At 43.7% G+C, this 288,358-nt stretch overlaps 1 protein-coding gene and 1 non-coding gene across 2 annotated transcripts; one reads left to right on the plus strand and one right to left on the minus strand.

The window, feature by feature from the left end:
• Nucleotides 1-24,026: 24,026 nt before the first annotated feature.
• Nucleotides 24,027-162,719, minus strand: LOC126252065 (transient receptor potential cation channel subfamily V member 5). Its single transcript, XM_049952910.1, has 18 exons — nt 162,606-162,719; nt 147,786-147,904; nt 138,262-138,440; nt 133,172-133,250; nt 123,446-123,622; nt 114,577-114,766; nt 100,201-100,354; nt 95,663-95,813; nt 85,491-85,594; nt 85,321-85,403; nt 70,533-71,097; nt 59,668-59,898; nt 44,547-44,698; nt 42,457-42,566; nt 41,942-42,123; nt 35,334-35,450; nt 35,125-35,250; nt 24,027-24,200 (listed from the first exon to the last, which is right to left on the minus strand). The coding sequence occupies exons 2-18, from the start codon at nt 147,874-147,876 to the stop codon at nt 24,069-24,071; spliced, it is 2,823 nt and encodes a 940-aa protein (XP_049808867.1). The 5' UTR covers nt 147,877-147,904; nt 162,606-162,719; the 3' UTR covers nt 24,027-24,068.
• Nucleotides 127,524-127,598, plus strand: Trnat-ugu (transfer RNA threonine (anticodon UGU)). The gene has a single exon. It is a non-coding gene; the product is annotated as a tRNA-Thr (tRNA).
• Nucleotides 162,720-288,358: the final 125,639 nt, after the last annotated feature.

Consider the following 288,358-nt stretch of genomic DNA (forward strand, 5'->3'; position numbering starts at 1 on the left):
AAGCCTCGCAAGATTTTTCTGCCAGAAAACTGATGGCAACGGTGTTTTGGGATGCCAAAGGGGTGTTGTTGGTTGAATTCATGGAACGTGGTACGACCATTAATCAAGACGTGTACTGTGAAACAATAAAAAAGTTACGACGGGCTATACAGAACAAACGCCGTGGTATGCTGACTTCCGGTATCGTTTTTTTGCACGATAACGCCCGTCCTCACTCTGCTCGCAGAACAACGGCCCTTCTTGAGTCCTTCAAGTGGGACGTTATCAACCATCCACCTTACAGCCCAGACCTGGCGCCAAGTGATTATCACCTCTTCATGCATTTGAAGAAATGGCTCGGGTCACAGCGGTTTGATGACGACGAAGAGCTCAAAGATGCGGTCACAGGCTGGCTCCAGGCACAAGCGGGTGATTTTTATGCAGAAGGAATTTCAAAGCTTGTGAAGAGATACGCTAAGTGCCTCAATCGCTATGGAGACTATGTAGAAAAATAGTGCAAAGATGTAGTTGTAAGATGTATATATTAAAATATTTTTATTTAACTTGGTGTATTTTTTTAAATCAACCGGAGGTTACTTTCTGAACGGCCCTCGTATAAAGGCCTGAAATTTGGTCCCGAGTCAGTCAGTCCACGGCCGAGTTTCAGACAAGGAACCAATATTGGTTAGATCAACAACAGTGCATCAACTAAACTGTGAAATAGGTGTAACACAAACAGGACATGTCTGTTCAGTACATACCATATTATTCTGCAAGAACTGTGAACTGTGTGGTTAGGTTTTTACTGCTCATAGATTTTCAACAGTAAATTATTGTAGCAGTATGTTGATGTTTGCTTGCAATCTATTAATCTGGCTTATCAAAGTTAACCAATAGTGGACTGGCCATATAACTGTGTATTATTGGGGGGGGGGGGGGGGGGGGATGGTGTGAACAGTGCAAGTAAAGAACTGAGACGCAAATGTGCACCTGTCGGCTACATTATTTAAAGTAGTCAGTGTTGAACTTCCACCCCCCCATTTTTCAGCCAGTATAGCAACACAGTACGTTGATACTGAGGACAATCAGTGAGGAAATAAAGCAGGTGAACGTCACATATGGTGCCTGTGCGGGTGAGGATTATTGTAGCTGGGCACAATAAATTAGGACTCATGAACTTTGAACAGTGAAGTCAAGAGCGGTTTACAGTGCAGTGATTTTAACGAAGGAGATGCAACAGCCAATCAGTGCTTGGGTTTCATTGCTACAGTAGGACAGCAGCCAATCAGCAAGTGCGTTCTATGGAAGCAGCCATTGAGCACAGGAGCAGCCAATCAGCACAGCTGACTGGGATAAACAAGATGCCTCGCCGTGAAACTTACAACTTGCCGCAGCTGTGTAGATGACGAATCGAGATCACAACTGCATCAGCAGCAGGAGGCGAGTGAATAGGAATAAGGTAATTTCATAGTAAAAGCCATTTCATATTCAGTGATACATAATGACTGGCCTTAACGATCAAGACAGTGTGATATGAGAGAAGGGAAAATGGGATTGGTTCTGTAGATGATAGTAGTTAGAAATCAGACATGAATGTACCTTCGAATGAGGGGGATGAAAGTCCTATTGTAGATGAAATGATAAAAGCGTAATCTACAGTGTATGGTGAGGTGAGTAAAATGGCAGACGAAATCATTAAGGTTAAGGGGGAGGAATCTAGTAGCCAAAGTCAGCAAGGGCAACAGTTTATGGCAATGTTAAGACAAGTTATAAGTGTATGTGTATGAAAGAAGTCATTAGTAGTATGAAAAAAGACATTGGCAGTGTGGAAAAGAAAACTGATAGCATTAGAACTGACATGGTTAGCTTAAAGGATTAACTGGAGAAAGAAATTAAAAAGGAGATTAAGGTAGTCAGCTCTAATGTTTCAGAATTAAATAAAAAGGTTGAGGTGGTAGTTAAAGACTATGATGAAAAGATAAAGAAAGAAGAGAAGAATACTGATGACAAATGAACATTAATCAGTAGTAAATGTGTAGAAGAGAGGAAGAAACTTTGTGATGACTATAGTAGGAAGGTGGAAGCTTCTGAAAAACAGTGTAAAGATGAAGTCAAAGCAGCCAGGAAATTATGTGCTGAAAATAGGGTTAAACTTGAGAACGAAAAAGATCAGATTAAAAATGATTATGAAGTGGAGGTAGAAACCAAGTGTGCAGTAATGGAAGAGGAAAAACTGGTAAAAGTAAATAAAAACGTACATTCAAAATTGGCTGAAATGGAGGAAAAGGTGGAAGAGGTACAAAATCTAAAGCATAGAGTCTGTAGTGTCACCAGCAGTCCTTCATTTGTTAGTTGCAAGAAATTTAATAATAATGAACCATATATGGAAGTGAATCCACTGGATTTCATTAGGGAATTTAATGATTTCCCTGAAACATGGAATGTCATTTGTGAGAGGTTTTTTGAAAGAGGATGCTTATGGACAGGCCGCTCAGGTAGCTGATAGCTGTACTTTGTGGCATAGTTTTGAGAAAGCATTTTTAGACAAATATTGGTCCAAAGAAAAGCAGCCGAGAATTTTGAGTGAATTTTGGGGAGGAGAGAGATTTGACTCTAAGAAGGGTACTATGCAAGGTTTGTGTCAGCTTTGGATAAACAAACTGAAATATTTGGACAAAGAAATGAGTGAATCAATAATGATGGGTTTAGAAACTACAGAAAGTTAGAGAATTGCTTGTACCTGCCCCTAGGGGTAATAGTAGTGCTTTCTTGAATTATGTTGATAAAGTGGAGAGGGTGAAGCCCTTAGTGGAAGGTTGTAGGAGGAATTTTGATAACAATAATCAGTCAGGCAGAGAATTTCATTTAAATGAGGTGAACAGGACTAATTATAGTAGAAATTCAAGGAATGGTTGGGTGGAGGATAGCCAGAGTGGGCACTGAAATGGTAGAAGAAATTCAAGTAAAAGAAATGGCAGACATGAATTTCAATTCTGGACCAAATGATTTAAACTAGATAATGCTTCAGTTTTGGCTCGCACTAGAGCATGTAGAGCCATATGTGTATAAATGTGCTGCAATCACAGATAAGGGTAATGTAAATGATATAGTAAGCCAAGTGTTATTTGTAATTCTAGTGAGATGTTGAATGATGGTGTTTATCCCATAAAATGAGAGGAGGAACTTACTCTAATGTGCATTGAACCAGAAATAAGACCTACAAACAAGTAGGGAGTTCAACATTCTTTGTTGGATTCATTATGTGGTGATAATGCTTACCCCAGCTGTCTGTCTCATTTTTCATGTTTCATGAGGCAGTCACTCTCTTCTCCTATCCTATCTGTAGTTTACATGTGAGTCAGAAACATTTTATCTTCGACTTTCATTTGATTTTGTACAGCAGGACACTTCAGTATAGAAATATTTAAGAAAAGGTTTATATATATAAAATATATATTGTTGTGTTAGTTATAAGTGTGGCGTAGAGTGCCATAAATATCGATATTTGTTCTGTGCGTAAGTGTGCTATCTTTGAGGAGAGGGCTTTGGGCAGGATGTTAGACGCTAACGGGAGTTAGCCTCCGGACTTGTATCTGTGTAGAAGCTAAGTGTGAATAAATCTGTATCTGAGAGAATTCTAGTTGTTTATCTACAACTATTCCATATTCCCTCACTGGTGACCCCGTTTTTGTGTAATACGCATCCGAGTTACCACCCGAAGGTTATTTACGCGCCTACCGCATCGGATTTCTCCGCGATGGCGAGGGCCTTTGTTCAGCTCCAGAAAATGGCCTTTCAGCATTCACTGCCGCCTGGATTCCAGCAACATCTCTCCAGCACTCCTGCCGTCATAGTGGACATGCCGCAAGAATCTTCGGAATCCTTCAGCCAGAAAATGCAGTGGAATTCATTGAGTGCCGCCAGTTTCTTCCAACCGCCAACGGTCGTGGACTCTGGCTTTGTTAGCCTGGACCTTCCCACGTGTTCTCCACAGAGTGTTGGTTGGAAAATCCCTACTCCTGTGTCGAACACACAATTCAATACAGTTCATGGCGTCGAGCGAGGTTTTGCTACTTTGGAAAATCCAGTAGTAAATTCAAACTCGAATCAGTTCCCGCCACGTGTGTATCCTTCCGCACCGGCTAGTCAACAGGTGTGGGATCCTTGTGTTGCTTCTAATCAAGTCAACAATTCTGTGCTGGACAGTAATTACTCTGACAAATACAACCAGCCCCACCACTCACGGTCGAGTGCATACTGTGTGCATAACAGACATTCACCGGCATACTTAAGCACTTGTGGCTTCTCTCCGAGCTACCACGTCAATGAGAATGCACATTATGACTACGATCCTCACACTGTTCGAGCGTCCGTCGCTTCTCAGCCGCCCCCCCCCCCCCCCCCCCGGCGTCAAGTGAATTTCGCGATTCCCGCATTACGGGACGCCAATAATTCGGACTCACAATCTTCTGGATGCTCTACTTCCGTCTGAAGTAATAAGCGCACCTCCGCAGTGACTGCAGTGCCAAATCTGCCGAAATTACCAGACTTCAAACCCGCTCACCCGGAGTTCTGGTTTAACCTGGTTGAGCAAACATTCAATGTCTGTGCTTTGGACGACGACGCACGCTTCGCCTGCCTCATAAACCATCTTCACGACCGCGTCGATTTAATTTACGATCTGGTCAAAGCACCCCCCCTAGTAGGGAAGTATGCTGTGGCGAAACAGATGATACTGGAGCGCGTCTCTAAAACCAGGAGAGAAAATGTGCGACAGCTCATCTACGAAGAGCGTCTCGGCGACAGGACTCCGTCCCAGCTGTGGCGGTGCATCCGTCTTCTCGTCGATGAGCAAGTTATGCCTGATGACACGCTCGCAGAAATCTGGACTGAAAAGCTGCCTTTGCCTGTCCAGACTGCAATCTCTGCGTATGAAGATAGGCCAGTAAATGAACATTTACGTGCCGCTGACAGAGCATACTTTGCCAGGCAACGTGAGCTCCGTGCACTGCATTCTGGACGTGACTGCACTAAGACACTTTCTGACGCCACGCCCTTGTCTGGTGCTGCTAATAACAAGTTTGTTAAACTAGCCGCCCTGCCTGTACCTTCAACTCCCTGCAACGACAGTGCATCAGCCTCTGTGGAAGACTCTGGGGCACATACTCCGTCACCTAGCAACTACCCACAGGAGCACAGGCCCGCCCAACCTTACTGTTTCTTCCACGCGAGATTCGGGGAGTGAGCTCGCAAATGCCAGTCACTGTGTTCTTACCCAAACTCCAACCACAGGTAGGCTATGGTGCCACCTCCTGCGATGTAAACAACGGGCACCATCCCACGTTGCACTCCGTTTCGGACAATAACAGTAAGTGTGGTCGAGTCTATGTTCGCGATTTACGATCAGGTGTATGTTTTCTGGTAGACACTGGCGCAGACGTCTCTTTGCTGCCGGTTCGCCTAGCAACCAATAAAGTGCAACCACACAAAACAGTACTTCGTGCAGTGAACTTGTCTACCCTACAGTGTTCGGGTTCCACTTTGTATACAGTGAAACTCTCGCCCGAGTGCAAGCTGGAGTGGACGTTTCTAGTGTCAACAATTGAAGAACCTATTCTTGGAATTGATTTCCTCAAGCACTGTCAGTTGTCACTAGATTTTGTGCAAAATACTGTGTTTTACCCCCCCCCCCCCCTCTCTTAACAAACATATTCCTTTCGCTTCGCCGAGTGACAGTTCGGCTAACACCAAATGTGTGCTGTGCTAAGAAGTGTGTAAACCTATCCTTGGAGCTGCAATCTTGGACAAACAAGTGGCTAGTGGAGTGCGCCAAGTCTTCGAAGTTGCGGATGGAACGTACGGAAATGCTGCTGCATCTCCGCGACATACACCACGAGTTGGCCTCCACACAACAACGCCTCGCAGCACTACAAGCAGACGACTCGTCGGCTACAGACAAGGTCAGTCCATGCCAATCTGGTGTTCCCGTGCCCGTGCACATTAACGACAATGTCGTGAACTCTGTAAACTGTGTCAGCACCCCCTTTTGTAATGATAGGGTATGCCCGAGTGCTCATGCTCCTTGCGTTCCGAATGGACAATTAACTTGCCAAGCTCGTGGCAATGAACTACGGCCATCTGCTGTTCGGCCACGCCCACTCGTGCCTACAGCGTTCGTAGCGGCACGGCCCGCTACCAAGAACCGGTGTACCAACCTCACCCATGTTAACACGTGTGCAGCCTTTACGGAGCCTACGAGCGAGTGGCACACCTGTACTTCCGTGCCCTCAGCGCCACAGCTTGGCCCGTCCACCACTGCCTGCTCCGCTTCACGGACATCTGACTGTCGTGCCGCGCCACGTATTGCAGTAGTCACTAATGACACAGTTCATCGGTTACGTCTAACCGATGGGCCGCCCATATCGCAACGCCCACGCCGCCTCAAGCCAGAATTTATGAAAATCGCAAAAGAACAATTGGACGATCTGTTACCAAGTCGTGACAGATATTTTAGCAGCCGCTGGTATTGAACTGAACAATAAAAAGACTCAATTGCACCAGTCATCCGTCACATTCCTAAGTTATGTTGTGTCATCGGACAGTCTGACACCACCACAGGACAAGATCAAGCCTGTTCTCGAGATGCTACGCCCTCAGACCTATAGGGAATTATGCAGGTTCATCGGAACAGTTAATTATTACCAGAAACATTTGCCAGCCGCTTCTGCGGTGCAGGCTCCTCTCACAGATGCTCTCACTGGCCCACAAACTTTTGGCACCCACCAGGTACCATGGACACCAGACATGGACAGGCATTTAATGAACTCAAACAGCTGTTGGCCTCCGCTGTCACTATTGCTCACCCACGGGTGGACGCCACAATGTTTACCATTACTGACGCTAGTGACAATGCTATCGGCGCAGTACTGAGTCAGACATACAACGATGTTACGACCCCCCTGCAGTTTTTCTCAAAAAACCTAAACAACGCGCAGAAGAAATACTCAGCATTCGACAGAGAATTACTTGCAGTTTATGAGGCCATAAGACACTTCAGAACTGATGTTGAGGGACGAGATTTCTACGTGCTCACTGATCACAAGCCGTTGGTTCCTGCCACAAAAAATCCTGCGGCTGATCCGCTCCCATGATGCTTTCGTCACATCGATTACATCTTGCAATTTACAAATGACATTCGCTACATCCGAGGAGCGTACAATGTGGTCACTGATTTTCTCTCACGTGTTGGTGCTGTCACAACTTTAATTGACTTAACGGACCTACCTCGGTTGCAATCGGCAGACCCCGATACCATGCAGTTAATTTCAGACCACAGCTCCTCTCTCCAACCGGTACGCTCTACTTTCCCTGGCATATCTGACTTAGTGTGGTGTGATGAATCAACTGGTACGTTGCGGCCATTCATTCCTAAGCCCCTTCAATGCCAGGTCTTTGACAAACTACACACATTAGCACACCCCAGTGTCAAAGCTTCCACCCGTCTGGTAGCTGAATGGTTTGTCTGGAGAGACATGCGCCGTGACTGTCAGTCTTGGGCAAGGGCATGCATGGTGTGTCAACAGAACAAAGTTTCCAGGCACACTTCTCCACCCCTTGGCTGTTTTGCCCAACCGCCAGGCCGGTTTCACCATGTTCATGTCGACCTCGTAGGCCCTTTGCCCCCCTCCGAGGGTTTCCGTTACTTGTTTACAGCTATTGACAGGATGACTCAGTGGGCTGAGGCTGTGCCTATTCTGAACATTACCTCTGAGACAGTAAGTCGAGCATTCTTAGATTCATGGATCTCTAGATTTGGCTCACCTGTTTACCTCACCACTGACCAGGGGCGACAATTCGAGTCTTCAGTTTTCTCTGACTTATGTAAAATGTGTGGTATTGTCAAAATTCAAACTTATGCATACCACCCCCAAAGCAATGGGCTTGTCGAGCGATGGCATCGCACATTAAAGTCTGCCCTGCATTGCCATGACTCACTATGGACAGAGGCACTGCCCTTCGTGCTTCTTGGCCTTTGTGCAACTTTCAAGGAAGACCTCAAGGGTTCCGTAGCTGAGTTTGTGTATGGCCAACCTCTGGTTTTGCCTGGAGAATTAGTCACTCCGACCCCACTTCCACGGCCCTCTGAACTCCCTTCACTTCTCGAGCTGGTGCACTTGCACTGCAGCAAAATTCAGCCGCCACCTCTGGCTGCTAATACACCTCCGCGCGTGTACGTACCGCGCACGCTAGACTCTTGTGAGTACGTGTTTCTCAGAGATGACTCAGTCAGAGCCCCGCTTCAGTCGCCCTACACAGGTCCTTACAAGGTCATCAAACGCTCTGAGAATAACATGGATCTCCTCATGAAAGACTCTGTAACCACGGTCTCACTCAACCGAGTGAAGCCAGCTTTCATTGAGCCTCAGGTGAACCTCCCTGATTCTGCCCATATTTCTCCCACTCCTGCTTCGAGCGGCCATCCATCTTCCCACACCATGCATTCGGGTATTGATTCTTCACAGCATGCTTCTCTGCCGAGCACTGCTCCTTCTCCGCGTTCATCTAATTTGAGTGGCCAATCTTTTCGGGGCTTCACTCCTCACAGCCCTCGCAGTCGAACTACCAACCACTCGGATTCTACCATTGTGTTACCATCTTCATGTGACAGCTCTTTGTCACGCCATTTAATCTACGCTGGCTCCTCGTTGCCTTCGGTCACGCTCCCTCGTCTGTCAGCTGATCGCCCGAGGTTGTCTCCTGCGCAGTCCAGTGCACCTGCCACCCTCCTCTTAGCAGATGCTTCCCCCTGCCATGGCTTTCCCACACCTCCCTGCCTCCCTACCATTGCTTGTACAGGTGCCATCCAAGAATTCACAACACATGTGCACCCTGATGACATACATAAATTATCTGTTGTCGTAGATGGCGATACAGTGTGTGTGGTACTCGCGTGTGACAATATTGAGGGAGGAAGTGCAGAATCTCGTGTGGTGCGCCACTTTAAAGTGAGCAGAAGTGCTGCGTGTGGCAATTTGCGTGCCTTTGTTAGGCCTTCTGGCAAGGTGATTCTCCGCCTGCCGGCTGACGAAGTGCTACACCTCCACTCCAGGACGGGACGTCGTCTTCAGCCGCCAGCGTCACTTGCTGATTTCACCGTCGACGTGCCGGGTTTCACCCCCCGGTCTCCTACCAGTCGACCGCTTCCGCCTGATGCAGAAGAACTGTGCGTTACCTTCCTAACTTCTCACCCCCCCCTCCTCCCCCATCCACAGGGACGTACTCCATACTGTGCGGGGGGGGGGGGGGGGGGGGGGGGGCTATGTGGCGTAGAGCGCCATAAAGATCGATATTTGTTCTGTGCATAAGTGTGCTATCTTTGAGGAGAGGGCTTTGGGCAGGATGTTGGACGCTAACGGGAGTTAGCCTCCGGACTTGTATCTGTGTAGAAGCTAAGTGTGAATAAATCTGTATCTGAGAGAATTCTAGTTGTTTACCTACAACTATTCCAGATTCCCTCATAAGTAATGAAATCAGAAGAGGATGGAAGAAAGTAAATTGGTACTATGGGTAAAGAATTTCTGTCAAACAAAGAGGTAGGGTAAATAGACAACATATAAAGTAATCAGCTCATGTGAAATTTGTATAATTTGGTGCAGCATCAGAGGCAATATGCAGTAAAAAACCATCTTGAATACTAGTTCTTGATATTAATTGTGGTATTGTAGAAGTGTTTGGATTTAGTGAAATTGGTATATGGAGATAACTATCTACCCATAGAAATGTGTCATGGTACAGCCTTTTCTAACATTTAGGAATTACAACTTGAAACATAGTTGCCCAGAGTAATGTGTGGAAAGAGTAAGCAAGATTTGTATGTATATCAGCCTTCAGGCTGGAATCTTAAGCAATTTGATGGAATACAGTGAAATAATGGCTTTCTGAGCGATAATTTTGTCTGATCAGTAACAAGACTTAAGTTTGCCTTAACATAAGGATCTATTACTGTGGAGTGTTTTTCAGTAGAATCAATTTTTCATTAGATAAGCAGAGCAGGTGTTTATTTATTTGATAATGAAGCAATAATGAAATAATAAAATAATGAATAATGTTAGGGTCTTATTGGTTAGGGAGTCTCTTCAGTAGGGATATTTTTTGAGAAAGCACTTCAGTAGATAACGAGGAAATAAAAGTAAGTAAAATAATGGAGCTGAGAGACATGGTTGATTAATGAAAAAGATGACTGTATACAAACAAATGCAATGTAACTCTATTGATGATCTGATTTTGAACTAGGCAACATTGGGTACTGTTTACATTGTGTAATTCATGTCACTGCAGCTGGGAATGAGAGCATAACAAAAAGAGCAATATTTTAGTGAGGTACAAGTCATATAATGGGTCTATAGGTTATCTGGAAACTTCTATTTGTGTTCTGAGGAATTATGAGCTTAAAGTGGTAATACTGGAATGAAGAAAAGTAATTTCGCTAATTAACTGATAACTGTGGTGTTAGACTGATGCAAATATTCTGAGAGGTCAACTATTTGGTAACATTTTGTGAGGATTTGATTTTCTGCTTGAATGAGAGTAGTACTCAGAGTGGATAAATAGGGCAATGATTTGGTACAACTTCTATCACCTTAATCTTGATTTGAATAGTATTATGTTATGTGATGTTGACTAATTTTTTCATTAACATAATGATTAGTAAATCTAAGCTCCTGCACATCTTGAATTTTTGCTATTTTGCAAATGGGAAAGAGACCTAAATCTTTCAAGTTTAATGAAATAATGACAATTATTTGCCATTAGTTTTAAATATTTTTTTCTTTTATTTAGAAGTAAAAATAAGTGTACTAAAGTAGGGTATTTTATCTAACTTTTTCCTGTACTGTGGCAGAGGAGAACCACCTCCAAGGGAACTGACAGCAATGCACCTCCTTACTAACTGCCACTTGGACCTGCTGAAGGCATAGACAACTTGGTGAGAAAGTGTGTTAAAGCTCATTGAAAAAGTGAAAGTGCTTGTGAAAAATAAGAAACACTGAGCAAGGGAAATTTCCCGTCTCAAAAGTGAACTGCAATGTGCAACATAATTTAACTTTTTGCAACCCATGAGGATTTAATGTTTTAAGCAAGACAGGACTATATATATATATATATATATATATATATATATATATATATATATATATATATATATATATATACCAAACAAAAGCGCTGGCAGGTCGATAGACACACAAACAAACACAAATATACACACAAAATTCAAGCTTTCGCAACAAACTGTTGCCTCATCAGGAAAGAGGGAAGGAGAGGGAAAGACGAAAGGATGTGGGTTTTAAGGGAGAGGGTAAGGAGTCATTCCAATCCCGGGAGCGGAAAGACTTACCTTAGGGGGAAAAAAGGACGGGTATACACTCGCACACACACACATATCCATCCACACATATACAGACACAAGCAGACATATTTAAAGACAAAGAGTTTGGGCAGAGATGTCAGTCGAGGCAGAAGTGCAGAGGCAAAGATGTTGTTGAATGACAGGTGAGGTATGAGTGGCGGCAACTTGAAATTAGCGGAGATTGAGGCCTGGTGGATAACGGGAAGAGAGGATATATTGAAGAGCAAGTTCCCATCTCCGGAGTTCGGATAGGTTGGTGTTAGTGGGAAGTATCCAGATAACCCAGACGGTGTAACACTGTGCCAAGATGTGCTGGCCGTGCACCAAGGCATGTTTAGCCACAGGGTGATCCTCATTACCAACAAACACTGTCTGCCTGTGTCCATTCATGTGAATGGACAGTTTGTTGCTGGTCATTCCCACATAGAATGCGTCACAGTGTAGGCAGGTCAGTTGGTAGATCACGTGGGTGCTTTCACACGTGGCTCTGCCTTTGATCGTGTACTCCTTCCGGGTTACAGGACTGGAGTAGGTGGTGGTGGGAGGGTGCATGGGACAGGTTTTACACTGGGGGCGGTTACAAGGGTAGGAGCCAGAGGGTAGGGAAGGTGGTTTGGGGATTTCATAGGGATGAACTAAGAGGTTACGAAGGTTAGGTGGACGGCGGAAAGACACTCTTGGTGGAGTGGGGAGGATTTCATGAAGGATGGATCTCATTTCAGGGCAGGATTTGAGGAAGTCGTATCCCTGCTGGAGAGCCACATTCAGAATCTGATCCAGTCCCGGAAAGTATCCTGTCACAAGTGGGGCACTTTTGTGGTTCTTCTGTGGGAGGTTCTGGGTTTGAGAGGATGAGGAAGTGGCTCTGGTTATTTGCTTCTGTACCAGGTCGGGAGGGTAGTTGCGGGATGCGAAAGCTGTTGTCAGGTTGTTGGTGTAATGGTTCAGGGATTCCGGACTGGAGCAGATTCATTTGCCACGAAGACCTAGGCTGTAGGGAAGGGACCGTTTGATGTGGAATGGGTGGCAGCTGTCGTAATGGAGGTACTGTTGCTTGTTGGTGGGTTTGATGTGGACAGACGTGTGAAGCTGGCCATTGGACAGGTGGAGATCAACATCAAGGAAAGTGGCATGGGATTTGGAGTAGGACCAGGTGAATCTGATGGAACCAAAGGAGTTGAGGTTTGAGAGGAAATTCTGGAGTTCTTCTTCACTGTGAGTCCAGATCATGAAGATGTCATCAATAAATCTGTACCAAACTTTGGGTTGGCAGGCCTGGGTAACCAAGAAGGCTTCCTCTAAGCGACCCATGAATAGGTTGGCGTACGAAGGGGCCATCCTGGTACCCATGGCTGTTCCCTTCAATTGTTGGTATGTCTGGTCTTCAAAAGTGAAGAAGTTGTGGGTCAGGATGAAGCTGGCTAAGGTAATGAGGAAAGAGGTTTTAGGTAGGGCGGCAGGTGATCGGCGTGAAAGGAAGTGCTCCATCGCAGTGAGGCCCTGGACGTGCGGGATATTTGTGTATAAGGAAGTGGCATCAATGGTTACAAGGATGGTTTCTGGGGGTAACGGATTGGGTAAGGATTCCAGGCGTTCGAGAAAGTGGTTGGTGTCTTTGATGAAGGATGGGAGACTGCATGTAATGGGTTGAAGGTGTTGATCTACGTAGGCAGAGATACGTTCTGTGGGGGCTTGGTAACCAGCTACAATGGGGCGGCCGGGATGATTGGGTTTGTGAATTTTAGGAAGAAGGTAGAAGGTAGGGGTGCGGGGTGTCGGTGGGGTCAGGAGGTTGATGGAGTCAGGTGAAAGGTTTTGTAGGGGGCCTAAGGTTCTGAGGATTCCTTGAAGCTCCGCCTGGACATCAGGAATGGGATTACCTTGGCAAACTTTGTATGTGGTGTTGTCTGAAAGCTGACGCAGTCCCTCAGCCACATACTCCCGACGATCAAGTACCACGGAAGTGGAACCCTTGTCCGCCAGAAGAATGACGATGGACCGGTCAGCCTTCAGATCACGGATAGCCTGGGCTTCAGCAGTGGTGATATTGGGAGTAGGATTAAGGTTTTTTAAGAAGGATTGAGAGGCAAGGCTGGAAGTCAGAAATTCCTGGAAGGTTTGGAGAGGGTGATTTTGAGGAAGAGGAGGTGGGTCCCTCTGTGACGGAGGACGGAACTGTTCCAGGCAGGGTTCAATTTGGATAGTGTCTTGGGGAGTTGGATCATTAGGAGTAGGACTAGGATCATTTTTCTCCGTGGCAAAGTGATACTTCCAGCAGAGAGTACGAGTGTAGGACAGTAAATCTTTGACGAGAGCTGTTTGGTTGAATCTGGGAGTGGGGCTGAAGGTGAGGCCTTTGGATAGGACAGAGGTTTCGGATTGGGAGAGAGGTTTGGAGGAAAGGTTAACTACTGAATTAGGGTGTTGTGGTTCCAGATTGAGTTGATTGGAATTTTGAGGTTTTGGAGGGAGTGGAGCTGGAATGGGTAGATTGAGTAGATGGGAGAGACTGGGTTTGTGTGCAATGAGAGGAGGTTGAGGTTTGCTGGAAAGGTTGTGAAGGGTGAGTGAGTTGCCTTTCCGGAGGTGGGAAACCAGGAGATTGGATAGTTTTTTCAGGTGGAGGGTGGCATGCTGTTCTAATTTGCGGTTGGCCTGTAGGAGGATGCTCTGAACAGCCGGTGTGGATGTGGGAGAGGAAAGATTGAGGACTTTTATTAAGGATAGGAGTTGACGGGTGTGTTCGTTGGCTGAGTTGATGTGTAGGTGAAGGATTAGGTGGGTGAGGGCAATGGATTGTTCAGTTTGGAACTGGTATAGGGACTGATGGAAAGAAGGGTTGCAGCCAGAGATGGGAACTTTAAGTGTGAGGCCTTTGGGGGTTATGCCAAATGTCAGACAAGCCTGAGAAAATAAAATATGCGAGTGTAATCTGGCTAGGGTGAAGGCATGTTTGCGGAGGGAATGTAAATAAAACTTAATGGAGTCGTTGTGGGGGGGTTGAAATGAAAATGAAAGATAAAAATATATGGGGAGAGATAAAGGTGAACTAGAAAGCAACTGGAGACCTGGTATGGAAAAAGGCGAAAAAGTGTTGGTTAAGTTGATCCTGTGGTGAACTTGTGTTGGTAGACAGCGATATGCATAAAGGTTAGGTGGTTGTGTTGCCGCTAAAACACGTTAAAGGACGGAGAAATTCGGGAAAATTTCGAAAAAACTTGTAAATGTATTAAAAGGAGTGGTGTTGTGGTGAAAGATTACGAAAATGGGGCTAACAATTGTAAATAATGACGTTAAAACCTGTAGGGAGCGGCTAAAAATGATCAGTGATGTGCGAAAAACGGAATTGGAAATATAGTGAAAGTTATTAGAACTAGCTGAAATGGTTGTTTTATATGTGAAAGCAGCTGTTATTGAACTAGAACTGAAAACAAAGATGATGTGACTTACCAAACGAAAGCGCTGGCACGTCGATAGACACACAAACAAACACACAAACAAACACACAAACATACACACAAAATTCAAGCTTTCGCAACAAACTGTTGCCTCATCAGGAAAGAGGGAAGGAGAGGGAAAGACGAAAGGATGTGGGTTTTAAGGGAGAGAGTAAGGAGTCATTCCAATCCCGGGAGCGGAAAGACTTACCTTAGGGGGAAAAAAGGATATATAATAGAGGGAAACATTCCACGTGGGAAAAATATATCTAAAAACAAAGATGATGTGACTTACCGAACGAAAGTGCTGGCAGGTCGATAGACACACAAACAAACACAAACACACACACAAAATTCTAGCTTTCGCAACAAACAGTTGCTTCATCAGGAAAGAGGGAAGGAGAGGGAAAGACGAAAGGAAGTGGGTTTTAAGGGAGAGGGTAAGGAGTCATTCCAATCCCGGGAGCAGAAAGACTTATCTTAGGGGGAAAAAAAGGACGGGTATACACTCGCGCACACACACACACACATATCCATCCACACATATACAGACACAAGCAGACATATTTAAAGACCAAAAGCAGTGGTGTCCACATAGGTAGAAGGCACACAAAAAATTTGACCTGTACCTGTGCATATGGCAGGGTAGGAGAGATGACAGTGGTAGTGCTGGCTGATTGTCTCGCTAGTGGCTACCACCTAGGTGGGGCGATACAGTTCAATAGGTGAAGCCTTACCACAAACAGTACTTGAAAGCTACAGCTAGCAAGTCTGCAAATGATCATCTTAACAGGGTATGCTAGTACGGCCAGTGTTCTGATAAGCCAGTAGCACAGCCAACAGTAGCCCCTGAACAGAGCACTGAATAAGAAATCAGTACATGATAACTGAGATGGTAGATCCTGATGATTGAAGTGCACAAATCTGCAGACAACAGTCAACTGAAGTGGCTGCTCCTTATAAAAAAAAGGCCTGGAATCGCCCAGTGGTGAGAACGAGAATGCATATTTATTCAGGGGCTGCATTATTTTGTGTGAGCTCTACAGAGAGCTGTCTAAAACCTGAAATTGACAACAGTTAGATTTTTGGGCTAAATCTAAGTGTATAGTAAAAGGGTAGGCTAATGTGAAATGGAAGTGGCGAATTCATATCAGTAGAAAAGAAATTAAAATCCATCGATATAGAAATTGAAGCTGCAAGAGTCAAATTTAAGAATGAGCATAATCATGTTATTGGGGTCCAACTATCACTCACCAGGTAAAATTGTAAACTTGATACAAAATTCAGCTAGTTTATAGGTATTTTCCCCATTCGAACTGTCATTAGATTACAAAATACTCTGAGAAGTAATACTAAGTAGTTTTGCCAAAAACTACTTAGAAGAAATAGTCAGAAGCCTACTCATGACAAAAATGTATTAGAGCTAACAGCAATTAATAGACTTAACATTTTTGAGAATGCAGCATCAGTGACCATGAGGCAGTTACTAATGTACGATGTGCAGCTAAAACAAGTAGAAATTTTTACATGTCAGTAAACTAGATAAGCACTGAATACATACATCTCTAAAAGAACAAATTATCATGTGACAGTCGGTCCCTCCTTGGTATACAGTTTCTGTAAACAAATTTGTAAAGAAACATAGACTATGGTGCAATAGGTGTAATCCAAACTATGGTGCTGCAGATAAAGAGATGCTGAATAAAATATATTTGGCTTTCAAAGTGGTAATTTGTGATGCTTTCAATGACTAGTGGCACAGAATCATGTCAAAACACCTCACAAATCACCCCAGTTTAATTTTCACACCACTGCAAAGATCATTATATAATGGCATTAGAAACAAATGAAATTGCTAAAATTTAACAAACTGATAATTGAACAGTGAACCATGTGAAACTCTCTAAATATCTCATCTGAAAATTACCTTAAGCAGTTAATCATAAATCTGAATTGGTAAGGTAACATCTTAGAAGTCTTGGTTACAAACAGGCCTGAACTTTTCATGTGAGTTGATATAAAGCAAAATCAGACCTAGCCTGCAAACAGATCTCCCATGCCATTTCCCCTCACATCCCCAATTCTCCTACCGTCCCCAAGAATCAGCCACAAGCGAGCGTCCCCTTCATCACTCAGTACCACTTCAGACTCAAACAACTGAACCACATCATTTGCCAGGGCTTTAATTATCTATCATCATGCCCTGAAATGAGGGACATCCTTTCTGAGATAATTCTAACCCCACCTAAAGTGGTCTTCCATCACCCATCCAACCTCCACAAATCCTAGTCCATCCCTATGCTACTCCTAATCCCAACCCCTTGCCACAACGTTCATTTCCCTGTGGAAGACCCAGGTGCAAAACATGCCCAATCCACCCACCCAGCACTTCCTATTCCAGCCCTGTCACAGGTTTATCCTACCTCATGAGTGGCTTGGCTACCTGTGAAAGGTTCCATGTCATTTACCAGCTCTGCTGCAATCATTGTACAGCTTTTTATATTGGTATTACTACCAACCAGCTGTCCACCAGGATGAATGGCACTGCCAAACTGTGACCAAGAGCAAAATAGACCACCATATGGCACAACACGCAGCTGAACATAACATACTTGATTTCAATGATTGCTTCACTACCTTGAGGCATCCGGATCCTTCCCTCCATCACCAGCCTTTCTGTACTGTGCAGATGGGAGTTATCATTACAACACATTCTCCACTCCCTAATTACCCCAGCCTCAACCTACAGTAACATGCTGTCCCCACACCCTCCACCAAACAGTTTACACCCCCTCTGTCATATCATCTCCTTCCCATTTTTGTCTCCCATCCTGTTTATTTGCTGCCCTCTGCCAATGTATCCACCCATCTTCCTCCTCTCCTTTTTCGCTCCTTTTTTCCACACCTCCCTGTCCCACAACCTGCTGATGCTGCACTTGTTGGCATTCTAGTCCCTGCATACTCCATCAGACAATGTTCGTCTCTCTCCCCACCTGTACACTACTATCCCTTCTCCGTCCCTGCCCACTCGAGATTGCTGATTGCGTCCCACATGATGGTTGCATTCTGGCTTGAAATGCTGGTGTTGGCAGTCATTTGTGCTTGAGGTGTGTGAAACATTTGTGAAACTTGCAGCACCAAGAAGGACTGAACTGAATTTTATACCACAGTCATGTATGGTAATCCACAAATGATTAAGATTACAGAACTGTTCATGATCTCTGACTGAGTAGTTGGTATGTTTTGAAACTTGCACATGCAAAATCACAACCTCTACAGATCATGGTTTTGAATCATACAGGGACTAGCTATGTTCCAGAACAATATCTCTCCACATGGTTTAATGGGAGTCCTAAATCCATCAACTACATCTGCACCATGATAAACAAGTTATCAGTCTAGCAACCAAATCTCAGATGTGTTCAATCAATGACACATTGAGTAAATCTGCAGGCCAAGGATCCAGTAGTCTTATATTTGCACAATCCATGGCATGACAAGATGTCCAAACTGAGATTGTACTTTGAAATGCTGAAAAAGGAATTTGGTAAATTTGGCGTATTTCATTCAGAACTCTCAATTGATGAAATGATGGTACATTATTATGGCAAACATTCAGCTAAAATGTTTCTGAGGGGAAAAGCCTATCAAATTTGGATATAAAATTTGGTGTCTTACAAGTTCCAATGGCTTTCTTTATAATTTTTCGCCATACTGTGGCAAGACTGACAATAAACAGGAGCCTTTAGGCGCAAGGGTAATAAATGAACTAACCAGCATGATTCCAGAATCAGAGTATCCGAATTATAAGCTTTTTTTGACAACTTTTTCACCAGTGTTGACACACTGATCACACTCGGAAAGAGTAAAATGAAAGCTACAGGACCAATAAGAGAGACCCGAACTAGTGCATGTCCTTTGATTGCCTTGAAAAGAATGGCAAAAGAAAAGGAACGAGGATTCTATGACTACATGTTTGACAAAGAGAACAAAGTTCTGGTTGTGAAATGGAGTGACAACAAACCAGTATGTGTAGCGACATATTACAGTACTATTACTCCTCTGAGTTCTACTAAAAGATACTCACAGGCAAAGAATAAGGAAATATCTGTTACAATGCCACGTCTCATCCAAGAATACAATGCCCATATGGATGGCGTAGATCTACTGGACAAGCAGATATCACTTTATAGGATGAGGATAAGGTCAAAGAAATGGTGGTGGCCATTATTCACACAGATGATAGATATCTGCATAGAAAACACATGGAGTGCATACCAAATTGCTAACTCTAATGAGAAGCTCTCACTTTAGGATGTCCGACAGAGAATAGTGACTTTTTACCTATCAAAGAAAACAGGATCAGTACCAAACCGCAGAGGACCACAAGGAAGCAAATTGATGGGAGGACGGGTGAGCACAGATGTATGACTAGATCCAGGAAATCATTTCATTGTGCCAAGAAAATGCAGAAGAGGTGTGCTTACTGCAAGAAAAAAAACAACAAAAATTTGTGATAGGTGCAATGTTGGTGTACATGACAAGTGTTTTGCTTCATTTCATACTGAATAGACATTCAATAATATTAAATCATTCTTTATTTATTGTTTGTGTTGTTTCTTACAATATTATGCATGGAGAATAATGTTGTGAATTTGGATAGTGCATTTGGCCAATCTCCCAAAAATGGAATGGTCTGTAGTTTTTGATCTAATAAACTGAAAATTTTCAAAACAACTTTTTATTCAATTAATCACTCAATGTAACATATTTATGTATAAAAGTTTGCAAAGAATGATCCGATAGAGTTTTGGTCAGTAATGGGTTAAATGTAGAAGTTGTAGTTCCAGTAACATAATTAACTTTGTACTTAGCTTGAAGAAAGTAGACTGGCAAAATGTATTTACTTCTTCAACTACAAATAAAAAATATGATAATTTTCTGCAGATATTTGAATATTACTTTAAATGCCATTTCCCAGAGAAAACAAAGACCATCACTAGCAAAAAACAGAATGCATGGTTCACAAAAGGTACTAAAACTTTATTAGATGAGACTGCTGCACAGACTTAGCAAACTGGACAGTGGAAAATCAAAAGAGTTCAAGGTGTACTATAAAAATTACAAAACAACATACAGGAGAGTTATCAAATGGGCTAAAAAGGCCATAATGATAAAACATTTATGTGCTCTTCCAACAAATGTAAGATAATCTGGGTATACTAAATGAACAGACTGGTATAAAGTTAAGGATAGAGGATAAAATCACACTAAATAAAGAAGGAGAAAAGACTGAAAATGCACATAAAATTGACAATGAATTCATCAGTTATTTTTCAGAAATTTCCACAAATCTCCTAACCAACTCTTCAAATACTGTAGACTCTCTTCCCACTAATCTCCTGACTAACTCTGCAAACACTGTACAATCTCTTCTCAAAAACAGTACTCCTATGAACTCCTTTTTCCTATCTCCTACAGCACCATATGAAATTTAAGATATTATTAAAAAAAAAAAAAAGGTTTAAAAAGATTTATTCTGCAGGGCATGATATGATACTCTGCTACTTTCTTCATAAGTGTTCAAATTACATCAGTGGACCCCTGTAAAATATCATAAATACCTCATTTCTAGAGGGAACATTTCCAAACCAGCTAAAACTTGCTAAAATTATACCTCTCTACAAGAAGGGAGAGAAAACGGATGTAGCAAACTATAGGCCAATTGCTATACTATCTGCCTTCTCAAAAAATTTGAGTACTGCAGGTCAATTATATTAGAAATATTTTGAAATTCTAACAACATAATCACATCTTCCCAGTATGGATTTCAGAAAACTAAGTCCACCACACACGCTTTGTATGCATTTCTAGAAAAGTGCTCAAGTTTCGTTGACCATAAACAATGTGCTGTTGGTATATTTCTTGATCACTCCAAGGCATTTGACATGGTTGAACACAAGCTGCTTCTTATGAAACTCCAGAAGTATGGGATTAGAGGTGCAGCTACCTTAGTGAAAGAAAGGAATATGCAGAAATAAGAAAATTGAAGACATCCAGGCACTGCAGGTCAGATACACTACATACAACAAATGGCATTCCTCAGGGATCTGTTCTTGACCCTGTTCTTTTCATATTGTTCAAAAAATGATCTCCCAGAACACATACCAAATACAGGCTCCTTTCTGTATGCTGATGACACAAATATCCTGATAACCAATAGAGGTGACACATTGCAAGATGCAGTCAATGAAACTACATGTCAATTACAATCATGGTTTGATGCAAATAGACTACTCATAAAGTCTCAAAAAACCATGAGTATGAACTTTCACACTAGACAAAATCTTACTCCCTTCAATGCAATTATAGTTATTGGCAAAGATGACATTACAAACATGCAGGACACCAAATTTCTTGGACTTACCATCAGTAACACTCTAAATTGGAAACCACATATTGAGGCACTGTCACAAAAGCTTAATGAAACCTATCTACAAAGATCATCAAAAGACACAGCCAGAATAGATATCTTGAAGATGGTGTATCATGCTATGTTTGAGTCTGTCTTGAGCTATGGCCTAATTTTCTACATCTACATCTACATCCATACTCTGCAAGGCACCTGACAGTGTGTGATGGTGATGCAGTTATCTATAATGAAGTACTATCTGAAAGAAGCTGCATAAACATTCAGTCAGATGTTAATGAGATTTCAAAGTGGTGCAGATATTCAAAAATTGCTTTAAATGTTCAGAAATGTAATTTTGCACTTCACAAAACGAAAAAATGTGGTATCCTAAGACTATAATATCAATGATTTATTGTTGGAATTGGTTAACTCATACAAAACCTGGGTGTAAAACTTTGTAGGAATATGAAATGGAATAATTACATAGGTTCAGTAATGGGTAAAGCAGGTGGTAGACTTCAGTGTATTGGTGGAATACTGGCGAAACACAATCAATCTACAAAGGAGATTGCATACAAACCACACATGCAACTGGATCTAGAATATCACTCATGTGTGTCGAACCTGTACCAGATAGGCCTAACAGGGGATATTGAATGTATACAGAGAAGGGTAGCATGAATGGTCACAGGTTTGTTTAATCTGTGGGAGAGTGTCACAGAGATATTTAAAGAGCTGAACTGGAAGACACTTGAAGATAGATGCAAATTATCCTGAGAAAATCTATTAACAAAGTTTCAAGAACTGGCTTTAAATGATTACTGTATGAGTATTCTACAACCCTTACGTATCACTCACATAAGGAGTGTGAAGATAAGATTAGAATAATTACTACACGCAAAGAGGCATTCAAGTGATCATTGTTCGCATGAATGGAACAGGAAGAAACACTAATAACGTGAGACAATGGTAACCTACCCTCTGCCATGTACCTCGCACTGGTTTGCAGAGTACAATGTAGATACAGATGTAGGTGGGTACTGTGCAAAACATCTGGAATCACACTATTAATCAACTGTGTCGAGAAAATGTGAGAGATCACAATACTTCAATTGATCAGAGTGAGAAGAAAGTACAAAAGTGGTCAGGAAAAGAGTGGCTTCAGGGAAAAGACAAAGAAATCAAAACGAGATGGTCATTGGAAGGACTGGTTTGGTATATAGAAAAGTGTAAACAGCCTTCAGTGAATTTAAAAGCAATGGGAAGGGTTGATTCAGCCCAAAGAAAAGTGAAAGTAATCTTTGGTCAAATTTAAAAGCAGAGATGTCACTATTAAGAATACAAGAGGAATTCCACTGTTGGAGAGAATGGTATGTGGAAAAAGTACATTGAAGGCTTCTGCGCAGGGCAGGATCTGTCTGATAACTTGATAGAGGCAGAAATGGGAGTCAACATGGAAGACATACAGCATTTGGTATTACAGTTTAACAGAGCTTTGGAAGTGTTGCCATGAAACAAGGCAAAAGGCATAGATAATATTCCTTTGGAATTTCTAAAGTTGTTGGGAGGAGTGACAGTCACATGACTATACAAACTGATTTACAGGATTCATTAATCTGGAGACATACCATCAGATTTATGGCAAAATATGATCTACATACTCTCAAAGATAGCAAGGGCAAATAAATGCAAGAACTGTTGCACAGTCATTCAGGTTGCTGACAAGAATAACAAGCAGAAAAAAGTAAAAGAAATGTTTGGACCTATTAGCTGATGATCAGTTTAGCCTTCAGAAAGGTAAAGGCACCAGACAGGAAGTTCCAACATTTTGCTCTAGAATGGAAGCAAGATAATAGGACAATTGTTAATAATATGGAACTTGATAGAGATGTGGACAATAAAAACTGTAGGGGAAGACACAGATTAGAATATATTCAACAAAGTGCAAGTGCTACTCTGAGAGAAAGAAGTTGCCACAGGAAAGGAATTCATGGTGGGCTGCTTCAAACCTGTCCTAAGACAACGTCCACTCCCTTCCCCCTCCCCCTCCCCTTCCCCCTTCCCCTGCCCACCGCCAATTTCAACAAAGAGCTTTGGCATACTGCACCAGACTGAATGTGCAGCTTTCTTTAATTGTATTCTACATACATACAAATTGGTCTCCAAAACTATGTGATCAGAGTGTGGAGCATGTAGGTTCAGTTCCTGGTACTGACAGGGATTTTTCTTTGGTTGATGAACTATAATGGGTGCACTCATCTCATGATGCTGACTGAGGAGCTACTTGAGTGAGAAGTTTGACTCCAAGGTCTGGGAAACTGACAACAGCCAGGAAAGTGGTCAGTAGCCAATCAACTACAGCACATAGATTTGGTTATGTACATTCAGTTTTTATTGCACAGGACTTAATAAATTTATTACAGTGAAACAACAGATGATTTGTAGGCATAAAATCATAAAGTCAGACATCATGTAATCACCTGATTTCAACATTTATAAATGCACTATTTTGGATATTACACCTATTATCTCTTAGTTTAAAGTAAATAGATCAGTGTTAGTGCATAACACTCTCTGTTCCTGGTTGGTTGTCGACTACGATCTGTGCTAGAAATATTTATAGACAAGTTTAACACTTTAAACATGCTGTTAGTCAACAGAAACATTTTGTTAGTTAGTTAACAGAAATATGACTGGACATAAAATTCCAGGTTTCTTATTATCTTTGATTATACAATATACAGTTTTATTACTTGTGTGAGGAATATTCACAAACTTTTTTTCTCTCACTGTATGTCACATGTGGTGCTGGTGCAGTTTTCTACCCATCACACTAAAGGACGAGCCTCTTTGGGCTGGGAGTGGCTGACAATCCTTTATGAATACCACGCTGACGTTTTTTAACCATGCGATCATGTGTACGCTTCATCTCCAGGATCTCCTTCATTTCTTCTTTGTCTTCCTCCTGTAAATTTGCAAAATAAATGAGAAAAAGGCAAAAGTAAAACAGAAACATTCAGAAGGATTCTACTAAATAGCTTCAGTTCTAATTCACTTCTTACTGATTAAAGTTCAGAACCTTTTATGCTAGGTATTATTGTTGATTTATGTGATGAAATTGTAGGAAAGTCTCTGATTTTGCACTTTCTTATTTGAAGCCAACACTTTGACAAGAATTACACCTGCCTATTCATTAAACAAAGATCAGCAACAAGCCTAACACGTAGAACAAATTTTTGGAGACAACTTTCTAAGCAACTAGGCTTATTCACAAGAGACTCATAGTACATGTCTTTCTTTATGAAACAACTGTACCCAATTTGAAAAGTATAGCTGCCATCTTAAATTCTTGTAGAGACAGCTAGTGGGGAGGGAGGGGTGGGGGGTGTATTTGGTTCAAACGACTCTAAGCACTATGGGACTTAACATCTGAGGTCATCAGTCCCCATGGTTGCATTTTAGGGTGCAGCCCACTCCCCATATAATTATTATATTAATTATAAAATTGAAACCTCCAAAACTTAAGCAACTATATTTTCTATTTGGTCCCTTTCAGTGTTCAATATGTTAGTTTCCACCATTTTTATATTTGTGTTCAACAGCTGAAGTTACATGCCACTTTGGTGTAGCAGAGACTCTCACTTTCATTCCAAGGAGTACAAGCTCAATATAATGATGTTTCTCACTACTCTTGCACACCCATTCCTGTAGCTGCTAACCTAGCTGGTATGCTGAGCACAGAGCTGCAGTGACTGCAGTCCCATGAGATTTTGTAATTCACTTGTGAAGTATCTAGTTCAAGTGTGTGTGCACTTTTATTATTATTTACTTTCATATCTTTCAAAGTATTAATTTAAAATAAACAGTATAGGGCAGTGTTTAAAATCAATTAAACTTGGATCCTCACATAATGAAAGAGATCTGGGAATTATTGTACATGAGACAGATTCAATCCTGGCTTTTAGGCAAATTGTACTAAGCAAAGAGTGACAGTACATGCTGCTACATATACCTTTTTCTCTTCAAATAACTTCCAAGTAAAATAGCACCATCAAGACAAGTAATACATTATGATCACATCACTTTTGATGGCGAGTAGAGTAAACTTCTAGATGGCACATTAATTAACTATCCACAAAAACAGCACAGAAATCTATATACTCATTGTATTTTTACTTCAGAATTTCTTGCCAGACTTATAAAAGGGTTATGTTACAGGATTTGTCTCATGCAGAACTGCTGTTCTGGGAAAAGAAAGAAAAACATAATTCTATCTGAAATAAGAAAATTTGTGCTTGTTGCTATGGCACAGCTACTGTGGAGCGCTCATGAGTGAATGTTTGCTGGCTGCACAATTCAAACACCGATGGCACCACTCAAACTGTGGCAGGGCCAAGAAGTCAGCAAATACATTGTCAGAGGGCAATGCCAGTGGCTACACCAAAATTTCAATCATTGCGTGCAGTTAGCATCAGCATGGGCTGCTCAAGACTGTGTTGTGCTTCCATGACTCGCCCGAGCAGCCAATCAAAAAGACATAGTATTCCACACATCAAGGATTTAAGCTCGTTCTGGGACAGCACAAGGTGGTGACATTGCCAGCCCAGTGATGATGAAATTCACCAGAGCCACCACCACAGTCACTGTCCCTTCCGTGTCCACTGTGCTCTTCAACCAAGATGTTGCATCCTCTGGGCCAGACTCTACCAGTTCAGCTCGTCTGGGCTGTCATCATTTTAGTGATTGTAGCTAGGAACATTACTCATGCTTGGCACAGACTTAGTGTTCATGAGGAGTGTGCTCCATAGTGGCTTGTTGGAACTTTTACTTTTCTTCTATGTTTTGTTGTTATATCCTCCAGCAGGAGACGTGATAATTTTTTTTCCAATTATTGACATTTTGCAAGACTGTTTCATTTACTACCTTGCCAAAGTAATTTGTCTCAAAAATATTTAATTTCTGTGGTGTTAATTGATTAGTCTTAGGAGATAGTTCAAGAAGCATATTTTTGTGTTGTTTATTTAAATAAAAGCTCAGAAGTGTACACATTCAACATAATTGTGTCAATAAATATTTTCCCGGTATAGGTTCCATGTAACATTCATTTCAGATATGATACCTGTATTTTTGTAATCAATGGAATTGTGAAAAATGTTAGTTTTTTTAACAATATAATGAAAAGACAGTTGCTACTCACTGCATGGCTGAGATGGCAGCTGCCAGAGACTGTGGTCATGTGTGTGTGAGTTGAGTTTGTGTGAGAGTGTGCATGTGTATATGTTGTCTATTTTTGGCAAAGACCTTGTTGACCGAAAGCAACTTTCCGAGAGTCTTTTGTTGTACCTTTCTGCGACTGAGAATCTCTGCTAATGGTAAGTAGCAACTATCCTTTTCATTATGTTGTTACATTCCATCCTGGATTTTCCATTGTTTAGTTTTTGTTTTGTGAGCCTCTGGCCATTTTATATCTAGTTGAAAAGAGATTCATTCAGTCATTAATTCATTCATCACATTCTCTAGACCCCCATCAAGAAGAAGAACTTTCAGGGATGTGGAACAAGTTAAGGCATACAGTAACAAAAGACAAGGAAATCATTCAAACTTAATTGACATACTGTGTTAACAATAAACTATCACTATACAACTTAATCCTATCAATGTTCATGCAATCTAAATTTAGTTGAATAAATTAGAAAGAGAGGTGCTACTTTTTTTATTTTTTTCTCTTGTTTTTTAAATGCTCCTGCCTTCTCAGTTTTATTAAATAACTGCTGTTTATAGCTTCATATGTAAATACTAGTTCTATTTACAGAACATCACTTCTTTTCATGCAGCTTTACAACATACACTGATATTGGCCATGTAGATAACAGAACATTACAATCCTTGAATCTAGATATTCAAATAATCTGTTGAAAGAACAGCTAATGAGGCAGCTTTTCAATTTTCTTTTGACCTGGTAGGGTTTCCCAGTTTCTTGCTGTATGTAAGATGGGAGACTGTTGAATATCTTCTGACCAGAGTACATAACCTCAGAGAAGTGGGCAAGTAGAATACACCAACAGGATAATTTGTGTTGCTCAAATTGGCTATCACACCATTTGTGTTCCTCAGTTGACAATTCTTAATGAAAATGTAACTGAGAGATAGTCATCAAATGGTGCTGACTAAACTGAGCCAGCATTCTATCATAGGTTCCATTCTCAATGCTTTTGAAAGGTTGGAAGCAATGATGTAGATAGGTAACTAGAGTTGTTTTGCTTATATCCAGTTTTGCGGATGGACATCACTACAACATATTTAAGTCTATCAGGAAATATACCTCAAGTCATTGATAGGTTACAAAGATAGCTTAAGGGTAATGCTACTAAGTTAGCAGAAATATTCTACATCTACATCTACATTTATACTCCACATGCCACCCAACAGTGTGTGGTGGAGAGCACTTTACATGCCACTGTCATTACCTCCCTTTCCTGTTCCAGTGGCGTATGGTTCGCAGGAAGAACGACTGCCGGAAAGCCTCCGTGCGCGTTCGAATCTTTCTAATTTTACATTCGTGATCTCCTTGGGAGGTATAAGTAGGGGAGAGCAATATATTCAATACTGCATCCAGAAATGCAGCCTCTCGAAACCTGGACAGCAAGCTACACCACGATGCAGAGCGCCTCTCTGGCAGAGTCTGCCACTTGAGTTTGCTAAACATCTCCGTAATGCTATCATGCTTACCAAATAACCCTGTGATGAAATGCGCCGCTCTTCTTTGGATCTTCTCTATCTCCTTTGTCAACCCGACCTGGTACAGATCCCACACTGATGAGCAATACTCAAGCATAGGTTGAACGAGTGTTTTGTAAGCCACCTCCTTTGTTGATGGACTACATTTTCTAAGGACTCTCCCAATGATTCTCAACCTGGCACCCACCTTCCAACAATTAATTTTATATATATAATCGTTCCGTATGCATACTCACAGATATTTTACGGAAGTAACTGCTACCAGTGTTTGTTCCACTATCATATAATCATACAATAAAGGATCCTTCTTTCTATATATTCGCAATACATTACATTTGTTTATGTTAAGGGTCAGTTGCCACTCCCTGCTTCAAGTTCCTATCCGCTGCAGATCTTCCTGCATTTCGCTACAATTTTCTAATGCTGCAACTTCTCTGTATACTACAGCATCATCCGCGAAAAGTTGCATGGAACTTCTGACAGTATCTACTACGTCATTTATATACAGGGTGATTCAAAAAGAATACCACAACTTTAGGAATTTAAAACTCTGCAACGACAAAAGGCAGAGCTAAGCACTATCTGTCGGCGAATTAAGGGAGCTATAAAGTTTCATTTAGTTGTACATTTGTTCGCTTGAGGCGCTGTTGACTAGGCGTCAGCGTCAGTTGATGCTAAGATGGCAACCGCTCAACAGAAAGCTTTTTGTGTTATTGAGTACGGCAGAAGTGAATCACGACAGGTGTTCAGCGTGCATTTCGAACGAAGTATGGTGTTAAACCTCCTGATAGGTGGTGTATTAAACGTTGGTATGAACAGTTTGCAGAGAATGGGTGTTTGTGCAAAGGGAAAAGTTCTGGACGGCCGAGAATGAGTGATGAAAATGTAGCACGCATCCAGCAAGCATTTGTTCGCAGCCCAGGAAAATCGACTCGCAGAGCTAGCAGAGAGCTGCAAAGTCCACAATCAACTGCATGGAGAGTCCATCCAGCAGGAGCGCCACCACATTGGCACTTATCTGTCCGTAACTACCTGAACGTCAACTACCCGAGGCGATGGATCGGCCGCCAGGCAGCCCGTGACAGAGCACTTCATCACTGGCCTCCAAGAAGCCCTGATCTTACCCCCTGCGATTTTTTCTTATGGGGGTATGTTAAGGATATGGTGTTTCGGCCACCTCTCCCAGCCACCATTGATGATTTGAAACGAGAAATAACAGCAGCTATCCAAACTGTTACGCCTGATATGCTACAGAGAGTGTGGAACGAGTTGGAGTATCGGGTTGATATTGCTCGAGTGTCTGGAGGAGGCCATATTGAACATCTCTGAACTTGTTTTTGAGTGAAAAAAAAACCTTTTTAAATACTCTTTGTAATGATGTATAACAGAAGGTTATATTATGTTTCTTTCATTAAATACACATTTTTAAAGTTGTGGTATTCTTTTTGAATCACCCTGTATATTGTGAAAAGCAATTGTCTCATAACAATCCCCTGTGGCACGCCAGAGGTTACTTTAACGTCTGTAGACGTCTCTCCATTGAGAACAACGTGCTGTGTTCTGTTTGCTAAAAAATCTTCAATCCAGTCACACAGCTGGTCTGATATTCCGTAGGCTCTTAGTTTGTTTGTCAGGCGACAGTGCGGAACTGTATCGAATGCCTTCCGGAAGTCAAGGAAAATGGCATCTACCTGGGAGCCTGTATCTAATATTTTCTGGGTCTCATGAACAAATAAAGCGAGTTGGGTCTCACACGATCGCTGTTTCCAGAATCCATGTTGATTCCTACAGAGTAGTTTCTGGGTTTCCAGAAATGACATGATACGTGAGCAAAAAACATGTTCTAAAATTCTACAACAGATCGATGTCAGAGATATAGGCCTATAGTTTTGCGCATCTGCTCAATGACCCTTCTTGAAAACTGGGACTACCTGTGCTCTTTTCCAATCATTTGGAACCTTCCGTTCCTCTAGAGGCTTGCGGTACACGGCTGTTAGAAGGGGGGCAAGTTCTTTCGCGTACTCTGTGTAGAATTGAATTGGTATCCTATCAGGTCCAGTGGACTTTCCTCTGTTGAGTGATTTCAGTTGCATTTCTATTCCTTGGACACTTATTTCGATGTCAGATATTTTTTCATTCGTGTGAGGATTTAGAGAAGGAACTGCTGTGCGGTCTTCCTCTGTGAAACAGCTTTGGAAAAAGGTGTTTAGTATTTCAGCTTTACGTGTGTCATCTTCTGTTTCAATGCCATCAGCATCCCAGAGTGTCTGGATATGCTGTTTCGATCCACTTAACGTAAGACCAGAACTTCCTAGGATTTTCTGTCAAGTCGGTACATAGAATTTTACTTTCGAATTCACTGAACGCTTCACGCTAACTTTGACAACGTTTAGCTTCTGTTTGTTTGAGAGGTTTTGGATGCGTTTAATCTTGCAGTGAAGCTCTCTTTGCTTTCACAGTAGTTTCCTAACTTTGTTGTTGAACCACGGTGGGTTTTTCCTGTCCCTCACAGTTTTACTCGGCATGTACTGTTTCTAGTGGAAACACCATCATAGCTGGCAGAATTATGATGATTTAGTGGTTTGATGAATTCTATAATCTCCTTAGGAACTGTATTTTTGAAACTTATGTCCGCTGATGGTGTTCGCAGCGTCAGTCTGCACAAGCAAATCTAATGCATCTGTATTTGGTTGTTTATTACTACGTATTGTGTTCACTGCCACTCTATGGAAGTAGTCACTGAATTTGGTGGCCAGTGATTTAAAACTGTTGTCGTTTCTGCCAGAGCTATTGTTTCTTTCTTTTTTCCTTTTTTAGTAATTTTCTATCTCATTTAGTTAAATATAAGTACAAGGATGACAGCCTCCATTGTGAACTTCTTATAGTGTCTTCAAAGGCGAGAAGAATGATGTGAATGCAGTCTCAGATTACAAACAAGCTGATACTTCATCTTTTTCAGATTTTCAGTGATGTAGTGTCAGCCTTGAACGTGAGGCTTATTAGATATCAACAAACGTTTGACTACATAGGAAAGAGTGAGTCGGAGGTTAAATTGGGATTCATAGCATTATATGTGTGCAGTCCAGTTGTCAAATCTTGCAATTTCAGTAAATTGGATTGCTGAAGTGCAGCAATAAGTAGTAGTGGAATTGCGACTTTCTAATGAATTAAGTCATACATTAACTTTGTTTTTGACTATCTGGAGGTTCGAGTCACACTCTAGCATACACTCTTCATTTTCAAACCAGGCGACATTCTGCTAAAGGGTGAAAATTCATTCTGGTTTCTGATGTAGTTAATCTTTAGAACAATGCTACAGGGTGCCCATAAAGTCCCATTTTCACATCAGAAAATCATAGCTTGATAACTGTTAGAGGTAGACATCTACATCTACATACATACTCCGCAATCCACCATACGGTGCGTGGCGGAGGGTACCTCGTACCACAAGTAGCATCTTCTCTCCCTGTTCCACTCCCAAACAGAGCGAGGGAAAAATGACTGCCTATGTGCCTCTGTATGAGCCCTAATCTCTCTTATCTTATCTTTGTGGTCTTTCCGCGAAATGTAAGTTGGCGGCAGTAAAATTGTACTGCAGTCAGCCTCAAATGCTGGTTCTCTAAATTTCCTCAGTAGCGATTCACGAAAAGAACGCCTCTTTTCCTCTAGAGACTCACACCCGAGTTCCTGAAGCATTTCCGTAACACTCGCGTGATGATCAAACCTACCAGTAACAAATCTAGCAGCCCGCGTCTGAATTGCTTCTATCTCCTCCCTCAATCCGACCTGATAGGGATCCCAAACGCTCGAGCAGTACTCAAGAATAGGTCGTATTAGTGTTTTATAAGCGGTCTCCTTTACAGATGAACCACATCTTCCCAAAATTCTACCAATGAACCGAAGACGACTATCCGCCTTCCCCACAACTGCCATTACATGCTTGTCCCAGTTCATATCGCTCTGCAATGTTACGCCCAAATATTTAATTGATGTGACTGTGTCAAGCGCTACACTACTAATGGAGTATTCAAACATTACGGGATTCTTTTTCCTATTCATCTGCATTAATTTACATTTATCTATATTTAGAGTTAGCTGCCATTCTTTACACCAATCACAAATCCTGTCCAAGTCATCTTGTATCCTCCAATAGTCACTCAACGACGACACCTTCCCGAACACCACAGCATCATCAGCAAACAGCCGCACATTGCTATCCGCCCTATCCAAAAGATCCTTTATGTAGATAGAAAACAACAGCGGACCTACCACACATCCATGGGGCACTCCAGATGATACCCTCAGCTCCGATGAACACTCACCATCGAGGACAACGTACTGGGTTCTATTACTTAAGAAGTCTTCGAGCCACTCACATACTTGGGAACCAATCCCATATGCTCGTATCTTAGTTAGGAGTCATGACTGATACGTGCACAAAGGGTTGCAGCGACGTTGACTACAGTTATGTATTCATGAATTTTTATGTAACTCGCACAAAAAGAATAACGTTGTGACATCAGGAGAGCTTGGAGCCATGGGATAAGGCCATTATGACCTAACCATCTCTCAGCAAATGTGTCATACAGCACATCCCGCATGTTCAAAGTTCAATAGTAAGGTGCTCCATCATGCTGGAAGAGGATAGCAGATAAACAATGGTTGCAGACCTTCGATCTGTGGTAGCAGGAACTGTTCAAGTATGTCAAGCTAGACCTTTCCTATTATGGTTTTCTATGTGAAGAGTCTTACAGTGCATTAGGCCACACCGAACATGAAGCTTCGGACTATCGTGAGGGTATTCATGTGTGTTGTGTGGGATTTTGGAGTCTCAAACCCTAATTTTGCTTCACTTAGTCATAGTCAGTGTCTAAGAAACCAGCATGGAACTAGTGAATGCATAGCACAGATGACGATTGTTTACCTGCAATGCTTGTACCACCTGCACTTCATAAGGACGAAGGTGTAACTGCTTGTGTAACACTTTATGGACAGTTGATCTTGCTTCCTGTACTGTCGATGATGCATGAGGAATTAATTTCTGGGGACTGTGCTGAAAACAAGAATGCACTCAGTCAAGATGTTCTTGAGACATAAGGGAACATCCACTTTGGCAAAGGTCTTTGACAATGCCTGTCTGCTTCAAGTGATTTTTGAATCTCCTCATTACGCTTGTTTTTGCCTGTGCTGCACTCCCATAATGGCGTTGATAGCTCCACAATATTGTTTTCACAGATTTGGTCTCTGCACGCCAGATGCCACATTGCACCTTCCCCTGGCCTATCGCCATTTTGATGCACTCCAAGTCAAATCCACATCAAAGGATAAATGAAAAAAAATGGAGAGCTGCTAAACGTTTTACAACAAACCACAATTATCTGTCTCCATGTTATGACTTTTAAAAACAATAGCGGGACTTTATAGACACCCTGTACTGTCACGGCAAGAGATGTCTGCTGTGGGAGGGGCACAGGGTGTGTGTGCAACACGAGTAGCAAACATCAGCCTTCTCCAACTTTTTTAGTCCTGTCTTCCTCAGTTGCGTGTAATATTACGCTATATTGATAATTTTTACTTATGGACCGTCTGACAGCAACTGAATAAAACACAATTTTAGTGCCATACGCGTTTCGCCTTTATTTTCTGGAAGGCATCGTCAGTGGCAGGTTGCGTGGACAATTTCTTACGTATTACGCTCCTGTTGCATTTTTGGTGTTGTTCTTTTTCTTATGAATACCGACTGTCGGCAACAGAAACCAAAACATTGCATTGAAACAAGCGTTCTGTTCATAGTGCTGTGGAATGTGGGGAAAAAACCGCAAATTGGCATTCATAAGAAGAAGAACAACACCAAAAATGCATCAGGAGCGTAATATGTAAGGAATTGTCCACGCAACCTGCCACTGATTTACATCTACATCTACATCTACATGATTACTCTGCAATTCGCATTTAAGTGCTTGGCAGAGGGTTCATCGAACCACACTCATACTATCTCTCTACCATATTTTCGCATTCGGAAGAGAAAGTTGGTGACTGAAATTTCGTAAATAGATCCCGCCCCGACGAAAAACGTCTTTGCTTTAATGACTTCCATCCCAACTCGCATATCATATCTGCCACACTCTCCCCACTATTACGTGATAATACAAAACGAGCTGCCCGTTTTTTGCACCCTTTCGACGTCCTCCGTCAATCCCACCTGGTAATGATCCCACACCGCGCAGCAATATTCTAACAGAGGACGAACGAGTGTAGTGTAAGCTGTCTCTTTAGTGGACTTGTTGCATGGTCTAAGTGTCCTGCCAATGAAACGCAAGCTTTGGCTCGCCTTCCCTACAATATTATCTATGTGGTCTTTCCAACTGAAGTTGTTTCGTAATTTTAACGCCCATGTACTTAGTTGAATTGACAGCCTTGAGAATTGTACTATTCATCGAGTAATCGAATTCCAACGGATTTATTTTGGAACTCATGTGGATCACCTCACACTTTTCGTTATTTAGCGTCAACTGACACCTGCCACACCATACAGCAGTCTTATCTAAATCGCTTTGCAACTGATACTGGCCTTCGGATGACCTTACTAGACGGTAAATTACAGCATCATGTGCGAACAATCTAAGAGAACTGCTCAGATTGTCACCCAGGTCATTTATATAGATCAGAACCAGCAGAGGTCCCAGGACGCTTCCATGGGGAACACCTGATGTCAGTTCAGAAAATAAAGGCGAAACGCGTATGGTACTAAAATTGTGTTTTATTCAGTTGCTGTCAGACGGTCCATAAGTGAAAATTATCAATACACCATAAAATTAGCCATCTTATTGGCAGTTTGGTAAGTGGGTAAAGTCTCTATTCACCCTGGAACATAGGTGCCAGATGTCTGCAACTCGTGGTCTTGCGGTAGCGTTCTCGCTTCCCGCGCACGAGGTCCCGGGTTCGATTCCCCGCCGGGTCAGGGGTTTTCTCTGCCTCGTGATGGCTGCGTGTTGTGTGTTCTTCATCATCATTGGCGCACGCAAGTCGCCGAAGTGGCGTCAACCAAAAAGAACTTGCAATACGGCGGCCGAACATCCCCGGCCAACAATGCCATACGATTATTTCATTTTTCATAGGTGCCAGATGACATGTAACTTCTGCTGGCGTACCGTCTGGTGCAGCCTGAGTACGAGTGCGCGCCGGCCGTCGGACATGGGCTGCGAGTACCACATGAGCTTCTTGAGTCGCTCCGCGGGACTGACGCCTCGCTCCACGACCAGCACGATGCGCGCCCACTGCAACACAGTGACGTCACAGCGGGGGCAACATTTGCTTCCTCTGGCGACAGCAGGAGAGCGGATAGCGCTCTGGCCCTTACCTGTCGCTGCCACTCGTTGCGCGTCTCTGCGATCTTCTGGTACGTGTTCCCCATCATGGCGATCAGCATGTTCACCAGCAGGATGGCCACGATCGCCATGTAGATCACGAACAGCAGCTGTGTGTGCAGGCGGATTCTAATCAAACACCGTTCATGAGTTCTGTAAAGGCGCGTTTACATGACTAGTAATGGACTACCGATGTTCGCAACATGTTGGCAACATGTTCGCAACACAAAATCAGTATTCCACAGCTGTGTCGGCAGAGATCAAAGAAACATTGTTCGTGGCCTGCTACCACTAAATTCCGCTACGCAGCGCTACTGTTCGTTTGCTCTGAGTGAGTGTTTTGGTGTTTGTTTTGCTGGAGTGTAGTGGTGCGTTTATTTAACGTCCCTTCATTTGTATTTGACATGGAGTGGTCACGAGACAAAACTTTTCAGCTGATGTCGCTCTATGAGGCAGATGAGTGCCTGTGGAATGTACGTTGCGCAGGTTACAAAAATACTAAAATCAAACATGATTTATTACAAAAAGTTGCTGCGGCGCTTGGCACCAGCAGCAGTGACGTGGACAAAAAAAAATTAAATCTCTCCTGTCTCAGTACTGACGAGAGAAAAGCAAAATAGAGGAAGGTAAAAAATCTGGATGCGGTACTGACACACTTTACGAAACGAAGTGGTTTTGCTTAAATATCTACGTTTCCTGGATGATATGGAACTATTTGAGATATGGCTGGCTTTGATAGGAGTTTCCTGATGCCAGAAAACGAAGAGTAACAGCAAGTCTTTGGTTCACAGGGATTGCTTTTCTGAAATTTGTGACTTTCTTTGAAACAACTGGTCCTATAATATTCAACAAGATTTCAAAATCTGACGGTGACATCCTACTGAAGTTGCGAAAGTCAGACCCGTCTTCCAAATTCAGCTCACAAAGCATGTCATTCCCGCCACGTCTTCTATAGTATGTTTTACTCCACCGACGACGACTACATCGTTTTCTTCGTCTGTTTATTTCGTTAAGTATTATTAATGCAGCACCAAATGTCATTAATTCTTCCTCTTCACTTGACATAGCGTATCTCTTGATGTGAATACACAAAGTAACCTATCAGTTCACTCCAGCAGGCTATGCGAATACGTAGAAATGTTGGTCGCTAATGTAAACGGGAATGCGAACAACGAACAATGTTGCCATGTTGAGGGTACAAGTTGCACACAATGTTCCGAACAAAAACATGTTCTGAGCTCAATGTAAACGCGCCTTAAGACCATAAACTGAGGGCCTTTTTCGCGCAAGAGGCCGTGCATTCAAACACAGTAAGCTGAAGTGACGCACTTCACATTGAACTTTACGCACCCTTTTGAAACAATTCTTATAGGAAAGATAAAACAACATTTTATTGTTAATTTAGATAGGGAGTCACCCAAAATGACATACTAAAAAGTTACTTGTCTTTCACAGCTCATGTATGCCAATTACAATTATATAAATGCAATTTCACATTAGACTGACGTTTCTAGAGTAGCATATGCATAAAGAATTCAACATAAAATAATTAGTTTCGTTATAAATACACAATTTCAGCAATTTGTGTGTCATTTTGGGCTACTCGGCAGGGCAAAAGACACACTTTTCCCGTAGCACAGTTATTCCTTTATTTTTGCTATTAAATTGTTAGTATAAGCATAAATTATAGCAAAAATACATGTTGTACCTTAAGTAAGTGTTAGAACTGTAATCGCAACAAATTAACAACACATTTTAGTAACATATACCAAAATTTATGGTCAGTTATTTCCAGAAACATAGAATCTTAAAACCTGAGTTGTAAAAACGAATATTTGGTGTGTTAGTTGCTATTTTTAATTTCTAATAGGCTTTTTATAAACAGTTACGCTGAGTTTCAGTAATCGATGAGATATGTGACGCAACAGTGCAAAAGCAACGTAGTCCTGTGTCGTTTTGCCCTCTTTGGTCGTAATCTTAAAAGATAACATACACACAATTTTAAACATTGCTACAGAGTTAAAAACTTATCTTTATAAGATCTCCCGCTAACAGTAAACCTTCCACACAAATAACGAACACTGCCCAGTTTTAGAAGAATCCTAACAGAAATATTGGTTCTGTTGACTTCGAAAATGGTTTCCTGCATTGCAGCTCACCAAATAGAAGCAGGTAAAGACTAATTGGTTGTGGGAAAAGTGTAGCCACCACTAGCAATCACGGAAACCAAAGACTGGGATCCTGTCAGCTGCCAAATTTTAAAAAAAGCAAGCCTCTATGCCATTGTACCCTTCTCTGCCGTTTTGGGCCACTTTTTCCTCTACAGTCATTAATGTCGACTGAACTGGGAATATCCCAGATGTGTACCAATGGCGATACATCATTTCCTGTTGTGTTACCAGTAGGATTTTTACAGCTTGCTGCCTCTCTGTATCCCGTACATCCTGTGTTGCGTTTTCGTCTTATTTACTCGTTTCAATATGCTGCGGATGTAAAATTAGTTTTATGTCGGAATCAGTCCTTTGTTTTAAGCCTATGTAAATTCGGACGAGAGCACGACTTAAAACTAACATATACTCTGTACTGTCAAAATAAACTGCAGTATAGCATTTGTAGTGTTGAGACGGCTGTGTATGCGCGTTACGAAAGCCGAGCGTTCTAAGGCGCTGCAGCCATGGACTGTACGGCTGGTCCCGGCGGAGGTCCGAGTCCTCCCTCGGGCATGGGTGTGTGTGTTTGTCCTTAGGATAATTTAGGTTAAGTAGTGTGTAAGCTTAGGGACTGATGACCTTAGCAGTTAAGTCCCATAAGATTTCACACAAATTTGAACATTTGAAAGACAAATGAAGTAATTCACGAGCAGTTTCGGTGCACATTTCCGAGTCAGCTACCTTGTAGTATTTGTCCAGAATATTGGAAAGGTCTTCTGTTCATGTCTCCCGATGGACGAAACGGTGGCTGTCTTACAGCAGAAATTTTGAGGACAATATTATGGAAATGGAAGAGGATGTAGATGAAGATGAAATGGGAGATACGATACTGCGTGAAGAGTTTGACAGAGCACTGAAAGACCTGAGTCGAAACAAGGCCCGGGGAGTAGACAACATTCCACTAGAACTACTGACGGCCTTGGGAGAGCCAGTCCTGACAAAACTCTACCATCTGGTGAGCAAGATGTATGAGACAGGTGAAATACCCTCAGACTTCAAGAAGAATATAATAATTCCAATCCCAAAGAAAGCAGGTGTTGACAGATGTGAAAATTACCGAACTATCAGTTTAATATGTCACAGCTGCAAAATACTAACGCGAATTCTTTACAGACGAATGGAAAAACTGGTAGAAGCGGACCTCGGGGAAGATCAGTTTGGATTCCGTAGAAATGTTGGAACACGTGAGGCAATACTAACCTTACGACTTATCTTAGAAGAAAGATTAAGAAAAGGCAAACCTACGTTTCTAGCATTTGTAGACTTAGAGAAAGCTTTTGACAATGTTAACTGGAATACTCTCTTTCACATTCTAAAGGTGGCAGGGGTAAAATACAGGGAGCGAAAGGCTATTTACAATTTGTACAGAAACCAGATGGCAGTTATAAGAGTCGAGGGGCATGAAAGGGAAGCAGTGGTTGGGAAAGGAGTGAGACAGGGTTGTAGCCTCTCCCCGATGTTATTCAATCTGTATATTGAGCAAGCAGTAAAGGAAACAAAAGAAAAATTCGGAGTAGGTATTAAAATTCATGGAGAAGAAGTAAAAACTTTGAGGTTCGCCGATGACATTGTAATTCTGTCAGAGACAGCAAAGGACTTGGAAGAGCAGTTGAACGGAATGGACAGTGTCTTGAAAGGAGGATATAAGATGAACATCAACAAAAGCAAAACGAGGATAATGGAAAGTAGTCAAATTAAATCGGGTGATGCTGAGGGAATTAGATTAGGAAATGAGACATTTAAAGTAGTAAAGGAGTTTTGCTATTTAGGGAGTAAAATAACTGATGATGGTCGAAGTAGAGAGGATATAAAATGTAGACTGGCAATGGCAAGGAAAGCGTTTCTGAAGAAGAGAAATTTGTTAACATCGAGTATAGATTTAAGTGTCAGGAAGTCGTTTCTGAAAGTATTTGTGTGGAGTGTAGCCATGTATGGAAGTGAAACATGGACGATAACTAGTATGACAAGAAGAGAATAGAAGCTTTCGAAATGTGGTGCTACAGAAGAATGCTGAAGATAAGGTGGGTAGATCACGTAACTAATGAGGAGGTATTGAATAGGATTGGGGAGAAGAGAAGAGAAGTTTGTGGCACAACTTGACTAGAAGAAGGGATCGGTTGGTAGGACATGTTTTGGGGCATCAAGGGATCACAAATTTAGCATTGGAGGGCAGCGTGGAGGGTAAAAATCGTAGAGGGAGACCAAGAGATGAATACACTAAGCAGATTCAGAAGGATGTAGGTTGCAGTAGGTACTGGGAGATGAAGAAGCTTGCACAGGATAGAGTAGCATGGAGAGCTGCGTCAAACCAGTCTCAGGACTGAAGACCACAACAACAACAACAACATTCACGTCTGAGTCACTACCACCGTCGTGTTCTGTCGTGTTCGTGTCCACATCTTGAAGAATGGTTTGAGTGCTATGTACTAGAGATGACGTCTTTGACAGAAATTGTCTCAGGAAGGCAACGGGAAATTGCTGAAATTAATCGAGAAATACTCATTGATTAGCATCAATTCTTTCTTTTCCATATTTCGTGCTTCTTTATAATGACAACATTTGTGGCAACCATATATGTCGCCCGAAAATGCGAACTGAACACCTGGCCAGAGTGGCAACACTGTCGTGTTAACACCCGATCTGAAGGGAGGCGAATAATATAAGTAACATCCCAATATTCTGACTGGAGCGCTGTCACGCGTTACTCCTCTCTACGTCAACGCAGTACAAGGCTTGTGATGTTTTTGTGCTCTTCAGTCCGAAGACTGGTTTGATGCAGCTCTGCATGCTACTCTATTGTGTGCAAACCTCATCTCCGAATAACTATCTGCAACCTAGAACCTTCGAATATACTAACAGTATTCATCTCTTGGTCTCCTTCTGCGATTTGTAAACTCCCCCTCTCCCAGTATCTCCCTCCAATACTAAATTTGGCGATTCATTGATATCTCAGAAAATGTTCTACCAACCGATCTCTTCTTCTAGTCAGCTTGTGCCACATATTTCTTTTCTCCCCACTTCTATTCCGTACGTTCTCATTAGTTATGTCATCTACCCATATAATTTTCAGCAATCTTCTGAAGCACCGCATTCTTGTCTAAACTGCTTATCACCCATGTTTCACTTCCAATACAAATAATTTCAGAAACTGTTTATGTACACCGCAAACAGAACAACACAACTGGCATATGGATACGGGAGAAAATTTGCGTTTTAGTAGAGGTGACACAGGAATTTTACACCTGTCCACTCAATAAACAGTCTGATTTGCAATCCGGATACAGCCAACTGCCGCTGGAGCACGCTGCGATCGCTTTAAGGCCTAAGGCTATAGGTTGCGGAAGAATCAAATTTTTTCGCTGTATAGTTTTCTCAAAATCGGATGTTAAGTAATTCATAGCTGCCGTAGCGTCTTCTCCCCTGCTTTGCCGAGAAGACACGTGGCTGTCGCTCTATGTTGCGCGTCCTGCAGCGACAAGATTCTACATCCACATCTACATCTACATGATTACTCTGCAATTCACATTTAAGTGCTTGGCAGAGGGTTCATCGAACCACAATCATACTATCTCCCTACCATTCCACTCCCGAACAGCGCGCGGGAAAAACGAACACCTAAACCTTTCTGTTCGAGCTCTGATTTCTCTTATTTTATTTTGATGATCATTCCTACCTATGTAGGTTGGGCTCAACAAAATATTTTCGCACTCGGAAGAGAAAGTTGGTGACTGAAATTTCGTAAATAGACCTCGCCGCGACGAAACACGTCTTTGCTTTAATGACTTCCATCCCAACTCGCGTATCATATCTGCCACACTTTCTCCTCTATTACGTGATAATACAAAACGAGCTTCCCTTTTTTGTACCCTTTCGATGTCCTCCGTCAATCCCACCCGGTAAGGATCCCACACCGCGCAGCAATATTCTAACAGAGGACGAACGAGTGTAGTGTAAGCTGTCTCTTTAGTGGACTTGTTGCATGGTCTAAGTGTCCTGCCAATGAAACGCAGCCTTTGACTCGCCTTCCCTACAATATTATCTTTGTGGTCTTTCCAACTGAAGTTGTTCGTAATTTTTACACCCAGGTGTAAACGTTGAATTCAAACGTCGCCAGTTGCAGCGGGAGACAGGCAGCGACACAGATGTCGCTCACGTAGGACACTTCCATAACTACACCTGCGGTTGTGTTTCGTCGCCTGTAGCTGTCGCGCGCTGTCGCTCGCTTCTGTCGCTCACGTAGGACGCGGCCTTATACCACGTTGAGTCACGCGCCCCGTATACACAAGCCACTTGGTCGCTGAGCGTTCAGCATCATGTGCATGTTCAACATGCATGTTTGGAGTAGACTTATATTACAAACTGATCAACATTTTAAGCCCTACAATACTCACCTTAGCTTCCAGCTCATGATCAGTGCGCTCGAATGCGCCGAAGTAATCGCCGAAATTCGTTAGCGACATGAGAAACATCGCCATGATGGATTCCGTCGGGCTGGGCATTGGGTTGGTGACAGAGTCGTCCACGCCTTCCGGGGTGTTCGGGTTGTCGAATGACAGGAATATTATGTAGTACGCTGCAAAACATTGAGATTCAATTTCAAGATGAAAATAACGTGAATGTTATTGTGTCAGATTGTAAAACTGCGGCCGGACAGTATGTTTTCATAAAAACCCAGACTTGTAATATTGTCTAGAATTAGCGTCCAGCTCAACGAATTAAGTTCCATACGAAAACAATGTATATGTATCTTATATTACATGGCTAAATCATTTGTACAAGTGAACTATACATAAAATGTTAATTTTAATGTGTTTCTAGAAAGCTGAGAGAGTAGTGTGTTAGTAATAATCAATCGATCAAATTACTGAATGCCAACTAATTTTATTAAGTAGGTATTTGAAATTACCTTGAGAGAATCCCATGACAAAAACGAGGTAAATCGACACAAAGCGAAGAAGGTCGCCCATTACCATCCTGTAGATCATTACCACGAAGGGTCCAACTGTTTTAAAGCCCCTGAAAACGAAATTCCTTACAGTTTTCTTAAGTAAAGTATAATTAGAATCTAGTGTAGTCACAAGCTCATACGTTTTTGAAAAAAAATCTAGGACCTCAGTTGAATTGTTTCTTGGTATCATGGGTATCACTTGAGAAAGTAAAATTATGTTTCAGAAAGAATGTTAGTCTATCAGTATTTACATTTGTATTTCAAATAAAACATCAAAAATTGTAGAAGTAATAACTACGATAAAAGGAGGAAAGCCTTAGAATCGGTGCTATAGTGGGTAAGCATGTTGCAAAAACCTCAAACACGTACTAAACCTCCAGTTTAGCTGGTGAGTCTGTAGATGGTGGTATTATAGACAGAAGGTATAACTGGCCACACTTTCCCATCCAAGTTTTGCGACAATTCAGCCAGTCCGTCCTTGAATGACTTAGTGAGCCACCGCATAGGAATTCTTTATACTTGTTATGTGAAGATGCTCTCGTAGTTTTATGTCCCTTTATGTAGGATTCTGAAAGTATGCTACTACTGTCTGTTTTATGTATGGGTAAATAATTTTTACACAGGATGCCATTAAGGTGCGTTTATTTGAGTAACATCGTGAAATCAACTTGTTCACACTGATTATAAGCTGTTACCAGTACGAGAACATGGTTTACCATATGACTAGATCGAAAGGCATCCTATCGACGACTGGCCGTCTGTGGCGCACAGTCTACAACTTCAGCGTACAGTCGGTATAGTTCGTATAAGATCGTACATCTTCGGTTATGCCATTTATTTATTTACTAACATCAACGTTCCCTGGCATTGTACAATTGCTGAAAGAACGGTCTTGCCGCAGTGGTAACACCGGTCTCCTTCAGATCACCGAAGTTAAGCGCTGTCGGGCTGGGCTAGCACTTGGATGGGTGACCATCCGGTCTGCCTAGCGCCGTTGGCAAGCGGGGTGCTCTCAGCCCTTGTGAGGCAAACTGAGGAGCTACTTGATTGAGAAGTAGCGGCTCCGGTCTCGGAAACTGACATACGGCCGGGAGAGCGGTGTGCTGACCACATGCCCCTCCATATTCGCATCCAGTGACGCCTGTCGGCTGAGGATGACACGGCGGCCGGTCGGTACCGTTGGGCCTTAATGACCTGTTCGGGAGGAGTTTAGTTTTACTTTTAGTATTGTATTTATGGCCAGCCGGTGTGGCCAAGCGGTTCTAGGCGCTTCAGTCTGGAACCGCGCGACCGCTACGGTCGAATCCTGCCTCGGGCATGGATGTGTGTGATGTCCTTAGGGTAGTTAGGTTTAAGTAGTTTTAAGCTCTAGGGGACTGATGACCTCAGATGTTAAGTCCCATAGTGCTCAGAGCCATTTGAACCATTTGAGCCATTGTATTTATGACCACCAGACTCCTCCTAGTGTATGGGTGGTAAAAGGTAACTTTTGCTAACAAATATTTAGTAATAAGAATTACTTGATTCGCGCAAGAGTAAATGTACTTTCCCTACGTATCTCTTTGCTGGCGTTACGAGCGATTTCTGCAGCAGCACCTCATCGCACCGGCTCTGAAAGCGTCAGACGGCCAAAAGCCTCTGCTAGCCAGCTTGAGAACTACGGCATGCTCCTGATTCCGAACGCACTGCGGCGCTGATACATTCAAGTATGCGAAATAGCAAAGCTGGAAATAAAGTAAAATGCACTCTTATCTGATAGTAAGGGGAACCTTACAACATTGTAGGATTATGTAAGGTACACATGATGTGCTATGGGGCGATCGGTACGGTTGGGAATGGCGAACACACTCCGTATGCCGTATAGACACGTTTATTCTGTAAGATGACCTGTTTCAACACTCTTATGCTGCCGTCATCTGATCTTATGGAACTTATTATGAAACTGCCATGTTACATCCGATGAAGTCAAGGTTTGTAGGATTAGCTTGCAGTGGCAGAAGAGTGGTCGTCGAAGATAGACCGGCGTTTCAGCTCGCATGCTTGCTCACCTGCAGAAGAATAGGAAGTAGGGAGCGGTGGTGAGCATGATGAAGACGGCGACCACGTCTTCGGCCTCCGTGTGGCACGACAGGCGGAGGAAGGGCATCCCCAGCATGAACAGGCACGAGCACAGGAACATGACGCGCGACGGCGCCGTCATCTAGAGGCAAAGCAAGAGCAGTCTATATTACACTACTGGCCATTAAATTTGCTACACCAAGAAGAGATACAGATGATAAACGGGTATTCACTGGACAAATATACACTCCTGGAAATGGAAAAAAGAACACATTGACACCGGTGTGTCAGACCCACCATACTTGCTCCGGACACTGCGAGAGGGCTGTACAAGCAATGATCACACGCACGGCACAGCGGACACACCAGGAACCGCGGTGTTGGCCGTCGAATGGCGCTAGCTGCGCAGCATTTGTGCACCGCCGCCGTCAGTGTCAGCCAGTTTGCCGTGGCATACGGAGCTCCATCGCAGTCTTTAACACTGGTAGCATGCCGCGACAGCGTGGACGTGAACCGTATGTGCAGTTGACGGACTTTGAGCGAGGGCGTATAGTGGGCATGCGGGAGGCCGGGTGGACGTACCGCCGAATTGCTCAACACGTGGGGCGTGAGGTCTCCACAGTACATCGATGTTGTCGCCAGTGGTCGGCGGAAGGTGCACGTGCCCGTCGACCTGGGACCGGACCGCAGCGACGCACGGATGCACGCCAAGACCGTAGGATCCTACGCAGTGCCGTAGGGGACCGCACCGCCACTTCCCAGCAAATTAGGGACACTGTTGCTCCTGGGGTATCGGCGAGGACCATTCGCAACCGTCTCCATGAAGCTGGGCTACGGTCCCGCACACCGTTAGGCCGTCTTCCGCTCACGCCCCAACATCGTGCAGCCCGCCTCCAGTGGTGTCGCGACAGGCGTGAATGGAGGGACGAATGGAGACGTGTCGTCTTCAGCGATGAGAGTCGCTTCTGCCTTGGTGCCAATGATAGTCGTATGCGTGTTTGGCGCCGTGCAGGTGAGCGCCACAATCAGGACTGCATACGACCGAGGCACACAGGGCCAACACCCGGCATCATGGTGTGGGGAGCGATCTCCTACACTGGCCGTACACCACTGGTGATCGTCGAGGGGACACTGAATAGTGCACTGTACATCCAAACCGTCATCGAACCCATCGTTCTACCATTCCTAGACCGGCAAGGGAACTTGCTGTTCCAACAGGACAATGCACGTCCGCATGTATCCCGTGCCACCCAACGTGCTCTAGAAGGTGTAAGTCAACTACCCTGGCCAGCAAGATCTCCGGATCTGTCCCCCATTGAGCATGTTTGGGACTGGATGAAGCGTCGTCTCACGCGGTCTGCACGTCCAGCACGAACGCTGGTCCAACTGAGGCGCCAGGTGGAAATGGCATGGCAAGCCGTTCCACAGGACTACATCCAGCATCTCTACGATCGTCTCCATGGGAGAATAGCAGCCTGCATTGCTGCGAAAGGTGGATATACACTGTACTAGTGCCGACATTGTGCATGCTCTGTTGCCTGTGTCTATGTGCCTGTGGTTCTGTCAGTGTGATCATGTGATGTATCTGACCCCAGGAATGTGTCAATAAAGTTTCCCCTTCCTGGGACAATGAATTCACGGTGTTCTTATTTCAATTTCCAGTAGTGTATTATACTAGAACTGACATGTGATTACATTTTCACGCAGTTCGGATGCATAGATCCTGAGAAATCAGTACCCAGAACAACCACCTCTGGCCGTAATAACGGCCTTGATACGCCTGGGCATTGAGTCAAACAGAGCTTGGATGGCGTGTACAGGTACAGCTGCCCATGCAGCTTCAACACGATACCACAGTCCATCAAGAGTAGTGACTGGCGTATTGCGACGAGCCAGTTGCTCGGCCACCATTGACCAGACGTTTTCAATTGGTGAGAGATCTGGAGAATGTGCTAGCCAGGGCAGCAGTCGAGCATTTTCTGTATCCAGAAAGGCCCGTACAGGACCTGCAACATGCGGTCCTGCATTATCCTGCTGAAATGTAGGGTTTCGCAGGGATCGAATGAAGGGTAGAGCCACGGGTCGTAACACATTTGAAATGTTACGTCCACTGTTCAAAGCGCCGTCAATGCGAACAAGAGGTGACCGAAACGTGTAACCAATGGCACCCCATACCATCACGCCGGATGATACGCCAGTATGGCGATGACGAATACACGCTTCCAATGTGCGTTCACCGCGATGTCGCCAAACACGGATGCGACCATCATGATGCTGTAAACAGAACCTGGATTCATCCGAAAAAATGACGTTTTGCCATTCCTGCACCGAGGTTCGTCGTTGCGTACACCACCGCAGGCGCTCGTGTCTGTGATGCAGCGTCAAGGGAGCGTCAAGGGTAACCGCAACCATGGTCTCCGAGCTGATAGTCCATGCTGCTGCAAATGTCGTCGAACTGTTCGTGCAGATGGTTGTTGTCTTGCAAACGTCCGTCCCCGTCTGTTGACTCAGGGATCGAGACGTAGCTGCACGATACGTTACAGCCATGCGGATAAGATGCCTGTCATCTCGACTGCTAGTGATACGAGGCCGTTGGCGTTCTGTATTACCCTCCTGAACCCACCAATTCCATATTCTGCTAACAGTCATTGGATCTCGACCAACGCGAGCAGCATTGTCGCGATACGATAAACCGCAATCGCGATAGACTACAAACCGACCTTTATCAAAGTCGGAAACGTGATGGTACGCATTACTCCTCCGTACACGAGGCATCACAAAACGTTTCACCAGGCAACGCCGGTCAACTGCTGGTTGTCTATGAGAAATCGGTTGGAAACTTACCTCATGTCAGCACGTTGTAGGTGTCGCCACCGGCACCAACCTTGTGTGAATTCTCTGAAACGCTAATCATTTCCATAACACAGCATCTTCTTCCTGTTGGTTAAATTTCGCGTCTGTAGCACGTCATCTTCGTGGTGTAGCAATTTTAATGGCCAATAGTGTAGTAAGCATTAAGTGGCTTTTCACTACACAGCCATACAAACACCCCACCTGCATTACTAAACCGCTATCCCGGAAATAGGTACCAGTTTGTAGGCTGCCTATGTAACGGCTTCCAGTGGCAACAATAATATGATTTCCAGTATTTAGCGTAATTACTGATAGAAATTAAAAATTTAAAATGCTGTCATAGTCTATTCATTAAGAGGTATACTCTTATGCTAATATTTTTACACAGTAAGGCAAGTACTACAATTAGGAACTCTGTGTTTGTATTCAGATAGCGCAACTGGCGGCGCACAAATACCCGGACACTATTCATCCATTATTAGTATAGTATTAGTATTAGAGACTTCCAGCAAACTTCATACGTAATTTCAAACATTTAAGAAACTTTTTTTCATTGATATCCCCATAAAATGCTGAAAGGAAAAAAGTATCGCTTTGTACGTTTTCGTTGTTCATGCAGTAAAAGATTAACACCAGGCATGACTTTTTAATTTATAGCTGCTTTACTACTAATTCTATACGTAACACACTTTGCAGACAATATTTACATATGTCACTGAACGCACCTACAAAATTACACAACCTCTACGACACGTAGTTTAGGAGATATGAAGACTGTTCAAAAAATTCCAGAACATTCGTAATTTCGCGCCAATGATGTGTTGGAACGGAGCGAAATGCGGTTGACATCCCTGCACACGCCTGTGTTTAACGTGTAACTGCCGGAAGTTTCACTGTTTTATGTCTGTTAGTTATTGTTCAGTGCTGTACTGAGTAGAATGTTGTGTCGCACAGTTTGCGAATTTCGACATGGCAGAGTTAGAGGAACAACGCGCCTGCATTAAATTTTGCGTGAAACTCAAGAAACCCTTTACAGAGACCCGCCAAATGATGCAGGAAGCCTACAGTGATGATTGCTTAAGCCGTACTCTGAGTTTCGAACGGCTCACACAATTTAAGAATTGCCGGACGGACATTAAAAATGACACATGTTGAGGATGCCCTTCGACGCCTACCGACGTCGCTCATGTCAGGAACTTCAAAGAAACTGTGCGTGCCAATCGAAGACTGACCATCCGAGAGATTACAGAAGAACATAACATTTCAGTTGGATCATGTCATGTAATCGTGACACAGCATCTTAGAATGCATAGTGTTGCCACCAAGTTCGTCCCACGGCTCATGAGTCAAGACCAGAAAGACCTTCGCCTCGCAATGTGTGAAGAGCTTTTGGATCGCGAGAGTGATAACGGGTTGTTCCTGAAGAGAATAATAGCTTGTGCTGAGACGCGGGTGTACGGTTATGTTGTTGAGACCAAGGTTCAATCTTCACAATGGGTCGGGAAAGGTTCTCCATGACGAAAAAAAGCTCACCAGATCAGGTCAAATGTCAGAACCGTGCGGATAGTTTTCTTTGACTTTGAAGGGTTAGTTCGTCATGAATTCGTACAACAGGGACAAGCTGTTAATCGATGGTACTATCGGGAAGTGTTGCGACACCTGCGAGAAAATTTAAGAAGGAAACGGCCTGAAATATGAAGAGACAGTTCATGGCACATGCATCACGATAACACATCCGCAGATTCATCCTTGTTGGTGCCTGACTGTTGCAAAAAATGGTTCAAATGGCCCTGAGCACTATGGGACTTAACATCTGAGGTCATCAGTCCCCTAGAACTGAGAACTTCTTAAACCTAACTAACCTAAGGACACCGCACACATCCATGCCCGAGGCAGGATTCGAACTTGCGACCGTAGCGGTCGCGCGGTTCCAGACTGAAACGCCTAGAACCGCTTGGCCACAACGGCCGGCTGATTGTTGCACAAAAAACGAAATAACTGTGCTGCGTCATCCTCTGTACTCTCGAGACTTGGTCCCTGCGGAGTACACCGTTGAAAGGACGAAAATTTTCAACGAGAGACGACATAAAACAAAATTTGTAGACGCTGCTTTACGCGATCCAGTATGAGGCGTACCAGGACTGCTCCCGGAAGTGGAAATGGCGTCGGGAGCGTTGTATCTATTGTCGAGGAGACTATTTCGAAGAAGACCATGCACAATAATGGAAAGGTAAGCGTAGAAAAATTTTGTAGACAAAGTTCCGGAATTTTTTGAAAGACCTCGTATCTCGTCATATACACTGAGATGCATAAAAAAACTTTTATGTCTACAACTTTCCTTCCATCGTTTTGCAATAGATGGCAGTAGCGGCAAGTGGGGTTTGGGTGGTTGGTCATAGGTGTAATGCAATATGCTTAGGCATCTGTAAACATAATGCCATAAAAATATTAGTCGATTTGTGATTGCATCATAAGGTTATTCTCGATTAAGTACGTCGACTTACGTACCCATTTCTCGCCATTTGCGGGAAGTTTTAATTTCCTGCCTTAACATGAAGAAATATGCGACTGTGGCTCTTAAATACTGGGTAAGACCAATGATGGTGGAACTATTAGTGGAAGAACGTGCAGAGAATGTATTCAACGCCTTAAGAACGGTGATTCTGATGTCGAAGACCGGCATGGCGGTGGAAGACAGAATGTTTTCGTAGCTACTGAAGCAGACGAAGACAGTCACAGGACATCGTTATCGAAACTAATTGATGCGTTAGAGCCCAGAACTGAAACACAAACGGCCATAATACAGCGATAGACACTAAAGGTAATTTTGAAGCTGGTCAGTGCTCGACCGCATGTCGCAAAACTCGTCAAAACATACATGGAAACGTTGAAATGAGAAATCCTATCCCTCCCGCCGTATTCTCCATACGTTGCTGTCTCTGACTACCACCGTTTTAGATCAGTGGCATACAGTCTGGCTGACCAGCACTTCCGATCATATGAACAAGTGCAAAATTGAATCGATTCGTGGATCCCCACAAAAGACGCCCAGTTTTTCCGCCACGGGATTCGCATGCTATCCGAAAGATGGGAGAATGTAGTGGCCAGCGATGGGCAATACTATGAATCATAATTTTTTGGTAAGTTTTTCACAATAAATCTCTGAACTTGAGAAAAAACGGCCGAAGCAAAGTTGTAGACCTAGTACTTTTTGCTTAAAATACACCAAATTATCCAGACTGTTTCATCTAGTGTTTCAGAGTCAGAGCACCTACCCTAAAAGTCTTTTCACTTAAATGGTTAAGGTCAAATATTTAACACTTCAACTCATTTGTAAAGTAATCAGACGTCTGAAGCTGTTTTTTACGTGGGGGTTCAATTCCTTGAAAATTCGCGGTTTATTCGTACCGGGCTAAGCAGTAATCGGTTTTTCGCTATGCAGCTATGTAACCAGTCTAGTTTTCCTGAGCCGTTTAAGATACTGTAATTCTATTTTCACAAAAAATGAATCTTGAACAGGTCGACATCAAATGACGTACAGTGCCTTTTAATAGCTGTATTAGCTACAAAGATATCGGCATCGACTTCGTTTCCTCAAATGGAACTACAGTAATTTCCGCTGCTAGTGTCGTAGATTTCAGATAGACCAGTTCAACAGCGTTTCGCTTTTGAAAAACCGATTAGTAGTGATCTTGACGCAGCTAAGAGTGTGATTTCAAATGTGGAATAGTGGAGAAAAGTTTAATTTAAAACTAATACAGTCACACTTGGCTACTTGTGGTTATAGCGACACATCAACGAAGGCAAGGGACGTAGCATCTAAGCAACAGCTACCGGTATCTATGGTAATAGTTCTGCTCCTGTTTCTGCCAGAGTCTTGAAAGAAAGGAGTATACCAAAAATTGAAAGAGTTATAAGACAGAGAACTGAAGTACAAAGAGTCCTTAAATAATAAGTTCGCATCATGAGTTTACTGTCAAGATACACAATTACGCTGCAAAATTACATTAGCAACAGCAACAAGCAATATAACATCAGAAACAGCAAGAAAAAGGAAATGCAAACGAATAAACACTTCCCTGAAATTCCATTATGCCACCACGTGCTCGAAATATCCACAGTCTACTGCAGTACATGCTTCCAGTCGCTGGTGTAAGGATTTCTGGACAGAGTGAAGAGGCTGCTTCGGTATCATTGCACTTGTGGCAACAACGTGATGTCTTAAGTACTCGTTGAATCGTCGGGACGTGTGCATTGTCTTCATCTTGGAGTTTACCCGGACGAAAAAAAGTCCAGTCTGGCGAACGTGCAGGCCAACTGGTAAAGCGTTCAGGTTCTATCCAGCAACCAGAAAAAGTGCGTGAGCGATTAGTGAGCCTGGTGCATATCATGCTGGTATCACATAACATACAAATACGTATTTCAAGCGGTCGTTCCTCTTGGAGCCCCGGTAGCGCTTCGGTAACATATTGTGCGTATATTTTACCCGTTAAGGTTTTTTTCAACGAAATGATGGCCAATCATGTAGTTTCCAATAATTTCGCACCAAACGTTCACACTCCGTTGCCTCTGATGTTCAAACTGTCTCAGCCAGTGAGGATTCTCGGCAGCCAAATAGTGCAGTTTCTTACATTCAGCTTTCCACGTTTTGTTACGGTAGCTTCATTGGTGAAGAGAATTCTACGAAGAAAGAATCTGTAATACTGATGTTTCTTGAGAAGCGAGCGACAAAATTCAAGGCGTCTTCTGTAACCTCGCTGCTTAATCTGCTGGGTTGCTGAAGTGACCACATGGAACGGGTAGAAGCTGTTTGCACGCAAAATGCGCACATGGGTGGGCTGACCTATTCCAGAGGTACCCGCAATTTCCCTGGAGCTGACGTGTGGATTATGAGCAACAACTGCCAGAACATCTCTTTCGTTACCTCTGCTCTTTGCAGGCTTGATTATTACCCTCTCTGTTGTACGAGGTCTGTTCAAAAAATTCCGGAACTTTGACCACAAAAGTTTTCTACACTTACCTTTAATTTATTGTGAATGGTCTCCTTCGTGATACTCTCCTCCATAATTGATACACCGCTCTGAACGGCATTTCCACTTCCGGAAGCAGTCTTGGTACGCCTCTTGCTAGATCGCGCGAAGCGCCGTCTGTGAATTTCCTTTTATCTCATCTACCGTTGCAAATCTTCGTCCTTTCCAACTCTGCTAGAAATAAAAAAAGTCCCAGCGGCCATGTCTGGAGAGTACGGCAGCACAGTGATTTCACAGGCGAAGGTCTTTCTGGTCGTGACTCATGAGCTGTGAGACGAACTTGGCGGCAATACAAAGCATCCCAAGACGCTGTGAAGAGATTTCTTGACATGATACAACTTGTAACGTCCCCCTCACTTATCGACCTTAATGACAGTGAAACATTAAACCGCGTGTACCTAATGGAAATTTGGGAAAAGCAATCGTCACCGAAGTTAATCTGTCGGTAAAGAGGGAGGAAAGGGTTACATCTAAATGAAAGGAAAAATGCAAATGAAACTGGTGGAAATTAATTTTGAAAAGGGGTAAAGTTAATAAAGAAAGTAAATGTGCGGCCGTTACGTCAACAATTAACTAGCGGTAATTAGATATTTGAGATTTGGGGGAAATCACGGTCGCCAGTCCTAAGGACAATTACTATAGTAACTGAAAAAGAAAGGTTATTACACATATAATTAGCACTAGAAGCGTGGTAGCTGAAGGTTGACACGTGTAGTGTGAAAACTGAAAGTTTGTCAGAAGTAATAAATTTCGCTACACTCTGACTTAATTTAGCAAAATAATTAATAAAACCGGAAAATTGAAAGTTAATTTAGTGACTGAGATTAATAGTGAACTTTGTTTCTGAAGCATATCGAAATTCAGTAAAATACAGTTAGTCTTGGGCTACCTCAACAATCATTTCAAAAGCTACTTGAATCTACGCAATTTAGAAATAAGAGACTTAACTTCGAACTTGAATTAAATGATTCTGAACAATTAACAATAGTAAAATTTAGTACGTACCAAGCTGAGCTGCAGTCACAGGTAAGCTAAAATATGCTAACAAAACTCGCACTCTTAATTTGTGCTCGTGTAATCTAAATATTGTAGCCAGCTATGAATACTTTAACTGAACTTTGAAATTAAAGCAGTGAAATCTAATTATATTATTTTAATGTTGGCGTTTGAATTTCAACGACACTCGGGTTCATTTCGGAAAAGGAAGGGACCCTGCTTGGCAATGCAATTGGGACAATGAGCAACAAAGGTTCATGCTAAGTTGCTGTAATTTTGTGATGCAACAATTTTAAAAGCTGAGGTCTGCCATACAGTTCTGAAACTTTACGTGCTTTTAGTCTTCCCTGTTGCTTGATTGAGGGTTTGAAGTCGTCGATCGAGGAGGTGGCGACAGTCATTCATTGTCGGCCGTCGCTGTTGCAGAAGCTGGATGTTGGCGCGCCTTCTTCTCGACACGGTCACCAGGCGAAACGGGCTCTTGATGTGCGCCAGCTAATGCTTCCCGTCCGTGACACCGTGTCAGAAATTAACATAGCAAGTCGAGCGCAATTACATGCTGCCAAACCCCGAACGCGCGGCAACTCGCGGGAGCGTCACACAGCACACCTGCTCCACTCACTACTCCAGCCAGACTCTTTCTGCCCCGCGCTCCACGCGGCAGAGTTAACACTACCAAAGATCCTAAACACTTTCGTTCTTCACACGACCTATAAATGTATTCGTTCGATAGCATAGTTTTCCCTAGGCAAGACCCAGCGTAAAATACAAACAATATTTACAAAGCAAACCAATTATACATCGACATAAATGCATAAATATATATATGTACAAATAGTAAAACAATTACAATATATAAAGACACAGAAATGTCATATCTTCGGGTAACAAAATAAGGAAAAATCTATAGTACAATAGATGGAAATAGAAGGATATGCATTTCCGGCGTTACAAACTGAAATTTTGGATTCCCCTGCAATCTATCGGAGAGTCAGTCTTCGACTGGACGCACAATTTCGTTGACGTTTCTGACACGAGCGTCGTCGGTAGACGTCGAAGGGCGTCCTGAACGAGGGTCATCTTTAACTTCCGTCCGGCCACTTTTAAACAGTGTGAACCATTCGTAACACGAGTACGGCTTAAGCACTCATGACCGTAGGCCTCCGGCATTATTTGGTGCATCTCTGAAAAGGTTGCCTTGAGTTTCACGCAAAATATAACGCAGATGCGTTACTCCTCTAACTCTGCCATCTCGAAATTCGGAAACAGTGCGACACAATGTTCTACTCTACACAGCACTGAAATGAAATGAAATGTCGTATGGCTAGGGCCTCCCGTCGTGTAGACCGTTCGCCTGGTGCAGGTCTTTTGAGTTGACGCCATTTCGGCGACCTGCGCGTCGATGGGGATGAAATGATGATGATTAGGACAACACAACACCCACTCCCTGAGCGGAGAAAATCTCCGACCCAGCCGGGAATCGAACCCGGGCCCTTAGCATTGACAGTCTGTCACGCTGACCACTCAGCTACCGGGGGCGGACTATACAGCACTGAACGATAACTAATAGATATACAACAATGAAACTTTCTAAACACAGTCGTGTGTGGGGATGCCAACCGCATTTCGCTCTAACACACCATTGGCGCAAAATTACGAATATTCCTGAATTTTTTGAACAGACCTCGTATTCTAGTGCTTTCGCTGAAATGTAATTCTTGTTGGACACTGTCTGTCAGGATACCGTTATGCGCACAACTGAATTGTTCTCTTCGCGTTTCTTCTGCATTGTTCCTAACGAAGTAGCATATCTAGTTTCTCTTGGTTTGGGAAAGCCATTTATTTTTTCTAACTAACCAACACTCCACAAACGTGAGAAGAGCTAAAGTTTCTCTGCGTACCTTTTAAACCAGTATCACGGTGGTGTAATGTTGTTTTTCCTTGTTACCCGACGTGGGCCTAAACTGATTATTTACAGACAGGGGACAATAGTTAACAATAAATATTTCAGACGGTAGGAGATACTCAGAGAGCTTGAGTGTGAGACACGTGTTTGTAAAGAAGTTGTCTTTCAGAATAAACAGCTGCCTGCAGTTCTAATGTTGGAAAGAAAGCTTACATTTTACAATCACTGTATATTACTGGTTCTGACAGAAGCACATAGACTTTTGGTATGCAAGCTACTCAAAAATTGCGAGTTATTTTTCGAGAAATGCGTATACAGGTGTTGAAAACCACAAGACGAGACAAGAGATGAACTGGAGAAAAATATATACACACATCAAAAAAGTTTTCCGTCACCCCGGTTCCCAGAACTCATGACTATGAATACTGTATACAGAACAGTCCTTTTGACTGTTCAGAGATGTCGCTAAACTTGCCCAAAGACGTAAAAAACCATGCATGAGCAGTGCCTATGACGGAGGGTGTCCGACAGCCGATCAGTTCGTCATTCCCCCAGGAAGGAGGTACATGGCTCGTGTTGTCTGTAATTCAACCATGCCTAGACTGTCAATACCGCGGTTCGGTCGCGTCCGCATTGTTTGTTTGTGCCAGGAAGGGCTCCCAACAAGGGAAGTGTCCAGGCGTCTCGGAGTGAACCAAAGCGATGTTGTTCGGACACGGAGGAGATACAGAGAGACAGAAACTGTCGATAACAAGCCTGCTCAGGCCGCCCAAGGGCTACTACTGCAGTGGATGACCGCTACCTATGGATTATGACTCGGAGGAAACCTGACAGCAACGCCATCATGTTGAATAATGGTTTTCGTGCAGCCACAGAACGTCGTGTTACGACTCAAACTGTGCGCAATAGGCTGCATTATGCGCAACTTCACTCCCGACATCCATGGCGAGGTCCATCTTTACAACCGCGACACCATGCAGCGCGGTACAGATGGGCCCAACAACATGCCGAATGGACTACTCAGGATTGGCATCACGTTCTCTTCACCGATGAGTATCGCATATGCCTTCAATCAGACAATCGTAGGAGACGTGTTTGGAGGCAAACCGGTCAGGCTGAACGCCTTAGACACACTGTTCAGCGAGTGCAACAAGGTGGAGGCTCACTGCTGTTTTGGGGTGGCATTATGTGGGGCCGACGTACGCCGCTGATGGTCATGCCATCCTCCGACCGATAGTGCAATCATATCTGCAGTCTCTTGGCGAGGCATTCGTTTTCATAGACGATAATTTGCGCCCCCATCGTGCACATCTTGTGAATGACTTCCTTCAAGATAACGACATCGCTCGACTAGAGTGGCCAGCATGTTCTCCAGACATGAACCCTATCGAACAGGCCTGGGATTGATTTAAAATGGCTGTTTATGGACGCCATGACCCACCAACCACTCTGAGGGATCTACGCCGAATTGCCGTCGAGGAGTGGGATAATCTGGACCAACAGTGCCTTGATGAACTTGTGGATAGTATGCTACGACGAATACCGGCATGTATCAATGCAAGAGGACGTGCTACTGGGTATTAGAGGTAGCAGTGTGTACGGCAATCTGGACCACCACCTCTGAAGGTCTCGCTGTACGTTGGTACAACATGCAATGTGTGTAGAATGAGATTTTCACTCTACAACGGAGTGTGCGCTGATATGAAACTTCCTGGCAGTTTAAAACTGTGTGTTGGAGCGAGACTCGAACTCGGGACCTTTGTATTTCGCTGGCAAGTGCTCTACCAACTGAGCTACCCAAGCACGACTCACGCCCCGTCCTCACAACTTTAATTCCGCATTTACCTCGTCTCCTACCTTCCAAACCTCACAGAATCTCCTGCGAACGTTGCAGAACTAGCACTCCTGGAAGAAAGGATATTGCGGAGACACGGCTTAGCCACAGCCTGATTTGGCTTCAACAGACTTCAACGTCTTCCGGAGACTCTTAACATTTTCCTCAGTGGAGGGAGATTCTCTTCAAACGAAGAACTGACACTAAGGTTGACTGGTAATTTGGAAGCCTGGGGAAATCCAACCGTGAGATGGCATCAGGGCATTGAAACGTCGCTCTACCAAGAATATTAATGTACAGAGAGACTACGTAGAAAAATTTAAAAAAATAGCATTGAGGTGAGCACGTTTCCTTTTGTGGTGTCGTATGCACAGCACGCAACACTGGCAGCACCACTAGCGTCAATAGGTCTATAGCTCAGCGATTGCCATACCAAAAAGTCGCAGCGGTGGCGCCGCCAGAGAAGTGATACGCGCTCGGACGACAGCACAGCGGGCTGTTCCAAGTCAGCTGAGATAGCCTTCTACTTGTGTACTTCGCGCCGCACCATCTACTTCTAGCGTGTCCAAACCAGTCCGTCTTCAGCGAACATTCTAGTGGGACAAAAACTATTTATTATGAAACCAGAGCTTCTGGAGTACTAGTTGAACTTCAGGATCTGCTGCCTGAGCCGACATGTACAATGTTGAGTATTTGTCAATAAACGTTGGTGTTTTTGTCGCAATCATTATCAGTGTTTCAATGCTCTCCTCATTCTCCTCTTGTAGTTTTTCCCTCAGCGCACTATACATACACTACTGGCCATTAAAATTGCTACACCACGAAGATGACGTGCTACAGACGCGAAATTTAACCAACAGGGAGAAGATGCTGTGATATGCAAATCATTAGCTTTTCAGAGCATTCACACAAGGTTGGCGCAGGTGGCGACACCTACAACGTACTGACATGAGGAAAGTTTCCAACCGATTTCTTATACACAAACAGCAGTTGACCGGCGTTGCCTGGTGAAACGTTGTTGTGATGCCTCGTGTAAGGAGGAGAAATGAGCACCATCACGTTTCCGACTTTGATAAAGGTCGGATTGTAGACTATCGCGATTGCGGTTTATCGTATCGAGACATTGCTGCTCGCGTTGGTCGAGATCCAATGACTGTTAGCAGAATATGGAATCGGTGGGTTCAGGAGGGTAATACGGAACGCCATGCTGAATCCCAACGGCCTCGTATCACTAGCAGTCGAGATGACAGGCATCTTATCCGCATGGCTGTAACGGATCGTGCAGCTACGTCTCGATCCCTGAGTCAGCAGACGGGGACGTTTGCAAGACAACAACCATCTGCACGAACAGTTCGACGACGTTTGCAGCAGCATGGACTATCTGCTCGGAGACCATGGCTGCGGTTACCCTTGACGCTGCATCACAGACACGAGCACCTGCGGTGGTGTACTCTACGACGAACCTGGGTGCACGAATGGCAAAACGTCATTTTTTCGGATGAATCCAGGTTCTGTTTACAGCATCATGATGGTCGCATCCATGTTTGGCGACATCGCGGTGAACGCACATTGGAAGCGTGTATTCGTCATCGCCATACTGGCGTATCATCCGGCGTGATGGTATGGGGTGCCATTGGTTACACGTTTCGGTCACCTCTTGTTCGCATTGACGGCGCTTTGAACAGTGGACGTAACATTTCAGATGTGTTACGACCCGTGGCTCTAAGCTTCATTCGATCCCTGCCAAACCCTACATTTCAGCAGGATAATGCACGACCGCATGTTACAGGTCCTGTACGGGCCTTTCTGGATGCAGAAAATGTTCGACTGCTGCCCTGGCCAGCACATTCTCCAGATCTCTCACCAATTGGAAACATCTGGTCATTGGTGGCCTAGCATCTGGCTCGTCACAATACGCCAGTCACTACTCTTGATGAACTGTGGTATCGTGTTGAAGCTGCATGGGCAGCTGTACCTGTACACGCCATCCAAGCTCTGTTTGACTCAATGCCCAGGCGTATGAAGGCCGTTATTACGGCCAGAGGTGGTTGTTCTGGGTACTGATTTCTCAGGATCTATGCACCCAAACTGCGTGATAATGTAATCACATGTCAGTTCTAGTATTATATATTTGTCCAATGAATACCCGTTTATTATCTGCATTTCTCCTTGGTGTAGCAATTGTAATGGCCAGTGTAGTTGACGGTGGCAACGAGTAAAATTTCCTTCTGTGGTTGTATTAAAACTACGATACAACACTTTTTATTCCATTTCGAAAACTTTTCAAATCACTCTCGTATACCCTGCATAATTCTATTTTCTGACGCCTCTGTAAAAGCCCAATAGAACCGCGTTACTGACAGGAAAAGCAAGCTAAAACATACTGTGAAACGTCTGAAATTCCAAATTTTTCAGCTCCTTTGAAGGCTCGAGCAAGACTGAGCCCACAACAAGTCTACGGTGCTTGCGGCTGCAGGAGTGGGGGTACTCACGAGGTTCTCGATGAACATGTTTAGGCCCAGGAAGTGTGCCTCGCGCAGCGCGGACAGGATGTAGAGGAAGGAGCCGGCCAGCATGGCGAGCTCGGCGCCCAGCCGCACCTTCGCCTCGAGGCTGTGGAACTGCATCAGCCGGCACTCGCCCTGCAGCTCCTCCCACCACGTTTCCTCCTCCCTGTCAGCGCCGCCGCCCCCGCCCCCGCTGCTGTTTCTGCTGTTCTTCGTCTGAAAATGACCAGAAACTTGCAGTGATCCAGTTACATACGTTTTATTTACTCCCTTCTAAAATATCAATTTCAAAGTTAGGATAATGAGAATGAAACTGTTGATGAGTCATGGGAGCGGGATGACAAGTGGGAAAAAATTCTCTTATAAACAGTTTTGGAAAGAAGTTGTTTGATGTTCACTGCCGAGAACCTTCGAGCCACCACCCAGCTTCACTTTCAGCTGAAGAAAGTAAGCAGGAAAATGATGTGAGTGAGTGCTGTGGAAGTGCAGAGCAATGGTTTAAGAGGTATGGTATTCACAGCTGGCAATTATTTACGTAAACCAAAACAAATTTGGACAACGTAGTAATCAGTCGTAGTATCAAATACACACATCAAAAAAAAGTTTTGCATCACCTTAGTTCCGAGAGTTCCGGAACCTGTAGAGAAAATTGGAATAGACATCAACATAAACATCATTTCCCTCCTTCTAATTGATCATGAAAACCACTCATTGTATGTTGCACCACCATACAGCGAGACCTTCAGAAGTGGTGGTCCAGATTGCTGTACACACCGGTACCTCTAATACCCAACAGCACGTCCTCTTGCATTGATGCATGCCTCTATTCGTCGTGGCATACTATCCACAAGTTCATCAAGGCACTTTTGGTCCAGATTGTCCCATTCCTCAACGGCAATTCGGCGTAGATCCCTCAGAGTGGTTGGTGGGTCACATCGTCCATAAACAGACCTTTTCAATCAATCCCAGTCATTTTCGATAGTGTTCATGACTGGAGAACATGCTGGCCACTCTAGTAGAGCGATGTCATTATACTGAAGGAAATAATGAACAAGATGTGTACGATGGGGGCGCAAATTGTCGTCCATGAAGTCGAGTGCCTCGCCAATATTCTGCCGATATAGTTGCACTGTCGGTGGGAGGATGGCATTCACGTATCGTACAGCCGTTACGGCGCCTTTCATGACCATCAGCGGCTTACGTCGGTCCCACATAAAGCCACCCCAAAACAGCAGGGAACCTCCACCTTGCTGCACTCGCTGGACAGTGTGTCTAACGCGTTCAGCCTGACCGGTTTGCCTCCAATCACGTCTCCGACGATTGTCTGATTGAAGGCATATACGACACTCATGGTGAAGAGAACTTGAAGCCAATCCCGAGGCGTCCATTCGGCATGTTTTCGAGCCCATCTGTGCCGCGCTGCATGGTGTCGTGGGTGCAAAGATGGACCCCGCCATGGACGTCGGGAGTGAAGTTGCGCATCGTGCAGCCTATTGCTCACAGTTTGAGTCGTAACACGACGTCCTGTGGCTGCACGAAAAGCATTATTCAACATGGTGGCGTTGCAGTCAGGGTTCCTCCGAGCCATAATCGGTAGTTAGCGGTGATCCACTGCATGAGTAGCCCTTGGGCGGCCTGAGCGAGGCACGTCATCGACAGTTCCTGTCTCTCTGTATCTCCTCCATGTCCGAACAACATCTCTTTGGTTCACTCCGAGACGCCTGGACGCTTCCCTTGTTGGGAGCCCTTCCTGGCACAAAGTGACAATGCGGACGCGATCGAATCGCGGTATTGACCGTCTAGGCATGGTGGAACTACAGACAACACGAGCCGTATACCGCCTTCCTGGTGGAACGACTGGAACTGATCGGCTGCTCGTGCATGGTTTTTACATCTTTGGGCGGGCTTAGTGACATCTCTGAATAGTCAAAGGGACTGTGTCTGTGATACAATATCCACAGTCAACGTCTATCTTCAAGAGTTCTCGGAACCGGGGTGATAAAAAACTTTTTTTGATGCGTGTAGATTCTGGAATGATGGATATACACTGTTGTAACCCAAGATGTTCTGCAGAGTGTCGACATGTTGCCTTGGCCTGCTCTGTCACCAGCTGTGTCTCCAATTGAGCACGTGTGGGACATCGTCGCACAAGAACTCCAGCGTCACCAACAAAAAATCGCAACACCAAAAATGGCTAATGTAGACTAATGATATGTTGGGAATACATTTGTCTAGGTAACATATTTAAGCGATAAACTTTACAAGAACACAGTTTAATAAGGGTGAGATAATCCATTGCAAATGTGAAATACTGGTGTATTAATAACCAGTGTAACCTCGAGAATGTTGAATGCAAACATGCAAACGTGGATGCATTGTGTTTTACAGGTGCCAGATGTAAGTTTGTGGGATGGAGTTCTGTACCTGTTGCACTTGGCCGGTCAGTACAGGGACGGTTAATGCTGGTTGTTGGTGACGCTGGAGTTGTGCGACAATGTCCCACATGTGCTAAACTGGAGACACAGCTGGTGACAGAGCAGGCCAAGGCAACATGTCGACACTCTGCAGAACATGTTGGGTTACAACGGTTATATGTGGACGAGCGTTATCCTGTTGGAAGACACCTCTAGGAGTGCTGTTCAGCCGGCCGATGTGGCGAGCGGTTCTAGGCGCTACAGTCCGGAACCACGCGGCTGCTACGGTCGCAGGTTCGAATCCTGCCTCGGGCAGTGTGATGTCCTTAGGTTAGTTAGGTTCAAGTAGTTTTAAGTCTAGGGGACTGATGACAGATGTTAAGTCCTATAGTGCTTAGAGCCATTTTGAGTGCTGTTCGTGATTGGCAGCACAACAGGCCGAATCATCAGACGTTAACATTTGCAGTCAGTGTGTGTGGGATAACCACGTGAGTGCTCCTTCTATCACATGAAACCGCTCCCCAGACCATAGCTCCAGATATAGGTCCAGTGTGTCTAGCACGCAGACAGGCTGGTTGCAGGCCCTCAGCTGGCACCCTCCTAACTAACACACGGCCATCACTGGCACAGAGGCAGAATCAGCTTTCATTAGAAAATGTAAGCTGCAAGGCTTCTGACTTGGAGGTGTCTTTGAAGTAACCGATTTGCAACAGCGCCACTCTCATGTGATTGGAGTCCGCCCCTGGTAGCTGAGTGGTCAGAGCGACGGAATGTCACACCTAACGGCACGGGTTCGATTCCCGTCTGGGTCGTATATTTTCTCCGCTCAGGGACTAGGTATTGTGTTGTTCTTATCATCATCATTTCATCACCATCGACAGGCAAGTCGCCGAAGTGGCGTCAACTCGAAAGACTTGCACCACGCGAACGGTCTACCCGACGGGAGGCCCTAGCCGCACGGCATTTCCATTCCCATGTGACTGAAGCGAAATTTGAATAATCTTTCAGATGTAGAAACACGCCTACCAGCTTTCGTTCATGTTTCACAACTCCTTCTTTGTGTTGTAATTTTTTCCCTTTAGTGTGTGATTGTACGAGGGCTGTTGCAGTTAACATTCATATTCTTCAAAGACTTTTAGGCAGTTATTTTTACGAGGCGCAATGCCTGTAACGTCATTTGAAGAATATATGGAGATTTTTAGCTCAGTGATCAACAATTTATTTTACGTAGTGAAATGATATGGAGGTATTCTCATTTTATTCCAAGCAATTTTGCACTGTGAGCAGTTAATTTATTCATTTATTTTGTAATCGCTGCATGAAGGTGAGAGAGACTTTTACTCTTTCATTTATAATTTTATATTCAGCTGTCCTGTGAGAGTCGCCTGTAGCGGCACGACATTTGTTATTGCAGACAGATGCTAACAAGGGAACCTTCCCATCGCACCCCCCTCAGATTTAGTTATAAGTTGGCACAGTGGATAGGGCTTGAAAAACTGAACACAGATCAATCGAGAAAACAGGAAGAAGTTGTGTGGAACCGTGAAAAAAATTAGTAAAATATACAAACTGAGTAGTCCATGTGCAAAATAGGCAGCATCAAGGAGAATGTGAGAGCAGAAGTGCCGTGGTCCCGTGGTTAGCGTGAGTAGCTGCGGAGCGGGGGGTACTTGTTTCAAGTCTTCCCTCAACTAAAAATTTTACTTTCTTTATTTTCGCAAAGTTATGATCTGTCCGTTCGTTCATTGACGTCTCTGTTCACTGCAATAAGTTTAGTGTCTGTGTTTTGCAACCGCACCGCAAAACCGTGCGATTAGTAGACGAAAGGACGTGCCTCTCCAATGGGAACCGAAAACATTTGGTCGCAAGGTCATAGGTCAACCGATTCCTCCACGGGAAAACACGTCTGATATATTCTATACGACACTGGTGACGGCATGTGCGTCACATGACAGGAATATGTTGTCGACCCATCTAACTTGTACACTTGGCGAATGGGTAAAAAGATTCTTCTACCTTTCCCGATTTAGGTTTCCTTGTGGATGTGACAATCACTTCCAAAAAAGTGATGAAAACATAAGAGTTTGTCACATCAACTGAAAATAAAAAATTAACTTTTCACTCGAGGGAAGACTTGAACCTAGGACCTCTCATTCCGTAGCTGCTCTCGCTAACCACGGGACCACGGCGCTCCTTTACTGCCAGTGTCCTTGATGTTGCCTATCTTGCGCATGCACTACTCAGTTTGTATATTTTGCTTATTTTTTTCATAGTTCCACACAACTTCTTCCTGTTTTCTCGATTGATCTGTGTTCAGTTTTTCAAGGCCTATCCACTGTGCCAACTTATAACTAAATCTGAGGGGGGTGCGATGGGGAGGTTCCCTTGTAAGTCTGGAGCCGCCATTATGATTCTTATAGTGGTATCTTGAATTTTCCAGGGTATATGATTTTAGGACCCCTACTGTGGAGACAAAAGTATACTTACTAACTAGGTTGGGCACACAGACGGCAATCGATCTTTGGCCTCACTAGTCATTGTCTTCCATCTCCCCTGGTCCATGTATTCTTCCCCAACTAGTCCCGTCGTACTCATGTCCTCTCTGATCCCGTCACTGCACCTCAGCCATGTTCATCCCCTCGGCCTGTTACCTCCGATGTCTTCTTCCACCACCTGCCTTGTGATCTAGCCTTCTCGCCGCTTTACGTGCCCGTATCACCTCAGTCTCTGCTTTCTAATCACAGCCACAAAGTCCAGCGATCTGTACAATTCCAGCAGTTCGCGGGTTTTCCTCTTTTCCAGAGGTCTCCATCCTTCACTGGTCCAAAAATCTGTTTCAGAACAGTATTTTCAAATGTCAGGAGTTTTCTGTCTTTTCTGTTATAGTCCAGGTCTCTGCCCCGTAAGGGACTACAGGTCGTATTACTGTCATGTAGATCCTAATCTTCGTGGATCTCGATAGGGACCGGGACTTCAACAGCATTCTGAGCGCTCATCAAATTATAATAATTTATTTTTTACTGAACTTAACGGTCGGGATTGAATGACATTTAATTAAGTTGAAGCATCATTTTTAATAAAGGGAGCCGCCACAATCTGATAGACATTTCTACACTGGTTGAGAATTGCCCCGGAACAATGATATCTGCACATCTGCCGCTGCGCTGTACCTGCTAAAACCACTGCCGGATGGCACTGACAAGGGAACCTCCCCATCGCACCCCCCTCAGATTTAGTTATAAGTTGGCATAGGGATAGGCCTTGAAAAACTGAACACAGATCAATCGAGAAAGCAGGAAGAAGTTGTGTGGAACTATGAAAAAAATAAGCAAAATATACAAACTGAGTAGTCCATGCGTAGAGTGTCAGCTTACGAGCGCCGTGGTCCCGTGGTTAGCGTGAGCAGCTACGGAACGAGAGGTCCTTGGTTCAAATCTTCTCTCGAGTGTAAAGTTTAATTTTTTATTTTCATATAATTATCAAAGTTCAGGCACTCAACATAATCAACTTCGCTCTCCAAAATTCCAGGACATGTTCAGATTTGCTTGGACATATACAGGATTTGACGGTCTACGCACGGTAACATTTGAAAACGTAAAAAACATATGTTTTGACAGAGTACAGGGAAAACTGTGCGACTGTGAAACTGTTGCATTCATTTGTTGCAGTTTATGTGACAAACTCTTATGTTTTCATCACTGTTTTGGGAGTGCTTATCACATCCACAAGAAAACCTAAATCGGGCAAGGTAGAAGAATCTTTTTACCCATTCGCCAAGTGTGCAAGTTAGGTGGGTCGACAACATATTCCTGTCATGTGACGCACATGCCGTCACCAGTGTCGTAAAGAATATATCAGACGTGTTTTCCTGTGGAGGAATCGGTTGACCTATGAACTTGCGATCAGATGTTTTCGGTTCCTATTGGAGAGGCACGTCCTTTCGTCTACTAATCGCACGGTTTTGCGGTGCGGTCGCTAAACACAGACACGAAACTTATTATAGTGAACAGAGACGCCAATGAATGAACGGACAGATCGTAACTTTGCAAAAATAAAGAAAGTAAAATTTTCACTCGAGGGAGGACTCGAACCAAGGACATCCCGTTCCGACGTTGCTCACTCTAACCACGGGACCACGGCGCCCATCAGTTCATATTGTCCTTGATGTCGCCTATCTTGCACATGGACTACTCAGTTTGTATATTTTGCTTATTTTTTCATAGTTCCACACAACTTCTTCCTGTTTTCTCGATTGATCTGTGTTCAGTTTTTCAAGGCCTATCCACTGTGTCAATTTATAACTAAATCTGAGGGGGGGTGCGATGGGGAGGTTCCCTTGTGAGGAGCACTTCCTCCCACTAGTACGCGTCCCACGTTGTATATTTTGCTTATTTTTTCATAGTTCCACACAACTTCTTCCTGTTTTCTCGATTGATCTGTGTTCAGTTTTTCAAGGCCTATCCACTGTGTCAATTTATAACCAAATCTGAGGGGGGTGCGATGGGGAGGTTCCCTTGTGAGGAGCACTTCCTCCCACTAGTACGCGTCCCACTCATCACGCCAAATCTACATTTACGTTGAAGATTATTGGATGCACATAATTCAGGAACAGGTTGCACACAGGCTGAGGAAGATGTTGTTGTTGTGGTCTTCAGTCCTAAGACTGGTTTGATGCAACTCTCCACGCTATTCTATCCTGTGCAAGCTGGTTCATCTCCCAGTACATACTGCAACCTACATCCCTCTGAATCTGCTTAGTGTATTCATCTCTTGGTCTCCCTCTACGATTTTTACCCTCCACGCTGCCCTCCAATACTAAAATGGTGATCCCTTGATGTCTCAGAACATGTCCTGCCAACCGATTCCTTCTTCTAATCAAGTTGTGCCACAAATTTCTCTTCTCCCCAATCCTGTTCAGTACCTCCTCATTAGTTATGTGGTCTACCCATCTAATCTTCAACATTCTTCTGTAGCACCACATTTCGAAAGCTTCTATTCTATTCTTGTCTAAACTATTTATCGTCCATATATCACTTTCATACATGGCTACACTCCACACAAATACTTTCAGAAAAGACTTCCTAACACTTAAATCTATAACCGACATTAACAAATTTCTCTTCTTCAGAAACGATTTCCTTACCATTGCCAGTCTACATTTTATATCCTCTCTACTTCGACCATCATCAGTTATTTTGCACCCCAAATAGCAAAACTCATTTACTACTTTAAGTGTTTCATTTCCTAATCTAATTCCCTCAGCATCACCCGTTTTAATTCGACTACATTCCATTATATGCGTTTTGTTTTTGTTGATGTTCATCTTATATCTTCCTTTCAATACACTGTCCATTCCGTTCAACTGCTCTTCCAACTGCTCTGAGGAAGATACCTTTTCGTAAACGGAAGATTACATTTACTACACGGCTGTGCTGTCTGTGTATGCCTTTTATTATCATAAGAGAGAGAGAGAGAGAGAGAGAGAGAGAGAGAGAGAGAGAGAGAGAGAGTAGTCCATAAACAGCTCTAAGACTGAATGCTACGGGGTTAGTCCAGGGACTATGTCGTGTCTCCAGAAGGCTCTTAGACTCAATAGACTCCTACAGCGTTTGTGGCCCGACATCTCAAACGACTACCCCCAACAAACATCATATTGGTTGGGAGTGGCTACATGCAACAGAATCTTGGCGACCTTGTCTGTGATGACAGCTGTACTGAAAAAAAAAAAAAAAAAAAGAAATGCTAGTACTGAATAGGACAAAACTGAGCTGACACCATAATTGATACAAGTAAATGATATCTATGAAAACACTCACTGAAGTCAGTATAGAATAATTATTACTGAAGACCAGACTATAGCCCGTGAACGTAATGTGTATAGTCCCCAACATGTGACAAATTTAAAAATAGCGTCCTCCATGCGCGAAAAAGGGGGAAAGCAAACTCCTATAACAAAATTTCGGAAGTTGTTCAGGGACGTAGTCTGAGTATTGAGGTGCACGGGATTAATGGTCTTGGTCTGTGGTGGCCTTTTACACAGTAATTGCATTTCGTTCAAGTTGTTAACACCATTTGTCTTTGTTCATGTATTGCACTGAAAATATCTGCACAACAGTGCAAATTTTGGTGGTATCCGCTGTGTATCTTGCTTGAAACAAACATCTTCCATTCAGTCACGGTACAAGCTGTTGTCAACAGTAATGCCAACTTTACTCTTACGTCTCAAGCTTGGGATCAGTACTGCTCGGGTCTATTTTGCCGGCAGTGTTAGCTGTACGCCAGAAGTGGCGCATAGCAGTATTGGTGTATTTACTGTTGAAGAGTTGGCAGATGTGCACCTCGTGTAGGGCTTTATTGTGCTGTGCAGTGACAATGGACTGAACTCACTGAGAAAGAAGTGTAAGTCTTTCGTCTGACGATTGTTTCATTTAGGAGTGTTTTGTCATGTACGTCGTTTTCACTGCAGTGAAAGTATTTTCACAGAAAAAGGGTAACTGTGATAACAGACCAAATGAATCATAGTCATGCGGCTCCCGGAAAGCACGGGTCAATTATATCAAAATACTCGGAAAATATCAGTGGAGTTCGGTTTCAACCATCATAGTGATTCACAGAGTAAACTCTACAGGGTGTCCCATTTATCTTGCTCACACAAAATAACTTTTTTCTGATACGTTAAATGAAAAAAATTTTCAACCAGTGTTTTTTAACATAATTGGATAGATCTTGCTGACGTTATGTAGGAGATACGGGACAGAGGTTAAATTTTTTAAATGCAACCGTGTACAATTTATTCAAGAATACACTCATTCTCTCCTAGAGTTATTAAAAAATGTATCACGCTGTACCAGTTTACCACGAAACTAGTAGCTAAGGAAATGATAAATAATACATAACTTTTCTAATTTAAATATCACTTCAAAGCATTTAATTACCTAAATCATTTTACCTCGCCAGGGTGCGTTTGAATACATTATAAATCGCCGATAAATATTGAATGTAATATTACGGCGCTGTACAATAATTTGATCTTGGCAGATTAAGTTTCATATCAGCGCACACTCCGCTGGAGAGTGAAAATCTCATTCTGGAAACATCCCCCAGGCTGTGGCTAAGCCATGTCTCCGCAATATCCTTTCTTTCAGGAGTGTTAGTTCTGCAAGGTTCACAGGAGAGCTTCTGTAAAGTTTGGAAGGTAGGAGACGAGATACTGGCAGAAGTAAAGCTGTGAGGACGGAGCTTGAGTCGTGCTTCGGTAGCTCAGATGGTAGAGCACTTGCCCGCGAAAGGCAAAGGTCCCGAGTTCGAGTCTCGGTCGAGCACGCAGTTTTAATCTGCCAGGAAGTTTCAATTGAGAAACTATGGGCACGTCTCTAGGCCTCCGAAAACAAGACATACGCACAAAATTCCTAAATACATAGGACTTAAAACTAAACACTGGATAGAAGAGGTCAAGAATGACCTACAAAAAGCTCAGATACATTATTCAGATATTTAGGAAAGAAAGGTATTTAAGCAGAAAGTTGACAGATGGGAAGTTAAGTCAGAGAGCGAAGCTCCGAAGATATCAGGAATAAAATGTGTAAGTTGGCTGTTTAGGTTTTTATGTTGGTAACACCACATAGTGCTCTGTATGAAAATCGCCGACTGCGCTGTGTGCAGTCTGTGGCTGGTTGGACTCATTGTTGGAATTTTCGCTTGCATAGTCTTGGGCAGTTGAATGTGAACAGCGCGTAGATTTGGGCAGTTGGAGGTGAGCCGCCAGCGGTGGTGGATGTGCGGAGAGATGCCAGAGTTTTGAGAGGTTACTATGAGCGGACGATCTGTATCCGTAAGAAAAAGTAAATTTGTAAGACTGGATGTCATGAACTGATATATATGACTTTTGAACACTATTAAGGTAAATACATTGTTTGTTCTCTATCAAAATCTTTCATTTGCTAACTATGCCTATCTGTAGTTAGTGCCTTCAGTAGTTAGAATATTTTATTTAGCTGGCAGTATTGGCGCCCGCTGTATTGCAGTAGTTCGAGTAACGAAGATTTTTGTGAGGTAAGTGATTCATGAAGGGTATAGGTTATTGTTAGTCAGGGCTATTTTTTTTTTTTTTTTGTAGGGATTATTGAAAGATTGCGTCGCGCTAAAAATATTGTGTGTCAGTTTAGTGATGATCAGAATAAGTAAAGAGAGAACTGTCTGAGTACGTTCAGTTTTGCTCAGCTGTTTGAAAATCAAATAACGTAAGAGTTTTTCCGGCACTGTCATTCTTTACCTACAAAGTCGAAGTTTCACATGGACAGAAGAAAGGAAGAGAGCCCATGCAGAAAAAAATGAGAGCAGTGTGAAAAAAAGGAAAAAGAATCAAGAAGCTGAGTGATCCAACAGGGTCTAATCGCACATCATAATAATAATAACAAAAAATAACATAACACTGACCGTTGTTTGTGGTGTTGTGGTGGGTGTGACTGGCGTCACTGTAGCGAATGTGGCACCCTCCTCCATCCTTGTGTGATTCAGATCGCCTTCAATAATTTCTCTTTTCGAGACATTGTGCGAAACTATTGTTACTGCACTTGCGCCGTAGTTATTCCCGCGATGTTGGCGACTGCGAGAAGCATTCAGTCTGTGCAGCGGACTTGGGTCTGTTGTGTTTGGAACCACACTTGCCATAGGAGAAACTCTATTGATTCGATTTGCACGAACAATTCCAGCTGCCTTTGGTGGTAGACGCTGGAATCTCTTCTCGCTCTTGACGAGAGACTGGTTAAGCGTGTGCAGTGATCCGTTGGAGGCGAGAAAGGCGAGGGTGGCAGTCGTCCCGTTGGCTGGCGACAGCGTGGTGGTGGCGTTGGTGGCGATAGTGGCGTTGGTGGCGATGGTGGCGTTGATGGCAGGACTCGCCGTCGCCTTGAGGCTGGTGGGGGGCGGGCCCGGCCGCAGTGTGAAGCACACCAGCGAGAACATGAAGTAGAAGCAGAACAGGAAGAACTGCCGGTAGAACCTGCAATCAGTGCACAACGCACTGCTGTAGCCTCATTAAAACAAGTGCAATCACGTAGCAAACGCCAATTTGCGAAATGAGGGTGTCATATCATTAAGTATGTCTGTCCAAAGTAGTGACTTTTTTTATTATTATTATTTCCTGCAAGAACTTTGCAGCATTAAACTGCAGTTCATAGATACATGTGGTTTAATAGTGCTATAATACACTCCTGGAAATTGAAATAAGAACACCGTGAATTCATTGTCCCAGGAAGGGGAAACTTTATTGACACATTCCTGGGGTCAGATACATCACATGATCACACCGACAGAACCACAGGCACATAGACACAGGCAACAGAGCATGCACAATGTCGGCACTAGTACAGTGTATATCCACCTTTCGCAGCAATGCAGGCTGCTATTCTCCCATGGAGACGATCGTAGAGATGCTGGATGTAGTCCTGTGGAACGGCTTGCCATGCCATTTCCACCTGGCGCCTCCGTTGGACCAGCGTTCGTGCTGGACGTGCAGACCGCGTGAGACGACGCTTCATCCAGTCCCAAACATACTCAATGGGGGACAGATCCGGAGATCTTGCTGGCCAGGGTAGTTGACTTACACCTTCTAGAGCACGTTGGGTGGCACGGGATACATGCAGACGTGCATTGTCCTGTTGGAACAACAAGTTCCCTTGCCGGTCTAGGAATGGTAGAACGATGGGTTCGATGACGGTTTGGATGTACCGTGCACTATTCAGTGTCCCCTCGACGATCACCAGTGGTGTGCGGCCAGTGTAGGAGATCGCTCCCCACACCATGATGCCAGGTGTCGGCCCTGTGTGCCTCGGTCGTATGCAGTCCTGATTGTGGCGCTCACCTGCACGGCGCCAAACACGCATACGACCATCATTGGCACCAAGGCAGAAGCGACTCTCATCGCTGAAGACGACACGTCTCCATTCGTCCCTCCATTCACGCCTGTCGCGACACCACTGGAGGCGGGCTGCACGATGTTGGGGCGTGAGCGGAAGACGGCCTAACGGTGTGCGGGACCGTAGCCCAGCTTCATGGAGACGGTTGCGAATGGTCCTCGCCGATACCCCAGGAGCAACAGTGTACCTAATTTGCTGGGAAGTGGCGGTGCGGTCCCCTACGGCACTGCGTAGGATCCTACGGTCTTGGCGTGCATCCGTGCGTCGCTGCGGTCCGGTCCCAGGTCGACGGGCACGTGCACCTTCCGCCGACCACTGGCGACAACATCGATGTACTGTGGAGACCTCACGCCCCACGTGTTGAGCAATTCGGCGGTACGTCCACCCGGCCTCCCGCATGCCCACTATACGCCCTCGCTCAAAGTCCGCCAACTGCACATACGGTTCACGTCCACGCTGTCGCGGCATGCTACCAGTGTTAAAGACTGCGATGGAGCCCCGTATGCCACGGCAAACTGGCTGACACTGACGGCGGCGGTGCACAAATGCTGCGCAGCTAGCGCCATTCGACGGCCAACACCGCGGTTCCTGGTGTGTCCGCTGTGCCGTGCGTGTGATCATTGCTTGTACAGCCCTCTCGCAGTGTCCGGAGCAAGTATGGTGGGCCTGACACACCGGTGTCAATATGTTCTTTTTTCCATTTCCAGGAGTGTACATTATTTTCATCATGGCAGCGACAACAGCAACCGTTACAAACTGTCGCGAATGAAATCAGCCCACAGTTGCAATAAATTATGTTTATTTTAAACCTTGACCATGGTTTCTGCTATAATAATATAGCCTTCTTCAGAAGTCACACTAATAAATGAAAAATGTCTTAGCCCAGCGGCTGCGTCAAGACTAATAAAAATGGCTCTGAGCACTATGGGACTCAACTGCTGAGGTCATTAGTCCCCTAGAACTTAGAACTAGTTAAACCTAACTAACCTAAGGACATCACAAACATCCATGCCCGAGGCAGGATTCGAACCTGCGACCGTAGCGGTCTTGCGGTTCCAGACTGCAGCGCCTTTAACCGCACGGCCACTTCGGCCGGCCCTCAAGACTGATAAAATAACTTCAACAGACATAAGCCTGTTTAGAACATAAGTAAAATTACATATGGCACCCAAATTTTACTTATGTTCGGAACAGGCTTATGTCTGTTGTAGTTATTTTATTGGTCTTGACGCAGCATCTGGGCTAAGACATTTTTCATTTATTAGTGTAACTTCTGAAGATGGCTATATTATTATAGCAGAAACCATGAACAAGTTTTAAAATAAACATAATTTAGTGCAACTGTGGGCTGTTTTTCATTCTAGACAATACCATAATACAATTTATATATACAGTGTTCAAAAACTCAGTGCCCAAACTAGCAGGGATGATGATGGAGATATTTTGTAAAGCAAACATGTGTCGGAAATGCACATAGTTTGAGTATTGAGTATACAGGAGGTTATTGTGTGTGATTGAGAATAAAACGGTGTTAAATGTTTTTGATTGATTTGTTGTTTTGATCACTATTACATTACAAGAAATGTTCAAAATGAGCACCATTAACCTCTGCGCAGAGAAGGTGTCGTCGTAGCAGGGAGTCCCGTGCTGGAAAATGCGTGGTGAGTTCGGTACTTGTGTGGTTGATGCAAGAATTTGCAATCAATTTCGCCTCCGAGTCAACAGGGGTGGAATACACCTTGGATTTCATGTAGCTCCAGTGAAAGAAGTACAATGGCTGAGGTCTGGGGATCCTGCAGGCCAATGTACAGATCTTCCCTGGCTGCTACAGCAATGTCGCAGAAGAAGCTGAATAGCGCCGTCACTGTGGTGTAACGGTTATGATACTAGGCCTTTGCATGGAGGGACGGAAATCCAAAACTCACCTAAATTGTAAAATTTTAATTATTATATTCGATTCGAGGACATTCTAGAAGTGTCCACAAATATCAAGAATAATTGTACTGGAATGTTCTGTAACTGTATATACATTACTGGCCATTAAAATTGCTACACCAAGAAGAAATACAGATGATAAGCGGGTATTCATTGGGCAAATATATTATACTAGAACTGTGATTACATTTTCTCGCAATTTGGGTGTATAGATCCCAAGAAAACAGTACCCAGAACAACCACCTCTGGCCGTAATAACGGCCTTGATACGCCTGGGAATTGAGTCAAACAGAGCTTGGATGGCGTGTACAGGTAAAGCTGCCCATGCAGCTTCAACACGATACCACAGTTCATCAAGAGTAGTGACTGGCGTATTGTGACGACCCAGTTGCTCGGCCACCATTGACCAGACGTTTTCAATTGGTGAGAGATCTGGAGAATGTGCTGGTCAAGGCAGCAGACGAACATTTTCTGTATCCAGAAAGGCCTGTACAGGACCTGCAACACGCGGTCGTGCATTATCCTGCTCAAATGTAGGGTTTCGCAGGGATCGAATGAAGGGTAGAGCCACGGGTCGTAACACATCTGAAATGTAATGTCCGCTGTTCAAAGTGCCGTCAATGCGAACATGAGGTGACCGAGACGTGTAACCAATGGCACCCCATACCACCACGCCGGATGATACGCCAGTATGGCGATGACGAATACACGCTTCCGATGTGTGTTCACCGCGATGTCGCCAAACAAGGATGCGACCATCACGATGCTGTAAACAGAACGTGGATTCATCCAAAAAAAATGACGTTTCGCCATTCTTGCACCCAGGTTCGTCGTTGAGTACACTATCGCAGGCGCTCCTGTCTGTGATGCAGCGTCAAGGGTAACCGCAGCCACGGTCTCCGAGCTGATAGTCCATGCTGCTGCAAGTTTTTAAATTTGTCTTTAAATGCTAGTTGGTTATCTGTCAGACTTTTAAAGCTATTTGGTAGATGACTAAAGATTTTTGTGGCAGCATAATTCATCCATTTTTGTGCCAAAGTCAGATTTAACTCAGAATAGCGAATACCATCCTTTCTTTTAGTGTTGTAGTTATGCACTTTGCTGTCATTTTTGAATTGGGGTGGGTTATTAATAACAAATTTCATAAGAGACTGTATGTATTCAGAAGGTATTGTGACTATCCCAAGTTCGTTAAACAACTCCAACTATTATTCTGATTACACGCTTTTGTGCAATGAATATTTTTTCTCTTAATGATTAACTACCCCAAAATTGATGTCATATGAAAGCAGTGAATGAAAATAGGCATAGCAGGCTAATTTACTGATATGTTTATCACCGAAATTTGAAATAAACCATGGACTGTGTGGCTGGTCCCGGCGGAGGTTCGAGTCCTCCCTCGGGCATGGGTGTGTGTGTTTGTCCTTAGCATAATTTAGGTTAAGTAGTGTGTAAGCTTAGGGACTGATGACCTTAGCAGTTAAGTCCCATAAGATTCCACACACATTTCAACATTTTTTTTTGCAATAACCCTAATAGCATAAGTAGCTGAATCTAAACGTTTCAGCAGATCATTGGTGTGTTTCTTCGAATTGAATTTCTCATCAGTGCATCTGGGTGGAGATTTTAATTTGCTGGATATATACTGGGAGACTCAAAAGTTCATAACAGGTGGCAGGGACAAAGAAACCAGTGAAATTCTTTTAAGTGCTTTATCTGAAAATTACCTAGAGCAGTTAAACAGAGAACTGACTCGTGGCGATAACATATTAGACCTTCTGGTGACAAACAGAACCGAACTATTTGAAACAGTTAACGCAGAACAGAGAATCAGCTATCATAAAGCGGTTACTGCATCGATGATTTCAGCCGTAAATAGAAATATTAAAAAAGGTAGGAAGATTTTTCTGTTTAGCAAAAGTGACAAAAAGCAGATTACAGAGTACCTGACGGCTCAACACAAAAGTTTTGTCTCAAGTACAGATAGTGTTGAGGATCAGTGGACAAAGTTCAAAACCATCGTACAATATGCGTTAGATGAGTATGTGCCAAGCAAGATCGTAAGAGATGGAAAAGAGCCACCGTGGTACAACAACCGAGTTAGAAAATTGCTGCGGAAGCAAAGGGAACTTCACAGCAAACATAAACATAGCCAAAGCCTTGCAGACAAACAAAAATTACGCTAAGCGAAATGTAGTGTGAGGAGGGCTATGCGAGAGGCGTTCAATGAATTCGAAGGTAAAGTTCTATGTACTGACTTGGCAGAAAATCCTAAGAAATTTTGGTCTTATGTCAAAGCGGTGGGTGGATCAAAACAAAATGTCCAGACACTCTGTGACCAAAATGGTACTGAAACAGAGGATGACAGACTAAAGGCCGAAATACTAAATGTCTTTTTCCAAAGCTGTTTCACAGAGGAATACTGCACTGTAGTTCCTTCTCTAGATTGTCGCACAGATGACAAAATGGTAGATATCGAAATAGACGACAGAGGGATAGAGAAACAATTAAAATCGCTCAAAAGAGCAAAGGCCGCTGGACCTGATGGGATACCAGTTCGATTTTACACAGAGTACGCGAAGGAACTTGCCCCCCTTCTTGCAGCGGTGTACCGTAGGTCTCTAGATGAGCGTAGCGTTCCAAAGGATTGGAAAAGGGCACAGGTCATCCAAGTTTTCAAGAAGTGACGTTGAACAGATGTGCAGAACTATAGACCTATATCTCTAAAGTCGATCAGTTGTAGAATTTTGGAACACGTATTATGTTCGAGTATAATGACTTTTCTGGAGACTAGAAATCTACTCTGTAGGAATCAGCACGGGTTTCGAAAAAGATGGTCGTGTGAAACCCAGCCCGCGCTATTCGTCCACGAGACTCAGAGGGCCATAGACACGGGTTCCCAGGTAGATGCCGTGTTTCTTGACTTCCGCAAGGCGTTCGATACAGTTCCCCACAGTCGTTTAATGAACAAAGTAAGAGCATATGGACTATCAGACCAATTGTATGATTGGATTGAAGAGTTCCTAGATAACAGAACGCAACATGTCATTCTCAATGGAGAGAAGTCTTCCGAAGTAAGAGTGATTTCAGGTGCGCCGCAGGGGAGTGTCATAGGACCGTTGCTATTCACAATATACATAAATGACCTTGTGGATGACATCGGAAGTTCACTGAGGCTTTTTGCAGATGATGCTGTGGTGTATCGAGAGGTTGTACCAATGGAAAATTGTACTGAAATGCAGGAGGATCTGCAGCGAATTGACGCATGGTGCAGGGAATGGCAATTGAATATCAATGTAGACAAGTGTAATGTGCTGCGAACTCATAGAAAGATAGATCCCTTATCATTTAGCTACAAAATAGCAGGTCAGCAGCTGGAAGAAGTTAATTCCATAAATTATATGGGAGTAGGCATTAGGAGTGATTTAAAATGGAATGATCATATAAAGTTGATCGTCGGTAAAGCAGATGCCAGACTGAGATTGAGTGGAAGAATCCTAAGGAAATGCAATCCGAAAACAAAGGAAGTAGGTTACAGTACGCTTGTTCGCCCACTGCTTGAATTCTGCTCAGTAGTGTGGGATCCGTACTAGATATGATTGACAGAAGAGATAGAGAAGATCCAACGGAGAGCAGCGCGCTTCGTTACAGGGTCATTTAGTAATCGCGAAAGCGTTACGGAGATGATAGATAAACTACAGTGGAAGACTCTGCAGGAGAGACGCTCAATAGCTCGGTACGGGCTTTTGTTAAAGTTTCGAGAACATACCTTCACCTAAGAGTCAAGCAGTATATTGCTCCCTCCTACGTATATCTCGCGAAGAGACCATGAGGATAAAATCAGAGAGATTAGAGCCCACACAGAAGCATACCGACAATCGTTCTTTCCACGAAAAATACGTGACTGGAATAGAAGGGAGAACCGATAGAGGTACTCAAGGTACCCTCCGCCACACCGTCAGGTGGCTTGCGGAGTATGGATGTAGATGTAGATGTAGATGCATACGCCCATAAATTTGGAATATTGTGGCTTATCAACAGACTTGTGTTCACAGTGTATATTTATCAATGGTGTTATGTCATTTACTGTACAGAACTGTATATAACGTGTTTTCTCAAAATTTAGTCAGAGTTCATTTCCAGAGAACCACTTAGTTTTTTTGGGTGTGATTACTATACTTGTACCATCAGCAAAAAGAACTAGCTTTGCATCTTCATGAGTACAGAGTGACAAATCATTAATATATATTAAGAAGAATAAGGGACCCAAGGCTGAACCACGTGGGACATTATTCTTGACACCTCACCACTTAAAGGACTCTGCTGATTTTTGCAGGCTATCTGTACTGTTAATTTCAACCTTTTGCGTTCTTCCACCTAAATATGAACTAAACCATTTGTGAAGTGTCCCACTCATACCACAATACTTAAGCTTATCTGGACTGCAAAGTGTGATGGGGCCTCATCATGCTGAAATCATATCCTCCTTCGGATATTAAGGGGTAGCTCCTCAAGTAAGTGCATATCTCCCAGTTCTTCCCACGTATACTACTGATCTCAAACTAACATTTGGTGTAGCAACGTTAGACACTGTGGTATCGATAGTTCCGATGCCACAGCGTAGGTGCACGATCGTAGGTTGGCACTACGAGAGCAGACGAACTACGCCGACCACAGCGCCCTCCAGCGTACGCTGGAGCTGTAATCCCAAGAATTTAACACTGTCCACTTCTTCTATCTTCTTGTCATCATATGTTAGACATATACTAGTGGGACACCCCTTACAAGTTCTGAACTGCATGTAGTGTGTTTTTTCAAAGTTTAGTGACAAGGAATTGGCTAGGAACCAGTGATTAATATCCACAAATATTTTATTAGCTGATTGTCCTAAGACTACACTTCATTTGCTATTTATTGCAATGTTTGTATCATCGGCAAACAAAACGAACTTGGCATCTGGTAATGTTATTGATGAAAGGTCATTGATATACACAAGAAAAAGTAAGGGCCCCAAAATGGAACCTTGTGGGACCCCACATGTAATTAGTTCCCAGTTGGATGATGCCTGATAGCTTTATAGATGTCTCTTTCCTAATAACACCCTTTGTTTCCTGCCAGAGATATAAGATTTGAACCATTTTGCAGCATTTCCTGTTACACTATAATATTCTATTTTACTTAAAAGGATATTTTGATTTACACAGTCAAGTGCCTATGACAGATCACAAAATATACCAGTTGCCTGCAATTTTTTGTCTAATGAATTAAGCACAATTTCACTGTAAGTGTAGATAGCCTTCTCAATATCAGAACCTTTTAGAAATCCAAATTGTGACTTTGACAGTATGTTATTTGAGATAAGATGGTTATAAAGCCGACTGTACATTACTTTTTCTAAAATTTTTGAGAATGCTGGCAACAGTGAAATTGGACGGAAATCTGATGCTATTTCTTTATCTCCCTTCTTAAATAGTGGCTTAACTTCAGCATATTTCTACCATTCAGGAAATATTCCACTGATAAACGACTGGTTACACAGATAGCTTAATATGTTACTTAGCTCAGAATCACATTCTTTAATTAACTTTGTTGATATTTCATCATACGCACTAGATGTTTTTGATTTTATAGATTTTATGATGGACATTATTTCTGTTGGGGTAGTGAGGGTCAAATTCATATTAAGGAAGCTACTTGAAATGTCTGGTCTGAGGTATTCCATAGCAGCATCTACCGAACCTGACAACGCCATCTTTTCAGTAACAGTTATAAAATGTTTGTTAAAAAGTTCTGCAACACTATACGCAGCTGTCACCAATGTATCATTTACTCTTAATGCTATTTGTTCCTCTTCATGTCTGGTTCTACCGGTCTCCTCCTTCACTATATCCCATATTGTCTTTATTTTGTTATCTGAGATGACTATCTTTTCCTTGTAATATATTTGCTTTGACGTCTGTATTGCAGTCTTTAATATTTTGCAGTATTTCTTATAATGTGCTATAGCATCAACAGCGGAACTGTTTCGGAATGACAGATACAGTTTTCTTTTTGTTTTACAATATACCCCTATTCCTTGAGTAACCAATGGCTTCTTTGTAGACTTTGCTCTAGCCTTGGTAAATTTTGGGGAAAACAGTGTTCGAATAAGGTAAGCACTTTATTAGCAAAAGTGTTATATTTTTCATTCATGCCATGAGCACTGTAAACATCAGTCCAGTGAATGTCTCTGAGAAGTGTCCTAAAATAATCAGTTTTTGGCTTATTGATTACCCTCTTGAGCTCAGATTTAACAGATTTTATATCCTGTTCAGTATTAACATTTAACAGAAGGAATTGCATGTCATGGTCTGAGAGGCTATTGACTATTGGTTTTGTAATATAATTTTGTTCATTCGACCTTTCTATAAAGATATTATGAATGGCTGTTTGTGAGCAATTGGCTACCCTAGTGGGGAACTTTACAGTGGGAATTAAGTTGAGTGATAGTCTTACTAACTCAAATAAGTTCTTATTGGGAGAGTCTTTAAGGAAATCTACATTGAAATCACTAGCAACCACTATTTCTTTGTTTTTGGTTGTTAAATGGGCCAGTACAGCTTCAAGGTGGTTTACAAACAGATTAAAGTTTCCTGCAGGTGCTCGATATACACTTAATATTATGACGGATTTTTTGTGAAATTCTACTTCTGTTACACATGCTTTCATATGCTGTTCTAGGCAAAATTTATGAATGTCTATGTTCTTAAATTTATTATAGTTCCTGATGAATGTGACAAGTCCTCCTTTCTCCATTTCAGATCTACGAAAGTGAGATGCTAACGTAAACCCTGTAACACTTAAAAGTTCTATACCAGTGGCCACATGATGTTCAGAGAGGCAGATTATGTAAGCTGGGTTTGAAGACTCTAATTCATCTATGCAGATAGTTAATTCATTAATTTTATTTCTCAGTCCTGGAATATTTTGATGCAATAAAGATAGCTGACATTTCACATTAACTGAGTTAAAATTGGGTAGAGTTAAAATATCTGCTGACTGTTGAAAATTCTTAACCAATAGCTGTTTATGCTGATGTAATAAGCTGGAATTATGTTTTTTGATTTCTTACTGAAACTGAAGGTTTGTCTCAGTTCTAACCTCTCTTAAAATTGCTTTCTTTCTGTTCTCCCTACCCTAAAAAAGGGTCTTTTCTGAACCCTATAACCACTGGTATTTTACGACTCATGACAGTGCCTCCCCCCTTTAACTTTCCTGCTATTTCCCCAGCCAATTTACCATTCCCCTTCCTGTTGAGGTGAAGGCCATGCCTAGTACAATCCCACCTACTGAGAGAATCAACAGGAACGACACCAATGTGTGACCCTGCACCCGACATAAGCAGCCGTTCCAGCTCCAAATTAACTGACAGAAGAGTTCAAATGAGGCCTGTTAAGGGATCTGGCACCACATCTCCACACACAAGTCACCTAATTCCTGCAAATTTCGGGGATGGGAGCGATGCCACGTTGAATCTTATCCCAGATGTGTTCGATCGATTTCAGTTATGGCGAGTTGAGGGGCCAGAATTTCAATTGGAGCTCGCCACTGTGTTCCTCTATCCACTCCATCACACTCCTGGCCTTGTTGAAAAATGCCACTGCCGTCGTGAAACATGTTTGTTATGATTGGGTGTAAGTGGTCTGCAACCATTGTTCGGGACCCTTTGGCCGTAATGGTGCCTTGTACGAGCTCCACTGGACTCATGGATGCAATGTTCCCCACAGGATAATGGAGCCGCTCCGCAGGACAGACGTCAAGACCTGTTCCCCTGGAAGACGACGGATTCGCGCCCTATCATCGGCTTGATGAAGAAGGTATCGGATAATGCAGCGCCCTGGCGCTGCGCCAGCGTCCAGTACCGATGGTCACGTGCCAATTTCAGTCGTAGTTGCCGATGTAGTGGTGTTAACATTGGCACATGCGTGCAGGGGCCTATAGACGGGAGCGTTCGTTCCACCGAGTGCTCAGACACACTTGTACTCTGCCCAGCATTAGAGTCAGGTGTTAGTCCCGCCACAATTCGCTGCCAGTCTTGCTTAACCAGTCTGCCCAGCCTACGACGTCCGACATCTGTAACAAGGGGTCGCCGTCTGACCCTACGACGTACGGACGTGGTTTCACCTTGGTTCCGCCACGTGTTGCAGATACTCGCCATAGAACTCTTCTACCATCCGACAAGTCGCTCGTGCCGAGCATCCGGGCCATCACAATCCGCCATCGGTCAGACTCAGATTGGTCTCGCGGCTTCCCCATTCTACACACGGACAACATGCTCACTGATACTACACGCAACGTGCGTGCGCCTGACCGGCAGTCATTCCTCGCCAGATGACGCTGCTATCGCCTGGACGGGTTTATATCGATAGTAGGTCGGTGGTCATAAGGTTCTGGATGATCAGTGTATGTTATAGTTCTGCTGTTGTAGCCGACCGCTGTGGCCCAGCGGTTTTATGTGCTTCAGTCTGGAACCGCGTGACCGCTACGGTCGCAGGTTCGAATCCTGCTTCGGGCATGGATGTGTGTGATGTCCTTAGGTTAGTTACGTTTAAGTAGTTCTAAGTTCTAGGGGACTGATGACCTCAGAAATCAAGTCCCATAGTGCTCACAAGGGAACCTCCCCATCGCACCCCCGTCAGATTTAGTTGTAAGTTGGCACAGTGGATAGGCCTTGAAAAACTGAACACAGATCAATCGAGAAAACAGGAAGAAGTTGTGTGGAACTATGGAAAAATAAGCAAAATATACAAACTGAGTAATCCATGTGAAACATATGCAACATCAAGGCAAATGTATGAGCGATATCGCCGTGGTTCCGTGGTTAGCGTGAGCAGCTACGGTGCGAGAGGTCCTTGGTTCAGTTCTTCCCTCAAGTGAAAAATTTTCATTCTTTATTTTCGCAAAGTTGTGATCTGTTCGTTCGTTCATTGGCGTCACTGTTCACTGTAATAAGTTTAGTGCCTGTGTTTTGCGACCGCACCGCAAAACCGTGCGATTAGTAGACGTAAGGACGTGCCTCTGCAATGGGAACCGAAAACATTTGATCGCAAGGTCAAGGTCAGCCGATTCCTCCACAGAAAAACACGTCTGATATATTCTATACGACACTGGTGACGGCATGTGCGTCACATGACAGGAATTTGTTGTCGACCCACCTAACTTGTACACTTGGCGAATGGGTAAAAAGATTCTTCTACCTTGCCCGATTTAGGTTTTCTTGTGGATGTGAGAATTACTCCAAAAAAGGGATGAAAACGTAAGAGTTTGTCACATAAACTGCAACAAATGAATCCAACAGTTTCACAGTCGCACACTTTTCTCTGTGCTCTGTCAAAACTTTTGTTTTTAACGTTTTCAAATTTTTCCGTGTGTAGGCCGTCAAATCCTGCATATGTCCAAGCAAATCTGAACATGTCCTGGAATTTTGGACAGCGAAGTTGATTATGTGTGAGTGCCTGAACTTTGATAATTGTCTAAAAATAAAAATAAAATTTTACGCTCGAAGGTAGACTTGAAGCAAGGACCTCTTGTTTTGCAGCTGCTCACGCTAACCATGTGACCACGGCGCTCCTGAGCTCAGAACGGCCTTGATGTTGCTTATGTTCGCATGGACTACTCAGTGTGTATATTTTGCTTATTTTTTTCATAGTTCCACACAACTTCTTCCTGTTTTCTCGATTGATCTGTGTTCAGTTTTTCAAGGCCTATCCACTGTGCCAACTTATAACTAAATCTGAGAGGGGTGCGATGGGAAGGTTCCCTTGTCAGAGCCATTTGAACCATTTGCTGTTGTGCCGGCGAGTGTATTTTCGTACGGCGCAACACAATATGTACTCAGTAACTTGGTTAACAGAAATTATAAATGGCTTCAAATGGATCTGAGCACTATGGGACTCAACTGCTGTGGTTATCAGTCCCCTAGAACTTAGAACTACTTAAACCTAACTAACCTAAGGACATCACACACATCCATGCCCGAGGCAGGATTCGAACCTGCGACCGTAGCAGTCCCACGGTTCCGGACTGCGCGCCTAGAACCGCGAGACCACCGCGGCCGGCTAACAGAAATTATATTTTACATGAAATTATGTATTGTAATTTTGATGCTAAAGCTATATCGTAACTGATCGCACAACAAGTCGAACAAGCACTGCGTTCAAGGTTGGAATGGTGTGCAGCATCTAAATGTTTGTTAGGAGACCTGAAGATAAGGTAAAATATTAACTGCTCACTGTCGACAAGTTCGTGCTTCAGTTGAAAGGCAAGTGCGTTTTTATGTTACCTGTAGAATTGTAATAGCAGAGACAGTTATCAGCTGCTGAGAATTTTTCCAGGTTGTACGGGCGTGGTCCATGGAACTCTTCAGTCCCTGACGTTTCGTCCAAGGCTACGTTGGACATCTTCGGACGTGCTCCTGATTGTGCTGAGTGTTCCCGACTGTCGGCAAGATTCAGCACAACCAGGAACACCTCCGAAGATGTCCAACGTAGCCTTGGAGGAAACGTCAGGGATTGAAGAGTTCCATGGACCACGGCCATACAACCCGGAAAAATTCTCAGCAGCTGAAACATCCGGTCGTGAAAGCCTTCATTGTATGAGAGACAATTATGTTAGAAAATGTTTTTTTATGAGTTGTTTTTTACCAATAGAGTTTCATGATTTATAATAATGTATAATGTGTGGTAGCATCACTTGAATGCTTATTATTTCCCTTCCCCCCCCCCCCCCCCCGTGTCACTTTCCAAAGCGACATTGTTAATCACAGATTAGTTACAGTCAGTATAATTGTTTGTGCAGTAATGTTAATGTGCAGTTAAAAGAAAAAGTGGTGGAAATGCCGTGTGGCTAGGGTCTACCGTCGGCAAGACCGTTCGCCTGGTGCAAGTCATTCGAATTGACGCCACTTCGGCGACTTGCGTGTCGATGGGGATGAAATGATGATGATAAGGACAACACTACACCCATTCCCTGAGCGGAGAAAATCTCCGACACAGCCGGGAATCGAACGCGGGCCGTTAGGTATGACATTCCGTCACGCTGACCACTCAGGTACCGGGGGCGGACAGAAGAAGTGATCATTTAATTTCTTAAATGAAAAATTATCGGTAAGGTCACGGAAGTTAACAGAGGTGAATTGACATTCAGGAAGTAACGGGTAAAAGCATATAAAAGAAAGGTTAAATAAAAAGAAGTACGTTACATTTGACTTTCCAGTAAACGTGGTCGCTACAAGCGGTATAACAAATATAGTAAAATTTACAGTTGCAGGTGGGGACGAAATATTTAAACAATTTGTCTCAGTTATGGACTCAAGTCCACCAACAGGTACCTACTTGAATTTTACAAAGGCGTTCCACTTAGCGTGCAGGAGGTCGACCAGAACGCCGTCCATCAGCTCTAGATGGTCGTCTTTCTCCTGAAAATAGAAAGGCAAAAGGAAAAAGGAACAGTTATGGAAAGAAACCTACGCCGAATAAATTCACGAAGTTGTGAAGAGACTTACCCCAAATACTACCAGATTCAAGGCTGAGTTCTTGCTGATGTTTCCTGTTTCAATATCGATGGTATCGATCTGCGAGAGCGGGTAGGCTGCGCACGTGATGCTTCCTGATCAAGTGGGGAAATCAAATACTACTCATATAATTTCACTGTGAGCTTGCTGTTGTTTAGTATGTCAAGTCCGTCAATTTAGGTAACAGATATCTAGTTATTACAAGTATTTAGTTCCATTTTCGTACTGTTCATAAAAAAGAAGAAACGGTCTTTTGCACAGATCTTTGATGGGTAATAGTAACCTCATTCAGTCGCATGACTTAAAGGGACCCTTTGAGCACGAGGTCGCAAGATCAGTCTTTAGCAAGGCTCATTTGAAAAATATTAACCCCTAATGACTCACCATGTGTGTCAGGAGAGCGCTATGAGTGTCCAGGAGGTGCAGAGATCAAACGTCTGTGGGATGTATACATTGCAGTTCACAAAATGGACATCGTCGACAGTCAAGAAATGTTCAAAACAAACCATTAAGTTGCACCATGAACACCGAATGAAAAAAGTCGCGCTACAGTGATCACAAAGGTTCGCACCAGCACGATCGAAGGGGAACTTCTTGAGAGTTGCAAATCATGCAGAACGTTCAGCTAGGTATCCACTACATTTTGACCAGCTATTGGCCAAAAGCAGTGCCCATACTATAGCTGTAGATCTCTTACGTCCATTTTCCCACTCTTGCTTGCTGTGACGTAAATTGTCCGTGCTGCCCTTGCAATATCACCCACACGAGAAAGAATCGTAGGGGATAGAGCACCTCCTACTTCTCGCAGCCCAATTTCCCATCCAGATTAGCAGTCGACGTAACTGTGTACCCGTGCGTTAAGGCATTACTGTTACTTAATCTTCATACAACTCTCTTGGTACCTCTAATTTGCAGGGTTCCTTTCACCTGAATTTATTCCTCAAATCGCGATTGGTTGGAGTTGAAGACAAATTCCTTACTGGACGATGTGATAAGTTTGTTTAGCTCATCTACAAATTTTTGGACCGATTCCGCCGTTTGCGCTTTGTTTTAAATTTCGTTGTTTTACGTCTTCCAGTTCTGTAGCACTGAAGTTACGCAACCATCCACTGTTTGCCTTGAAATCACTGTAATCCATGTCACGAGCAGTTTGAATTGCGTAACGTATATTATCACGTACACCCTGTAAATTGTAGCGATCGTCCTTGAAACGCGCGAACACAAGTGCGCCTTGTCCTCCCTTAAGATCTTCCATGTACGTAATTAGGTTTAGTATCTGGTTCTCGGTCAACGGTTGTCCTTTACTACGTTTCACTGGAGACGGGATTTGTGGCTCCCTGAACTAAATGGCTCGACACCCATTTCAATCTCACTTTCACTTGTTAAACACGTATCGTCATCACTGCACTGCTCACGTACATTGTCCGCATATTACACTGTGGCATCTTGCAGAAACCTTAATATTTCAGGTGCGACTTCTTTTTCACTCTGCGAAATTCCTTGGCTTCCTTTCTGACGAAATGTCAACTGCGGCAATTATCGTTGTAGATATAATGCAACGTTTGCTTTGTTTATCGTTGTCGTTGCTCTGGTTTTTGTCAACACCACCAGCACTGTAGCATTGTTCTGAGTTACTCGTCGACCAGGCAGTTCAGCTACACTCCGTAGCCTCAAGCTGTGGTCAGCATTGGATACCTCCAGTCTCCCCACCCCCTGTTGCCATTAGAAGCCAGTATTGTGGTTGCATGGTACAAAATATGTGGGGCGTCGAATGCCATAAACATCATTGACATTTTGCGACCTCGCACTCAAGGCGTTCCTTGTGAGACCTCGTAAACGTTTGCAACATCTAAGTTGTAAGTAATTTTCGGAATGTGACTCACTACCATTGCTACTTAAATATTGCCTCTGCCAAAGAGATCAAGACTATTCTACAAGAGCCACTTGTGTTGAAAATGGCGGCAGATTGGAAAGTAACTGTCAGTTTTCTTATAGAGGTTTATTTTGAATTCGACATATCTATGTCCACCTATACAAAAGTGAACCAAGAATACCTCTTCGAAGATATCTCCAACGACGGAAAATGGTTGACAATAATCCTTCTTTCGGGCAGAAAAGTTTTGTGTCTGAGATTGAAATATAAGGTTCGACTGTCGTACTCTGCAAGGAAAAGGTCCGACCACTTTCACCGAATGTCAGGACGGTTGCTTCGACAACGCCATGCGTTTGCTTTCAGAGCAAATGCTTCGTTATCCTATGATTTTTGTGTCGAATATAGAAACAACCTTCCTTCATTTGTAGTTGATGCTAAGTTTTGCAATGAAGTAAATCGGTTGTACATTCACAGATTTGAAGTTTTTGATGGTACAGCTACAAAATTTAAGAAAAGTTGGTGATATGAATTTCTTTGGGAGTTAAATTTGTCATACTTCTACAATTTTTGTTTTTCCCATTGTAAAATTCTTGTAACTTCGAGACTGAAAAAACAATAATTTTTCTGAGGAAATATTTTCTGCTGCCAGGCATGAATTATGTCTATTTATCTTATGTAAGACACAATTGTGTTTCCGAAATAAGTTTTATTACATTATATATGAATTCTGATTCTTATATGGGATGCTGCACTGTTCTGAAAACTTCGCTCTAATGCAAACACTAATAAATTTGCTGTTAATGATGTTTACTTTCCTACAGGTACTGGGAATACTAAATTACGAATATTTTGAGAAAATTTCGACTCACTTTCAGCCCCACCCGTGGTAAGGAATGGTACATCAGAGTGGCAGTTACCATTAGGCTGCATCAGGATAATAAAATACTAAAACAAAGACAAGACAGGCAAGGAATTACTGTATCACCACAATTATTCTCAGCAGTCCTAAGTGAAGTTTTCAGATGGTTAAAATGGAAAATGTTAAAGGGAATGCACGTTAGTGGAACATTTATGAATCATCTTCATTCTGTTAACGAGACAGTATTGTACACCTTTGGAAAAGATAAATTTCAGTGGAATGAAAGAACTTTGTAGAGCATGTGGGAAAGTAGGATTAAAGATAAGTTACAGTAAGACTACAATAATGTTTATGGAACTCATCGAAAACAAACTTGCACAATTTAACCATATAGTTACTGTGACTTTTCACTCTTTCCCGACTGACTGTTGGGAATATACTGCTCGGGTTTGCCGCAATATTTCATTGGTGCAACTGCTCGACATCTTCAGGTGGTGGGAGTTGCTGCTGCCACTGCTGCAAGACATGACTGATGGTAATTTCGTTTTTTTCTCTTTGGTGTGATTTCATTCCGCTGCTCCATATGGGCAGGGGGGGGGGGGGGGGGCAGTCAGCGGCACAATCCTCCGCTCTTCAGCCGAGTGACATAACAGCTAATACAAAAAGAAAATTATACATATAAAAGCGATAAAAAGGGGGACATAAAAACAGTGTAACAGGAGGTAATGAAGGTAAAAATGTACTGACATGGAGACGTTCATTGGGGGACAGTTAAAAAAGTTGACATAAAGTTTAAAAAAAAGACACAATTGGCGATTTGTAGAGCACAAAAAAGACACTGAAGTCACACGCACAGGTTAAAAGTTGGCCACTGTATTAAATACACTCCAGAACAAGACACTTTAAATCCACTTGGAGAGATGTAGCCTACATGACGAAGAATGAAACTGCCAGGAGGAACCTGCCGAGGTCGCAGGTTCGAATCCTGCCTCGGGCATGGGTGTGTGTGATGTCCTTAGGTTAGTTAGGTTTAAGTAGTTCTAAGTTCTAGGGGACTGATGACCTAAGATGTTAAGTCCCATAGTGCTCAGAGCCATTTGAACCATTTGAACCTGCCGAGGGAGATGCCTGAGAGGATAGAAAAGGAGGGGAGAGCAAGGTGCAGCAGGGGAGGGGGCAGGATGAAAAGAGTAGGGGCGTCAGAGGGTGCACCAAGAGGCAGGAGACAGGTGGGGCAGGAGATGAAGAGGAAGACAAGTTAGGAGGGAGTGCAGAGACACTGAAGGGGAACACTGTTGTGGATTGGCAAGAGGGCCAACCCACTAATGTAAGAGCAAGCCGAAAGGCACGCGTTTTAGTTCACGCAGGCTGGCGTGAGGTCTGGAACAGGTCAAGGAAATTAGACTAGCAAAAAACGTACGTAGCTGCTGGAATACTTAACTTTAATCCATAAATGGTGAACATCGCTCTTGACGGTACATGTTTTACAGCATCAATAGTAACTGGTAATGGCGCCTTGCTACGTAGTAGCAAATGACGCAGCTGAAGGCTATGCTAACTATCGTCTCGGCAAATGAGAGCGTATTTTGTCAGTGAACCATCACTAGCAAAGTCGGCTGTACAACTGGGGCGAGTGCTAGGAAGTCTCTCTAGACCTGCCGTGTGGCGGCGCTCGGTCTGCAATCACTGATAGTGGCGACACGCGGGTCCGACGTATACTAACGGACCGCGGCCGATTTAAAGGCTACCACCTAGCAAGTGTGGTGTCTGGCGGTGACACCACAAACACAAGAGAGGGAGGGGTAGTAGGAGTGGAAGCTGCTCAGGAGAAGGGAGGGGGAGGAGAGGGAGCCCTGAGGAGGAGGCAGGAGGAAGATGGGGTCAGAGTTGGTAGGAAGGGTAGACGTCAGGGCGAAGCTCGTCATCAGGGAGAGGTACATGGTGGAAGTTGCGTTGGGAAAGGAGGCAGAGGGTGTGGAGATGGAGAGAGGGTGGGACACAATGGTAAAGGTGCGGCAACAGGCTGGGGGTGGAGAGGAAGGGAGAGACCAGGGGGTGAGGGGGATTGAGGCGGCAGGCAATATAAAGGGTGCGAATGTGTTCAAGGAAAAGGAGAAGATGGGGGCTAATTGCGCCGTGGCATCGAAATTTATCAGGTCAGGAGCAGGTAATACACGTGCACAGGAAGACCTTTCGCAGTTGGAGGAAAGGCCATCCATACATGCTCTATGGGCAATGACTGTGCTGCCGGACACTCCTGTGGTTAAAGGCTGAATTAAATTTCAGTAGTACGTTGCGTCACGTGATGAATCGGAAGTTCCTGTTTCCCCTGTTCTGATTTAATGGCCGCCAGTGCTGGATTCCATGCTCCACTTAACTGAAAACTTTCATCCCTTTTGATAAGATTGTCCACAGCACGGATATGTATGGCCTACTAGACAACACAGTCCCAGAAAGATGACGGTGGGGATAAAACTGCAGTCTTTTCTTAAAACGTGCGATGCCCTGTGTCCAGGCAGTGTTGCGCCACCGCTGATTTACCAGGTTGCCGCTGGCGTGTATGACGATGGTGTTCGACACAACGTTCTTGCATGGTTAGACCTTCTCAAAAAGAGTTCTATTCCTTATAAAGTCATTAAGAGCCTGCACCAACACGCTGCAGTTATTCCAAGGCTGTATGGCCTACGGAAGACACATAAGGATAGGTCTCCTCTCTAACCAATAGTGAGCAACATTGGAACTGCTACCTATTTTCTGCCCAAACATCTTACTTCGCTGTTGGAACCTCCCATTAGAAATTTACAGTTTACAGTGGAAGTGGAAAAAAGATGGCATTTTACCATTCCTGGATGTCATGGTGAGAAGAAAAGCCGATAGCCCACTGAGACACAGAGCTATATTTTCAGGCCACAAGTTGTCATCACACTGCACAAGGCGGTAGTCTTGCGCTCTTTGGTGCATAGAGCACATGTGGTCTCAGATGCCAGCAGTCTATCTGGTGAGCTAGAACACGTGAGTGCAGTATTCCAACAGAATAACTGTTCCGATAGACAGCTATGTCTTGCATTCCGTTCTGAGAAAATTCAAAGCAGGGATGTAAATGAAGATGCGGAGCACCCACTGCAACGACGTTCTTGCCCTATTTTTGCGGCATGTCTTCAAGAATAGAAAGAATCCTCAAAAGCCACGACATCAAGTGTGTTTTCCTGCCACCGGATAAATTCATGAATTTATTGTGCTCGGTCAAAGACGGCCTTGGTCTAAGGAAATGTGGCGTGCATAATATCATATGCCAATAATAGAAAAAGTTATATTGGGCAGACATGCCGAACCGTGCAAGAACACTGCGTCGAACACCATCGTCACACGCGCCTGGTGTAACCTGATAAATCAGCGGTGGCGGAGCATTGTCTGGACACGGGACATCGCATTTTTTCGAAAAGACTGAAATTTTATCCCCAGAGTCATCTTTCTAGGACTGTATTATTAAGGAGGCCATATGTATCCGTATGGTGGACAATCCTATCAACAGGAATGCAGGTTTTCAATTAAGCGCTGTCTAGAATCCAGCACCAGCTGCCAGTAAATCAAAACAGGGTGAGCTGTGGCCGGCTCGCGTTGATGCCGTTTTTTCTTTTCGTCATTTTCTCATCATAGAGTGGCGCCTTATTGCTCCCTCAGTTACTACCTGAACGAGTTGCTCTCTTGCCTCTGTCAGTGACAGCAGCAGCGCTTATCGATACTAGTACTGCTGTACCATCTTTGGTGTGTGTACCATCTTTGGTGGTGTGTGTGGGTAGTCAGTCGGTTGCGACAGAGCAGCGAGGAAGTCTCTGCGGCATGTGGTCAGACCGCGGCCGCTGGCAGCATGCACACACAGTCAGAGCTGTGAGGCACTAGCTGCGAGAGCTGCAAAGTTCGTCGCCCACCGAACCTGGATACTGGAGTTGAGTAACCAGTTAACCTGTTACAAAACCTCAACTGCTGTGACATCTCTTCGTTCATTTCTGGTTGTTGCTTCCTGGGCCATTCCCGCAAGCAGCAACGTATGGTGTGCTGGAGTTGGTAAATTTTGCAGCCATCTTCCTGTATGGTGTTTAACTATTGAAATGATTGTAACGTATTAGTGAAGTGCACCAACGGTATCTTCTGCCTTGTGGCCGCTAACGTTCCGGTTACCTGCCCTGGTCGTTAGAGTAGTTTTCTGGCAGTGTGTTTTCCTCGCCGTGTTGATGCTGTCCAGCATGGCGTGTAGTTCGACAGCTTGATGTTGTTCTCCTTTTTTTTCTCTTTGAGTGGTTATTGTTACTTGACTCTGTTTAGCTTCCAATTATGAAGACATAGTGCTGCTGCGATCTTCGTCCTTGCTGATATTTTCGCTTGTCGTGCCGTTGGTTGGGTGGAAGGGAAGTGATTAGGCTGTTGGTTGGTTCTTCAGCCGTCCCTAGGTTGTGCTACCTCCAGATTATTTGGTGTTACGCTTGGCTGCCTGTCTCACCTAAACTGTTGTTAGAGTTTCCTCCCCAGGCCGGCCCTCGGAACACTTCTGAGCACCACTGTTCTGTTGTTTGGGCTTGGATTTTCTTTTGTTTCAAGTACGGTGCGAGGCCTTCAGCCATGTACTAAATAAGTTTGTTTTAATGTTCAGTATTTGGCCCTCAGCCGAACCTTAAGTGAAATATTTTAAGATATGGCCGTCAGCCGTCTGAAGCAAAAGAAAAAGGAAAAATCATCATTTGATAATTTTCTTTCTACACTCCTGGAAATTGAAATAAGAACACCGTGAATTCATTGTCCCAGGAAGGGGAAACTTTATTGACACATTCCTGGGGTCAGATACATCACATGATCACACTGACAGAACCACAGGCACATAGACACAGGCAACAGAGCATGCACAATGTCGGCACTAGTACAGTGTATATCCACCTTTCGCAGCAATGCAGGCTGCTATTCTCCCATGGAGACGATCGTAGAGATGCTGGATGTAGTGCTGTGGAACGGCTTGCCATGCCATTTCCACCTGGCGCCTCAGTTGGACCAGCGTTCGTGCTGGACGTGCAGACCGCGTGAGACGACGCTTCATCCAGTCCCAAACATGCTCAATGGGGGACAGATCCGGAGATCTTGCTGGCCAGGGTAGTTGACTTACACCTTCTAGAGCACGTTGGGTGGCACGGGATACATGCGGACGTGCATTGTCCTGTTGGAACAGCAAGTTCCCTTGCCGGTCTAGGAATGGTAGAACGATGGGTTCGATGACGGTTTGGATGTACAGTGCACTATTCAGTGTCCCCTCGACGATCACCAGTGGTGTACGGCCAGTGTAGGAGATCGCTCCCCACACCATGATGCCGGGTGTTGGCCCTGTGTGCCTCGGTCGTATGCAGTCCTGATTGTGGCGCTCACCTGCACGACGCCAAACACGCATACGACTATCATTGGCACCAAGGCAGAAGCGACTCTCATCGCTGAAGACGACACGTCTCCATTCGTCCCTCCATTCACGCCTGTCGCGACACCACTGGAGGCGGGCTGCACGATGTTGGGGCGTGAGCGGAAGACGGCCTAACGGTGTGCGGGACCGTAGCCCAGCTTCATGGAGACGGTTGCGAATGGTCCTCGCCGATACCCCAGGAGCAACAGTGTCCCTAATTTGCTGGGAAGTGGCGGTGCGGTCCCCTACGGCACTGCGTAGGATCCTACGGTCTTGGCGTGCATCCGTGCGTCGCTGCGGTCCGGTCCCAGGTCGACGGGCACGTGCACCTTCCGCCGACCACTGGCGACAACATCGATGTACTGTGGAGACCTCACGCCCCACGTGTTGAGCAATTCGGCGGTACGTCCACCCGGCCTCCCGCATGCCCACTATACGCCCTCGCTCAAAGTCCGTCAACTGCACATACGGTTCACGTCCACGCTGTCGCGGCATGCTACCAGTGTTAAAGACTGCGATGGAGCTCCGTATGCCACGGCAAACTGGCTGACACTGACGGCGGCGGTGCACAAATGCTGCGCAGCTAGCGCCATTCGACGGCCAACACCGCGGTTCCTGGTGTGTCCGCTGTGCCGTGCGTGTGATCATTGCTTGTACAGCCCTCTCGCAGTGTCCGGAGCAAGTATGGTGGGTCTGACACACCGGTGTCAATGTGTTCTTTTTTCCATTTCCAGGAGTGTATATCAATTTTTTATCCAGGCCTTAAGCCTTGAGTTGTTCCATGTTCAGTATACGGCCTTCAGCCGAACTTAATGTGAAGTATTTTGGGATACGGCCTTCAGCTGTCAAAGAAAAAATCATTTGAAATTTCAAAATTTTCCTCTCTATCTTAATTTGTTATCCATGCCTTACGACTTGAGTTGTTCTATGTTCAGTGTATGGCCTTCTGCCGAACCTTATGTCAAATATTTTAAGATTAGGCCTTCAGTCTACTTAAATTAAAATTTGGAAGATCTTTGTCTAAAACCTTTTAAAATTTCCTTACTGGAGTTCTTGTTATCCAGGCCTTAAGCCCTCAGTTCTTCTATTTTGTAACTGAGGCCTTCAGCCATGTGTATTCCTTAACGTAATTTTAATAACTTGTTTTCTGGCCTTCAGCCATATTGTTTCTGAGTTCTTTTAAGGGCGTGTGTGATTAAGTGTTTTGGGCAAATAAAGTTTGTATGTTTGTGCAACTAGCAGCAACTGATTTGGGCCCCTTTTCCACAATCTGATCCGCTGTGTCCTGCGAAACCATATTTCACAGTTAAACAAGAACTTCCGATCCATGACTCGATGCAACGCACAGCTGAGATTTAATTTAGCTTTTAACCACAGGAGTGTCCAGAAGCACAGTCATTGCCCATAGGGCACGCGCTGAAGGCCTTTCTGTAGCACCCAGCAGGGGTCACTAGGAGCGCCGCTCTCCTCCAACTGCTGGCGTCTTCCCTACCACACATATTGCCTGCTAGTGGTGTGATAAATGTCGACGCTGCACCGCGATTATCATCAGTCGCGTCTTGCAGCAGTGACAGCAGCAAGCAGCTGGACTCTGCAAATTTTGCAGTCGCCTTCCTGTATGGTGTTTAACTATTGAAATGATTGTAATGTATTAGTGAAGTGCACCAACGGTATCTTCTGCCTTGTGGCCGCTAACGTTCCAGTTACCTGCCCTGGGCGTTAGAGTAGTCGAGCAGTTGCACCGATGAAATACTGCGGAATTTACACAATACAATCCGGTGGCAAACCCGAACAGTGTATTTGCAGTGCAGTTACTATTTTGTGAGATCTTGCATTTAGAACAGTTGAAGACGACTACTAGGTGGTCAGGGAAAGAAATACCAGACGAGTAAGAGTCCCCACTCCGCTCTTCGCACTGTGCTAATTCTAGCGTCACATGACGCCTGAATAGTTGTCGAAGGCTGACTAAATGACCAGTCTACAAATATACTTACCTATTTGCCAGTAGATCTCTCTTTCTATGTTTAAGATATGGAAAAACATCTCTATTCGTGCCAGCTTAGCGGCTAACGTGAGAGGTGTGAGGTTGAGGTTATTTTTAATGTCGAGTGAAGAGCCAACTTCATAAGCCATGTCGAACTGGGTCTGCAAAACGTGAAATCAAAAAGCATATCATCAAGAGACACATTAATGCCGAACTAAACAGTAAGGACAACTGTTTGACAACGCTCGCCTTCGATTCATAAGATTTCCCATTTTTATTTATGATTAGGCATCGGTTTACATAGCAGTAAAGAGGAAAGATCGGTTTTTCTTGCTGAAAATCTAGTTTGTGTTATTTCGCTACGCCTAGCTGTTCTTGAAATGCTTCGAGAATTGAACTGTTACGCTGTTTATGTTGAATGTCTGCTGAAGTTATACCCGGTGTCAAGGCCGCTAATGCATGCTTCTGAAGTGACGTTCGACTGTGTGGTAACCATTTTGCAAACAGTTTTCACCGCCAACATTTAACCGACATGGAGAGGGATTGTGAAGTACAGTTTCAGATTACTACACTTTGTGACAGTGTTCTGGTTTAAAATCCCAAACTCTGCACAGTGTGTCCGTCCATCGAATGAGTACGCTAAGCTCCGCGAACCTCGTGGTACTCTTAAAGAGAAGTATGCTGTATGCCGACTAGGGCTTCTCTCTTTTCCTTGTCTCTAATTTATTGTCATGAACACAGCACTCAAACATCGCATACACTCATCACTGTCAAACGAAACTGATATATACAGGGTGAACACCTAAAACTCGCACAGCAAGTCATATTGATGTGCAGTTTTCGCAGAGGGCTCGTATTGCTAGCAAATCAACAGATTTTAATAATATATGTGTATTTTTTGTGCAGACATACACTTTTTAGATGGAACCATGCTTGTTGATATTAACAAACCGAAAGTAAGATAAATTAGAATCTCAGTGATGTTTGTTATAAGATTCTAGTGCGAGTCGCTTACGGGACATCCATTTTGAAAAGTTCCCACACCGATACTTGTACAATACTTGTGGCAGCACACACTTAAGTAAAACTCAAGTGCTTACACTTGTTATGTAGATTCTGATCAGTAACGAGACAGTTGAACATCAGGGATTGTATTCAAAATGACCACCTGCAGCGCAGTACATGCTTCCAGACTGATATGGAACAACTGCTGCATACGTGGTAGCGTTTCATCGGAGATGCGCGAGCGGTAATACGTCGTTGCATATCATCGGGTGTAGTTGGCATGTCCTTGTAGACAGCGTCTTTCAGCTTTCCCCACAAAGTCTATAGCCGTCAAAACCAGGGAACGGTCCGGCCAAAGTACAGGTCCTTTGCTTCCAATCCAACAATTTGTAGACAATTCTTGAAGACACGCTCTAGTACTTCGAGCACTACGGGCTGGACAGCCACCATGCCGGTACCACAGGTTCCTCTTAATCTCCAGTGGAATGTTTTGCAGTATCCGTTGAAGATGGTCTGTTATGAAGCTGCGATACTTGTGCGCGTTTAATATTCCGTCTAAGGAAAACAGACCCACATCACTCGTTTACATTCCTTGGACGCTGACGTTCCACCAGCTGAAGACAATGGAGATTGTCAACAGACCAATATGGCATGGTTCGGCGGTTTGTCTGGCCATGATTGATAAATGTGGCGGCATCACTGAACAAGATACATGATACATTGAAGAGCCAAAGAAACTGGTACACCTGGCCTAATATCATGCCCCCGCGAGCACGCAGAACTGCCGCAACACGACGTGGCATGGACTCGATTGATGTCTGAAGTAGTGCTGGAGGGTACTGAGACTATTAATTCTGTAGGACTGAACAGCACGTTGAAAGGCATCCCAGATATGCTCAATAATGCTCATGTATGGGGAGTTTGATGGCCAGCGAAAGTGTTTAAATTCGGAAGAATGTTCCTGGAGCCAATCTGTAGCAATTCTGGACGCAGGGGTGTCGCATTGTCCTGCTGGAATTGCTCAATTCTGTTGGAAAGCACAATGGACATGAATGGATGCAGGTGATCAGACACGATGCTTACGTACGTGTCACCTGTCAGAGTCTTATCTACACGTATCAGGGGTTCCGTATCACTCGAAATGCACACGCTCCACACCGTTACAGAGCCTTCACCAGCTTGAACAGTAACCTTCTGACATGAAGGATCTTAGGATTCATGAGGTTGTCTCCATACCCGTACACATCCATCGGCTCGATACAATTTTAAACAAGACTCATATGACCAAGAAACATATTTCCGGTCATCAACAGTCGAATGTCGGTGTTGACGGCCCCAGGCGAGGCGTAAAGCTTTGTGTCGTGCAGCCATCAAGGGTACACGAGTGGGCCTTCGGCTCTGAAAGCCCAAGTCAACGATATTTTGTTGAATGGTTGGCACGCTGACACTTGTTGATGGCCCAGCATTGAAATCTGGAGCAATTTGTGGAATGGTTGCACTTCTGTCATGTTGAACGATTCTCTTCCGTCGTCGTTGGTCCCGTTCTTGCAGGATCTTTTCCCGGCCGCAGCGATGTCGGAGATTTGATGTTTTACCAGATTCCTGATATTCACGGTATACTCGTGAAATGATCGTACGGGAAAATCCCCACTTCATTGCCACCTCCCATCGCTCGTGCACCGACTATAACACCACGTTCAAACTCACTTAAATCTTGATGACCTGCCAACGTAGCAGCAGTAATCGATCTAACAATTGCATCAGACACTTGTTGTTCTATTTAGGCGTTGCCGATCGCAGCGCCGTATTCTCCTCCTTGGATATCTTTGTATTTGAATTCGCATGCCTATACCAGTTTCTTTGGCGCTTCAGTATACATCTGGAGTATCCTGTCGTAATGTCCATCTATAGAAATTAACACACTTCTCATAACCGTTTCCAAACAGCTCCTCTTGAAGGAGGGAGATGTGATAGGGATGGAACCTGTGTCGAGAGCGAATGCATAGGACGTTTGATTGACTCATGCCATTCTCTCGAGCGATTGCTCGGGGGCTAAATGGCTCTGAGCACTATGGGACTTAACTTCTGAGGTCATCAGTCCCCTAGAACTTAGAACTACTTAAACCTAACTAACCTAAGGACATCACACACATCCATGCCCGAGGCAGGATTCGAACCTGCGACCGTAGCGGTCACGCGGTTCCAAACTGAAGCGCTTAGAACCGCTCGGCCACACCGGCCGGCTCGGGGGCTAACTTGTGGATCAACTGCAGCAGCAGCACAAACATTAATTTCCATCTATTCTGTCGTCACTTATGTCCTTCTGTTACCTTGTCTAGGTGTTTTACTACCACTTTCACGCAACTGGGTGAAGAGGTTGATAAATTAGTGCCGAGATAGTTAACTTCTATTGAGACATCTTGCCGCATACACTGTACAAGAACGAACTACATTCTTCCTACACTCTCCATACACCATGAGCATGTCAGCTTTTTGTGCATTGGTAAATCCCACCGTCAACTCACGACCTACTTCTTGGACTGTCACAAAATAAGTGACTAGCAAGTCGTAGTTCACTTAAGGAACACACAAGCGCACTAAGGGAAATCATAGCAACTTCGTACCTAGCAACTTCGTACCTAGCAACTAAGCAGGTTCAATTGCAGAAACATCTGTCGATGTGGAAGTTTTTCAAAATATGATATCTCGTAAACGATTCACTCTAGAATCCTGGAAGAAACACCGCTGACATTTACCCTATTTTTAGTCTGTTGCTACCAATAGACATGTTTGAACATAGAATACACTATATAACTATTATTACAATCTGTTCACTGGCTAAAAATACGAGCCACCATCTACCAGTCCATTCTGTGAAAATCGCACATCGGCAGCACTTTCCATCTCTGCAATATTAGCAGTTCAAGTTTTAGGTGATTCATCCTGTATTCTTGTGACACAACTCTCACACTTCGCGAAGAAAAATGTCGTTCTGCCTGTAGAGAAAAAACCGTTCCAGTAAGCGGGTAACACCCACCGTCTACGAATTCGCCATCAAACATAAATATATAAATATGTAAGGCGAAGATGGGCCTGTGACGAAAATGACTACGATAAGCTATGACTTCTCGTTGTCTTGATTCTAAAAGCTGCACGGTAATCACGAGATGTGAGATTGTGAATAAATGAATTAATAATCTATGAGGAGAGATAGATAAGTGCGTGACATGTGGAAGTTTGACATATGGAAGTTTGGGTCGGTCTGGAGAGTGTGCTCGGATGGCTTAAGTTCGCAGTAAATGGGAAATCCGGGCACGGTTTCCGGCCCGGCACAAATTTTCATATGTCGCTTTAAGTAGTAAATGTATACCTCTTTCAGCTGAAGTTCAGCAATAAATTTCAATATTTGGATCTGTAGTTCGTAATAAAATATAAACATAATTATGATACAGCAACTAAAACCACACATTTCTACAGTGTAGCGTCACAGCACACATCGGCAGCTGTCTCGTTAATGGAGGACGTATGGTGTGTGATACTTGCCATCTTCTTGTGGATGACGAGCATGTGCAGCGTGGTGTTTCCGTTGGTGTCTTGGCTATCTGGGTTGGCACCCTTGGCGAGCACCAGCCGGTAGCACTCCTCCTGTCCCAGGCAGGCAGCGAAGCTCAGCGGGTATTCCCCCCAGTACACGTAGCTGCCAACATGCCACGCCAAATATTTTAGTTTACTTTTAATGTGTCGGCAGGTGAGATCCTGACTACTGAACATTGTCAACTGAGTAATAGTCAATAATATCTGTGAGAACTGTAATTTTATTCAGAAAAATCCACATACAGCCACCTACAATATGGTCATAACAATGGTCATAACAAAAATCTGCAAACCTGCAATTAAAATCGTCTACTTGTTAAGTTGCATGCATGTGAAGCTTACTTTGTGAAATTAAAGGTTTGTGTAACATTAGCGACTTTTGAGGTATAGTGGAAATAGCACAATGGAACATTTGCAAGTCAGCAATGACAATGAGGTGTGGGGCAGTGAGTTATTAGTTGTCAGGGGTTCATGGACTTTGACGAAACTTTTATTTCAACAAAATCTGTGAACCATGCACGGCTCGCGTTTATCCCATATATTCTTTGTCATCTTCTGTTACGAAACTGCCGCCTCGTTTTCTTATTCCACTCAATGGCGTCACTAACTTCCTGCCTCACTTGTCCGTGAGCGACGCCCGGGTTCCCGGGTTCGATTCCCGGCGGGGTCAGGGATTTTCTCTGCCTCGTGATGACTGGGTGTTGTGTGATGTCCTTAGGTTAGTTAGGTTGAAGTAGTTCTAAGTTCTAGGGGACTGATGACCATAGCTGTTATGTCCCATAGTGCTCAGAGCCATTTGAACCATTTTTGTCCGTGAGCGGCAGAAGCAGTGCGTATAGATAAGTGCACTGTCGTACCATCTTTGGAGCGACCTATAGTATTTCCGGGTCGTCATGTGTCTGGCGAGAAGTTCGGGACGGACCAGCAGTGCATTCGGGACGCAGCAGCAGTGAAGTTGGAGGGACGGAGCGCCGGTGAGGCGCCGACAACCAGTGCTCGCCGACCGCTGGCGACACACATGAACTGTCCGACGTAGGGAGATTGGAGCGGGACGACCGTTGGTTGTTCGTTCGGTTGGTCGTCTCATCGGCCGACGTATACCAGTACTTGGTCGTTTCACCGTTTCCGAGCCTGGGAGTCGGTCGGTTGGCGTGGAGCAGCGAGGAATTCTCCGCGGGACGTAGTTTGGCCGGGGCCTCTGACGGTCTCTATGCGGTGCCGGAGTGTGCGGGGCTGTTCCCATTGCTACGAGGTCCGTGGCTCCCCGGCCCTCGACACGAAAGTTGAGTTTTGATTTAATCTACCAGCATGTCAAAACTGTTCACACTGTGTCGTTTGGAATTCGTTGTCGGCTGTTGAGATATTCCCGCGAGCAACAACGTGGTTTTCAAGTTGGAAAATTCTGGCCACCCTCCGGTGGAGCTTCATTGTATTTGGTTAATTGAATTGAAGTGCACCAGCGGAATCTTGTTCCTTGTGGCCGTTAACGTTCAGGTTACCTGCCCTGGCCGTTGATATGAATTTCAGGCAGTGTAGTTTCCTCATCGTGTTGTTGCTGTCCAGCACGGTGTGTAGTTTGACAGCTCCGTGTATGATTGGGTGTGGGCGCCAATATCTTCTACGTTGTTCCGTTAAACTCCCTGTTGTGTCCTGGTCGGGTGAAGTGGAAGTTATCTTGTCGGTGGGTCCGTTGACTGTCGGTCGGTTTGGTTGTCGTCAAGATCGTGAACGGTTGGCCCGGTCGCCTGTCTCACCTAAGAGAGCGTTAGTGTTTGAATTCCAGGCCGACCCTCGAACATCTGAGCGCCCTTGGGTGTACTGCCTTTTTTTATATTTGTTGTTGTTGCTTGTGTTTGTATGGCTTCTAGCCGATTTTTTAAAATTAAGGTTGTTTTGCCCTTAAGGCGTAAGATTCTTTAGGCCTTCAGCCAAATTTAAAGAACTGTTTCAAGTAAGACCCTTGGCATTTTAAAGGTTTTGATGTTGTTGAATTTTAAACGTTGGGCCTTCAGCCGATTTTGAGTTGTTTTGCTCTTAAGGCCTTCAGCCTAGTTCAAAGAATCGTTTCACGTAAGGCCTTTGGTATTAAAAAAAATTATGTTATGGAGTTTTAAGTGTTAGGCCTTCAGCCGATTTGAATTTAACTTGCTTGCTCTTGAAGTGTCTGATTCGTTGGGCCTTCAGCCTAACTAAAGAACTGTTTTAAGACAAGGCTTTGCCTTTTAAATTTCTGTTTTGGTTGAGTTTTGCCTAATTAAGAACAGTTTTATGTAAGGCCTTTGTTTTCTTTCTTTTAAAAAAATTAATGTTGTTTAGCCTTAAGTGTTGGGCTTTCAGCTGATTTTGAATTCAAATTGTTTGCTCTGAAAATCTTAGATTCTTTGGGTCTTCAGCCTAAATAAAGAAATGTTGTAAGATAAGGCTTGCCTTTTAAATTTATGATTATGCTTGCGTTTTAAGTTATTGGCCTCCAGCCATTTTTAAATTAAAGTGGCTTTCAGCCGGTAATTAAGTCCCAAAGATTAAAGCTGTGTGTTTCAAAAAAATTTTTTGGGCTCTTGTAATGTTTCATCAAATAATAAAGTTGTATGTTCGAGTGTAAATGACAGCCCTTATTTTGGCCCCTTTCCACAATTTAAACTATCTGTCCTGTCCTGCGGGTTAAGCTGGGCGTCTCAATCTGTATTAACAATCCTTGAGAAACAATACTTTCATTCAACCAACACTGATGAGCCAAACCATTATGGCCTATGCCCATCGCGAGACTGAATGTCGTCTGGTGGTGAGTCGGCACGTGACACTGTAGGGAAAGTAAATTAGACGATCAGAGACGAAAGAGGAACAATTCTAGCTGATGTAAGCAACTCTGGCAAAGAGCAGACTGTTATGGCCCGGCGCCTGCGAACGAGTATCTTGGAAACACAGAAACCGATCGCAGCTGTTATCGTAATCATCTGTGATAGGTGATTGAAGGAAAATGAAACCAGGAGTAGGCGACAAGTTGTTGGACGTTCATGCCTCATCACAGAACTTTGACGTCAGAGGCTTGACCGTGCTGTGAAGGAGGATAGGCGGCGACCTGTGTCAGATTTGACGAGAGAGTATAATGGTGGTGGAGGAACAGGTGTTCAGGAGCACACTATTCAGTCCACATTGATAAATATGTGTCTCCACGGCAGAGGACCCATATGTGTTCCAATGTTGACCTGACGACAGCGACATCGACATCGACAGTGGCATGGGATAAACGAGATTGAGCAGTGGATAAATGGAAATGTCATACGGCTGGATGAAACATTTATTGCTACACTATGACAATGGTCGTGTCATGAAATGCTTACTCCATACATGGACTTCGCTACAGATGCAAGTCGGTGGGTGCAATATGATGCTATGGGGGACGTACAGCTTTACTTCTCTGGGACCTGTGGTAGTAATTGAAGGCATCGTGACAGCTGTGGACTGCGTGAACGTAATTGTAGGTGAAGTGCGTACTTACATGATTGATGTCTTCCCTGATAGCGGTTGCATCTTTCATCAGGACAACTGTCCTGTGTTATAAGGCCAGAATTTTGCTAAGGTCGTATCTGTAGCATAAAAGTGGAGTTTTGTTGGAGTCTTGGCCACGAAATTCACCTGATCTGAAGCCACTGGAACTCTTTTGGGACGCTATTAGGCGGCAGCTCTTTCTTCACAGATTCCGTAAGTTATGGAGTGACCCGTACATAAACATCTGGTACCTCCGGAAATCACCCAAGGAAATTTCTAATCGATACCACGCAGAATTTTGTTCGAAATGTGGACCAACGTGCTATTATGGTGGTGGTGGTGGTGGTTGTTGGGATGTTTAAGGGGGACTAAACAGCGAAGGTCATCAGTCCCCCATGCTATTATGCACGCGCATATAATGTTTTGGGTGATCAGTATATGATAGTATACTTTTCGGGTCTTCAGCCTAAATAAAGCAATGTTGTAAGATAAGGCTTGCCTTTTAAATTTATGATTATGCTTGCGTTTAAATTATTGGCCTTCAGCCGTTTTTAAATTAAAGTGGCTTTCAGCCGGTAATTAAGTCCCAAAGATTAAAGCTGTGTGTTTAAGTTTTTTGGGCTCTTGTAATGTTTGATCAAATAATAAAGTTCCATGTTCGAGTGTAACTGAGAGCCCCTTATTTTGGACCTTTTTCCACAATTTATTCTATCTGTCCTGTCCTGCGGGTTAAGCAGGGCATTTCATCAATAGGGAAGAAAGGTACTCGAAGCGTAGCCCTCAGCATGATCGACGTTGAAGGCGTGTGCCCGCCCCTTGTAGTGATCAATGACAACATTGTGTACCAGGACGGAAGTGCAGCGACAGGCAAGCCAGGCAACTACCAGACCGGACTGGATGACACGTCTTACCAGGGAAGTGGACGCCCGGGGGAAGTAGTCACGAAGTCACTCAGCGGTGTGAAGCAGCCAGGTGGCGTGTGTACAGCCTTCTGCTCGGGCGCATGCCTGTAGCTTCTGGAGCCTAAGTACAGACAAAGGTGAGTGAAAATGCTCGTCATCCCAAAGTTAGAAAATGTTACTGGCGGCGAAGCTCGGCATCACGCAAATTTGTAGATACTGTCTGAGAGAGAGAGTGTCTGATCCAAGCACTATTTTTGAGAACCAGGGTGGCTAGTACTTCCCTCTCGCCAGCACTTTCCGCCGGAAACCAAAACAAGTTATCGCGCTTGCTCGCCACTGTGAAGCAAAAGATTTTCTCGTCCGGTCAGCGGTTGTGGATGTCCTGTAGCTGAAAGGTGAGACGCTTTTCAGAAGCGGTGGTGGTCGTAATCTGCAGCGTCAGCGTACTGAATAAGTAAGTACTCTTGCGCTCTGAAGATGTCTTCTTAGTATGGTGCGTGGTTACCATAATGAAAGCATATCGCCAGTAGTTTTTTTGCACTGGCGCTAGGCAGTTCATTGCTCCAGAACAGGTCGTGGCGCGGCAATGCTAATGGGTATATACACTCCTGGAAATTGAAATAAGAACACCGTGAATTCATTGTCCCAGGAAGGGGAAACTTTATTGACACATTCCTGGGGTCAGATACATCACATGATCACACTGACAGAACCACAGGCACATAGACACAGGCAACAGAGCATGCACAATGTCGGCACTAGTACAGTGTATATCCACCTTTCGCAGCAATGCAGGCTGCTATTCTCCCATGGAGACGATCGTAGAGATGCTGGATGTAGTCCTGTGGAACGGCTTGCCATGCCATTTCCACCTGGCGCCTCCGTTGGACCAGCGTTCGTGCTGGACGTGCAGACCGCGTGAGACGACGCTTCATGCAGTCCCAAACATGCTCAATGGCGGACAGATCCGGAGATCTTGCTGGCCAGGGTAGTTGACTTACACCTTCTAGAGCACGTTGGGTGGCACGGGATACATGCGGACGTGCATTGTCCTGTTGGAACAGCAAGTTCCCTTGCCGGTCTAGGAATGGTAGAACGATGGGTTCGATGACGGTTTGGATGTACCGTGCACTTTTCAGTGTCCCCTCGACGATCACCAGTGGTGTACGGCCAGTGTAGGAGATCGCTCCCCACACCATGATGCCGGGTGTTGGCCCTGTGTGCCTCGGTCGTATGCAGTCCTGATTGTGGCGCTCACCTGCACGGCGCCAAACACGCATACGACCATCATTGGCACCAAGGCAGAAGCGACTCTCATCGCTGAAGACGACACGTCTCCATTCGTCCCTCCATTCACGCCTGTCGCGACACCACTGGAGGCGGGCTGCACGATGTTGGGGCGTGAGCGGAAGACGGCCTAATGGTGTGCGGGACCGTAGCCCAGCTTCATGGAGACGGTTGCGAATGGTCCTCGCCGATACCCCAGGAGCAACAGTGTCCCTAATTTGCTGGGAAGTGGCGGTGCGGTCCCCTACGGCACTGCGTAGGATCCTACGGTCTTGGCGTGCATCCGTGCGTCGCTGCGGTCCGGTCCCAGGTCGACGGGCACGTGCACCTTCCGCCGACCACTGGCGACAACATCGATGTACTGTGGAGACCTCACGCCCCACGTGTTGAGCAATTCGGCGGTACGTCCACCCGGCCTCCCGCATGCCCACTATACGCCCTCGCTCAAAGTCCGTCAACTGCACATACGGTTCACGTCCACGCTGTCGCGGCATGCTACCAGTGTTAAAGACTGCGATGGAGCTCCGTATGGCACGGCAAACTGGCTGACACTGACGGCGGCGGTGCACAAATGCTGCGCAGCTAGCGCCATTCGACGGCCAACACCGCGGTTCCTGGTGTGTCCGCTGTGCCGTGCGTGTGATCATTGCTTGTACAGCCCTCTCGCAGTGTCCGGAGCAAGTATGGTGGGTCTGACACACCGGTGTCAATGTGTTCTTTTTTCCATTTCCAGGAGTGTACATCAGTGTTACAGATTATGTTAAGCTTAACTGAGAATAGCGTGCTATTCAGGACTCAAAGGGAATGTAACATATCGTTCCTCGCCGCGCATGGGGGCTCATCTGTCTGCCTATCGTGGACGCCAAGCCAGTTTCCAGCATTCGGGGAACGGGGTTTTGTCCAACCTGGAGGTGAAGGGTGTCTCTCTGAGTGTTCTTTCTTAAAAGATTGTGGCTGGGGCCTACTTACTGGCTAAATTAGTTAAGAATGAGCGGTTCAGGCTGCGACCCGTGTAGGACACGGTGCGAAAAGACGGAAGCTCCGAGGAGTAGGCGGATAGAGCTATTCAAAGAGTCGAATAGGGGATACTGTATCACCAGAACAGCTCTCAGCAGCCCTAGAGTGTATTTATGGATCTCGAAAGTAGAAGGAAGTACGTAAATATATTCACAGAACACACATGAATCACAATTCATTTGCTGATGACATAGTATTGTTTACAAAAGGACTAAAATAACGCCGGCTGGCGTGGCCGTGCGGTTCTAGGCGCTACAGTCTGGAACCGAGCGACCGCTACGGTCGCAGGTTCGAATCTTGCCTCGGGCATGGATGTGTGTGATGTCCTTAGGTTAGTTAGGTTTAATTAGTTCTAAGTTCTAGGCGACTGATACCTCAGCAGTTAAGTCGCATAGTGCTCAGAGCCATTTGAACCATTTTGAACTAAAATAACGTATAATTAACATTTCAAAAGAAAACACTACAAATTAACCGTGGATTCATAGAGTCAGTTGGTGAATGTTTGTATGTAAAGTGTTTGAAGACTGTGACTGGATAGACAGCAATGCAGAAGAACATGAAACGTTCCTTAAGGTAGCCGGACACATAGCTGAAAACTAGACAAGCATGCTTCATCATGTACTTGCAATTGTGCTTGACTGTCTGTGGTATATTTTTGCGCAAATATTCTGACTGTTCAAGCAGCTTGACGGTTGACTGAATTTCAGTAGTGCAGCCAAGTCCACATTCTTGAGCGTGTGTAACGGCAATGTGCAGGCTTAAACAAACAAACATCGGCTGCGAGATCAAGTTCGTAGCAGTGCTATGTCGAGCGATGTGAAGTAATTCAATTGCAGACTTTTGGAAAAGCTTATTCGAATGTATGAACGTCAGCCTTGTTTCAGAAGCCTTAAATCGAAAGCCTATCACCTTAAGGTAAATAGAGATGTTGCGTACGTTTCAGTTTTAACAAAGTACAAAACAATTACTAACTCACAGTCAGTTATGTCGTTATTAAAAAGATGAGTTCTCTCATAACACAGTACAAGAAGAGGAAAAATGAAGGGACATTTTAATCTAGGACAAGGAGATGTGAAGTACGTTAGTCAACACTCGCATATTTCAGGAGTGTATTTGAAGTTTCATAACCCTTTCACCTCGCTGGAAATTACAGTGTTGCTGTCAGCCTATCGTGTGGTGTTATAACATGTCTCACGATTGGATCCTACCTCTTAATATAAGATGTCACGAGTGAGAGGTGATTCAAATACACTTAAGAGCCAAAGAAACTGCTACACCTGCCTAATATCGTGCAGGGCCCCGCGGACACGCTGAAGTGCCGCAACACGACGTGGCATGAACTTGACTGATGTCTGAAGTAGTGATTGACTCCATGAATCCTGTGGGGCAGTCCATAAATCGGTAAGAGTACGAGGGGTGGACATCTCTTCTGAACAGCACGTTGCAAACATCCGAGGTATGCTCAATAATTTTCATGTATGGGGAGGTTGGTGGTTAGTGGAAGTGTTTAATCACAGAAGAGTGTTCCTGAAGCCACTCTGTTGCAATTCTGGACGTGTGGAGTGTCGCATTGTCCTGCTGGAAGTGCCCAAATACATCGGAATGCACAACGGACATGACTGGATTCAGGTGATCAGACAGGGTGCTTAGGTACGTGTCACCTGTCAGAGTCGTGTCTAGATGTATCAGTGGGCCCATATCACTCCAGCTGCACACGCCCCACACCTGCTGCCATGAAGGGTCCATGGATTCATGACTCTGTCCCCATACCCGTAAACGTCCATCCGCTAGATACAATTTGAAACGAGACTCGTCCGACCAGGCAACAAGTTTCCAGTCATCAACAGTCCAATGTCGGTGTTGACGGGCCCAGACGAGGCGTAAAGCTTTGTGTCGTGCAAAGTTATAAGAGCGGGCCTTCAGCTCCGAAAGCCCATAGCGATGATGTTTCGTTGAATGGTTCGCACACTGACGCTCGTTAATGCCCTAGCGTTGAAATCTGCAGCAATTTGCTGAAGGGTTGTACTTTTGTCACGTAGAACGATTCTCTTCAGTCGTCGTGGATCCCGTTCTTGCAGGATCTTTTTCCGGCCGCAGCAATGTCGGAGACTTGATGTTTTACCGGATTCCTGATATTCGCGGTACAGTCGTGAAATGGTCGTACGGAGAAATCCCCGCTTCATCGTTACCTCGGAGATGCTGTGTCCCATGGCTCGTGCGCCTGCCATTGTAGCAGCAGTAACCGATTTAGTAACTGCGCCAGACACTTGCTGTCTTATATAGGCGCTGCCTACTGCAGCGCCGTATTCTGCCTGTTTACATATCTCTGTATTTGAATACGGATGCCTATACCAGTTTCTTTGGCGCTTCAGTGTGTATCGCATCACTGAGCACGAAATAATTGGAGCAATCGTGTGAGTATATTTTCAACTTATCGAATAAACTAATGTGAGACAAAGGTTTTCATCTCAATAATCTGTCTTTGTACCATACATCACTTTTATTATTTCTTTTTTTTTTTTTATTTTTTCGCATCGCAACAGCAGTGCTGACCAAAATGGGCAAATCGTCTTCATCCAAGCTCCACGTATTCTAAGTAGAAACTAACACTTGTACAAACATACCTTGATTGCGTGGATGTGCTCACTGGATTCGCATTCGGGAGGACAGCGGCTCAAACCCGCTTCCTGCCATCCTGATTTATGTTTTCCGTGATTTCCCTAAATCGCTTAAGGTGGTTCCTTTGGTGGTGGTTCCTTTGAGAGACACGGTCGTCTTCCTTCTCCATCCTTCCCCAATCCGATGGAACCGATGACCTCGCTGTTTGGTCCCCTGCCATAATCCAACCAATCAAGTTTTTGGATGTGAAGTGACTTTGTGCCTGCTTGCACAAAATGATTATAAATGCTTGCTTGTCAAACATGTAGTGTTTCCGCTTTTACACTCGTCCTCGGAGATACTGTACTGTAGTGTGGGAATATACTCACGCCTACAGCGAGAATCTTTGCACTCTTAGCGACGTTCGACGTGCGAGACTATTTACCGAAGTGTTGCACTGCTGAATCGTAGCAAAACGTCTATCGGCAGACCAGCTAAATTTGTAAAATAGTCTTAATTAGGATAGCCATACTAATTTAGATTCCCGAGATGGGGTTAAAATCGTTACCACTCTACACCTAAGAGAATGCCCGGTAGCAGTTTACCAGCTTTCAGAGTGATCCGAGATGCGACCGATGGACTGCTGAAATTAAATCACCTCCAAAGCAATGTCTTGCAACATCCGCAGAAACCTCCATGTTGACAAAACCGAGTTACTGTTCAAAAATACGTCGCCGAAAGTCACAACGAATTCTCAACACTTTATGTATAAACAGGCACAAATGCCATTTATTGGCTTTGATTAAACCTCACCAAGACCATCTCTGCCGGTAGACATCATCTCCAGCAAGCTAATAGATTTACTGTTTGATACGAAACCTGTTTCTGCTGATCACGCTCCCACGCACTAAAACGACGAAATACATCTAGAAAATCGGGAACAATTAATTAGAATAGCATAGGCTCATGAGAACGTGATTTCTTTTAAGGTATTTTGGTACTAGCTGAATAACTTCATTGATCACGAGTATAACTAGCTGTAGACTTGAAATATACCATCTGGTCCTCAAGAGGATAAATACACCTGTTACTGAAAATTAACGACGGGTGTGTCCATCCTTCGACTTTACGACACCTTCACCTCTACTGGGGACGCTTTCAACGAGGTGACTGAATGCCGTTGAAGGAATGGAAGCCTGTTCTTGGTTCAAAATGGTTCAAATGGCTCTGAGCACTATGGGACTTAACATCTGGGGTCATCAGTCCCCTAGACTTAGAACTACTTAAACCTAACTAACCTAAGGACATCACACACATCCATGCCCGAGGCAGGATTCGAACCTGCAACCGTAGCGGTCGCGCGGTTCCAGACTGTAGCGCCCAGAACCGCTCGGCCACTTCGGCCGGCGCCTGTTCTTGCTTAACAGATCAAACCACAGAAGGTACTGATTTTGACACTGAGATCTGGGGCGAAGTCAGCGTTCTAAGCCATTGCAAAGGTGATCCACTGAATTAAGGCTGGGACTAGAGGTAGGACAGTCCATTTCAGGACTGTTATTGGCCACAAAGCATTGTCTCTCAGATGCTGCTTTATGAGGTAATGCATTGTCATGTTGATAAAAACAATCGTCTCCGAACTGCGCGCTACCCTTCGCAGAACAATGTTGTGTAAAATGTGTTCATATCCTTCCGCGTTCAACGTTTTCTTAAGCTCAATAGGGGGATTACGCCGTAACAACGAGGAACATTCCCGTACCGTAACACTACCTCTTCCGGTATGTCACTGATAGCACTACAAATGATGGCTGGTAACGTTCTTCAGGCATTCGCCAAACTCAAACCCTTCCATTCCACTGCCGCAGGACAAAGGGTGAATTGTCACTCTGAATCACGCATTTCTAGTCGTCCACTGTCCAGTTGCGTCACTTTTCACGCTACATAAAACGTCACTTGCGCATGACTACAGAAATGCGTTGCTTTTGAGGAGCTGGTCGACTACTATCTCATTTCTTTTTACCTCCTTAGTCACAGTCATTATGCTAACTGGACCGTTGATAGCACTTTGGAACTGATGAGTGGTTCCCTCCGCTGATCTCATGCGTTTTTCTACGCTTCGCAGTGCTCGAGGGTCCCTGTCTGTCAGTACATTATGTCTGCTTGACATTGTTTAGCTATGATTTCCACTTACAGTCACTGACAGTTGACTTGGGCAGCTTTAGAAGGTGACATCGGATGACTAGCTCACGTTCAAAGTCACATAGGCCAATACAGTACTTTTGTGTAAAAGTAGGTCCGACTCTCATGACTCCTAATGTTCGGCTCTGCATTGCATAGGGGTGTCCGGATACTTCTGATCACACAGTGTATATAACGCGTTTTAACATAACTTCGTCCCATAGGGCCCTGAACCAGCCTCCTGCACCCCGGAGTCCTGATGGCTGACCCCAGATTCTATGATCTAAAATCAGCTCCAGAAAGTATTTAAATATTCAGACCTTTCAGAATAGCAAAGCGATGCACATTTACAGCACTTCTATTATCTTGTGTAATTCTTAAGCGACCCTACCAGAGTCGGACCAGAACATTCAGCGTGCATTGAGAATTTGCTCCACAGCTCACTTTGGGTGGATTAGTGAAATTGTAATTCTGTCAGAGACAGCAAAGGACTTGGTAGAGCAGTCGAACGGAATGGACAGTGTCTTGAAAGGATGATATAAGATGAACATCAACAAAAGCAAAACGAGGATAATGGAATGTAGTCGAATTAAGTCGGGTGATACTGAGGGAATTAGATTAGGAAATGAGACGCTTAAAGTAGTAAAGGAGTTTTGCTATTTGGGGAGCAAAATAACTGATGATGGTCGAAGTAGAGAGGATATAAAATGTAGACTGGCAATGGCAAGGAAAGCGTTTCTGAAGAAGAGAAATTTGTTAACATCGAGTATAGATTTAAGTGTCAGGAAGTCGTTTCTGAAAGTATTTGTATGGAGTGTAGCCATGTATGGAAGTGAAACATGGACGATAAATAGTTTGGTCAAGAAGAGAATGGAAGCTTTCGAAATGTGGTGCTACAGGAGAATTCTGAAGATTAGATGGGTAGATCACATAACTAATGAGGAGGTATTGAATAGGATTGGGGAGAAGAGTAGTTTGTGGCACAACTTGACTAGACGAAGGGATCGGTTGGTAGGGCACGTTCTGAGGCATCAAGGGATCACCAATTTAGTATTGGAGGGCAGCATGGAGGGTAAAAATCGTAAGAGGGAGACCAAGAGATGAATACACTAAGCAAATTCAGAAGGATGTAGGTTGCAGTAGGTACTGGGAGATGAAGCAGCTTGCACAGGATTGAGTAGCATGGAGAGCTGCATCAAACCAGTCTCAGGACTGAAGATCACAACAACAACAACAGCAACAATGAAATTTTACCAGAAGAAGATACAGATTAGTGGGACATACGTCACGGCGTCCATCAGTTGTAAACCCTGAGCTTGATGGTGCAATAAAGCGGAAAAGTAGTAGGGGCTAGAATATGCTAAATAGATTATATAAGATGTTGAGTGTAATAGCTGCGTAGAGATAAAAAGATCAGCGCAAGATAGGAGATAGTCATCATCGAACCAGACGAAAGGCTAATGACTTGAAATCCACCCTATGAGCCCCATCCAGCAGACTGAGCGAAACAACTAGCTTACGAAGACTTCCGGAAACTCCACCCGATGCTATGCGGGCGCGCCGTAAACAGACAAAAAGGAAGGAGATAATTAACGTCCCGTTGACAAAAAATGATTCAAATGGCTCTGTGCACTATAGGACAACAGCTGAGGTCATCAGTCCGCTAGATTTAGAACTACTTAAACCTAACTAACCTAAGGACATCACACACATCCATGCCCCAGGCAGGATTCGAACCTGCGACCGTAGCGGTCGCTCGGTTCCAGACTGAAGCGCCTAGAACCGCTCGGCCACTCCGGCCGGCTCCCGTTGACAACGAGGTCATTAGAGACTGAGCACAATCTCGAATTAAGGAAGAATGGGGAAGGAAATCGGCCTTGCCCTTTCAGGGGAACCACCTCCGCATTTGTCTGGAGCGATTTAGGATGGCTGGAGGGGATCTGAACCGTCGTCTTCCAGAATACGAGTCCACTATGCTAATCACACCGCTACCTTGCTCTATTGGATAACACAAGACCCTCCGCCAGATATAATCAAGGGGTATCGTGTCTATCGATTATATTTCAAAGATTGTTCAGGGATGTTTGCCGAAAGGTTTGATATAAGAACCAGGCTCGTCTCTCCATAATTTGTTCTTGATATTTTAGACACGCAATAACTCGCGGGCCTTTGTTGATGTATTTTGATACTAAAGGTGAAATGAAATGGTTCGAATGGCTCTGAGCACTATGGGACTTCTGAGGTCATCAGTCCCTTAGAACTTAGAACAACTTAAACCTAACTAACCTAAGGACATCACACAGATCTATGCCCGAGGCAGGATTCAAACCTGCGACCGTAGCGTTCGCGCGGTTCCAGACTGTAGCGCCTAGAACCGCTCGGCCACATCGGCCGGCTGAAATGAAATGAAACGAGCGTTTGGCGTCATTGGCCGGGAGGCCCTTTGCGGGGTAGGTCCCGCCGCCTTGGTGCAGGACTTATTACATTCGACGCCACATTGGGAGACTTGCGCGCCGGATGGGGATGAAATGAGGATGAAGATAGCACAACACCCAGTCCCTGAGCCGAGAATCGAACCCGTGACCGTAGGACGGCAATCCGTCACGCTGACCACTGAGCTATCGGGGCGGACATACTAAAGGTAATTCGAAGGGACTGCAATGGGCAATATTAGGTATCAAGCAAGTGAGGCAACATCAGCACTTATTCCGTCTGAAATTGAAGAAATTGATGAAGAACGCATGTTCAACTTTCTTCATTTGGAATGAGAATTTCTATCATTTCATGGTTTTAATTATATCTACTGTTGCTACTATCGGGGAGACACAATGTCATTTTTAGAGCAATAGCGACATACCCTTCATAGTTTGTGTCCGAGTTGACGTTGACCCACTCGTGGTCCAGGGAGTCTGAGCGCTGGGCCTTCTGATCCTCCGGGCTCATGAACGTGCCGAAGCAGCGCTCGTGCACGTTGGCACCACTGTCCAGCAGGAACTTCACCATGGCCGGGTCCTCGTTCACGATCGCTATGTGCAGCACACTTTCACCTGGCAAGAAAATACTCAGTTACTCAGATGATGATGACGCTCTCACTAAGAATGGTTGAGAAGTAATCTCCTTTCAGTACACTGAATAGAGTATTATGACACTGTTGTGAACAGAAGTTGGCTACTTTTAATTTAAACCAACAATTGGTACACAAAACGGGTTAGAACACTGTTGCAGACGAAACAAACATGCCAAATTTAAACAGACGCAAAATCCCTAAGATTGGCGATCTTTTACAGAAGCTCGAAATTTAGCGCGGACTTCAGTGCGAGGTGCCTATAACAGTTTCCACAATGTAACTTTGTCTCGAAACCTGGCAGAAAATCCAGAGAGATTCTGGTCGTATGTGAAGTATGTTAGCGGCAAGAAGCAATCAAGGCCTTCTCTGCGCGATAGTAATGGAGATACTATCGAAGACAGTGCTGCCAAAACAGAGTTACTAAACACAGCCTTCCGAAATCACTTCACAAAAGAAGACGAAGTAAATATTCCAGAATTCGAATCGAGAACAGCTGCCAACATGAATAACGTAGAACTAAGAATCCTCGGAGTAGTGAAGCAACTTAAATCACTTAATAAAAGCAAGTCTTCTGGTCCAGACTGTATACCAATTAGGTTCCTTTCGGAGTATGCTGATGCATTAGCCCCATACTTAACAATCATATACAACCGTTCGCTCGACGAAAGATCCGTACCCAAAGACTGGAAAGCTGCACAGGTCACACCAATATTCAAGAAAGGTAGTAGGTGTAATCCACTAAATTACAGGCCCATATCGTTAATGTCGATATGCAGCAGGATTTTAGATCTACCTCGAAGAAAATGGTCTATTGACACACAGTCAACACGGGTTTAGAAAACATCGTTCCTGTGAAACACAACCAGATCTTTATTCACATGAAGTGTTGAGTGCAGTTGACAAGGGAATTCAGATAGATTCCGTATATCTGGATTTCCGGAAGGCTTTTGACACTGTACCACACAAGCGGCTCGTGGTGAAATTGCGTACTTATGGAATAACGTCTCAGTTATGTGACTAGATTTGTGATTTCCTGTCAGGGAGGTCACAGTTCGTAGTAACTGTCGGAAAGTCGTCGAGTAAAACAGAAATGAGTTCTGGCGTTCCCCAAGGTAGTGTTATAGGCTCTTTGCTGTTCCTTATCTACATAAACGATTTGGGAGACAATCTGAGCAGCCGTCTTCGGTTGTTTGCAGATGACGCTGTCGTTTATCGACTAATAAAGTCATCAGAAGATTAAAAAAACTACAAAACGATTTAGAAAAGATATCTGAATGGTGCGAAAAGTGGCAGTTGACCCTAAATAACGAAAAGTGTGAGGCCATCCACATGAGTGCTAAAAGGAACTTGTTAAACTTCGGTTACACGATAAATCAGTATAATGTAAATTCGTAAATTCAACTAAATATCTAGGTATTACAATTACAAACAACTTAACTTGGAAGGAACACACAGAAAATGTTGTGGGGAAGGCTAACTAAAGACTGTGTTTTATTGGCAGGACACTTAGAAAATGTAACAGACCTACTAAGTAGACTGCCTACACTACGCTTGTCCGTTCTCTTTTAGAATACTGCTGCGCGGTGTGGGATCCTTACCAGATAGGACTGACTGAGTACATCGAAAAAGTTCAAAGAAAGGCAGCACGTTTAGTATTATCGCGAAATATGGGAGAGAGTGTCACAGAAAGGATACAGGATTTGGGCTGCAAATCACTAAAAGAAAGGCATTTTTCGTTGCGACGGAATCTTCTCACGAAATTCAGATCACCAACTTTCTCCTCTGAATGCGAAAATATTTTGATGACACCGACCTACATAGGGAGGAACGATCACCACGATAAAATAAGGGAAATAAGAGCTCGTACGGAAAGATACAGGTGTTGATTCTTTCCGCGCGCTATACGAGACTGGAATAATAGAGAATTGTGAAGGTGGTTCGATGAATCCTCTGCCAGGCACTTATATGTGATTAGCAGAGTATCCATGTAGGTGTAGATGTAGATGTAGAATTACGCAAAAATTTTTACTCAGTTTGTATTTGGAAATAGAAGCACTAGTGGAATATAATTTCAAACGTTCCTCCTCAGTTGATAGTACAAATTTTACACAACTTCTTCTGCATTTGGAATATGTCAGTTAGGCACAGGTTCATGTTGTCGTTATAAGCTATCCGCACAAAATAAGAATTAGCTCCTAAAAAAAGTACAGTGATCGCTTTGGAGCCGGCCGGAGTGGCCGAGCGGTTCTAGGCGCTACAGTCTGGAACCGCGCTACCGCTACGGTCGCAGGTTCGAATCCTGCATCGGGCATGGATGTGTGTGATGTCCTTAGGGTAGTTAGGTTTAAGTAGTTCTAAGTTCTACGGGACTGATGACCTCAGAAGTTAAGTCCCATAGTGCACAGAGCCATTTGAACCATTTTGATCGCTTTGGAGCATAGTACATGGTGTAGAACTGATACTATGTTGTCGCGTGAGCCCCGCAGTAAGGTGGACCGACTTGGAGACGTGACAGAATAGCAGAAAGGAGGTGTCATGTTCGGACGTGTCGACGACGACACCGTGAGTGAAATCGCCAAATTTTTTAAATGGCACCACCTGTCAAAAGCCCGAAGAACCATCTTTCGCAGCTCTGGGATGTGGAGCCGGGGGAGTTCAGTGACGTGGCCAGCTTGGCTAGATTTCTTGCTTGGGGATCCGTGGTGCGAACAAAAAATGTGTCAAATGGTTCTGAGCACTATGGGACTTAACTTCTAAGATCATCAGTCCCCTAGAACTTAGAACTACTTAAACCTAACTTACCTAAGTACATCACACACATCCATGCCCGAGGCAGGATTCGAACCTGCGACCGTAGCGGTCGCGCGGTTCCAGACTGTAGCGCCTAGAACCGCTTGGCCACTCCGGCCGGCCGTGGTGCGAACAGCCCGATCGAGGAGGTTCCACAGACTCTCGTTTGGGTTTAAATCTGGGGTGTTTGGTGGCAAGGGCATTTTCTTCGAACCACGGAAATACACTACGAGCTGTGTGTTATACTGGTAGGTGCCATCGTGCCGAGAAGAAAACAAACTGCGCTTAAGAGTGTACTGGTCCCCAAGGATAGATGCATACTTGTATTGATCCACTGTCCCTTTCAGATTGATGAGATCACCCAGTGAATGCCAGTAAAACATTCCCCAGACTATAACGCTCCATCCAAGTTGCAGTTTGTTTGCTTTCAGACCCCAACGGCCATCTAGCCGATGGAGCATAAAGCGTGGTTCATTTGAAAAGGCCTTCAGCTGCCACTCAAGGACGTGTAGTTGCGGTACTGGCTGTACAGATTCCAGATTTTGTGGCCAATGAACAGCATTCAGCAAGGGTGCATGAACCAGACGCGTGCTGCGGAGGGCCATCAGCAGCAATGTTCGCTAATAGTCGTTGATGAGACTCTGATGGTGGCTCGTTGGTTCATGTGGGCGGTCAGCTGCTCAGCAGTTGCACGTCTACTCGCCCGTACACATCTCCGCAAGAGCTGTTCACTCCTGTCACCTATTGGCCATGATGTATCAGTTACCTCGGCACCAGTTTGCAATACATGATATACTTTAACCATGGCGGCACGCGAATAAACAAACTTAGCCTTTTCGAAAATGCCCCCACCATTGGCCTTCGCCCAAACGCCAATGACCATTCCCTTTTCGACGACAGTTAAATCGCTCCGTTTCCGCATTAAGACCGCATTGTTTCCCGTGTCCTCCCGACACTTAACCGAAGATGGTGCCACTAAAGTGGAGTTGCTAAATACAGTTTTCCGCAATTCCTTCACGCAAGAAGACAGAACAGCTGTTAGCATGAGTGACATAAAAGTAGATATCTTAGGTGTCGCGAAACGACTCAAATCACTTAAGAAAAGTAAGTCTTCCGTTCCAGATGGTATACCAATCAGGTTCCTTTCAGAGTATACAGACACAATAGCGCCTTTCTTAGCAATCATATACAACCACTCACTTGACGAAATATCTGTTCCTAAAGACTGGAAAGTAGCACGCGTCACACCAATATTCAAGAAAGGAAATAGGAGTAACCCACTGAATTATAGACTCATATCACTGACCTCAACTTGCAGTAGGATTCTGGAACATATACTGTACTCGAACATTATGAATCACCTTGAAGAAAATGACTTATTGATACATAACCAACACGGATTCAGAAAATATCGTTCTTGTGCAACACAGCTAATTCTTTATTCCCATGAAGTAATGAGTGCTGTCGACAAGGGATGTCAGATCGATTTCCAGAAGGCTTTTGATACCGTTCCTCACAAGCGACTATTAATCAAATTGCGTGCATATGGAGTACCGTCTCAGTTGCGTGACAGGATTCGTGATTTCCTCTCAGAGAGGTCACAGTTCGTAGTGATAGACGGTAAATTATCGAGTAGAACAGAAGTGATATCTGGCGTTCCGCAAGGTAGTATCATAGGCCCTCTGCTGTTCCTGATTTATATAAATGATCTAGATGATAACCTGAGCAGGCCCTCAGATTGTTTGCAGATGACGCTGTAATTTACCGTCTAGTAAAATCATCAGACGATCAATTCCAATTACAAAATGATCTAGAGAGTATTTCTGTGTGGTGCGAAAAGTGGCAATTAGCACTAAACAAAGAAAAGTGCGAGGTCATCCACATGGGTACTAAAAGAAATCCGATAAATTTTGGGTATACGATAAATAGCACAAATCCAAGGGCTGTCAATTCGACTAAATACGTAGGACTTACTGTTACGAGCAATTTAAATTGGAAAGACCACATAGATAATATTGTGGGGAAGGCGAAACAAAGACTGCGCTTTATTGGCAGAACACTTAGAAGATGCGACAAGCCCACTAAAGAGACAACCTACTTTACGCTTGTCCGTCCTCTGCTGGAATATTGCTGCGCGGTGTGGGATCCTTACCAGGTAGGATTGACGGAGGACATCGAAAAAGTGCAAAGAAGGGCAGCTCGTTTCGTGTTATCGCGCAGTAGGAGTGAGAGTGTCACTGATATGATACGCGAGTTGGGGTGGCAGTCACTGAAACAAAGGCGGTTTTATTTGCGGCGAGATCTATTTACGAAATTTCAATCAGCAACTTTCTCTTCCGAATGCGAAAATATTTTGTTGACTTCAACCTACGTAGGGGGAAATGATCATCATAATAAAATAAGAGAAATCAAAGCTCGAACGGAAAGATTTAGGTGTTCCTTTTTTCCACGCGCCATTCCAGAGTGGAATGGTAGAGAGGAAGTATGAAAATGGTTCGATGAACCCTCTGTCAGGCAAGTAAGTGTGAATTGCAGAGTAACCGTGTAGATGTAGATGTTCATATACCCTTCACTGCTAGGGCTGCTACCTACCGTCTGTGAATGGTTATTCCACGTTGACATCGAACGTAGGCGATGGCTACAATGATGAGACTGCACCTTGTTACATCCTAAATGGCGAGGACGGAAGACCAGTTAGCATTTTGTCAGTTGCAATCGGTTTGCAATCCAACACGAAACCCTACTGTCAGTGAATGCAGGCCAATTTCAATTAGTTACCGAACGAACCTACCAAAGTGCACTGCCTGTCATATTGGCATCGAAAAGGATGTTTCTTAGGGATTTATATAAGTACTGCTTAGCAGGCTAACTACGCAACTGTCCATTGCAAGGCCATCTTCCCGTTCATAAAATTTGTTACCAAATCTGAAGTAGTAATGTGATAGCATTAAGGTTCAACAAGCTCATAAATTTCAGGTAGGCTGATCGTTTTCTACTTAAGCAAGTTACTTTTAATTACTGAAATTATTTCTTTTACTAGTATATTTGTACACAAGAAACAATCTTACTAATTAAAAATAGCTTGCTTGAATATAAAAAGATCAGTCGCTCGGAAATTTATGAGTTTGTGCAGTTGTCTTGCTAGCTTGCTTGCCAATATTTCAAAAAATCATTTAGAAACATGTTGTTTCAATGCCAATTCGACAATAAAGAAAAAAGTCATATATCACAATCGCTATGTGGATGACACACTTATCTGAACATGAAACTGATAACTGTATAAATTTCTTGGGTCAAAAAGTTGGTAAATACAGTAATAAATATAAATTTAAAATATACAGAAGACCCAGTAAAGCGTATGTTCCAAACAAGAGCTTTCCCCGAGCAACACAAAATGATATATTGTAGGCCAATGGTCAACAGAATGGAAAAAATCCCTTTGAACACTGTAGATAAACTACAAGAACTAAAAGCAATCAAATTGTTACAGATCTGAAACCATCACTTAACTTGACAGTATGATTAAAAGCAAATACAGTAACAAAGATAGCTTTAGGTCCAAATCAAACAGCACTTTAGCATTAATACCTCCTAAAAACACTATGAAAAATTTCTGCATACCATTCATTGGTGAAGTGTCATATCAGATTGCAAACTTATTCCATGCCAAAAATATCATAATCAATTTTTCCACAAACAATAAAATGAAAGGCAAAATTGTTCACAGCTCAAGTTTAAAAAAATGAGGTACACCACACGTCTGGCATTTATATATCAAATTGTTCTGTGTACCCCAAATTGTACATTGGTCGAAGTGGCAGGAGTTTCAGTGAACAGTACCGTGAACACATGGATGATTTAAGACTCGATAACCTACATAAATAAACTTTCGCTATTCACTTGGACTAACGTGATAACAAAGAGATAAACATCGAAGAAATTTAGGTATATTACATTTTGTCGAAAAGGAAACAGAGATGAACTTCTTAGGGGAACTGGAAGTATACAACACATTCACAGTAAACCTAACTGCACCTTGAATGATCCGATAGAATTAAAATGTCAAAGATACCTACAAAATATCATACAATTCCTATAACCTGAAATAGTAGAAATAGTAATGAACTGGCAGGGAGAAAATTCTTCATTGTCCATTACCAGCATATTTCAAACGTAAATAATTAAATGTGTAAGAGTATAAAATTATCTGTACACATATCACGTTGTTTCGCAAAACCAGCAGCGGATGTAAACAAATGTATCCACCATATTGTATTTGATTTAGATCATTAATCAGCAATAATTGTTAAAGAAAATCAAACCTTTGTCTTACAATACGTAAAGGAGAGCTTTTCGTGAAGTACTCGTAATTACAATGTAAAGCGCATATGTAAGTGTAAAACTATGTAATTACAAAAGCTTTGTTATATTTTAGAAATCAAATATCAACTTCACAAAGAAGTTGACGCTACCATCCGACAATGGGTTCAGGCCCGAAACTAGTAACAGTTCAATAAAATCATTAAATTAAACTTGTGGCTAGTTGCAGTATTTTCTACACTGATTCAGATTACTATTGATTTCAAAGGGATGTTATATAACGTGCTTTGAGGAAACTATTTAATCAGAGAAAGGAACAGTATCTTTGAACGTAGCTGTTAAATGAATACTACACCAACAAAATTTTAATCATGGAAATTCCAATGGTAATGTGAAGGCTTGAGTGCTGCTGAGTCACACATCACAAGTTGACAAAACTTTTTTGTAAATGCAAACACAGACGTAAAGAATTGCAGGTTCAGAAACTCCATGATTGCTGGGTACTATTGCAACAGACTAGAGTGCCCTGTTCTTGATTCCTTTCATTTCTTAAATATCTTCAACATTTGACGGCCCTGTCAGCAACTGTATAAATATTATTTTTAATTTTAATAATGAACAGCCTCAGTTGCGCCGTTTATCTAGAATTTACCTAGGTTTCAGTCGGGATAACCCAACCTTCTTCAGAATAACAGTATGTACTGTTTGTCCATAGTGGACATCGTCAAGCTAAAACTACAAATTCATAAATTATCGTCAAACTGTAAAACTTATCTGGCACTGCCTCGACCCCACTTCGCGATGTCCGCTATGGACAAACAGTAGATACTGTTATTCTGAAGAAGGTTGGGTTATCCCGACTGAAACCTAGGTAAATTCTAGGCAAACGGTGCTACTGAGGCTGTTCATTATTAAAATTAAAAATAGCCTTTCATTTCTGTATTTTTCTGTTAATATCGCTGTAGAGGTTTAATATTTTATAGTCAGTGTCTTACTGAAAGAAAAACAAAATGTATAGAATGCTAGTGATCTGTGCCAGCATCTAATGGGTAGCACTTAGTATCTATGGTCGGACGAGTTGTTTGCCGTAGCGGCGATAAATTATATACACAAACCTTCCTCATGGGCCTGTAAATTTGATTCCCCATTTGTCAGTTTACCACTCTTCTTTTGGCTACGATAATTTGGACAAAAATCCACTGAATAATTTCTAGGAAGTCATGTTTTCGCTCCGCTCAAACATTTGATCAAAAAGTAGGTGGTATTAGCACGATGTCTGTTGGGGTTGACTGACTTTTTGTCCAGTATGCTTGTTATTGGCTCTGAGAAACACCTGGTGAAATTAGTACGATTGGAAAATGATAGACATATGGAGTCTTAACAACTGTTGTTCATCCCATACACTATTCGCGAGAGAATCAGAAAAAGGGGATATAATAGCGATACAGGATTAAATGCCAGCACACTACTTAAGGTGGCTTTAGTTACGTACGAGAGCCATCGCGTTTCGAGTGAGCTAAACGCCAAGAGCAGAGCGCGCGCGACGTACCGTAGTACTGGTCGCCCATGTAGATATCGTTGACGAGCTTGGGGTAGAAGCGCAGGAGGCGCTTGGCCAGCTCGGCGTGGGTGGAGGTGGCGTTGAGCAGACAGAGGTGCAGTACCGTCTCCCCCACCGCGCCGCGCTCCTTCAGGTCCCAGCACACCTCGCGGCACTTGCTGGGGTCTACACCACGGCAAACAACATCGTGTACAGTAGTTACGTCTGCTTCATCAGACACTGTGTCAGTCAAAATAAGTAAAAGAAAGACTACAAATACACCGCGTATCAAAAAGAACCATCCGATTAAAAAAAATCATAACTATTATGTTATTTGAGATATATGCGTGAACAACAAACGTGCTGAATGAGAATTTTCACTCTGCAGCGGAGTGTGCGCTAGTATGAAACTTCCTGGCAGATTAAAACTGTGTGCCGGACCGAGACTCGAACTCGGGACTTTCGCCTTTCGCGTGTAAGTGCTCTACCAACTGAGCTACCCAAGCACGACTCACGCGCCGTCCTCACAACATTACTTCCGCCAGTAGAGCACTTGCCCGCGAAAGGCGAAAGTCCCGAGTTCGAGTCTAGGCGCTACAGTCTGGAACCACGCGACCGCTACTGTCGCAGGTTCGAAACCTGCCTCGGGCATGGATGTGCGTGATATCCTTATGTTAGTTAGGTTTAAGTAGTTCTAAGTTATAGGGGACTGATAACTTCAGAAGTTAAGTCCCATAGTGCTCAGAGCCATTTGAACCATTTTTTTGAAAGGCAAAGGTCCCGGGTTCGAGTCTCGGTCCGGCACACAGTTTTAATCTGACAGGAAGTTTCAACAAACGTGCTGTTGGAAAGATCGAACTGTCGAGTTTTACCTGGTTCCCTCTAGGTAGCAGCAGTGTGTGCCCACTTCAGTTCTAGTAAAAATGGTGTCAGCACAACGGAAAGGGTTTTGTGTTCTACGTTTTGCGCAGTGCGGGTCAGTAATAACTCTTCAGCGTGCACAGAGCATTAGATGATGGCATGAACATTTCCGAGAAACAGGTTGTTTGTTTAGAGGCAAATCGCCGGTCCGTCCCTGAGTTGTGCAGCAGGAATTCGATGGGAGTGGGAAATGGTAACTGGCTGTGTGTGCATACATACTTACCAAGTATAAAAATATTATTAATAACATAGTTCAACAAATCAGTGCACATGAGCATAATAAACACACCAGGAAATATTACTTGTACTCGAGCAAATACAAATGGTTCAAATGGCTCTGAGCACTATGGGACTCAACTTCTGAGGTCATTAGTCCCCTAGAACTTAGAACTAGTTAAACCTAACTAACCTAAGGACATCACAAACATCCATGCCCGAGGCAGGATTCGAACCTGCGACCGTAGCGGTCTTGCGGTTCCAGACTGCAGCGCCTTTAACCGCACGGCCACTTCGGCCGGCGAGCAAATACACATCAGCTTAATATGTAACATAAAACGGCAACTCGCAATATTCCTGGCTCTTAAGATAAATAAACTGTAAGATATGAGGAGAGCATAAAGTAAATCAACAAGCCTACAAGGCTGGAAATAACAATAATTGAATGGCGAAGCTGACCACAAGTCTAGGATACAATTCACGAACAAAACTTAAATAAGAACTGAGACAAGAAATACCTAAAGCTAATATTCAAATCAGCTAAAGGCAGAACAAAACAAACAACTTAAAAAACACAGAAAAAGGCCTACACTATGCTGGAATATAGACAAGTTATGCAGCTCCATTAAAATCAAACATTAGGCCAAATGATTACATATAAGAAGACCACCCATTTAAACACATCGTATAAGCGCACACCTCTAGGGTGTAATTGACACAAATCTTCAAAAGCTAAAATATACAGGGTGACTCAAAAGAATGGGAAATTTTGGAACCTGTTGTAACACTGCGGGGTAGGTGGTGGCGAATGACAGAATTCTGCTCTCACTGTCTTGTTATTTAGTAAACAGTAAACATGGAGCAATGGAACGTTGTGCGGCGGTGCAGCCTCTGCGGTAAAAGCCTATTACAAGAATGGGAAGGTGGAGGTCGCGCGTCGACAATTTCGGTGTCAAATTTTTTTTTTTTTTGGAAATTTGTGGTAAGGTCTTATGGGACCAAACTGCTAAGGTAATCGGTCCCTAAGCTTACACACTATTTAGTCTAGCTTAAACTAACTTACGCTGAGGACGACGCACACACCCGTGCCGGAGGGACGATTCGAACCTCCGACGGGAAGAGCCGCGCGGACCGTGACCAGACGCCTGAGACCGCGCGGCTACCCCGCGTGGCTTCAGTGTCATTTCAATATCGGACAGGACGGTCGTGTTCCCTCAGCGCATGCGATTTACACTTGTGTCGGCAGTTTTGAAACAACTGGTCCTGCACTGAAAAAGCAATCTGCAGGGAGACCCCGAACCACTCGTACGGCAGACAATATCGAGGCTGTGTGAACTGCTTTCATAAGAAGACCACAGCGCTCTCTTCGACGTCACGCAGAGTCTTCAACCTAACGATCAGCTACTGCATAGAGAATATACTGAACGCATGTTAGCAAAAGTGCACGACGACAACAATTTCATTAACAATCTGCGGATGTCGAACGAAGCTCACTTCCACCTCAGCGGCTTTGTCAGCTACACGAGCGTCCATTGCACAGCAGAAAGATTACTGTATGGTGTACCATGTCGTCGAGTGGCGTTAGAGGACCTTGCTTTTTTGAGGATGATGAGTGCGCAACCACTGCAACGTCTGTTCGGTATGTTGCCACGGTGGAAAATTCTGTTTCGCGTGAACTGCCCCATTTTACTGCTAACAGTTGGTTTCAACATGACGGAGCAAAATCGGCTCATACGATGGGGACTGTGCGATGATTGTTTGGTAACCGTGACTTTGCACGGCTGCCATTACCTGACAGCGTGTGATTTTTTTCTTGCAGAGCCACCTCACGAGCGCGGTTTACCGTAGACCTGCTATCACCGAAGAACTCAAAGCAAGAATACGAGAGGAAGTCTTCAAGATTACCATTGAAATGTTAGGTCGAGCCATGCAAAACGCTCCTATCAGGCTGTAGGCAGGTATGCGCTTAGGGTCAGCTCATCTATCGGATGTGATATTCAAGAAATAAAAATGCTTGTGACATTCAATGATGACATAACCTGTGCTATAAACATAGATAAACATATGCAAACTAACTGCGCTCATGTATCAATCTCCATTCCAAAATTTCCCGTTCTTTTGAGTCACCCTGTATTTCAGGCAAACCACTTAGGCCTTCCAGCAGTAGTACCGTTAAGATAATAGAGGAAAGGGAAACGCTGAACCCTCTAATTGCTAGCACAGCATGCACGTGGATCAGAACCAGGATGCAAAGGACTGCACAACGGACACTTACAGCAAGCACCGCCAAGACGCCAGTTACAATCCGCCGCCTCAGAACAGAAACCAGTGTCCTCTAGTTGACAACATCTGTTAGCTGCTAGTTCAGACCTGGACTCCACGTGGCAGCCGCACTACTGCCCACGCCAACTTGTTTGCAGCTGTCCCGTACCGCTCACACATATCACTGTTATTCCCTTGCTGTCCTGTCTCGGTAGCTGTCCACAGATTGACTCTCGTCTCTTGCCAACGTATCCACAGTGTGCGGCGCAGCTGCCGACAGACCGCCGCACTCCTGACGAACTCTCCGCTTCCAGCGACAAGCGATGGCTGGACTTGCTAGTTGTAGAGGGCGGGAATGAAGGTGCTTTTACACACGGCACAGAGTTCAAGCCTTTCCGGGAGCCAGTGGAGTATTGACGGGCTAGGCAGTTAGATTTCAGATTTGGTTGACAGACACTATATCCATATAAGTATATAGTTCTGGTAATACCGACCATGACCTTCTTCTTCTGTGCAGATGCACACATATTCCCCGAACTCTTACGGGACTTGGTAAGAATGTCTTCCACGAGTAATGAGTGTGTTGGGGTGGGACACTGCGAATGTAGTGTGTGAACATACAAGGTGAGAATGTGGGTCTCGCGGGAGGCGTGCGCGAGATAGTTCCTGCAGTCACACTATCCTATGTGCCCTCGGTGGCTCAGATGGATAGAGCGTCTGCCATGTAAGCAGGAGATCCCGGGTTCGAGTCCCGGTCGGGGCACACATTTTCACCTGTCCCCGTTGATATATATCAATTCCCATCAGTAGCTGAAGGTATTAATATATAATTCTAATTTCCCTCTGTAGCAATTCTGGGCTGTGGGGTGTCGCATTGCCTTGCTGGAACTGCCCAAGTCCCTCGGAATGCACAATGGACATGAATGGATGCAGGTGGTCAGACAGGATACTTAGGCACGTGTCATCTGTCCGAGTCGTATGTACACGTATCAGGGGTCCCGTATCACTCCAACTGCACCCCAACTGCACACGTCCCACACTATTACAGAGCCTCCACAAGTCTGAACAGTTCACATGCAGGGTTCATGTATTCATGAGGTTGTCTCCACACCCGTACACGTCCATCTGCTCGATACAATTAGAAACGAGACTCGTCCGACTGAGCAACATGTTCCTAGTTAGGTTATACGTATTTCAGTATAAAATGTAACTTGTACCGCTGCTCAGTTGCAACGTCACGAAGGTGGCAAGCAGCAGACGTCAACATCCCTGGATACGCAAATAGTTAGCATTTCAGCGCAACCGCACGAAGTGTATTCTGTCTATAAGAAATGATTATGTAGCGGGTTTCTCACTGAGTAATAGCATTTGAACGTTCGTTGTTTGTGAGGAGACCGAGTTATACCTTGCGTAAGAAGGATAAACGCCTACCATATCTTGAACCTTGTACAGGATTCCAAGGTCTGTCACCATATACAGGGCGAGTCACCTAACATTACCGCTGGATATATTTCGTAAACCACATCAAATACTGACGAATCGATTCCACAGACCGAACGCGAGGAGAGGGGCTAGTGTAATTGGTTAATACAAACCATAAAAAATGCACGGAAGTATGTTTTTTAACACAAACCTACGTTTTTTTAAATGGAACCCCGTTAGTTTTGTTAGCACACCTGAACATATAAACAAATACGTAATCAGTGCCGTTTGTTGCATTGTAAAATGTTAATTACATCGGGAGATATTGTAACCTAAAGTTGACGCTTGAGTACCACTCCTCCGCTGCTCGATCGTGTGTATCGGAGAGCACCGAATTACGTAGGGATCCAAAGGAACGGTGATGGACCTTAGGTACAGAAGAGACTGGAACAGCACATTACGTCCACATGCTAACACCTTTTTATTGGTCTTTTTCACTGACGCACATGTACATTACCATGAGGGGTGAGATATACGTACACACGTGGTTTTCGTTTTCAATTACGGAGTGGAATAGAGTGTGTCTCGACATGTCAGGCCAATAGATGTTCAATGTGGTGGCCAAGCGGTTAAAGGCGCTACAGTCTGGAACCGCGCGACCGCTACGGTCGCAGGTTCGAATCCTGCCTCGGACATGGATGTGTGTGAAGTCCTTAGGTTAGTTAGGTTTAAGTAGTTCTAAGTTCTAGGGGACTGATGACCTTAGAAGTTAAGTCCCATAGTGCTCAGAGCAATTTGAACCATTTGAACCAAGCCATCATTTGCTGCACACAATTGCAATCTCTGGCGTAATGAATGTCGTACACGCCGCAGTACATCTGGTGTAATGTCGCCGCAGGCTGCCACAATACGTTGTTTCATATCCTCTGGGGTTGTAGGCACATCACGGTACACATTCTCCTTTAACGTACCCCACAGAAAGAAGTCCAGAGGTGTAAGATCAGGAGAACGGGCTGGCCAATTTATGCGTCCTCCACGTCCTATGAAACGCCCGTCGAACATCCTGTCAAGGGTCAGCCTAGTGTTAATTGCGGAATGTGCAGGTGCACCATCATGCTGATACCACATACGTCGACGCGTTTCCAGTGGGACATTTTTGAGCAACGTTGGCAGATCATTCTGTAGAAACGCGATGTATGTTGCAGCTGTTGGGGCCCCTGCAATGAAGTGAGGACCAATGAGGTGGTCGCCAATGATTCCGCACCATACATTTACAGTCCACGGTCGCTGTCGCTCTACCTTTCTGAGCCAGCGAGGATTGTCCACGGACCAGTAATGCATGTTCCGTAGATTCACTGCCCCGTGCTTTGTGAAACCCGCTTCATCGGTAAACAGGTAGAACTGCAACGCATTCTCTGTTAATGCCCATTGACAGAATTGCACTCGATGATTAAAGTCATCACCATGTAATTGCTGATGTAGCGACACATGAAACGGGTGAAAGCGGTGACAATGCAGTATGCGCATGACACTACTTTGACTCAGTCCACCGGCTCTCGTAATGTCCCGTGTACTCATGTGTGGGTTCATTGCAACAGCAGCTAACACACCAACTGCACCCGCTTCTCCTGTGAGGGGCCTGTTACGGACCCGTTTGCGTGCTACGACCATACCTGTTGCATACAGTTGGCGGTAGATGTTTTGCAATGTGCGGCACGTTGGGTGCTCTCTGTCCGGGTACCGTTCTGCATACGCTCTGCAGGCTTCAGCTGCATTTCGTCGACACTCGCCATAGATGTGTATCATCTCCGCCTTTTCAGAGTTCGAAAACACCATGGTCACAGTTCCTGCAACACTACACTATCACAGACGTCTGGTATCACGGTGTACTACAGTTGGTCTGCGTGCGGAGACGAATGCAGAATAACAATAGCAGCAAGCGCTACATGCGGACACTGCGACAGCTAGACCAAACCACAACAGTGCACTACAGCCACACTCGTAAACACGGTCGTCATCGTAAACATGTCCCTGCAGATGCTGCTCGCCGACCGTGGCCCGTGTTTGTTACAACACGCAACTGAACGTCGGAGGTTTCAAGCGTCAACTTTAGGTTACAATATCTCCGGATGTAATTAATATTTTACAATGCAGCAAACGGCACTGATTACGTATTTGTTTATATGTTCAGATGTGCTAACAAAACTAACATGGTTCCATTTAAAAAAACGTAGGTATGTGTTAAAAAACATACTTCCGTGCATTTTTGTATGGCTTGTATTAAACAATTACACTAGCCCCTCTCCTCACGTTCGGTCTGTGGAATCGGTTCGTCAGTATTTGATGTGGTTTACGAAATATATCCAGCGGTAACGTTAGGTGACTCACCCTGTATATATATGCACAATAGAATGCGAGCTGTATATCTTCATTTTACATCAAGTTGTCTAAGAGTTTTGATGTTAAGCACTAGGTCACGATAAGCGTTATGTGAACAGTAGATTCAGTTCAAATGGTTCAAATGTCTCTGAGCACTGAGCTCTATGGGACTTAACATCTGACCTAGGGACATCACACACATCCATGCCCGAGGCAGGATTTGAACCTGCGACCGTAGCAGCAGCGCTGTTCCGGACTGAAGCGCCTAGAATCGCTCGGTCACAGCGGCCGGCTGTAGATACAGTTAAAGTAGATGTTTACTTAATGTCATTCTTATTAATTTGATATTGACTGTTTTGAATATCATGTTTGGGGTCACAAAACTTATTTTTTTATGCGACAAATATTCAGATTTGCTGTGCTTGGAGTCTTGTGGCATAATAGCATTTTTAAGAAATAATAAGCAACTTATAAATGGCTGCCTTAATTCCTTTGAAAACATAATGAGCATGAAAATGAGTCCTGTGGAAACTATAAAACAGGTTTGAAAGAGAAATGATTTATTTTGATGAACATTATTGTGAACTACTAGAACTGTTTAATGAAAATGAAATTATTGTTTTGCAGTTAGAAAAAATGTGAAATATTCATTTAAGAGTTGACAATTTAAACCATTTTATGAAGTACAAATATATTTAATATTTGAAGATTTAAGACAATTTCATCAAGACCTTTTATAATTTTTTGGAGGTACTGATTAACATTCTATTGAATGTTTAGGTATCTAACATGTGCTGAATCTTCCTTATTTATTTTGCTGAATCGCTATCTAATGATGGTAGTAATGTTGAAGAGAGTGATTACTCTTAGCTTCAATCTATAAATACACTGTATCAATGACTATGATGAAAACTAGGGAGATAATTGATTTCTGAGCATTAAAGAAATAACTGCACCATTTAATCGCCTCTACAGAGATGGGAAACAATTTTGCGATGCCTTATAGAGGCAACAGAATGGTGTTTGTAGCTGATGCCTTTATAAAGTTATGGAAAGCAAGTACGAGTTGCATTCAAGTTCTAAGGCCTCCGATTTTTTTTTCTAATTAACTACTCACCCGAAATCGATGAAACTGGCGTTACTTCTCGACGTAATCGCCCTACAGACGTACACATTTTTCACAACGCTGACACCATGATTCCATGGCAGCGGCGAAGGCTTCTTTAGGAGTCTGTTTTGACCACTGGAAAATCGCTGAGGCAATAGCAGCACGGCTGGTGAATGTGCGGCCACGGAGAGTGTCTTTCATTGTTGCAAAAAGCCAAAAGTCACTAGGAGCCAGGTCAGGTGAGTAGGGAGCATGAGGAATCACTTCAAAGTTGTTATCACGAAGAAACTGTTGCCTAACGTTAGCTCGATGTGCGGGTGCGTTGTCTTGGTGAAACAGCACACGCACAGCCCTTCCCAGACGTTTTTGTTGCAGTGCAGGAAGGAATTTGTTCTTCAAAACATTTTCGTAGGATGCACCTGTCACTGTAATGCCCTTTGGAACGCAATGGGTAAGGATTACGCCCTCGCTGTCGCTGGACACCATCATTTTTTCAGCGCTGGCGGTTACCCGAAATTTTTTTGGTGGCGGTGAATCTGTGTGCTTCCATTGAGCTGACTGGCGCTTTGTTTCTGGATTGAAAAATGGCATCCACGTCTCATCCATTGTCACAACTGACGAAAAGAAAGTCCCATTCATGCTGTCATTGCGCGTCAACATTGCTTGGCAACATGCCACACGGGCAGCCGTGTGGTCGTCCGTCAGCATTCGTGGCACCCACCTGGATGACACTTTTCGCATTTTCAGGTCGTCATGCAGGATTGTGTGGACAGAACCCACAGAAATGCTAACTCTGGAGGCGATCTGTTCAACAGTCATTCGGCGATCCCCCAAAACAATTCTCTCCACTTTCTCGATCATGTCGTCAGACCGGCTTGTGCGAGCCCAAGGTTGTTTCGGTTTGTTATCACATGATGTTCTGCCTTCATTAAAATGTCGCACCCACAAACACACTTTCGACACATCCATAACTCCATCACCACATGTCTCCTTCAACTGTCAATGAATTTCAATTGGTTTCACACCACGCAAATTCAGAAAACGAATGATTGCACGCTGTTCAAGTAAGGAAAACGTCGCCATTTTAAGTATTTAAAACAGTTCTCATTCTCGCCGCTGGCGGTAAAATTGCATCTGCCGTACGGTGCTGCCATATCTGGGACGTATTGACAATGAACGCGGCCTCATTTTAAAACAATGCGCATGTTTCTATCTCTTCCCATTCCGGAGAAAAAAAATCGGAGGCCTTAGAACTTGAATGCACCTCGTATTATATGAAGGATATACCATGGAATGGTCAAAGATCATGGATACACATATGAAATATGACTGAAATGATATTTCTGGTGATTGAGAAAACTATTTCTAATCTAATACTCAAGAGTGTGGTAATGATAATTGTACTCACCCTGTTCTCGTAAACTCACCTAGTTTACTCTCGTCAGGAATTGGCAGATCATCGATGTCAAAATCGTCTGGGTTCTCCAGTGAACGAAGTGGTGGTAACTGAAATACCAATTTCTTCAGTTAATCATTATTGGAAGAGGGAACAAGAAAGTACAAAATTTTTAAAATAAACGGTATAACAAGGGTTTCTAGCTGCGTTTGGCCCCAGCAGATAACAAAGGTCATCAATCTCGGAAACTGCATAAAATGGAACTTACAGGCGAAATAGCCTATCGGTAGTTAGTTAGTTGTGTGCTCCATAGGTTAAATTAATGATTAACGTTATGATGTGGAACGTGGGAATTGAACAAAAGTGGAGTACGTATCTTAAAAAATGAATAAAATATTTAAATAGCTTCATGTTACCCATTTACAGGTGTTTTCCTTGTATAAACGACTAATTAATGTTTTTTCAAGGATTCCTCGATGGTACAGGAGGAGATGTTAAGGAAATACATTTTTAATCTACATTCGAAATCAATTCTACTGTCTGTGATATCGATTAAAGGGTTATGCAAATAATTTTTGCTTCTAGTGTTGTATTTGTGAATTTGTTTGTTACTCTCAAACTCAGATTGTTAATCACAGATCCTACATACTCTGTGGATGATTCTTTCCTCTGTTGCACAACTATGCTTGTATCACCTGCACGTTGGACGAAATTTGTCTCCTGAGCAAACAAAATGATAGAACATTAACATAAAACAAGAACGTAGTGGGCCAATGATCGCACCCTGTAGGATTCCCATAGTAAAATCTCCCTTGGCAAATGAACAGCCTAGGTTAACTCGAACAGCCTAGGTTAAGTTTCTACATTCCGTTTCTTAAATAAGAACCAAACCAGGCATGTACTGAGCTACATATTCCATAAAGCCTTAACTTCTTTAATAGAATATTATGATTCACACCATCAAATGCCTTCGATAAGTTACAGAGTACCTAAATGGTGATATTGTATCATTTCAAGACTTTTTTAGGTGTCCGGTATATCGATACACATTTGACACAGTAGAATGGCCCTTTTGAAATCCAGACTGGGATTTATTCCGCGTCTCATTAGTATACAATTGGGTGACAACCACGCATTACATTACGTTTTGAGAATTGTATAAACTCCATTCCTTGGGCAGACTATGGGCCATTTGACACCGGGACTGTGGAAAACCTCGATCATTTACCGCCAAATCCCGGAGAAGTTGAAAGGGAAAAAGGAGATTTTTATGGGGAATAGCTGAAGATGTTATTGGTTTAGAAGGCAGGAAGGAAGATTAAAGTTTAAAGTTCCGCAGACAACGACGACGTCCTTGGAAACACTACATCAACTAACATTTCCGAAGGATGGGAAAGGAAATCGGCAGTGTCTTTTTCAGAACAATCATCCCGGCATTCGTCTTAATCTGTGAAAGCATAAATCCGGTTGGCCGGATGGGATTTCAACCGTTGTCTACCGTCGAGTCCACTGTCTTAATGCTGCCCCTAAAAACTAATTTACAAATTTTCCTCATAACCAAAGGATAGACAGAAACCGTGGTCAGAGCCACGAATTGGAACTATTTTTATTTTGTTTCTAGGACAAGTGTTTGTGTGTCTAACAGACTAAAATCAGTGTCTTACTCGACATGTTATGTAATTTGCATCTAATGCCTCAGCCACAGAAAATTTATTTCAGAACAACAAAAAGAGGGTATAGTGAGAAAGAAACAATGAGACTCTGAGCACAGATGAAGAAAATACTGAAGTTTTCGACATGTGAAATCTACGATAGACATAAAAAAACCGAAGTGGTCAGTCTTTGTTGCAAGTATCACGTAGATTACTTACATTCGCAAGAGAAATATTCTGCTTATAAGAGCAAATCAGGGGTGTTCAAAACGTATTACAACATTTTTTTTTTTGGAAAATTTCGGTTGAAAAATGCGGAATATTTTGAGGGACATCGTAGAATATTGTCACTTCAGACCCTATAGCATCATGAAGTCCCAATAGGTGTCGACTCTATACGTAATCTTCAAAATAGCGTCTGTAACGGAACCATACGTAGCTGTACGTAGCCTTGAAAATGATGTCTGTAATGGATGTTCCAAGCAGAGAGCTCTCATTGAGATTTTTGGCGAAAAACCAGAGCACGCATATATTCATAGGCATTTGCAGAATGTCTACGGAGACCTGGAAGTGAATAAAGGCGCGGTGAATCGTTGGGCTAGGGTTCCGTCATCATCACAACAAGGTCACGCAAATCTGTCCGATCTTCCGCGTGCCTGTTAGCGGCACACAGTTGTGACACCAGCAATGCTGGAACCTGAGGACACTCTCATTCGATCTTTGTTTATCCGTTGTGGATCGTGGGACAACGGCTGGTATGTATTTCTTGATGCAACAATTTAGCAACATCTTGTAGAAATTTATTTTATGAACTTCTTATGTGCTACCAGTTTCTGCCACCTTCAGGCCCCATACGTCACAGTCTTAAAATCGCTAACACAGAGGGAGCCATATAACTGGATCCGTGAATCAAATCGCCATGCAACAGTTCTTGGTGGCCAGGCGACACAGACTTCTCCAAAGAAAAAGTTCAAAGCTGCACCCTTTGCCGTGCTGCGCTAGAGTCAGTCCTAGTCGAGGCAAAGTGAAATTTTATCAAAATTCAATGAAGGCGCGGTTGGGCGATGAAATCTGGGGCCGCTGGCAGAGAGTGGTAACAGTCGACAGCCAGTGGGCCAGGCAAGGTAAACATGGCACTTGCGGGAGCGGAGCTACGACGGCAGCATTGCACGCATGATTTGTTTTGAGTGGAGCAACAATGAGGCAGGAAACTGCAGCGTTGCTTTAAGTTATTGTGATGTATGAGGCGGGGCACTAGGCCAGAGCCAAGAGTGGCGATTTGTAAGTGGTTGACGTTGGGAATTTATCCCTGCCATAGTTTCTGTCTCTCTCTGGCACTAGGTCAGAAGTGAGGGAGAAACCAATGTAAACAGATGGGCAATTTTAGCTCGGGACAGAGCTTGTCAGGTCAGACGAGCTTCGGGACAGACCTGTGCCGGTCTACGCTTATAGGGGACAGCCTGGCAGCAGTGTTATAAGCATTCTGCATAAGCTTATATTCTGTTTTCTATGTACTTGTTCAGGCTATATTCCGCCTTCGGGGACACAACACTGGGACAGGACGGAATGGCAGCCTGGAACTTGGAGATCGCACGGTCTGCCTGAAAGAGGGCAGTGATAGCGGTTTGCAGCAGGTTCAAGAGGGGCTCGGTTCCACTCGAGTCTACAGGCCATGTTCGCTGCCCACCTGGCATACCGAGGTCCACGTGCTTTCACTGCAGGAGGCGCAGCACCGCTGCAACAGCGCCAGAGACGGCGGTGGGTGTTGCCATCCGGCAAGCACCAGTAGCGGCAAGTTGCGGCACAGCATCCAGGAGTGCGCAGGTTCGAGTCCGGCCCTGTCCTGGAAGCAGAGGCGGCCTGTGGGCCATAGGTGACCAGTACATCCACCTTCGTCCCATGGTCGGGCAGAGCAGGCCAGAGGAGGTGGAGGGTGTCGAGGACTAGGGACTGTAGTAGTCTCCGGGCAGCAGCGCGGCACAAGTCGAAACGCATTGGCGGGCGGCGACCGGGAGAGCGGCAGCCGACTTCCAGCAGGGCGACCTTGATGACGGCAGCAGTGGCGTCAGCATACCAGGAGTCTGCTGAGCTGGCTGGACTCGTGGAACAGCGCACGGACGTCACGCCAACACTACAGTACTGTGTAAATTATCGGAATAAACAAATGTTACCGAATGCCGCTATATCACTCTGCACTGCCCCTTGACACTCTTGAACTTGCACGGCCTCCTGACAAAATATGGCACGGTGGGTCCTGGCCTCAGCTCTGCCATCTGGGGTTCCGGGTTCGACACCCCGACCCCACAACAGTCGGTAAAGTCATTTCAGTGGTCTTCTGGGCCCATGAAGGGGTTATTCTGTTTTGAGTCCTCCCTCATTGTGCAAGGGTCAACTTAGAAGTGTATTATGCTATCCTCAGGAAACTGAAGAAACGACATCAGCGTATTCGTCCCAACAAAAATTCTAACGAACGTCTCTTTCTCCATGACAACGCAAGGTCCCACACAAGTCTGCGCACACAAGAGGAGCTCGCAAAACTTCAATGGACTGTTCTTCCTCATCCACCCTACAGATCGGATCTCGCACTTTCCGACTTCTATCTGTTTGTTCCAATGAAGGATACATTCAGCGGGAAGCTGTGTGTGGGTGATGGTGAGGTTACTGATGCAGCAGGTATCTGGTTCCAACGTTGTCCAGTAGAGTGGTTCCGTGTGGCGATACAGGCCCTCCCACCAAGGTGGCGTAAGGCCCTTACATTATGCAGGAAAATCTGGTTTTGTAGCCAAAAGAGTGCGGAATAATGTGGTGAATTGGAATCCTGAATGAAACCAATCAGGTTGCAGAAAAACGAAGTGCTGCTTTACTTACTGACTGCTCCTTATACAATTCAGATTTTTAGGAGTGTACTGACTAATTAGTTCTCATGTTTCACTGACAATGGCATTATAAAATTCTGCTCAGAACAAGAAGCTATATACAGGTGATGAAGTAGAAAATGATTTGGAAACAATTAAACTCTCCATTTTACTTTGGAAAAATAGAACTAGAACATTCCAGAAATTAAACAAATATGGGAAGACAGTACAAAACAGTGTTTTGAAATAGGTTCAAATGGTTCTGAGCACTATGGGACTTAACTTCTAAGGTCATCAGTCCCCTAGAACTTAGAACTACTTAAACCTAACGAATCTAAGCACACCACACACATCCATGCCCGAGGCAGGACTCGGACCTGCGACCGTAGCGGTCGCGCGGTTCCAGACTGTAGCGCCTATAACCGCTCGGCCACCCCGGACGGCTTGAAATAGGTATATACTTTATTGTAGTGGGTGATTCAATGCAAAAGCAGGAGTGTGACTCATAGTCTTAGTAACTGCCGTCGGTGATCTTTAACATACTCGGTAATATTATGGAGAGTAGCAAGATTTTCATTCGCACAGTTAGTGATCCAGACGCACGCTGTACGCACCAGTTTGTGACGTGGGCGCTCCTTGTTACGCAGCAGGACGACGTGCGAAATGGGAAAGAGTTTTCCCTTGCCCTTGTTGTATAGGAAAGGCTCCACCTTGGTCTTTATGGCGTGGTCCAGCTCCGCGTACTGCTTCGTCTGAATGGCGCGCTTCATCATGTCCACGAGCAGACCGCCACCTGCAGAACAGATGTGTGCACCAACTGGTCCAGCAACTCCAATCACAAGCGTCATTAATCTCGATAAGGAAGCCTAAGACTGGGATACCATTGTTTTGATGGAGCTCTCCAAACTGTAGCGTGGGAAAGGAGTGTAAGTGGCTGGTGGTTTTGGGGGGCGTAAATATTCATACATGTCATCATAGGTCCTCAGAAACAATAACACAGAAAACTACTTGCCCTCAGAATCCACAAACATCACTCGGCAGGATCAGAAACAAAAAATGGTCTTTTCAACAGTTCTCGGGTATCCGACAGGGTAGCGTCGTAATTTCTCCACAATATTTCGGCAGAAATTACGACGCTACCAGGTCGGATACTCGAGAACTGTTCAAATTGGAAATACGCCGGGAAAACTTCAGATCGCATAAAAAATGCTTTTCTACTTCTGTAACTCTTGTTGTCCAGTTTAATTTGGAGTAATTGAAAAACTATCAACACTCTTGTAAACTGGCATTCTGCTCCTTCTTCTGTAAATCCTCCTCCTGTATGGCATGGCTGTGTGTATCGTGCGGCTGCCTCGAGTTGAATGAGCATGCAGCTGCCTCAGTAGCGGATGCAGTAACTGATAAGAATGGGTGCGGCAGGATGTAGCGTGCAGAAAATCCAACATGGCGACTGGAAAGACCCTTTTCCAGCGGACTGCGCTTAGTTAGAACTATAGCGCGGTCCTGCGAGCTCTAGCGGCAGCCAGGCGAACCTCGTTCAAGGTCACCCGCCTTACGTAGCTGCTGCGTGCAAATGAACACAGCCATAAACAAAATGAAAGTTGCCTCAAAATAAAATGAGCACACAGAGTCAATTAGCAACCTATAAGTAATTAATGAAACACTGTAAGGAACAACAATAATAAGAAAGGACTGCTTTGTCTAAGCTCAGGCATACTATCTCTAAGCTAAAGTATTAAATACAATAATAATTGCATGTAGTGCAGAAAGGTCACATGTTGCTGGAATACGGGGACAAAAAAGGTTTTTGTGGTATCGTTGTCAGTCGTTAACAAGGGCAATCGTTCCGTGTGCAGAGGTTGGCCACACTAGTGCCATGCCCCCTGAGCGGAGGCGTCACTGGCACCACGGATCTCGTGGACAAGAGACAGCCTGACTGCAGCTCTAGATCAGTTCTTGACGAGTTCTTGCCCATATGTCGAGTAGCGCCACTTAGCAGCAGTCGAGGAGAGACAGTTGCAGTTTTCTCTACAGAAGTACTTTATTGCTGTGAACTGTTAAAGTGCTTAACTTACCCCGGCTTAGCCAAAGACTTTTATAGGATTTCGCCGAAGAAGCTTTTGTACCAAAGTTGAATATAATACAATATTTCTCTCACTGACTGTGTTCTTTCGTTCTTTTGATTTCTGCCGCAGAACCCACACACCGTCCTGACAGGACAAGAGTACTTTGGCGAAGAGATCTTACTTGCTCACTTCATGTTCAATAGCTGCAGGGACGCTAAAGACTAAATATAAGAAATCAAACCACGTAAAACAAGCTTAGCAATATTGTAACATTCTCCGAACTACAGGACAGGAGCATATTTCAAGAGAACTTCAACTTGCAGTGGCACTGCCCCTAAGCCAATCACACACAGAACGACACTGGATGGTACACTTGTTGGGACAACATTAAACAGAACTACAGACAAAGCGCACAACCGTTGTTCCTGCCGAACACCACTGGGACGTCTCTATCTTTATCTCAGAACTACCTTGCTGTGACCCACACGATGGGTAGAATTCACTTATGTACAGCCAGGCCAGCCTTCACATGAACCACGACGCCAGCACCGTTTGCCCGCTCTGCTCAGGAACCGATGTCTGTGCGTTGCTGCTAGCCCGCATCTTGAGCACCGGCGTCTCCACCAAGCTGCCCCATTGATGACTATGCAACTTTTAGCTCCATACGTGCTGTGCAACTGCCGCAATTGCTTTCCCTGCTCACTTCCTTCCTTCCTTGGTCTCCATCGCACTGACTGCCATCTTCCAGTTGCTCTGCGTGCAGATACCAGATTGCGTGGTATGCCCTGCTTAAAGGGTGCAAGGAAGCAGGAACAGCCCCTGTTCTGGGTGGCCGCTCCTTGCCACCGCCGCCATTAACTACACAGCATGTCGTTTGTCACCGTCCAAGGCCCGACTACTCAAACCGGCTTGCCTGGTGCTCAATTCAAGCCACGTGCTGCTCGTTGCTGGTCAGCACTCATGGCGCAACACTAATCTGTGTGTCTTCAATTCCATATAACTATAGGAACCTACATCCACGTGAACCTACCTACTGTAGTCAAACCTGCGTCTCCCTCTTCAGTTTCACCTCCCCCCCCCGCCCCCCCACCCCACACACACTTCTCTCCATTACCACACAGAAGTTTCCTTGAAGCGTCGAGAAGTGTCCTATCAAGGGATCCCTTCTTTGTTGTAAAGTTGTACCATAAATGTTTTTCTCCCTGTCTCGCTTCAGAACTTTTTCTTGGCTACCCATCTATTCCTCACATTCTTCTGGAGCGCCATTTCAAAAAGTTTATATTCTCTCATTGTCAGGATACTCTCTTATTGTCAGTACATTCTCTTGTCAGTACATTCTCTTTTTGTCAGTACATCAGTACGTTTCCTTTCTGTGTGGGGCTACAATCCAAACAAACAAAATGGTTCAAATGGCTCTGAGCACTATGGGACTCAACTGCTGAGGTCATTAGTCCCCTAGAACTTAGAACTAGTTAAACCTAACTAACCTAAGGACATCACAAACATCCATGCCCGAGGCAGGATTCGAACCTGCGACCGTAGCAGTCTTGCGGTTCCAGACTGCAGCGCCTTTAACCGCACGGCCACTTCGGCCGGCCCAAACAAACAATTTCAACAAAAAGTGTCTATTTATATTTCTCTTTTTCGGAAAAGTTTTTCTTGTTATTACAAGTAAAACACAAACAGCATTCAAGTATGTGCCCCTCCTGTTCCGACTGCTGCCTACAAGGCAGTGCGAGTATAAATCAGCCGAGGGGTCTAAGGCGCTGCAGTCATGGACTGTGCGGCTGGTGCTCGCGGAGGTTCGAGTCCTCCCTCGGGCATGGGTATGTGTATGTTTGTCCTTAGGATAATTTAGGTTAAGTACTTCTAAACATTCTGCGTGGTGTCTTTTTGTTCTATATCGTGTCTCCCTACCACTTTCGCGGAACGACGCTCTGAGCGTGTTTTTTAGGGAATTGACTAGTTTGAACCTGGGACCTGTTGCTGGTAAGGAAACGCCAGACCACACTTGACATGTAGAGTTCAGAAGAGTTCAGTGAGACTAGCGATGATATAACCAAATACTTAATAATTTCAGCGTCAGCTCCACTGCACTCCCTGTAAAAGAATCTTAATACTAACTAAATTTAGTGGAAGGGATTCAAGGCTCTCCTATTTTTAGTTATCTGGTAAAATAACGTCGAAAAAGCAGTTAAGTTTACCACCGGAAATTTTATTCTACTCACAAAACATTGTTTATAAATTGCACTATTGATAAAAGGAAATGTTTTAATACAGGATGGTAGAAACCAACTGCGTTCAACAAAAATGTGAACGAATATTCCCCGAATGGGTTTCCAAGTTCTACAATGGATCGAAGGATGACCTATGCCATATCACATCTATAATCTAGGTTTAAATTAAGTTTCACAAAAAAGAAAACTATCAAAATGGTCTACAGTGACCCTCAATTATCTTTTATTACATATCTAACTTGTCGTAAATTACAGTGGCTGATGTGGCTTCTCAATAACAGAAAAATCATCGCGTTTCAGATTTTTACTTCAAGTGGCAAATGTGAACACCATGAGCTTTAATTGACGATCGACACTAGTATTACGCAAAAAGGGGATGTAACAGATGAGACTTCTGCAGTTCTGAGTGAAGCCTTATGCGCTCAAAAATGCGGCATAGCGTGCGTTCATTACCTTGTCGGTGTTCGTCAGGGGGCGGCGGGCAGCACATCTCCGCTCACCTCACCGTCTCGGAAGCAACTCAACTCCTAACTTCTCCTTACTACAATTTACCGAAGTTGGTTTAAAAAAACCTATCTGGCTGTGTTTTCATCTGACCAATCAGGGTCTCAATGTTAACCTTAAGCTCCGTCTACAAAAATTCTGTCTATCCAATGAGAAACGTTATACTTTTCGTGGTGGGGCAATGTTTTTAAAGTTTGCAACGTAACAGAGACGTGGAAAAGTCTCACGCTAAAACTTGCGGGTGGTGTAGCCCTTTTTGTGTTATCATAAGATCTATACTGTTCTTCTGAAGGGCTCTAGCTTTTAACATTGGCTGGGGGGTGGTCTTGACGTAACAGAGACGCGAAAAGTCTCACACTAAAACTTGCGGGTGGTGTGGTCCTAGCGGTTAGCTGGCGACGTGGGTGTCCGTCCGTCCCTTATCGTAGGGCCTTCCAGCTTAACACGGTTCTGCTCTCGGCTTCTGTTCTCGTTTCTCCCCTCGGAACTGCGTCTGTCTCATGGTGGGAAGGTATGACATGCATTTAGGCATTCTTGTGTTAGTCTGTGGTATTCCATTTGGTCACTCGTTACTCGTATTACTTTGGTTAATTTAATGTCGCGATTTATTCGGAGCTATGTGACATACTACTGGATTTGCTTATCATGTCAGGGTTTTCATGGAAGGTGTTGGATTTGCCTGACACCTTACATACTGTGTAAGCTTAGGGACTGATGACCTTAGCAGTTAAGTCCCATAAGATTTCACACATTTGAACATTTGAACACAGTATTAATTTGTAATCGTGGGTCATGTGATTAGAATGTCGACAATCCCTTGTTGTTGTGTGCATAGTGTGTATCGTTGGCATCCTTCAACATATAAAACTGTTCTCGATGTCGAGACTACTTATGGACACCGCTAAAATCGTCGATACTCTCCATAGGCCTGCTGTGTTCTGTGGTGGCAGAGTCGACTTTTGCACTTCAGGAAATTGTTGGGCAAGCATGGCTTTCTGTAGCTATTCTGCGCTTTGATTCTGATCTCCGTTCCCTGGCGACGAGTTTGGAGAATTTCCCACCTCGATACGTCATCGCCTACAGGATATTTATGCTTAATCAATCGTGTGCTGTAACCAGGAGCGAAATGCTGCCAAATTTTATATTGATAATCCAATGTCTGTTCGTACTAGACGTATGTGTAAATTATCAAAAGACGATTAGCTATCTATTTATATTCATGGTCGTGCAATTGATGTTCAATTTGATTTTGTTGATGATATGACTTTGTATCACAGAGTATGGTGGGCGTACATCGAGGCTCAAGGATGCAACAGTTTTGTTAATACGAGGGCTCGTCAAAAATTATCTAAACTTTTGCCATAACGTTTGTCACATTGCGCACGTTGTCGTCTCTCCTCGCACAGGTCATTGTTATACTGTTGTGGTAATGCTGTGACAGTTTGATCTTATTTCCACCATTGTTCTTCCTTACGTGACCATAATACATGGCAGCTCCATTAGAAGTGTGCACCAAAGAGGAAAAACGGGCGGAGATTCGATTCCTCTGGTCGGAGGTTGTCAAAGGGGCAGACATTCATCGCAGACTATCATCACAAAATGGGAGAAGTGCACTATCCCGTAAAACTGTGGTTTTGTTGATCGAGAAGTTTAAAAGTGGTCGAACAAGTATAACGCACGAAGAGGGAGCGGAACGGCCATCAACCTACACTACCTATGACAACATTCAGCAAGCTCGAGAGGTGGTTCTGGCGAATAGGCTAATAACTATCGATGAGGCAGCATCCGCTAGAACATCAGTCATGGCTCCGCCCATCACATCATCCACGACGAGCTTACCTGTTCTAAAAGTCCCAGTGTTGTTCAAACAATGTCACTAGCAGCGAAAATTCCCTTCAGCTTCGTCAAGGGCCTCACACACAAGAATTTGCAACGCCTCCCCTCGTCCCTCAAGATGATGTCACATCTAATCCACACGAGGTGAACGAACTAAAGGACTTCCTCTTCCTCGTCACACTTTGGGGAAATTGAGACACGGGTATTCTCGAGAAAAATGATATAATTCAAATGGGGTCATCCTGTTGGAAGCGCATACTGCACAAAGATCAAAGCATCTGTAGTTCATTCATGAAGTTCATTTTTTCCACCTCTCGGAGTGTATGCTTACTTCCTGATCGGGCTTACCTAGCCTACAATGCTAGCAGCTACATACGACGGCAAATCAAAAAGGAAAGGTGTTTTTTAAAAACCAAATCTTTTTCTTGGGAAAACAAGTTTAGAAGTAACACCGTTTCTCAACATAACCTCCATCAGCCCCTAGGCACTTGGCCTATCTCTTGACAGGCTTCTTAATTACGTCGTCAAAGACGTTCTGTGGCATCATTTGCATTCAGTCTTGCACTGGAGACAGTCGCCAGATGAAATGGAACCTAACGATCACAAATTTTGCAATGTTTCGTGATTCATGCTATGGACGATGGAAAAAGCTGACTTGTGGCTGACACTGAACCTCTGAGGTCGGTTTACGGCGTTGGACGCCCCACACATTGTCTACCACACAACCACAATATTGGCTGCTAAAGGTGGGGGTTGGAGGTATCCAGTTGTGAGCACAGCTTGAGGCTACAGAGCGTAGCTGAACTGCTTAGTCGACGAGTAATTCACAACACTGCTACAGTGATAGTGGTGTTGATGCAAAGCGGAGCAATGAGAATTATAAACAAAGCAAACATTGTGCTATATTTACAACAGTTGCCGAAGTTGACATTTCGTCACAAAGGAACCCAAGGAATTTTACAGAGTGAGAAAGATGTGACAGATGAAATATTAGTACTTTGTAAGATGAGGCAGTGGAATGTGTGGTGTCGTATACGCTCGACTGTGCGGACAATACATGAGTACAATGATGACGATACGTGCTTAAGAAGTGAAAGCGGTCCTGAAAGGTGTCGAGACATGTAGTTCATAATCCTTGTCGGACAGGGAGCCACAAATCCTGTCTCCAGTGGAACGTAATATAGGACAATCTTTGTCCAAGGAGCAGTTACTAAACATAATTACATAAATTAAAGATCATCCGCAGAATAGTAGAAAAAAATATGAACAAATTTACAATAAATACGCAGCAATAGGACCGTGTAATGCGTAAGAAAAACTACGTGCATTCAATGGAGGACAAGACACACTTGTTACAAAAATTGGTGTTTGCGCGTTTCAAGGATGCTCAATGCAATTTACAAGATATGCATGGTGGTAACATACTACGTCATGTACATCAAAAACGGCGTGCGACATTGATTACAGTGATTTCAAGGGAAGCAGTGGATGACTGCATAACTTCAAATAGAGCTACAGAATTGGAAGGCGTAAGACAATGAAATTTCAAACAAAGCGACAACTTGACGATGCATAGCAAACAGCGGAATCGCCCCTAAAATTTGTGGATCAGATAAACAAACTTATTCCATCGTTTGTAAGGAATTTGTTTTCAGTTCTGACTATCAGGATTTGAAGAGGAAATGCATATGAAAGGAACCCTGGAAATTAGAGGTACAACGAGAGTTGTATCAAGATCAACTAACATCAGCGCCTTAACGCATTCGTACACATTCATGACGACTGTTAATCTGGGTGTTAACTTGGCTGGGAATTTATTTATTGTGCTGCGAGAAGTTTAAGATGCTCTGCTTTCTACGATTCTTTCTCGTGTGCCTAATCTGGCAAGGGAAATAGGGAATGTTTACGTCGAGTTGGAAAGTGGCGTAAGAGAACCACAACTATGTTATAGCACTGGTTTTGCCCAATATCTGGTCAAAATAACTTGATTTTGCTTGACTCTCGGTCTGCGTATAAAAATATTACTCCTTTAGAGCAAACTATCCCTCCCGAAAAGTAAAAGAAAAATGGTTCAAATCGTTCTGAGCACTATGGCACTTAACGTCTGAGGTCATCAGTCCCCTAGAACCTAACTAACCTAAGGACATCACACACATCCATGCCCGAGGCAGGACTCGAACCTGCGACCTTAGCGGTCACGCGGTTCCAAACTATAGCGCCTAGAACCGCTCGGCCACCCCGGCCGGCTCTAAAGTAAGTGACTTTGCAATTCATGTCATCTGGAACCATCGAACAAGTTCAGCCTCTGAATATTTGCTTTTTTCCGTGCCTGCAGAACATCTACCTATCGCACTATCTGCAGCTACACCTTAAAGGATAGCCTGCTTCCCGATCAGCTCTACGACAGGCTGTTTAGCATTCGGTTGCGTGCCATATATTCTATCAGCTCTCATTACACCAATGTGATTCTGTATGAATTCTGTAAGAGTCGATACCTAGGTGGGCGTTCTGCACGGTTGGTACGAGTAACTCCCAAGAAATTCGCCTTCGATCCCGATGGTGAGAACTTTTATGATCACTGTGGCGCGACATTTTCCATTCCGTGTTCATGGTGCAAGTTAATGGTTTGTTTTGAACATTTCTTGAATGTCAAGGATGTCCATTTGGTGAAGTATAATACATACATCCCATAATAGGTTCATATCAGCACCCCACTGACAATCATTTTCTGTCCCCCTCCTCATGCACATGGAGAGTCATTATCAGCTCATGTTTTTCGTGTCATAACTGTTATCAGCACGCTTTCAAATGAACCTTACTAAAGATTGAACTTGAGACATCGACTCAAGGGGTTGCTTGTAAGATTCAATTTATCCTCATCATCGTCAATTCTGGCATGCCGACCACGACGGCAGTCGTCGCCCAATCTTCCGCGCCCTTCACGCTCCTCAACATCAGGGTTCGTTTCAAAGTGTACAGTTTACAGCGGTACATCTAATTTTTTAAAAAAAGTCAAGTGGTATGCAGTGACAAAAAGTCTGGGAAACCCTCCCCCTCAGTGTGTTGGGCCTCTTAAAGTCATCTCAGTAGTTTCCCGACCAGGTTCCCTATCTCAGATTGATACATTTGCCCTTCTCCATTATCCGTCAAAATTTGTATCAGTACCATGGGAACACGCTTTATGTCAGCGTTAGGTGTCATCAGCATGGGGTACAAACACGTACTGCGTGACTATAGACTCTAGGGGCAAACAACAAGAGGGCGCTGTCCATAACACAAGGCACAGAAATGTTCACATCAATCTGTTTCCTGTATTGATACCCTACCACACACGTTATGCCTGATAACTTGTAATATATGTTTATCCGACGGATGAGGCTGAGAAGCTTCGGTAGCCTCCGTATTTTTCCCTTGACCTCGACCAGTGTGTACACTTACTGCATGAGTCACTTTTGAATGTAGTCTACCAGTTTGTATAGCTTCTGCGTGCCTCACCTTTGAGGTCGACCAGCTTGTAGAGCTTCTGCGTGGAGGTGCCGGCCTGAGCCTTCTCCCCGCTGGTCACACCGCTCTCCGTATTTCCCATGGCGATGTGGATTCACAGTGTATTGGTCCTGTGGAAAGACAATCATTGTTTTGAAAAGTGTCCAGTTTCCAGAAATTGGTCGTTAACATAAATATACCATTCACGCTGCTATATGACTACTATTTATTGGAACTACCCGTCTCAATCACACAACTTACTGTTCTCAGATACATGAAATTGACATTTCAACTGGGGTAATGTGTCCATGTATGATTCTTACATTAAAAACAAAGCTACTGTAGTACTGTGTCCAAATTTTAATCTGGTGTTAAGCAAATGTGTCGGGTGACACATATTTCTAGACAGTATTCCAATTAATATATGAAATACTGTAATCCAGCACTGGAAACATAATGTCAAGTCGTTACGAAAATCTGGCGTGTGGTGAGCACACCACTCTCTCGTCAATCGTCGGGTTAGCAGAGGTAGTGGCACTACTACTTGGTCAATTGACTTCTCAATTGGAATCACAATCCAAGTGCATCCCATTCCAATCCTCCCACAAAGGAAAAATCCCTGGCAGTATTGGGAATCGAACCCGAGTCCCAGAAACGCCAGCCAGCCGCGCTGACCACTATCAGAGGCGGACCAAAACAATATGACTAGTTGCCAAATAGCGTGTTGGAATGTAATGCAGTAGCGATTCTGTGTGGCATGCGTTCGACAAGTCCTTGGTAGGTGTGTGGCACTAGAAGGTTACGCTCAGGTCACGCAATTCCCATAAAGTACGGGTCATTGGTTCGAGGACGCAAAGGTGGTACACGGTAGCATCATAGATATACTACATAAGATTCATATCAGACGAATATGGTGGCCAAGACATCAGCGTCAGTTCATGTCGTGCATCTCAGTCCACCGTAACACAATAATGGCCTTCCGACATGGATCGCTATCCTGCTGCAAGATATCGTCGCTGTTTGGGAAGACATTAGTTAGTTTAGTTGGTTAGTTACAAGTACCATAGACCATTTGTGCGATTATTTTCTCGTAATGATGGGTAACATAAATGAACATCCTATTGTTTTTAATCGTATTCATGCAACTACATTTTTTTTCTGGCTACCATTTCTTAGGTAGAAAGGTAGAAATTCGTCAATGAAATAGAAGGAGCTGTTTTGGAGAAATGATTTAAAATTAGATTTATGATTTGCTTTGCTACCTGACAGACATTTTATGTTACTGAGCAAGCGATCAAAAATTTATGTTGCTGCATATTAAACTCTCTTCTAAGCCAATGACAGCTTTAACAGTGTATAATAAAGGTTATTTTTCCCTCTAGTGCCATAGGTATCTACATCACTGTTCTTCTCAATTTGTGATGCATTATATATGACGAATTTCACTAGCGAAAATATATATTTTGACGGCGCAGTTAAAATGCCTAGCTCTTTGAAGACGTACCTGCATGACGTCCATGGATGACACCACATATTATTCTTTTGTTCGCTTTTGTTCAATCGATACTTTCTTTCTAAGCGATGGGTTACCCCAGAAAAAATATTCCAAACAACATTATTGAATGGAAATATGCAGAATAGGTCAGGAGGTTGATAGTTTGTCACCAAGATTAGCATTACAAAAGCAAAAGTAGCTGAATTTAATTGTTTGAGAACCTTAGTAATATGTATGAATATGAAGATGGTGTCTGTTAAGATGGTGTCTGTTCTTTCAGACATATCCGCAGCTCTCGAAGAATGACATTACAATGAAATCCAGATCATTAGCTGCATACAGACGTTGATAAATATCAACGAGGATAGTTGAAAATGTGTGCCCCGGCTGAGATCTCCTGCTTACACGGCAGACGCTCTATCCGACTGAGCCATCGACTACACAGAGGATAGTGCTCTCTATGTTTCTTCCAGTTCAAGTTTTCACCAATATGTGCGCCCTAAAATTTCGATCATTCTACCCTATTTACTGACTCCTGCTCATGTGCTTCATCAATTGTTGATATGGCTCCATTTGTTGTACAGAAATGAGTGTTGGTATGTTTAGGATTCCGTTTTCATAGTGTAAGTAGGCTGTTTAGGTTCTTATATTAGTAACGCCACCGCTACGTAGCGCTCTGTATGAAAACCACTGGCTGTGCTGCGTGCAGTCTGTGGCTGGTTTGCATTGTTGTTGGCTATTGTAGTGTTGGGCAGTTGGCTGTTAACAGCGCGTAGCATTGCGCAGTTGGAGGTGAGCCGCCAGCAGTGGTGGATGTGGGGAGAGAAATGGCAGTGTTTTGAGAGCGGATGATCTGGACGTGTGTCTATCAGAAACAGTACATTTGTAAGAATGGATGTCATGAACTGATATATATATATATATATATATATATATATATATATATATATATATATATATATATATTATGACTTTTGAACACTATTAAGGTAAATACATTGTTTGTTCTCTATCAAAATCTTTCATTTGCTAACTATGCCTATCAGTAGTTAGTGCCTTCAGTAGTTTGAATCTTTTATTTAGCTGGCAGTAGTGGCGCTCGCTGTATTGCAGTAGTTTGAGTAACGAAGATTTTTGTGAGGTAAGTGATGTGTGAAACGTATAGGTTAATTTAGTCAGGGCCATTCTCTTGTAGGGATTATTGAAAGTCAGATTGCGTTGCGCTAAAACATATTGTGTGTCAGTTTAAGCACAGTCATGTATAATTTTTCAAAGGGGACGTTTCAATAGAACCATTTAATAACTCTTTGGAAAATATCGTTTACCAACTCTTATATTGCTTTCTCTCTAACAGGATTAATTATAACACTAGTATCTGCAAAAAGTACCAATTTTGCTTGTTGAGTGTTAAGTGGAAGGTCATTCACATATATAAGGAACAGCAGTGGACCGAAAATTGAACCTCATGGGACTCCCTTTGTGATTTGTTTTTTCCCCAATCACTAAAATGTTCTTCTTCTCCGATATTGTCTGAATTATTCAGCACAACGTTTTGCATTCTTTTTGTTAAGTATGATTAAAACCAGCTCTGTGTAAAGCAATGAATTCCAGAAAACTTGAGTTGGTCTAAGGGGGTATCATGATTCACCGAATCTATCGCCACCTATCCTGCTTTAGAGAGTGGACAAGTCTCAGACCTCCACATTCTGTGATGTAGCATGGACATATAGCACCTTGTCATCACTCGTGTTTTCACCGTCAGCAACTTTCATGGATGTTCATGGGAGTTTCTGAGATGCTCCTTCTCAGGTCCTGGGCCTTAACAATCTGCCGTTTGTCAAAGACGCTTACGGAACTGGCGTTCCCCATTTATGGCCCCTGTTATTGCTAGAATTACCATTCTTCATTCATATCTGCTCTGCTTCCTGTACCGTGGCACTTACCAGCTACGCCATCAGGTGGCACTCAACTCTGCAATGATCAGTGGTGACAGTGTTTGGCTCATCAGTGTGCGGAAACTATATAAAACGTAGTTTCCTACATGTACTTTTGAAACAATTGTCTTTATAGCTCACGCTCGCTCCCAAACAGGATACATCCAAAACGGTTTAAGCTGCAACAACCTCAACTCATCCAGTGCAAAGCAAATACTGGTGATATTTTGCATTGCATATAAGGTACTAACTTTGTTTTTCTGAGCATCAGTCTTTCGTTGATGCCAAGTCTGTTTCATTCTATATATTTTTCAGCCATCAGTCAAATCCAAATTAACCTAAATGATATTACTAATAGCAGTATAACAATAATTTATACACTGAGGCGACAAAATCCATGGGATACCTTCTAACGTCGCGTCGGACCCCCCCCCCCCCTCCCCTTCGCCTGGTGCACTGCAGCATCTCGACGTGACATGGACTCAACAAGTCTCTGGAAGTCCAGAGCCATGCTGCTTCCACATCCATCCATAATAGCGAAAGTATTTCCAGGGCAGGATTTTGTGCACGAACTGATCTCTCGATTATGTCCCATGTCGGGCGATCTGGGTGGCCATATCATTCGCTCGAATTTCCAGAATCTTCCCTAAATCGGTCGTCAACAATTGTGGTCCGGTGACATGGTGCATTGTCATTCACTAAAAAAAAAAAATCCATCGTTGTTTGGGAACATGAAGTCCATGAATGGCTGCAAATGGCCTCCAAGAAGCCGAACATAACCCATTCCAGTCAATGATCGGTTCAGGTGGACAAGACGACATAGTCCATTGATTGTGAACAGAGCCCACACGAATATGGAGCCACCATTACCGCGCCACCAAAGGCTTGCACAGTGTCTTGTTGACAACCTGGGTCGATGGCTTTGTGGGATCTGCTCCACAAACGAATCCTACCATCAGGTCTTACCAGCTGAAACCGGGACTCATCTGACCAGGCCACGGTCCCAGATCACGTAAGAAACAGCTTGACCGTCCTTACGGCGGAACAGGCAACCGTAAAAATAGTTTTCCCGTCGGTCAACAGATGTCGCAGGCGACACTACAATGCTAACTGACCTGTCCATGTCGCGGAATTGGCAACGCTGTATCTTCGGTGACGTGAATGATGCTCATTTGCGTTCGGCTAGAGCGCTGCGCGTGAAATGCATTCGTCACACTGCTGACTGTAGCTCATTATCGGCTGTGGTTTTTCCCCAGTTTTCAATCTAAGAATGTAGATTAGCTCCTGTAATTCTACAAACCAAGTTTATTTCTCACAATCATATGCGAAATGAAATAAATAAAAAGTAACACACAAACATTTCTCGCGAGTTACTGTTTAAATGCAGACTGTATTGCAGTCGCAAGGGTTTTACACTCACCTTCCATGCCGTCGATTTCCTCTTTGCTATACAGCTCTTCTAAGACGGATTATGGTCGTAAAAAAGATCTCCACGTGCAGGTCAACACTAGAAAGTTTTCAAAATCCGCACTCGGTTATGATGCGAATTAAAAATTTACTTTGTACAGTTTAAAGATAACCCGCAAATATTCGCAACAGACAATTATTACTGGGGATATCCGCACTCGCGCAGACCTGTTACTATAAGTAGTGTTGTTTTCAAGTGAAAGCTGTGAGAGGATTTTTAGCGCAGAGATTTAAAAAAATTAAAATAGGCAGCGTCTATAGTTTGCATGTTATGCTCGTTCTCTTCTATTCTCCTCCCTTCATTCCAGTATAAACGCTTGTTCACAAGTATAAACGAATGGCAGTGAACATTGGCGAATTATCTATGAATACTCGTTTGCAGCAGTGTAAACGATGTTTTACACTCGTTCGCTCTAGTATATACCAGGATTTAGAGGGACCGATGATCTAGCAGTTAGATGACGGCTATTATTCATTTATTTCACTGTTGCGATTTCAGCTCTAGAGCCATTTTCAAGTACCAAGGGAAAGGTCTTGTAAGGTAATGCTTCTTAAATTGTGTACCAAATGTTACCACACTATGCTTTGCATTTTGTTATCCATATGTTATATTGGTTTCAGTTTTCACGTTGTACACAAAAATACCTCTACACCCAACATTACGATAGTGAAGTGAACAAACAGTTTTAAAAAGTCCAAATCGCAGCAAAGATTTCATTTAAAAATTATATGATATGATTCTTGTACAGGAAGGGCTGCCACGTTATATCGAATATAACATCGACAAAATTTAAATAGGATCGAATGCTTATGGCTCTTTATTAATTCTTACTCGTAACTGATTTATTGATTTACCTAAATTTAAAATCCACTCGCGTAACCTTTCTTTATCTTTGAGGGGAAATCTGAACATTTTTAGTTGAGGATTTGTTCGTCTACTCCTTCCACAGTTGATATACTCGTAGGTCCTCGGTATGACGACTCGATCCACTACCACCGGTATGTCAGAAACAGCTGTACTTCACAGACGCCAAATAGTGGAAAGCTGCACACATTTGGCCGATGTTGCCACATATTTCACAGAACGGAGTGCCATCTAGTGGTTGATTCCAGAAGTAAGGGTGTGACGCTGTTGCCGCCTGGTGGCCGTTCGCTGACAAGGGTTGCCTGCTAGACCAAGCGATCGGGCAATCTGTTTCTTACGTGATCTGGGCCGCGGTTTTCCAGTCGTCCAAGGGTCAAACCGATGTGGTCTCGAGCCCAGGAGACGTGCTGCAGGCGATGTCATGCTGTTAGCAAAGGCACTTGCGTCGGTAGTGTGGTGCCACAGCCCATTAGCGCCAGATTTCGTTGTACTAACGAATACGTTCGTCGTACGTCCCTCGCTTTCTGCGATTACTTCAAGCAGTGTTGCTTGTCTGTTACCACTGACAACTCTACGCAAACGCCGATGCTCTCGGTCATCTCGGGATACTGAATTTCCTAACGACCTCAGAAATGGACTGTCCCATGCGTCTAGATTCAACCATCAGTCCGCGTTCAAAGTCTGTCAATTCCCATCTTGTGGCCATAATCATGTCTGTTACGTTTACCATGAACCACCTGAGGACAAATGACCGCTCCGCTAATGCAGCGCCCTTTTGTACCTTGTGTACGCGATACTACCGCCATCTGTATATTGCTGTCCCATGACTTTTGCCACCTCAGTGAGTCGGGCAGTATGGTTTATTAATTTCGCTTTCATATATTTTCCGAAGTGATCCTTAAGGACGGAGAAAAATTATCAATCCACATGACGGAGTAAGCCACATCTCCATTTCCATGTAAACTCATGCTCATAAATTAAGGACAATGCTGGTACATGGTGGAACAACGCTCTGGTGGGCGGTTTGCGAATTTAAATCACCTCGGGGTATGACCAGGCGGTGCATCTGACCTGCGGTCGTCGCACGGTGGCGCTGGCAGCAGTCCACATACGCAGAGGTGTGTTGGTGCATGTCAGAGTACGGAGCAGCGAGTAAGTGTGCAGAAGTTTTCAGACGTGCTAATGGTGACTGTGTGTTGAAAATGGTTTAATGAACACATATTGATGACGTTATGAGGGGTAGAATACTAGGGCGACTGGAGGCTGGTCAAACACAGCAGGTTGTAGCACGGGCCCTCCGTGTGCTACAGAGTGTGATCTCAAGATTATGACAACGATTCCAGCAGACGGAAAACATGTCCAGGCGCTACAGTACGGGACGTCCACAGTGTACAACACCACAAGAAGACCGATATCTCACCACCAGTGCCCGCAGATGGCCACGGAGTACTGGAGGTAGCCTTGCTCGGAACCTTACCGCAGCCACTGGATCAGTTGTCTGCAGAGACACAGTCTACAGACGACCGAAGAGACATCGTTTATTCGCCCGGAGACCTGCAAGGTGCATTCCACCGACCCCTGGTCACAGGAGAGCCCCTAAAGCCTGGTGTCAAGAACACAGTACACGGTCATTGGAACCGTGGTTCCAGGTTATGTTCACAGACGAGTCCAGATATAGTCTGAACAGTGATTCTCGCCGGATTTTCATCTGACATGAACCAGGAACCAGATCTAACCCCTTAATGTCCTTGAAAGGGACATGTATGGAGGTCGTGGTTTGATGGTGTGGGGTGGGATTGGTGCACGTACACACCTGCATGTCTTTCACAGAGGAACTGTGACAGGTCAGGTGTATCGGGACGTCATTTTGCACCAGTATGTCCGCCTTTTCAGGGGTGTAGGGGTCCCACATTCCTCCTGATGGATGATAACGCACTGCCCCACCGAGCTGCCATCGTCGAGGAGTACGTTGAAACAGAAGATATCAGGCGAATGGAGTGGCCTACCTGTTCTTCAGATCTAAACCCCATCGAGCACGTCTGGGATGCTCTCGGTCGACGTATCGCTGCTCATCTTCAAACCCCTACGACACTTCAGGAGCTCCGACAGGCACTGGTGCAAGAATGGGAGGCGATACCCCAGCAGCTGCTCGACCACCTGATCCAGAGTATGCCAACCCGTTGTGCGGCCTGTGTACGTGTGCATGGTGATCATATCTCATATTGATGTCGGGATACATGCGCAGGAAACAGTGGCGGTTTGTAGCACATGTGTTTCGGTACAGTTTTCTCAACTTATCACCAATACTGTGGACTTACAGATCTGTGTCATGTGCGTTACCTATGTGCCTACGCTATTAGCGCCAGTTTTGTGTAGTACCACATTGTTTGACACCACATTCTGCAATTATCCCTAATTTATGAGCATGAGTGTAGTAAATGACCATTGCTTAACATATTTTGAATACGGCTGCCAACAGCTGTTTCGTACTTTTTAAAATGCATGACATGCAACTGTTTAACTGCCTTATTGTAACTGCTGTTTTCAGTTATATTATTTCATATTGGACACATCACTTCGTGTGTAAAGATACCTGTTCGGTTCTATAGCTGCTTAGCAGTTCAGATGAGACAGTACTGATGTGGTTTGCCATATTGTTATGATATGCTACGACATGTGATTAATATTTTATACCATGATGATTGTGTAAACCGAAACCGGCAGGTGCAATAGAAGATAATCAAAGTGTTGTGTGCTATAAATTTTAAAGGGTCGTTGTCTAACTAACTGTGTGGCACCTGTTGTCTCGAAATTTTCCAGCGTAGGAGTTCTTGAGCGTGTGGTTTATATTTGTGGCCCGATGTCTTTAGTATGTGAGAGAAGGTCATGTCTCCCATGAAATAGTGTAATGAAATATCAACAGCAGCCGACTGTCCATCCTCATCCGCTCCATTACTTATGGCTTTCACAGTATCTTACAGTACATTGCAGTACATTGTATGACTGTTGAGCTGAATACATCTCATTAGAATGCGGAACCGCTCGTAAGACTCTATGTGGAGCCAAACGCAATGCTGAGTTGCAGAAATATTCACCTGTAGGATCTTAGCGAACGTTCTTACATAAAGAGCTGGATCCCTTCCATGTGAACGAGACCACTTAACATGTCTTCCACTAACTTGACGAAAAGAATCTCTTATTTTGGCTCATCGTTCTCTCTATAGAGGCCCGTAGGTTCCGTTTATATGATGTTCTAATGTTTTCTTAAATCAACGGTAATTTGTGATAACGGTTACATTATATGATTTGTTTACAGTGGATGAACTGATCAGCATCAAATTAAAGCATACGTGAGGGGGTAGTTTGTATGATTCTGCTGCCCAAATCCCTTGTGGAATATGAAAAATGGTATCATTGGCCTCACACGAATAAGTTCTTTTCACAGGAATGTAAGATGGACTATACGAAGGAAACAAACTTGAAGATAGTATTATGGGACAGGAACAGGAAGCTGGTAATGACTTGGGAGAAGAATCTGACAGAGCACTGAAAGCCTAAGTCGAAATAAGCACCTGGAGTAGACGACATTGTGCCACACTTCTAGAGATCGTTTGGGAAACATACCATTCCACCTGATAAGAAACAAATACGAACTGTTAAATATCTCATAATAAAGAAAGAAGCAATAATTCCAATTCCAGTGAAGGTTCGTGCTGACAGACGTGAACATTACAGAATCGCTAGTTTAATAAGTCATGGCTGTAAAATACCGACACCAATTGTTTACAAAATAATTTAAAGACTGGTAAAAGACGATCTTGTTGAAAATTAGTTCGGGTTCCGGAGAAATGTAGGAGTACGTGAGGCACTATTGTCCCTACGGATTACCTTAGAAGATAGAAAGCAGGAAGAAGACTACGAAAGGTTTTGACAGTGTTGACTTCAATACTCACTTTGACATTCTGAAGGTAGCAGTGTTAAAATATAGGGGATAAAAGGTTATCTACAAGTTGTACATAAACTAGACAGCGGTTATAAGAGTTGGAGAACATGAAAAGGAAACAGCAGTTAAGAAGTGACCGAGGTAGGGTTGTTGCTCATCCGCAATATTATTCCAACAATTGGCTGAACATTCAGGAAAGGAAAACAAGGATAAATCTTGAAAGGAAGTTTAACGTTCAGGAAAAAGATATAAAAACATCATGGTTTTCCCAGCGACAAGAGATGACAAAGAACGTGGAAGAACAATTGAACGGAATATGCAGTGTCTTGAAAACTGGTTATAAGATGAATATCAACAAAAGTAAAACACTGATAATGACATGGAGTCGAATAAAAACAGGCGATGCAAAGTAGCGACACTAAAAGTAGTAGATGAGTTTAGCTATCTGAGCAGCAAACTAACTGATTATGCCGAAAGTAGGGAGGATATAAAATGCAGTCTGGTAATAGGAAGAAATGCGTTACTAAAAAAAGAATTTATTAACCTCAAATGTAAATGTAAAGCCGGCCGGAGTGGCCGAGCGGTTCTAGGCGCTACAGTGTGGAACCGCGCGACCGCTACGGTCACAGGTTCGAATCCTGCCTCGGGCATGGATGTGAGTGATGTCCTTAGCTTAGTTAGGTTTAAGAAGTTCTAAGTTCTAGGGGACTGATGACCTCAGAAGTTAAGTCCCATGGTTCTCAGAGCCATTTGAACAATTTGTAAATGTAAGAGTTTGGAACTCTTTTCCAGGGGAATCTGTCTGGAATAATGCCTTGTTCGTTACTTTAAGTATAAATGTTAGGAAAGCTGTTTCTGAATGAATTTATGCAGAGTGTGAAACGTGGAAGATTAGTTCAGACAGGAAGAGCATAGAAACTTTTGAAATGTAATGCTACAAAAGAATGTTGGAAACTGTATGAGTTGATCGGGTAATTAATCAAGAGGTACTGAATCGAACTGGGGAGAACATAAATTTGAGGTACAGCTTGACTAAAAGAAGCGATAGGTTGATAGTACACACTTTGAAGTATCAAGAATAGTTAATTTGGTTCTTGAGTGAAGTGTGGGGGTAAAAACATAAAGTGGTTTTTCTTTGCCAGGCCTTTTGTAGTTGAACATTTTTTAAATTGACACTTCGCTAATTTCGCTCAGTTTCACATTAACAAGAAAATTGGTGGATAAAAACAATTACAAAAATTATGGGAATCTTCGAACTAACAAGAATTAAAAAAAAATATTTGACCCAATTATACATCACAAAAATAATATGTTATGTGCTTCAATTTTTCAGTGTATTATTGTTCATATAGCAATGTGGAAAAGATCAATACACAAGGTGACCCAAAACTCCGTTAACATTTGAAAGTCCACTGATTCGCGGAATAATGTAGGTGGAGAGGTAAAAATTGACACACGTGCCTCAAATGACAAGGATTTTTATTAAAACCAAAAGGAGTGCAAAAACTGGCCAAAACATGGCGTTGGACAGCAACATGTCAGTGACGCCGCATGAGAAGTGTGTGTACAAGGAGCTGCAATTAGGGAGTTAGAACATCTCTAGCGTGGCTGATAAACATCTGCTGGAAGGTACAGCTCTCATGTAGGATGGCACTCCGTCCCATATTGATACACGAATGGAAGGTCTCTTGCGCACACCGTTTGGTTCTGGGATTACCTGTAATCGCAAGTCTACCGCGATCGTCCGACCTCATTAGGGATGGTAAAAGATAACGTCAGACGGTAGTTTCTCACCATACATACTGATATTCTGTACAGTGGTGTTCACAATATTGTCCGTCGACTAGAGATATTGTTGATGAATAATGGACAACGTGCTGAGCATTTGTCTTTGCTGAAAATCAACTGTTACGCTATTTGTTAATTTAGTATCATGTGAAGCATCATTTGTTGTCCACTTTGTGCACATTTTTTGGTTTCAATAAAATCCCACAGTCATGTCAAGCATGCGTGTTAATGTTTACCTTTCTACCTAAGTTACTGCGTGAAGTATTGAATTTACAAATGCTAACAGACTTTTGGGTTACCCTGTATAAGGGCGTCCCAAAATCCAGACAAATATAATATCGTACATGTAACACACTTTTTGTGCGTTTTCGACAACTGGGATATGTGTTTTGTTATTTCTTGTTTGTTTGAAGCTGCCCGTAACTTTTGTTATTACTTTTGCAACCAGGATGCTTGATAATGCCCAGCGGAGCGATATTAACTATTTTCCTCAAATAGAATGTTTGTTTTAAAATAAAAAAAAAACACTTGATAAGGGAAAATCACTTCGTCTATAAAATAAATTTGAGGTGGAGTCTTATGAATTAAAAAACCTGTCTACATCCATTACTCTAGGCGGTTAAGGACTGAGAAGGAAGGAAGACCGATTTGACACGTCGTCGACATCTAGATCATCGGAGATGGGGCGCTGGCTGAGACGTGCGAGATAATGTGGAAGGAGTTGCCGAGTAATTCTCTCATCATCTAGTGTTACTGTTTGCAAGAGTTTTACGTAGTTTACATTCGCGACTCGCATTGTTCTGCGGTCATGTTGTGTTCTATTACGTAAAACATACCGAGCGAGGTGGCGCAGTGGTTAGCACACTGGACTCGCATTCGGGAGGACGACGGTTCAACCCCGTCTCCGGCCATCCTGATTTAGGTTTTAAGTGATTTCCCTAAATCGCTTCAGGCAAATGCCGGGATGGTTCCTTTGAAAGGGCACGGCCCACTTCCTTCCCCATCCTTCCCTCACCCGAGCTTACGCTCCGTCTCTAATGACCTCGCTGTCGACGGGACAAACATTACTCTCCTCCCTCCTCCACGTAAAACATCGATATATTGTAATAATAATAATAATAATAATAATAACAATAAATAATAAAATTATAAACAGTCGACCAGTTGCAATGGATAAAGAAATTCTTTACCTAGGTTTCGACAAATATAAATTTGTATTCTTCAGAAGGTAACCTAAGGACAACCAACATCATAGCTTACATTAGAAAAGTATGAAGCTTATAAGCCAAGAATAAATTTTACGACAAATTAGAGAACTGTTGCATTACAGAAGTATGATAACGATGACTGATATTTACAATTTTACAATAGTAAGCACTAATGTACCATCGTCGTTTTTACAATTGTCGGCATAGATCCATGTGTCAAAAATAAAATATAGCCCTAGAATTAGGGTTTGTCACGTTAATATAAATAGCTCATGGATCTTGCAGAGCTCACAACCGACTGAGTGTAATCGGCGAGCGTAGTTACTCTGAAAACAGGGCAGGTGGCGCTCGTGCCGAGAAACGTGCCAATTGGCGTACAAAGGCAACGTGTAAGTTATCAGTATTAATAACGTCCTTATGTAGAGTAACAATAAAAAAAGGAAGGAAATTAACACTCCCATTATAACAGTATGGGAGCATTGGAACAAATAATGTAGTTATACATCAAAATGGCAGGTGGCGCTTACGCCGAGAAACTTACGCCCAGTGACGTAACAGCAAAAATATAAGAAAACTACATTACTATATTAGTGAAGCCCACAAACGGTATACATGTCAGAACTTCAAAATTGACAATAATGGCTCTTGTCAAGAACGAATTACGAACACTGGTACACGATCCTGTTAATACACATTTACAGAAAAAACAAAATTTTATAGCCAGGAAAAGTCACATAAGGGCCGATGTAGAAGCAAACATACATCGTGACAAAACCACCATTACATAAGGGGTAGTGCTCTTAAAGCACTGAAGGTGCATCATAGCTTCCTCAGGAAATAAACCACTAAGGTTACCAGCATTAATGTTATACCGTAAACAGTACAGGTTTAAAGCCTTCGAAAAATTGTCTACAAGCAAGGTTCAACTGGTCGTTCAGTATATTACCGTCCTTGAGCTCAAGATGTTTGAAAATTTGTAACTCTTGCCACAGATCTAATCTACGCCCTTTGTCTTCTCTGTGTAGGATAACAGTGTCTTCGAAATGTTTTGGCGTATGACTGGCTATCAGGAGGTGTTCAGCAAAAGTAGAATTGTGTATATTCGCTCCTTTTTTACCTAATAGGTGTTCTTTATATCTTGTTTTCACAGCTCTGCCTGTTTGACCAATATAATATGAAGGACAGTTGTTACAGGTTAGTTTGTAAAGCTCTGAATTGGAAAACCAATCGCCGGCGATCTCTATTGAATGTACAAGATTTCTCTTTAAACTGTTATCTTTAGAGAAGGAGACGTTACAGTTATATTTTTTCATTAGAAGACGTTTTATCCTATATGATATATTGCCCAAGAAAGGAATAGAAATATTTTTCTTTTTTTAGCTTCTTTGCTATCAGTGGGGAGGTTGTTAAAGTCGAACAGTTTTGGGAAGTTTTGTTCTGAACATGTGATCAACCATATTCTGATTGCACCCATTATTAACCGCAATCGCTTTGATAACATTCAATTCTTTTTGTTGATCGGCAGTTGATAAAGGAGTAGTTACCATACGGTGAGTGGCAGAATGAAAAAACGCCAGTTTATGAGCTTCTGGATGAGTTGATTCAGCAGGGATGACATTACCTGAATACGTTTCCTTACGGAAAATGTTGAAATTGAAGGAACTATTCTGTATAGAAATTGTTAAATCAAGAAAGCTAAGTTCAACTTTTTCATTCTGATGTTCTTTTGTGAAGGAAATTTTTCATGTAAACCATTGAAAGTATTGAAGAGAAGCTGTAACTCATGGTCAGTATCGTCAAAAGCAATGATAATGTCATCAACATAAAATATTGAATAATAATAACAATAAAGATGTATAATGTAGCAAAAAAACTTTTTTCGGATAATAGCTGTAAGTTGTTCAGTACAATACGGGCCTTGCTGACTTATGTGAAATACCATCGAGCGTGGCTTGCAAATAAAAGGAATTGCTGCAGAGGGCAAGGTGCGTGCGAAGCTGGTGTCTTGTGGTGAAAGAAAGAGGAAATGGTGCAGATTTGCGCGTGTTCTGTAGTTTGAGGAGCGCATTGTGACAAGCGTGCAGTAGACGTAGCTGCAGAGGCTTGGTGAGACTGCAGACGAACACGTGTACCTGGCCAGACTGCACCGTGCCTCTTCGCTGGGAGCACTGAGGCGCGCGGCTACTGGTTACCTCGCACCGCCTGGCACCGCGGCGAGGCGTCGATACGCGTCCAGCCGCCCCGCCAGTCGGTAGGGCAGGGCGTCCCGTGTGTGGGAGGAAGGCCGTGGCTGCGCTTGGGTAAACGTTGCGCGCCGCAGCGCGGAACCAACTTCGTTTCATTAGCAGAGTGGGCTGGGCACTTGTGTCTACACTAAGGTGATAAAAGTCGTGGGGAAATCTGCTAATATCGTATTGGATCTGCACGGCGTACTGCAGCAACTCGACGGCGCAGGTACTCAACAAGTCGTTGGAAATCCCCTGCAGAAATATTGAGCCATGCTGCGTCTATAGCCGTCCACAAGTGCGAAAGTGTTGCCAGCGTAGGTTGTTGTGCGAGAACTAACGTCTCGATTATGGCCCATAGTTGTCTGATGCGATTCATGTTTTGCGATCTGGCTGGCCAAATCATTCGCTCGAATTGTCCAGAACGTTCCCCAAACCAGTCGCGAACAACTGTGGCCTGGTTACATGACGTCCTACTCTGTAGGAATCAGCATGGGTTTCGAAAAAGACGATCGTGTGAAACCCAGCCCGCGCTATTCGTCCACGAGACTCAGATGGCCATAGACACGGGTTCCCAGGTAGGGTTCCTTGTCCAGGAAGGATAATTTGGAAAATATTTCGAGTAGATTTCCCCACCATGTTATAGTTTTGGGTGGAGATTTTAATTTGCCGGATATAGACTGGGAGACTTAAACGTTCATAACGGGTGGCAGGGACAAAGAATCCAGTGAAAATTTTTTAAGTGCTTTATCTGAAAACTACCTTCAGCAGTTAAACAGAGAAACGACTCGTGGCGATAACATATTAGACCTTCTGGTGACAAACAGACCCGAACTATTTGAAACAGTTAATGCAGAACAGGAAATCAGCGATCATAAAGCGGTTACTGCATCGATGATTTCAGCCGTAAATAGAAATATTAAAAAAGGTAGGAAGATTTTTCTGTTTAGGAAAAGTGACAAAAAGCAGATTACAGAGTACCTGACGGCTCAACACAAAAGTTTTGTCTCAAGTACAGATAGTGTTGAGGATCAGTGGACAAAGTTCAAAACCATCGTACAATACGCGTTAGATGAGTATGTGCCAAGCAAGACCGTAAGAGATGGAAAAGAGCCACCGTGGTACAACAACCGAGTTAGAAAATTGTTGCGGAAGCAAAGGGAACTTCACAACAAACATAAACATAGCCAAAGCCATGCAGACAAACAAAAATTACGCTAAGCGAAATGTAATGTGAGGAGGGCCATGCGAGAGGCGTTCAATAAATTCGAAAGTAAAGTTATATGTACTGACTTTGCAGAAAATCCTAAGAAATTTTGGTCTTATGTCAAAGCGGTATGTGGATCAAAACAAAATGTGCAGACACTCTGTGACCAAAATGGTACTGAAACAGAGGATAACAGACTAAAGGCCGAAATACTAAATGTCTTTTTCCGAAGCTGTTTCACAGAGGAAGACTGTACTGTAGTTCCTTCTCTAGATTGTAGCGCAGATGAGAAAATGGTAGATATCGAAATAGACGACAGAGGGATAGAGAAACAATTAAAATCGCTCAAAAGACGAAAGGCCGCTGGACCTGAAGGGATACCAGTTCGATTTTACACAGAGTACGCGAAGGAACTTGTCCCCCTTCTTGCAACGGTGTACCGTAGGTCTCTAGAAGAGCATAGCGTTCCAAAGGATTCGAAAAGGGCACAGGTCATCCCCGTTTTCAAGAAGGGACGTCCAACAGATGTGCAGTACTATAGACCTATATCTCTAACGTCGATCAGTTGTAGAATTTTGGAACACGTATTATGTTCGAGTATAATGACTTTTCTGGATACTAGAAATCTACTCTGTAGGAATCAGCATGGGTTTCGAAAAAGACGATCGCGTGAAACCCAGCTCGCGCTATTTGTCCACGAGACTCAGAGGGCCATAGACACGGGTTCCCAGGTAGATGCCGTGTTTCTTGACTTCCGCAAGGCGTTCGATACAGTTCCCCACAGTCGTTTAATGAACAAAGTAAGAGCATATAGACTATCAGACCAATTGTGTGATTGGATTGAAGAGTTCCTTGATAACAGAAAGCAGCATGTCATTCTCAATGGAGAGAAGTCTTCCGAAGTAAGAGTGATTTCAGGTGTGCCGCAGGGGAGTGTCGTAGGACCCTTGCTATTCACAATCTACATAAATGACCTTGTGGATAAGATCGGAATATCACTGAGGCTTTTTGCGGATGATGCTGTGGTATATCGAGAGGTTGTGACAATGGAAAATTGTACCGAAGTGCAGGAGGATCTGCAAAGAATTGACGCATGGTGCAGGGAATGGCAATTGAATCTCAGTGTAGACTAGTGGTAATGTGCTACGAATCACTTAGCTACAATATAGCAGGTCAGCAACTGGAAGCAGTTAATTCCATAAATTATCTGGGAGTAGCCATTAGGAGTGATTTAAAATGAAATGATCATATAAAGTTGATCGTCGGTAAAGCAGATGCCAGACTGAGATTCATTGGAAGCATCCTAAGGATATGCAATCCGAAAATAAAGGAAGTAGGTTACAGTACACTTGTTCGGTCACTGCTTGAATATTGCTCACCAGTGTGGGATCCTTACCAGATAGGGTTGATAGAAGAGATAGAGAAGATCCAACGCGCTTCATTACAGGATCATTTAGTAATCGCGAAAGCGTTACGGCGATGATAGGTAAACTCCAGTGGAAGACATTCCAGGAGAAACGCTCAGTAGCTCGGTACGGGCTTTTGTTGAAGTTTCAGGAACATATCTTCACCGAGGAGTCAAGCAGTATATTGCTCCCTCCTACGTATATCTCGCGAAGAGACTATGAGGATAAAATCAGATTGATTACAGCCCACACAGAGGCATACCGACAATCCTTCTTTCTACGAACAATACGAGACTGGAATAGAAGGGAGAACCGACAGAGGTACTCAAAGTACCCTCCGCCACACACCGTCAGGTGGCTTGCAGAGTATGGATGTAGATGTAGAGGTCATTGAATGGCTGCAAATGGTCTCCACGTGGTCGAACATAACCACTTACATTCAATGATCCGTTTAGTTGGGCCAGAGGACCCTGTCCACTCAAATACAGTCCACATCGTTTATGGAGCCGTCACCTGCTTGTACAGTACATTGTTGACAATAGGGTCCATGCCTCATGGGGTCTGCGATACACTCAAACCCTACCACCAGCAGTTACCAATCGGAATTGGAACTCATCTGACCAGGCCACGGTTTCCAGTCGTCTAGGGTCCAACCAATATCGTCACGAGCCCAGGAGAGGCGCTGCAGGCGTTGTCGTGCTCTCAGCAAAGGCACTCCCGTCTGTCGTCTGCTGCCATAGGCCAGTAACGCAAAATTTCGCCGCATTGCCCTAACAGATACGTTCGTCGTACGTGCCACATTGATTTCTGAGATTACTTCACGCAGGGTCGCTTGTCTGTTGCCACTGACAACTCTACGCAAACGCCACTGCGTTGTCAGTGGTGAGAGGTAATGCCTGGAATGTGATATCCTTGGCACTTCTTGACACTGTAGATCTCGGAATATTGAATTCCCTAATCATCTCCGAAATGGGATGTCCCATGCGTCTAGCTTCAACTACCATTCCGCGTTCAAAGCCTGTTAATTCGCGTCTTGTGGCCATAATTATGTCGGTAATCTTTTCACATGAATCACCTGAGCACAAATTACAGCTTCGCCAAAGCACTGCCTTTTTATAACTTGTGTACGAGATACTACCGCCATCTGTATAGGTGCATATCGCTGTCCCGTGACTTGTCACCTCAGCGTACATAAACGAAGGTGAACTACGCATGGCTCGATCCTCCTACACTACAATACATTCACTTCCAAGAAATCCGTTGGGTGTAGACTGACAATCGGTCTTCTTAACGGCAATTCCTCCTCCAACATTCTATGTTATCACGCACCATTGATCGGTCCTCATGTATTACATCCCTGGCGACAGTATGGTTCCACTTTCCAACAGTACAATCCTCGTTCACACATGGCCCGTGTCGCTATGAACTGTCTGTACTTCAATGACAAGATCCCCAAGTCTGACCTCGACAGAAAATGTGTCGAATTCGTCGCAGTGTCAGTATATAACACTACCGTCTGCTACTGCTATATCATAACCTTAAAGTTGGAGGCAGTTCGTACAATGAAATTATTTTTATTCAAGCAATTATTGTATAAAGCAACAGAGCAGTGTTACCCTCTGAGAGGAATTTCGTTATGTTGACCGTGTTGTACCTAACGGAGGTGGCTTATCGGAAGTGAAAGTCAAATATGTAAATACTTAAACAGTAACAAACAATATTTTACCTATCCACAGTGTTCAAAGAATAAGGAAAACGGTCGCGAGCCTAATTAGGCAAGAGAATGATTGACATTCTTGTTCAAGAAAATAGGTATGAGTAACTTTAATGGACAGACACAAACTGTACTTTATCACCTGAGAGTGCAGCGAACTCTGTCACTAGCTGATGTTGACGTTAAAGAAAGCGCTAACAGTTATAGGAGAACAAGGCTATTAGCATAAGTACAACAGATAATGACATCCAGTTTTTTGCTTTCAAGACTTGGTCAAACTAAGTGGTTTCAATAATATTACCATTGCAGAGAACTTTAGAATCAAATTTGGACATAGCTTCAATATTACTTTTCAAACATATTCCTATCTGACATGAAATACGGAGGTGGTGCACAGCAAAATTAGTTACTGTGCATCGATTAAATCTGTCTCTACTAAATACATTTTTACTTAGAATGAAAACTAAATGGAATTCACTAACAGATTTCTTCTCACTGTCTTTTCAATAAAGAAGTTACTGTTTTCATAGATACTTGTCTATCTATTAATCGTTATGTAGCATGAGCACAATAGACAAACTATGGATCCTGTTACAACATCAATATGCACTTTTAATACGCAAGAGGAACCCAATATTGTACAGAATTTGACTTGAATAGCAAGAGTAATTGAAACTTTCTATAATTAAGTAACTTTGCGCCTTTGAACTATTTTCAATGGAGGGGGACACTTAACATGACCACTGTATCAGAGCAAACTAAACACACTTTCATTACATCAGTGAAACACTTAACAAGCATGAACATATAACTCTCAACAGTTGCAGTTCTGAACTTTTACTGCAGTGGAACACAAAATTGAGGTATTTGTTAGATCCTTTAAACAAACATTATTAATCTTAGCACACTCTATTGCCATATTAATTTTAATATGCTTTCAATAAAGGACACTCGGTAATCACTTTAGTTCAAACGGAGAGGAACCTGAGAGGTATTATGATAAGGAAAAAATCAAGGCAGGTACATAAATTCAGTTATAAATTACCTTATATTTGAGTACACTATAACATCCTATGAGCTGATCCTTCACTGTACATTACTATAGTGTTCCATTACAGTGATTGCGCAATGTGGTGGCGATTGCTTGTTGGTAGGTGGATTTGCAGGTAGAATTGCTGGACTCTGTCATTTCTTGGTGGCGGTGATAGATACCAATTCCAGAATAGTTCCAGCTCTTTATCCATCCATCCGAGGCATTGGAAAGCGTCAGAAAAAGCCTCTCTCGGAACCAGCACAATACACAAATTTTACAGAAGCAGTTGATAGTTTGGTAGCTCGTCCCCGACTGACTCTTTGTTCCACCTTTCTATCCACGCCAACCACAATTTGTGCGCGCTGCGTGCTTCCGTTCCCGAGGGGAACCAAAACACCTTTTACATATGAAATAATTAAGAGCCGTAAGTGAAGGTCAGCAGTTTACATATCAGCAACCAAACATATTAAACAAAACAGAACATTTGCACATATTGACATTTCTACAAAAAGTTATTTAAACAAAATTGTTCAACCTCAAAGATAACCAAAGAGATTATGTGAGAAAGACAAAACATATCATTACAGAGATTAAACTTCATTACAGTATCGAATTAATCATACACTAATTACAGAAGTGCAACGACAGGATGTTGAACGAAAGACAAAGCTAAATGAATCAACAAAAAGTATGTTGTGTGTAAGCTATGGTGTTACAAGTATCCAAGATGTTAAGGACCAGTTACAACAGTTGCAAGCCAGCTTGGTTCAGAAGAGCGTACAATGATTGTATGACACATTTCCCAGTCGAATTAGTGCATGCATCCAGACCACAACGGATGAAACGTCATACTGATAACTGGTGACATACTGCCAAGTTCTTTGCAAAATTGCCTCGATTTTGTAATAATTGAAATAACGTCAAACAAACTCTCAAGCCGTGAAGCTTTCTTCCTCCCTGTCTAGGTGCTTAACGTTTTTCCGTTAGACACTGTGTATCATGTTCGCCATGGACTGCACTATTTATTATAATTTCCACAGCTGCCTTTTCGACATACATCATTTTCAAGAGGTTGAGTTGCTGAGAAGACGGTAGTCGTCAACGTTATTAAAAAAGAAAGTTAAAAACTATATCAGCCGATACGCCTCATATCACCATTCGATGTTGTATGTGGCGGGTTCTGACATCAGCCATACAGGCTCACATACATTTTGCTTTTGCTGCGCGGAATGGTCGCGTGGTTTGAGGCGCCATGTCACGGATTGCGCGACTCCTCCCGCCGGAGGAGGACGGATTTCATCATAAGGCCATTGCATCCTCTTCTGAGGGACTATGGCCCACAGTTGTGTTAACTGGTCCTTGATATCCTGGATACTACCACTGGCGCGGCATTGACGTCCGAGTTGGTCCCACACGTATTCTATCGGGGACAGATCTGAGGATCATGTTGGCTGCGGGAGTGCTTCACCATCACACAGAAAGTTCACAGGAATACGTGCCATAAGTGGACAAACATCGCTCTGTAGAAAAATGACAACAGCACCAGTGATAACACATGAGCACGCAGGATGGCCTGGACGATATACGTACTCATTACTGGCCGTGGCGTGAGATCATACCTCGTGGCTCTCCACACCATGACGTCATGTTGCCACGAGTAGAACCACGGCGCCTCTCCAAAGCAATGGTTATATGTGACTTCTTCCCAGATCGTCGTCATACTCGCCGACGACGATCTTCGGGGTAGTGCAGAACGGCGATTTATCGCTGAACACGGTGTGGCTTCATTCACCAGCAGTCCATGAGTCTCGGTCTCAGTACCGATCCAAATGCAGCCGTTGGTGAAGTCGGGAGTCGAAAATACCGCTTCAGTTGCAAGGTTATTTTTATTTTTCAGTAGTTAAAACATGACCGGTTTCGGACTCTTACATGTCCATCATCAGGTATTATAACTTTGTGCTATGACCCCGAACGCTGCTGTGGACGAGTACAGTACAGGGAGTGGTGTATTACCAGCGAGCGCAGAGCTACTGTAAGGATGTTGTAGGGTATAATGTACTGAAAAATAACTGTTAAGAAAAAATTTGCTAGGTAATTAGCATTTAAATTAGCTAATCAGGCAGCTGCGCGCGCAAATTCAAGCGGCCCGCCAGAGAAGGTGTCGCCAAACGTGTCCTTCGTTTGGTTTCCTAAAACTGAAAAAGAGAGCTATTACAAAAATTGGACATGCGACGGTACGTCCGAGTCAAAGACCGAGCAGTTCGGTGTACTATCATCTACGCTGTGAGAAAAATATGCTAATTGTATGTGGCGAGCCGCTTGAATTAGTGTACGCAACGGCCTGATTGGCTGACTTTAATACTAACCAACACGGAAACGGCACAACCTGTAGATCTTTTTCTTAACAATTCTCAACACAGCCTACCCTGCAATACCCTTACAAGCTTGTCAGACTGTTTCTGACCAGCCTGTATACATTAAATAATGTTGGTGATGGGCAACAGCCATGTTTAAGCCCCTTGTTTGTAGCGAGTCCTTCAGTTTGATTATTATCAACTTTTGTTATTATTTTTGTGTTCAGATATAAGTTTTTTTTAGCTTCAATAAGGTGTCTATATTATCCAGCTTTAGTCATTATGTCTCGTAGTCTCTTTCCGTTCACAACGTCAAAGCTGTTTCGAAGCCAACAAATCGAAATGTGTCTCTTGATTGATTCTCGTCATTTCACCAGAATTCTTTTTACGGTCAGTGTATTAACATCACATGAACGGCCTTTCCGGAAACCACTTAGTCTCCGTTATGATTATTATACGGTCAATGATTATATTTGCAAGTATTTTGTAGGCCGAGTTTTGGAGGCTAATTCCTCTGTAATATCCATAACTGTTTCATTGACCTTTTTAAAAACTGTAACCACTTGCGGTACTTTCCAGGAATAAACATAATTACGTAAAATCACGAAAGGGCGGCATATTTTAACGGTTGTACATGAATACCATCGGGTCCACATGCTTCTCTGTTTTTCATACTTTTAAAAAGTAGTTGCAGTTATGCTTTTGTGATTGAACCGACAGTCCAATTATGTAACATGATCTACTTCCCCTTCATTTCTGGATCTATCTGCCACAGTTTTTTTAATAAAATTCTTTCCATTGACATTCGTAAGGATTCGATTGGTTTATAGGCAAAAGTTTCCCTTCCTTGTACGTGATGTTCTTCTTTAGTTATAAAACCATACCACGACTCTTGGAGTGCTAGCCTAGTTATTTGGTTGGAACGACTGTGCTTTTGCTTGTACTTCTCTTCGGTTCCTGGTGCTTTATTCTGCATGAAATTTTTGTGGGCTCTGTTTTTTTCTTTGAGTACTTTGTGATATTTGCATCCAAAATCCTTAACTCTCACTTTTTTCACAGTACCTCACATGTACTCTTTTAATATTTTGCAATTCTTTCTTTATATCCTGAGCAGATGGTGTGTCTAATAGATATTTCTTGAGTCGATTTTGTTAACATGTTCTACTATTTTGTTGTTCCAGAAGATACATCTTAAATACATCTTCAAGCTTTGGTTGTCTTCTACTTAGCCATCATTATAACTATTGTGATGACTAAATAGTGATCAGAATAGGAATCAATTCCTCGATATATATGCACATTTTGTACATGATTGCATATCCTAACATTTGCGACTATGTAATCTATTGAACATCTGTAGCCCCTAGCACCACATGTAAATCTTATGTATCTCATTTTCCCTAAAAGATATCTATTAGTGATCTTAACCTGGCTGAAGTTTGCAGACTGCCTCAGACCTTCACCATCTTTGTTGATGTGTTGTTCCTCAAATGTACCCACAAGTACTGAGATAGATATGTTGCCTACTAAATAGGAAAGTCCTTTGCTTAAAGATACAAAGATGTACTGCAAATACTATATTGCAAAAATGCCTACTTAAGCGTTAACAAAATGTGAAACTTCAAGTACGTCTAATGAAAAACCTTTAGAGGCAGTACGTAAAATCTTAAGATTATCGTTGGACGAATCTTGTAAATGTTTCCTTTGTAACAAAAGTAGGTCAAATAATGTTCTTTGAAGTAAATCGTGAAGTTATGACTCGTTTGACATATATACTGCTTATTGCAATCACTGCAAGTAATTTTATAGATTCCGGAAACGTAAAATCGGTTATGTTGACTGCCAAGAAAGTATGAGTTTTCTGAAGGGGATCACTAGTAGTATGAACTATATTTACGTCTTTGTTCTCTAATAGTCGACATTTTTTTAACTGAAACATAGTCCATGTTGCTCATCCCAACTAAATTTGGCCTTACTGTGGTTGAAGTGTTTAAAGGTCTCTGTTTTACCTTATTAAAAACTGCGTCTGTCTTACTAGTACAATAATCGTTCGCTATAGGTATTTATTTTAAAAGAGACATTTCTTTTTGAATTTAGTTATCTCCCAAGAGTATTCGTAACATTCTTTGAAAGATTTAAGTAAAGAATACTTTTTATATTTATATATTCGACACGCCTTTGCGTTAATGGTGGCATCCGTTGCTAAAGTGATCAGCCCTTTTTTTTCGAAAATGCAAACGTTTTAAACATATGGCGATGCAAATGTTGTTTTGCTAGATGAGAAAGAACGCTTGCTTACGACGTGACGACAGGCTTGGATAGCGTCTGTCTCCACGGTAAGCGGCAACAGTCCTGTAATACACATCTTTGGATGGACATATACTTTTCGACAGGTGCATATCATCTCTGGACATCAAACCATTCGCCACATAGCAACTGGCAGCATCATGTTCGATACATTTATGCATTGACGTTTACATTGCCTGCACAGTAATCTTCGACAAAACATGTGTGGTCAGTTTTATGTACTACTATAGAAGATAGTAGTTTTTCTTATCCTAGTCCTTTTTTCTGGCTTTTCCGTTTTTATTTTTCCCTTTTTAAATATTATAAATGTTCTTAAGATGCATTTGACATTTACGACTGATATTTATGGTTTCACATTCGTACTATGCGATCTTTCATGTTATACGTACGTTATTTGTCGTGTTTCAATTCTCATTGGTTTCACCATTGATCAGGTGTTGGTCTATGGGCGGACATTCTCCTTTAGAACGCATAGCATTCTGAAGCTGCTCAGAATTTGACGACTGGTGCTTTATGGCAGGTACCACATCTCTGCTCTTCATCTACGCAGGTCACCAATTGGTATAATAATTTTGTATTTTATTTTTGTTGCGTTATTGTATTTGGACTGCTGTACAAGGTGCATAATTTGTTGTTCCTGACCTCCCTCGTGGAAATTTTGTAAAATTTCAATGTCACCCTGTGCGCGCAGGTGGTCTACTAACAAGACTACCAGTAATGAAATAAGACAGCTTTTGCTGTTACGACTAATCATTTTAATTGAAATAAGATGTAGATCGCTTCTGTTCATAATGAGCTTTCAAAAATTATTAAAGTTTTAGTAGTTTGCTGTGTGTCGATTTAGGGTATCTGACTTCGAACTTGAATCTTTCTATTTTCTTAAGAGGCTGCCTTTCTTAATGTATTTCTTTAATCATCTCTGTGTTTATGTTTAAATCAGGTCTCTCTTCCATTTCAACTCTTAAGTCACTTCCAGCTGCCCCCTTCTGATTTTCCTGTAGCCCAGTACTTCGGTAAGTATAATTACACACTCTTAGGAGAAAATATTTAGGAATGCCTTTCCTTATTCTAGCGTTTAAGGAAAAGCTACGTCTGTTCTCCATTCAAGGCCATCTGCCCGAGGTAAGGGCAGATGAAAATAAATTCGGAAAGTAACAGTATGTCACATGTCACTACGTACAGCAACCACGACGAAGGAAGGTAAGCTCTATAGTTTCGCAAATTAAATTGCGGTAGCTACAGAAACGATGGACTGAAACATGTTTGGATAAGGTGTATCTATAATCTTTTATTGTATTGCTTATTTAACGTCGATGCTTGCAACTTTTGGCATGTGATGGTCATGGAGGTGTGATGAATGGTCCATCGTAGAACAAAATCCTGTACTTTGGCCACTGCTGCTGGTGATCTACGTCATATAAGAACGTTATTGAGAAGTAATGTTGATTCCTGCGGGTAGTTGAAAGCTCCCACTTCGGAGCTATCCTTATACAAACGGCATACCTACCTAGGGGACTTGTAACATGGAGCGTTGAATGTACATAACACGTGTCTGTGGGCATTATCTGGAAGTTCACATTGGACAGTCGACTCCATACCTACCTTTTCTTGTCTTTGACCCTACAAATAGACATGTTAATTGAAAATGAAAAGATAAATAGCTGACTTATGAAAGACCAGAATGCCGCTTCGGAAATTTAATTGGATGAGCGAATTTGTAAATTCAATAACTGCATTTACAAAATACACAGCTTTTGCTGCTGTATACAGGGTGTTTCAGAAGTGATAGTCAATATTCAGGGATATGACAAAAATGACCATTCGAAACAAGAAAGTCAAGTAAACAGTGGCTCTAAAAGGCATACCTTAAGAGCCATGAGCAATCCCTTATCTTCGATACTGTGAAACAAATCTCTTCTTCTGCAAACTCTTTGCTTTCCATATTTTGAGAGGTACTAGTATGGACCAAAACAAGAAAAAAATGCCCAGTAATAATGTGGTCTAAAATTCGTACCTTAAAAGTTAGAGCACTTGTTCATTAGAAGAGGTGTGTTTCAAAATAGCGATTTGCTCATAACTCTTAAGGCATGCATTTTAGAGCACATGTTTACTGGACATTTTTTTTGTTGTTTTGGTCTGTACTGCCAATTCACAAAATGTGGAAAGCAAAGAGGTGGCAGTAGAAGAGATTTGTTTCACAGTACCGAAGATAAGGGATTGCTCATGGCTCTTAAGGTATGCGTTTTAGAACTCCTCTTTACTTGACTTCTTTGTTTCTTACGACCATTCCTGTCATATCCCTGAATATTGACCATCACTTCTGAAACACCATGTATGTGTCAATAAATCAATTTAATAAAATCTTTGGCCAGTGCGTGGAGATACAAAGGTCGGCTTAAACTGCAGTTTGGGATGCTGCAGGAAGACAAGTCCACCCTTATACACTTTTGTAAGTTCTCAAATAATAGTTTGATATTCACTGGATCGTGATCATCAATTTTTGAATAAATTAACAAGTCTACTGCATTTGTAATGTGTTATAACAATAAGTAAATCGGGATAGGTCGATCGTTGTTATGTAACTTTACTGTTTTTCTGTAACTTCTTATTACTAATATTTCACTGTTTATATTTAAAAGTTATGGTATCTCTACGCAATTTTTTTTGGTTTGGGTTCATTGAACTATGCTGATACAACTTGGCTACAAAATATGCACAAAAATATGTATACAGCAAAATCACAATTCAAAGAGTTTGAACAATGATTTGAGATTTCTCACAGTATGCATGTAGGCATATTACTTACAGCCAAAGAAGCTTGACACGATATCAGCTGCAGACAAAACAGAATTAAAAGGGAGTGAGGATTAGGAATACTACTCTTGGAGATTAAAGTATTTATGTAAAATCTGATAGTACACCAAATCTCAAAAATGGCTCTGAGCACTATGGGACTTAACATCTATGGTCATCAGTCCCCTAGAACTTAGAACTACTTAAATTTAACTAACCTAAGGACAGCACACAACACCCAGTCATCACGAGGCAGAGAAAATCCCTGACCCCGCTGGGAATCGAACCCGGGAACCCGTACACCAAATCTCATAAATATGTTATCATATCATAAGAAATGATTTTTTGCAATAAAACAAATGCGCTTTTTGGAAGAGGTACTTCATTTTTACATCGATTTGCACTAAGCGTTTTGCTGTTCTTCGAAAAAACTGCAGGAAAACAGCATGTGGTTAACATCTCCGTGTACTTCATTCCGACAGTAGCAGAAAGGGTTTTCTTGATACCTATCCAATACAGGTAGGAGTTGAACCTTAGCTAGTACGCATTCGTACCTGGATAGACCCCTTCTAAAAATTTTGGAACCTGAGAGAGTTTGCAATTACTGGTTCAGTCGAAGTAAAATACTGACTTGCAAGGTGGATTGAAAGGCTGAAATCCTCTGTCTATTCTTCCTCGATCAGGTTCCGTATCCATATCTTGATCAAATATTTTGTGCTATAAATAGGAGTGTGGTACACTAACGTTAGTTACAGGGCCAGAGACACAGCTTTCATTCGGCAGCTGGTCAACCTGTGAGTGTAAGCCAATCCTACAGGATCTGAGAACATATAGAGAGGACATTCCTATACTGATTCATTTATTTACGAATGATTCTCGTGTAGGTTCTTGTATTTCATTTCTAGTCTTCCATTTGGGGTTTTCAAGAGATTTAAAAGTGCTTGCTGAGTCTGTGGTTAGCAAAAGTTCCCGAAATGGGAATTTTAAGCCGATTAGGTGTCGAGTACAATGAAATACCGGTAAGTGCCTCTTAAATTCATTGACAGATGGCTGCGGGCAGAGTGGTCTGGTTAGTTATTGGTGATTGTGGTTCCATTGTCGTGTCTTCGTGAGTTTGCGGTTTTGCGGCGACTGACCTGAAAGAACAGTGTGTCTGTGGAAAGTTTTGTTTAAAATTTGAGAGAGCACCAAGTGTTGAAGAACGATTTTGAAGACAACAGTCTAGGTTATGCACAGACTCGTAGCTGGTATAAATATGTCGAAAACGGGCGAACGGCGATTGGGGATACCGACCGTTGCAATCAGCCCTCAGCTGGCACCACACTAGAAAATGTTATTCAAGAGCGTTGACATACATTTAAGGCACCTGCAACGCCTACGGTACGTGTGAAAATATAGTTCTCAGAACTGAAAAAGACAGGCGTAATGACAATCAGGAAGGACTGCCAGAAAAATAAAGAATAAGTACGAACACTAACACTAAGCCGGGTAACTTAGGTTGAGATATACAGCTCCAGGAGACGACGCAACTCGCTTTCGCCAGTTCAGTATGCGGCCATATACACTCCTGGAAATTGAAATAAGAACACCGTGAATTCATTGTCCCAGGAAGGGGAAACTATATTGACACATTCCTGGGGTCAGGTACATCACATGATCACACTGACAGAACCACAGGCACATAGACACAGGCAACAGAGCATGCACAATGTCGGCACTAGTACAGTGTATATCCACCTTTCGCAGCAATGCAGGCTGCTATTCTCCCATGGAGACGATCGTAGAGATGCTGGATGTAGTCCTGTGGAACGGCTTGCCATGCCATTCCCACCTGGCGCCTCAGTTGGACCAGCGTTCGTGCTGGACGTGCAGACCGCGTGAGACGACGCTTCATCCAGTCCCAAACATGCTCAATGGGGGACAGATCCGGAGATCTTGCTGGCCAGGGTAGTTGACTTACACCTTCTAGAGCACGTTGGGTGGCACGGGATACATGCGGACGTGCATTGTCCTGTTGGAACAGCAAGTTCCCTTGCCGGTCTAGGAATGGTAGAACGATGGGTTCGATGACGGTTTGGATGTACCGTGCACTATTCAGTGTCCCCTCGACGATCACCAGTGGTGTACGGCCAGTGTAGGAGATCGCTCCCCACACCATGATGCCGGATGTTGGCCCTGTGTGCCTCGGTCGTATGCAGTCCTGATTGTGGCGCTCACCTGCACGGCGCCAAACACGCATACGACCATCATTGGCACCAAGGCAGAAGCGACTCTCATCGCTGAAGACGACACGTCTCCATTCGTCCCTCCATTCACGCCTGTCGCGACACCACTGGAGGCGGGCTGCACGATGTTGGGGCGTGAGCGGAAGACGGCCTAACGGTGTGCGGGACCGTAGCCCAGCTTCATGGAGACGGTTGCGAATGGTCCTCGCCGATACCCCAGGAGCAACAGTGTCCCTAATTTGCTGGGAAGTGGCGGTGCGGTCCCCTACGGCACTGCGTAGGATCCTACGGTCTTGGCGTGCATCCGTGCGTCGCTGCGGTCCGGTCCCAGGTCGACGGGCACGTGCACCTTCCGCCGACCACTGGCGACAACATCGATGTACTGTGGAGACTTCACGCCCCACGTGTTGAGCAATTCGGCGGTACGTCCACCCGGCCTCCCGCATGCCCACTATACGCCCTCGCTCAAAGTCCGTCAACTGCACATACGGTTCACGTCCACGCTGTCGCGGCATGCTACCAGTGTTAAAGACTGCGATGGAGCTCCGTATGCCACGGCTAACTGGCTGACACTGACGGCGGCGGTGCACAAATGCTGCGCAGCTAGCGCCATTCGACGGCCAACACCGCGGTTCCTGGTGTGTCCGCTGTGCCGTGCGTGTGATCATTGCTTGTACAGCCCTCTCGCAGTGTCCGGAGCAAGTATGGTGGGTCTGACACACCGGTGTCAATGTGTTCTTTTTTCCATTTCCAGGAGTGTACATTGAAGAACCGCTGATGTCGCGCTCGCTAATTGCGTATTGGACTCAATAGGCGAACCAGACACGCGCCATCTGTGAAAAAAAAACAATATATACAAACGAAATTTATAGAGGCCATAGATCGACAAGCAGCGCGCGGATTTCCAACCGGCAGCAAATTTCGACCTCAACGCACGTCGAGACCAGCGCCTCGGATGACTACCAGCCAACAACAGAAGCTATGTGTGTGAGAATACTTACACTCAGTTCAGCTTGAAAACTAAAAAGGCCTGATAGAACTTACCTATTGTAATTCTAGACTTATACTTCAGAAATTTGTCTGTATGTTCCTATAATTGGTTGTGACTTTCATTGTGACATGTAACAGCAATATGAACTGACTCGTTTTAAGATTAATTGTTTGAATGTGGGTTTTAGACGATACTGTCTGTACCGTAATCATAATACAGTGAGAGGGCCGTGTGGTAACTGGTTGCAAGATATGGTAATATACTGAGGTTGTAAGCCTCACCTATGTTTTAAACTTGCATTAAGTGGACCCCAGAACTCAGTTTATAAATCAGTGTCTGTAATCTTTACCACGTTATTGTTAACATCTGAAGAAGTACACCAAAAGCCAAACCGGAGTTTCAGTTCCATATTCCTGTTATGTCCTTAGCCTGAGGTCCGAGTCCATTTGTACTGTCTCCAACCACAGAAACCTGAAAAAACCTCGGCTGTCGTTGTTGCAGCCTTGCACACATGCCGAAGACAGATGACTTAAAACCTCACGTAACCCTCAAAAGTATGTTGCGTCCCATATGGATTACGAGAGAAGTATTGTCCCAATTTTGGCGTCATGACTGCTTTAAGACAATCTGATATAAGATTACATAGAGGTCTGGAAGAAACTTGAGCGGAGTTAGAATGGAAAATTTTTCTCACATTTTCCGATTTTTATCTCATTATAAAATTTGTAATTTTCCGAATAAAAAAAATATTTATTTCACTTATAAACTCACATGGGAAGTATTTTATTTTATTTTTTAAAATATAATCATCTCCGGATGAAAATTTTAAATTTTTGCTTGCATTACTTCAAGAGCTAATACAATCGGTAACTTTTTATATAGAAGGATGTGGACTGCTATATTATAAAGGTCATGTCCAGAAGAGGATGGACACCAGGTTGAGGAAGTCGAAACAAAGTTTGAGAGACAAGAAACTTTCTGATGGTGAAACCACAAGAGGTAGGCTGACAGACAAAATAATTGATGAACTACAGCAGTATTATGGAATTGTCATTAGAAATAATACTGAGGATTTGTTGAAAATGATACAGGCAGTATGGGCTACCTTCTTCTACAGACTGTCAACTGATGAAAAACCAGTACACTGCCTTTGCCCTCCTGGACCTGATTCATGGTGCAACTACTGCAATGTCCAGTACTCGAACAGTTAATACAGCCATAAACATTCCATCCCAACATCACTCATGGATATCATAAAACCAATTTACAGAGACCTGGCAAATCCTGAATTACTTAAGAAGTGTCTGCATGGTCAGACTAAAAATCCCAAAGAGCCGTTCAATACTCTTATATGGACTCGCTTACCAAACAATGTTTTTGTTGGAATGAAGACACCAAAATGGGGACGGGGGGACGGGGGGACGGGGGGACGGGGGGACGGGGGGATGGGGGGACGGGGGGGGGTCAGTGATGCTGTTATTGCTTTTAATGATGGAAACATTGGTAGGTGAAAGTGATACACCCTATTAGAATTAATACTGGAGTAAACTGTATCAGAGAACTTGAACGGATGGACAAGGTTTTCTTTGATAAAGCAGAGTATGCAGCACATTTGGCCATTAAGGAGTCCAGAAAGAAGAAAAGAAGAAAAACTTGCAAAAAGATCCAGCGAATGATATATAGTATTGCACAGAGTGCTCCTGAGTGGCTAAAATTAAAAAAAAAATTCAGTGTATATTAAGAGAATTACAGTCTTTTGAAACTTTAGAAGCCGTTCAAGAAAATTTACATTTTCTGTTGCATTTTTCCATAAATCTCAGAAACCAATTTGAGTAGAGTATTCAAATTTTCAGGTAGTAATAACATACATATCCTGAGTCTACAGAACTAAAAGAAGAATAATATTATGTATAATTAAAATTATTTAGGATAACGTACAAAAAAGCACACAAAATTTTAACCGTGTAATTAAAAAATTGTATTTCCGAAAGCACTGGCTGGAATGCAATTATTGTAGTTCGGTAGATTCAGAACATACAGTTTAATGTCCTATAAAAGTTTCATGTTAATGGTCACAGTGGTTCCTGAAATACGGGGAAGCCAAATCACTAAATTGAACATGGTCGGGATAGGGCGTTCCATCTTCCCTTTAAACAACTGTTTCAAGATGATATAAACTTTCTTTCAGAAGTTGTCACTGGTGATGGTAACTAGGTTTATGGCTATGACCCTGAAACAAAGCAGAAACCGTTGCAATTTAACAGTCGTTTACCTCAACCAAAAAAGTTCGACAAATAAGCTTGGCAATAAGTCCTCGTTGATCTGCCTTTTTTATGACGATGAGATTGTCCATAAAGTGTATACATCTGCTAGTCAGACGATCAGTGAAGGGTTCTCTCATGGTTTTATGAGGCATTTGTGGGAAGAAATGAGAAGTAAATGTCCACAGAAGTGATATATGAACGATTGGGTATTCCATCATGACAATATTCTATCACAATGTCCTATATTATTGAGAAATTTTTGACTAAACAGAAGGTTGTTCCTCACCCAAAGTATTTACCAGACTTAGCTCTATGTGACTTCAGCCTCTTATTCACGATGAAATGAAGTTTAACTGGTGAAAATCTGATAGAGTGAAGGGGATTCAAGTGGAATCACAGAGACTACTAAATATCCTAACAAAGACAGACTTACAGGATGCATTTCTGGAGTGGCCCCTGATGAAGACTGAAGTTGAGAGACTTGTGCTCTGCCCTCCAATGCAGGGATCTTTTGTCATACATGGGAGCCGCTCATCCTTCATTAAGGGGTACATATGCCCTATACCTACATTGTTAAAACTGCTATATTGACGACCCATTATCTCATAAAGTTTAATTGATAGAGTCCTGAAACTTTAGGAAGTATTGTACAACTCCCTACGTGGTTACTGAACCACATTCAGAACTCACAGACAAACAGTTATTCGGTTATGATTTTTTTCTTTAAAAACTTCGTTTTTTTCCTCTGTAAGGGAAAAAACTGTTACAATTACATGTACACTCCTGCAAATTGAAATAAGAACACCGTGAATTCATTGTCCCAGGAAGGGGAAACTTTATTGACACATTCCTGGGCTCAGATACATCACATGATCACACTGACGGAACCACAGGCACATAGACACAGGCAACAGAGCATGCACAATGACGGCACTTGTACAGTGTATATCCACCTTTCGCAGCATGCAGGCTGCTATTCTCCCATGGAGACGATCGTAGAGATGCTGGATGTAGTCCTGTGGAACGGCTTGCCATGCCATTTCCACCTGGCGCCTCAGTTGGACCAGCGTTCGTGCTGGACGTGCAGACCGCGTCAGACGACGCTTCATCCAGTCCCAAACATGCTCAATGGGGGACAGATTCGGAGATCTTGCTGGCCAGGGTAGTTGACTTACACCTTCTAGAGCACGTTGGGTGGCACGGGATACATGCGGACGTGCATTGTCCTGTTGGAACAGCAAGTTCCCTTGCCGGTCTAGGAATGGTAGAACGATGGGTTCGATGACGGTTTGGATGTACCGTGCACTATTCAGTGTCCCCTCGACGATCACCAGTGGTGTACGGCCAGTGTAGGAGATCGCTCCCCACACCATGATGCCGGGTGTTGGCCCTGTGTGCCTCGGTCGTATGCAGTCCTGATTGTGGCGCTCACCTGCACGGCGCCAAACACGCATACGACCATCATTGGCACCAAGGCAGAAGCGACTCTCATCGCTGAAGACGACACGTCTCCATTCGTCCCTCCATTCACGCCTGTCGCGACACCACTGGAGGCGGGCTGCACGATGTTGGGGCGTGAGCGGAAGACGGCCTAACGGTGTGCGGGACCGTAGCCCAGCTTCATGGAGACGGTTGCGAATGGTCCTCGCCGATACCCCAGGAGCAACAGTGTCCCTAATTTGCTGGGAAGTGGCGGTGCGGTCCCCTACGGCACAGCGTAGGATCCTACGGTCTTGGCGTGCATCCGTGCGTCGCTGCGGTCCGGTCCCAGGTCGACGGGCACGTGCACCTTCCGCCGACCACTGGCGACAACATCGATGTACTGTGGAGACCTCACGCCCCACGTGTTGAGCAATTCGGCGGTACGTCCACCCGGCCTCCCGCATGTCCACTATACGCCCTCGCTCAAAGTCCGTCAACTGCACATACGGTTCACGTCCACGCTGTCGCGGCATGCTACCAGTGTTAAAGACTGCGATGGAGCTCCGTATGCCACGGCAAACTGGCTGACACTGACGGCGGCGGTGCACAAATGCTGCGCAGCTAGCGCCATTCGACGGCCAACACCGCGGTTCCTGGTGTGTCCGCTGTGCCGTGCGTGTGATCATTGCTTGTAAAGCCCTCTCGCAGTGTCCGGAGCAAGTATGGTGGGTCTGACACACCGGTGTCAATGTGTTCTTTTTTCCATTTCCAGGAGTGTATTTTGGTACTTTAGTAGCTACAGCACACTGAGAGGCGAGAAAATGTAAAATTATATACAGGGTGAATCACCTAACATTACCGCTGGATATATTTCGTAAACCACATCAAATACAGACGAATCGATTCCACAGACCGAACGTGAGGAGAGGGGCTAGTGTAATTGGTTAATACAAACCATAAAAAAATGCACGGAAGTATGTTTTTTAACACAAACCTATGCTTTTTAAATGGAACCCCGTTAGTTTTGTTAGCACATCTGAACATATAAACAAATACGTAATCAGTGCCGTTTGTTGCATTGTAAAATGTTAATTACATCCGGAGATATTGTAACCTAAAGTTGACGCTTTAGTACCACTCCTCCGCTGTTCGATCGTGTGTATCGGAGAGCACCGAATTACGTAGGGATCCAAAGGAACGGTGATGGACCTTAGGTACAGAAGAGACTGGAACAGCACATTACGTCCACATGCTAACACCTTTTCATTGGTCTTTTTCACTGACGCACATGTACATTACCATGAGGGGTGAGGTACACGTACAAACGTGGTTTCGTTTTCAATTACGGAGTGGAATAGAGTGTGTCCCGACACGTCAAGCCAATAGATGTTCAATGTGGTGGCCATCATTTGCTGCACACAATTGCAATCTATGGCGTAATGAATGTCGTACACGCCGCAGTACATCTGGTGTAATGTCGCAGCAGGCTGCCACAATACGTTGTTTCATATCCTCTGGGGTTGTAGGCACATCACGGTACACATTCTCCTTTAACGTACCCCACAGAAAGAAGTCCAGAGGTGTAAGATCAGGAGAACGGGCTGGCCAATCTATGCGTCCTCCACGTCCTATGAAACGCCCGTCGAACATCCTGTCAAGGGTCAGCCTAGTGTTAATTGCGGAATGTGCAGGTGCACCATAATGCTGATACCACATACGTCGACGCGTTTCCAGTGGGACATTTTCGAGCAACGTTGGCAGATCATTCTGTAGAAACGCGATGTATGTTGCAGCTGTTGGGCCCCTGCAATGAAGTGAGGACCAATGAGATGGTCGCCAATGATTCCGCACCATACATTTACAGTCCACGGTCGCTGTCGCTCTACCTGTCTGAGCCAGCGAGGATTGTCCACGGACCAGTAATGCATGTTCCGTAGATTCACTGCCCCGTGGTTTGTGAAACCCGCTTCATCGGTAAACAGGTAGAACTGCAACGCATTCTCTGTTAATGCCCATTGACAGAATTGCACTCGATGATTAAAGTCATCACCATGTAATTGCTGATGTAGCGACACATGAAACGGGTGAAAGCGGTGACGATGCAGTATGCGCATGACACTACTTTGACTCAGTCCACCGGCTCTCGCAATGTCCCGTGTACTCATGTGTGGGTTCATGGCAACAGCAGCTAACACACCAACTGCACCCGCTGCTCCTGTGACGGGCCTGTTACGGACCCGTTTGCGTACTACGACCATACCTGTTGCATACAGTTGGCGGTAGATGTTTTGCAATGTGCGGCACGTTGGATGCTCTCTGTCCGGGTACCGTTCTGCATACACCCTGCAGGCTTCAGCTGCATTTCGTCGACACTCGCCATAGATGAGTACCATCTCCGCCTTTTCAGAGTTCGAATACACCATGCTCACAGTTCCTACAACACTACACTATCACAGACGTCTGGTAACACGGTGTGCTACAGTTGGTCTGCGTGCGGAGACGAATCCAGAATAACAATAGCAACAAGCGCTACATGCGGATACTGCGACAGCTAGACCAAACCACAACAGTGCACTACAGCCACACTCGTAAACACGGTCGTCATCGTAAACATGTCCCTGCAGATGCTGCTCGCCGACCGTGGCCCGTGTTTGTTACAACACGCAACTGAACGTCGGAGGTTTAAAGCGTCAACTTTAGGTTACAATATCTCCGGATGTAATTAACATTTTACAATGCAACAAACGGCACTGATTACGTACTTGTTTATATGTTCAGATTTGCTAACAAAACTAACGTGGTTCCATTTAAAAAAACGTAGGTTTGTGTTAAAAAACTTACTTCCGTGCATTTTTGTATGGTTTGTATTAAACAATTACACTAGCCCCTCTCCTCACGTTCGGTCTGTGGAATCGGTTCGTCAGTATTTGATGTGGTTTACGAAATATATCCAGCGGTAACGTTAGGTGACTCACCCTGTATATATTTTAAATATTTGACCCATTAGGTCATGAATCATTATATATATATATGGGTCAAATATTTAAAAAAATGTCATTTTCAGGGAATCAAGTTCAAAGATTGAAAGACTGAGATGGTATCAACTCACATGCGGAGGCATGGTAGTTCCTAGAAACAGCCAGATGTATAATCAGCATTGACTGTAACCTTTACTTGATCTCTCAGCATGTCTTGACGCTTCCTTCTTTCCCTGTCTGGTGCTTCTTTAGTCATTTCTTCTGCTGTCCAACAGGCTTTCATGATTCTAAATCGATCCATACCCTGGAAGTACTATCGTATTGCTCTATTACCGTAATTCATCGGTTGTTACCATAATTAAACCTTATCACTGTATCGCAAATATCCAGATTATTCATTCCTGCTAACATATTTTTCGGTACACTGGTACAAGTGATATTAATGAGAAACTCATTCTGGTTTCACATTCGACCATGGAGCCATTTGGAAATCTGGTTTAACAGCTTCCATCGTCTGTGCCCGATAGGCCTGATCTGCGCCGTGCTTGCACTGTAAATCAAGACTTGGTGGACAATGATGACGTATAGGATTATCATCAGTGGATGGTTTGTGGAAGAATATAGCCCACACTAGTCTTCTCATTTCTTGTAGGTCATATGGGTTATATTTTATTTCCATTCCGTATTAATGCTGGAATTCATCAATACTTTTATCTGTAAGTCTTCCTTTACCATTTAGAGTCTGTTAACTGTATGATTCAATACCTACAAAGGACTGGATGCATGTGGAATACCGCCATGCATCCAACCTCTTAACATGATAGTGAATTTCAAGGAATAAATTTCTGAAAACCACATCCTTCTAGGTAGAATATTTCCAGAGATTGAGTTGGTTAAGTGAAAGGTGGCTACACTGAGTAGGTGGTTACACTGAGTCACAGCGCCAGAGATTGCGCCAAAGATTATTATTCCACCACCTCCACTGGTGCAGTAGTAGTTCAGAGGATGTCGGGGGCAGTTGTTGTTCTGTTGGGTGAGAGAGTAGATGCTGTTCAGTTGGTGTAATGTATAGATGGAAGAAGTTGCAATTGTCTGAGTGTATTTGAGAAAGGAGATGGGTTTTTGATTTATGATGCTGGTGTAATGGAAAATTTTCGTCAATATATAATGAGGTAAAAACGTATTACAGTTTCCTTTAATGACAATGCCTCTTGCTTACAGGTACAGTCAAGAAGCCATCTGGCTTGTGGTCATTTATTAGACTTGTAATTCTGGTTTCTACATGCAATTATAGTATTTCTGGTTTTTCAATTAGTTCATTGTAAATGGTGTTTAAAATATTTTGTCGTATTGAGAAAGAACTGAGCCAGATAAATGTATGTTGAGTCACAGTACCACACACAGAACAGTTACACTTGTGCTTTGTTGTTTTGTAGCTTTTTCTTTTTGATTAAGCCCCCATCCACGTGGCGACCCTGCCAGGATCGTCCCTTGGAGTTATTTTGATGGTAAAAATAGTAGACAGTAGTATTGTTGTAGTAATTTGTAGTTTAGTAATTGTAGTCTATATTGCATGTGTAGATTTTGTAATTGAACATTTGTGGTTGTCTTGTCATTCTTCTAACGGTATTTTTGCAGAATTTAATTTTTGATGTGTCATATATGGGTTTGACAATTTTGTACAATTGTGAAGGTTTTAATTGTTTGTTAATCGTGTTTGTCGGGCAGCATTTCGTTTGAATGGTATTGTTGGTGATAAAGTGTTATATTGTGTGTAATTTTCGTATAGTGACGTGTTTTGTATGTTTTGTAAATGATTACGCGATCAATGAAAAAGGCAAGAATGACGGATAGTCAGAATAATGAAATTGTTAACATGGTGAACTCTCAACACAGGAGAACAGTATGCTGAATAATGGAGTAGAAAACAATTTAATAAGCCTGGGAAAACAGTACGGAACCAGTTCAAATTTTTTCACAATCGGAAAATTTTCAGAATACGAATTAACGATAGAAGAATCTGGAATAGTATCGAACACAGATAGCTTTACTGCTATGACGAAGGAAGTTAGTTTTACTGGAAATGTTAGGAGCGAAAAGAATTTCGAACCAGTTAATATGGAGCAGTTGATGAGTGCAATATTAAATTTGGGATCATAAACAGGAATAATGTAAACTGATATGGGAACAATGGAAACACAGTTAGGATCTGAATTAAAAACAGAGATGGGAACAATGGCAACTTGGTTAGACTCACGAATAGGGACATGTTTTGAAAACATGAAAGATGAATTAAAGAAAGAAATTAGAGAAGAAGTACAACCGATTTTGAATGCTCGCAATATTAGATTAACTTCAATAGAAATTAGACAAAAGTAACAGGATAGAGAACAGGAAGAAAGAGATCGCGTGATAGTACAAAAATTTTCAGAGTTAAATTTACAACGCGCACATGACAAGGAAGAAATATTTGAAAGAATCGAGGAATCCGTACCAATGACAGAATAAATAACCTAACACAACAATATGAACAGTTAACTACTAAATGAGTCTATACTGAAACCAGAGTCGCGACACTTACGGAAGACGTAAATAAACAGAAAGAACAAATAGGTGACTTATCGGAAAGAGTTGAGGAGATTTCAGATAAGTTTACAAGTCTTAGTTTATATGGGGACAGAAATTCAGATGATACAGCTCCATTGCCATTTGCAGAAACAGAAGAGTTCCAGAATATAAATAAACATGTTGAAAATCAGGGAAAATTTAATCAACGCGTTAAAAGGGAATTTGAGGCTTTACGAAAGCAAGTTAAACAAATTGAAAGCGAAATCGTAGGAAAAGACAGTAAAAGAAATTTAGAATCACCGATAGCGGGGGATTTCGAAGAAAATAATTTATTTCATTTACGAGATGCAACAAGAGAGCGCCAGGCGCGCGAACTTGACAATAATCGACATTCGGACTGGGACAGACGCTATAGGTCTTTGTCGCCACGAGGCGAAAACTTTGACTGTAAACGCTTTTTAACTGTTCGGAAATTTAAGATCTTTCGCAATTCTAATAATGACATACATCCAAGTTCATGGTTAGATCAATTTATGTACGCACTTCCGCCAAATTGGCCACTAAGTCACAAACTGGAATTTATGTGTGGATATTTAGAAAACGAACCGGCGACGCGCATGCGCGCACTTATTAGAGATTGTAATAATTTAAATGATTTTTATCATGCATTTCTATCAGCATATTGGTCCGAAAACACGCGAGACAGAGTCAAACATAGTCTTATTATGCAGCGTAATTTTAAACAGTCTGAGTTCCGCACGCCGGCAGAATACTTTGAAGAGATGATTCGAAAGAATCAGTTCCTTTCCAACCCTTATAATTCGTATTTGTTTAACTAATTAATTCGTATTTGTTTAACTAAGCTGCCACAATCGATAAGACACATTGCTTTAGCTGGAAGATGTAAAGATGGCATTGAAACTTTTAAGACTTTGCTACAAGAACTTGAGTATGACAACGACGACGGAACTTCTTGTAATTTTTTCAGTAGCGGTAACCACAACAGATTTTCAGAGAAAAGGGATAATGATCGGAACGGACGTTAAAGCGGTAATTTTGAAAATGACAGACGAAACAGAAAGGACAACAGATACCAGCCTTATGACAATAACAGACGTTCTAACAGAAATTACACAGACAGTTATAATAACAGAATTCTTAGCGGAATGATCAATCATACAGAAACAGTAATCGGTATCACCACGACAGCAATTATTCCTACAATAATAGAAATTCTTACTACAGAAATGACCAGGGTAGTAGGCCTAACAATAATTTCAGAAGTGACAGTCGAAATTTCACAAGAGGTAGTCATGCAGATTGCCAGGAAAATAGAAATTTTAATAACAGACACCACCAAGAATTTACATCTAACAGACAAGAGGAACCTAATTGGCATCCTCGACGAGACAGAAATTCAGAGAGACAAGTGCAAATCGTAGAAATTGATCCGCGAAATGACGCGAATAATCAAGGATGTGACGCAAACAATCGACCATGACTTGTAGCTTCGGCTTCTGGCAGCAATATAGACGGTTCAGAAAGTAATGATACTACGACTTTACACTACGTACGCTTGGAAGACATGAGATATATTTTGCTAGACGAAAAGGAAAATAATGTAGACACATTTTTACATCCTGTTATTGAAGTAAGAATAAGTTCACTGCGGTTTTAGATTCTGGGAGACCATTGAACGTTATTAGTGAATCAGTTTTTCGTATATGTGTAAGAACTATTGCTTGTCCTGTGTTACCTGTTTCTAAAACTAAAATCCGAGGAGCTATTTCTGGAAAAAGTGTGGAAGTCAAACAACAGACCAACTTAAATTTCATTTGTCAAGGATATGAATTTTCTGCTAATTTTATTATTGTTCCATTACTCAGTACACAAATTATATTAGGTATGGAGTTTCTTAACACATATAAGGCAATTTTAAACTTTAAGGAAGGAAGTGTGAACTTGACTGTTGCCGGAATGTCGAGATGTTTGAAATTTTTCGAGAGTGTAACGAAATCTGAATCAGACACAAAATGTTTAAGGTTTCTTACTTCTGATGTTTTCGCTGAGTATTATGACGACAAAGTGTTCGTTCACGACAACGACAATAGATACAGAGACGCGATGGATGATATGATTAATAGTGAAGAATTAATTAATGAAAAGGTTGACAAAGCTGAAGTGACAGATGACGTTGCACCAAATTTTGACTTCACAAGCTACAGTATTTAGTCATCACACAGGAACTACACAAGGCTTACAATATTTATTTAAAGTAAAAGAACACACACCATTTCGGGGAAAAACGTACGCTATTCCTTTGGCTTACAGAGACAAGGTTAAGAGTAAACTTCAGTACATGTTAGATCAAGGCATTATTGAGCCAGCAGTCAGTCCTCATACCAGCCCATTACATGTCGTTCTTAAAAAGGATGGGTCAATTCGTTTGGTTCTGGATTCCAGACAGATAAATAATATCCTCATTCCTGAAACGGACCGTCCAGAAAATTTAGCAGAACTTCTTCAACATTTCCATGGAATTAAAGTTTTATCCACAACTGATATGTGCGCAAGTTTTTGGCAAATTGAACTCCACCCTAATTGTAGAAAATACACTGCCTTTTTAGCCTTTGGTAACTGTTATCAATTTCGGAAATTACCGTTTGGACTTACTGTATCTTCAGCAGAATTCATTCCTGGTTTAAATGAAATTTTACCTGTTTATCTTCGTAACAATATTACCTCATATGTTGACGATATTCTTATTGCTAAACGTTCTTGGAGTGAGCATAACAGAATTTTGAATTCATTATTACGTATTTTTGTAAGAGTTGGCATTACAGTGAACTTGGAAAAATCTGAATTTGGTCGTTCTCAGGTGAAATTTCTTGGTCATATTATTTCTACAGAAGGTATTCTTCCTGATCCAGAGAAACTAGACGCTATTCGTAATTATGCTGTTCCTACTACAAAACGTGATGTTCGTAGTTTCCTTGGTGTCTGTAATTTTCTTAGACGCTTTGTTAGATTGGACAATTTGGCCACACCTCGTTTATGTGAACTTTCTGGAAAGAATTCTAATTGGTGTTGGGATGAGGAAGCTCAATTAGAATTTGAACAACATCCGGATTTATCTAAAGATTTTTCTTTGGCGACGGGCTCATCATACAAAGGCCTAGGTGCAAACTTATTTCAAGAGATAGAAGAAAACGGCGTTGTAATACAGAAAAGTATTGCATTTGGAAGTCGTGTTCTCTCTAAATCAGAAAAGAATTATTCGATTACAGAACTTGAAGCTTTGGCTGTTGTTTGGGCTTTCACAAAATTTCGCCTCTTTTTGTATGGCAGTCATACTAAGGTTTACACCGATCATCGAGCTCTAGAATTTCTTATGTCAACAAAATTAACACATGGAAGATTATCACGATGGGCACTGTATCTACAGGAATTTGGTTTTAGTATTGTTTACATCCAGGGTTCTTCTATTATTTTGCTGATGCTTTATCATGTGCACCTCTGGGTTTGAAACAAAGTGCTGAGGAGGACTGCAAAGAAAACAATTATTGTTTGATGTAAATTCAAGGTGTTGCGTTTGAAAATTTTATTTCGTCTTCGCTCCAGGACATCGCTAAGGAGCAAAACAAGAATCCAGTCTGGAAGGACATTAAGGAGAAGTGGAGGAGAAAGGAAAGCGTAGCGATTAGACAGTATTATTTAGTTCGTAATGATATTCTTTTTAAACGAAAATCGGTTGACAACTCTGTTTGGTTAGTTTGCATTCCTGATGAGTGGGTTATTCCTGATGAGTGGGTTAACAACTCTGTTTGGTTAGTTTGCATTCCTGATAAGTGGGTTAATAAATTGATTTGATATACACATTTCAGTTATGCACACTTTGGTCCCAGAAAATTCTTTCATAAATTACGAGAAAATTGCTACTTCAGTAATATGGAAAAACGTATTCGATTTGTTCTTGCTAAATGCAAATTGTGTCAAAAGACTAAGCCGCCAACTATTTCTCACAAAGCACCGTTGTTTCCTATCATTCCAGCAAGATTAAAGGAGATAGCTGCAGTCGATTTGTTCGGTCCAGTGGTTCGTTCTACTAATGGTTTTGCGTACATTTTGGTAGTAGTGGAATTGACATCAAAACATGTGTGTTTTCACCTTTACGCAAAGAAACAGCTCGTTCAGTATCTAATGCTTTCATCAAACATTTTCTTAAAGAAGTGGGTCATGTTGATAAAGTTGTATCAGATAATGGATCACAGTTTCGCTCTAAAATTTGGGTTCGTACTCTACGGCGTCATAAGATTAAACCAATTTTCATTTCACTTTTTCATCCTCAATCTAACGCGTCAGAGAGATGGATGAAGGTAATCAATAAATTGTGTCGTCTTTATTGTCATCATAATCACAGAACGTGGGATCAGTATCTTCATATTTTTCAAAACATTCTGAATGAACTCCCTAATGATTCAACTTCTTTACCGCCTATATTGATATTAAAAAATAAAGCACCGACAAATCGTATTTATGAAATCGTTCCTTTTCCGCCTACACGGAAACTGCGGCATTCTGAAGGTGTCAACCTGGCTCTACAAAATATTGCATCTACGACTGTTAGAAGAGAGCATACATGCTAAACGTCTGCTAAACGCCCTGGTCGTTTAAAAACTTTGTCAGTTGGTCAAAAGGTGTTAATTGAGTCTCATCGTTTGTCTCACAAAGGAAAAGGCTTGTGTCGCAAATTTTTTCTGCTTTATAACGGTTCATATAGAGTTCGCAAAATTATTCAAGGTAACACTGTCGAAGTAGAAACTCTTAAATCACGGCGCTCTAAGGGAATACATCATATATCGAACGTTAAAATGTTTGTGGAATGAAATACTTTTGAGATATTAACAATTACACGTAAACACGCAGAGAATACAGGGATACAGCGCCGTGTTCTAGCGGCAGCACATACACAAAGCGACAGTCAGTCCGCGCGCCGCACAAGGTAGCCGTTGACCTCAAATGATTACTTCCTACGTCAAGCTTACCTACAGCTGATCGAGCGCTCAGTGCGAATGCACTGACAGCCGTAGACAAATACACAGTCTCATTTCTCCAATTAAATTCAGTATAAAGCTATAGTGACTTGATAAATTATGTTATTAACGTTCAGTTTTTCCAGGATACAGTGTATGAAATATTTAAGAACTTCAGGTAAATTCTGTGCGTGTCCGACATTAAGAAGACTTGCTATCGAGAAAATTTCAGGAAGAATGTAATTTCGAGGAAGAAAGTAATAAACTAAAAAGGTAACTATTAATTGAGTTTATTTTTCAGGTAACATATTTCTACTTAGGTACGTACTTTATACGTAATTTTCTGCTTGCGATTACGTGATTTGTACTTTGTGTTAAATTTTATGCTGTATGAATTTACTTGTGAAGCGACATGCTTGCGTACATTTGCTGATTTTGACAATGTTTTATTAATGAACAGGGTTGTTACTTGTGTATATTATGCATCGCTTGGCTGCTATGCTTTTTCACTGATGCCATATTTTTTATTATGTGCCTGCTGTGCCTATTTATTTAAATTATATTTGTCACCTGATTAGTTGTGCTGATATGGCTATGTATGTAAGTTATACTTTGTGATTTATCTGCTTGCGCCTTCATGTTTACTTATTGAGATTACATATGAACATTTATTTGCTTATTCTGATATGATGCTAATGACCTATTTATTATGTAAGATATATACTTGCTGCTTTGCGTATGGATTGCATATTTACACATTTCTGTTTTGTTGTCATAACTACTCTTTAATTTAGTGTGGAGGAATACTTATATACTGTGTACAAACATAGAGTTTAGGTTACACTATGGTATTAATTATAGATTGTTCGCTTGGCAGAGCCTCGTTGTAGGGATTGTGCTGCATCCACTTGTTGACATTCTGTTCTCTACTGGTATATTTACTCGCTATTGCATGTTTTGCTTACGCTCAGTGCTTTACGTTTTAAGATAAGAAAATGAACTGTTATAATTCTACGAGCTACATGGGTACAAGAAACTTCATTGAAGTCACATGAACTGGAGGTTACATGGAACTGTGTAAATTCATTTAATAGAAAGGAAGCTGACGACATGAAATACCAACACTAGCTTTAGACCATTGACGGTTATTACACTGCATTCTTCGTGAGCAATTGAAATAGCAAGTGACACTTGACACTAAGAAATACTCCACATGTTTGCTTCTGTTTTGCCATGATTCTTGAAGTGGTGCACACACTGTGAAATATTACGATTTATTCATTCAAATTCTTATGTGATCATTAATACTGTGTACTCGCACCTACTTACTGAAAGTTATTCAAACTGAAGGCTGTTAGAGGTCATGTATGCATTTCTTTTATTTTATGATGGACAAGGTAACCAAAATGTAGTTTATAATTCATAATAAGTAGAAGATTTGGCTTAGGTGGGTTACACAGAGGTTGTGTGTGGACACTGTGTCTTCGGATTGTATGGGAGGATGAATTGAAGTTTGCAATAGGATTTTATCTGTACTTGTTCGAGGAGATTGACTAGAGGAAAGAGTTGTTATGGAAGTGAAATGATATTGGTGATAAGGATTATGTGTATCGACGTATTGAAGAGATATTATTGAAGTATTGAGATTATGTGATACTGATAATTATTGGAGTTTTGGTGGATAAGAGGTAAGGTAAGTGAGGAGCATATTTTTTTTGTTAGTTTATATAGAACAAGAAGGATGAAGATGGCAGACTACAACATTCCAGTGGAAGGAAGATAGTCTACACATACACATTGTTAAATCAATAAGCAGTATATAATTTTTTTTGAGGGGGGGAGGAAGTATTTGCGTATCTTGGCAAACTGACAGTTGTTCAGCAACCGTACATTTTGATGTGGCTTGGCAAACATTGGTCTTGACATGATGACTATGACGTTGACTAACTATTATTGACTATTATACACTGCTGCCACTACTATTTGATACACATGTTGAACATCAAATTTTGACAGAATTGCATTTACACAGTTAACACTATTCAATTACGCAATAGTACGTAATATGTGGATGAAAGATGAGTAGCTGTGTTTTGTGTGTTTTCCTTTCCTAATCCCAAATAATTGGTACCGACCTAGCTCCTAAATATTATTTTACTTATTTGTTGTGGATTGCACTGACACCCATAAATATTATAGGTTTACTGACATTTGTGTATTTGTAATAGTTAATAGGACAATTATCTGATATCATTTGTGTGTTTACTATAATTTGTATGTTTAGTGTAAGAGCATTGATAATAATTTTGTAAAAGCAATTGTGTGTGCATTCAAACTGTTGTTCGTGCTTACACCTATTATCATTTATGGGTGCCACTTGGAAATGTTTAATTTCTGCTGATGAAGTCTGATGAACTGTTTAATTATTGCTGGTGAATATTATGGACCGTTACTTGCACTTGTTCAACATTACTGGGTGCCAGTGTTGGAACTGCTACTATTGATGTGATGACACTCATTCCTGCCTACACCTGCTCGCCATTACTGGGTGCCACTGTTGGAACTGCTGCTACTGAAATGATGTCACTTGTTGCTGTCTGCACCTGTTCAACATTGCTGGGTGCCACTGTTGGAACTGCTGCTACTGAACTGATGTCACTTGTTGCTGTCTGCACCTGTTCATCATTGCTGGGTGCCACTGTTGGAACTGCTCAACCACTGATGAGATGTCACTTGTTGCTGTCTGCACCTGCTCGCCATTGCTGGGTGCCACTGTTGAAGCTGTTCAAATACTGCTGATGAAATGTTATGGGACTGCTGTTTATACCTTTTGACTATTGCTGGGTGCTACTGTTGGAACTGTCAACTACTCTGAGGAGTGCTACTTGTTTATAGAACTATTGAAAAGATTTTATGTGAATATTTGTGTAACTGATTTATTGTGTATTTACTGTTTATGAAATGTTATGAGACTCTTATCTGCAGCTATTAGTCATTGCTGGTGCCATTGATTGAACTGTTTAACTACTCTGAGAAATGATAGTTGCGTAAACTATTATGTAAAATCACATGTATGCAAGCATATGTATTCCTTACTGTATTTTTGTATATTAGGTTGTTGAAGTGTCAGTGCAAAAGCCAAAATTTATTTAGTTATGTGATATTTACTTATTAATATCATCTTTTATTTTTATCTGTTTCTTTTGGACGAATTTGGTGCTATTTTCAGCACCAATGCTGGCAAAAAATACCACCAAATTCTAGCCCGTGGAGGAGGGGCATATGAAAGGTGGCTACACTGAGTAGGTGGCTACACTGAGTCACAGCGCTGAGATTGCGCCAAAGATTATTATTCCGCCGCCTCCACTGGTGCAGTAGTAGTTCAGAGGATGTCGAGGGCAGTTGTTGTTCTGTTGGGCGAGAAAGTAGATGCTGTTCGGTTGGTGTAATGTATGGATGGAAGAAGTTGCAATTGTCTGAGTGTATGTGAGAAAGGAGATGGGCTTTTGATTTATGGTGCTGGTGTAGTGGAAAATTTTCGTCACTATATACTGAGGTAAAAAGATATTACAGTTTTCTTTAATGACAATGCCTCTTGCTCACAAGTACAGTGAACAAGGCATCTGGTTCGTGTTCATTTATTAGACTTGTAATTCTGGTTTCTACATGCAATTATAGTATTTCTGGTTTTTCAATTAGTTCATTGTAAATGGTGTTTAAAATATTTTGTCGTATTGAGAATGAACTGAGCCAGATACATGTACGTTGAGTCACACTACCACACACAGAACATTTACACTTGTGCTTTGTTGTTTCGTAGCTTTTATAGTTGAAGGGGACTTAATTAATCAATTGTGTTAATGGAAATTCCTTGTCATTCTTTATTTTTATTTTATGCAGTCAGATTGCGTCCTAATACTAGTCAGGGCCAACCGATTACGAGACTTCGTAATCGGTCACACAGCTACTAAAATTATTGCATTCATTCATTAATGTTTTTAATTAAGCCCTCATGCATAAGTCAATTCAGAAAGTCTGGATTTTATTAAGTTTGCTTTATTATTTTTTAAATGATAAAAAGTAAACTTCCGATTGGAATTATTTGACAAATAATACATCAAATTGTTCAAGTGAGATCAAATATTAGAGATAAAAGTAGGGAAATGACATTTTGGGACCATACATTCTCCCCTTAAGCGACTAGAGGAATGTCCTTGTCGCAGCAGTATGCCAACATGAGATCATGAGATATGCTAAAGCAGTCTTGTCTACTAGCTCACTACAAATCTTTCCAAACTTTAATTTATCACTTACACAAATACAGGTTGTGTTAAAAAGGACATTACAACTTTGTAATGATACAGAAATTTATTGAGATAACTTACATAATAGGTAGAAGTGTCATTTTGTAGCAAACAACCTCAACTTTCACTTAAAAATGCCAAGTGTCATTCTGATGCGATGTCACTACCATTTGTGATGTGGCAAACATCCCATCGGTAATGAATTTATTTCCACGCTCGTTGCAGCAAATGGGGCGTAGCTTGTGCTAAATTGTTTAGTAGGGGAGGAACATACATGGTTTTTAATGAAACCTCAAAGAAAGAAATCCAGTGGTGTCAAGTCTTCGGAGCGAGGTGGCCATGAGATTGGCACTTCAAGGCCAACCCGCCGAATTGGGAAACAATTATCAAGGAAACCTGGAGCTTACGTGAGAAAATGAGGGGGTACACCGTCTTGCTAGTAGTAAGGCATCCCATCTCGGTCATCTTCATCGATCTATGGAATTAAAAAGTTTTCAAACATATCCAGTTACATAATACCACTGACAGTTTTCTCCACGAAGAAGAAAAGGCGTACACTTTCAGTTTGTTAAGACTGTAAAACACACTAACTTCTGGGCTGTCACAAAATTGTTCCAGGGTTGCATGTGGAACTTCGTTGCACCATACTCTGCAGTGGTGTGTGTTTGCCATTCCACTGATACGAAATGTTGAGTCATTGCTGAAGACTATTATGTTCAGGAATGTCTCGTCTTCCTCTGCCTGATGCAATATTTCCTCACAGAATTCCTCACGAGTAACATTATCCGTATCATTAACGTGCTGTGCCATTGTGAATCTGTATGGTTTCAAGTGTAAACGTCTATGCAGTGCTCGCCAGTCTTTTGTGGAATGTCAGACTCGCAAGAACAATTCGCGCTGATTTTTCTGAACTGTACCAGATGTACACTTACAGGTTACAGAAGTCAAGGATCTCACTTTATTAATAATTATAGTACAAAGTAATATCTCCAGTTACAGTTACATTTTCAGCAAGTACACCAAGTCCTTTCATCCATACATGAATTTTTTCATCATTACTAACTTTTCTACAAGAGCTTGTATACAATGTAAATGGCATATTACTTTATACATAACTAGGTCTACTTTGGGTCTTGTGACCTATTCCACAATGTCAGGTCTTGTAGGCGATGACATCTCGATCGGCGAACGATTCAAGTCCAGGAAGGGAGGCGTTTTCACAACGGACAATGGCTAGGGTGAACGACCCACTACCAAAATTTTCGGTAGCGACATCGAGGGTAAAATTAACCCTGCAGCCACGAAAGAAAATAGGTCCATTCAATAGCACTGCTTGGGCAGTTCCATTACCTCCAAGTTTATTCTCGAGACTAATTATATGTTTGTAGACAGGAATGCGTCGGCGGCGTTGCAGTATGCTTTAGAATATTTTCAAACTGTTGCATCCTTGAGCCCCCGTTTACCAGATGTACACTTACAGGTTACAGAAGTCAAGGATCACACTTTATTAATAATTATAGTACAAAGTAATATCTCCAGTTACAGTTACATTTTCAGCAAGTACACGAAGTCCTTTCATCCATACATGTATGTACTTGCTGAAAATGTAACTGTAACTGGAGATATTACTTTGTACTATAATTATTAATAAAGCCTGTTTGACATAATCATCATGTCGCAGTGAGCACCCCCCTCCCCGAATCAACAATTTTCTTGTCGCGAGAGTAAATTGGACGGCTGCTTTGAGATTCGGCCGCTCGTTGTGGCTGAGCGGTTCTAGGCGCTTCAGTCTGGACCCGCGCGACCGCTACGCTCGCAGGTTCGAATCCTGCCTCGGGGATGGATGTGTGTGATGTCCTTAGGTTAGTTAGGTTTAAGTAGTTCTGGTCTAGGGGACTGATGACCTCAGATGTTAAGTCCCATAGTGCTCAGAGCCATTTGAATCATTATGAGGTTCTTAAGGGTAGTCGGTGCGAAATTTACGCCGAACAGTTGTTGCAGAGGTCGTTTCATGAAGTTAAAACACACAGCGAGCATACTTCTTACCAGCGGAAGTGGACGTTTTAATTGTGCACTAGCTGGAGCTCCTGGTGGCGGAATGGGGTACTGATGCACTACGTGAATCGAGCTTGAGGTCATTTTGTACAAAATGACACACATACCGACTCTGTAAGTTATTCCAATAATTTCTGTATCACTCCAAAGTTGCAAACTCCTTTTTGACTCACGCTGTAGAACAAATATACCAGGTGATCAAAAAGTCAGTATAAATTTGAAAACTGAATAAATCACGGAATAATGTAGATAGAGAGGTAAAAATTGACACACATGCTTGGAATGACATGGGGTTTTATTAGAACCAGACGCGTGAAAGATCTCTTGCGCGCGTCGTTTGGTGATGGGTGATGATCGTGTGCTCAGCCGCCACTTTCGTCATGCTTGGCCTCCCAAGTCCCCAAACATCATGTCTGTGCGGTTATTGGCTTTGGGGTTACCTGAAGTGGCAAGTGGATTGTGATCGACCGACATCTCTAGGGATGCTGAAAGACAACATCCGACGCCAGTGCCGCACCATAACTCCGGACCTGCTTTACAGTGCTTTTCACAACATTATTCCTCGACTGCAGCTATTGTTGAGGAATGATGGTGGACATATTGAGCATCTCCTGTAAAGAACATCATATTTGCTTTGTCTTACTTTGTTATGCTAATTATTGCTATTTTGACCTGATGACGAATTCTGTCGGATATTTTTGAACTTTTGTATTTTTTTGGTTCTAATAAAACCCCATGTCATTCCAAGCATGTGTGTCAACTTATACCTCTCTATCTACATTATTCCGTGATTTATTCAGTTTTCAAATGTATACTGACTTTTTGATCACGCAGTACTTCCAATGTGACCAGAAAGTCAGAAAGTGGACTACTACGTGAAGGAAAGCAGTAGCATGAAGTATGTGGTGCAGGCGACAAAGATGGAGCTGGCGAGGAGCAGGTCGATGTTGAAGACGCCCAGGAGGCGGAGGGCGTCGGGGGCGGCGCCGAGCCGCAGCTGGTCGAGCAGCGCGGCCAGCTCCGCCTGCAGGTGCTCGCCGGGCGGGTCGCGCGCCAGCTGCCCGCAGGCCAGCACCGCCGCCTCCGCCAGCGCGGCGCGCGCCGCGTGCGCCGGCGCGGCCAGCACCAGCAGCTGCAGCGCCCAGCGCGCCGCCGACAGCCAGTGGCCGAGGGCGGCGCCCGCCGACAGCGCCGCGTGCGACGTCTCGCACACGACGGCCAGCAGCGGCGCCAGCAGCTGCGCCGACAGCGCCGCGCCCAGGAGGCCCCCGCGGCTAGCTTCTGCCGCCGCACCTGCTGCCGCCTCCAGTGCCCGTCGTAGTTCGTACACACGGTGCGCTTGTAGCTGGTCTGATGGCCACTGTTCTGTCCAAACACAGAACACGTTTGTTACACTGTAATTTGCCTGTGAAAAACTCTCAGGTTTCCAGTTGGCTGGCAGTAGTGAGATACTGGCACGATCTGAAGATTGTTGTACACCGTCATCTAGTGAAGTAATTAATAATAAGTCTTCATCTCACAGAGGATGATGTTTTATTGATGGTGACTCGAGTGCTTTTCAGTATACGGAGAGCATTCTGAGACTGTAAAATATCTGTGAAAGTTAAATACATTTTATTGTGTACCACTTCGTACCCAATGGTAAGGAGCGGTGGGTTACAGAGTGGTGCGGCAACTGTCATCGTAAGATAGCTGCATAAGAGCAGAAATAATTAGCGAACAAGTTAACACAACAATACAACTTATATTTCTTCATATGAATGAGCATGTAATACAACTACTGTAGCAAGAAACAGACTTCAGCTGTCTCTACGTCCACAAGGAAACATCTATCTAGTACTAAAGCATGGACGATGAAGATGGAGCCTCGATTAGAAGGCTTTTTTTATTGTTATTTTCACACCTGATACAGGTAGGCCAGCAGCGGCACACTACGCTACTCTTCGGCCACAGATATGACTAATGATGCAAAAGGAGAAAATCGAAAAACGGACATGGTGGATATACAAACGTAGACATACAAAATTAAAACACACGGAGCCGTTCACGGGCGTTGTGTCCAAAATATAAACGTTCAGAAACGTGGACACGCACAGAGATGACAGAGACGACACACGCGAACGATGGAGCACAAACGATGAAACACTGGAACACGAACACGATGGCACACACAAACACTAGGCGATGATCTCCGGCGCGCGAAAGTTCACTATACGTGTACGAGTCTGGGGACCTGCCAAAAGGGGAAAAAAGGGGGGAGGAGGGAGAGGGGAGGGTGTAGGTGCCAGTGGCAGAGGAGATGGGAGGGGGAGGAAAGAAGGTAGGGGGGTAGGGGAGGCCCGGGGGAGAGGAGGGAGGGAGGAAGGGAGGAGGCAGAGAAGGGAGAGAGGGTGCCCTTGGGAAAAAACTCAGGGGGTGGATGAGGAGGATCGAAGTTGGTAAGAGGGGTAGATGGAGGGGAGGAGGTCATCATCAAAGAGGGGGAGTTGGCGGAAGTATTTTATACAATGATGCGGTACAACACCCAGAAGAATTTTAATCATCAATGGTCTTATTAGCATCTATGGCAAGATGTGTAGTGATAAAGTAATCGAATCCAGTATCAGAAGGCTAATTATGTAATTACTGCACCTTAGTACTCCAGAGTAGCACCCAAAAAAATTTTATGTGCCTTGCTGGGATATATCCTTTGCTGGTTTTATTTTTATAAATTATTAAACGACGTCTTCTATATACCATGAGCTCCACCAGAAATGTTTATTTATGAAATCTGATTTTCGTGTTTATAACCCATCACACGAGGCATATTACGTACCCCTACAGCAGTGACATGCACGTCGGTTAGCATGATAGGTTCTTAAATCTGTCCTATCACATAGTATACAGGTTGTCATGTATGTTACTGCTGTCAAATCTTAGGCAGTGACATTCCTCGCTAGGGTTTGACATAACTGTCATGTAATGTAAACCTATACGAATGCTGATACAATCATGTAAGACCATGCACATAGCAAAGTTTAGTAATTTCGTGCTGTGTCGATTTATTTTCCTCACTGCAGTCTTCCAAACAGACGTCGAGTCTGTAAGTTCAGTGAAATCAGTGGTGCAAAGCTCTTTTTTCCTCTTTATTGTCATTTTGAAACCTTATACAGGTAGGCCGGCAGCGACAGCACTACGCCACTCTTCGGCCACAGATAATACAAGTAAGACACAAGAAGACAGAAAAACAAACAAAACGTCGGATAAAAAACACACAAATTCATGGAGTCGCTCACAGGCGCAGTGAAATAAAAAAAGTTCAGCACTAGCACACGAACATAGACGATAGAAATGACATGTGCACGATGGAGCACAAACGACGAAACACTGAATCACTATCACGAAGGCACACATAAACTCTGGCGACGATCTCCGGCGTATGAATGTTCACTGTTCATGTACGAATCTGGGGACCTGCCAAAGGGAAAAAGGTGGGGGAGGAAATGGTATAAATGGCTCTGAGCACTATGGGACTCAACTGCTGAGGTCATTAGTCCCCTAGAACTTAGAACTAGTTAAACCTAACTAACCTAAGGACATCACAAACATCCATGCCCGAGGCAGGATTCGAACCTGCGACCGTAGCGGTCTCGCGGTTCCAGACTGCAGCACCTTTAACCGCATGGCCACTTCGGCCAGCGGTGGGGGAGGAGGGAGAGGGTGTAGATGCCAGTGGGAAAGGAGCAGGGAGGGGGAGGAAAGAAGGTAGGGGGGTAGGGGAAGCGCATGGGGAGGGGAGGGAGGGAGGAAGAGAGAAGGGAGAGACGGTGCCCTTGGGAAAAACACAGGGGGTGGAAGGGGAGGATCAAATGGCTCTGAACACTATGCGACTTAACTTCTGATGTCATCAGTCGCCTAGAACTTAGAACTAATTAAACCTAACTAACCTAAGGACATCACACACATCCATGCCCGAGGCAGGATTCGAACCTGCGACCGTAGCGGTCTCGCAGTTCCAGACTGCAGCGCCTTTAACCGCACGGCCACTACGGCCAGCGGTGGGGGAGGAGGGAGAGGGTGTAGATGCCAGTGGGAAAGGAGCGGGGAGGGGGAGGAAAGAAGGTAGGGGGGTAGGGGAAGCGCATGGGGAGGGGAGGGAGGGAGGAAGAGAGAAGGGAGAGAAGGGAGAGACGGTGCCCTTGGGAAAAACACAGGGGGTGGAAGGGGAGGATCAAATAACTCTGAACACTATGCGACTTAACTTAACTTAGAACTAATTAAACCAAACAAACCGAAGAACATCAGACGCATCCATGCCCGAGGCAGGATTCGAACCTGCGACCGTAGCGGTCGCTCGGCTCTAGACTGTAGCGCCCAGAACCGCACGACCACTCTGGCCGGCGGGAGGATCAAAGTTGGTAGGAGGGGTAGATTGAGGGGATTAGGGCATCATCAGGGAGGGGGAGTTGGCGGTAGCCACCTTATGCAAGGGTATGGAGAGAGGAGAGATGGAGAGCAGGTGGGATGTGGGAATGCAACTGCAGCAGCTTTTGGGCGTGAGAGAGGATGGGAGAGACAAGCTGGTGAGGGGGATCTAGTTTGTGGGAGGTGTAGAGGATCCGTATCCGTTAGAAAGCGTCTGCCAGGCTTTATTTAGCGATGTTGCTCGGAGAGTGAGTGATTGAAGGGATAAGTAGCTGCCGCCAGTCGTCCTATATTGCTGTGCAAACGGCACTCGAAGTTCAGAACTGCTGGAGGTGTGTCTCAGCGGGCACGCACCATTGGTCTTCCAGATCCTGTATAGCCACTATCGGCATCTCACAGAAAATTGGAATTCAGTTGCTTTGACGCCCGCAGAGTAGTATCAGTATGTGACACCACACATTTACTTAGGGGGAGATCAGGAACATTTAAACATATCAACAATATACAGAAAATAATGTAAATTATAATATCATACAAAATATTTACATCCTCCCGTGATCTGCAGGGCTGCTTAGTGCAGCTGAACTGCATGCTGGGCCGGCCGGAGTGGCCGAGCGGTTCTAGCCGCTACAGTATGAAACCGCGCGACCGCGACGGTCGGAGGTTCGAATCCTGCCTCGGGCATGGATGTGTGTGATGTCCTTATTTTAGTTAGGTTCAAGTAGTTCTTAGTTCTAGGGGACTGATGACCTCAGAAGTTAAGTCTCACAGTGCTCAGAGCCATTTGAACCAACTGCATGCTGGAAGGCACATTCACCAACTGTGGAAAAGCGCAAAATCTCTATGAGATACAAAGGTGAAACTTCGCCTTTATGACTCAGAGCGCTTTTTCACATTTCAGTAGTTGACGATTGTGCCTTTAGTTCAATTCTGTTCAGGACGTCCTTGGATCACTGAGGGTTCAAATGGTTCTGAGCACTATGGGACTTAACTTCTGAGGTCATCAGTCTCCTAGACTACTGAAACCTAACTAACCTAAGGACGACACATACATCCATGCCCGAGGCAGGATTCGAACCTGCGACCGTAGCGGTCGCGCGGTTCCAGACTGAAGCGCCTAGAACCGCTCGGCTACTCCGGCCAGCGGATCACTGAGGGGTATAAATACTTTGTATCTTATTGTGATTTACGTTATTTTCTGTACAGGGAAAAGTCGGAAAATAGTACGTACTTAGTACGCAATCACTCATATCCAGTAGATAAGAACGTTAAACCAAAGTTTTCTTATAGCAAATTATTGCTGGTTTATTTAGGAACTACGTACATCAGTTACAGCTGCCTAACTTTTAACACAAATATTAAATGTCAACATGTGTATGTTCATTTTGCTGCATCATCTGGTAAGAGTACACAACATCTAGTCAAATTCACCATACCATCATAAGCTGTGCATTTTTCATGCCACCATTGGGAGGAATTATCATAATTCAGTCTTTGGTAATAGGCTTCTTGTAGACCTTATCACATCCTGAGAAATTCAAAACATCAGATCCCTCCTTAGATTTGGACCTGGTTGTTCCTGAAGACGATGGGGCAGTTAAGTCCAGATTAGCCCTAGAGACACTGCCTTGTTCACTGCTGGTATTTTGTCTCATCTTGGTTTTTTCTGATATAGCTTGTTATTCTGGGCAACGGCCTTGCCACAGTGGATACACCGGTTCCCGTGAGATCACCGAAGTTAAGCGCTGTCGGGCGTGGCCGGCGCTTGGATGGGTCACCATCCCGCCGCCACGTGCTGTTGCCATTTTTCGGGGTGCACTCAGCCTCGTGATGCCAATTGAGGAGCTACTCGACCGAATAGTAGCGGCTCCGGTCAAAGAAAACCGTCATAACGACCGGGAGAGCGGTGTGCTGACCCCATGCCCCTCCTATCCGCATCCTCACCTGAGGATGATACGGCGGTCGGATGGTCCCGATGGGTCGCTTGCGGCCTGTAGACGGAGTTAGTTTTTTAGTTTAGTTTAGTTATAGCTTGTTATTCTACCAATGCATTTTTGTACAGAGAGGCACAAAAATATCGTTCTTTTTTGCCATTTTCTTCTTTGTTGTGGGTCGATCGACAGTGGGTAAATACTGCATGGGCTACATCTGTTCATACATCAGCATTCTGAACTTCATTTGCGTCAGGTTCTTGGTTTTTCTCCTGGTGATTGCGCAGAAAAATCATCTATCAGTGAGGGGCAGATCTTGTCCGTGGGCTCCTGTGGAACTCCTCCGCCTTCTTCGGTTGTTGGAAATTCGGCTCTCTCAGTGATTTCTGATGTAGCAAAGTCTTCTGCTGTGAAGGCATCCGTGCCGGCCGCGGTGGTCTCGCGGTTCTAGGTGCGCAGTCCGGAACCGTGGGACTGCTACGGTCGCAGGTTCGAATCCTGCCTCGGGCATGGATGTGTGTGATGTCCTTAGGTTAGTTAGGTTTAAGTAGTTCTAAGTTCTAGGGGACTGATAACCACAGCAGTTGAGTCCCATAGTGCTCAGAGCCATTTGAACCATTTTTGAAGGCATCCGGACTGAACGAGAGTATTTGCATTGACTCGAAGGACTCCTCAGTTGGCCGGCCGAAGTGGCCGTGCGGTTCTAGGCGCTGCAGTCTGGAACCGCGAGACCGCTACGGTCGCAGGTTCGAATCCTGCCTCGGGCATGGATGTGTGTGATGTCCTTAGGTTAGTTAGGTTTAACTAGTTCTAAGTTCTAGGGGACTAATGACCTCAGAATTTGAGTCCCATAGTGCTCAGAGCCATTTGAACCATTTGAACCATTCCTCAGTTGTTTGGATTATAGCTACTCTAGAAGATGCAGCTCGAAACAAAGCACTCACATCTGTCTTCCTAATGGACCTTCGTGGAATAGAATCAATTATAAACGTTGAGGGGGGGGGGGTTAAGAGTACACGCATAGTCTTTTCTGCTATCTTACAGCGTACTCTTAATTGAAGCGCCACAATTCAAAAAAAATATTACAGATGGCAGTCACTGCTTGGTTTCGATGTTTGTCATGCCATGGTTTGTTCCTCACAGAAGGGTTATTCTTTAGGCAAATAATTTTATTTTCTATTGCATATCTAGATAGTGCTTACAGCTTACGATATATATCTTAAAGATTACATAATTTGAAACAAAAACGTATATTTACCTGCAATAACCAACAAATCTGGCGGAGCTCTTCAAGATTACATTTTCGGAGATGCTTTATGGATCCAAGATGGTTTGTATAGACTGAAAATGGTCACCGTCAATAAAACATCATCCTTTTTTGTGATTAAAACTGAACTGATTGCTTTTTCTTCCAATTATGTTATCAAAAATCTAGCGAAGATCTGAGATTTTATTTTATTTTATTTTATTCTTTGTACTTTTCGTTCCTGTCTCTTTGGCAGGGAGGCAGGTGGACAGGAGGACAGGGGGTCAGCGGTCAGAGGGGCAGGGGACATGGGGGAGGGGGGCAGGGGGGTGGAAAAGGGGGCAAGGTGGCTGTTTCGCGCTTACCATATGTCCTTCACAGCCAAACTACCACTGTATTCCGTAATAGATTTGGTTTTTTTCTTTATTAGTTTGAGATAAGTGCATTTGTCTTGTGCTTTTGATATTATTTCTTGCTCTTCAAAAATAAAACAAACATTTGTTAACAAGATTCAATAATTAAATAATAGTAGGATACGAAATATGGATATTAGATGACAAGTTACAAAAAAATCATTTATTAGTATCCTTTCAAACAATATTAAAATAATTTTAGTGAGTAACACAAATAAATAATAATCAAAAGGTTGAAGTTAGGTGTACATGTTTGAAATCAGATGATCCTGGGTTTGAAACTTCCTGGCAGATTAAAACTGTGTGTCAGACTGGCACTCGAACACAGGACCTTGGCCTTTGGGGATCAAGTACGCTACTGACAGAGCAACCCCACGCACGACTCTGCCAGGAAGTTTCATATCAGCACACACTCTCCTACAGATTGAAAAATTCTTTCAGGACCCTGAATTTGTTTTAAACAAAATGCTTTTTTTTTTTGTCATCCGTCTACTGACTGGTTTGATGCGGCCCGCCACGAATTCTTTTCCTGTGCTAAGCTCTTCATCTCAGAGTAGCACTTGCAACCTACGTCCTCAATTATTTGCTTGACGTATTCCAATCTCTGTCTTCCTCTACAGTTTTTGCCCTCTACAGCTCCCTCTAGTACCATGGAAGTCATTCCCTCATGTCTTAGCAGATGTCCTATCATCCTGTCCCTTCTCCTTAGCAGTGTTTTCCACATATTCCTTTCCTCTCCGTTTCTGCGTAGAACCTCCTCATTCCTTACCTTATCAGTCCACCTAATTTTCAACATTTGTCTATAACACCACATCTCAAATGCTTCGATTCTCTTCTGTTCCGGTTTTCCCACAGTCCATGCTGTACTCCAGACGTACATCCTCAGAAATTTCTTCCTCAAATTAAGGCCGGTATTTGATATTAGTAGACTTATCTTGGCCAGAAATGCCTTTTTTGCCATAGCGAGTCTGCTTTTGATGTCCTCCTTGCTCCGTCCGTCATCGGTTATTTTACTGCCTAGGTAGCAGAATTCCTTAATTTCATTGACTTCGTGACCATCAATCCTGATGTTAAGTTTCTCGCTGTTCTCATTTCTACTACTTCTCATTACCTTCGTCTTTCTCCGATTTACTCTCAAACCATACTGTGTACTCATTAGACTGTTCATTCCATTCATCAGATCATTTAATTCTTCTTCACTTTCACCCAGGATAGCAATGTCATCAGCGAATCGTATCATTGATATCCTTTCACCTTGTATTTTAATTCCACTCCTGAACCTTTATTTTATTTCCATCATTGCTTCCTCAATGTACAGATTGAAGAGTAGGGGCGAAAGGCTACAGCCTTGTCTTACACCCTTCTTAATACGAGCACTTCGTTCTTGATCGTCCACTCTTATTATTCCCTCTTGTTTGTTGTACATATTGTATATGACCCGTCTCTCCCTATAGCTTACCCCTACTTTTTTCAGAATCTCGAACAGCTTGCACCATTTTATATTGTCGAACGCTTTTTCCAGGTCGACAAATCCTATGAAAGTGTCTTGATTTTTCTTTAGCCTTGCTTCCATTATTAGCCGTAACGTCAGAATTGCCTCTCTTGTCCCTTTACTTTTCCTAAAGCCAAACTGATCGTCACCTAGCGCATTCTCAATTTTCTTTTCCATTCTTCTGTATATTATTCTTGTAAGCAGCTTCGATGCATGAGCTGTTAAGCTGATTGTGCGATAATTCTCGCACTTGTCAGCTGTTGCCGTCTTCGGAATTGTGTGGATGATGCTTTTCCGAAAGTCAGATGGTATGTCGCCAGACTCATATATTCTACACACCAACGTGAATAGTCGTTTTGTTGCCACTTCCCCCAATGATTTTAGAAATTCTGATGGAATGTTATCTATCCCTTCTGCCTTATTTGACCGTAAGTCCTCCAAAGCTCTTTTAAATTCCGATTCTAATACTGGATCCCCTATCTCTTCTAAATCGACTCCTGTTTCTTCTTCTATCACATCAGACAAATCTTCACCCTCATAGAGGCTTTCAGTGTATTCTTTCCACCTATCTGCTCTCTCCTCTGCATTGAACAGTGGAATTCCCGTTGCCCTCTTAATGTTACCACCGTTGCTTTTAATGTCAGCAAAGGTTGTTTTGACTTTCCTGTATGCTGAGTCTGTCCTTCCGACAATCATATCTTTTTCGACGTCATCACATTTTTCCTGCAGCCATTTCGTCTTAGCTTCCCTGCACTTCCTATTTATTTCATTCCTCAGCCACTTGTATTTCTGTATTCCTGATTTTCCCGGAACATGTTTGTACTTCCTCCTTGCATCAATAAACTGAAGTATTTCTTCTGTTACCCATGGTTTCTTCGCAGCTACCTTCTTTGTACCTATGTTTTCCTTCCCAACTTCTGTGATGGCCCTTTTTAGAGACGTCCATTCCTCTTCAACTGTACTGCCTACTGCGCTATTCCTTATTGCTGTATCTATAGCGTTAGAGAACTTCAAACGTATCTCGCCATTCCTTAGTACTTCCGTATCCCACTTCTTTGCGTATTGATTCTTCCTGACTAATGTCTTGAACTTCAGCCTACTCTTCATCACTACTATATTGTGATCTGAGTCTATATCTGCTCCTGGGTACGCCTTACAATCCAGTATCTGATTTCGGAATCTCTGTCTGACCATGATGTAATCTAATTGAAATCTTCCCGTATCTCCCGGCCTTTTCCAAGTATACCTCCTCCTCTTGTGATTCTTGAACAGGGTATTCGCTATTACTAGCTGAAACTTGTTACAGAGCTCAATTAGTCTTTCTCCTCTTTCATTCCTCGTCCCAAGCCCATATTCTCCTGTAACCTTTTCTTCTACTCCTTCCCCTACAACTGCATTCCAGTCGCCCATGACTATTAGATTTTCGTCCCCCTTTACATACTGCATTACCCTTTCAATATCCTCATACAAATGCTTATGATCGTAAAAATGTTAGATTGGTTTCCATTCTAATTTACTTTTTAGAGAAGTTAGTGGGTTTATTGGGAAAGCAACGTTGGATTTGAGGGGGAATCAGGCAAAGTAATTGTGATGCACAGCTATGAGAGCGGCAGTGCTTCTTTTTTTGTTGTTGCATTTGACCAAGTTTGGGGTTATGAACTGGAAATTACTGTTCGGTATGAAGCTAAGAAAGATTTACAGCAAGAGAAAGAACCTGGAAATATTTTTAGATACGAAATGAAATAATCCATGTTACTAAGTTGGAAAATAAAGTGTTACTTTTGTGTGATTCCTTCTCTTTGTTTTTAACCCTTATGCTAAGAATTTTCCTGATTGAAGTTTTGAGATGATTTCTTCACATGATTTATGGGAGAGTGTTTGAAAAGTGACGCCTTCGAATTTTTTATGTAAAGCTCTCAGAGCTTTTTAAATAAAACAATCGTTATTAATAATTTGGATCTTTGTTAATCAGCCCCCTGTCACTAGAGAGCTCCGAATTACAGCGTGTTACATGGGAGTGTGTAACGTAACTACATCCGTGCATGAGAAATGGCGTACTGTAATCATATTTAGAATTCAAAGAATTCGTCTGCACATGGAACACCGACTCCTTGAGCATGACAGTGCCAAACCACGCACGAGCGCTGCAACATCTACAAGAACCCGACCCCTTGGGCTCACTGACGTCGATCATCCTCGCCGGAGTCCCGATTCGGTTGTCAACTGTTTCCAAAACTCAAAGAACACCTTCGAAGACATGACTTTGATAGTGATGATGTCGTGAAAGCAGAGGTGAGATTGTAGATCCGCCAACAAAGCCATTCTACAGCGATGGTAGCAACAAAATGCCGTGGCGGCTTCTGTGAGGGCGCGCGCGCGAACCTACTGGCGCCACTTGTGCGTGTGTTCCATGGATCCTTGCCCTCGTCGTATCAGCTTTGCTTGGTTATGTATTCCCTCTGGGACTGTGTGGTAGCAAGTGGTGTGTGGGACACGGATCTGGACGGATGTGCCTGGGTATTCGGCGTCCTGGCGGTTGCAGCGAGTTGAAACCGTTGACCGTTGACCGTTGGGCTATGGGTCCCGCGTTTTCCTGCAGCTTAGACAGTTGCTACCGGCAAGTTAGCGCGCAAGGAGCGGCTCTCGTCGCGTGCAGTATGGTTGCGAAGTGCATCTGTCAGTTTTGATGTGCTAAATACGCTGAGATGTACTGTAGAACTTGTTAGAAGCTACGAGCAGGATGGTATCTACATCTACATATATACTCCGCTAGCCACCAAGCGGTGTGTGGTGGAGGGCACAATTCGCACCAAAGTCATATCCCCCCCTCCCCTCCCCCATCTGTTCCACTCACGGATCGCGCGATGGAAAAACGACTGTCTGAACGCCTCAGTACGAGCTCTTATTTCCTTTATCTTTGAATGATGATCATTACGCGATTTGAAAGTTGGTGGTAATAAAATATACTCTACATCCTCGGTGAAGACTGGATTTCGGAATTTTGTGAGCAGCCCCTTCTGTTTAGCGCGTCGTCTATCTGCAAGTGTGTCCCACTTCAAACTTTCTATGAGATTTGTAACGCTTTCGCGCTGGCTCAGTGTACCAGTCACGAATCTTGCCGCTCTTCTTTGGATCTTCTCAATCTCTTGAATCAGACCCAACTGGTAAGGGTCCCATGCAGACGAACAATACTCTAAGACTGGACGAACTAACGTATTGTAAGCTACTTCCTTCGTTGAAGGACTGCATCGCTTTAGGATTCTGCCAATAAACCGTAATCTAGAGTTCGCCTTACCCGTTACTTGTGTAATCTGATCATTCCATTTGAGATCATTTCGAATAGTCACACCCAGATACTTGACTGATGTTACCGCTTCCAAAGACTGATCATTTATTTTGTACTCAGTCATTAATGGGGATTTTAGCCTTGTTATACGCAGTAGGTTACACTTACTGATATTGAGAGATAACTGCCAGTCACTACACCACGCATTTGTTTTCTGCAAATCCTCATTGATTTGTTCACAACTTTCGTGTGATACTACTTTCCTATAGACTACAGCATCATCGGCAAACAGTCTAAGGCCACCGTCAATACCATCAACCAGATCGTTTATGTAAATCGTAAAAAGCAGAGGACCTATTACGCTGCCCTGGGGCACACCTGAAGTTACTCCTGTTTCTGTTGAAGTTACCCCGTTGCCTTCCCCAAGTCCTGAAGCTGTTGGCCTCGTTGGAACTTATTCGAAATTATGTTTGAAGGCTGTTCAGTAAGTATTGTACTTAAAGGTTGTTTATTCTGCGCCTGTGTGAGCTGGCCAGGAATCCGGTTCCTTTATGTCTTATGCCTTTTGGAGCTGTCTGTGTCAATATCGAGGTTTCTATAAGTGCAATGTTAATCTGGTATATGAAATCAATGTTTGTTGTCATTGAGTATTTGATATTACTGATTCCAATTTCTGTTTGTTGTAGACCTTATGGCCCTTCCTGGGGCGAGTTACTGGATTTGTGCGCTCGACCTAAAGGTACGCACGTGTGGGTCATCTGAGTGTGCGTGCTTGTATTTGCGCACTATCTTATTCCGTGCGGTTATAGGTGTACATTTTAACCGTCCATCTGCCATTTGGTGTGCATCCAAATTAGTCCCTAAGAGGCCAGGGTAAAGGTATATCTTGACTTATTTAATCTTGTTTGATTGTTATGTGATTATTGTTTTAAATGACTTCGTACATTGCTTCTTGTTGTTCCTAGGAAGGTTAACTTGCAATGTCTATGAGCAGGTCTCTCCCATACTGAAGTTTTAGTAGTTGGTTTCCTCGAAAATTACCTTAAATTACCCGTTTAACTATTGCTGTGTGTTAATTTCTCTCAAGCTTCTTTGCTGTTTGTTGTTTGGTATATGTTGACAGCGGCTGAGGCGTTGCAGCCTTTGGAGAAACTGAGCACTGGATCTCTTGATTTCTTTAAAATTATAATGGTTTATTTGTCATTATAATTTTAATTGTGATTTAGGGGCCCAGTAGTTTATTTAAGTACTTAAACTGAAGAAACTGCAAAAAGGTGGCAATTTAAGGAGAGGGGACCTGGATAAACTGAAAGAACCAGAGGTCGTACAGAGTTTCAGGGAGAGCATTAGAGAACAATTGACAAGAATGGGGGAAAGAAATACAGTAGAAGAAGAATGGGTAGCTTTGAGGGATGAAGTAGTGAAGACAGCAGAGGATCAAGTAGGTAAAAAGACGAGGGCTAGTAGAAATTCTTGAGTAACAGAAGAAATATTGAATTTAATTGATGAAAGGAGAAAATATAAAGATGCAGTAAATGAAGCAGGCAAAAAGGAATACAAACGTCTCAAAAATGAGATCGATAGGAAGTGCAAAATGGCTAAGCAGGGATGGCTAGAGGACAAATGTAAGGATGTAGAAGCTTATCTCACTAGGGGTAAGATAGATACTGCCTACAGGAAAATTAAAGAATCTTTGGAGAAAAGAGAATCACTTGCATGAATATCAAGAGCTCAGATGAAAACCCAGTTCTAAGCAAAGAAGGGAAAGGAGAAAGGTGGAAGGAGTATATAGAGGGTCTATACAAGGGCGATGTACTTGACGGCAATATTATGGAAATGGAAGAGGATGTAGAAGAAGATAAAATGGGACATATGATACTGCGTGAACAGTTTGACAGAGCACTGAAAGACCTAAATCGAAACAAGCCCCTGGGAGTAGACAACATCCCATTAGAACTACTGACAGCCTTGGGAGAGCCAGTCCTGACAGAACTCTACCATCTGGTGAGCAAAATGTATGAGACAGGCGAAATACCCTCAGACTTCGCAAAGAATACAATAATTCCAATCCCAAAGAAAGCAGATGTTGACAGATGTGAACACCACTGAACTATCAGTTTGATAAGTCACAGCTGCAAAATACTAACGCGAATTCTTTACAGACGAATGGAAAAACTGGTAGAAGCCGACCTCGGGGAAGATCAGTTTGGATTCCGTAGAAATATTGGAACACGTGAGGCAATAATGACCCTACGTCTTATCTTAGAAGCTAGATTAAGAAAAGGCAAACCTACGTCTCTAGCATTTGTAGACTTAGAGAAAGCTTTTGACAATGTTGAGTGGAATACTCTTTCAAATTCTGAAGATGGCAGGGGTAAAATACCATCAGCGAAAGGCTATTTACAATTTTTACACTAACCAGATGGCAGTTATAAGAATCGAGGGAAACGAAAGGGAAGCAGTGGTTGGGAAGGGAGTGAGACTGGGTTGTAGCCTCTCCCCGATGTTATTCAATCTGTAAATTGAGTAAGCAGTAAAGGAAACAAAAGAAAAATTCAGAGTAGGTATTAAAACTTATGGAGAAGAAATAAAAACTTTATGGTTCGCCGACGACATTGTAATTGGCTCTGAGCACTATGCGACTCAACTTCTGAGGTCATCAGTCACCTAGAACTTAGAACTGATTAAACCTAACTAACCTAAGGACATCACACACATCCATGCCCGAGGCAGGACTCGAACCTGCGACCGTAGCGGTCGCTCGGTTCCAGACTCTAGCGCCTAGAACCGCACGGCCACTCCGGCCGGCGATATTGTAATTCTGTCAGAGACAGCAAAGGACTTGGAAGAGGAGTTGAACGGAATGGACAGTGTCTTGAAAGGAGGATATAAGATGAACATCAACAAAAGCAAAATGAGGATAATGGAATATAGTCCAGTTAACTCGGGCGATGCTGAGGGAATTGGATTAGGAAATGAGATACTTAAAGTAGTGAAGGAGTTTTGCTATTTGGGGAGCAAAATAACTGATGATGGTCGAAGTAGAGAGGATATAAAATGTAGACTGGCAATGGCAAGGAAAGCGTTTCTGAAGAAGAAAAATTTGTTAACATCGAGTATAGATTTAAGTATCAGGAAGTCGTTTCTGAGAGTATGGAGTGTAGGAATGTATGGAAGTGAAACATGGACGATAAATAATTTGGACAAGAAGAGAACAGAAACTTTTGAAATGTGGTGCTACAGAAGAATGCTGAAAATTAGATAGGTAGATCACATATCCAATGAGGAGGTATTGAACAGAATTGGGGAGAAGAGGAGTTTGTGGCACAGCTTGACTAGAAGAAGCGATCGGTTGGTAGGACATGTTCTGAGGCATCAAGGGATCACCAATTTAGTATTGGAGGGCAGCGTGGAGGGTAAAAATCGTAGAGGAAGACCAAGGGATAAATACACTAAGCAGATTCAGAAGAATGTAAGTTGCAGTAGGTACTGGGAGATGAAGCAGCTTGCACAGGATAGAGTAGCATGGAGAGCTGCATCAAACCAGTCTCAGGATTGAAGGCCACAACAACAACGTGACTTATGTGTAACAGCCTAATCAGTGAAATATTACTGTTTGCTTCGGTTTGTGCACGTGGGTAGCGTTTCGCCAGCTTGGCCATATCTTGTCTGTGTGGGACCAGAATAACATTGTCTTGTGACACCGAAGTGTCGTCATTTGCCTTACGCTCACTAGTACTGTTAGTAAAAGGAAAATTTAACGTGTTTGTGTACCTCCCACTGGTGAGATGGCTAATGTACTTTGGATTCCAGCGTTATATGTGCTGGTGTCTAATTTCTTGCCTTGGAGTAGGGCTGGAGCTTACTGTTGCAGTGCATATGTATGCATTTTAATGTCTTTTTTAAAAATTTGTTGAACTTATATTCAAGACCTCTTGTGGGATTAGCCCACAGCTGTGATGATAGTCGCGCGGACAGAGTACCGTCGCAGGTTTATTGAGTCAGTTAACTGTCTGTAATCGGACCACCAGGGCAACGGCCTTGCAGCAGTGGATACACCGGTTCCCACGATATCACAGAAGTTAAGCGCTGTCGGGCGTGGCGGGCACTTGGATGGGTAACCATCCAGGCCGCCATGCGCTGTTGCCATTTTTCGGGGTGCACTCAGCCTCGTGATGCCAATTGAGGAGCTAGCTACTCGACCGAACAGTAGCGGCTCCTGTCAAAGAAAACCATCATAACGACCGGGAGAGCAGTGTGCTGACCATACGCCCATCCTATCCGCATCCTCACCGGAGGATGACACGGCTGTCGGATGGTCCCCATAGGCCACTTATGGCCTGAAGATGGAGTGATTAATCGGGCCACCATTGTCTTTGAGCACCATTTGTATTTTTATGTCTAATGCAAATGTCCTTACGCATTGTGATATTAGTTTAAAAACCATGAATATTTGAATGAATTTGGCAAGAATCTTGGTAACTGTTAGTTAAGACAGAATTGTAATTAATAAAAAGTATTTGTTTGGGAACGTTAAGGGACACATCAAGTTGGGACACCCTTCCACCTGTTTTCCTTAAATTAATCCCGATCGTTGTCCTGGATCTCTCGTTGGGAAAAATGTGTTCATCACCAGAGTGACTATGTTGAGAAATAAATGAGCAGACACGAAGAGTAAAGATGTAGAATGTTAATAACGTTTGTTTCATTCAAAAAGCTTTGAGTTTTCACATAAAAATTTCGGAGGCACTACGAGGTGCATTCACGTTCTAAGGCCTCCGATTTTTTTTCTCCGGACTGGAAAGAGATAGAAACATGCGCATTGTTTTAAAATGAGGCTGCGTTCATTGTCAATACGTCCCAGAGATGACAGCACCGTACGGCAGATGGAATTTTACCGCCAGCGGCGAGAATGAGAACTGTTTTAAATACTTAAAATGGCGACGTTTTCTTTACTTGAACAGCGTGCAATCATTCGTTTTCTGAATTTACGTGGTGTGAAACCAATTGAAATTCATCGACAGTTGAAGGAGACATGTGGTGATGGAGTTATGGATGTCTCGAAAGCGCATTCCCTGGGTGCGACAGTTTAATGAAAGCAGAACATCGTGTGACAACAAACCGAAACAACCTTGGGCTCGCACAAGCCGGTCTGACCACATGATCGAGAAAGTGGAGAGAATTGTTTTGGGGGATCGCCGAATGGCTGTTGAACAGATCGCCTCCACAGTTGGCATTTCTGTGGGCTCTGTGCACACAATCCTGCATGACGACCTGAAAATGCGAAAAGTGTCATCCAGGTGGGTGCCACGACTGCTGACGGACGACCACATGGCTGCCAGTGTGGCATGTTGCCAAGCAAAGTTGACGCGCAACGACAGCATGAATGGGACTTTCTTTTCGTCGGTTGTGACAATGGATGAGACGTGGATGCCATTTTTCAATCCAGAAACAAAGCGCAAGTCAGCTCAATGGAAGCACACAGATTCACCGCCACCAAAAAAATTTCGGGTAACCGCCAGTGCTGAAAAAATGATGGTGTCCATGTTCTGGGACAGCGAGGGCGTAATCCTTACCCATTGCGTTCCAAAGGGCACTACGGTAACAGGTGCATCCTACGAAAATGTTTTGAAGAACAAATTCCTTCCTGCACTGCAACAAAAACGTCCGGGAAGGACTGCGCGTGTGCTGTTTCACCAAGACAACGCACCCGCACATCGAGCTAACGTTACGCAACAGTTTCTTCGTGATAACAACTTTGAAGTGATTCCTCATGCTCCCTACTCCCCTGACCTGGCTCCTAGTGACTTTTGGCTTTCTCCAACAATGAAAGACACTCTCCGTGGCCGCACATTCACCAGCCGTGCTGCTATTGCCTCAGCGATTTTCCAGTGGTCAAAACAGACTCCTAAAGAAGCCTTCGCCGCTGCCATGGAATCATGGCGTCAGCGTTGTGAAAAATGTGTACGTCTGCAGGGCGATTACGTCGAGCAGTAACGCCAGTTTCATCGATTTCGGGTGAGTAGTTAATTAGGAAAAAAATCGGAGGCCTTAGAACTTGAATGTACCTCGTAGTTTTCAGCACGCCCCGCACAACATCAGTACTGTTGCTGTTATATAACCTCCCTCAAATACAATCTCTCACATATTTGAAAAATAATTGCCTATTTACACGTTCCTTTCAGAACACAAAAAGAGTCCGTGGAGTTGTGCGGGTTGCCTAGCTCACCATCCGCATCGTGTTGTTGCATGTACCACGGAAACGAAGGCAATTCTCTATCTGTACGCGAAAGCACGTACGGTGTAACACTAATGTTGCCGGTAGAAGCTGAAGAGGTCACTCACATGCGTTCTTTCAAGCACTGAAGACATCTGTAGTTTCACACTTCACAGCACCCGTGGCGCATTAACAGACGAGAACATTAAAATGAAAATAAAAATTCTGAGTTCACGGCACTGACTTCACATCATTGAGACCACGAAGAGAAGTAGCGCTGGCGGTGTAGTTTTTCTGGCAGACTTTGATTCACGGTGCCATGGAATCTTAAGAAATAAATTATTGGAACAAGTAAATGGATTTGGTTGAAATGGCTCTGAGCACTATGGGGCTTAACTTCTGAGGTCATCAGTCCCCTAGAACTTAGAACTACTTAAACCTAACTAACCTAAGGACATCAGACACACCCATGCCCGAGACAGGATTCGAACCTGCGACCGTAGTGGTCGCGCGGTTCCAAACTGTAGCGCCTAGAGCCGCTCGGTCACAACGGCCGGCTAGTAAATGGATTTCTCATGACATTTCCCTGCCTCGTTAATTTATGTTGCTCATAGGCCAGTAGCAATCGATAATTACTGTCAATCATACTCAATTATTTTCGCAAGCTGTTTCTTTTGAGGAAATTTCAAGCTTTTCTAAACCTTCCGAGTGCTCTTTTTTTCATACACAATGATCGTTTTCTTCTTTTCGTGTAGTTCAGCACCACCGCTTATAACTCAGCAGCCGCAGAGAAAGTGAGAACTGTTAATTTCCTTTTAGCACTGGACGCAATAATAGCCTGTTGTCTGCGTATGTAGTACTTTAATAAAAATTTCGTGTGGGTAAATTGGCTGGCGCAAGTCTTTCAGTTGGATGTCACTTTGACACCTTGTAATTCCCTAACCTACTTCAGTTATCCAACAGGGCAAAGTGGAAACGGAGTTTAGTGTGGAATGCGACACATGTCATATCTGACGAATCTCTGCATTTTTTAAGAGGTGAATGTTAGGTTAAAAGGCAGACTGGAAAATCTGTAGCGATTCACTAGCACTTACTTGCGGGCCACCATGCTCGATATCCACTTTGTGGCACGTCTAGTCACTTGCTACTTTTCCCATTTGCTTCAGTACAGTTTTGTTGCGTGTGTGGTGGTCAATCCACCCTAGTCAGCCGGGCTACATAAGCAACGTTCACAGTTTATAACAACAACACTTTTACTAAACTTTTCTTTAGGTAATAAAATGTTATCTGTAAAATTTTGTGATAAGGTAAGGCAGCAAAGAATCCTTACAAGCACGGGCAAGCGCCCTATTCAAACAATAACATTAATCTTTAAATAGGCATTAAATGGTCCGCAAATTAATTGAATTCTGTACAGAGTAAAGCTCGCAAAAGGAGACTGCAATAATGAGATATAGTTTAATACAAACAGATGCACCCCTTCGTGACAGATTTTGAAAACAGGCGACGTCACATAGGCAAGGGGTTATTCAAGTAGCAGAAGAGGGGGGGGGGGAGGGAGCACTGGACCCAGACCAGAGGCGGCTAGATCCACCAGAAACCACAGCAAGCGGGCGACCTGGACAGGGTGCCGCACACAGCACACTATTACACACTGGAAAAGAGGTCTAAGAGCCCGTGCTACTATACAGTTTCAGAAAAAGGGGGGCGGGGGGGGGGGATGGCAAACATTAATTCCTCAAACGTAAAATAACTACGATGTATAATAGTCTATTTCACGAACATTGAAATAAAATAGTCAAGGGTGAATCGATAACTAATGCCGTTGACGTAACCTTAAAGGACGAGGGCGAATAGCATAATACCAAGTCAGCTTAGAAATTTAAACTACACTAGTAGGTTAACATATGCTCACTAAAACTGAGGAGCTCATTTAAATTACCGCTTAACAGGATACTGATAAACTTAAACAGTCAAGTAAGGCTACGATTTCACTGTTTACGAGTGAACAAGTAATGCAATTAGGTAACACAAAACGTACAGATTCATTGTTAAGCCTGTGCTTAGAACCAACTATAACAACGTCCACACATCTCACTGTACCAGGAAAAATATTACAGTTTCACCATACTGGCTTATGCCGTCCGTCACTCCGAACAGCAATAGTACCGATTAATACACCTCGCTTACTCGGACTGTATCATATCACAAAATCAGATAAACCTTTAACCAAATACAATAACACGTGTTTACTTAAGCAGCACTAAAAAGAGGGGACCTTTTGGTTGGCAAGACAACAGTTTCCAGTCATGGTGCCGATACTTGGGAAGCTAGGATCAGTATAATATGCGCACCAAAAACATGACAAGCAATTCTCACCAAATCTTTTATAAAATCCTTTACAGATCCAAATCAGGGCCGCACGACTCAATTCGGCTAATGTGGCCGAGTCCAGTTCCCACACTACAAGCCAGGTTCGGTCTTGCAAACGAGTCAAACACACCACAACCTCTGCGTCACGCCCCGGCCTGCTCAACCACGCTCCCCCTGATTCCCCAGCGCCGCTCGGCTCTCCGGCTGTCCCTCTCTAGCGCCCCAAGTCCGTCGCGGCCAAAAGCCACGTCAAACGGCCGAGCCCAAAGAACACACCATGCCGACCCGATCGATCAATCGATACGAGCCGGCACGGCTCAGCGTGCTTTAAGAAACGTGTAAGTGGGTATTAAAGGATGGAAAATGCAAGAAAACCACTACAAAGAACATCTAGAGAGAAGTACCTCCAAGCGACCACTGCGTTTGTGACAGTTGTCGGTTGATAGCGCGAAGGCGCTCAGCCAAGGCAGCGAACAGGCCAGCCGACCTGGCGACGTCGACGCAGGTGGTGGGAGCTGTGACGAGAGCGAGCAGGGGCACCGGGTCACCCCTGGGGAACTCCCAAAACGCCCACACTGCATGTGCAGTCAGCGTCAGGATCGCCCACAAAGCAGGCCACCAGCGAAGCAAGTTGGCACAGCGACTTGGCATGCGCTTCGCCTGAGACTGCTGACGCAGCACCGCGTCCGCCGCATCCAGGTCGCTCAGGATGCCCGCGTACACCCCAGCGTTGCACAGCACATCGCCAAGCACAGCGGCAAAGAAGCCGGCACTGTGGACGACCACGTGGAACAGGCGAAACGCTGTGCCCAGCGAGAAGGACCCGGACACCAGCAAGTACACCTGTTCCAAGGTTCATGTCTAAAGTGGTGTGTGCCTCAGAAACACTATTAAATTTATGTACACTACTGGCCATTAAAATTGCTACACCACGAAGGTGACGTGCTACAGACGCGAAATTTAACCGACAGGAAGAAGATGCTGTGATATGCTAATCATTAGCTTTTCAGAGCATTCACACAAGGTGGCGACACCTACAACGCGCTGACATAAGGAAAGTTTCCAACCGATTTCTCATACACATACAGCAGTTGATCGGCGTTGCCTGGTGAAACGTTGTTGTGATGCCTCGTGTAAGGAGGAGAAATGCGTACCATCACGTTTCCGACTTTGATAAAGGTCGGATTGTAGCCTGTCGCGATTGCGGTTTATCGTATCGCGACATTGCTGCTCGCGTTGGTCGAGATCCAATGACTGTTAGCAGAATATGGATTCGGTGGGTTCAGGAGGGTAATACGGAACGCCGTGCTGGATCCCAACGGCCTCGTATCACTAGCAGTCAAGATGACAGGCATCTTATCCGCATGGCTGTAACGGATCGTGCAGCTACGTCTCGATCCCTGAGTCAACAGATGGGGACGTTTGCAAGACAACAACCATCTGCACGAACAGTTCGACGACATTTGCAGCAGAATGGACGGTCAGCTCGGAGACCATGGCTGCGGTTACCCTTGACGCTGTATCACAGACAGGAGCGCCTGCGATCGTGTACTCAACGACGAACCTGGGTGCACGAATGGCAAAACGACATTTTTTCGGATGAATCCGTTCTGTTTACAGCATCTTGATGGTCGCATCCGTGTTTGGCGACATCGCGGTGAATACACATTGGAAGCGTGTATTCGTCATCGCGACATTGGTGTATCACCGGGCGTGATGGTATGGGGTGCCATTGGTTACACGTCTCGGTCACCTCTTGTTCACATTGACGGCACTTTGAACAGTGGACGTTACATTTCAGATGTATTACGACCCGTGGCTCTACCCTTCATTTGATCCCTGCGAAACCCTACATTTCAGCAGGATAATCCACGACCGCATGTTGCAGGTCCTGTACGGGCCTTTCTGGATACAGAAAACGTTCGACTGCTGCCCTGGCCAGCACATTCTCCAGATCTCTCAGCAACTGAATACGTCTGGTCAATGGTGGCCGAGCAGCTGGCTCGTCACCATACACCAGTCACTACTCTTGATGAACTGTGGTATCACGTTGAAGCTGCATGGGCAGCTGTACTTGTAACGCCATCCAAGCTCTGTCTGACTCAATGCCCAGGCGTATCAAGGCCGTTATTATGGCCAGAGGTGGTTGTTCTGGGTACTGATTTCGCAGGATGTATACACCCAAATTGCGTGAAAATGTAATCACATGTCAGTTCTAGTATAATATATTTGTCCAATGAATACCCGTTTATGATCAGCATTTTTTCTTGGTGTAGCAATTTTAATGGCCAGTAGTGTAAATTGAAGGTGGATGGAGGTGAAAGGAAAGGAGAGGGAAGGAACTGATGATATTAGCTGTTTTTGGAATTTATATGGAATCAGTGGCGACGTGTGAAAATCTGTGTCAGACCAAAACTCGGACCTGCGATCTCCTGCTTGCTAGGGGCAGTTGTGTTAACCATTGCGCGATCCAGGCACGATGTTTATCACAAATGCATGGACTACCTTTGCACGCCTCCCCAGCTGAATGGACACCAAGCAATCATATAATTGATTCGCCTTGATGGGCAATGAATCCAAAACCTTCAGTGTGGAAGCACAATGTTGTTCGACCTGCAGCAAAAATCTAAAATTTTGCGAGCATGGAGGACATGCGTGGGGACTGCGAATAGGTGGTGTTAGATGGGAATGTGAGTTGTTCGGGGAGCGTGCCAAGATAGCTGTGCATTTGTATAAACACTGTGTCCGGATGGCACAGTGGTTAATGCAACAACATCGTAAGCAGGAGATTCTGGGTTAGAGTGCCAATCTAGCATACATTTTCACTTGCCACCGCTGATTCGCATAAAGTCTCGATGCAGCTGATATTAGATCCTCCCCTTTCCTTCCTCATCTTACGTAATATGTATTACAGTTGTGGATCACGTGAGGTGTCTGTTCTTTTGGACACTCCTATGTAATGTGGAGGAGGACCCATTAGTATAAAACGAGGTGGGGTATTTTCCTGGAGAAGCAGTTACGTCAGGAGAGCTTGGTGACTTCAAACGTGGGCTAGTCATTGGAAGTCTTTTGAGTAGCAGATCAAGCAGGGATGTTTTGATCCTTCTAGAGCTGTCCAAGCCGAATGTCGCTCACATGGTTGTGGAGTGGAAATGCGAATGTACTGATACACAGGGACCGTTGAGCGTTGCAGAGAGTGGTTGTAAAAATGAAATCAGTGGTAGGATTCAACCAAGTGTTTCGAAGTACTACCAGCGGTCCAGCTAGTACAATGACTCTTCACACGTGGGCTTAAAAAAAGAATAGGAAAACATTGGTCAAGCTCCTCCTCATGAACCACACATTTCTGTAGTTTGAGATTTAACGCTTTAGGTGGTTAAAGAATGACACCACTGGACAGTTGGTGGCTGGAAACGAGCGATTTGAAATGACGAATCACGGTTCACCCTGCTGTAATCTGATGGAAAGCGAACACCTGGAGAATGTTACCTCCCATCACGTGTAGGTCCAACAGAAAAACAAAGGAGACTGTGTTACAATGTGGGGGGTGTCTTTCGTGGTTATGGTGTGGTAGCGTTACCGTACTTAATAACATGCTAACTGCAAAAGGCTATGAACACATTTTACAGCATTATCTACTGTGTGTGGTATAGTAACAGTTCAGAGATGATAAGTGTTTGTATCAGCATGTAGCACACATTCTTGAAACGGAGTGAACCAACCAGAGTCCCCTCCTGAACCGAATGAAACGCTTTTGGAATAAGTCACAACATAGACCTGCACCAGACCCGAGCGTCCCACATCACTACCTTTTTCAGCTCTTGAGGAAGTGTGAGGTGGCATTGCTCTACAGACATTCAGATACCTCAATGAAACGGTCCCAGCAGAGTTCAAGCTGTCATAAAGGCAAAGAGTGGACACCGCTCATAATAATGCCCATTAATAGATGTTAGTATACTTTCGACCAGATAGTGTACTTCAGAATTCATGTTCCACGTTTGCTCAGCGAATTTCTTCTTGGGCTGTCAGCTGAGAACCAGCATCGATTGGATTCCTATTCATCATCTTCAAGGGAAGGCCTTTGACGTGTCAAGCAACTAACATCAAGGCATCAAAAGCATCTAAAGGCACTTCAGTGTTACCAGAAAGGCCGTAGTTGGATGGGATGGCATTTACCACAAAATATGTCTGTGAACTACCCAGTCCCAATTACAGTGAAGTCACCACTTTTATGATGGTCGCCTAGACATTAAAGAAGGCGGGAAATTGTTCTTAACAGGACGTGTAATCACCATGGACAGCAATCCATGCTCTGTACTGTGCCCCCATGCTGGGTTCAAAGTAGATAAGGAGTTCTTGTGGTAGCATGTTCCATTCCTCCAGCAGTGCAGTTGAAAATTACTTGATGGTCATTGGTGCAGTGAACGTGCTACCAAACGTCTTCCCAACGCATCCTACATGTGATCAATGAGATTTAAGTTGGGGAATGGACAGGCCAGTCCAGTCGCTGAATAGCCTCTCGTTCCAACAACTCCTCCACCTATGAAGCCCGATGCCGTCGCGCATTGTCATCCACAAAAATGAAGTCAGGCCTGAATGCATCTCTGAAAAGACGCAGATGGGGGAGGAGGTGAGTGTACTGTGTTCAAAGATTTATAGGTCAGTATACCTATGCAACTTTACACATTGTAACACGTGGGTCACCAAAACGATCGCGTTTGACAATGTTCCGGGTGCATTACGCGTTCCCACGTCTCGCCGTATGAGGGTATGACATCCAGAATCACTACTCAGACAGAATCCGCTCTCATCCAAGACGAATACGAGACTCCCATTCCTCGTTGGACCAGCCACTATGCTCTTGGCATCATCGCAAGCGGCGCCGCCGAGACGTAGATGTCAGCTGAACACAACGCACTGATCCTCCGGCTGTGGAGCATGAGATTGCGTGACTCGCAGTCCTGGAATTTCACCCGCTATCTGACGTGGGATCTTCCTTGCCTGCTGCTCACATTTCAGCGATCATCGGCTACTATAGCTGTCCATGGTCGACCACGTTCTCTCCTACATGCTGCAGTACCTCTGGTTCGAAACGCTCCCTATGCACGTGAAACAATTCTGTGAGCAATACCAACCTCTTGGGCTTTGCGACGATTATTATCTATTCAAAGTCGTCCAGATGTTGTCCCCAGACCATGCCGTCACGAAGAATACCACCACAATGTACCGTTACTGCTCGTTGTCTGAGACATACTGTCTTTTTCCGTTCCTTCAGTTTCATTGTGTTGCGCTATAGCCACGCTCACTTCACGCATTGTAATTTCCAACTTTCTGCTCATGACTCTGGCAACATGATAATTCCAACTGCTCATTTAATGTGTTGCGTCACTTCATCTGTCTCGTCTCTGGGTCTTGCAGAGCAGTATATCAGGTATACGTTGGTAACAGTGATGTGACGCGGAAATAATGTGTTCTTGGTGACAGTTCATCAGACATGCAGAAAGAGTGACAAGGATCCATGTGTACTGGCTGGAAGCCTAGGATAATGCAGATCGACAGTACGCTTGAGAATGTGGACCTTGGGATTAACAAACTACTCGGAAGTATGAGCAGTACTACTTCTGTACGGCTTGCTGTGTTCACTGATGTGTAGTCATATTTCTGCTGGCTAGTTGTTGAACTGGTACATCTCTTGTCGACTGGTTTCCAAGGAGACGTGTGATGCTGGCTGTGGTGATCCATAAACTGATTACCAGCAGACAAATAACTCTTTGTGTATGGAGTCTAACAAAAAATAATGCTCCAAGACAATGATGTTACTCAGCTGATAACCTGGGAAGAATCATTATTTACAAAATTGTTTGAATGCTATAGACCATAGAAGAACCTTTGCTTTTTGACAGAAGGTCTCCGAGTAACAACTCAAACTGAAAATATCAGTATTTACTCTTGGAACTGTCCAGTATAGCATCATCCTCAATCTGGTAGAAGCTTCAGCAACATTTCTTGCAGGGATGCTCACATTCAGGGTGAGAGGTTTTAGCCACCTGCGCTGTGTTCTCTTCCTTCTATCGTTTGAAAATTATATAAATACATTGTGCCGAGCAGGGTACGTACACTGCATCATCACCTCAGTAAACTTCCACGTAACTCGGACAGTAACCTGAAGCTGCTAGCTAAGTGTGTCTATGGCTAAGGCCATACATACTTGGTTATTGTCTAACAGACTATCAAATAAAAAGTTTTTTTTTATTTGACGTTATTTCTCTTCAGCATTACATCTACATCTACATGGTTACTCTGCAATTCACACTTAAGTCCCTGGCAGAAGGTTCTTCGAACAATTTTCATACTACTTCTCTACCATGACGCGTGGGAAAAAGGAACACCTAAATCTTTCCGTTCGAGCTCTGATTTCTCTTATTTTATTACGATGATCATTTCTCCCTACGTAGGTGGGCGTCAACAAAATATTTTCGCATTCTGAAGAGAAAGTTGGTGATTGAAATTTCGCAAATAAATCTCGCCGCAAACAAAACCGCCAGTGACTGCCACCCCCAACTCGCGTATCATATCAGTGACACACTCACCCCTTTTGCGCAACAACACGAAACGGGCTGCCCTTCTTTGCACTTTTTCGATGTCCTCCGTCAATCCTACCTGGTAAGGATTCCACACCGCTCAGCAATTTTCCAGCAGAGGACGGACAAGTGTAATGTAGTGGGTTTGTCACATCTTCTAAGTGTTCTGCCAACGAGACGCAGTCTTTGTTTCGCCTTCCCCACAATATTATCTATGTGGTCTTTCCAATTTAAGTTGCTCGTAATTGTAATTCCTAGGTATTTAGTCGAATTGACAGCCCTTATATCTGTGCGATTTATCGGATTTACTGTAGTACCCATGTGGATGACCTCGCTCTTTTCTTTGTTTACTGCCAATTGCCACTTTTCGCACCATACAGAAATTCTCTCTAGATCATTTTGTAATTGGAATTGATCATCTGATGATTTAACTAGACGGTAAATTACAGCGTCATCTGCAAACAATCTAAGGGGGCTGCTCCGATTATCACCTAGATCATTTATATAAATCAGGAACAGCAGAGGGCCTATGACACTACCTTGCAGAACGCCAGATATCACTTCTGTTCTACTGTATGATTTATCATCCATCACTATGAACTGTGACCTCTCTGAGAGGAAATCACGAATCCAGTCTCTGAACTGAGACGATACTCCATATGCACGCAATTTGATTAATAGTCGCTTGTGAGGAACGGTATCAAAAGCCTTCTGGAAATCTAGGAATATGGAATCGATCTGAGATTCCTTGTCGACAGCACTCATTACTTCATGGGAATAAAGTATTGCACAAGAAAGATATTTTCTGAATCCATGTTGGTTATGTATCAATAAGTCGTTTTCTTCAAGGTGATTCATAATGTTCGAGTACTGCATATGTTCCAAAATCCTACTGCAAATCGAGGTCCGTGATATGGGTCTGTAATTAAATGGGTTTCTCCTATTTCCTTTCTTGAATATTGGTGTGACCTGTGTTATTTTCCTGTCTTTAGGAACAGACCTTTCGTCAAGTGAGCGGTTGTATATGATTGCTAAGAAAGGCGCTATTGTGTCTGCATACTTTCAGATACAGTTGATAATGGGATAATATAAAGGCGCAAATAGGTTGTGTGGACTTAATAGAGTCCTCATTAAGCAACTGGAGTGACTACTCATCAATTAGGCGAAAAGTACATAAATCAACAATAAATCCATTCAGTCTTCGAGAGGGGGCACAGTTCACCTTGGCAATCCACCATTACCAGGCTTAGTGACCATAAATAAAATTAGATGTGGCTTGCACTGCAATTGTAGTGGAACAGATTTGAGCGACTGTGAGCTGTGAGGGTCATAACAGCACAGTGAAACAAACCAGTGTTACAGCAGGAGCAAGACTAAAGTGACGTTGGGACACCGTTACGTAAGAGAATGGATCAGATGACGAATGAAATTAAGATATTTTGATCACTTCGGTAGTGCTTGGCTATTGTCTAATTGCAGTGGTGTTCCTCACCATGGGAAAAAAATCAGCTATGCATATTTCAGTATTTTAAACATAGCTGCGCTACAGCAACGGTTCCACGTAATAAGATTAAAAGCAGCCGACCAGTTGCAAAGGATAAAGTAATCTTTACCTAGGTTTCGATAGATTTAAATCTATCTTGTTCAGAAGACGGCAGTATTACATTAACATGGAGTGATATGTCTTTGTCATTTTTAACAAACAACTGCATAGCTCCATTAGTCCAAATAAAATATAGCCCTGAGTACAGGGTTTGTCAGACAAATAAAAATAAGTACATGGAAGTTGGAGAGCGCATAAGTCGCTTATGCGCTCTCCAACTTCCATGTACTTATTTTTATTTGTCTGACAAACCCTGTACTCAGGGCTATATTTTATTTGGACTAATGGAGCTATGCAGTTGTTTGTTAAAAATGACAAAGACATATCACTCCATGTTAATGTAATACTGCCGTCTTCTGAACAAGATAGATTTAAATCTATCGAAACCTAGGTAAAGATTACTTTATCCTTTGCAACTGGTCGGCTGCTTTTAATCTTATTACTATGCAGATTTGTTCTTCCCACCCGTCGACAATTTTGGTGATTTTACCATACGTGTATTATTAAATACCACAATGCTCCCTTAACACATTACAACTGTTAGGAATGTGCTGTAGCTGCCTATCAGTCGCCTTGCCTTGTGCCCTGCATACCATTCGTGTACAACTTGGACTGGCTTCCACGGTTCTTTTTCTGCTTGGAGTGAAGTTCTTTTGTTAAGAAAGACCAGCTCAGTTTTGCACTATTACGAAAATGGTTCCATCACTGCAAGAACCAAATTACCGGGCATCCTGTTTCAAAAACAGTGCATTGCCGAGGATGGCTAATGGACTTCACTGTAGCCCTACCAAACCTATACACAGGCAGCACTTCTATCATTTAAACCCTAGCAACAAAATATGAAGTAAGGGTGACACACAGTAAGTTTTCGATCAGCTCTAAATCAAGATTCCAAGTGCATAGTTCAGGAACATGTTTCTTGTAGCAATAACTCCTCACTAAATTACGAACAGCCGTTCCACGCGGACGCGTACACGACTTGTTCATGAACAGTTTTTCAACAACTGGGGTGTTGCAGTGATACCAAATTCGTATGTCGGAGGAATAGGGCTCCAAATATTGCTTTTTTGTCATTTCCATAAACAACCCGAGGCGGATGCTGGGAAATTTCACCAACAAGACTTTCTCGTCCTTGCCCGATCTGAGCTAGAGGTCCATCTAACATGATATCAACATGAAGTGTATGGCGAACTGTAAGGTAAGTTTTACTTCTATACCAGCTTGCACGCTACGGACCTGAGCGCAGGAGGCAGCTCCACCCAGCAGCAGAAAAACAGCGGCTACAATAGCTCCCTGTGTCGTCGTGTAGAGGCAGCCAGATGCGTCTGTGTCGTATGGCGCCAGGCCCACCACACGGCAGCACAGAGAAACTAGTCGCAGCCTGGACTGCAGGCCACTCACCAGAGGACCCATCTGCAAGCACACACAACCACAAGTGTATCCATCTTAGTTTTACACAAAACATCTTCCATCGCAGTCCGTGATCAGTCCCATGTTGAGTGAAAAATGGGTGTCACGACGAATAGGCCTTATAATTAAATTTTGGCCGAGTCATTAAAGTCTCAGATTTATCGACGATAAGGATGAAACCTGAAGAAATGTATTAAAATTTGTGCCACCACCGGGACTCAAATCCAAGTCTCTTTGCTTACTGGGCAGAAATGCTGACCATTACACCATCACAGCACTATTGCCTACAGTGTTGCACGGACTGACCAAGTCTTCTGCCCTTTCTCAATAGTGACAATTTAGGGGGAAAATAAGCTCAAGATATAAATTGAAGTTTGTGTTGGGGAGGGCGCTGGACTTCGGTAGTCCATGCAGTAATGTTGACTGCAGTGCTCCGCTGGTGTAATGGTCAGCATTTATGCTCAGTAAACAAGGAAACCCCGACCGTGGTACAAATTTTAATTCATTTCTTCACCTTTCATTCTCATCGTAGTCATGATGAAGATTATCATATCAAGTTTACAGCTGAGGCCTTCTATGATGATCAGCCGAGTGGCCGTGGCAACTCGAAGCAACATTTCAACATGATACTTACTACTATGGGCGCTTATGATCTTAGTAGCTTTGCGCCCTAAAGCACAAAAAAATTCTTACTCATCTTTAAGCGAAGTACAGAGATCCTAGCGGATGTGACGTTTCATGGATATTAGACTAAGCAACGTCTGCAAATGGATTGTCGAGAGGGCCATATCGTGCCTCTGAAAGAGAGTGCCCAGCACATAGAAATGGCGGGAGGGTGGAGGGATTGTCCATTTTATTTGCTGCCTGCGTCAGTTTCAGGCCGGGATTTTGTAAACGATTCTACTCCAATAACTCGTACAATGCGGGACTTAGATTAACATTGCTGTCCCGGTCGAGAAAACCGTCATTTAGTCGTATTTCCAATGCTTCTTTGACGACACATACCAAATGTAATCGTCTCTTTGCCCGAAGATCAAGAATGGAAAATTAACTGGATCGGTGCTCCAAGAAGGTGCTTGCTAACCAAAGAAATCTCCATCAACGAAGTTCACTGAGAAATTCTGTATTCTTTATTCTCACATAAACCTACATCGGGGCGGTGGGGAGACATAAAGTCTGAAAGAGCAGTTATCTCTACTAACTACTGTGTTGGATCAGCTACTAACTGCTGTCCTTGTAGAAGGGTCTGTTAGCTCGGAGCGTTTCTGTTAGTAAATGCTGCATCAAAAGACGGAGATTATCAGTTGTGGGCATCACAGAATAACATGTTAATGACGAATTTTGTCAATAATTATTGCGTGTGACGAGAGTGACGCGATGGGTATTACCGAGAATTCAAGCAACAATCGAACCAAAGGTGGTAAATTTCATCACCGCGACCGAAAAATCTAAAACCGTAATCGTGAGAAAAAAATTTAGCTTCTTTCCGTAGTGGACACGATAATACGAGTACATAATGAATTTGCTCCTCGAGACATCTTGGTTAAGCTACCGTAGGATGAAAAGCTACCTAAAAGACGAGTGTAGAAGAAGATTGAACAGTGAGCAAAAATCCCCGAACATATGTAATGTCCATTATGAAAGCAGTCATTTCGACGTGACACTTGCATGGACGGCTGTTGATTACCTGATTCGAAACAGTGGACAGTAACTTGTAGCTGCGTCTAGTAGGAGGACTCAGCATTTATTTTTGAGTCCCTTCCAAACCACCCTCTTATGTAAATGACTAAAGTGTTAAATGGAAAGACAAAAATTTTATAAAATGTATAACTAAATTTGCAGCTGATTATCATAGGTCTAGCCAAACATCAACGTGCAAAGACATGAAAGTTAAAACGTTCGTTGCGGACTGCACGCAATATATCTTGCGAGCCAAGGAAATGCAGCGGTCTGAATATCTTATTATTATTGTTATTATCGGGGACTTACTTGTCAACAACTGAGATTTCGTCTCGCAACTGAATTTTTAAGTAGATGATCTGTCCAATTAGTTAATTAGACGTGCAACGACAGAGCTTTCAAGAAAATACTGTATGACGTCAACAGTTGGAAATTCGCCGTTTCCCGTAAGGCTTTCCCTCAGCTTCCTCTTCGCCTAACTAGGTGAGTTGTTACAGCAATGGGACACTGGTCTGCCTCGTATTCTAGTGGACGGTGGTTCAAATGTCTGTTCAGCGACCCATATCTAGACTTCCAGAATGAATCTTTCACTCAGCAGCAGAGTGTATCAAGTTCGATTCATAGTCCGGTACAAAACTAAGATTTCAAGGGATTTCTAAACAGTGCGCGCTGTCTGCTGCAGAATGAATGATTCATTCTGAAAACAGTCCACTAGGCTGTGGCTAAGCCATTTCTCCGCAACATCCTTTCATCCAAAAGCGCTAATTTTGTTTATTTATTTACACCTCAAGTTCCTTGGAACCAAATTGAGGAGCAAATCTCCAAGGTCACGGAACGTGTCAGTACATGAAATTACAACATGAAAGTAACAACAGATAAAAATAAAATGTTTATGAACCCGAAGTTTAAGTAAACGCAATCAACAATATAACAAGAATCAGCTTTATTTTTCAAGGAACTCCTCGACAGGATAGAAGGAGTGACCCATGAGGAAACTCTTCAGTTTCGATTTGAAAGCGTGTGGATTACTACTAAGATTTTTGAATTCGAGTGGTAGCTTATTGAAAATGGATGCACCAGTGTACTGCACACCTTTATGCACAAGAGTTAAGGAAGTCCGATCCAAATGCAGGTTTGATTTCTGACGAGTATTAACCGAGTGAAAGCTGCTTATTCTTGGGAATAAGCTAATATTGTTAACAAGAAATGACAGTAAGGAATGTATATAATGAGAGGCCAATGTCAGAATACCCAGACTCGCAAAAAGGGGTCGACAAGAGATTCGTGAACTTACACCACCGCCCGTTTCTGAATCAAAAATATCCTTTTAGAATGGGAAGAGTTACCCGAAAACAATATCAACGACATAAGCGAATGAAAATAAACAAAGTAGACTAATTTTCGTATCGGACGATCACTTACTTCAGATACCGTTCGAATAGTAAAAGTGGCAGCATTACCTCTTTGAACAAGATCCTGAACGTGGGCTTTCCACGACAGTTTACTATCTATCTGAACACCTAGAAATTTGAACTGTTCAGCCTCAATTATCATATGCCCATTCTGTGAAATTAAAACGTCAGGGTTTCGTAATGGGCTACTGTAGCTTGATTGCGACTACTTCTAACGTTTTGATATAATTCCCGCTTTGTTCTACATCATATCCTTATCCCACTAGTCAGCCACCCAGGCTGCCTATTACTGCTAGTACCCTGTTTAGAACGTTCTATTGGAAAGCAACTCTCAAAGAGCATGAGAAATGTGTTAAGGAAAGCAACACACGTTGCAGAACCTCTGTTAAGTTGGGGAAAGTATGTGACAGGTACTGATAATAGCAAAACTGTGACGGCGAATCGTGCACTTGTCTGGACAGCTCGGTCAACAAGAGTATGGCCCTCAAAAGGCAAGGTCTTGGGTTCAAGTTCCAGTCCGGAACAAAGATTTCCCTAAATCGCTTAAAGTAATTATCGGGACGGCTACTTTGAAAGGGTGCAGTAGATTTCCATGCACAGTCCGAGCAAGAGCTCTGTGTCCAATAACCTCATTGTCAATGGGACGTCGAACCTAAATCTTCCTTTTTTAATGTGTGTTTTCTCTGCAACATGGTGTCCGCGTTCTTCGAAGAGTGCGACCCCTCTGCTTGTTATCCAGGTTAAAATTCAAGAACACATATTTCCGAACCGTCAATAGTAATGTCACATTGGTTTTGGTTAGCTTTTATGCTGGTCGCAGTCGAAGAGAGGCAGAAAGCGTTTTACTAGAGATGTAAGTGTGGCTTTGGAGAAGGCTAACGGGGACCAGCTGCACAGAAAGAAAAACCGATGAAGGTGTTTTGAAAGAAATCAGTAAGCAAAGAAATTTCATAGCAGTTATTCAAATCCGATATCCACGGCATCTTCGTCGACCGCAGCCTGTGCGCCGCTCGCTGCTCACAGCTACACGGGAGACAGTGCGTTCAAGGCTCCCACCAAAGCGCTGCAGGCGGGCCGGTCTTCCATCGCTCGCTATTCTTCGATGGGTGGCGCCACATCTACATGGCAGCAGAGGACGCTGAATTCACGTGATCTCACTGCCTGCAAACTGATCGGCCGGCGCGTCTTTTTCAGCAGCTGCAATTCAGAGCTTTGTCCCAGAGTCTTCACTGAACTTAACAGACTTATCAACGTCAGTACGGTAGACTGCAGTGAGGAAAATACATCGACACAGCACGAAACTACCAAACTTTGCTACGTGTCAGTCTCTACATGGTTCTGTCAGCATTCATATAGATTTACATTATATGAGAGCTATGTTAAACATTATCAAGAATCGTCACTCGTAAGATTTGACAGCAGAACATACATGACAACCTCTATACTCTGTGTAAATGAGCGTTTGGCGTCATTGGCCGGGAGGACCGTTGCGGGGCAGGTCTGGCCGCCTTGGTGCAGGTCTTATTACATTCGACGCCACATTGGGAGACCTGCGTGCCGGATGGGAATGAAATGATGACGAAGACAACACCCAGTCCCTGAGCGGAGAAAATCCCCGACCCAGCCAGGAATCGACCCCGGGCCCGTAGGACGGCAATCAGTCACGCTGACCACTCAGCTATCGGGCCGGACCCTATGTGATATGACAGATTTAAGGTCCTATCATGTTGACTGACGCGCTTATCACTGCCTTAGACGTACATAATATGCTACTTATGATGTGTTATAAACACGAAAACCGGTTTTGACAAACAAACATTTCTTGTGCAGTTCATTGTGTATAGAAGACGTTGTTAAGTAATTCACAAAAGAAAACTACAAAAGGATGTAATTTAGCCAGATACAGTAAATATTGTTTGGCTGGTACTCTGGAATAATTAACTGCATAATTAACCTCCTGATATTGCAGTCCATTTCCTTTGTCACTGCACATCTTACCATAGATGCTAATAAGACCATTGATGATTAAAATTCTTCTGAGTGGTGTACCGCGTTATTGTATAAAATACAACTCTTTCCCTGGGAAAGGCCGTTGTAATAAGGTCGCGCCGTTGGTTTTAAACCTATAATTAAAGTTTTTTATGCAATAACGCGTTACAACACCCAGATGAATTTTTAATAATCGTAACATCAGCCGCATAAGTCTACATCCTAATGTGATAAGACCATTACTTCAACAGAGTCACACTTGTGCAAATTCACTTACTCTTTATACTCTTGTAGAACATCAGTATTTTGAAAACATGTTTGCTAGGTAGGGTTGAAACAGTGTAGACATGGCTGGTTACGTCGGATTGGCTGATGTTATTTCACGTCCATCCTACTTCTCTGACTGGGTTCGAGCCTCATTCACATGTCTGTGAGTGTTGGAACGGCATGGCTGAATACACGTTTGCAGAATACACCCACATGATCCTTCTGAACGACAAAGCTCGCGGTTATGGAAGAATTGCTCGTCGCTTTCATCAAGATCGATCTTCACGAGGACCACTGCTATGATCCTTTTCGCTGTAATTATGCAACGGCAGCGACAAAGAGTATCTTGATCGTCACAAGGCCGCGCGGGATTAGCCGAGAGGTCTAGGCGCTGCAGTCATCGACTGTGCGGCTCGTCCCGGCGGAGGTTCGATCCTCCTTCCGGCATGGGTGTGTGTGTGTTTGTCCTTAGGATACTTTAGGTCAAGTAGTGTGTAAGTTTAGGGACTGATGACCTTAGCAGTTAAGTCCCATAAGATTTCACACACATTTGAACTCTTTTTTTATATCTTGATCGTCAGCAGATGTGACTGCGGTGCTCCAAGGAGACGCCGCTCACTCGAATCAGAAGCAGTCGTACTGCATCACGCTGAAGAGAACACGTCAACGAGTTCACAGTCGTTTCTTTGGTTATCAATGAGTGTTGTTGTAAAAGAAATTATGTTCAGGGTCTGATTAATTACTTGTTAAAGCGGTCGCATTGCTAAAATGTTTTCAAATGGTTGTAGTACGGAAACGGTAGGTTTCTGTACACTGTTATACATTTTTGAGTAGGTCCTTAGGACAGGAAATTTATTACCGAATAAAAAAAATACAGGGTGCCATTTAAAAAAAAGTCATACCGCTATTCAAATCTTCGTAAAAAACAAAGCTACAACGAAGGAAATCATGCTGATGGATGTCCCCCTGATGGCTAAAGAACATTTGCTTGAAACGTTTTGTAATTTGCGTCTGGACAAGCAGTTATTTAAGGTGGTAAAGATAAATGGGACACCCTATATATAAAATCTTGCACCGAAAATATTGCAAAAATGCAAAGTGCTATTGATGGACGGTTTTCACAGAATGAAATGGTAGTCATGCGCTCGGGTGTTAGCCAAATAAACAGATTGTAATAATTTTACAAAATTTATTTTTTATTCAAACATACACTTTTTAAAAAATATAACAATGCTTGTTGACATCAACAAATTAAGATAGTGTATATTAGAACCTCAGTTGTTTGTTGCAGGATTGTAGTGCAAGTCGTTTGTGAGGTATCGTATTTTGTGAAATTTTCATATCGACACTTGCTTCTGCCATTCAGCTTGCGTAGTTGCTGGGTAAGGTGTTGTTCTATTTGCTTACAGTGTGCTTGTGTGTTTCTTGAGTACGCTGAGACTTGCTAATCAGTCCAAGCAGTAGCTCGTGAGTGGACTATGGGTTTTACCAATGCAGCAAGAGCCAACATGCTTATGGTACATGGAGAGCTTAGGAAGAATGCAATTCACTCTTGAACAATGTCTGCGGCAAGATATCTCAATAGAAGTCAACCACCTCGGTAATTATTTATCAATGTCTTCAACCAGTTACGTGAGAGTGGTTGTGTAACACCTAGACAGTTTATTTATGTAATCGTGTTAGAAACACACACTATAGCTTACAAGTTACACTCCTGGAAATTGAAATAAGAACACCGTGAATTCATTGTCCCAGGAAGGGGAAACTTTATTGACACATTCCTGGGGTCAGATACATCACATGATCACACTGACAGAACCACAGGCACATAGACACAGGCAATAGAGCATGCACAATGTCGGCACTAGTACAGTGTATATCCACCTTTCGCAGCAATGCAGGCTGCTATTCTCCCATGGAGACGATCGTAGAGATGCTGGATGTAGTCCTGTGGAACGGCTTGCCATGCCATTTCCACCTGGCGCCTCAGGTGGACCAGCGTTCGTGCTGGACGTGCAGACCGCGTGAGACGACGCTTCATCCAGTCCCAAACATGCTCAATGGGGGACAGATCCGGAGATCTTGCTGGCCAGGGTAGTTGACTTACACCTTCTAGAGCACGTTGGGTGGCACGGGATACATGCGGACGTGCATTGTCCTGTTGGAACAGCAAGTTCCCTTGCCGGTCTAGGAATGGTAGAACGATGGGTTCGATGACGGTTTGGATGTACCGTGCACTATTCAGTGTCCCCTCGACGATCACCAGTGGTGTACGGCCAGTGTAGGAGATCGCTCCCCACACCATGATGCCGGGTGTTCGCCCTGTGTGCCTCGGTCGTATGCAGTCCTGATTGTGGCGCTCACCTGCACGGCGCCAAACACGCATACGACCATCATTGGCACCAAGGCAGAAGCGACTCTCATCGCTGAAGACGACACGTCTCCATTCGTCCCTCCATTCACGCCTGTCGCGACACCACTGGAGGCGGGCTGCACGATGTTGGGGCGTGAGCGGAAGACGGCCTAACGGTGTGCGGAACCGTAGCCCAGCTTCATGGAGACGGTTGCGAATGGTCCTCGCCGATACCCCAGGAGCAACAGTGTCCCTAATTTGCTGGGAAGTGGCGGTGCGGTCCCCTACGGCACTGCGTAGGATCCTACGGTCTTGGCGTGCATCCGTGCGTCGCTGCGGTCCGGTCCCAGGTCGACGGGCACGTGCACCTTCCGCCGACCACTGGCGACAACATCGATGTACTGTGGAGACCTCACGCCCCACGTGTTGAGCAATTCGGCGGTACGTCCACCCGGCCTCCCGCATGCCCACTATACGCCCTCGCTCAAAGTCCGTCAACTGCACATACGGTTCACGTCCACGCTGTCGCGGCATGCTACCAGTGTTAAAGACTGCGATGGAGCTCCGTATGCCACGGCAAACTGGCTGACACTGACGGCGGCGGTGCACAAATGCTGCGCAGCTAGCGCCATTCGACGGCCAACACCGCGGTTCCTGGTGTGTCCGCTGTGCCGTGCGTGTGATCATTGCTTGTACAGCCCTCTCGCAGTGTCCGGAGCAAGTATGGTGGGTCTGACACACCGGTGTCAATGTGTTCTTTTCTCCATTTCCAGGAGTGTATACACAATGTTCCAAAACATGGTACTATAAGCATTACAATTACAATTAAATGAGGCGTGACCAGTATGGAGCAACTTCGCATCTTTCCTTGGTGGCATCGATGACATTCTGTGGCGTGCATGACGTTGGGCATAGACTGCAGACAAGAAGATGACTCATTGTCTGTTCTTCACCACATTCACATGCAGTGGAGTCGCATGCAAATCCCCGCTTTTTCAAGTTGGTGTTCGTTCTTCCAACTCCAGAACGCAGCATGTTGAAGGTCTTCCATATTGACCAGCTTTCTTCGTGACCTGCTAGGAGCCTTTCGGTCGGGATCATCCATCCTGCAAGGTGGCTGGATCTGGAATGCCATGAATTGACTCTGAATTTCGAAGGTGGTCCAGTGAGGCTTTCAGTTGAATGGAGAAAGATTTTCCTTGACTTGAGTCTTGCTACTGCTGGCTGATACTAGTGTAATGCGTGGGTCTTCAGATTCAACGCCTTAGACTTTTCCATTCTGTATGCACATTCACGACGGATATCTGGAGATGGGGGGCCCACTAGACAATAAATTTTATCAAGTGGCGTAGATCTCCAACATCCCGTAATGAGTCTGCAGGTTTCATTCAAGGCGATATCCACTTGTTTAGCATGACAAGATCAGCACCAGACAGGGCAAGCATATTCTGCAGCTGAATAACAAAGAGCTACAGAAGAACTTCTTAAGATGCGAAACGTTGTTCCTTGCAGATAACTTCCGTTTGGTGTTCAAGCAATGTATTCTGTAGGTAATAGGTAAGTGCTCGATCAAGAGTTACTCCAAGATATTTGGGGGTGAAGGTGTGTTCTAATTGCTTAACTTCCCAGAACACCTGCAATTTCCTTGCTGCATGTCTATTTCTATGATGGAACGCACAAATATGTGTTTTTCCTGGATTTGGCTTCAGCTGGTTGTCTGAAGACAAATCCAGCAAAAACACACATTAGAAAATGTAAAATTGAAATGACCGTGAGGCATTGTTGGCTGGGAGGCCCCAACCGGAGAAGTTCGGCCACAGGGTTGCAAGTTTCATTTCAGGTGACGCCACATTGGACGACTTGCGTGCCGGTGACGATGGCGACAATACAACATCCGGTCCACAAGCGAGCAAAAATCTCCAATCCCACCAGGATACGAACCTGGGCCCACTGCAGGGTAGACAAACACGTCACTACCTCTTTCTTTCATTTTTTGCGGTAATGTTCGTTGCGTTTGGTCTGCGCGGACTTCACAGGAAATCCGTTCAAGTTGATCGTTGATTCCTTTGCTCAGTTTTTTTATTACAAAGGGCAAGCGTCTTTCTGTCCGAACACGCTGAGCTACCGTGCCGGCGCACTCAGATACGCAGGCGAACTCCTAGACAACGTAACAAAAGGAAACACACAGTGACAGGAGAGGGGGGAACTTAAAAATGGCTCAAATGGCTCTGAGCACAACGGGACTTAACTTCAGAGGTCATCAGTCCCCTAGAACTTAGAACTACTTAAACCTAACTAACCTAAGGACAGCACACACATCCATGCCCGAGGCAGGATTCGAACCTGCGGCCGTAGCGGTCGCGCGGTTCCAGACTGTTGCGCCTAGAACCGCTCGGCCACCCCGGCCGGTGGAAATTAAAATTTTTGCTGCTGTTGCAGTTGATTAGCACGTTAGCTCCGGCGCAATCAAACGAAGAAGTAGCATGAGTCAGGTAAGTGTCCTATGCATTCTCTATCTTCATAGTTTCCATCACTGTCACATATCTCTCTCCATCGAGAGCTACATGGAAACGATTGTGAGAATCGTGTTAACTTCCGTACATGAGCATTAAGACAAGATACTCCACATGCATCATGTATCTTGTTTACTGACGAAGCCGCATTTACCGATCATGACTACGTAAACTGCCGAAATATACACTGCTGGTCTGTTGACAATTCCAGTTAGCTTCGGCAGGTGGGACGTCAGCGTCCATGCAGTGTTCAAAAGCGTTCAAATGTGTGTGATATCTTATGGGACTTAACTGCCAAGGTCATCAGTCCCTAAGCTTACACACTACATTACCTAATTTATCCTAAGAACAAACACTCACACCGATGCCCGAGGGAGGACTCGAACCTCCGCCGGGACCAGCCGCAGAGCCCACCATGGAGTGTAAACCTGTGGTATAGGATAGTGAACCATCTGCACACAGGCCCGTTTTTCATAGATGGTACACTGAGCTCGCAAAAGTACCGCAGCCCCCTAACAGACCATCTTCCACGGAAGCTAGAAGACGTTCCTGTGCAGACCGGGAGGTTCAAATGGTTCAAATGGCTCTGAGCACTATGGGACTTAACTTCTGAGGTCAACAGTCCCCTAGAACTTAGAACTACTTAAACCTAACTAACCTAAGGACATCACACACATCCATGCCAGAGGCAGGATTCGAACCTGAGACCGTAGCGGTCGCGCTGTTCCAGACTGTAGCGCCTGGAAGCGCTCGACCCATCCGGCCGGCTGACCGGGAGGAACCTGTGGTGCCAACATGATAGCTATTCAGCCCATAGTGCACGAACTCCTGTAGCACGTCTCCACAAATTGTTCCCAAATCGTCGGATTGGACACGGAGGACCTGTACCTTGGCCCGCTCATTCCCGGGATTTGACGGCTGTAGACTTTTTTCTATGGCGAAACCTGAAAGGCGTGCCTACAAGGACATATCAACAACAACGGATGATATGCAACGACGTGTTACTACAGCCTGTTCTCAGCTGAAATGCTAGCACGTGTGCAGCAGTCGTTCCACACCAGACAGGAAGCGCTGTTGTTGGCCGCTTCGAACACAACCTGTGACGGACAGTTGTATCGTAACTGGTCAGAAATCACGCAACTTGTGTATGCACTTGTTCTTTAGTGTTTGCTACCACAGGTGTCGTACAAGTGTTGGTGTGGAAACTTTTGAAAAAACGATACCTCATAAACGACCAGCGCGACACTTCTGCAACAAACATCACCGACGTTCTAACTTACCCTCCTTTTAGTTTGTCAATATCAACAGGCATTGTTACATTTAAAAATTGCATGTTTGCACAAGTGTCGAATACTTTGAGAGGTGGTAGTACTCAATGAAACAAGAAAAATAAGTCCTGTAAACATGGGTCCGGAAACGCATACTTTCTGCGGTAAACTCTTGTTTACAGCACATGTTCAACGTGGCGTCGATTCACGACAATGCACCGCTCTGCCCTCCAGCGTACGGAATGACGCACCCTTTGAAGTACATCCGGTTGTTGTTGTATCTGCTGCCACGCATTGAAGACGCTACCCTGTAGTGTGCGCACATCGTTGATGGGCGTGACGTAGACCAATTCCTTCAAATGTCCCCATAACCAGAAGCCTAGGGAACTGAGCTCTGGCGAACGAGCAGACCAAGGTGTGGGGCCCCCGATCAATCGAGTGGTCCTGAAATGTCTGGATCAGATGTCGCGCACATTGTGACTAAAGTGTGCTGGTGCGCCATTATGCGTGAACCACATTTGCAATAGTTGCTGCAATGGCACCGCCTCCAGCAAAGTAGGCAATACATTAATGAGAAAGTACAGATAATGCACCCAAGTTAAGCTTCATGGTTACACGTATGGCCCTGTTAATCTATCACTATGTACTCCTGCCCTTTCGTTGACAGAACAGGCGTTGATCTTTCCTGAAATGCATGGGAATTTAACTCTGCCCATACCTGCTGGTTATGGAAATTCACAACACCATCTCTTGTGAACCCCGCCTCATCGGTAAATAAAATTTTGGCTGTGAACAGTGGATTTGCGACAGACTTCTCACAGCCAATGACAGAAACGCCATCTGCTATGATGAACCTGTGGCCTTAGGGCCTGAAGGCGCTGTAAATCATATGGGTATAGCAATTGTTTATAAAGTAGCACCAAGGTCTGTGAGACACGCCTTCTGCTACTGCTAATCGTCGCACTTTAGTCCCAGGGGTTTCCTCCAGCGAACGTAGCACACGCTCCTCCATGTCAGGCGTGCGGACTGCGCGGAAACTACCACTGTAAGTCTTCCGAGATGCAGGAGTACCTGTGTCCCTCAGACGCTGGAAATGTCTGCCGAAATCAGAGGCACTCTGAGCTGTGGATATTTTTCAGCGTAGAGGGCGCGTGCTCGCAGACTACGTCCGTTTGCTAAACCATGGCAGAATATCGTATCTGCCATTCCACTTTTGAGTAGTAGACTTCTATTGCTAAAAAAGTGATGGAATAGAGAAAATGGAAGTGTACTACACCGTTTGCGCGTACAAACAGCGCAATAACAGTAAACAAGTAAGTGAACCAGCGTTTGGAAGAAGCTAACACCATGATACGCACCCGGTGTTGACAGTACCGTACAATAACACGCACGAACACAACGAAAACTAACGTAGTCTACATCACGACTCGAACCACACAACTGAATGGAGACCACCTCATGGTAGGTAGAGTACTATAAGAAAGACAGTATGATATACTGTCGCCGGCCGCTGTGGCCGAGCTGTTCTAGGCGAAGTCCGGAACCCCGCTGCTGCTACGGTCGCAGATTCGAATTCTGCCTCGGGCATGGATGTATGTGATGTCCTTAGCTTAGTTAGGTTGAAGTAGTTCTAAGTCTAGGGGACTGATGACCTCAGACGTCCCATAGTGCTTAGAGCCATTTGAACCATTTTTTTATACACTGTCGACACATTTGACGAAGCGCCAATGCAATATATCCGCAACGAAGCGTCGCGAAGCCCTTCCTAAAACACGTGCTTATTTCGGAAAATATGCGTTTCCGGTCTTGTTTAATGGAATTATTTTTCTTCTTTCGATGAGTACTACTACCTGTCAAAGTATTTGACACTTTTTTTTGAGCACCCTGTGTATATACTTTCTATAAAAACCAGTTTGTTTAGAAGTTAATTGACACTTAAGAAACATGTGCTTTTCTTTCCACTGTTTTCACTTACTGTATCTACTCCATTATACACATGAATGTTTAAAAATTTCAACTGCTTTCACACTTTATTAACAACAGGCATACAGTTGCATCAGTTTATTAAAGAAAAGAAAAGACAGTGTAAACATTTTATATGTAATACGGGAGTATGAATATTAAAAGTCTGACATCCATCTATGTCGCAGAATTTGAGTGAAGATAGTAATTATACGCTGTGGCATCACTTCGAAGCATCGGTAAAATTTGCATGTGCCATCATGCGTCTCGTGAACTTGGCGCTATAGATTCCTTTATGCCCCAGAAAACTAGGGGGCACAAAATAGTTAGCTCCTTCTTTACTTATCTTTCTTGATAATCTCATTGAAGCCTCAAATGCCTAGTTTATATCTCCTGATTAGAAATAAACCCTCTGCAGAAATTTTATGTAATATATTTTTTAAATTAATTGAAGAAGATTAAGAAAACGTTGGCTGTTCCAGTCGTCTTCGTTGTTTGTTGTTGCTTCTGGCTCCACTTATAAATCACACAATTACGTTTAAATATGGGTGATAACAACGAGCAATGCTTTGACACATGTTGACATTACAAAACACGTCTTTCCCATAATACAACTGACAAGCAACTCCGTCCTCAGTTTCTCTGTGCCAAACATGACGGCCGTTTCCAAAGTCAAGACAGATTTTGCACAAGGACTGATTCATGAAGCTCACTGATAATTGGTCAGATATAGATTAAACGTGAAACAGATGTTGGTATCTTTAAAGAAATATCTTTACTTGGGTATAATGATTACATTAAATAAAAATACAATGTAGCATTCCTATTTCTAAAAGCTCTCGTGGTTTGATGAGGGTAGTTACTGTTGATACCCTTAAAGACAACATTGTAGATTAATGTGGTCTTTTTTCTTAACATGACTTTTCAAGGTTTAAACATCATTTTAATGTTACAATAATCCAAAGATCACATTGGTGTCAGTATTTGCGTGAAGTAACTGTGTTTCTAAAATTAAATTTGAGGTGAAATTTGCATATTTAGTACTTGAATTTTATTCCAGGAAATAAGTGTGGTGTCACCGCCAGACACCACACTTGCTGGGTGGTAGCCTTTAAATCGGCCGCGGTCCGTTAGTATACGTCGGACCCGCGTGTCGCCACTATCAGTGATTGCAGACCGAGCGCCGCCACACGGCAGGTCTATTCTAGAGAGACTCCCTAGCACTCGCCCCAGTTGTACAGCCGACTTTGCTAGCGATTGTTCACTGTCTACATACACTCTCAATTGCAGAGACGACAGTTTAGCATAGCCTTCAGCTACGTCATTTGCTACGACCTAGAAAGGCGCCATATTCAGTTACTATGAACGTATTCTGAACAGGTAATATTGTGAATCATGTACCGTCAAGTGCGACGTCCATCATTAATGGATTAATGTTAAGTATCAAACTAATTACGTCCGCTTTCTGAATCCGTGTCATGTTCCAGACCTCACGTCAGTATAGTTCTTACCTCCTCACGCCAGCCTGCGTGAGCTAAAACGCGTGCATTTAGGCCTCCATTCGTAACACGGTGTTGGCTCTTCTGCTAACACAACAAAAAGTTTTTGAATGATCTAAAGTGCATACTGGTTTCTCTGTTCCTCAACTTTTAAGTGAGATACGAATTATCAAAAGTTGATAAATTTTTAGAAAAACGTAAATTTAGAAGCTGAAATTATGTATCAATTTGTATTCCCTATTAATTAGGTAGAATTTTTGTTATTTTATAGATAATGTGGTAATTGTCGAAGTATATGAAATATTATCTACAATTAAACTGCTTCCGTTGATATTACACTATGTGATCAAAAGTATCCGGACACCCCCAAAAACATACGTTTATCCTTTTAGGTGCATTGTGTTGCCACCTACTGCTAGGTACTCCACATCAACGACCTCAGTAGTCATTAGACATCGTGAGAGAGCAGCTCCGCGGAAATGACGGACTTCGAATTTCGTCAGATGACTGGGTGTCACTTGTGTCACACATCTGTACGCGAGATTTCCACACTCCTAGACATCCCTAGCTCCACTGTTTCGGATGTGATACTGAAGTGGAAACGTGAAGGAACACGTACAGCACAAAAGCGTAGAGGCTGACCGCGTCTGTTGACTGACAGAGAGCGCCGACAGTTGAAGAGGGTCGTAACGTGTAACAAGCAGACATGTATCCAGACCAACACACACAAATTCCAAACTGCAGCAGGATCAACTGCAAGTACTACGACAGTTAGGCGGGGGGTGAGAAAACTTGGATTTCATGGTCGAGCGGCTGCACATAAGACACACATCACGCAGGTAAATGCCAAACGGCGCTTTGCTTGGTGTAGGGTTAATAAACATTGGACGATCGAACAGTGGAGTGACGAATCACGGTACACAATGTGGCAATCTGATGGCAGGGTGTGGGTATGGTGAATGCGCGGTGAGCGTCATCTGCCAGCGTGTGTAGTGCCAACAGTAAAATTCGGAGGCTGTGGTCTTATGATGTCGTATTTTTCATGGAGGGGGCTTGCAACCCTTGTTGTTTTGCGTGGCACTGTCACAGCACAGGCCGACATTGACGTTTTAAGCACATTCTTGCTTACCACAGTTGAAGAGCAATTCGGGGACAGCGATGGCATCTTTCAACACGATCGAGCACCCGTTCATAATGCACGGCCTGTTGGGGAGTGGTTACAAGACAATGACGTTCCTGTAACTGACTGGCCTGCACAGAGTCCTGACCTGAATCCTATAGAACACCTTTGGGATGTTTTGGAACGCCGAATTCGTGCCAGGCCTCACCGACCGACATCGATACTTCTCCTCAGTGTAGCACTCCGTGAAGAATGGGCTGCCATTCCCCAAGAAAACTGCCAGAACCTGATAGAGCGTATGCCTGCGAGAGTGGAAGCTGTCATCAAGGCTAAGAGTTAGCCAACACCATATTGAATTCCAGCGTTACCGCCGGAGGGCGCCACGAACTTGTATGTTATTTTCAGCCAGGTGTCCGGATAATTTGGATCACATAGTGTATCTTTCCCCCCATGAACCATGGACCTTGCCGTTGGTGGGGAGGCTTCCGTGCCTCAGCGATACAGATGGCCGTACCGTAGGTGCAACCACAACGGAGGGGTATCTGTTGAGAGACCAGACAAACATGTGGTTCCTGAAGAGGGGCAGCAGCCTTTTGAGTAGTTGCAGGGGCAACAGTCTGGATGATTGACTGATCTGGCCTTGTAACATTAACCAAAACGGCCTTGTTGTGCTGGTACTGCGAACGGCTGAAAGCAAGGGGAAACTACAGCCGTAATTTTTCCCGAGGACATGCAGCTTTACTGTATGATTAAATGATCATGGCGTCCTCTTGGGTAAAATATTCCGGAGGTAAAATAGTCCCCCATTCGGATCTCCGGGCGGGGACTACTCAAGAGGACATCGTTATCAGGAGAAAGAAAACTGGCGTTCTACGGATCGGAGCGTGGAATGTCAGATCCCTTAATCGGGCAGGTAGGTTAGAAAATTTAAAAAGGGAAATGGATAGGTTAAAGTTAGATATAGTGGGAATTAGTGAAGTTCGGTGGCAGGAGGAACAAGACTTTTGGTCAGGTGATTACAGGGTTATAAATACAAAATCAAATAGGGGTAATGCAGGAGTAGGTTTAATAATGAATAAAAAAATAGGAGTGCGGGTTAACTACTACAAACAGCATAGTGAACGCATTATTGTGGCCAAGATAGACACGAAGCCCATGCCTACTACAGTAGTACAAGTTTATATGCCAACTAGCTCTGCAGATGATGAAGAAATTGATGAAATGTATGACGAGATAAAAGAAATTATTCAGGTAGTGAAGGGAGACGAAAATTTAATAGTCATGGGTGACTGGAATTCGTCAGTAGGAAAAGGGAGAGAAGGAAACATAGTAGGTGAATATGGATTGGGGGGAAGAAATGAAGCCGCCTTGTAGAATTTTGCACAGAGCATAACTTAATCATAGCTAACACTTGGTTCAAGAATCATAAAAGAAGGTTGTGTACCTGGAAGAAACCTGGAGATACTAAAGGTATCAGATAGATTATATAATGGTACGACAGAGATTTAGGAACCAGGTTTTAAATTGTAAGACATTTCCAGGGGCAGATGTGGATTCTGACCACAATCTATTGGTTATGAACTGCAGATTGAAACTGAAGAAACTGCAAAAAGGTGGGAATTTAAGGAGATGGGACCTGGATAAACTGAAAGAACCAGAGGTTGTGGAGAGTTTCAGGGAGAGCATAAGGGAACAATTGACAGGAATGGGGGAAAGAAATACAGTAGAAGAAGAATGGGTAGCTCTGAGGGATGAAGTAGTGAAGGCAGCAGAGGATCAAGTAGGTAAAAAGACAAGGGCTAATAGAAATCCTTGGGTAACAGAAGAAATATTGAATTTAATTGATGAAAGGAGAAAATATAAAAATGCGGTAAATGAAGAAGGCAAAAAGGAATACAAACGTCTCAAAAATGAGATCGATAGGAAGTGCAAAATGGCTAAGCAGGGATGGCTAGAGGACAAATGTAAGGATGTAGAGGCTTGTCTCACTAGGGGTAAGATAGATACTGCCTATAGGAAAATTAAAGAGACCTTTGGAGAGAAGAGAACCACTTGTATGAATATCAAGAGCTCAGATGGTAACACAGTTCTAAGCAAAGAAGGGAAGGCAGAAAGGTGGAAGGAGTATATAGAGGGTTTATACAAGGGCGATGTAGTTGAGGACATTATTATGGAAATGGAAGAGGATGTAGATGAAGATGAAATGGGAGATAAGATACTGCGTGAAGAATTTGACAGAGCACTGAAAGACCTGAGTCGAAACAAGGCCCCGGGAGTAGACAACATTCCATTACAACTACTGATGGCCTTGGGAGAGCCAGTCATGACAAAACTCTACCATCTGGTGAGCAAGATGTATGAGACAGGCGAAATACCCACAGACTTCAAGAATAATATAATAATTCCAATCCCAAAGAAAGCAGGTGTTGACAGATGTGAAAATTACCGAACTATCAGTGTAATAAGTCACAGCTGCAAAATACTAACGCGAATTCTTTACAGACGAATGGAAAAACTGGTAGAAGCGGACCTCGGGGAAGATCAGTTTGGATTCCGTAGATATGTTGGAACACGTGAGGCAATACTAACCTTACGACTTATCTTAGAAGAAAGATTAAGAAAAGGCAAACCTACGTTTCTAGCATTTGTAGACTTAGAGAAAGCTTTTGACAACGTTAACTGGAATACTCTCTTTCAAATTCTGAAGGTGGCAGGGGTAAAATACAGGGAGCGAAAGGCTATTTACAATTTGTACAGAAACCAGATGGCAGTTATAAGAGTCGAGGGGCATGAAAGGGAAGCAGTGTTTGGGAAAGGAGTGAGACAGGGTTGTAGCTTCTCCCCGATGTTATTCAATCTGTATATTGAGCAAGCAGTAAAGGAAACAAAAGAAAAATTCGTAGTAGGTATTAAAATCCATGGAGAAGAAGTGAAAACTTTGAGTTTCGCCGATGACATTGTAATTCTGTCAGAGACAGCAAAGGACTTGGAAGAGCAGTTGAACGGAATGGACAGTGTCTTGAAAGGAGGATATAAGATGAACATCAACAAAAGCAAAACGAGGATAATGGAATGTAGTCAAATTAAATCGGGTGATGCTGAGGGGATTAGATTAGGAAATGAGACACTTAAAGTAGTAAAGGAGTTTTGCTATTTAGGGAGTAAAATAACTAATGATGGTCGAAGTAGAGAGGATATAAAATGTAGACTGGCAATGGCAAGGAAATCGTTTCTGAAGAAGAGAAATTTGTTAACATCGAGTATAGATTTAAGTGTCAGGAAGTCGTTTCTGAAAGTATTTGTATGGAGTGTAGCCATGTATGGAAGTGAAACATGGACGATAACCAGTTTGGACAAGAAGAGAATAGAAGCTTTCGAAATGAGGTGCTACAGAAGAATGCTGAAGATAAGGTGGGTAGATCACGTAACTAATGAGGAGGTATTGAATAGAATTGGGGAGAAGAGATGTTTGTGGCACAACTTGACTAGAAGAAGGGATCGGTTGGTAGGACATGTTTTGAGGCATCAAGGGATCACAAATTTAGCATTGGAGGGCAGCGTGGAGGGTAAAAATCGTAGAGGGAGACCAAGAGATCAATACACTAGGCAGATTCAGAAGGATGTAGGTAGCAGTAGGTACTGGGAGATGAAGAAGCTTGCACAGCATAGAGTAGCATGGAGAGCTGCATCAAACCAGTCTCAGGACTGAAGACCACAACAACAACAACAACAGTGTATCTTTATGTGTGTAAGTGCTCTCAAACATGGTTGTAATTCCTATGCTTCAGAAATCATTCTTTCTTTTTCAATATGTGACACCATAAAGTGAATGTTACGCAGTTCTATGAGTACAAATATCAGGTATAGCAATCCGAGGAGCGTTTCTTCATCTGCGGGTTTTATTTATCGATTTCTGAGTGTACAAAACAAATACAGCACGCTTTTTATTGATGCATTGTTTGTTACCAGGGTAAGGTTTTTGTAGTTAGTAGTCACAGGTTCCAATATCAGTTGAACGATTCTTTTATCAGAATGAAACAGATGGCCTACTCGCAGCTCCGAACTTCAACCACTGGGACACCTCATAAGGATGTTACATTGTTTGGGAAGCCACCATTTGGGAATTCTACGTTCATGCTAACTTTACTTACTTCTATGCAAGTGAGTCCCCCACTGCTGGGAACAACATACTAAAGCTGTAGAACTGGAGTTTCTGAAAACCCATCCCACTACCATAAAATCGTGAACCCACCACACATCTGCCCTGAGATGAGGCCACACGTAAGCTGTTTTTTCCTCTTCGCAGCTTGTGACACTTGACGTCACCTTAGAATAAATTTTAAGCGTTCTTTGTCATCGAAACTGGATATTAGTGCAGACTGAGTGGAATGTTCTAATTTACTAATGCAGGAGCTCCAGTTTCCATTCCAGAGTGCCTAATAAAACAGATTCCAGGGACTCCCAATTGGTAATGACAGGCTACAGATGTTAATCTTGTTTTGTCCTGTGACATTGGCATGGTTGCTCATGTCATCCTCGTTGTAAGGTTAAGGAGATTCTGGTCATTTGGATGATACTCAGACTTTATATTCATTTTGAGCTAAGAAAGAAATCACAGAATTTTGTATTAATGTAACCACGTCAGTCAACGAAAGCTATGGTACGGCCATTTACAGAGTGTACACCATGTCTTCCATTTGGGAAAGGGTAGTCTGGCTTGTATAATTCCATTGTATATTGCCTCTGATATTCTGTGTGTTCAGCAGAAGGATACTGTGTGGATCCGATATATGGACCACGTTAAATGTTTCCTTTGGCCGGCAGTTTAGATTCATGTGTACCTTAAACAACTGTAGATTCTGATTTGCATTCATCTACGTTATAAGAAATTTGACAATAACTTTACGATCAGGATTGTTTTGATTATACAGCTTTCGTCTTCTCTGAGAGTATATTAAACTTAGCACACAATTATATGATACTGGTTTTCTTATTGTAGCAATCGTTTTTAAAGCATCTCTGTATCAATTAACAAGTTAAGCTTTCCTTCTATCATGTTTATCAGATGATGTTTTGTTATAAAATCCACTTGCTGCCATGATACAGCAGTTCTATATACACGTAGCAGATTTGTGTCTGGTTTCAAAAATACTCCAAGTCACCGTCAACAGTTTGCAATCATTGGAGATCTGTGAGGTCTGGCAGGATGATAAATCAGCAGAACATCATAACAATACCAAACCTGCTGGAGGCTCGTTGCACTTTCAGACATGTTATTGTACGAGGAAAAAACAGAAGACAGCGTCAGAGAATCACAGATTGTAAAATAGCAGTGCATATGGTACTTTACTTACCTACAGGTTGGTGGCAAGAATGTACATTCAATGATAATAATGATACTCATATGCCTCCTATTATTTCTAAAAGTTCGAAATGAGCTAAATAAAAATGTTCGCTTCAATTACAAATATTTTGTGGCTGTTGAATGTACTTCATCTACCATGAACATACTTATTTTTTCTTACCACATTCACATGACACACAAGGAACAATTACAAATTAAACACTGTATCACAGTTAACTCTCCGTCATATATTGTAAAATCACAGTTTAACAAGGCAGTACGCAATTTAATATCTCCATTCCTATTTTAGCAGTTCATTACTGTACGAAATCATAGTATCCTATATTTGTTTTTCTTTATCATTATCCATATAATTCCCTACTTTAGTAGTATTTTTTGAATACTGGAATTGCACTATCTCAGCCCCTACAAAATGAAGCCAAAACAATTACTAACAAAATAATTACTCATTATTATTATTATTAAAGTTATATGTATGTTGCGAAAAGTGGCAACTGACTCTAAATAACGAAAAGCGTGAAGTCATCCACTTGAGTACCAAAGGCAATCCGCTAAATTTCGGTTACACGGTAAACCACACAAATCTAAAGGCTATAAATTCAACTGAATACTTAGAGATTACAATTACGAAAAACTTTAGTTGGTACGATCACATAGCTCATGTTGTTGGGTAAAACAGACCAAAAACTACGATTTATTGGCAGAAACTGAGAAAATGCAACAGATATATTACAGGCACTGCCTTTACTACACTTGTACGTCCTCTTCTGGAATACCGCTTTGGGGTGTGGGATTCGCATCAGATAGAATTGACAGAGGACATCGCAAATGTTCAAAGAAGCGGCATCTCGTTTTGTATTATCGCGAAATAGTTCTTCACAGGAAAAGGAATCTGGTACAGTATGATCTGGTGTATCAATATCAGATTTTTCTTTATCCTCTGTATACAAGGTGTAACTAAATTCCCTGTACAGACTTTGAGGACACGTCCCTAACATAAAAACAACAAAAGTCTAGTAGACATGGGTTCTAAGATGTACACCTTAAGAGTTATGTACATTCGTTCATCTTTGCTACAGTGAAGCACTTCTCTTCTACTGAACAAGTTCTTATAGCTCTTAAGGTATGCATTTTAGGCCCATGGTTGCTAGACAATTTTGTCTTGGTTTGGTCCACACTTCCTCCTTCCAAAATACGGAAAGCAAAGAGCTTTCAGTAGACAAGTTGTATTCCGCAGAATCGAAGATGAACAGCCGGCCAGGGTGGCCGAGCGGTTCTAGGCGCTTCAGTCTGGAACCACGAGACCGCTACGGTCGCAGGTTCGTATCCTCCCTCGGGCATGGATGTGTATGATGTCCTTAGGTTAGTTGGGTTTAAGTAGTTCTAAGTTCTAGGGGACTGATGACCTCAGATGTTAAGTCCCATAGTGCTCAGAGCCATTTGAACCATTTGAACATGAACAGTTGCTACATAGCTCATGAGGTATCCATTTTTGAGCCCATATTGACTAGACATTTTTTCTTGTTTTGGTGTAAGCAATTTGTCCTCAAAATCTGTAAAAGGAATTTAGTTAGACCCTGCATATAGTCAGCCCATGGCCTATCATGCCTATAGATGGATAGACTTGGCTCATAAGCATTCTCTCCTTGATGTTTGTAAATATGTCATATACTCTGCGAACTGTTATGATACTGTCCCAGTCTCTTTGCCACTCACGCAGTTTCCATAATTTTAGCTCTAGTCTGGTTGTTATTTCATGTTCAGTAACTTTTGTCGCCTTGGAGGATTTCCTTTACAAAGCCAGTAAAGAGTTCCTCTGTAACTTACAGTAATATCTGTTTGCCACACGCCTCGTATGACTAATAGTGCCTTAAGCGGTGTTGTTCCAAAGACTCTTGTGAGCCTTAGTAGCGCACTGCTCTGTATGCGCCTTGGGATTGAATTATATCAACTGTATAACAGTTTGCGTGCCCAGACACCGGCTACAAATCCTACGATAGCAATGAGGTTTGCATCTGTGTGCCCAGACACTGGCTACAAATCCCACAATAGCAATGAGGTTTGCATCTGTGTGCCCAGACACTGGCTACAAATCCTACAATAGCAATGAGGTTTGCATCTGTGTGCCCAGACACTGGCTACAAATCCTACAATAGCAATGAGGTTTGCATCTGTGTGCCCAGACACTGGCTACAAATCCTACAATAGCAATGAGGTTTGCATCTGTGTGCCCAGACACTGGCTACAAATCCTACAATAGCAATGAGGTTTGCATCTGTGTGCCCAGACACTGGCTACAAATCCTACAATAGCAATGAGGTTTGCATCTGTGTGCCCAGACACTGGCTACAAATCCTACGATAGCAATGAGGTTTGCATCTGTGTGCCCAGACACTGGCTACAAATCCTACAATAGCAATGAGGTTGCATCTGTGTGCCCAGACACTGGCTACAAATCCTACAATAGCAATGAGGTTGCATCTGTGAGCCCAGACACTGGCTACAAATCCTACAATAGCAATGAGGTTTGCATCTGTGTCCACAGACACTGGCTACAAATCCTACGATAGCAATGAGGTTTGCATCTGTGTGCCCAGACACTGGCTACAAATCCTACAATAGCAATGAGGTTTGCATCTGTGTGCCCAGACACTGGCTACAAATCCTACAATAGCAATTAGGTTTGCATCTGTGTGCCCAGACACTGGCTACAAATCCTACAATAACAATGAGGTTTGCATCTGTGTGCCCAGACACTGGCTACAAATCCTACAATAGCAATGAGGTTTGCATCTGTGTGCCCAGACACTGGCTACAAATCCTACAATAGCAATGAGGTTTGCATCTGTGTGCCCAGACACTGGCTACAAATCCTACAATAGCAATGAGGTTTGCATCTGTGTGCGCAGACACTGGCTACAAACCCTACAATAGCAATGAGGTTTGCATCTGTGTGCCCAGACACTGGCTACAAATCCTACAATAGCAATGAGGTTTGCATCTGTGTGCCCAGACACTGGCTACAAATCCTACGATAGCAATGAGGTTTGCATCTGTGTGCCCAGACACTGGCTACAAATCCTACAATAGCAATGAGGTTTGCATCTGTGTGCCCAGACACTGGCTACAAATCCTACAATAGCAATGAGGTTTGCATCTGTGTGCCCAGACACTGGCTACAAATCCTACGATAGCAATGAGGTTTGCATCTGTGTGCCCAGACACTGGCTACAAATCCTATGATAGCAATGAGGTTTGCATTTGTGTGCCCAGACACTGGCTACAAATCCTACAATAGCAATGAGGTTGCATCAGTGAGCCCAGACACTGGCTACAAATCCTACAATAGCAAGGAGGTTAGCATCTGTGTCCCCAGACACTGGCTACAAATCCTACAATAGCAATGAGGTTGCATCAGTGAGCCCAGACACTGGCTACAAATCCTACAATAGCAAGGAGGTTTGCATCTGTGTCCCCAGACACTGGCTACAAATCCTACAATAGCAATGAGGTTTGCATCTGTGTGCCCAGACACTGGCTACAAATCCTACAATAGCAATGAGGTTTGCATCTGTGTCCCCAGACACTGGCTACAAATCCTACAATAGCAATGAGGTTTGCATCTGTGTGCCCAGACACTGGCTACAAATCCTACAATAGCAATGAGGTTTGCATCTGTGTGCCCAGACACTGGCTACAAATCCTACAATAGCAATGAGGTTTGCATCTGTGTGCCCAGACACTGGCTACAAATCCTACGATAGCAATGAGGTTTGCATCTGTGTGCCCAGACACTGGCTACAAATCCTACAATAGCAATGAGGTTGCATCTGTGTGCCCAGAAACTGGCTACAAATCCTACAATAGCAATGAGGTTTGCATCTGTGTGCCCAGACACTGGCTACAAATCCTACGATAGCAATGAGGTTTGCATCTGTGTGCCGAGAAACTGGCTACAAATCCTACAATAGCAATGAGGTTTGCATCTGTGTGCCCAGACACTGGCTACAAATCCTACAATAGCAATGAGGTTTGCATCTGTGTGCCCAGACACTGGCTACAAATCCTACGATAGCAATGAGGTTTGCATCTGTGTGCCCAGACACTGGCTACAAATCCTGCAATAGCAATGAGGTTTGCATCTGTGTGCCCAGACACTGGCTACAAATCCTACAATAGCAATGAGGTTGCATCAGTGAGCCCAGACACTGGCTACAAATCCTACAATAGCAATGAGGTTTGCATCTGTGTCCCCAGACACTGGCTGCAAATCCTACAATAGCAATGAAGTTTGCATCTGTGTCCCCAGACACTGGCTACAAATCCTACAATAGCAATGAGGTTTGCATCTGTGTCCCCAGACACTGGCTACAAATCCTACAATAGCAATGAGGTTTGCATCTGTGTGCCCAGACACTGGCTACAAATCCTACAATAGCAATGAGGTTTGCATCTGTGTGCCCAGACACTGGCTACAAATCCTACAATAGCAATGAGGTTTGCATCTGTGTGCCCAGACACTGGCTACAAATCCTACGATAGCAATGAGGTTTGCATCTGTGTGCCCAGACACTGGCTACAAATCCTGCAATAGCAATGAGGTTGCATCTGTGTGCCCAGACACTGGCTACAAATCCTACAATAGCAATGAGGTTTGCATCTGTGTGCCCAGACACTGGCTACAAATCCTACGATAGCAATGAGGTTTGCATCTGTGTGCCCAGACACTGGCTACAAATCCTACAATAGCAATGAGGTTCGCATCTGTGTGCCCAGACACTGGCTACAAATCCTACAATAGCAATGAGGTTTGCATCTGTGTGCCCAGACACTGGCTACAAATACTACAATAGCAATGAGGTTTGCATCTGTGTGCCCAGACACTGGCTACAAATCCTACAATAGCAATGAGGTTTGCATCTGTGTGCCCAGACACTGGCTACAAATCCTACAATAGCAATGAGGTTTGCATCTGTGTGCCCAGACACTGGCTACAAATCCTACGATAGCAATGAGGTTTGCATCTGTGTGCCCAGACACTGGCTACAAATCCTACGATAGCAATGAGGTTTGCATCTGTGTGCCCAGACACTGGCTACAAATCCTACAATAGCAATGAGGTTGCATCAGTGAGCCCAGACACTGGCTACAAATCCTACAATAGCAATGAGGTTTGCATCTGTGTCCCCAGACACCGGCTGCAAATCCTACAATAGCAATGAGGTATGCATCTGTGTGCCCAGACACTGGCTACAAATCCTACAATAGCAATGAGGTTTGCATCTGTGTCCCCAGACACTGGCTACAAATCCTACAATAGCAATGAGGTTTGCATCTGTGTGCCCAGACACTGGCTACAAATCCTACAATAGCAATGAGGTTTGCATCTGTGTGCCCAGACACTGGCTACAAATCCTACAATAGCAATGAGGTTTGCATCTGTGTGCCCAGACACTGGCTACAAATCCTACGATAGCAATGAGGTTTGCATCTGTGTGCCCAGACACTGGCTACAAATCCTACAATAGCAATGAGGTTGCATCTGTGTGCCCAGACACTGGCTACAAATCCTACAATAGCAATGAGGTTTGCATCTGTGAGCCCAGACACTGGCTACAAATCCTACAATAGCAATGAGGTTTGCATCTGTGTCCACAGACACTGGCTACAAATCCTACGATAGCAATGAGGTTTGCATCTGTGTGCCCAGACACTAGCTACAAATCCTACAATAGCAATGAGGTTTGCATCTGTGTGCCCAGACACTGGCTACAAATCCTACAATAGCAATGAGGTTTGCATCTGTGTGCCCAGACACTGGCTACAAATCCTACAATAGCGATGAGGTTTGCATCTGTGTGCCCAGACACTGGCTACAAATCCTACAATAGCAATGAGGTTTGCATCTGTGTGCCCAGACACTGGCTACAAATCCTACAATAGCAATGAGGTTTGCATCTGTGTGCCCAGACACTGGCTACAAATCCTACAATAGCAATGAGGTTTGCATCTGTGTGCCCAGACACTGGCTACAAACCCTACAGTAGCAATGAGGTTTGCATCTGTGTGCCCAGACACTGGCTACAAATCCTACGATAGCAATGAGGTTTGCATCTGTGTGCCCAGACACTGGCTACAAATCCTACAATAGCAATGAGGTTTGCATCTGTGTGCCCAGACACTGTCTACAAACCCTACAATAGCAATGAGGTTTGCATCTGTGTGCCCAGACACTGGCTACAAATACTACAATAGCAATGAGGTTTGCATCTCTGTGCCCAGACACTGGCTACAAATCCTACGATAGCAATGAGGTTTGCATCTGTGTGCCCAGACACTGGCTACAAATCCTACGATAGCAATGAGGTTTGCATCTGTGTGCCCAGACACTGGCTACAAATCCTACAATAGCAATGAGGTTTGCATCTGTGTGCCCAGACACTGGCTACAAATCCTACAATAGCAATGAGGTTTGCATTTGTGTGCCCAGACACTGGCTACAAATCCTACGATAGCAATGAGGTTTGCATCTGTGTGCCCAGACACTGGCTACAAATCCTACGATAGCAATGAGGTTTGCATCTGTGTGCCCAGACACTGGCTACAAATCCTACGATAGCAATGAGGTTTGCATCTGTGTGCCCAGACACTGGCTACAAATCCTACGATAGCAATGAGGTTTGCATCTGTGTCCCCAGACACTGGCTACAAATCCTACAATAGCAATGAGGTTTGCATCTGTATTCCCAGACACTGGCTACAAATCCTACGATAGCAATGAGGTTTGCATCTGTGTGCCCAGACACTGGCTACAAATCCTACGATAGCAATGAGGTTTGCATCTGTGTGCCCAGACACTGGCTACAAATCCTACGATAGCAATGAGGTTTGCATCTGTGTGCCCAGACACTGGCTACAAATCCCACAATAGCAATGAGGTTTGCATCTGTGTGCCCAGACACTGGCTACAAATCCTACAATAGCAATGAGGTTTGCATCTGTGTGCCCAGACACTGGCTACAAATCCTACAATAGCAATGAGGTTTGCATCTGTGTGCCCAGACACTGGCTACAAATCCTACAATAGCAATGAGGTTTGCATCTGTGTGCCCAGACACTGGCTACAAATCCTACAATAGCAATGAGGTTTGCATCTGTGTGCCCAGACACTGGCTACAAATCCTACAATAGCAATGAGGTTTGCATCTGTGTGCCCAGACACTGGCTACAAATCCTACGATAGCAATGAGGTTTGCATCTGTGTGCCCAGACACTGGCTACAAATCCTACAATAGCAATGAGGTTTGCATCTGTGTGCCCAGACACTGGCTACAAATCCTACAATAGCAATGAGGTTTGCATCTGTGTGCCCAGACACTGGCTACAAATCCTACGATAGCAATGAGGTTTGCATCTGTGTGCCCAGACACTGGCTACAAATCCTACGATAGCAATGAGGTTTGCATCTGTGTGCCCAGACACTGGCTACAAATCCTACGATAGCAATGAGGTTTGCATCTGTGTGCCCAGACACTGGCTACAAATCCTACGATAGCAATGAGGTTTGCATCTGTGTGCCCAGACACTGGCTACAAATCCTACAATAGCAATGAGATTGGCATCTGTGTGCCCAAACACTGGCTACAAATCCTACGATAGCAATGAGGTTTGCATCTGTGTGCCCAGACACTGGCTACAAATCCTACAATAGCACTGCATCGTGATAGATTCTAAGTGGCTGCGGGGGAATCTTAAAGGTAATGGTGCCCAATGTTGCCAATTTGTGGATAACCTGTACCAGAGGTATATGCGTGAAAGTCACGCTTCTCATCCAAGTATCGGTGCTATGAGTCTCCCCAGATTCTCGGAACTGGATGCCGTGAGTGCGAGAGGCTGCCTGTGAGCTGTAGGTAGACAGTCTTGTTTGCTGCGGTATATAATTTGTTATCTGAGCACCAGTTTTTTATCTGGATAAACACATCACTCGCTATCATTTCCAGTCTGGCTCTTGAGTCCTCTGTCACCAGAACCTGTATATCTTCAGCATAGGGTATGACTCATGACACTTGTGCATTTTCTTTCAGAGTTATTAGCAATGACTCATGGCTATGCCTCCAGAAAACTGATCCACATGTAGATTCGTGTGAACAACCACTAATAATCTGCTTTGCTACTTAACTGGATGTTGTGCTTCACTCCACAGTGCACCTTTCACAAAAATCTAGAATCTGATACAAACATTTTGGAATGTTTTGTTGTCTCAAGATAGCAAACACGAGGGTCACCACCGATTGTTGAATGTGCCTGCAATGTCAACCATGGCACCTACGACACGCTTGCCGCTGCATTTATTCACAATGATAATAGTACAGGTAATAGATCTGCCCTTGCCGGCCGGAGTGGACGTGCGGTTCTAGGCACTACAGTCTGGAACCGGGCGACCGCTACGGTCGCAAGTTCGAATCCTGCCTCGGGCATGGATGTGTGTGATGTCCTTAGGTTGGTTTAATTAGTTCTAAGTTCTAGGCGACTGATGACCTCAGAAGTTAAGTCGTATAGTGCTCAGAGCCATTTTAGCCGGATCTGCCCTTTCAGAAGCCGAACTGGCTATGGCTGAGCCTGTGTTGCTCCTTTTGGGACTGTAGTCTGCTGCAGGGCAAACGCTGTTGTTCAGCAGGCGTACACACAGAAGTGATACTCGGGTTTATACATATTACACAGATCACAGTAGTAGCTTCCTGTGAGATACCAACGTAGTGTAAGACAATCTCAAAGGGTCCACGCACTCGAAACTCAATGATGAGCTACATAATTATCTGATCTCAGAATTTGGAGTGATTACGACCATAGCAATGTTAAGCATGTCAGCTACTCTGTAAGGGCATTGTAATGAGGACCAGTGAAATGGAAGAACGCCATGTACGATTATATATAAGTCACTTTTCACACCAACACAGAGAGAGCATCATGGCAACTTTGAAACAGGACGAATTGTGTGTACTTAGAAGTAGCGGTACATTTAAAGAAGAACAGTTTCTGTACAATTTAAAAAGTACAAATTACCACAATAAATGCTGTTGCCTGGAGGCTCTATCTCACATCTTTGAAAAAGTGAGAAACTATACCCGGATCAGTATCACAGTGCGACTGACAGTTAGTTGTTTACAGGACAGCTAACACAGCAAAAACCAATCTGCTGGTTACCAATACGCCGCAGGTGACAACTGCAGTCTATAGCATAATTATTGTGATTTATTCTTAAATGTTTTGTTTCTCAGAACGGTATGTTCCTTTTACTAAATGTTTGGCTGTAAAGTTGCTGAAGAAAGTCATAAGATTAGTACGAAAATGCAAAGAGAAATTACTGCTACACATTCACGAGGAACATGCGAGGGTAATTCAACAAATAAGTCGGAAACGCCAAAATACAGCATATCGTTTTACATTTCGCGCGCATATGTATACAGAAGGAGGCAGAACATGTTGCGTGGAAGGCAGCTGATTCACAGTATTCCACAGCCAACTTTTAATGATCTGCTGTCAGACCAGGTGTGCAGGTATGCTATGAGTGAAGCGTGTGCCTAACTAGAATAAATGATTTTTTGAGCCAAAGGACTGCCTGTAGAGCCCGTCCATAGCGAAATTCGTCATGCGTGTGGCTAAAACTGCTTTTCATGGAAATTTGTGTTCAGTTGGTTACAGGAATTGAACAAAAGACAAACGCAGTCACAAAGAAGTAACGTCCTGGCCACCCTTGTTATGTAGTGACGGCACATTGTTTCCGCACGTAGAGGTATTTCGCTGACATCAGGGCTCATTGGTCTTGTGGGTTGTAGCAATTTAAGGAAACAAATAAACTTGTTCTATCCCGAAATATCACTCGTTAGATGCTAATGCTGTCACAAGAACTCTATACTGCAGATTTTCAACTTCTTGTTGAGTGATAAGACTAGTGTTTAAATTTACGGGTCGCGTACCTTGAAAAGGAAAATAAATTTCAGGAAAGTACACATGCCTCTTATGTTTCTATCCCAGGTTATGACTTACTTATTGACTTACCGCCACATCAATGTACTGAGGAAGGAACTTCACTGCTGCTGCTGTTGGAGCCAAATTGCAGTTGTGTATAATGATGAAACGACAATGTACTCTTCTGGCAACCTCAACTGTCAGTCACTTTGCCATTTTGATCCAGATTCACGGTTAAGTGACAAAAAGTCATGAGTACCTCCTAATATCGTCTCAGAAGAACTTTTGCACAGTGCAGCAACTGAATGTGGTATGGATTCAACAAGTCGTCGGAAGTCCCATGACGAAATATTGAGTCATGCTGTTTCTATAGCTATCCATAATGGGGAAAGTGTTGCCAATGCAGGATGTTGTGCACGAACTGACCTCTCGATTATGTCACACGAATGTTCGATGAGATCATTTCAGATGATCTGGGTACCAAACAATTCGCTTGAATGTCTGGAATGTTCTTCAAACCAATCACGAACTCACTGTTGCCCAGTGACATGACATCGTTGTTCGGGAACACGAAGTCTGTGAATGGCTGAAAATGGTCTCCATGTAGGCAGACATAACCATTTCCAGTGAAAGATCAGTCCAGATCGACCAGAGGACCCGGTTCATTCAGTGTAAATACAGCCCACACCATTATCGAGCAACCACCAGCTTGCACAATGCCTTGTTGACAACTCGGGTCGATGGCTTTGTGGGGTCTGTACTATATTCGTACCCTGCCATCGGATCTTTCCAACTGAAATCGGGTCTCATCTGGCTAGGCCACGGTTTTCTAGTCAGCTACCGTCCCACTGATGTAGTCACGAGCCCAGGAGAGTTGCTGCTGGCGATGTCTTGGTGTTAGCAAAGGCACTCCTGTCAGTCGTCTGCTGCTATAGCCTATTAATGCCAAATTTCGCCGCACTATCCTAATGAATACATTCGTTTTAGGTCCCATATTGATTTCCGCGGTTATTTCACGCACTGTTGCTTGTCTCTTAGTACCGCCAACTCTACACGAAAGTCACTCTTCTCGGTCATTACAATAATGGTTCAAATGGCTCTGAGCGCTATGGCACTTAACATCTGAGGTCGTCAGTCCCCTAGACTTAGAGCTAATTAAACCTAAGGACTTCGCACACATCCATGCCCGAGGCAGGATTTGAAGCTGCGACCGTAGCAGTCTCGCGGTTCCGGACTGAAGCGCCTAGAACCGCTGGGCCACAACGGGCGACCTCGGTCATTTGTGAAGGCCGTTGGCCACTGTGTTGTCCGTGGTGCGAGGTAATGGCTGACATTTTGTACTCTCGGGCGCACTCTTGACACTGTGGATCTCGGAATACCGAATTACCTAACGAGTTCCGAAATGGAATGTCCCATGCGTCTAGCTCCAACTACCATTCCTCGTTCAAAGTCTGTTAATTCGCACTGTGTGGCCATAACCAGGTTGGAAACCTTTTCATATGAATCACCTGAGTACAAATGAGAGCTCGTTCAATGCATGGCCCTTTTATACCTTGTGCACGTAATACTACCGCCATGTGATGATGCGTATCACTATCCCATGACGTTTGTAGCTTCAATGTAAGTTACATGTAACTAGGGTCGCATACGATCCCGTCGTGGTACACGTATTGGACAGACAAACTGGAATCATTCTGAGTGTTCAGCAGCACATTGGAGGTCACGTCAGCACGTTGAGCGTCGAAAGCCAAGAGGGCAACAGGCTCAGAGTGAGGGAAAGGTGAGCAGCAGAACGGTGTAGGTGGCGAGAGAGGCGGCGAAACCTGCGAGGAGGCCGGCGTCGAGCGCCACTACTCCGCAGAGCGGTGGAGCGGGTGCGCGAGCCGCGACCACCCTGAGCAGCAGCTGCAGCTGCAGCTGCGGCCCCGGCCTGGCGCGGCGCGCCGGGGGCGGCGACAGCAGCAGCAGCAGGCGCGACGCCAGCATCGCGGCCCGCCGCCACTCGGCGCGCGCCAGGTGCGCCGGCAGCACGAGCGCCGCCACGCCGCCGCAGGTGGCGGCCAGCGACAAGAGGTACTGCGCGCTGCTGGGCCGCCGCAGCCCTTCCGCCGCCAGGTGGTAGGCCGCGAACAGCGACTGCGACGCCGCCAGCGACAGCAGCGGCAGCGCCGCCGGCCCGTGCGCCGCCGCCGCCTCCTCCTCCGTGGCGCCGCAGCACGCCTCCAGGGACAGGCGCAGCGCGCGCACCTCCCTACTGCTGCAAGTCCAAACACCTGCTGCAGCAACGTGGCCGTCCTACGATCTAAATGGGTGTCACTTATTGTGAGAATTGAAGGAATTTGAGAGCTTGGAAGCAAAATAAGATGAGCAATATACACTACTGGCCACTAAAATTGCTGCACCACGAAGATGACGTGCTACATACGCGAAATTTAACCGACGGGAAGAAGATGCTGTGATATGTAAATGATTAGCTTTTCAGAGCATTCACACAAGGCTGGCGCTGGTGGCGACATCTACAACGTACTGACCTGAGGAAAGTTTCCAACCGATTTCTCATACACAAACAGCAATTGACCGGCGTTGCCTGGTGAAACATTGTTGTGATGCCTCGTGTAAGGAGGAGAAATGCGTACCATCACGCTTCTGACTTTGATAAAGGTCGGATTGTAGCCCATCGCGATTGCAGTTTATCGTATCGCGACATTGTTCCTTGCTTTGGTAAAGATCCAATGACTGTTAGCAGAATATGGAATCGGTGGGTTCAGGTAGGTAATACGGAACGCCGTGCTGGATCCCAACGGCCTCGTATCACTACCAGTCGAGATGACACGCATCTTATCCGCATGGCTGTAACGGATCGTGCAGCCACGTCTCGATCCCAGAGTCAACAGATGGGGACGTTTGCAAGACGACAACCATCTGCACGAAAAGTTCGATGACGTTTGCAGCAGCATGGACTATCAGCTCGGAGACTGTGGCTGCAGTTACCCTTGACGCTGCATCACAGACAGGAGCGACTGCGATGGTGTACTCAACGACGAACCTGGGTGTACGAATGGCAAAACGTTATTTTTTCGGATGAATCCAGGTTCTGTTTACAGCATCATGGTGGTCGCATCCGTGTTCGACATCATCGCGGTGAACGCACATTGGAAGCGTGTATTCGTCATCGCCATACTGGCGTATCACCCGGCGTGATGGTATGGGGTGCCATTGGTCACACGTCTCGGTCACCTCTTGTTCGCCTTGACGGCACTTTGAACAGTGGACGTTACATTTCAGATGTGTTACGACCCGTGGCTCTACCATCCATTCGATCCCTGCGAAACCCTACATTTCAGCAGGATCAGGATAATGTACGACCGCATGTTGCAGGTCCTGTACGACTGCTGCCCTGGCCAGCACATTCTCCGGATTCTCACCAACTGAAAACATCTGGTCAATGGTGGTCGAGCAACCGGCCCGTCACAATACGCCAGTCACTACTCCTGATGAACTGTGCTATCGTGTTGAAGCTGCATGGGCAGCTGTACCTGTACACGCCATCCAAGCTCTGTTTGACTCAATGCCTAGGAGTATCAAGGCCTTTATTACGGCCAGAGGTGGTTGTTCTGGGTACTGATTTCTTAAAATCGATGCAGCCAAATTGTGTGATAATGTAATCACATGGCCGATTGGAGTGGCCGTGCGGTTCTAGGCGCTACAGCCTGGAGCCGAGCGACCGCTACGGTCGCAGGTTCGAATCCTGCCTCGGGCATGGGTGTGTGTGATGTCCTTAGGTTAGTTAGGTTTAATTAGTTCTAAGTTCTAGGCGACTGATGACCTCAGAAGTTAAGTCACATAGTGCTCAGAGCCATTTGAACCATTTTTTGTAATCGCATGTCAGTTCTAGTATAATATACACTCCTGGAAATGGAAAAAAGAACACATTGACACCGGTGTGTCAGACCCACCATACTTGCTCTGGACACTGCGAGAGGGCTGTACAAGCAATGATCACACGCACGGCACAGCGGACACACCAGGAACCGCGGTGTTGGCCGTCGAATGGCGCTAGCTGCGCAGCATTTGTGCACCGCCGCCGTCAGTGTCAGCCAGTTTGCCGTGGCATACGGAGCTCCATCGCAGTCTTTAACACTGGTAGCATGCCGCGACAGCGTGGACGTGAACGTATGTGCAGTTGACGGACTTTGAGCGAGGGCGTATAGTGGGCATGCGGGAGGCCGGGTGGACGTACCGCCGAATTGCTCAACACGTGGGGCGTGAGGTCTCCACAGTACATCGATGTTGTCGCCAGTGGTCGGCGGAAGGTGCACGTGCCCATCGACCTGGGACCGGACCGCAGCGATGCACGGATGCACGCCAAGACCGTAGGATCCTACGCAGTGCCGTAGGGGACCGCACCGCCACTTCCCAGCAAATTAGGGACACTGTTGCTCCTGGGGTATCGGCGAGGACCATTCGCAACCGTCTCCATGAAGCTGGGCTACGGTCCCGCACACCCTTAGGCCGTCTTCCGCTCACGCCCCAACATCGTGCAGCCCGCCTCCAGTGGTGTCGCGACAGGCGTGAATGGAGGGACGAATGGAGACGTGTCGTCTTCAGCGATGAGAGTCGCTTCTGCCTTGGTGCCAATGATGGTCGTATGCGTGTTTGGCGCCGTGCAGGTGAGCGCCACATTCAGGACTGCATACGACCGAGGCACACAGGGCCAACACCCGGCATCATGGTGTGGGGAGCGATCTCCTACACTGGCCGTACACCACTGGTGATTGTCGAGAGGACACTGAATAGTGCACGGTACATCCAAACCGTCATCGAACCCATCGTTCTACCATTCCTAGACCGGCAAGGGAACTTGCTGTTCCAACAGGACAATGCACGTCCGCATGTATCCCGTGCCACCCAACGTGCTCTAGAAGGTGTAAGACAACTACCCTGGCCAGCAAGATCTCCGGATCTGTCCCCCATTGAGCATGTTTGGGACTGGATGAAGCGTCGTCTCACGCGGTCTGCACGTCCAGCACGAACGCTGGTCCAACTGAGGTGCCAGGTGGAAATGGCATGGCAAGCCGTTCCACAGGACTACATCCAGCATCTCTACGATCGTCTCCATGTTAGAATAGCAGCCTGCATTGCTGCGAAAGGTGGATATACACTGTACTAGTGCCGACATTGTGCATGCTCTGTTGCCTGTGTCTATGTGCCTGTGGTTCTGTCAGTGTGATCATGTGATGTATCTGACCCCAGGAATGTGTCAATAAAGTTTCCCCTTCCTGGGACAATGAATTCACGGTGTTCTTATTTCAATTTCCAGGAGTGTATTTGTCCAACGAATACCCGTTTGTCACCTGCATTTCTTCTTGGTGTAGCAATTTTAATGGCCAGTAGTGTATTATTTTTTCCTTTGCCAGTTTCGGTTGAAAGATATATGAAATTTGTTGTGGAACATCGTGGAAAATTCCCATTGCAGGCTCTATGATTTCATGAAGTTGCAATAGGTGGCGGCCTGCAAAACGGACTTGTGTTCCGAGCGGAGAGCTGTCATCAAGTTTCTTTTGGTGCATATACTTATAGGCGCTTGCAGAATGTCTGCGGAGGCCTGGGGTGAATATAAAGCATGCTGAGTCGATTGGCGAGGCATATATCCTCATTGCAACAAAGTAGTGCGAACCCGTCCATTCTCCTGTATGCTGGCTGACCACACACAGCTGTGACTCCTGCAATGTTGGAACGTCTGGACACTCTCATTGGAGGTGACTGACAAATCACAATCACAAATCTCACTGCTCAACTGGACATCTCTGTCGGTATTACTGGCAAACTTGTTCACCAGTTGGGGTACTCAAACGGGTGTGCCCATTCAGTTCCTTGTCGCCAAATAGAAGAACATAAATAGGAATAAAGGACCACTTGCGCGGAATGGCTTACGTGCCAATTTTTGTCGTAGATCGTAGCAGGTGATGAAGCGTGGGTTCACCACTTTGAACCAGAAAGAAAATGGTTCTCCTCCGAAGGTAAAGTTCAAAAGCCACACCCGCAGCCAGTAAAGTTACGGCGAACGTTTTCTGCACCTCAGAAGAGGTTATTCTGTCTGACGTACTCCCTCATGATTCAAGAAACGACTTCAGCCTGTTCGTCGCCACAAAAATGCGAACGAACATCTCCTTCTCTGTGACATCACAAGGCCTCAGAAAAGTCTGCACACCTGAGAGAAGCTCACAAAACTCCATTGGACTGTTCTTCCTCATCCACCCTACAGTCCAGATCCTGAACCTTCCATCCATTTGGTCCAATGAACGACGACGCACTCCGCAGGAAGCACTATGTGGTTGAAATGGAAATGAGCGTTTGGCGTCATTGGCCGGGAGACCCCTTACGAGGAAGGTCCGGCCGCCTTGGTGCTGGTATTACTACATTTGACGCCACATTGGGCGACCTGCGCGCCAGATTAGGGATGAAATGATGATGAAGACTACACAACACCGAGTCCCTGAGCGGAGAAAATCCCCGACCCAGCCGGGAATCGAACCCGGGCCCCTTAGGATGGCAGTCCGTCACGCTGACCATTCAGCTACCGGGGCGGACACTATGTGGTTGACGGGAAGGTTGCTGAAGCAACGAGACCTTCACTCTAATGTGGTTCCTCACCCTCCCATCAGGGTGGTGTGAGGTCATCTGATAGAACGCAAATTATGTTGAAAAATAAGGTATTGTAGCCAGAGGAGTAAGGAGTGGCATGGTGCGCTCGAATCCTGAATAAAGCTAACCTGCTTTCACCAAATAAGTTGCATTACTTGTTGAATGACTCTCGTATTGCATGACGGATAAAGGAAAGGTGGTATAAGCAGAAGACGAGTCGAGACGAATTAGGACACAGAGAAATTGGGATACCTATTCCAGTCATCGACTTTGCCCCTCGTCACATCTGCTGACATCACCACCCTATTTTGTTTAATCTTCACTGAGCCGTGCTGGTTCTAATCAGATCTTTGGTTCGTTTATTTCTCAGATTTACTGGCATCTCGATACGTGGTGTAATTGTAGTGTAATGTCTCTGGACTTACCGTTGCTATGGCGATGTGAAAAACAAACCTTGTGCGCCCGTTGGAGAGTTAATAAGAGCCGAGGCTTGGAGTACGACTCTGCCCGGCGACGACCAGCTCTTTGACAATCACGCCCTGTCCACCGAGAGAGTCAGTGTGTGACTTGGAGGAATAGCCGCTATTATTGGTTTTGGGAGTAGTCTCCGGTTGTATTGGATTGTCGTGATTGCGGATTCGGCGTCCATTCGTTGACTAAAATTTTAAGTGTTTGGACTGGACAGTACTTCTTCTGCAACAGTCGGTATTATTTACCTTCTGCTTACTCGGTTCCTGCTTTGTATGGCTCTATGAGGTTTTTTGCAGTTTAATTTAATGGAACAGTTACCATACGGTTTACTCTGAGTGCGTAGGTGTATATTTAGTTTACCTTGTGTGATTTTGGGAATTACGAAGTTTTATGAGCCAAGTTTTGGCGTAAAATTGGAAGATTAATTAGTACTTAGGAGTAGTTTTAAAATATGTTGCATCTCATTTACTGTTTTACAGAGATATATTTTTCTTGAAATGGAATTTGTGATTTTAAAAGGCATTGTTAACATGTGTTTGAATTGTTTTAGAACCTATGTGTTTGAATTGTTTTAGAACCTATTGTGTAAGCTTAAGACTTTTATGTATTTTTTGGTGGCTAAAAGGTCATGCTAAATGATTTATAGAGTTAAGGCTTATGCATGTTTTAAGACACTGATTGCATTAACAGCCCTTTGCGAGGAGGCGGAATGGTTAGCACACTGGGCCCGCATTCGGGAGCCGTGATTTCCCTAGATCGCTTCAGGCGAATACTGGGACGGTTACTTTGAAAGGGCACGGCCGACTTACTTCCCCATCCTTCCATAATGCGTTGGGACCGATGATCTCGCTGCTTGGTTCCTTTCCCTAAATCAACCAACCACCCAATCGAATCTGCATTGGTAAGGCCTTATATTTAAAGTATATTTTGTGGACTTCATATTTTATTTACAGCCTATATTACTTTTTGTAAATCTGTTGCGAAAAAATCTGTGTAAGATGAACAGCATATAGGAGTTATGTTAGCTTTACCAAATCGTTTAGTTGCACCTTTGTCTTTTTTCTAGAATTCCATCTGCGAACTGCATGGTGAATGTAATTATTGAACAGCGTTGGTGATAAACTACAGCCTTGCATCAGTTCTTTATTAATCTGTATTGCTTGTCTATTATAGTGATAATGTGATGGTGAAAGGTATGAGAAGAAATAGGTATGTTTAGGGCAAGCTGGATTTACTTTCACCAGTTGTGGAAATTCTCTCTGGCATCTAAGGTGCAATTACAAAAAAGTGAAACATGTCACATTAACTAGAAGAGAAACATGTCTCTTAGATTTCTACTTTTCTCCTTCACCTTCTTTCACTTCCTACTTCATTGTATAGTTTGTTCTGATATCCATTTAGTAATGAAAATGTTGATCTTTCCACCTTTCCCTTAGATATCTGACCGGGATTCATCCCTAGTTGATATGTGCACATCTTCTTTGGAAAATGTGTGTAGTCCGTTGATTTTCTTTCATATCTATGTCTTATGACATGGATCCAGTGTATGCTATTTATTTGCTGCGTCTTTTTATATCTAGGTAAATTAATACATTTTTAATGCCTATCATCCCAAGCCTCACTCTCCTCTCCCTCTCTTTCCCTCGCTCTTTCCTTTGATGTCTTCTCTTTGAAGTAGTTGATTTCCCAATATAAGTCCGAAGCAAGATGATTTCCTTATTGATTAATTCCACTAATTTCCCTTGTTCTCCAACTTTTAGAAGTACATTATTATCATTCTCTCACTCCATTACTCTTTAAGCATCTTTCGCAACAGTCACATTTCAAAACTATCTTCTGTCCTCTTTTCTTTTGACTGTTCATGATTCACTGCCATATAATACCACACTCTCTAACGTTTTCGGACGACAAGAGACAGTGTGGTATTGGGTTGCAAGGCACACACGTCTCTCAATTCAGTTAACTTGCACGTTGTGTGTAGCAGATCCTCTTCTCTGGCTAATCAGCTACGTCGATCTTCCAGAAGCTTCTTCTCCGAAGACTATAGTTGATTAATAGAATTTATTAAAATACTTCTCTATCCTTGAAATAAATTTGGTATTCGAATAATACTTTACAGTTCCATCACTTTATATTTTCACAGATAGTAACTCCTGCAAGCTAACTTATTCCTTACACGTTAGACTCATTTAGACATATTCAAATACCATAAATGTGTCTTGATTCGCCGGCCTGAGTAGCCGAGCGGTTCTAGGCGCTACGGTCTGGAACCACGCGACTGCTACGGTCGCAAGTTCGAATCCTGCCTCGGGCATGGATGTGTGTGATGTCCTTAGGTTAGTTAGGTTTAAGTACTAAGTTCTAGGGCACTGATGACCTCAGAAGTTAAGCCCCTTAGTGCTCAGAGCCATTTGAACCATTTTGTTTCGTTCATAGCCAAGACATGACATAATTTAAAAGTCTCAAGCGAGTCCAGTACATGAATGTGCATAGCACTCTATATTCAACTGTTCAAAAGTCTGTTTTGCAATCACCACAGACACTAACACATCAAAGAATACGACATAATTATTCCTTGAGTTCTCCTCACGTTTTCTGTGGCACTGGCGGCAAACACTTGTCGTCGTAAGTGACTCGCCCCTCTTACAATCATCTAATAAACTTCCGACCTGCACGTAGAAACAGGTGGATGGGTAGAAACGTTCTCACTCTCCCGCACTCGTACCTAAAATACGCGCCGTTGACCGTTGAAGGCCGAGTGTTTCTTGAATTTACACCGAAATTATTGATTCACTACAACTCTAGACAAAGCGCTGCCACATAATAGTAAACTCCAGACGTAATACTTAAAGAATCTTGTTCATAGTTCTTGTGGACTATTTTTGCTGTCAACAGATTTTTAGTTCCTTAAAAGCTGTTTTATCTACAGATTTTTTCTCCACATACTTTCCATTGTGCGTCATCAAACCTCCTATGTGCCTGTAAGATTTAATTTCTTCAAAAGCGTGTCCTTCTAATGACATTTTGACGGGACCTTCATGTAGGTTGATTCTCACTACTTTCGTCTTTACCAAATGTATCCTCATTCCATAAGCTTTCCCCAATTTTACGACCATTTCCATCATTATCTGTATTTCCTCTGTGTTAACACTGCTTTTTTATATGTGTACTTGATCGTCTTTATCCTTTTGCGTTCTACCATTACGTTTCCACTTTATCTGTTAGTTTCTCAAGATAAATATTGAAGACGGAAATCGGCAGATGTGATGTACATGCAGACAAAAATAAAAAAAATAAATAAATAAAAAAAAGATGTTAGAGAAATTGGATGATTTATTCAATAGAAACCGCTACGGTCGCAGGTTCGAAACCTGCCTCAGGCATGGATGTGTGTGATGTCCTTCTTCCCCCGCCTTTGAAACGCCGGTGGCGGCAGGCACAATACCGCCAGTTTCTCCCACGTCGCGCCATTCTTTGTTGACTTTATTATGTTCAGCTACAAATATCTTCCACGAGGATCCCCGCCACCTGTAACATATATCGACACTTGAGGCGTCAACATGGCAGCAGTGTTGTCGAACTTAAATACCCAACAAGGGATTGGCGACTGATCTGGCGTGGTGTCCAAATGCCTCTCCTTCCCCCGGCAGAGAGATCGTCTTGGTACAAATTTATCAACCGCAAGGCAGTGACACGCCGTCAACTGTACGACATTCACATGGTCGATTCCCCACTGTGACTTACACGAGGCGTGTTTTTTAAGTAAGTACCGTTTTGAAACAAAAAAAAAAAGAAGACGTGCTACGATATCTGGCGTTCTACGGATCGGAGCGTGGAATGTCAGATCCCTTAATCGGGCAGATAGGTTAGAAAATTTAAAAAGGGAAATGGATAGGTTAAAGTTGGATATAGTGGGAATAAATGAAGTTCGATGGCAGCAGGAACAAGACTTTTGGTCAGGTGAATACAGGGTTATAAATACAAAATCAAATAAGGAGTGCGGGTAACCTACTACAAACAGCGTAGTGAACGCATTATTGTGGCCAAGATAAACACGAAGCCCATGCCTACTACAGTAGTACAAGTTTATATGCCAACTAGCTCAGCAGATGATGAAGAAATTGATGAAATGTATGATGAGATAAGAGAAATTATTCAGGTAGTGAAGGGAGACGAGAATTTAATAGTCATGGGTGACTGGAATTCGAGAGTAGGAAAAGGGAGAGAAGGAAACATAGTAGGTGAATATGGATTGGGGTTAAGAAACGAAAGAGGAAGCCGTCTGGTAGAATTTTGCACAGAGCACAACTTAATCATAGCTAACACTTGGTTCAAGAATCATAAAAGAAGGTTGTATACATGGAAGAATTCTGGAGATACTAAAAGGTATCAGATAGATTATATAATGGTAAGACAGAGATTTAGGAACCAGGTTTTAAATTATAGGGCATTTCCAGGGGCAGATGTGGACTCTGACCACAATCTATTGGTTATGAACTGTAGATTAAAACTGAAGAAATTGCAAAAATGTGGGAATTTAAGGAGATGGGACCTGAATAAACTGACTAAACCAGAGGTTGTACAGAGTTTCAGGGACAGCATAAAGGAACAACTGACAGGAATGGGGGAAAGAAATACAGTAGAAGAAGAATGGGTAGCTCTGAGGGATGAAGTGGTGAAGGCAGCAGAGGATCAAGTAGGTAATAAGACGAGGGCTTGTAGAAATCCTTGGGTAACAGAAGAAATATTGAATTTAATTGATGAAAGGAGAAAATATAAAAATGCAGTAAATGAAGCAGGCAAAAAGGAATACAAACGTCTCAAAAATGAGATCGACAGGAAGTGCAAAATGGCTAAGCAGGGATGCCTAGAGGACAAATGTAAGGATGTAGAAGCTTATCTCACTAGGGGTAAGATAGATGCGCCCACAGGAAAATTAAAGAGACCTTTGGAGAAAAGAGAGCCACTTGTATGAATATCAAGAGCTCAGATGGAAACCCAGTTCTAAGCAAAGAAGGGAAAGCAGAAAGGTGGAAGCAGTATATAGAGGGTCTACACAAGGGCGATGTAGTTGAGGACAATATTATGGAAATGGAAGAGGATGTAGATGAAGATGAAATGGGAGATACGATACTGCGTGAAGAGTTTGACGGAGCACTGAAAGACCTGAGTCGGAACAAGGCCCTGGGAGTAGACAACATTCCATTGGAGCTACAGACGGCCTTGGGAGAGTCAGTCCTGACAAAACTCTACCATCTGGTGAGCAAGATGTATTCAAGAAGAATATAATAATTCCAATCCCAAAGAAAGCAGGTGTTGACAGATGTGAAAATTACCGAACTATCAGTTTAATAAGTCACAGCTGCAAAATACTGACGCGAATTCTTTACAGACGAATGAATAAACTGGTAGAAGCCGACCTCGGGGAAGATCAGTTTGGATTCCGCAGAAATGTTGGAACACGTGAGGCAATACTGACCCTACGACTTATCTTAGAAAATTAATTAAGATAAGGCAAACCTACGTTTCTAGCATTTGTATAGAGAAAGCTTTCGACAATGTTGACTGGAATAATCTCTTTCAAATTCTAAAGGTGGCAGGGGTAAAATACAGGGAGCGAAAGGCTATTTACAATTTGTACAGAAACCAGATGGCAGTTGTAAGAGTCGACGGGCACGAAAGAGAAGCAGTGGTTGGGAAGGAGTGAGACAGGGTTGTAGCCTCTCCCCGATGTTATTCAATCTGTATATTGAGCAAGCAATAAAGGAAACAAAAGAAAAATTCGTAGCAGGTATTAAAATCCATGGAGAAGGAATAAAACCTTTGAGGTTCGCCGATGACATTGTAATTATGTCAGAGAAAGCAAAGAACTTGGAAGAGCAGTTGAACGGAATTGACAGTGTCTTGAAAGGAGGATATAAGATGAACATCAACAAAAGCAAAACGAGGATAATGGAATGTAGTCCAGTTAACTCGGGCGATGCTGAGGGAACTAGATTAGGAAATGAGACACTTAAAGTAGTAAAGGAGTTTTGCTATTTGGGGAGCAAAATAACTGATGATGGTCGAAGTAGAGAGGATATAAAATGTCGAATTGTAATGGCAAGGAAAGCGTTTCTGAAGAAGAAAAATTTGTTAACATCGAGTATTGATTTAAGTGTCAGGAAGTCGTTTCTGAAAGTATTTATATGGAGTGTAGCCATGTATGGAAGTGAAACGTGGACGATAAATAGTTTGGACAAGAAGAGAATAGAAGCTTTCGAAGCTACTGAAGAATGGTGAAGATTAGATGGGTAGATCATATAACTAATGGGGAAGTATTGAATAGAATTGGGGAGAAGAGGAGTCTGAGGCCCAACTTGACAAGAAGAAGGGACCGGTTGGTAGGACATGTTCTGAGGTATCAAGGGACCACAGATTTAGCATTGGAGGACAGGGTGGAGTGTAAAAATCGTAGAGGGAGACCAAGATATGAACACACTAAGTAGATTCAGAAGGATGTAGGTTGCAGTAAGTACTGGGAGATGAAGATGCTTGTCCGCAGCTCGTGGTCGTGTGGTAGCGTTCTCGCTTCCCACGCCCGGGTTCCCGGGTTCGCTTACCGGCGGGACCAGGGATTTTCTCTGCCTCGTGATGACCAGATGTTGTGTGCTGTCCTTAGGTTAGTTAGGTTTAAGTAGTTCTAAGTTCTAGGGGACTGATGACCATAGATGTTAAGTCCCATAGTGCTTAGAGCCATTTGAACCATGAAGATGCTTGCACAGGATAGAGTAGCATGGAGAGCTGCATCAAACCGGTCTCAGGACTGAAGACGACAACAACAACAAGATATCTCAATAATTTTATTTTTACATGAAAGCCTGTACCTTAATCTACGCACTGACGCCATTACAGTCTGATTCTTCCTTGTTTACGTTGTGTACTGAGTGCTTAAGATGCCTCCGATAGTCGTGAGTCTCGCCGACTGTGAAGTACGGGCTAAAAGCTTAAAAGCGATCGATATTCATCGTGAGATCTGTGCAGTTAACGGAGAAAACTTTATGAGTGATGGAATGGTAAGAAAGTGGGTGAGAGAATTTGAAGATGGTCGCACAAATCAGTATGATGAACAACGGAGTGGGCGTCCTTCGGTCATCAATGAAAGTTTGGTGCAGGAAATGGACAATATGGTGAGAGAAAACAGACTCTTTACGATTTCCTCCTTGCGGGATGACTTTCCTAATGTTTCTCGTAGTGTTTTGTATGGCATTGTGACCGAGCACTTGAATTACCGAAAATTGTGCGCACGATGAGTACCGAAAATGTTGACGGATGTGCACAAAACCAAACGTTTAGACAGTGCATTGACTTTCCTTGAGCGGTACCACAACGACGGTGATGATTTCTTAAGCCAAATTGTTATGGGCGATGAAACATGGGTGTCCTAAGTCACACCAGAAACAAAGCAACAGTACATGGAAGTTGCTCAAGGGCATCGTTTTGCTGCAAGACAATGCCCGTCCGCATGTGGCGAATCAGACCAGAGATCTCATCACATCTTTTCGATGGGAAATTCTAGATCATTCTCCATACAGCCCCGATCTTGTGCCCAGTGACTACCATCTGTTCCTGCACTTGAAGAAACACGTGGGCGGTCAGCATCTTCAAGACGATGATGAAGTCCAAACAGTGGTGATGCAGCGGTTAAAAAAGTCAAGCGGCAGACTTCTATGAGGAGGGTATTCAAAAAGTGGTACAACGTTATGACAAGTGCCTCAATATTGACGGAAATTGCGTAGAAAAGTAGATTAAGGTACAGGCTTTCATGTAAAAATAAAATTATTGAGATATCTTAGCACGTCTTTTTCATTATTTCAAAACGGTACTCGCTTAAAAAACACGCCTCGTATGTAGCATGCAGGACACTGAGGAACACTGCCTGCAGTACGATGAGACGGAGGATGTTTGGCAGCTGACGCAACGCGTCATGGCGCTCCTCAAATGCACCGACGACTGCGCAGTCACGACGGACGCTTTACTCTTTCCAGACGCAGTCTTTCTCCCCTCACAAAAAACGTCGGCAATCCACTGGATCGCAGGACACGGATCAGACTAGGTGCTCTCGCGTAACGTGAAATTGGGCACGAGGTATTGGCTCTATCTGCTAGAACAACATAAGATCATCCGACGTCACTCTAAATACCAAACGCACTTAGCGAACATTCTAGGCAGCATGTTTCATGGCCACCCGGAGCGGTGGGGAGTCCCAGATTGGCGCAGTTTCACAGGCTAAGATATTCCTCCCAGTGGAGTGAGGCGAATGTCACTTGGTCTCTAAATTTTTTTCTTTCCTTTTTCAGGTGTTTTTGGGTTCTCTTTTTTTCTTGCATTATAAAAATTAAAGTAGAAAATAAATAAAAAGAATATAAATAAAGGTACAAAGTTTCCTTCCAGCTGCCTCTCCATTATACTAACAGGAGACGGGGACACCGTTGCCAGGCCTTCACTATGCGTACTTTGCCCCCTGACCTATTTTGTTTTTAAAGAAAACTGTTAAGGAGAACGCTCACGTAAAGCGAGGAATCCGTGATCACACATAAAGAAGGAGTAGCGACTTTGATCAGTCAAAACGTCCTCGGTCCCAGCTTCGGACACCGCGACTGCTTAAATTTTGAGTATAAATAATTAGCAATGGTGGCCGAAGACTTCCGGGATAAGAAGTCACCCTCATCCTATCAACGGCCTTGTCGGAAGAGGACGGAAGAGCGGACGGAGGTTCAGGGCGCTCTCTTGCCCTTGGAGTGGGAAACTGCCGAAAAAGGAGGAAGAATCAGCAAGTGATCAACGGCATGAAGATGCAAAAGGCAGTCGAAACCACTGCATTAAAGGCGCATAATGTGTATCCACAGCACATGTGGCCTGTAATTGAAAATGTATCATGATGATCCCTCCATTGATTCTGGAGTAGTCCCCCATTCGGATCTCTGGGAGGGAACTGCCAAGGGGGAGGTAACCGTGAGAAACAGTACGGTCGCAGGTTCGAATCCTTTCTTGGGCATGGATGTGTGTGATGTTCTTAGCTTAGTACGGTTTGAGTAGTGCTACGTTCTAGGGGACTGATGATCTCAGATGTCCCATAGTGCTCAGAGCCATTTGAACCATTTTGACCATGAGAAAAACATTGAATAATCAACGAAAGGATAACGTTCTACGAGTCGGGGCGTGGGATGTCAGAAACTTGAACATTGTAGGGAAACTAGAAAATCTGGAAAGGGAAATGGAAAGGCTCATTCTAGATGTAGTAGAGGTCAGTGAAGTGAAATGGAAAGAAGACAAGGATTTCTGGTCAGATGAATATAGGGTAATATCAACAGCAGCAGAAAATGATATAATTGGAGTAGCATTCGTTGTGAATAGGAAGGTAGGACAGAGAGTGTTTTACAGTGAACAATTCACTAATATGGTTGTTCTTATCAGAAGCGACAGCAAGGCAACACCGACAACGATAGTTCAAGTATACACGCCGACGTCGCAGGGCGTGAAGAGTTAGAGGAAGTATATGAAGATATTGAAAGGTTAATACAGTACGTAACGGGTGATAAAAATCTAATAGTCATGAGCGACTGGAATGCAGTTGCAGGGGGAGGACTAGAAGAAACGGTTACAGGAGAATATGGGCTTGGGACAAGGATTGAGGTAGGAGAAAGACTAATTGATTTCTGTAACAAATTTCAGGTAGTAATAGCAAATACTCTGTTCAAGAACCACAAAAGGAGGAGATATACTTGGAAAAGCCCGGATGATAGGGGAACATTAAGCTAGATTACATCATGATCAGACAAATATTCCGAATTCAGATGCTGGATTCTAAGGCATACCCAGGAGCTGACACACACTAAGATCACAATATAGTATTATGAAGAGTAGGCTGAAGTTTAAGACGTTAGTCAGGAAGAATCAATACGCAAAGAAGTGGGTTACGGAAGTATTAAGGAATGACGAGATACGCCTGGCGTTCTCTAAGGTCATAGATACAACAATAAGGAATAGCTCAGTAGGCAGTACAGTTGAAGAGAAATGGACAAAGAAAAATATAGGTACACAGAAGGTACTGCGGAGAAATCATTGACAACACAAGAAATACTTCAGTTGATCGATGAAAGGAGGAGGTACAAAAATACTCCGGGAAACTGAGGCACAGAGAAATAGAAGTCGCTGAGGAATGAAATGAAAAGCAAGTGCAGGGAAGCTAAGACCAAATGGCTGCATGAAAAATACTAAGAAATAGAAAAGGAAATGATTGTCGTAAGGACAGGCTCATCATACAGGAAAGTCAAAACAATCTTCCGTGAAATTAAAAGCAAGGGTGGTAACATTAAGAGTGAAACGGGAATTCCACTGTTAAATGCAGAAGAGAGAGCGGGTAGGGGGAAAGAATACATTGAAGGTTTCTATGAGGGGGAAGATTTGTCTAATGTGATAGAAGAAGAAACAGGAGTAGATTTAGAAGAGATAGGAGATCCAGTATTAGAACCAGAATTTAAAAGAGCTTTGGATGACTTAAATAAGGGAGAAGGAATAGATAACATTCCATCAGAATTTCTAAAATCATTGGGGGAAGTGGTAACAAAGCAACTATTCACGTTGATTCTAGCGACATACCATCTGACTTTCGGTAAAATATAATCCACACAATTCCGAAGACTGCAAGAACTGACAAGTATGAGAATTATCGCACAATCAGTTTAACAGCTCATGCTTCCAAGTTGCTGAGAAGAAGAAAATACAGAAGAATGGAAAAGAAAATTGAGGATGTGTTGGGTGACGTTCAGTTTGGCTTTAGAAAAGGTAAAAGCACGAGAGAGCCAATTATGACGTTGCGGTTGATAATGGAAGCAAGACTAAAGAAAAATCAAGACACGTTCATAGGATTTGTCGACTTGAAAGAAGCTTTCGACAATGTACAATGGTGCAAGATGTTCAAAATTCTGAGAAAAACAAGTGGTAAGCTGTAGTGAGAGACGGATAATATACAATATGTACAAGAGTCAAGAGGGAATAATAAGAGTGAACGACTAAGAACGAAGTGCTCGTATTAAAAGGGGTGTAAGACAGGGATATAGCCTTTCGCCCCTACTGTTCAATCTCTACGTCGAATAAGTAATGATGGAAATAAATGAAAGGTTCAGAAGTGGAATTAAAATTCAAGGTGAAAGGACATCAATGATACCATTCGCTGATGACATTGCTATCCTGAGTGAAAGTGAAGAAGAATTGCATGATCTGCTGAATGGGATAAACAATGTAATGAGTATAGATTATGGACTGAGAGTAAATCGAGGAAAGACGGAGGTAATGAGACGCAGTAGAAATGAGTACAGCGAGAAACTTAACATACGGATTAATGGTTACGAAGTAGATGAAGTTAAGGAATTCAGTTACCTAGGCAGTAAAAGTACCTATGACATACGGAGCAAGGAGGACATCAAAAGCGGACCAGCCATGGCAAAAAGGGCATTCCTGGCCAAGCGAAGTCTACTAGTATCAAACATAATCCTTAATTTGATGAATAAATTTTCGAGAATGTACGTCTGGAGTACAGTATTGTTTGATAGAGAAACAATGGACTGTGGGAAAACCGGAACAGAAGAGAATCGAAGCATCTGAGATGGGGTGCTACAGACGAATGTTGAACATTAGGTGGACTGATAAGGTAAGGAATGAGGAGGTTCTGCACATCCATTGGAGTGGAAAATAATATGTGGAAGCATTGATAAGGAGGACTGTAAAGACCTCAGGGAATGACTTACATGGTACTAGAGGGAGCTATAGAGGACAACTGTAGGGGAAGACAGAGATTGGAATACATCCAGCAAATAATTGAGGACATAGGTTGCAAGTGCTACTTTGAGATGAATAGGTTGGCACAGGACAGGAATTCATGGTGGGCCGCACCAAACCAGCCAGAAGACTAATTATCCAAATAAAAAAAAACAGTAAAATAACCAATGACGGAGCGAGCAAGGAGGATATAAAACGCAGACTAGCACTGGCAAGAAGGCATTCTTGTCCAAGAGAAGTCTACTAGTATCTAACATTGGCCATAATTTGAGAAGTAATTTCTGAGAACGAACGTTTGAATCACAGCATTGTATAGTAGGACTGTAGCAAAACCGGAAAAGAAGAGAATCGAACCATTCGAGATGTGGTGCTACAGAAGAATGTTGAAAATTAGGTGGACTGACTAGGTAAGGAATGGGTAGGTTCTTCAGAGAAACAGCGAGGAAAGGAATACATGGAAAACACTGACAAGAAGAAAGGATAGGATGACAGGACTTCTGTTGACATCACAGAATAACAGCCATTGTAGTGGAGGAAGCTGCAGAGGGTAAAAACTGTAGAGGAAAACAGAGACTGAAATACATCCAGCAAATAACTGAGGATGCAGGGTGCAAGAGCTCCTCTTAGATGAAGAGGTTGGCGGAGGAGAGGAATTTGCAGTGGGCTGCATGAAACCAGTCAGAAGACTAATGACAAAAAGAAAGAGAAAAAATGGGGGCCTGGTAATTGTGGGTAGGGTTTGGAATGGGATGTGTATGAAAGTATGTCAGATACTATGTGAAAAGAACTGATAGGTAGAATGTCGGTTTTAGGAGATGAGTGGGAAACCAACTAGATAAGGAAAGGCTAGGCTGGAGCCTGCATTTGGGATGGGATGGGTGGGGTAGGCTATGGTTGAAAGAATAGTAGATTTCAAAGATAAGTTCATGGTCTGGGAGGAAAGGCAATTGAAATTAAACATGAATGGACATGGACTGCTTGGAGACAGGAGGGAAGGTGACAGAAGTGCAGGAACAGACCGTGTTACATTGCTATAGCACCGGTTCGAGTTAGTAAAGTTGGAATACAGACTTGGGCAGCTAGATAGTTTGGTGATGGACGTGGGGACACTGGAAAGGATGGTTAGCTTTAGAGGACTATGGTAACAAAGCTGATTATATTTATCTGTAGCAACTGCATAGATGGAGTGGGTGGGGCAGATTGGAAGATCAGTAGGGCAAATGGGCCAGTGAATTTTTCCTTGGATGGGGTTTGGCTTTTCATTCATGGGCAGATGTAGGTTGGCGCTCACTGCAAGTGTCGCACATTGGAGGGTTTCTCAGCTTAGAACAATCTTTGCAGTCAAGGCAGGTGGGAAGGATTTCAGATATGTCTGTATGGTCATTTTATACTAGAGACAGTGGATACAATGAAAGGCTTTGGGTTGGGCTTTGGATGGTTCAATTTTATAATGTTGGAAGTAAATGCAGGCTCCATTTGCAGCAAGGGATTCATCGGAAAGATGGATTAGATCCAGGTTGTTACGGATGTACATGACACTTTGGATTTGTGAGTCAGGGTTGGGATTGACTTCCTCTATGACCTCCTCCACTGAAATACCGAGATTGGCGCCTTCGACCATGGTGCAGAGAGTCAATGGCCGGTGTGGAGCAAGTGTGTGGTCCAAAGTGAGGAAGACATGAAGCTAGCAGACTAGTTGGTAGTGGAAATGTGATACTATGGATTTTACAAGGATGCTTAGATGCCTTCTATCTCATACATTGATCAGCCAGAACATTATGACCACCGACCTAATATCGACATAAGCCTGGCAAGACGTGATTGCTAGTCAGACTCATGCACAGTGCATGTAGTATCAGCTGTCTGTGTGAAGAATGGGGAAGGCATGCGATCTAAGTATGACTAAGGGCAGGTTGTGATGCTCTGGGGGCCCAGCATGAGCACTTCACAAACTGCACGACTTGTCAGGTGGTCAAGTAGTGCTGTGATGAATGTCTTCAAGATGATGAAAAACAAAGATGAAACCCCACCCACACATTGTGGGGCAGGGCAGCCATCACTCATTGCAGATGTCAGACATCACAAGTTGGCCAGACTGGTAAAATAGGACACACAGACCAAGGAATGCTCCTAATGATGGGCCTCCGCAGCCGACAACCCACGCATGTGCCAATGTTAACACCACAACATCAGTAACTATGACTGAAATGGGCACGTGACCACTATCCCTGGACTCTGGCACAGTGGCAGAGCATTGCATGGTCTGATGAATTCCAATACCTTCTTCAGTATGCTGATAGTAGTATGCAAGCCTGTCATCTTCCAGGGGAACAGATCCCTGACACCTGTTCTGTCGGGCAGAGGCAAGCTGGTGGCAGCTCCATTATGCTCTGGGGAACATTCACATGGGCATACATGAGTACAGTGGAGCTTGTGCAAGGCACCGTGATGGCTAAGAATATCATACACTGGTTGCAGGCCAAGTACACCCCTTCATGATGATCACATTTCCCAATGCTAGGCCAGCCGGAGTGACCATGCAGTTCTAGGCGCTACAGTCTGGAACCGAGCGACCGCTACAGTCGCAGGTTCGAATCCTGCCTCAGGCATGAATGTGTGTGATGTCCTTAGGTTAGTTAGGTTTAATTAGTTCTGGGCGACTGATGACCTCGGAAGTTAAGTCGCATAGTGCTCAGAGGCATTTGAACCCGATGCTAGTGGCATTTTTCAGCAAGATAATGCGCCAGTCACAAAGCCAGGAATGTGTTTGAGTGGTTTGAGGAACACAGTGGCGAGTTCCAGTTGACAAGTTGCCCCCCCCCCCCACCCCCCAACTCGCCAGGTCTGAATTCGATCGAACACACCTGGGATGTGTTTGAACGAGGCACCAGAGCTCATGTCTCCCCTGCCCAGAATGTGTGGGAATAAGATGACGTGTGGTGCCAGCTCCTCCAGTGGCATGCCATGGCCTCATTGCTTCCTTTCCATGATGCATATCTGCTGTTATCTGTGCCAAAAGGTTGACATACCGGTTATCAGGTAGCTGGTTATAATGTTCTGGCTGATCAGTGTAGTTTTTGCATACCGACTGTTGGATTACCTGATAGAGGCGCCACTGTGCAGCAGCAGTACAAGCCGGTGGTTAGCAGCACGGATGCGGTAGTAGGCGAGTGCAGGGAGCACCGCCAGCCGCACACCCTGGGCCAGCAGCATGGGTGCCTTGACGGCCGCCAGTATGGGGTAAAGGTCGGACAACCCACCAAAGGACCAGATCCAGCGGCCGTACAGCGCTGCCACCAGTGCCCCGGCCCCTACCGTGGCCGCTGCCAGCGCCCTACGCGTAGCAACGTGTGCTGCACGCCGGTCCACGAACACCACTCTGCCTGCCAGCGCTAGGTGTCGCAGCAGGCGCAGGTAGCGCCCGCGGCTGCACAACCTATCCTGCAGCAGCGCTACAGTCGAGGTGGCCGCTTCGAGCAGCACCGTGGCCACGGCCAGCAAAGTCGCGCTGGAAGTTGTAGTGTCGCGCTGATAGATCCACAGCAGTTGGCAGCCCCCTGCCAACAGCGTCGCGAGAAGCGACAGCGCCGTCCGTGAGGTGGCTCCACGCCCAAGTACCATGGGGGCCTCGCCAGGAGGGCCAACCTCGTGAGGCCACAGGCCAACAGCGCGGCACAACACCAGCAGCGGGCACAGGGACCACTGCACGTCTTGCATCTCCTGTCGCTGCCACCAGCTGTTCACGCGAGAGCTGGTCGTAAGGCTACCATCCACAGCCAAATGGGACATTGATCGAGGCTCCCAAACGATGTTAACGTACTGCTGTACAAAAAAGTACATTATAAGGAGGACATTAGGAAGAACGAAACTGTTCAAATGAAATAACAAATACAGGGCATTTAAATGGAAACAGGGACCATTGCACACCTCACATCTTCTGTCACCATCACTATCTGGTAAGGATCAAGCTGATGGCAAGCCTACCATTCACAATCAAATGGGCCTGTGGTCGAGTTCCCCACACTGTCCATAATATACTGCTCTGTAAAGTTAAATCTTAAGGAAATCATTGGGAAGAACAAAACAATTCACATAGAATAACAGCTGTAGGGAGACGAGCTCCTTGGGTACTTCTCACAAATGATTCTATTAGAGTTGAATGACCAATGTGAAATTCACGTCTGGATCAGAATAAAATTTAATAATCAAGATAACGTACGTAGTTATTTATGTATCTATGTGTTCATGTTGTGCAATTCAGTTCCATTCATTTTTATTTTAAATTATTCATGTAAAAACATCACGTGTAATGAAGGGTTGATAGCGAACAACTGATTTTGATCACACCAACTGGAGGCCAAGTCACACGTCCAATCCATTTTTGCCCATGCAGACGGCATCCTACGGCAGCTGTACATTGTTGACTTCGTGGACTCCTTGAACTTTGCGTTATTCAACGCTAGCGCCTCATATTGTACACTGACAAATAGAAAGTGTTACAACATGAAGATGCATGAAATATTTATCAAACTTATTGATAAATGTGAAACAGGTATGAAATGACTCAACTTTCATTCTATTTGGAACTAATGTCCATTATAAACATGAGCATGAAGTGTAGTTCTGTTTCAACTCATCATGGTGCATCCTCATCAGCATTTGTTGTGAATGAAGTGATCTAGCACAATACAGATGACTTCGACTCCCGGTGACACAGCACCATGGGTCCAGAAAGCACATCAATGTGTTTACATAAGGACCATAGTCTTGGCACTATGATCCAAATTTGCCAACTCAGCACTGAAGCCATACGCAGAAGCAAAATGGCTTCTCCCACATACAATTTAACATATAACAGGATTGATGTGGTCCTAGTCCAAGAAAACCACACCAAAAGCGAAATTCAATTTATGGCAAGACAATGAGTTCCTGGGTATTATCTGTTTAGGTGCCACATGCCACAAAACATATGGTGTAGCATCCTATGTATGAAGCTACATTTGAAACGCTTTACTTGAGAGAATGTCTGCAGATTTTTATGGGGTCACCATAAAAGTTAGTGACACCACGATTAATAACATCTATAAGCCTGCCCCCAACAACTGGTCAAATCCAAGGATGTGATTTCCACCTCATTCCGCAAACCACATAGTCTTTAACAGCCACATTGAACAATGGAAATACATAGTAGCGAACGAGGTTGGGGAGGATCTAATAAACTGGGCCGAAGAAAACGTTCATTCACCTTGATTGTGATACCAACACCAAACCACCTTTCAGTAAACAACTTGGACATCTAACAGCAATCCTCATCCTTGGTTGGCATTACAAATTACAACACCCAACCGCTGCAAACGTTCCATGGTTTCCACAGTAGTTTTTCTCAATCTCTACGTCGTCCAGTAGTATTGAAACTGTAAGATCATTCCGCCCATTCCACAGGGAATTTCAGCAAGTCTAACTGATATCACTCAACAGAAAGATTCTATAAGGGACTTGGGTGCATTCCTCCAACTTACCAGAACTACAAAAGCTTTGTCAGTGCTGTAACAAACCTCGTGAAAGACAGTATTCCTGTGGAATTCATCCCAGGCTGAGATATCACAAAACCATATAATCAGACCGTTGAAAGTGGAGGCAAGGATATTGAGGTTGAATGTCTACTAAGTCCGGACGCAGTGAGGCGTGTCAGAGGTTGGAAACCATGGAACACCAGCAATACCTATTCTCTACAATCTAGGTTCGAAGGTTACAATCATAACTTTTATGAAACTAATTACATGTTAACAAACAGAGTTGTAAATCACACTGTGAAACCGTCATCCATTACCTGAGGAGAACTTGCGTTATTGCCAACCGGCCGACTGGAAAAAATTACAGCTCATATTTCGGTAGTATCCATTCGAGCTTCTGTTTCATTGCAGGAAATTTGCAATAAAGTCGCTGTCATGATTTGCCACTGATGTGATGAAATCAGGAAATAAATCAAACCTATTCAAGAGAGCAAAATCAGTTGATGTATTTAAATCAGGTAAGTCAAATAATATACCTAACAGATACCACAGAATTACTCTCTGTCACAATACTCACTCCAAACTATTGGAGAGGGTCATTTATAATGGTACACGACACACATATTAAATAAAAAAGGTTTCGAGCAAGATGGTTTCCATCAAAAAAGAAGCTGCACAGACTAGCTACTAGTGGATCACCTGTAAAGAGATATGACTGCAGAAGCGTCTAAAGACTTGTGTTTCGTCCTCGACCTGACAGCAGCATACGATGCAATCTGGATATAGGATTGAGCTCGTAAGCGTTTGCGCATTATACCCTGCCGAAAGCCGGTCGGAGTGGCCGAGCGGTTCTAGGCGCTTCAGTCTGGAACCGCGCGACCGCTGCGGTCGCGGGTTCGAATCCTGCCTCGGGCATTGATGTGTGAGCTGTCCTTAGGTTAGTTAGGTTTAAGTAGTTCTAAGTCTAGGGGACTGATGACCTCAGATGTTAAGTCCCATAGTGCTCAGAGCCATTTGAACCATTTGAACCCTGCCGGAAAATAGCCCACATACTGAAGTAAGCGCTCAGCTGAAGATCTTTTGAAGTCAACATCAGAAATGAAAGGAGAAAACTAATGAAACTTAACAATAAACTCCCTCTAGGATCCAACTTCGTTTTAGTCTGTATACAGCCACCATGTCTTAAGTTGATTATATAAAACTCGAGTACAGCCAAGATGGGCAATAGTTTTCCATTCCAAGGTCATGGAAACTGCAGAGGAAGTATTGTCGTATCATTCAAACACTCTTGCAAAATACTTGTGAACGGTTCAACTTACTCCAATCAAAACAAGGTCAAGTGTTTCCACCTGAACAACTGATTGGCCAAGTAGAAACCGACAATTAATCTTGAGAACATCGTTCGCATCCGCAATGAAGCTTCAACAAACCTTGACGTGACCGTGGACACAACTTCAAGCTACATGCAACATCAAGCGAACACTGCTGCGAAGCACTGAACCAGGAAAAACCTTCTGGAAAAATTATATAGTAACACATGTAGATCGTCGCCCTCTACTCTCAGTGTTTCAACTCTGGGTGCCAAGATAGTGAAGGTACTACACCGTAGCTTGCCAGTAGTACCTAGAATAATATCTATTGCTTGTTACGCTCAGGCATATTCACTTATACCGAGTGCAACAAGACAATGCTATTGTCAGATAACATTAAAACTCAATCAAATCCTTCACTCCCACCTACTGCCCAGAAGTTGCGGGAATCGACATAATGCCCTCAAGTATTCGAACACCCCTATGTAATGCGAGATTGACGGGTAGGTGTCGCGAGAGATGGAGAGTATTGTGTTGTCAGTAGAGACGGAGCAACAGCAGAATAGGTGAGTCAGGAGAGCTCAATGACTTGGAACGTCGACTGCTCATTGGATGTCACCCGAGCATCAAATCCGTCAGGGACATTGCAACCCTTCTAAAGTTCCTGAAGTCGAATGTTAATGATGATTTTGTGAAATAGAAACGCAATGGAACAATTACATCGATACGAAGACCAGGCAGACCTCAAGCACTGCCGGACAGGGACTGCTGAGCATTGCGGAGGTGGTTGTAAAATATCGCGGAGTGGAGGTTAACAATATTATGAAAAGGAAAGTTGCTACTAATCATATAGCGGATATGCTGTGTCGCAGATAGGCACAGCAAAAAGACTTT

Source organism: Schistocerca nitens, chromosome 4, assembly GCF_023898315.1.
Source record: "Schistocerca nitens isolate TAMUIC-IGC-003100 chromosome 4, iqSchNite1.1, whole genome shotgun sequence".
Classification (NCBI taxonomy): domain Eukaryota; kingdom Metazoa; phylum Arthropoda; class Insecta; order Orthoptera; family Acrididae; genus Schistocerca; species Schistocerca nitens.

Bases quoted from the DNA above. Each gene is read 5' to 3' on its own strand.
- LOC126252065 (XM_049952910.1), bottom strand. From the start codon at position 147,876: ATGGGAAATACGGAGAGCGGTGTGACCAGCGGGGAGAAGGCTCAGGCC. The intron at 138,441-147,785 runs GTGAGGCACGCA...TCTGTTCTGCAG, and splicing joins CAAGCTGGTCGACCTCAAAG to GTGGCGGTCTGCTCGTGGAC. The intron at 85,404-85,490 runs GTAAGTCTCTTC...TTCTATTTTCAG, and splicing joins TGAATCTGGTAGTATTTGGG to GAGAAAGACGACCATCTAGA.